Raw genomic sequence first — 288,358 nt, 5'->3', positions numbered from 1 at the left:
TTTATCAGGTGGTCGTCGTGTTTCCAGACTTTACACTTGAGGGTGTAAGAGTGGTACCCATGATGACCACCCATGCCCCTTATCCCTCTTCAAAACTGCCTTCCCCTATTCCTCTCTCACTCCCTTTCCCCAACCTGCCCTAAGAGTCTACCTTGCCATAGTGGGCCGGCTTACAATCCTATTGGACAAAATGTGATTTACTTTTAGCCAATTGGATTAGCCAAAGTACTCTGCCAAAAAAGAATATAATAAACTATCTTAGAAGGAGAGCAACTAATTAGGGCACTTTTGTATTAGGCACGTTTCAATTAGAAAATTGTATACTGCCCATTTTGCCAATAGCAACAGCACGTAGATGAAGATGTAAATTGCATTGCCGGGTTTTTACTAGTGCAATTGGTATTTTCCAGAATTACGATTGTCGGCCTGCATCTTTTTTGTTTTGTTTGCGCTTCTATGCTTTGTAACTTTTTGGTGAGGATTGGTATGGCCGTGGGGAGGAGGAGGCCGTAAGTAGAACTTGGAGGTATATTTAAATCATTTTAAATATGCCCCTGAGTTCTACACTGCAGGTTGCAACAATTTGTAATCACCAATCAACCTCTCTCAAGGGCCAGTTCACACTTGGTGTGCTTTTGGTGAGAAGTGTTTTTGCTCTTTGCTGATGGCCAGCATTCAGCAAAGCAATGTGGTGAATCCTTGCAGTGCCTGCGGTGTGCATATGTCACAAAGGTGCACTGCGTGCAACATTTCGGTGGCTGTTAAGATGCCATTCTCATTCTCTGGAATGAGACTCAAAAAACGCAATCACTGCAACATGGAGCCACAATTGCTTGGTAAAAATGCAATCACACTCCATAGGCGATTGTGATTTGCGTTTTGCGATCCCAATGTTGAACCAGGCGTAAGGGGGACCAGCTGGGTCCCAATTATTTATCAGGTGGTCGTCGTGTTTCCAGACTTTACACTTGAGGGTTTAAGAGTGGTACCCATGATGAACACCTATCCCCCTTATCCCTCTTCAAAACTGCCATCCCCTATACCTCACACACTCCCTTCTCCCAACCTGCACTAAGAGTCTACGTTGTCATGGTGGGCCGGCTTACAATCCTATTGGCCGAAATGTGATTTCCTTTTAGCCGATTGGATTAGCCAAAGTACTCTGCCAAAAAAGAATATAATAAACCATCTGAGAGGGAGATCAACTAATTAGGGCCCTTTTGTATTAGGCACGTTTGAATTAAAAAATTGTATACTGCCCATTTTGCCAATAGCAACAGCACGGCGATGAACATGTAAATTGCATTGCCGGGTTTTTGCTAGTGCAGTTGGTATTTTCCAGAATTACGATTGTCGGCCTGCATCTTTTTTGTTTTGTTTGCGCTTCTATGCTTTGTAAGTTTTTGGTGAGGATTGGTATGGCTGTGGGGAGGAGGAGGCCATAAGTAGAACTTGGAGGTATATTTAAATCATTTTAAATATGCCCCTGAGTTCTACACTGCAGGTTGCAACAATTTGTAATCACCAATCAAATTCTCTCAAGGGCCAGTTCACACTTGGTGTGCTTTTGGTGAGGAGCGTTTCTGCTCTTTGCTGATGGCCGGTATTCAGCGAAGCAATGTGGTGAATCCTTGCAGTGGCTGCGGTGTGCATATGTCACAAAGGTGCACTGCGTGCAACATTTCGGTGGCTGTTAAGATGCCATTCTCATTCTCTGGAATGAGACTCGAAAAACGCAATCACTGCAACATGGAGCCACAATTGCTTGGTAAAAATGCAATCACACTCCATAGGCGATTGTGATTTGCGTTTTGCGATCCCAATGTTGAACCAGGCGTAAGGGGGACCAGCTGGGTCCCAATTATTTATCAGGTGGTCGTCGTGTTTCCAGACTTTACACTTGAGGGTTTAAGAGTGGTACCCATGATGACCACCTATCCCCCTTATCCCTCTTCAAAACTGCCATCCCCTATACCTATCTCACTACCTTTCCCCAACCTGCCCTAAGAGTCTACCTTGCCATGGTGGGCCGGCTTATAATCCTATTGGACAGAATGTGATTTACTTTTAGCCAATTGGATTAGCCAAAGTACTCAGCCAAAAAAGAATATAATAAACTATCTTAGAAGGAGAGCAACTAATTAGGGCACTTTTGTATTAGGCACGTCTGAATTAAAAAATTGTATACTGCCCATTTTGCCAATAGCAACAGCACGGCGATGAACATGTAAATAGCATTGTCGAGTTTTTGCTATTGCAAAATGTATTTTCCAGAATTACGATTGTCGGCCTGCATCTTTTTTGTTTTGTTTGCGCTTCAATGCTTTGTAACTTTTTGGTGAGGATTGGTATGGCTGTGGGGAGGAGGAGGCCATAAGTAGAACTTGGAGGTATATTTAAATCATTTTAAATATGCCCCTCAGTTCTACACTGCAGGTTGCAACAATTTGTAATCACCAATCAAATTCTCTCAAGGGCCAGTTCACACTTGGTGTGCTTTTGGTGAGAAGCGTTTCTGCTCTTTGCTGATGGCCGGTATTCAGCGAAGCAATGTGGTAAATCCTTGCAGTGCCTGCGGTGTGTATATGTCGCAAAGGTGCACTGCGTGCAACATTTCGGTGGCTGTTAAGATGCCATTCTCATTCTCTGGAATGAGACTCGAAAAACGCAATCTCTGCAACATGGAGCCACAATTGCTTGGTAAAAATGCAATCACACTCCATAGGCGATTGTGATTTGCCGTTTGGGAACCCAATGTTGAACCAGGTCTAAGGGGGACCAACTGGGTCCCAATTATTTATCAGGTGGTCGTCGTGTTTCCAGACTTTACACTTGAGGGTGTAAGAGTGGTACCCATGATGACCACCCATGCCCCTTATCCCTCTTCAAAACTGCCTTCCCCTATTCCTCTCTCACTCCCTTTCCCCAACCTGCCCTAAGAGTCTACCTTGCCATAGTGGGCCGGCTTACAATCCTATTGGACAAAATGTGATTTACTTTTAGCCAATTGGATTAGCCAAAGTACTCTGCCAAAAAAGAATATAATAAACCATCTGAGAGGGAGATCAACTAATTAGGGCCCTTTTGTATTAGGCACGTTTGAATTAAAAAATTGTATACTGCCCATTTTGCCAATAGCAACAGCACGGCGATGAACATGTAAATTGCATTGCCGGGTTTTTGCTAGTGCAGTTGGTATTTTCCAGAATTACGATTGTCGGCCTGCATCTTTTTTCTTTTGTTTGCGCTTCTATGCTTTGTAAGTTTTTGGTGAGGATTGGTATGGCTGTGGGGAGGAGGAGGCCATAAGTAGAACTTGGAGGTATATTCAAATCATTTTAAATATGCCCCTGAGTTCTACACTGCAGGTTGCAACAATTTGTAATCACCAATCAAATTCTCTCAAGGGCCAGTTCACACTTGGTGTGCTTTTGGTGAGGAGCGTTTCTGCTCTTTGCTGATGGCCGGTATTCAGCGAAGCAATGTGGTAAATCCTTGCAGTGGCTGCGGTGTGCATATGTCACAAAGGTGCACTGCGTGCAACATTTCGGTGGCTGTTAAGATGCCATTCTCATTCTCTGGAATGAGACTCGAAAAACGCAATCACTGCAACATGGAGCCACAATTGCTTGGTAAAAATGCAATCACACTCCATAGGCGATTGTGATTTGCGTTTTGCGATCCCAATGTTGAACCAGGCGTAAGGGGGACCAGCTGGGTCCCAATTATTTATCAGGTGGTCGTCGTGTTTCCAGACTTTACACTTGAGGGTGTAAGAGTGGTACCCATGATGACCACCTATCCCCCCTTATCCCTCTTCAAAACTGCCATCCCCTATACCTATCTCACTCCCTTTCCCCAACCTGCCCTAAGAGTCTACCTTGCCATGGGGGGCTGCTTATAATCCTATTGGACAAAATGTGCTTTACTTTTAGCCAATTGGATTAGCCAAAGTACTCTGCCAAAAAAGAATATAATAAACTATCTTAGAAGGAGAGCAACTAATTAGGGCACTTTTGTATTAGGCACGTTTGAATTAAAAAATTGTATACTGCCCATTTTGCCAATAGCAACAGCACGGCGATGAACATGTAAATTGCATTGCCGGGTTTTTGCTAGTGCAGTTGGTATTTTCCAGAATTACGATTGTCGGCCTGCATCTTTTTTGTTTTGTTTGCGCTTCAATGCTTTGTAAGTTTTTGGTGAGGATTGGTATGGCTGTGGGGAGGAGGAGGCCATAAGTAGAACTTGGAGGTATATTTAAATCATTTTAAATATGCCCCTGAGTTCTACACTGCAGGTTGCAACAATTTGTAATCACCAATCAAATTCTCTCAAGGGCCAGTTCACACTTGGTCTGCTTTTGGTGAGAAGCGTTTCTGCTCTTTGCTGATGGCCGGTATTCAGCGAAGCAATGTGGTAAATCCTTGCAGTGCCTGCGGTGTGCATATGTCGCAAAGGTGCACTGCGTGCAACATTTCGGTGGCTGTTAGAATGCCATTCTCATTCTCTGGAATGAGACTCGAAAAACGCAATCACTGCAGCATGGAGCCACAATTGCTTGGTAAAAATGCAATCAAACTCCATAGGCGATTGTAGTTTACGTTTTGCGATCCCAATGTTGAACCAGGCCTAAGGGGGACCAACTGGGTCCCAATTATTTATCAGATGGTCGTCGTGTTTCCAGACTTTACACTTGAGGGTGTAAGAGTGGTACCCATGATGACCACCTATCCCCCTTATCCCTCTTCAAAACTGTCATCCCCTATACCTCACACACTCCCTTCTCCCAACCTGCCCTAAGAGTCTACGTTGTCATGGTGGGCCGGCTTACAATCCTATTGGCCGAAATGTGATTTCCTTTTAGCCGATTGGATTAGCCAAAGTACTCTGCCAAAAAAGAATATAATAAACCATCTGAGAGGGAGATCAACTAATTAGGGCCCTTTTGTATTAGGCACGTTTGAATTAAAAAATTGTATACTGCCCATTTTGCCAATAGCAACAGCACGGCGATGAACATGTAAATTGCATTGCCGGGTTTTTGCTAGTGCAGTTAGTATTTTCCAGAATTACGATTGTCGGCCTGCATCTTTTTTGTTTTGTTTGCGCTTCTATGCTTTGTAAGTTTTTGGTGAGGATTGGTATGGCTGTGGGGAGGAGGAGGCCATAAGTAGAACTTGGAGGTATTTTTAAATCATTTTAAATATGCCCCTGAGTTCTACACTGCAGGTTGCAACAATTTGTAATCACCAATCAAATTCTCTCAAGGGCCAGTTCACACTTGGTGTGCTTTTGGTGAGGAGCGTTTCTGCTCTTTGCTGATGGCCGGTATTCAGCGAAGCAATGTGGTGAATCCTTGCAGTGGCTGCGGTGTGCATATGTCACAAAGGTGCACTGCGTGCAACATTTCGGTGGCTGTTAAGATGCCATTCTCATTCTCTGGAATGAGACTCGAAAAACGCAATCACTGCAACATGGAGCCACAATTGCTTGGTAAAAATGCAATCACACTCCATAGGCGATTGTGATTTGCGTTTTGCGATCCCAATGTTGAACCAGGCGTAAGGGGGACCAGCTGGGTCCCAATTATTTATCAGGTGGTCGTCGTGTTTCCAGACTTTACACTTGAGGGTTTAAGAGTGGTACCCATGATGACCACCTATCCCCCTTATCCCTCTTCAAAACTGCCACCCCCTATACCTATCTCACTACCTTTCCCCAACCTGCCCTAAGAGTCTACCTTGCCATGGTGGGCCGGCTTATAATCCTATTGGACAGAATGTGATTTACTTTTAGCCAATTGGATTAGCCAAAGTACTCAGCCAAAAAAGAATATAATAAACTATCTTAGAAGGAGAGCAACTAATTAGGGCACTTTTGTATTAGGCACGTCTGAATTAAAAAATTGTATACTGCCCATTTTGCCAATAGCAACAGCACGGCGATGAACATGTAAATAGCATTGTCGAGTTTTTGCTATTGCAAAATGTATTTTCCAAAATTACGATTGTCGGCCTGCATCTTTTTTGTTTTGTTTGCGCTTCAATGCTTTGTAACTTTTTGGTGAGGATTGGTATGGCTGTGGGGAGGAGGAGGCCATAAGTAGAACTTGGAGGTATATTTAAATCATTTTAAATATGCCCCTCAGTTCTACACTGCAGGTTGCAACAATTTGTAATCACTAATCAAATTCTCTCAAGGGCCAGTTCACACTTGGTGTGCTTTTGGTGAGAAGCGTTTCTGCTCTTTGCTGATGGCCGGTATTCAGCGAAGCAATGTGGTAAATCCTTGCAGTGCCTGCGGTGTGTATATGTCGCAAAGGTGCACTGCGTGCAACATTTCGGTGGCTGTTAAGATGCCATTCTCATTCTCTGGAATGAGACTCGAAAAACGCAATCTCTGCAACATGGAGCCACAATTGCTTGGTAAAAATGCAATCACACTCCATAGGCGATTGTGATTTGCCGTTTGGGAACCCAATGTTGAACCAGGTCTAAGGGGGACCAACTGGGTCCCAATTATTTATCAGGTGGTCGTCGTGTTTCCAGACTTTACACTTGAGGGTGTAAGAGTGGTACCCATGATGACCACCCATGCCCCTTATCCCTCTTCAAAACTGCCTTCCCCTATTCCTCTCTCACTCCCTTTCCCCAACCTGCCCTAAGAGTCTACCTTGCCATAGTGGGCCGGCTTACAATCCTATTGGACAAAATGTGATTTACTTTTAGCCAATTGGATTAGCCAAAGTACTCTGCCAAAAAAGAATATAATAAACTATCTTAGAAGGAGAGCAACTAATTAGGGCACTTTTGTATTAGGCACGTTTCAATTAGAAAATTGTATACTGCCCATTTTGCCAATAGCAACAGCACGTAGATGAAGATGTAAATTGCATTGCCGGGTTTTTACTAGTGCAATTGGTATTTTCCAGAATTACGATTGTCGGCCTGCATCTTTTTTGTTTTGTTTGCGCTTCTATGCTTTGTAACTTTTTGGTGAGGATTGGTATGGCCGTGGGGAGGAAGAGGCCGTAAGTAGAACTTGGAGGTATATTTAAATCATTTTAAATATGCCCCTGAGTTCTACACTGCAGGTTGCAACAATTTGTAATCACCAATCAACCTCTCTCAAGGGCCAGTTCACACTTGGTGTGCTTTTGGTGAGAAGTGTTTTTGCTCTTTGCTGATGGCCAGCATTCAGCAAAGCAATGTGGTGAATCCTTGCAGTGCCTGCGGTGTGCATATGTCACAAAGGTGCACTGCGTGCAACATTTCGGTGGCTGTTAAGATGCCATTCTCATTCTCTGGAATGAGACTCAAAAAACGCAATCACTGCAACATGGAGCCACAATTGCTTGGTAAAAATGCAATCACACTCCATAGGCGATTGTGATTTGCGTTTTGCGATCCCAATGTTGAACCAGGCGTAAGGGGGACCAGCTGGGTCCCAATTATTTATCAGGTGGTCGTCGTGTTTCCAGACTTTACACTTGAGGGTTTAAGAGTGGTACCCATGATGACCACCTATCCCCCTTATCCCTCTTCAAAACTGCCATCCCCTATACCTCACACACTCCCTTCTCCCAACCTGCACTAAGAGTCTACGTTGTCATGGTGGGCCGGCTTACAATCCTATTGGCCGAAATGTGATTTCCTTTTAGCCGATTGGATTAGCCAAAGTACTCTGCCAAAAAAGAATATAATAAACCATCTGAGAGGGAGATCAACTAATTAGGGCCCTTTTGTATTAGGCACGTTTGAATTAAAAAATTGTATACTGCCCATTTTGCCAATAGCAACAGCACGGCGATGAACATGTAAATTGCATTGCCGGGTTTTTGCTAGTGCAGTTGGTATTTTCCAGAATTACGATTGTCGGCCTGCATCTTTTTTGTTTTGTTTGCGCTTCTATGCTTTGTAAGTTTTTGGTGAGGATTGGTATGGCTGTGGGGAGGAGGAGGCCATAAGTAGAACTTGGAGGTATATTTAAATCATTTTAAATATGCCCCTGAGTTCTACACTGCAGGTTGCAACAATTTGTAATCACCAATCAAATTCTCTCAAGGGCCAGTTCACACTTGGTGTGCTTTTGGTGAGGAGCGTTTCTGCTCTTTGCTGATGGCCGGTATTCAGCGAAGCAATGTGGTGAATCCTTGCAGTGGCTGCGGTGTGCATATGTCACAAAGGTGCACTGCGTGCAACATTTCGGTGGCTGTTAAGATGCCATTCTCATTCTCTGGAATGAGACTCGAAAAACGCAATCACTGCAACATGGAGCCACAATTGCTTGGTAAAAATGCAATCACACTCCATAGGCGATTGTGATTTGCGTTTTGCGATCCCAATGTTGAACCAGGCGTAAGGGGGACCAGCTGGGTCCCAATTATTTATCAGGTGGTCGTCGTGTTTCCAGACTTTACACTTGAGGGTTTAAGAGTGGTACCCATGATGACCACCTATCCCCCTTATCCCTCTTCAAAACTGCCATCCCCTATACCTATCTCACTACCTTTCCCCAACCTGCCCTAAGAGTCTACCTTGCCATGGTGGGCCGGCTTATAATCCTATTGGACAGAATGTGATTTACTTTTAGCCAATTGGATTAGCCAAAGTACTCAGCCAAAAAAGAATATAATAAACTATCTTAGAAGGAGAGCAACTAATTAGGGCACTTTTGTATTAGGCACGTCTGAATTAAAAAATTGTATACTGCCCATTTTGCCAATAGCAACAGCACGGCGATGAACATGTAAATAGCATTGTCGAGTTTTTGCTATTGCAAAATGTATTTTCCAGAATTACGATTGTCGGCCTGCATCTTTTTTGTTTTGTTTGCGCTTCAATGCTTTGTAACTTTTTGGTGAGGATTGGTATGGCTGTGGGGAGGAGGAGGCCATAAGTAGAACTTGGAGGTATATTTAAATCATTTTAAATATGCCCCTCAGTTCTACACTGCAGGTTGCAACAATTTGTAATCACCAATCAAATTCTCTCAAGGGCCAGTTCACACTTGGTGTGCTTTTGGTGAGAAGCGTTTCTGCTCTTTGCTGATGGCCGGTATTCAGCGAAGCAATGTGGTAAATCCTTGCAGTGCCTGCGGTGTGTATATGTCGCAAAGGTGCACTGCGTGCAACATTTCGGTGGCTGTTAAGATGCCATTCTCATTCTCTGGAATGAGACTCGAAAAACGCAATCTCTGCAACATGGAGCCACAATTGCTTGGTAAAAATGCAATCACACTCCATAGGCGATTGTGATTTGCCGTTTGGGAACCCAATGTTGAACCAGGTCTAAGGGGGACCAACTGGGTCCCAATTATTTATCAGGTGGTCGTCGTGTTTCCAGACTTTACACTTGAGGGTGTAAGAGTGGTACCCATGATGACCACCCATGCCCCTTATCCCTCTTCAAAACTGCCTTCCCCTATTCCTCTCTCACTCCCTTTCCCCAACCTGCCCTAAGAGTCTACCTTGCCATAGTGGGCCGGCTTACAATCCTATTGGACAAAATGTGATTTACTTTTAGCCAATTGGATTAGCCAAAGTACTCTGCCAAAAAAGAATATAATAAACCATCTGAGAGGGAGATCAACTAATTAGGGCCCTTTTGTATTAGGCACGTTTGAATTAAAAAATTGTATACTGCCCATTTTGCCAATAGCAACAGCACGGCGATGAACATGTAAATTGCATTGCCGGGTTTTTGCTAGTGCAGTTGGTATTTTCCAGAATTACGATTGTCGGCCTGCATCTTTTTTCTTTTGTTTGCGCTTCTATGCTTTGTAAGTTTTTGGTGAGGATTGGTATGGCTGTGGGGAGGAGGAGGCCATAAGTAGAACTTGGAGGTATATTTAAATAATTTTAAATATGCCCCTGAGTTCTACACTGCAGGTTGCAACAATTTGTAATCACCAATCAAATTCTCTCAAGGGCCAGTTCACACTTGGTGTGCTTTTGGTGAGGAGCGTTTCTGCTCTTTGCTGATGGCCGGTATTCAGCGAAGCAATGTGGTAAATCCTTGCAGTGCCTGCGGTGTGCATATGTTGCAAAGGTGCACTGCGTGCAACATTTCGGTGGCTGTTAGAATGCCATTCTCATTCTCTGGAATGAGACTCGAAAAACGCAATCACTGCAACATGGAGCAACAATTGCTTGGTAAAAATGCAATCAAACTCCATAGGCGATTGTAATTTGCATTTTGCGATCCCAATGTTGAACCAGGCCTAAGGGGGACCAACTGGGTCCCAATTATTTATCAGATGGTTGTCGTGTTTCCAGACTTTACACTTGAGGGTGTAAGAGTGGTACCCATGATGACCACCTATCCCCCTTATCCCTCTTCAAAACTGCCATCCCCTATACCTATCTCACTACCTTTCCCCAACCTGCCCTAAGAGTCTACCTTGCCATGGTGGGCCGGCTTATAATCCTATTGGACAAAATGTGATTTACTTTTAGCCAATTGGATTAGCCAAAGTACTCAGCCAAAAAAGAATATAATAAACTATCTTAGAAGGAGAGCAACTAATTAGGGCACTTTTGTATTAGGCACGTCTGAATTAAAAAATTGTATACTGCCCATTTTGCCAATAGCAACAGCACGGCGATGAACATGTAAATAGCATTGTCGAGTTTTTGCTATTGCAAAATGTATTTTCCAGAATTACGATTGTCGGCCTGCATCTTTTTTGTTTTGTTTGCGCTTCAATGCTTTGTAACTTTTTGGTGAGGATTGGTATGGCTGTGGGGAGGAGGAGGCCATAAGTAGAACTTGGAGGTATATTTAAATCATTTTAAATATGCCCCTCAGTTCTACACTGCAGGTTGCAACAATTTGTAATCACCAATCAAATTCTCTCAAGGGCCAGTTCACACTTGGTGTGCTTTTGGTGAGAAGCGTTTCTGCTCTTTGCTGATGGCCGGTATTCAGCGAAGCAATGTGGTAAATCCTTGCAGTGGCTGCGGTGTGCATATGTCGCAAAGGTGCAGTGCGTCTTACATTTCGGTGGCTGTTAAGATGCCATTCTCATTCTCTGGAATGAGACTCGAAAAACGCAATCACTGCAACATGGAGCCACAATTGCTTGGTAAAAATGCACTCACACTCCATAGGCGATTGTGATTTGCCGTTTGGGAACCCAATGTTGAACCAGGTCTAAGGGGGACCAACTGGGTCCCAATTATTTATCAGGTGGTCGTCGTGTTTCCAGACTTTACACTTGAGGGTGTAAGAGTGGTACCCATGATGACCACCCATGCCCCTTATCCCTCTTCAAAACTGCCTTCCCCTATTCCTCTCTCACTCCCTTTACCCAACCTGCCCTAAGAGTCTACCTTGCCATAGTGGGCCGGCTTACAATCCTATTGGACAAAATGTGATTTACTTTTAGCCAATTGGATTAGCCAAAGTACTCTGCCAAAAAAGAATATAATAAACTATCTTAGAAGGAGAGCAACTAATTAGGGCACTTTTGTATTAGGCCCGTTTCAATTAGAAAATTGTATACTGCCCATTTTGCCAATAGCAACAGCATGGCGATGAACATGTAAATTGCATTGCCGGGTTTTTGCTAGTGCAGTTGGTATTTTCCAGAATTACGATTGTCGGCCTGCATCTTTTTTGTTTTGTTTGCGCTTCTATGCTTTGTAAGTTTTTGGTGAGGATTGGTATGGCTGTGGGGAGGAGGAGGCCTTAAGTAGAACTTGGAGGTATATTTAAATCATTTTAAATATGCCCCTGAGTTCTACACTGCAGGTTGCAACAATTTGTAATCACCAATCAAATTCTCTCAAGGGCCAGTTCACACTTGGTGTGCTTTTGGTGAGAAGCGTTTTTGCTCTTTGCTGATGGCCAGCATTCAGCAAAGCAATGTGGTGAATCCTTGCAGTGCCTGCGGTGTGCATATGTCGCAAAGGTGCACTGCGTGCAACATTTCGGTGGCAGTTAGAATGCCATTCTAATTCTCTGGAATAAGACTCAAAAAACGCAATCACTGCAACATGGAGCCACAATTGCTTGGTAAAAATGCAATCACACTCCATAGGCGATTGTGATTTGCCTTTTGCGATCCCAATGTTGAACCAGGCCTAAGGGGGACCAACTGGATCCCAATTATTTATCAGGTGGTCGTCGTGTTTCCAGACTTTACACTTGAGGGTGTAAGAGTGGTACCCATGTTGACCACCTATCCCACTTATCCCTCTTCAAAACTTCCGTCCCCTATAGCTCTCTCACTCCCTTCCCCCAACCCGGCCTAAGAGTCTACCTTGCCATGGTGGGCAGGCTTACAATCCTATTGGACAAAATGTGATTTACTTTTAGCCAATTGGATTAGCCAAAGTACTATGCCAAAAAAGAATATAATAAACCATCTGAGAGGGAGATCAACTAATTAGGGACCTTTTGTATTAGGCACGTTTCAATTAAAAAATTTTATACTGTCCATTTTGCCAATAGCAACAGCACGGTGATGAACATATAAATTGCATTGCCGGGTTTTTGCTAGTGCAGTTGGTATTTTCCAGAAGTACGATTGTCGGCCTGCATCTTTTTTGTTTTGTTTGTGCTTCTATGCTTTGTAAGTTTTTGGTGAGGATTGGTATGGCTGTGGGGAGGAGGAGGCCATAAGTAGAACTTGGAGGTATATTTAAATCATTTTAAATATGCCCCTGAGTTCTACACTGCAGGCTGCAACAATTTGTAATCACCAATCAAATTCTCTCAAGGGCCAGTTCACATTTGGTGTGCTTTTGGTGAGGAGCGTTTCTGCTCTTTGCTGATGGCCGGTATTCAGCGAAGCAATGTGGTAAATCCTTGCAGTGGCTGCGGTGTGCATATGTCACAAAGGTGCACTGCGTGCAACATTTCGGTGGCTGTTAAGATGCCATTCTCATTCTCTGGAATGAGACTCGAAAAACGCAATCACTGCAACATGGAGCCACAATTGCTTGGTAAAAATGAAATCACACTCCATAGGCGATTGTGATTTGTGTTTTGTGATCCCAATGTTGAACCAGGCGTAAGGGGGACCAGCTGGGTCCCAATTATTTATCAGGTGGTCGTCGTGTTTCCAGACTTTACACTTGAGGGTTTAAGAGTGGTACCCATGATGACCACCTATCTCCCTTATCCCTCTTCAAAACTGTCATCCCCTATACCTCACACACTCCCTTCTCCCAACCTGCCCTAAGAGTCTACGTTGTCATGGTGGGCCGGCTTACAATCCTATTGGCCGAAATGTGATTTCCTTTTAGCCGATTGGATTAGCCAAAGTACTCTGCCAAAAAAGAATATAATAAACCATCTGAGAGGGAGATCAACTAATTAGGGCCCTTTTGTATTAGGCACGTTTGAATTAAAAAATTGTATACTGCCCATTTTGCCAATAGCAACAGCACGGCGATGAACATGTAAATTGCATTGCCGGGTTTTTGCTAGTGCAGTTGGTATTTTCCAGAATTACGATTGTCGGCCTGCATCTTTTTTCTTTTGTTTGCGCTTCTATGCTTTGTAAGTTTTTGGTGAGGATTGGTATGGCTGTGGGGAGGAGGAGGCCATAAGTAGAACTTGGAGGTATATTTAAATCATTTTAAATATGCCCCTGAGTTCTACACTGCAGGTTGCAACAATTTGTAATCACCAATCAAATTCTCTCAAGGGACAGTTCACACTTGGTGTGCTTTTGGTGAGGAGCGTTTCTGCTCTTTGCTGATGGCCGGTATTCAGCGAAGCAATGTGGTGAATCCTTGCAGTGGCTGCGGTGTGCATATGTCACAAAGGTGCACTGCGTGCAACATTTCGGTGGCTGTTAAGATGCCATTCTCATTCTCTGGAATGAGACTCGAAAAACGCAATCACTGCAACATGGAGCCACAATTGCTTGGTAAAAATGCAATCAAACTCCATAGGCGATTGTGATTTGCGTTTTGCGATCCCAATGTGGAACCAGGCGTAAGGGGGACCAGCTGGGTCCCAATTATTTATCAGGTGGTCGTCGTGTTTCCAGACTTTACACTTGAGGGTTTAAGAGTGGTACCCATGATGACCACCTATCCCCCTTATCCCTCTTCAAAACTGCCATCCCCTATACCTATCTCACTACCTTTCCCCAACCTGCCCTGAGAGTCTACCTTGCCATGGTGGGCCGGCTTATAATCCTATTGGACAGAATGTGATTTACTTTTAGCCAATTGGATTAGCCAAAGTACTCAGCCAAAAAAGAATATAATAAACTATCTTAGAAGGAGAGCAACTAATTAGGGCACTTTTGTATTAGGCACGTCTGAATTAAAAAATTGTATACTGCCCATTTTGCCAATAGCAACAGCACGGCGATGAACATGTAAATAGCATTGTCGAGTTTTTGCTATTGCAAAATGTATTTTCCAGAATTACGATTGTCGGCCTGCATCTTTTTTGTTTTGTTTGCGCTTCAATGCTTTGTAACTTTTTGGTGAGGATTGGTATGGCTGTGGGGAGGAGGAGGCCATAAGTAGAACTTGGAGGTATATTTAAATCATTTTAAATATGCCCCTCAGTTCTACACTGCAGGTTGCAACAATTTGTAATCACCAATCAAATTCTCTCAAGGGCCAGTTCACACTTGGTGTGCTTTTGGTGAGGAGCGTTTCTGCTCTTTGCTGATGGCCGGTATTCAGCGAAGCAATGTGGTAAATCCTTGCAGTGCCTGCGGTGTGCATATGTTGCAAAGGTGCACTGCGTGCAACATTTCGGTGGCTGTTAGAATGCCATTCTCATTCTCTGGAATGAGACTCGAAAAACGCAATCACTGCAACATGGAGCAACAATTGCTTGGTAAAAATGCAATCAAACTCCATAGGCGATTGTAATTTGCATTTTGCGATCCCAATGTTGAACCAGGCCTAAGGGGGACCAACTGGGTCCCAATTATTTATCAGATGGTTGTCGTGTTTCCAGACTTTACACTTGAGGGTGTAAGAGTGGTACCCATGATGACCACCTATCCCCCTTATCCCTCTTCAAAACTGCCATCCCCTATACCTATCTCACTACCTTTCCCCAACCTGCCCTAAGAGTCTACCTTGCCATGGTGGGCCGGCTTATAATCCTATTGGACAAAATGTGATTTACTTTTAGCCAATTGGATTAGCCAAAGTACTCAGCCAAAAAAGAATATAATAAACTATCTTAGAAGGAGAGCAACTAATTAGGGCACTTTTGTATTAGGCACGTCTGAATTAAAAAATTGTATACTGCCCATTTTGCCAATAGCAACAGCACGGCGATGAACATGTAAATAGCATTGTCGAGTTTTTGCTATTGCAAAATGTATTTTCCAGAATTACGATTGTCGGCCTGCATCTTTTTTGTTTTGTTTGCGCTTCAATGCTTTGTAACTTTTTGGTGAGGATTGGTATGGCTGTGGGGAGGAGGAGGCCATAAGTAGAACTTGGAGGTATATTTAAATCATTTTAAATATGCCCCTCAGTCCTACACTGCAGGTTGCAACAATTTGTAATCACCAATCAAATTCTCTCAAGGGCCAGTTCACACTTGGTGTGCTTTTGGTGAGAAGCGTTTCTGCTCTTTGCTGATGGCCGGTATTCAGCGAAGCAATGTGGTAAATCCTTGCAGTGGCTGCGGTGTGCATATGTCGCAAAGGTGCAGTGCGTCTTACATTTCGGTGGCTGTTAAGATGCCATTCTCATTCTCTGGAATGAGACTCGAAAAACGCAATCACTGCAACATGGAGCCACAATTGCTTGGTAAAAATGCACTCACACTCCATAGGCGATTGTGATTTGCCGTTTGGGAACCCAATGTTGAACCAGGTCTAAGGGGGACCAGCTGGGTCCCAATTATTTATCAGGTGGTCGTCGTGTTTCCAGACTTTACACTTGAGGGTGTAAGAGTGGTACCCATGATGACCACCCATGCCCCTTATCCCTCTTCAAAACTGCCTTCCCCTATTCCTCTCTCACTCCCTTTCCCCAACCTGCCCTAAGAGTCTACCTTGCCATAGTGGGCCGGCTTACAATCCTATTGGACAAAATGTGATTTACTTTTAGCCAATTGGATTAGCCAAAGTACTCTGCCAAAAAAGAATATAATAAACTATCTTAGAAGGAGAGCAACTAATTAGGGCACTTTTGTATTAGGCCCGTTTCAATTAGAAAATTGTATACTGCCCATTTTGCCAATAGCAACAGCATGGCGATGAACATGTAAATTGCATTGCCGGGTTTTTGCTAGTGCAGTTGGTATTTTCCAGAATTACGATTGTCGGCCTGCATCTTTTTTGTTTTGTTTGCGCTTCTATGCTTTGTAAGTTTTTGGTGAGGATTGGTATGGCTGTGGGGAGGAGGAGGCCTTAAGTAGAACTTGGAGGTATATTTAAATCATTTTAAATATGCCCCTGAGTTCTACACTGCAGGTTGCAACAATTTGTAATCACCAATCAAATTCTCTCAAGGGCCAGTTCACACTTGGTGTGCTTTTGGTGAGAAGCGTTTTTGCTCTTTGCTGATGGCCAGCATTCAGCAAAGCAATGTGGTGAATCCTTGCAGTGCCTGCGGTGTGCATATGTCGCAAAGGTGCACTGCGTGCAACATTTCGGTGGCAGTTAGAATGCCATTCTAATTCTCTGGAATAAGACTCAAAAAACGCAATCACTGCAACATGGAGCCACAATTGCTTGGTAAAAATGCAATCACACTCCAGAGGCGATTGTGATTTGCCTTTTGCGATCCCAATGTTGAACCAGGCCTAAGGGGGACCAACTGGATCCCAATTATTTATCAGGTGGTCGTCGTGTTTCCAGACTTTACACTTGAGGGTGTAAGAGTGGTACCCATGTTGACCACCTATCCCACTTATCCCTCTTCAAAACTTCCGTCCCCTATAGCTCTCTCACTCCCTTCCCCCAACCCGGCCTAAGAGTCTACCTTGCCATGGTGGGCAGGCTTACAATCCTATTGAACAAAATGTGATTTACTTTTAGCCAATTGGATTAGCCAAAGTACTATGCCAAAAAAGAATATAATAAACCATCTGAGAGGGAGATCAACTAATTAGGGACCCTTTGTATTAGGCACGTTTCAATTAAAAAATTTTATACTGTCCATTTTGCCAATAGCAACAGCACGGTGATGAACATATAAATTGCATTGCCGGGTTTTTGCTAGTGCAGTTGGTATTTTCCAGAAGTACGATTGTCGGCCTGCATCTTTTTTGTTTTGTTTGTGCTTCTATGCTTTGTAAGTTTTTGGTGAGGATTGGTATGGCTGTGGGGAGGAGGAGGCCATAAGTAGAACTTGGAGGTATATTTAAATCATTTTAAATATGCCCCTGAGTTCTACACTGCAGGCTGCAACAATTTGTAATCACCAATCAAATTCTCTCAAGGGCCAGTTCACATTTGGTGTGCTTTTGGTGAGGAGCGTTTCTGCTCTTTGCTGATGGCCGGTATTCAGCGAAGCAATGTGGTAAATCCTTGCAGTGGCTGCGGTGTGCATATGTCACAAAGGTGCACTGCGTGCAACATTTCGGTGGCTGTTAAGATGCGATTATCATTCTCTGGAATGAGACTCGAAAAACGCAATCACTGCAACATAGAGCCACAATTGCTTGGTAAAAATGAAATCACACTCCATAGGCGATTGTGATTTGTGTTTTGTGATCCCAATGTTGAACCAGGCGTAAGGGGGACCAGCTGGGTCCCAATTATTTATCAGGTGGTCGTCGTGTTTCCAGACTTTACACTTGAGGGTTTAAGAGTGGTACCCATGATGACCACCTATCCCCCTTATCCCTCTTCAAAACTGTCATCCCCTATACCTCACACACTTCCTTCTCCCAACCTGCCCTAAGAGTCTACGTTGTCATGGTGGGCCGGCTTACAATCCTATTGGCCGAAATGTGATTTCCTTTTAGCCGATTGGATTAGCCAAAGTACTCTGCCAAAAAAGAATATAATAAACCATCTGAGAGGGAGATCAACTAATTAGGGCCCTTTTGTATTAGGCACGTTTGAATTAAAAAATTGTATACTGCCCATTTTGCCAATAGCAACAGCACGGCGATGAACATGTAAATTGCATTGCCGGGTTTTTGCTAGTGCAGTTGGTATTTTCCAGAATTACGATTGTCGCCCTGCATCTTTTTTCCTTTGTTTGCGCTTCTATGCTTTGTAAGTTTTTGGTGAGGATTGGTATGGCTGTGGGGAGGAGGAGGCCATAAGTAGAACTTGGAGGTATATTTAAATCATTTTAAATATGCCCCTGAGTTCTACACTGCAGGTTGCAACAATTTGTAATCACCAATCAAATTCTCTCAAGGGCCAGTTCACACTTGGTGTGCTTTTGGTGAGGAGCGTTTCTGCTCTTTGCTGATGGCCGGTATTCAGCGAAGCAATGTGGTGAATCCTTGCAGTGGCTGCGGTGTGCATATGTCAGAAAGGTGCACTGCGTGCAACATTTCGGTGGCTGTTAAGATGCCATTCTCATTCTCTGGAATGAGACTCGAAAAACGCAATCACTGCAACATGGAGCCACAATTGCTTGGTAAAAATGCAATCAAACTCCATAGGCGATTGTGATTTGCGTTTTGCGATCCCAATGTTGAACCAGGCGTAAGGGGGACCAGCTGGGTCCCAATTATTTATCAGGTGGTCGTCGTGTTTCCAGACTTTACACTTGAGGGTTTAAGAGTGGTACCCATGATGACCACCTATCCCCCATATCCCTCTTCAAAACTGCCATCCCCTATACCTCACACACTCCCTTCTCCCAACCTGCCCTAAGAGTCTACCTTGTCATGGTGGGCCGGCTTACAATCCTATTGGCCGAAATGTGATTTCCTTTTAGCCGATTAGATTAGCCAAAGTACTTTGCCAAAAAAGAATATAATAAACCATCTGAGAGGGAGATCAACTAATTAGGGCCCTTTTGTATTAGGCACGTTTCAATTAAAAAATTCAATACTGCCCATTTTGCCAATAGCAACAGCACGGCGATGAACATGTAAATTGCATTGCCGGGTTTTTGCTAGTGCAGTTGGTATTTTCCAGAATTACGATTGTCGGCCTGCATCTTTTTTCTTTTGTTTGCGCTTCTATGCTTTGTAAGTTTTTGGTGAGGATTGGTATGGCTGTGGGGAGGAGGAGGCCATAAGTAGAACTTGGAGGTATATTTAAATCATTTTAAATATGCCCCTGAGTTCTACACTGCAGGTTGCAACAATTTAATCACCAATCAAATTCTCTCAAGGGCCAGTTCACACTTGGTGTGCTTTTAGTGAGAAGCGTTTCTGCTCTTTGCTGATGGCCGGTATTCAGAGAAGCAATGTGGTAATTCCTTGCAGTGCCTGCGGTGTGTATATGTCGCAAAGGTGCACTGCGTGCAACATTTCGGTGGCTGTTAAGATGCCATTCTCATTCTCTGGAATGAGACTCGAAAAACGCAATCTCTGCAACATGGAGCCACAATTGCTTGGTAAAAATGCAATCACACTCCATAGGCGATTGTGATTTGCCGTTTGGGAACCCAATGTTGAACCAGGTCTAAGGGGGACCAACTGGGTCCCAATTATTTATCAGGTGGTCGTCGTGTTTCCAGACTTTACACTTGAGGGTGTAAGAGTGGTACCCATGATGACCACCCATGCCCCTTATCCCTCTTCAAAACTGCCTTCCCCTATTCCTCTCTCACTCCCTTTCCCCAACCTGCCCTAAGAGTCTACCTTGCCATAGTGGGCCGGCTTACAATCCTATTGGACAAAATGTGATTTACTTTTAGCCAATTGGATTAGCCAAAGTACTCTGCCAAAAAAGAATATAATAAACCATCTGAGAGGGAGATCAACTAATTAGGGCCCTTTTGTATTAGGCACGTTTGAATTAAAAAATTGTATACTGCCCATTTTGCCAATAGCAACAGCACGGCGATGAACATGTAAATTGCATTGCCGGGTTTTTGCTAGTGCAGTTGGTATTTTCCAGAATTACGATTGTCGGCCTGCATCTTTTTTCTTTTGTTTGCGCTTCTATGCTTTGTAAGTTTTTGGTGAGGATTGGTATGGCTGTGGGGAGGAGGAGGCCATAAGTAGAACTTGGAGGTATATTCAAATCATTTTAAATATGCCCCTCAGTTCTACACTGCAGGTTGCAACAATTTGTAATCACCAATCAAATTCTCTCAAGGGCCAGTTCACACTTGGTGTGCTTTTGGTGAGGAGCGTTTCTGCTCTTTGCTGATGGCCGGTATTCAGCGAAGCAATGTGGTAAATCCTTGCAGTGGCTGCGGTGTGCATATGTCACAAAGGTGCACTGCGTGCAACATTTCGGTGGCTGTTAAGATGCCATTCTCATTCTCTGGAATGAGACTCGAAAAACGCAATCACTGCAACATGGAGCCACAATTGCTTGGTAAAAATGCAATCACACTCCATAGGCGATTGTGATTTGCGTTTTGCGATCCCAATGTTGAACCAGGCGTAAGGGGGACCAGCTGGGTCCCAATTATTTATCAGGTGGTCGTCGTGTTTCCAGACTTTACACTTGAGGGTGTAAGAGTGGTACCCATGATGACCACCTATCCCCTCTTATCCCTCTTCAAAACTGCCATCCCCTATACCTATCTCACTCCCTTTCCCCAACCTGCCCTAAGAGTCTACCTTGCCATGGGGGGCTGCTTATAATCCTATTGGACAAAATGTGCTTTACTTTTAGCCAATTGGATTAGCCAAAGTACTCTGCCAAAAAAGAATATAATAAACTATCTTAGAAGGAGAGCAACTAATTAGGGCACTTTTGTATTAGGCACGTTTGAATTAAAAAATTGTATACTGCCCATTTTGCCAATAGCAACAGCACGGCGATGAACATGTAAATTGCATTGCCGGGTTTTTGCTAGTGCAGTTGGTATTTTCCAGAATTACGATTGTCGGCCTGCATCTTTTTTGTTTTGTTTGCGCTTCAATGCTTTGTAAGTTTTTGGTGAGGATTGGTATGGCTGTGGGGAGGAGGAGGCCATAAGTAGAACTTGGAGGTATATTTAAATCATTTTAAATATGCCCCTGAGTTCTACACTGCAGGTTGCAACAATTTGTAATCACCAATCAAATTCTCTCAAGGGCCAGTTCACACTTGGTCTGCTTTTGGTGAGAAGCGTTTCTGCTCTTTGCTGATGGCCGGTATTCAGCGAAGCAATGTGGTAAATCCTTGCAGTGCCTGCGGTGTGCATATGTCGCAAAGGTGCACTGCGTGCAACATTTCGGTGGCTGTTAGAATGCCATTCTCATTCTCTGGAATGAGACTCGAAAAACGCAATCACTGCAGCATGGAGCCACAATTGCTTGGTAAAAATGCAATCAAACTCCATAGGCGATTGTAGTTTACGTTTTGCGATCCCAATGTTGAACCAGGCCTAAGGGGGACCAACTGGGTCCCAATTATTTATCAGATGGTCGTCGTGTTTCCAGACTTTACACTTGAGGGTGTAAGAGTGGTACCCATGATGACCACCTATCCCCCTTATCCCTCTTCAAAACTGTCATCCCCTATACCTCACACACTCCCTTCTCCCAACCTGCCCTAAGAGTCTACGTTGTCATGGTGGGCCGGCTTACAATCCTATTGGCCGAAATGTGATTTCCTTTTAGCCGATTGGATTAGCCAAAGTACTCTGCCAAAAAAGAATATAATAAACCATCTGAGAGGGAGATCAACTAATTAGGGCCCTTTTGTATTAGGCACGTTTGAATTAAAAAATTGTATACTGCCCATTTTGCCAATAGCAACAGCACGGCGATGAACATGTAAATTGCATTGCCGGGTTTTTGCTAGTGCAGTTAGTATTTTCCAGAATTACGATTGTCGGCCTGCATCTTTTTTGTTTTGTTTGCGCTTCTATGCTTTGTAAGTTTTTGGTGAGGATTGGTATGGCTGTGGGGAGGAGGAGGCCATAAGTAGAACTTGGAGGTATATTTAAATCATTTTAAATATGCCCCTGAGTTCTACACTGCAGGTTGCAACAATTTGTAATCACCAATCAAATTCTCTCAAGGGCCAGTTCACACTTGGTGTGCTTTTGGTGAGGAGCGTTTCTGCTCTTTGCTGATGGCCGGTATTCAGCGAAGCAATGTGGTGAATCCTTGCAGTGGCTGCGGTGTGCATATGTCGCAAAGGTGCACTGCGTGCAACATTTCGGTGGCTGTTAAGATGCCATTCTCATTCTCTGGAATGAGACTCGAAAAACGCAATCACTGCAACATGGAGCCACAATTGCTTGGTAAAAATGCAATCACACTCCATAGGCGATTGTGATTTGCGTTTTGCGATCCCAATGTTGAACCAGGCGTAAGGGGGACCAGCTGGGTCCCAATTATTTATCAGGTGGTCGTCGTGTTTCCAGACTTTACACTTGAGGGTTTAAGAGTGGTACCCATGATGACCACCTATCCCCCTTATCCCTCTTCAAAACTGCCACCCCCTATACCTATCTCACTACCTTTCCCCAACCTGCCCTAAGAGTCTACCTTGCCATGGTGGGCCGGCTTATAATCCTATTGGACAGAATGTGATTTACTTTTAGCCAATTGGATTAGCCAAAGTACTCAGCCAAAAAAGAATATAATAAACTATCTTAGAAGGAGAGCAACTAATTAGGGCACTTTTGTATTAGGCACGTCTGAATTAAAAAATTGTATACTGCCCATTTTGCCAATAGCAACAGCACGGCGATGAACATGTAAATAGCATTGTCGAGTTTTTGCTATTGCAAAATGTATTTTCCAAAATTACGATTGTCGGCCTGCATCTTTTTTGTTTTGTTTGCGCTTCAATGCTTTGTAACTTTTTGGTGAGGATTGGTATGGCTGTGGGGAGGAGGAGGCCATAAGTAGAACTTGGAGGTATATTTAAATCATTTTAAATATGCCCCTCAGTTCTACACTGCAGGTTGCAACAATTTGTAATCACCAATCAAATTCTCTCAAGGGCCAGTTCACACTTGGTGTGCTTTTGGTGAGAAGCGTTTCTGCTCTTTGCTGATGGCCGGTATTCAGCGAAGCAATGTGGTAAATCCTTGCAGTGCCTGCGGTGTGTATATGTCGCAAAGGTGCACTGCGTGCAACATTTCGGTGGCTGTTAAGATGCCATTCTCATTCTCTGGAATGAGACTCGAAAAACGCAATCTCTGCAACATGGAGCCACAATTGCTTGGTAAAAATGCAATCACACTCCATAGGCGATTGTGATTTGCCGTTTGGGAACCCAATGTTGAACCAGGTCTAAGGGGGACCAACTGGGTCCCAATTATTTATCAGGTGGTCGTCGTGTTTCCAGACTTTACACTTGAGGGTGTAAGAGTGGTACCCATGATGACCACCCATGCCCCTTATCCCTCTTCAAAACTGCCTTCCCCTATTCCTCTCTCACTCCCTTTCCCCAACCTGCCCTAAGAGTCTACCTTGCCATAGTGGGCCGGCTTACAATCCTATTGGACAAAATGTGATTTACTTTTAGCCAATTGGATTAGCCAAAGTACTCTGCCAAAAAAGAATATAATAAACTATCTTAGAAGGAGAGCAACTAATTAGGGCACTTTTGTATTAGGCACGTTTCAATTAGAAAATTGTATACTGCCCATTTTGCCAATAGCAACAGCACGTAGATGAAGATGTAAATTGCATTGCCGGGTTTTTACTAGTGCAATTGGTATTTTCCAGAATTACGATTGTCGGCCTGCATCTTTTTTGTTTTGTTTGCGCTTCTATGCTTTGTAACTTTTTGGTGAGGATTGGTATGGCCGTGGGGAGGAAGAGGCCGTAAGTAGAACTTGGAGGTATATTTAAATCATTTTAAATATGCCCCTGAGTTCTACACTGCAGGTTGCAACAATTTGTAATCACCAATCAACCTCTCTCAAGGGCCAGTTCACACTTGGTGTGCTTTTGGTGAGAAGTGTTTTTGCTCTTTGCTGATGGCCAGCATTCAGCAAAGCAATGTGGTGAATCCTTGCAGTGCCTGCGGTGTGCATATGTCACAAAGGTGCACTGCGTGCAACATTTCGGTGGCTGTTAAGATGCCATTCTCATTCTCTGGAATGAGACTCAAAAAACGCAATCACTGCAACATGGAGCCACAATTGCTTGGTAAAAATGCAATCACACTCCATAGGCGATTGTGATTTGCGTTTTGCGATCCCAATGTTGAACCAGGCGTAAGGGGGACCAGCTGGGTCCCAATTATTTATCAGGTGGTCGTCGTGTTTCCAGACTTTACACTTGAGGGTTTAAGAGTGGTACCCATGATGACCACCTATCCCCCTTATCCCTCTTCAAAACTGCCATCCCCTATACCTCACACACTCCCTTCTCCCAACCTGCACTAAGAGTCTACGTTGTCATGGTGGGCCGGCTTACAATCCTATTGGCCGAAATGTGATTTCCTTTTAGCCGATTGGATTAGCCAAAGTACTCTGCCAAAAAAGAATATAATAAACCATCTGAGAGGGAGATCAACTAATTAGGGCCCTTTTGTATTAGGCACGTTTGAATTAAAAAATTGTATACTGCCCATTTTGCCAATAGCAACAGCACGGCGATGAACATGTAAATTGCATTGCCGGGTTTTTGCTAGTGCAGTTGGTATTTTCCAGAATTACGATTGTCGGCCTGCATCTTTTTTGTTTTGTTTGCGCTTCTATGCTTTGTAAGTTTTTGGTGAGGATTGGTATGGCTGTGGGGAGGAGGAGGCCATAAGTAGAACTTGGAGGTATATTTAAATCATTTTAAATATGCCCCTGAGTTCTACACTGCAGGTTGCAACAATTTGTAATCACCAATCAAATTCTCTCAAGGGCCAGTTCACACTTGGTGTGCTTTTGGTGAGGAGCGTTTCTGCTCTTTGCTGATGGCCGGTATTCAGCGAAGCAATGTGGTGAATCCTTGCAGTGGCTGCGGTGTGCATATGTCACAAAGGTGCACTGCGTGCAACATTTCGGTGGCTGTTAAGATGCCATTCTCATTCTCTGGAATGAGACTCGAAAAACGCAATCACTGCAACATGGAGCCACAATTGCTTGGTAAAAATGCAATCACACTCCATAGGCGATTGTGATTTGCGTTTTGCGATCCCAATGTTGAACCAGGCGTAAGGGGGACCAGCTGGGTCCCAATTATTTATCAGGTGGTCGTCGTGTTTCCAGACTTTACACTTGAGGGTTTAAGAGTGGTACCCATGATGACCACCTATCCCCCTTATCCCTCTTCAAAACTGCCATCCCCTATACCTATCTCACTACCTTTCCCCAACCTGCCCTAAGAGTCTACCTTGCCATGGTGGGCCGGCTTATAATCCTATTGGACAGAATGTGATTTACTTTTAGCCAATTGGATTAGCCAAAGTACTCAGCCAAAAAAGAATATAATAAACTATCTTAGAAGGAGAGCAACTAATTAGGGCACTTTTGTATTAGGCACGTCTGAATTAAAAAATTGTATACTGCCCATTTTGCCAATAGCAACAGCACGGCGATGAACATGTAAATAGCATTGTCGAGTTTTTGCTATTGCAAAATGTATTTTCCAGAATTACGATTGTCGGCCTGCATCTTTTTTGTTTTGTTTGCGCTTCAATGCTTTGTAACTTTTTGGTGAGGATTGGTATGGCTGTGGGGAGGAGGAGGCCATAAGTAGAACTTGGAGGTATATTTAAATCATTTTAAATATGCCCCTCAGTTCTACACTGCAGGTTGCAACAATTTGTAATCACCAATCAAATTCTCTCAAGGGCCAGTTCACACTTGGTGTGCTTTTGGTGAGAAGCGTTTCTGCTCTTTGCTGATGGCCGGTATTCAGCGAAGCAATGTGGTAAATCCTTGCAGTGCCTGCGGTGTGTATATGTCGCAAAGGTGCACTGCGTGCAACATTTCGGTGGCTGTTAAGATGCCATTCTCATTCTCTGGAATGAGACTCGAAAAACGCAATCTCTGCAACATGGAGCCACAATTGCTTGGTAAAAATGCAATCACACTCCATAGGCGATTGTGATTTGCCGTTTGGGAACCCAATGTTGAACCAGGTCTAAGGGGGACCAACTGGGTCCCAATTATTTATCAGGTGGTCGTCGTGTTTCCAGACTTTACACTTGAGGGTGTAAGAGTGGTACCCATGATGACCACCCATGCCCCTTATCCCTCTTCAAAACTGCCTTCCCCTATTCCTCTCTCACTCCCTTTCCCCAACCTGCCCTAAGAGTCTACCTTGCCATAGTGGGCCGGCTTACAATCCTATTGGACAAAATGTGATTTACTTTTAGCCAATTGGATTAGCCAAAGTACTCTGCCAAAAAAGAATATAATAAACCATCTGAGAGGGAGATCAACTAATTAGGGCCCTTTTGTATTAGGCACGTTTGAATTAAAAAATTGTATACTGCCCATTTTGCCAATAGCAACAGCACGGCGATGAACATGTAAATTGCATTGCCGGGTTTTTGCTAGTGCAGTTGGTATTTTCCAGAATTACGATTGTCGGCCTGCATCTTTTTTCTTTTGTTTGCGCTTCTATGCTTTGTAAGTTTTTGGTGAGGATTGGTATGGCTGTGGGGAGGAGGAGGCCATAAGTAGAACTTGGAGGTATATTTAAATAATTTTAAATATGCCCCTGAGTTCTACACTGCAGGTTGCAACAATTTGTAATCACCAATCAAATTCTCTCAAGGGCCAGTTCACACTTGGTGTGCTTTTGGTGAGGAGCGTTTCTGCTCTTTGCTGATGGCCGGTATTCAGCGAAGCAATGTGGTAAATCCTTGCAGTGCCTGCGGTGTGCATATGTTGCAAAGGTGCACTGCGTGCAACATTTCGGTGGCTGTTAGAATGCCATTCTCATTCTCTGGAATGAGACTCGAAAAACGCAATCACTGCAACATGGAGCAACAATTGCTTGGTAAAAATGCAATCAAACTCCATAGGCGATTGTAATTTGCATTTTGCGATCCCAATGTTGAACCAGGCCTAAGGGGGACCAACTGGGTCCCAATTATTTATCAGATGGTTGTCGTGTTTCCAGACTTTACACTTGAGGGTGTAAGAGTGGTACCCATGATGACCACCTATCCCCCTTATCCCTCTTCAAAACTGCCATCCCCTATACCTATCTCACTACCTTTCCCCAACCTGCCCTAAGAGTCTACCTTGCCATGGTGGGCCGGCTTATAATCCTATTGGACAAAATGTGATTTACTTTTAGCCAATTGGATTAGCCAAAGTACTCAGCCAAAAAAGAATATAATAAACTATCTTAGAAGGAGAGCAACTAATTAGGGCACTTTTGTATTAGGCACGTCTGAATTAAAAAATTGTATACTGCCCATTTTGCCAATAGCAACAGCACGGCGATGAACATGTAAATAGCATTGTCGAGTTTTTGCTATTGCAAAATGTATTTTCCAGAATTACGATTGTCGGCCTGCATCTTTTTTGTTTTGTTTGCGCTTCAATGCTTTGTAACTTTTTGGTGAGGATTGGTATGGCTGTGGGGAGGAGGAGGCCATAAGTAGAACTTGGAGGTATATTTAAATCATTTTAAATATGCCCCTCAGTTCTACACTGCAGGTTGCAACAATTTGTAATCACCAATCAAATTCTCTCAAGGGCCAGTTCACACTTGGTGTGCTTTTGGTGAGAAGCGTTTCTGCTCTTTGCTGATGGCCGGTATTCAGCGAAGCAATGTGGTAAATCCTTGCAGTGGCTGCGGTGTGCATATGTCGCAAAGGTGCAGTGCGTCTTACATTTCGGTGGCTGTTAAGATGCCATTCTCATTCTCTGGAATGAGACTCGAAAAACGCAATCACTGCAACATGGAGCCACAATTGCTTGGTAAAAATGCACTCACACTCCATAGGCGATTGTGATTTGCCGTTTGGGAACCCAATGTTGAACCAGGTCTAAGGGGGACCAACTGGGTCCCAATTATTTATCAGGTGGTCGTCGTGTTTCCAGACTTTACACTTGAGGGTGTAAGAGTGGTACCCATGATGACCACCCATGCCCCTTATCCCTCTTCAAAACTGCCTTCCCCTATTCCTCTCTCACTCCCTTTACCCAACCTGCCCTAAGAGTCTACCTTGCCATAGTGGGCCGGCTTACAATCCTATTGGACAAAATGTGATTTACTTTTAGCCAATTGGATTAGCCAAAGTACTCTGCCAAAAAAGAATATAATAAACTATCTTAGAAGGAGAGCAACTAATTAGGGCACTTTTGTATTAGGCCCGTTTCAATTAGAAAATTGTATACTGCCCATTTTGCCAATAGCAACAGCATGGCGATGAACATGTAAATTGCATTGCCGGGTTTTTGCTAGTGCAGTTGGTATTTTCCAGAATTACAATTGTCGGCCTGCATCTTTTTTGTTTTGTTTGCGCTTCTATGCTTTGTAAGTTTTTGGTGAGGATTGGTATGGCTGTGGGGAGGAGGAGGCCTTAAGTAGAACTTGGAGGTATATTTAAATCATTTTAAATATGCCCCTGAGTTCTACACTGCAGGTTGCAACAATTTGTAATCACCAATCAAATTCTCTCAAGGGCCAGTTCACACTTGGTGTGCTTTTGGTGAGAAGCGTTTTTGCTCTTTGCTGATGGCCAGCATTCAGCAAAGCAATGTGGTGAATCCTTGCAGTGCCTGCGGTGTGCATATGTCGCAAAGGTGCACTGCGTGCAACATTTCGGTGGCAGTTAGAATGCCATTCTAATTCTCTGGAATAAGACTCAAAAAACGCAATCACTGCAACATGGAGCCACAATTGCTTGGTAAAAATGCAATCACACTCCATAGGCGATTGTGATTTGCCTTTTGCGATCCCAATGTTGAACCAGGCCTAAGGGGGACCAACTGGATCCCAATTATTTATCAGGTGGTCGTCGTGTTTCCAGACTTTACACTTGAGGGTGTAAGAGTGGTACCCATGTTGACCACCTATCCCACTTATCCCTCTTCAAAACTTCCGTCCCCTATAGCTCTCTCACTCCCTTCCCCCAACCCGGCCTAAGAGTCTACCTTGCCATGGTGGGCAGGCTTACAATCCTATTGGACAAAATGTGATTTACTTTTAGCCAATTGGATTAGCCAAAGTACTATGCCAAAAAAGAATATAATAAACCATCTGAGAGGGAGATCAACTAATTAGGGACCTTTTGTATTAGGCACGTTTCAATTAAAAAATTTTATACTGTCCATTTTGCCAATAGCAACAGCACGGTGATGAACATATAAATTGCATTGCCGGGTTTTTGCTAGTGCAGTTGGTATTTTCCAGAAGTACGATTGTCGGCCTGCATCTTTTTTGTTTTGTTTGTGCTTCTATGCTTTGTAAGTTTTTGGTGAGGATTGGTATGGCTGTGGGGAGGAGGAGGCCATAAGTAGAACTTGGAGGTATATTTAAATCATTTTAAATATGCCCCTGAGTTCTACACTGCAGGCTGCAACAATTTGTAATCACCAATCAAATTCTCTCAAGGGCCAGTTCACATTTGGTGTGCTTTTGGTGAGGAGCGTTTCTGCTCTTTGCTGATGGCCGGTATTCAGCGAAGCAATGTGGTAAATCCTTGCAGTGGCTGCGGTGTGCATATGTCACAAAGGTGCACTGCGTGCAACATTTCGGTGGCTGTTAAGATGCCATTCTCATTCTCTGGAATGAGACTCGAAAAACGCAATCACTGCAACATGGAGCCACAATTGCTTGGTAAAAATGAAATCACACTCCATAGGCGATTGTGATTTGTTGTTTGTGATCCCAATGTTGAACCAGGCGTAAGGGGGACCAGCTGGGTCCCAATTATTTATCAGGTGGTCGTCGTGTTTCCAGACTTTACACTTGAGGGTTTAAGAGTGGTACCCATGATGACCACCTATCTCCCTTATCCCTCTTCAAAACTGTCATCCCCTATACCTCACACACTCCCTTCTCCCAACCTGCCCTAAGAGTCTACGTTGTCATGGTGGGCCGGCTTACAATCCTATTGGCCGAAATGTGATTTCCTTTTAGCCGATTGGATTAGCCAAAGTACTCTGCCAAAAAAGAATATAATAAACCATCTGAGAGGGAGATCAACTAATTAGGGCCCTTTTGTATTAGGCACGTTTGAATTAAAAAATTGTATACTGCCCATTTTGCCAATAGCAACAGCACGGCGATGAACATGTAAATTGCATTGCCGGGTTTTTGCTAGTGCAGTTGGTATTTTCCAGAATTACGATTGTCGGCCTGCATCTTTTTTCTTTTGTTTGCGCTTCTATGCTTTGTAAGTTTTTGGTGAGGATTGGTATGGCTGTGGGGAGGAGGAGGCCATAAGTAGAACTTGGAGGTATATTTAAATCATTTTAAATATGCCCCTGAGTTCTACACTGCAGGTTGCAACAATTTGTAATCACCAATCAAATTCTCTCAAGGGACAGTTCACACTTGGTGTGCTTTTGGTGAGGAGCGTTTCTGCTCTTTGCTGATGGCCGGTATTCAGCGAAGCAATGTGGTGAATCCTTGCAGTGGCTGCGGTGTGCATATGTCACAAAGGTGCACTGCGTGCAACATTTCGGTGGCTGTTAAGATGCCATTCTCATTCTCTGGAATGAGACTCGAAAAACGCAATCACTGCAACATGGAGCCACAATTGCTTGGTAAAAATGCAATCAAACTCCATAGGCGATTGTGATTTGCGTTTTGCGATCCCAATGTGGAACCAGGCGTAAGGGGGACCAGCTGGGTCCCAATTATTTATCAGGTGGTCGTCGTGTTTCCAGACTTTACACTTGAGGGTTTAAGAGTGGTACCCATGATGACCACCTATCCCCCTTATCCCTCTTCAAAACTGCCATCCCCTATACCTATCTCACTACCTTTCCCCAACCTGCCCTGAGAGTCTACCTTGCCATGGTGGGCCGGCTTATAATCCTATTGGACAGAATGTGATTTACTTTTAGCCAATTGGATTAGCCAAAGTACTCAGCCAAAAAAGAATATAATAAACTATCTTAGAAGGAGAGCAACTAATTAGGGCACTTTTGTATTAGGCACGTCTGAATTAAAAAATTGTATACTGCCCATTTTGCCAATAGCAACAGCACGGCGATGAACATGTAAATAGCATTGTCGAGTTTTTGCTATTGCAAAATGTATTTTCCAGAATTACGATTGTCGGCCTGCATCTTTTTTGTTTTGTTTGCGCTTCAATGCTTTGTAACTTTTTGGTGAGGATTGGTATGGCTGTGGGGAGGAGGAGGCCATAAGTAGAACTTGGAGGTATATTTAAATCATTTTAAATATGCCCCTCAGTTCTACACTGCAGGTTGCAACAATTTGTAATCACCAATCAAATTCTCTCAAGGGCCAGTTCACACTTGGTGTGCTTTTGGTGAGGAGCGTTTCTGCTCTTTGCTGATGGCCGGTATTCAGCGAAGCAATGTGGTAAATCCTTGCAGTGCCTGCGGTGTGCATATGTTGCAAAGGTGCACTGCGTGCAACATTTCGGTGGCTGTTAGAATGCCATTCTCATTCTCTGGAATGAGACTCGAAAAACGCAATCACTGCAACATGGAGCAACAATTGCTTGGTAAAAATGCAATCAAACTCCATAGGCGATTGTAATTTGCATTTTGCGATCCCAATGTTGAACCAGGCCTAAGGGGGACCAACTGGGTCCCAATTATTTATCAGATGGTTGTCGTGTTTCCAGACTTTACACTTGAGGGTGTAAGAGTGGTACCCATGATGACCACCTATCCCCCTTATCCCTCTTCAAAACTGCCATCCCCTATACCTATCTCACTACCTTTCCCCAACCTGCCCTAAGAGTCTACCTTGCCATGGTGGGCCGGCTTATAATCCTATTGGACAAAATGTGATTTACTTTTAGCCAATTGGATTAGCCAAAGTACTCAGCCAAAAAAGAATATAATAAACTATCTTAGAAGGAGAGCAACTAATTAGGGCACTTTTGTATTAGGCACGTCTGAATTAAAAAATTGTATACTGCCCATTTTGCCAATAGCAACAGCACGGCGATGAACATGTAAATAGCATTGTCGAGTTTTTGCTATTGCAAAATGTATTTTCCAGAATTACGATTGTCGGCCTGCATCTTTTTTGTTTTGTTTGCGCTTCAATGCTTTGTAACTTTTTGGTGAGGATTGGTATGGCTGTGGGGAGGAGGAGGCCATAAGTAGAACTTGGAGGTATATTTAAATCATTTTAAATATGCCCCTCAGTTCTACACTGCAGGTTGCAACAATTTGTAATCACCAATCAAATTCTCTCAAGGGCCAGTTCACACTTGGTGTGCTTTTGGTGAGAAGCGTTTCTGCTCTTTGCTGATGGCCGGTATTCAGCGAAGCAATGTGGTAAATCCTTGCAGTGGCTGCGGTGTGCATATGTCGCAAAGGTGCAGTGCGTCTTACATTTCGGTGGCTGTTAAGATGCCATTCTCATTCTCTGGAATGAGACTCGAAAAACGCAATCACTGCAACATGGAGCCACAATTGCTTGGTAAAAATGCACTCACACTCCATAGGCGATTGTGATTTGCCGTTTGGGAACCCAATGTTGAACCAGGTCTAAGGGGGACCAACTGGGTCCCAATTATTTATCAGGTGGTCGTCGTGTTTCCAGACTTTACACTTGAGGGTGTAAGAGTGGTACCCATGATGACCACCCATGCCCCTTATCCCTCTTCAAAACTGCCTTCCCCTATTCCTCTCTCACTCCCTTTCCCCAACCTGCCCTAAGAGTCTACCTTGCCATAGTGGGCCGGCTTACAATCCTATTGGACAAAATGTGATTTACTTTTAGCCAATTGGATTAGCCAAAGTACTCTGCCAAAAAAGAATATAATAAACTATCTTAGAAGGAGAGCAACTAATTAGGGCACTTTTGTATTAGGCCCGTTTCAATTAGAAAATTGTATACTGCCCATTTTGCCAATAGCAACAGCATGGCGATGAACATGTAAATTGCATTGCCGGGTTTTTGCTAGTGCAGTTGGTATTTTCCAGAATTACGATTGTCGGCCTGCATCTTTTTTGTTTTGTTTGCGCTTCTATGCTTTGTAAGTTTTTGGTGAGGATTGGTATGGCTGTGGGGAGGAGGAGGCCTTAAGTAGAACTTGGAGGTATATTTAAATCATTTTAAATATGCCCCTGAGTTCTACACTGCAGGTTGCAACAATTTGTAATCACCAATCAAATTCTCTCAAGGGTCAGTTCACACTTGGTGTGCTTTTGGTGAGAAGCGTTTTTGCTCTTTGCTGATGGCCAGCATTCAGCAAAGCAATGTGGTGAATCCTTGCAGTGCCTGCGGTGTGCATATGTCGCAAAGGTGCACTGCGTGCAACATTTCGGTGGCAGTTAGAATGCCATTCTAATTCTCTGGAATAAGACTCAAAAAACGCAATCACTGCAACATGGAGCCACAATTGCTTGGTAAAAATGCAATCACACTCCAGAGGCGATTGTGATTTGCCTTTTGCGATCCCAATGTTGAACCAGGCCTAAGGGGGACCAACTGGATCCCAATTATTTATCAGGTGGTCGTCGTGTTTCCAGACTTTACACTTGAGGGTGTAAGAGTGGTACCCATGTTGACCACCTATCCCACTTATCCCTCTTCAAAACTTCCGTCCCCTATAGCTCTCTCACTCCCTTCCCCTAACCCGGCCTAAGAGTCTACCTTGCCATGGTGGGCAGGCTTACAATCCTATTGGACAAAATGTGATTTACTTTTAGCCAATTGGATTAGCCAAAGTACTATGCCAAAAAAGAATATAATAAACCATCTGAGAGGGAGATCAACTAATTAGGGACCCTTTGTATTAGGCACGTTTCAATTAAAAAATTTTATACTGTCCATTTTGCCAATAGCAACAGCACGGTGATGAACATATAAATTGCATTGCCGGGTTTTTGCTAGTGCAGTTGGTATTTTCCAGAAGTACGATTGTCGGCCTGCATCTTTTTTGTTTTGTTTGTGCTTCTATGCTTTGTAAGTTTTTGGTGAGGATTGGTATGGCTGTGGGGAGGAGGAGGCCATAAGTAGAACTTGGAGGTATATTTAAATCATTTTAAATATGCCCCTGAGTTCTACACTGCAGGCTGCAACAATTTGTAATCACCAATCAAATTCTCTCAAGGGCCAGTTCACATTTGGTGTGCTTTTGGTGAGGAGCGTTTCTGCTCTTTGCTGATGGCCGGTATTCAGCGAAGCAATGTGGTAAATCCTTGCAGTGGCTGCGGTGTGCATATGTCACAAAGGTGCACTGCGTGCAACATTTCGGTGGCTGTTAAGATGCGATTATCATTCTCTGGAATGAGACTCGAAAAACGCAATCACTGCAACATGGAGCCACAATTGCTTGGTAAAAATGAAATCACACTCCATAGGCGATTGTGATTTGTGTTTTGTGATCCCAATGTTGAACCAGGCGTAAGGGGGACCAGCTGGGTCCCAATTATTTATCAGGTGGTCGTCGTGTTTCCAGACTTTACACTTGAGGGTTTAAGAGTGGTACCCATGATGACCACCTATCCCCCTTATCCCTCTTCAAAACTGTCATCCCCTATACCTCACACACTTCCTTCTCCCAACCTGCCCTAAGAGTCTACGTTGTCATGGTGGGCCGGCTTACAATCCTATTGGCCGAAATGTGATTTCCTTTTAGCCGATTGGATTAGCCAAAGTACTCTGCCAAAAAAGAATATAATAAACCATCTGAGAGGGAGATCAACTAATTAGGGCCCTTTTGTATTAGGCACGTTTGAATTAAAAAATTGTATACTGCCCATTTTGCCAATAGCAACAGCACGGCGATGAACATGTAAATTGCATTGCCGGGTTTTTGCTAGTGCAGTTGGTATTTTCCAGAATTACGATTGTCGCCCTGCATCTTTTTTCTTTTGTTTGCGCTTCTATGCTTTGTAAGTTTTTGGTGAGGATTGGTATGGCTGTGGGGAGGAGGAGGCCATAAGTAGAACTTGGAGGTATATTTAAATCATTTTAAATATGCCCCTGAGTTCTACACTGCAGGTTGCAACAATTTGTAATCACCAATCAAATTCTCTCAAGGGCCAGTTCACACTTGGTGTGCTTTTGGTGAGGAGCGTTTCTGCTCTTTGCTGATGGCCGGTATTCAGCGAAGCAATGTGGTGAATCCTTGCAGTGGCTGCGGTGTGCATATGTCAGAAAGGTGCACTGCGTGCAACATTTCGGTGGCTGTTAAGATGCCATTCTCATTCTCTGGAATGAGACTCGAAAAACGCAATCACTGCAACATGGAGCCACAATTGCTTGATAAAAATGCAATCAAACTCCATAGGCGATTGTGATTTGCGTTTTGCGATCCCAATGTTGAACCAGGCGTAAGGGGGACCAGCTGGGTCCCAATTATTTATCAGGTGGTCGTCGTGTTTCCAGACTTTACACTTGAGGGTTTAAGAGTGGTACCCATGATGACCACCTATCCCCCATATCCCTCTTCAAAACTGCCATCCCCTATACCTCACACACTCCCTTCTCCCAACCTGCCCTAAGAGTCTACCTTGTCATGGTGGGCCGGCTTACAATCCTATTGGCCGAAATGTGATTTCCTTTTAGCCGATTAGATTAGCCAAAGTACTTTGCCAAAAAAGAATATAATAAACCATCTGAGAGGGAGATCAACTAATTAGGGCCCTTTTGTATTAGGCACGTTTCAATTAAAAAATTCAATACTGCCCATTTTGCCAATAGCAACAGCACGGCGATGAACATGTAAATTGCATTGCCGGGTTTTTGCTAGTGCAGTTGGTATTTTCCAGAATTACGATTGTCGGCCTGCATCTTTTTTCTTTTGTTTGCGCTTCTATGCTTTGTAAGTTTTTGGTGAGGATTGGTATGGCTGTGGGGAGGAGGAGGCCATAAGTAGAACTTGGAGGTATATTTAAATCATTTTAAATATGCCCCTGAGTTCTACACTGCAGGTTGCAACAATTTAATCACCAATCAAATTCTCTCAAGGGCCAGTTCACACTTGGTGTGCTTTTAGTGAGAAGCGTTTCTGCTCTTTGCTGATGGCCGGTATTCAGAGAAGCAATGTGGTAATTCCTTGCAGTGCCTGCCGTGTGCATATGTTGCAAAGGTGCACTGCGTGCAACATTTCGCTGGCTGTTAGAATGCCATTCTCATTCTCTGGAATGAGACTCGAAAAACGCAATCACTGCAACATGGAGCCACAATTGCTTGGTAAAAATGCAATCAAACTCCATAGGCGATTGTAATTTGCATTTTGCGATCCCAATGTTGAACCAGGCCTAAGGGGGACCAGCTGGGTCCCAATTATTTATCAGATGGTCGTCGTGTTTCCAGACTTTACACTTGAGGGTGTAAGAGTGGTACCCATGATGACCACCCATGCCCCTTATCCCTCTTCAAAACTGCCTTCCCCTATTCCTCTCTCACTCCCTTTCCCCAACCTGCCCTAAGAGTCTACCTTGCCATAGTGGGCCGGCTTACAATCCTATTGGACAAAATGTGATTTACTTTTAGCCAATTGGATTAGCCAAAGTACTCTGCCAAAAAAGAATATAATAAACTATCTTAGAAGGAGAGCAACTAATTAGGGCACTTTTGTATTAGGCACGTTTCAATTAGAAAATTGTATACTGCCCATTTTGCCAATAGCAACAGCATGGCGATGAAAATGTAAATTGCATTGCCGGATTTTTGCTAGTGCAGTTGGTATTTTCCAGAATTACGATTGTCGGCCTGCATCTTTTTTGTTTTGTTTGCGCTTCTATGCTTTGTAAGTTTTTGGTGAGGATTGGTATGGCTGTGGGGAGGAGGAGGCCTTAAGTAGAACTTGGAGGTATATTTAAATCATTTTAAATATGCCCCTGAGTTCTACACTGCAGGTTGCAACAATTTGTAATCACCAATCAAATTCTCTCAAGGGCCAGTTCACACTTGGTGTGCTTTTGGTGAGAAGTGTTTTTGCTCTTTGCTGATGGCCAGCATTCAGCAAAGCAATGTGGTGAATCCTTGCAGTGCCTGCGGTGTGCATATGTCGCAAAGGTGCACTGCGTGCAACATTTCGGTGGCAGTTAGAATGCCATTCTAATTCTCTGGAATAAGACTCAAAAAACGCAATCACTGCAACATGGAGCCACAATTGCTTGGTAAAAATGCAATCACACTCCATAGGCGATTGTGATTTGCCTTTTGCGATCCCAATGTTGAACCAGGCCTAAGGGGGACCAACTGGATCCCAATTATTTATCAGGTGGTCGTCGTGTTTCCAGACTTTACACTTGAGGGTGTAAGAGTGGTACCCATGTTGACCACCTATCCCACTTATCCCTCTTCAAAACTTCCGTCCCCTATAGCTCTCTCACTCCCTTCCCCCAACCCGGCCTAAGAGTCTACCTTGCCATGGTGGGCCGGCTTACAATCCTATTGGACAAAATGTGATTTACTTTTAGCCAATTGGATTAGCCAAAGTACTATGCCAAAAAAGAATATAATAAACCATCTGAGAGGGAGATCAACTAATTAGGGACCTTTTGTATTAGCACGTTTCAATAAAAAAATTTTATACTGTCCATTTTGCCAATAGCAACAGCACGGTGATGAACATATAAATTGCATTGCCGGGTTTTTGCTAGTGCAGTTGGTATTTTCCAGAAGTACGATTGTCGGCCTGCATCTTTTTTGTTTTGTTTGTGCTTCTATGCTTTGTAAGTTTTTGGTGAGGATTGGTATGGCTGTGGGGAGGAGGAGGACATAAGTAGAACTTGGAGGTATATTTAAATCATTTTAAATATGCCCCTGAGTTCTACACTGCAGGCTGCAACAATTTGTAATCACCAATCAAATTCTCTCAAGGGCCAGTTCACATTTGGTGTGCTTTTGTTGAGAAGCGTTTCTGCTCTTTGCTGATGGCCAACATTCAGCAAAGCAATGTGGTGAATCCTTGCAGTGCCTGCGGTGTGCATATGTCGCAAAGGTGCACTGCGTGCAACATTTCGGTGGCTGTTAAAATGCCATTCTCATTCTCTGGAATGAGACTCGAAAAACGCAATCACTGCAGCATGGAGCCACGATTGCTTGGTAAAAATGCTATCAAACTCCATAGGCGATTGTAGTTTGCGTTTTGAGATCCCAATGTTGAACCAGGCCTAAGGGGGACCAACTGGGTGCCAATTATTTATCAGATCGTCGTGTTTCCAGACTTTACACTTCAGGGTGTAAGAGTGGTACCCATGATGACCACCTATCCCCCTTATCCCTCTTCAAAACTGCCATCCCCTATACCTATCTCACTCCCTTTCCCCAACCTGCCCTAAGAGTCTACCTTGCCATGGGGGGCGGCTTATAATCCTATTGGACAAAATGTGATTTACTTTTAGCCAATTGGATTAGCCAAAGTACTCTGCCAAAAAAGAATATAATAAACCATCTGAGAGGGAGATCAACTAATTAGGGCCCTTTTGTATTAGGCACGTTTCATTTAAAAAATTGTATACTGCCCATGTTGCCAATAGCAACAGCACGGCGATGAACATGTAAATCGCATTGCCGGGTTTTTGCTAGTGCAGTTGGTATTTTCCAGAATTACGATTGTCGGCCTGCATCTTTTTTCTTTTGTTTGCACTTCTATGCTTTGTAAGTTTTTGGTGAGGATTGGTATGGCTGTGGGGAGGAGGAGGCCATAAGTAGAACTTGGAGGTATATTTAAATAATTTTAAATATGCCCCTGAGTTCTACACTGCAGGTTGCAACAATTTGTAATCACCAATCAAATTCTCTCAAGGGCCAGTTCACACTTGATGTGCTTTTGGTGAGGAGCGTTTCTGCTCTTTGCTGACGGCCGGTATTCAGCGAAGCAATGTGGTAAATCCTTGCAGTGGCTGCGGTGTGCATTTGTCACAAAGGTGCACTGCGTGCAACATTTCAGTGGCTGTTAAGATGCCATTCACATTCTCTGGAATGAGACTCGAAAAACGCAATCACTGCAACATGGAGCCACAATTGCTTAGTAAAAATGCAATCACACTCCATAGGCAATTGTGATTTGCGTTTTGCGATCCCAATGTTGAACCAGGTGTAAGGGGGACCAGCTGGGTCCCAATTATTTATCAGGTGGTCGTCGTGTTTCCAGACTTTACACTTGAGGGTTTAAGAGTGGTACCCATGATGACCACCTATCCCCCTTATCCCTCTTCAAAACTGCCATCCCCTATACCTCACAAACTCCCTTCTCCCAACCTGCCCTAAGAGTCTACGTTGTCATGGTGGGCCGGCTTACAATCCTATTGGCCGAAATGTGATTTCCTTTTAGCCGATTAGATTAGCCAAAGTACTCTGCCAAAAAAGAATATAATAAACCATCTGAGAGGGAGATCAACTAATTAGGGCCCTTTTGTATTAGGTACGTTTCAATTAAAAAATTGTATACTGCCCATTTTGCCAATAGCAACAGCATGGCGATGAACATGTAAATTGCATTGCCGGGTTTTTGCTAGTGCAGTTGGTATTTTCCAGAATTACGATTGTCGGCCTGCATCTTTTTTGTTTTGTTTGCGCTTCTATGCTTTGTAAGTTTTTGGTGAGGATTGGTATGGCTGTGGGGAGGAGGAGGCCATAAGTAGAACTTGGAGGTATATTTAAATCATTTTAAATATGCCCCTGAGTTCTACACTGCAGGATGCAACAATTTGTAATCACCAATCAAATTCTCTCAAGGGCCAGTTCACACTTGGTGTGCTTTTAGTGAGAAGCGTTTCTGCTCTTTGCTGATGGCCGGTATTCAGCGAAGCAATGTGGTAAATCCTTGCAGTGGCTGCGGTGTGCATATGTCACAAAGGTGCACTGCGTGCAACATTTCGGTGGCTGTTAAGATGCCATTCTCATTCTCTGGAATGAGACTCGAAAAACGCAATCACTGCAACATGGAGCCACAATTGCTTGGTAAAAATGCAAGCACACTCCATAGGCGATTGTGATTTGCGTTTTGTGATCCCAATGTTGAACCAGGCGTAAGGGGGACCAGCTGGGTCCCAATTATTTATCAGGTGGTCGTCGTGTTTCCAGACTTTACACTTGAGGGTTTAAGAGTGGTACCCATGATGACCACCTATCCCCCTTATCCCTCTTCAAAACTGCCATCCCCTATACCACACACACTCCCTTCTCCCAACCTGCCCTAAGAGTCTACCTTGTCATGGTGGGCCGGCTTACAATCCTATTGGCCGAAATGTGATTTCTTTTTAGCCGATTGGATTAGCCAAAGTACTCTGCCAAAAAAGAATATAATAAACCATCTGAGAGGGAGATCAACTAATTAGGGCCCTTTTGTATTAGGCACGTTTCAATTAAAAAATTGTATACTGCCCATTTTGCCAATAGCAACAGCACGGCGATGAACATGTAAATTGCATTGCCGGGTTTTTGCTAGTGCAGTTGGTATTTTCCAGAATTACGATTGTCGGCCTGCATCTTTTTTCTTTTGTTTGCGCTTCTATGCTTTGTAAGTTTTTGGTGAGGATTGGTATGGCTGTGGGGAGGAGGAGGCCATAAGTAGAACTTGGAGGTATATTTAAATCATTTTAAATATGCCCCTGAGTTCTACACTGCAGGTTGCAACAATTTGTAATCACCAATCAAATTCTCTCAAGGGCCAGTTCACACTTGATGTGCTTTTGGTGAGGAGCATTTCTGCTCTTTGCTGATGGCCGGTATTCAGCGAAGCAATGTGGTAAATCCTTGCAGTGGCTGCGGTGTGCATTTGTCACAAAGGTGCACTGCGTGCAACATTTCAGTGGCTGTTAAGATGCCATTCACATTCTCTGGAATGAGACTCGAAAAACGCAATCACTGCAACATGGAGTCACAATTGCTTAGTAAAAATGCAATCACACTCCATAGGCGATTGTGATTTGCGTTTTGCGATCCCAATGTTGAACCAGGCGTAAGGGGGACCAGCTGGGTCCCAATTATTTATCAGGTGGTCGTCGTGTTTCCAGACTTTACACTTGAGGGTTTAAGAGTGGTACCCATGATGACCACCTATCCCCCATATCCCTCTTCAAAACTGCCATCCCCTATACCTCACACACTCCCTTCTCCCAACCTGCCCTAAGAGTCTACCTTGTCATGGTGGGCCGGCTTACAATCCTATTGGCCGAAATGTGATTTCCTTTTAGCCGATTAGATTAGCCAAAGTACTTTGCCAAAAAAGAATATAATAAACCATCTGAGAGGGAGATCAACTAATTAGGGCCCTTTTGTATTAGGCACGTTTCAATTAAAAAATTCAATACTGCCCATTTTGCCAATAGCAACAGCACGGCGATGAACATGTAAATTGCATTGCCGGGTTTTTGCTAGTGCAGTTGGTATTTTCCAGAATTACGATTGTCGGCCTGCATCTTTTTTCTTTTGTTTGCGCTTCTATGCTTTGTAAGTTTTTGGTGAGGATTGGTATGGCTGTGGGGAGGAGGAGGCCATAAGTAGAACTTGGAGGTATATTTAAATCATTTTAAATATGCCCCTGAGTTCTACACTGCAGGTTGCAACAATTTAATCACCAATCAAATTCTCTCAAGGGCCAGTTCACACTTGGTGTGCTTTTAGTGAGAAGCGTTTCTGCTCTTTGCTGATGGCCGGTATTCAGAGAAGCAATGTGGTAATTCCTTGCAGTGCCTGCCGTGTGCATATGTTGCAAAGGTGCACTGCGTGCAACATTTCGGTGGCTGTTAGAATGCCATTCTCATTCTCTGTAATGAGACTCGAAAAACGCAATCACTGCAACATGGAGCCACAATTGCTTGGTAAAAATGCAATCAAACTCCATAGGCGATTGTAATTTGCATTTTGCGATCCCAATGTTGAACCAGGCCTAAGGGGGACCAGCTGGGTCCCAATTATTTATCAGATGGTCGTCGTGTTTCCAGACTTTACACTTGAGGGTGTAAGAGTGGTACCCATGATGACCACCTATCCCCCTTATCCCTCTTCAAAACTGCCATCCCCTATACCTATCTCACTACCTTTCCCCAACCTGCCCTAAGAGTCTACCTTGCCATGGTGGGCCGGCTTATAATCCTATTGGACAAAATGTGATTTACTTTTAGCCAATTGGATTACCCAAAGTACTCTGCCAAAAAAGAATATAATAAACTATCTTAGAAGGAGAGCAACTAATTAGGGCTTTTTTGTATTAGGCACGTCTGAATTAAAAAATTGTATACTGCCCATTTTGCCAATAGCAACAGCACGGCGATGAACATGTAATTAGCATTGTCGGGTTTTTCCTATTGCAAAATGTATTTTCCAGAATTACGATTGTCGGCCTGCATCTTTTTTGTTTTGTTTGCGTTTCTATGCTTTGTAACTTTTTGGTGAGGATTGGTATGGCTGTGGGGAGGAGGAGGCCATAAGTAGAACTTGGAGGTATATTTAAATCATTTTAAATCTGCCCCTGAGTTCTAAACTGCAGGTTGCAACAATTTGTAATCACCAATCAAATTCTCTCAAGGGCCAGTTCACACTTGGTGTGCTTTTGGTGTGGAGCGTTTCTGCTCTTTGCTGATGGCCGGTATTCAGCAAAGCAATGTGGTAAATCCTTGCAGTGCCTGCGATGTGCATATGTTGCAAAGGTGCACTGCGTGCAACATTTCGGTGGCCGTTAGAATGCCATTCTCATTCTCTGGAATGAGACTCGAAAAACGCAATCACTGCAACATGGAGCCACAATTGCTTGGTACAAATGCAATCAAACTCCATAGGCGATTGTAATTTGCGTTTTGTGATCCCAATGTTGAACCAGGCCTAAGGGGGACCAACTGGGTCCCAATTATTTATCAGATGGTCGTCGTGTTTCCAGACTTTACACTTGAGGGTGTAAGAGTGGTACCCATGATGACCACCTATCTACCTTATCCCTCTTCAAAACTGCCATCCCCTATACCTATCTCACTCCCTTTCCCCAACATGCCCTAAGAGTCTACCTTGCCATGGTGGGCTGGCTTATAATCCTATTGGACAAAATGTGATTTAATTTTAGCCAATTGGATTAGCCAAAATACTCTGCCAAAAAAGAATATAATAAACTATCTTAGAAGGAGAGCAACTAATTAGGGCACTTTTGTATTAGGCACGTTTGAATTAAAAAATTGTATACTGCCCATTTTGCCAATAGTAACAGCACGGTGATGAACATGTAAATTGCATTGCCGGGTTTTTGCTAGTGCAGGTCGTATTTTTCAGAATTACGATTGTCGGCCTGCATCTTTTTTGTTTTGTTTGCGCTTCTATGCTTTGTAAGTTTTCGGTGTGGATTGGTATGGCTGTGGGGAGGAGGAGGCCATAAGTAGAACTTGGAGGTATATTTAAATCATTTTAAATATGCCCCTGAGTTCTATACTGCAGGTTGCAACAATTTGTAATTACCAATCAAATTCTCTCAAGGGCCAGTTCACACTTGGTGTGCTTTTGGTGAGGAGCGTTTCTGCTCTTTGCTGATGGCCGGTATTCAGCGAAGCAATGTGGTAAATCCTTGCAGTGGCTGCGGTGTGCATATGTCGCAAAGGTGCACTGCGTGCAACATTTCGGTGGCTGTTAAGATGCCATTCTCATTCTCTGGAATGAGACTCGAAAAACGCAATCACTGCAACATGGAGCCACAATTGCTTGGTAAAAATGCAATCACACTCCATAGGCGATTGTGATTTGCGTTTTGCGATCCCAATGTTGAACCAGGCGTAAGGGGGACCAGCTGGGTCCCAATTATTTATCAGGTGGTCGTCGTGTTTCCAGACTTTACACTTGAGGGTTTAAGAGTGGTACCCATGATGACCACGTATCCCCCTTATCCCTCTTCAAAACTGCCATCCCCTATACCTCACACACTCCCTTCTCCCATCCTGCCCTAAGAGTCTACCTTGTCATGGTTTGCCGGCTTACAATCCTATTGTCCGAAATGTGATTTCCTTTTAGCCGATTGGATTAGCCAAAGTACTCTGCCAAAAAAGAATATAATAAACCATCTGAGAGGGAGATCAACTAATTAGGGCCCTTTTGTATTAGGCACGTTTCAATTAAAAAATTCAATACTGCCCATTTTGCCAATAGCAACAGCACGGCGATGAACATGTAAATTGCATTGCCGGGTTTTTGCTAGTGCAGTTGGTATTTTCCAGAATTACGATTGTCGGCCTGCATCTTTTTTGTTTTGTTTGCGCTTCTATGCTTTGTAAGTTTTTGGTGAGGATTGGTATGGCTGTGGGGAGGAGGAGGCCATAAGTAGAACTTGGAGGTATATTTAAATCATTTTAAATATGCCCCTGAGTTCTACACTGCAGGTTGCAACAATTTGTAATCACCAATCAAATTCTCTCAAGGGCCAGTTCACAGTTGGTGTGCTTTTGGTGAGGAGCGTTTCTGCTCTTTGCTGATGGCCGATATTCAGCGAAGCAATGTGGTAAATCCTTGCAGTGCCTGCGGTGTGCATATGTTGCAAAGGTGCACTGCGTGCAACTGTAACGATTGTGGAACTTTCTCCGTGATCAGCGCACAACGCGTGCGCTGACACGGCGGAAATCCTCCACAAGCGTATATTTGCAGGCACCCAGCAAAAGGTGCTACGCACCTGTAGAGGGAAATTCCTGTCGGCAGATGGCGCTGGGGAGTGCAGAGGAACCAATCCTCTGTACCTCCACAAGTGCCAGACAGGAATTGTACGAAGCGCAGAACGCAATCGCAAGAGGCGATTGCGAATGAGATTGAGCAAAGGGACAGGTTGTATGTGTGTGCGCCAATCCAGTCACCACCCCGCGACCGCGCACACACAACAGCAGATACGAAATAGGAACGCGATCACGAGAGGTGCGATCGCCAGACGTGACACAAGGCAGAACAGAATAGAATACGAGGGTAGCAAAGGCACAGCAAATAATACAATAAGGAGATACGGAATAACAAATGCTAGCTAACCGCGAACACTGCACTCATTCGCAACAGTGCACGCAGTTATGCGTGATCTCCACGTGATAAGCACAATAGAGACAAGCACGCCTAACTAACCATTAACAGACAAACATGAAACAGAGGACACGAGCGCTTGCTTAACGGTTACCTCACCGAGCCTCCAGCAAGCGTAGCAGACGAGACAGACACACGAAAACAAGGACAAGCGAGAGATAGGATCCACAACACTAGCGAAAAGTGGCTAGCGCGATCCAGGTACAGAGTAGCAGAACAGAAGGATCCCCAGCGCTAGCGAAAAGTAGCTAGCGCGATCCCAGAAGACAGAACAGAAGGATCCCCAGCGCTAGCGAAAAGTAGCTAGCGCGATCCCAGAAGACAGAACAGAAGGATCCCCAGCGCTAGCGAAAAGTAGTTAGCGCGATCCCAGAAGACAGGACAGAAGGATCCCCAGCGCTAGCGAAAAGTAGCTAGCGCGATCCCAGGAGACAGAACAGAAGAGATAGCTGGTAGCAACCGCTGCACCAGCTGTACTCCAAGAACAGAGATCAGAACCATTTCCTGTCAACCACCGTTGGGACAGGAAAATGGCAACAGGCAAGACAAGACAGAACAGGCAATACAGATAATACGACCTGACTGGGCTAGAAGGGGAGCCTAAAGCAACCCCCAGGAATTAACTATACTAGATAGCAATGGCTGACACTCCAGCAGTGTCCATCAGGAACAGACCATGGAAGGGAAATGACCAGCAAAGCCTTCTGGGAAACATAAAGCTCTTATAGTGCCAGTCATCAAAGAAGGCAGGTAGGGGATTTGCATAACGAATGTATGCAAATTCCCCAGCAAGAGAACAGACCAGAAACTTGCAATGGAAAGACAGGTCTCTGTTCCAGAGACCTGCAGCCCACAGACTAGAGGAATGGACAAACAGCTGTCTGCCTGTGCAGCCAGCTGAGCGGATCATCACAGTACCCCGCCCTCTAGGGATGGATTCCAGACATCCTTCAAAACTGGTATCATCACAAAACTCTAACTGAAGACTCATGAAGGTCGGGACAGCCAGACAAGGCCCAATTCCAGAGTCAGTCCATCCGAAACCGACCTCATCGGAAGCAGAAGCCACCGAACATGCCCATCAGCACTACAAGTCTCAGCGTAACACCCATCAGGACTGTGGACACCAGAGAAGAAGCCATCGACACCCTCCAGACAATCCCCACCACCTTCCAAGGAGCGTCCAAGAATACCAAACCTGCCGCAATACCTGTTCGAGGTGTCCCTTACAACACCAAAGCCACTGCTGATCGTATTCAGGGCACCAAGCAAAACCTTTCCCGGAATCTCCCAGAACGCCTTGAAGCTCCGCAGAGATCCCAAGAAGCCAGAAAGCTCACCAGGCTCACATGGAGAACCACCAAGAACCCCTATGGAACCTATGATCATTCCAGACTCAAAATTAGCAGGGCACCCATCAAGATCAGGACTTTCAGGGACCACTTCTGGGCATGCAAGCAGGCAGGCTATATCAGAACATGTCTCCACTGAGGAAGCATCTGAGTACGCTGGTAACCGAGGCACACTTGGGCTTTCTGGGTCACAGAGCACATCGGGGTACACTAGTACAGGAGAAACCTCAGGACATGTCGGGGAACTGTCAACCTCAGAGTCCGACACGACAAGACCAAAACCAGTACCGGGCAGAAAATCATCACGAGTAAAGGTCACAGGTACTGAAGACTCGGACTCAAATTCAAAATTTTCTGTAACTGTAATATCATCATTGACTACACATGAATGAAGCTCCACAAGAGCTGCAAAAGTAGTCAGCAAGGCAGCAATGCCTACTGAAGTGGGAAACACCTCAGAAGGACCTGGGGGGCAAGAGACATCTCCTACAAGTTCTGCACCCTTTGGGAGGAACACGGAAACCTTCAGATCATCAAACAAGACCTCAGGAACATCATTTTCCAAGTTGTCTAAGAAGGATTCTGTACTATCCATGTTACAGGGCAAAACTGGAACTTTATTTTGAGAACAGGGCAGATGTCCCAGGGAAGATTCCACCACAAACTGAGACTGGATCTCATCATCATGAGGGGAATGTACAGGTATATTTATTGGAACACACATTGACTCCCTAACTTCAATCTCACTGCACCCGGAATTCTGCGTAGCAGTCAAACTAGCTTGCAACTCCAAAACTGCAGAAAAACAGGTAAAAATAGCAGCAATACCTAGACGAGCCTCTAGGGGCAGGGCAGGAGATATTGTACAAGGCAATATTGACTCATCCAGAGTACAGGGTGGAGAGTCAGAACTTCCCTCAGAGCAAGAAAGGGGCTCACAAAAGTCAGTGTGAAAGGAAAACATGTTTTTATTCATGGTACAGGGCAGGTTCAGAGAAAGCGTCTCTGAATAAGGCAAAGAGGGTTCAGCATCAGATTCGCAAAACCGAAGCGCTGTCTCACTCTTAGATTCGGCTAACAATGTCGAATCCGAGGAATCAGAACGCAAAACCTGCGAATCAAAATTTACTTTAGGTTGTGAAACTGATGATTCCATAGCGCAAACCTCCGCGATCTGCAGAGCAGACTGCAAGGCATCTAGGACCGAAACACTGGAGCAACTGTCTCCAGGCAACGGGCCCTTACAGGTGAGAACAGGGTGAGACAGAGACTCATCTGCAGAAGAAATAGTGACATCAACAGGACAAACTTTATTAGGCATATTAATTTTACTTTTGACGCTGCATAGTCGAGAACTTTTCCCCATAGCAGGGTCACAGACGGAAGATCTCAAAGATCTGTTTCTAACTGACAAAGGATCCCACACATCCTTGAGGAAACTGGCAGACTCATGCCGATCACAATCTGCAGAAACATCCGAGAAACAGGCATCAGATCGCACAGATTCAAACTGCACACTGTCAGGAGAGAATCCTTCAGGATTCGCACAGGAATCAACCACAGCGGCACACTCATTCATTTCAGATTGCACAAAGTCAAGACTCTCATGCTTTACCCCAGAAAGGCAGGAACAATCATCCGACAACGATGTCTCTTTATTGGAATCAATTGGTTGGTGTGTGTGCAACTCATCCAAAATCGTTTGCCATACATAGATCACCAGATCCACATCATCCTTGTCACATTCATCGGAATCAATCAGAAGGTACATAGAATCAAGACAAGCATTCAAGACATCTTCGCTTTTTGCGATGTAAAAATCGCAAAAGGCTTTCCAATCAAAATCGAATTCCTCCAGCAAGGCCCCAACATCCCAGGAAGCAAATGGGGGTTCAAACAGGCCAGTATCCAGATAATCTCCATAGGGGTGGAGTTCAGGAACAAGAACAGATTTTTTAACTGCTTTAATGTAGTGTGCAATCCTACCTATAGCAGGATCCACATAAGCTTTGGATTGGGGCAAAAAACCTGGAAACTGATCAGCAGATGCATTATAAACATCATTATCATACTGCATGGTTTTGCCCATTTCAGACTTGACAGAAATAACCTCTCTATCTGTGGTTGCCATGGGCAACGGATCTTTCCGCTGGGAAGCCTTCCTAGATCTTTTACGTTTAGACTTAGAGGCTTTGGATGGCTGCTTTATGGATGAAAGAGTAGATGGAACAGCTGATTCAGCTGCTGACAACAACTCATTAAGGGGGTATGGTAATTGAGGTAATCTCAGCCAATTGTGAATTAAAAAGGCCAAGAATTCCAGGGGTCTTTGACTCAGGGTGGTATGATCTAACACATCATAACCCCACATTGACATTTCGCCCCCCAACAGAATGTAGACCATTTGGGGGGCCCAGGTAGACACTGGGGTGCATTGGAATTCAGGGTTCGCTAACAGTTTCGTACACTCAGACAAAAATTCGTCTGCTGATTCACGTTCAAGTTTTTTAAATCTCTTAAAGGTACAAGAGCCATATTCGACAAAATCGTACAAATCGGAAATTCCGTCTACACTGGGGTTTTGGGTTGGGCTGGTCATTCTGTAACGATTGTGGAACTTTCTCCGTGATCAGCGCACAACGCGTGCGCTGACACGGCGGAAATCCTCCACAAGCGTATATTTGCAGGCACCCAGCAAAAGGTGCTACGCACCTGTAGAGGGAAATTCCTGTTGACAGATGGCGCTGGGGAGTGCAGAGGAACCAATCCTCTGTAAGTCCACAAGTGCCAGACAGGAATTGTACGAAGCGCAGAACGCAATCGCAAGAGGCGATTGCGAATGAGATTGAGCAAAGGGACAGGTTGTATGTGTGTGCGCCAATCGAGTCGCCACCCTGCGACCGCGCACACACAACAGCAGATACGAAATAGGAACGCGATCGTGAGAGGTGCGATCGCCAGACGTGACACAAGGCAGAACAGAATAGAATACGAGGGTAGCAAAGGCACAGCAAATAATACAATAAGGAGATACGGAAAATAAATGCTAGCTAACCACGAACACCGCACTCATTCGCAACAGTGCACGCAGTTATGCGTGATCTCCACGTGATAAGCACAATAGAGACAAGCACGCCTAACTAACCATTAACAGACAAACATGAAACAGAGGACACGAGCGCTTGCTTAACGGTTACCTCACCGAGCCTCCAGCAAGCGTAGCAGACGAGACAGACGCACGAAAACAGGGACAAGCGAGAGATAGGATCCACAGCACTAGCGAAAAGTGGCTAGCGCGATCCAGGTACAGAGTAGCAGAACAGAAGGATCCCCAGCGCTAGCGAAAAGTAGCTAGCGCGATCCCAGAAGACAGAACAGAAGGATCCCCAGCGCTAGCGAAAAGTAGCTAGCGCGATCCCAGAAGACAGAACAGAAGGATCCCCAGCGCTAGCGAAAAGTAGTTAGCGCGATCCCAGAAGACAGGACAGAAGGATCCCCAGCGCTAGCGAAAAGTAGCTAGCGCGATCCCAGGAGACAGAACAAAAGAGATAGCTGGTAGCAACCGCTGCACCAGCTATACTCCAAGAACAGAGATCAGAACCATTTCCTGTCAACCACCGTTGGGACAGAAAAATGGCAACAGGCAAGACAAGACAGAACAGGCAATACAGATAATACGACCTGACTGGGCTAGAAGGGGAGCCTAAAGCAACCCCCAGGAATTAACTATACTAGATAGCAATGGCTGACACTCCAGCAGTGTCCATCAGGAACAGACCATGGAAGGGAAATGACCAGCAAAGCCTTCTGGGAAACATAAACCTCTTATAGTGCCAGTCATCAAAGAAGGCAGGTAGGGGATTTGCATAACGAATGTATGCAAATTCCCCAGCAAGAGAACAGACCAGAAACTTGCAATGGAAAGACAGGTCTCTGTTCCAGAGACCTGCAGCCCACAGACTAGAGGAATGGACAAACAGCTGTCTGCCTGTGCAGCCAGCTGAGCAGATCATCACAGCAACATTTCGGTGGCTGTTAGAATGCCATTCTCATTCTCTGGAATGAGACTCAAAAAACGCAATCACTGCAACATGGAGCCACAATTGCTTGGTAAAAATGCAATCAAACTCCATAGGCGATTGTAATTTGCATTTTGCGATCCCAATGTTGAACCAGGCCTAAGGGGGACCAACTGGGTCCCAATTATTTATCAGATGGTCGTCGTGTTTCCAGACTTTACACTTGAGGGTGTAAGAGTGGTACCCATGATGACCACCTATCCCCCTTATCCCTCTTCAAAACTGCCATCCCCTATACCTATCTCACTCCCTTTCCCCAACATGCCCAAAGAGTCTACCTTGCCATGGTGGGCTGGCTTATAATCCTATTGGACAAAATGTGATTTACTTTTAGCCAATTGGATTAGCCAAAATACTCTGCCAAAAAAGAATATAATAAACTATCTTAGAAGGAGGGCAACTAATTAGGGCACTTTTGTATTAGGCACTTTTCAATTAAAAAATTCTATACTGCCCATTTTGCCAATAGTAACAGCACGGTGATGAACATGTAAATTGCATTGCCGGGTTTTTGCTAGTGCAGTTGGTATTTTCCAGAATTACGATTGTCGGCCTGCATCTTTTTTGTTTTGTTTGCGCTTCTATGCTTTGTAAGTTTTTGGTGAGGATTGGTATGGCTGTGGGGAGGAGGAGGCCATAAGTAGAACTTGGAGGTATATTTAAATCATTTTAAATATGCCCCTGAGTTCTACACTGCAGGTTGCAACAATTTGTAATCACCAATCAAATTCTCTCAAGGGCCAGTTCACACTTGGTGTGCTTTTGGTGAGGAGCGTTTCTGCTCTTTGCTGATGGCCGGTATTTAGCGAAGCAATGTGGTAAATCCTTGCAGTGGCTGCGGTGTGCATATGTCGCAAAGGTGCACTGCGTGCAACAATTCAGTGGCTGTTAAGATGCCATTCTCATTCTCTGGAATGAGACTCGAAAAACGCAATCACTGCAACATGGAGCCACAATTGCTTGGTAAAAATGCAATCACACTCCATAGGCGATTGTGATTTGCGTTTTGCGATCCCAATGTTGAACCAGGCGTAAGGGGGACCAGCTGGGTCCCAATTATTTATCAGGTGGTCGTCGTGTTTCCAGACTTCACACTTGAGGGTGTAAGAGTGGTACCCATGTTGACTACCTATCCCACTTATCCCTCTTCAAAACTTCCGTCCCATATAGCTCTCTCACTCCCTTCCCCCAACCCGGCCTAAGAGTCTACCTTGCCATGGTGGGCCGGCTTACAATCCTATTGGACAAAATGTGATTTACTTTTAGCCGAATGGATTAGCCAAAGTACTATGCCAAAAAAGAATATAATAAACCATCTGAGAGGGAGATCAACTAATTAGGGCCCTTTTGTATTAGGCACGTTTCAATTATAAAATTTTATGCTGTCCATTTTGCCAATAGTAACAGCACGGGGATGAACGTGTAAATTGCATTGCCGGGTTTTTGCTAGTGCAGTTGGTATTTTCCAGAAGTACGATTGTCGGCCTGCCTCTTTTTTGTTTTGTTTGCGCTTCTATGCTTTGTAAGTTTTTGGTGAGGATTGGTATGGCTGTGGGGAGGAGGAGGCCATAAGTAGAACTTGAAGGTATATTTAAATCATTTTAAATATGCCCCTGAGTTCTACACTGCAGGTTGCAACAATTTGTAATCACCAATCAAATTCTCTCAAGGGCCAGTTCACACTTGGTGTGCTTTTGGTGAGGAGCGTTTTTTCTCTTTGCTGATGGCCGGTATTCAGCGAAGCAATGTGGTAAATCCTTGTAGTGCCTGCGGTGTGCATATGTTGCAAAGGTGCACTGCATGCAACATTTCGGTGGCTGTTAGAATGCCATTCTCATTCTCTCTAATGAGACTCGAAAAACGCAATCACTGCAACATGGAGCCACAATTGCTTGGTAAAAATGCAATCAAACTCCATAGGCGATTGTAATTTGCATTTTGCGATCCCAATGTTGAACCAGGCCTAAGGGGGACCAACTGGGTCCCAATTATTTATCAGATGGTCGTCGTGTTTCCAGACTTTACACTTGAGGGTGTAAGAGTGGTACCCATGATGACCACCTATCCCCCTTATCCCTCTTCAAAACTGCCATCCCCTATACCTCACACACTCCCTTCTGCAAACCTGCCCTAAGAGTCTACCTTGTCATGGTGGGCCGGCTTACAATCCTATTGGCCGAAATGTGATTTCCTTTTAGCCGATTGGCTTAGCCAAAGTACTCTGCCAAAAAAGAATATAATAAACCATCTGAGAGGGAGATCAACTAATTAGGGCCCTTTTGTATTAGGCACGTTTCAATTAAAAAATTGTATACTGCCCATTTTGCCAATAGCAACAGCACGGCGATGAACATGTAAATTGCATTGCCGGGTTTCTGCTAGTGCAGTTGGTATTTTCCAGAATTACAATTGTCGGCCTGCATCTTTTTTGTTTTGTTTGCGCTTCTATGCTTTGTAAGTTTTTGGTGAGGATTGGTATGGCTGTGGGGAGGAGGAGGCCATAAGTAGAACTTGGAGGTATATTTAAATCATTTTAAATATGCCCCTGAGTTCTACACTGCAGGTTGCAACAATTTGTAATCACCAATCAAATTCTCTCAAGGGCCAGTTCACACTTGGTGTGCTTTTGGTGAGGAGTGTTTTTTCTCTTTGCTGATGGCCGGTATTCAGCGAAGCAATGTGGTAAATCCTTGTAGTGCCTGCGGTGTGCATATGTTGCAAAGGTGCACTGCATGCAACATGTCGGTGGCTGTTAGAATGCCATTCTCATTCTCTCTAATGAGACTCGAAAAACGCAATCACTGCAACATGGAGCCACAATTGCTTGGTAAAAATGCAATCAAACTCCATAGGCGATTGTAATTTGCATTTTGCGATCCCAATGTTGAACCAGGCCTAAGGGGGACCAACTGGGTCCCAATTATTTATCAGATGGTCGTCGTGTTTCCAGACTTTACACTTGAGGGTGTAAGAGTGGTACCCATGATGACCACCTATCCCCCTTATCCCTCTTCAAAACTGCCATCCCCTATACCTCACACACTCCCTTCTGCCAACCTGCCCTAAGAGTCTACCTTGTCATGGTGGGCCGGCTTACAATCCTATTGGCCGAAATGTGATTTCCTTTTAGCCGATTGGATTAGCCAAAGTACTCTGCCAAAAAAGAATATAATAAACCATCTGAGAGGGAGATCAACTAATTAGGGCCCTTTTGTATTAGGCACGTTTCAATTAAAAAATTGTATACTGCCCATTTTGCCAATAGCAACAGCACGGCGATGAACATGTAAATTGCATTGCCGGGTTTTTGCTAGTGCAGTTGGTATTTTCCAGAATTACGATTGTCGGCCTGCATCTTTTTTGTTTTGTTTGCGCTTCTATGCTTTGTAAGTTTTTGGTGAGGATTGGTATGGCTGTGGGGAGGAGGAGGCCATAAGTAGAACTTGGAGGTATATTTAAATCATTTTAAATATGCCCCTGAGTTCTACACTGCAGGTTGCAACAATTTGTAATCACCAATCAAATTCTCTCAATGGCCAGTTCACACTTGGTATGCTTTTGGTGAGGAGCATTTCTGCTCTTTGCTGATGGCCGGTATTCAGCGAAGGAATGTGGTAAATCCTTGCAGTGCCTGCGGTGTGCATATGTCGCAAAGGTGCACTGCGTGCAACATTTCGGTGGCAGTTAGAATGCCATTCTAATTCTCTGGAATGAGACTCAAAAAATGCAATCACTGCAACATGGAGCCACAATTGCTTGGTAAAAATGCAATCACACTCCATAGGCGATTGTGATTTGCCTTTTGCGATCCCAATGTTGAACCAGGCCTAAGGGGGGCCAACTGGATCCCAATTATTTATCAGGTGGTCGTCGTGTTTCCAGACTTCACACTTGAGGGTGTAAGAGTGGTACCCATGTTGACTACCTATCCCACTTATCCCTCTTCAACACTTCCGTCCCCTATAGCTCTCTCACTCCCTTCCCCCAACCCAGCCTAAGAGTCTACCTTGCCATGGTGGGCTGGCTTACAATCCTATTGGACAAAATGTGATTTACTTTTAGCCGAATGGATTAGCCAAAGTACTATGCCAAAAAAGAATATAATAAACCATCTGAGAGGGAGATCAACTAATTAGGGCCCTTTTGTATTAGGCACGTTTCAAGTATAAAATTTTATGCTGTCCATTTTGCCAATAGTAACAGCACGGTGATGAACGTGTAAATTGCATTGCCGGGTTTTTGCTAGTGCAGTTGGTATTTTCCAGAAGTATGATTGTCGGCCTGCATCTTTTTTGTTTTGTTTGCGCTTCTATGCTTTGTAAGTTTTTGGTGAGGACTGGTATGGCTGTGGGGAGGAGGAGGCCATAAGTAGAACTTGGAGGTATATTTAAATCATTTTAAATAAGCCCCTGAGTTCTACACTGCAGGTTGCAACAATTTTTAATCACCAATCAAATTCTCTCAAGGGCCAGTTCACACTTGGTGTGCTTTTGGTGAAGAGCGTTTCTTCTCTTTGCTGATGGCCGGTATTCAGCGAAGCAATGTGGTAAATCCTTGTAGTGCCTGCGGTGTGCATATGTTGCAAAGGTGCACTGCGTGCAACATTTCGGTGGCTGTTAGAATGCCATTCTCATTCTCTCTAATGAGACTCGAAAAACGCAATCACTGCAACATGGAGCCACAATTGCTTGGTAAAAATGCAATCAAACTCCATAGGCGATTGTAATTTGCATTTTGCGATCCCAATGTTGAACCAGGCCTAAGGGGGACCAACTGGGTCCCAATTATTTATCAGATGGTCGTCGTGTTTCCAGACTTTACACTTGAGGGTGTAAGAGTGGTACCCATGATGACCACCTATCCCCCTTATCCCTCTTCAAAACTGCCATCCCCTATACCTATCTCACTCCCTTTCCCCAACCTGCCCTAAGAGTCTACCTTGCCATGGTGGGCCGGCTTATATTCCTATTGGACAAAATGTGATTTACTTTTAGCCAATTGGATTAGCCAAAGTACTCTGCCAAAAAAGAATATAATAAACTATCTTAGAAGGAGAGCAACTAATTAGGGCACTTTTGTATTAGGCACGTTTCAATTAGAAAATTGTATACTGCCCATTTTGCCAATAGCAACAGCACGGCGATGAAGATGTAAATTGCATTGCCGGGTTTTTACTAGTGCAATTGGTATTTTCCAGAATTACGATTGTCGGCCTGCATCTTTTTTGTTTTGTTTGCGCTTCTATGCTTTGTAACTTTTTGGTGAGGATTGGTATGGCTGTGGGGAGGAGGAGGCCGTAAGTAGAACTTGGAGGTATATTTAAATCATTTTAAATATGCCCCTGAGTTCTACACTGCAGGTTGCAACAATTTGTAATCACCAATCAAATTCTCTCAAGGGCCAGTTCACACTTGGTGTGCTTTTGGTGAGAAGCGTTTCTGCTCTTTGCTGATGGCCAGCATTCAGGAAAGCAATGTGGTGAATCCTTGCAGTGCCTGCGGTGTGCATATGTCGCAAAGGTGCACTGCGTGCAACATTTCGGTGGCTGTTAGAATGCCATTCTCATTCTCTGGAATGAGACTCGAAAAACGCAATCACTGCAGCATGGAGCCACAATTGCTTTGTAAAAACGCTATCAAACTCCATAGGCGATTGTAGTTTGCGTTTTGAGATCCCAATGTTGAACCAGGCCTAAGGGGGACCAACTGGGTCCCAATTATTTATCAGATGGTCGTCGTGTTTCCAGACTTTACACTTGAGGGCGTAAGAGTGGTACCCATGATGACCACCTATCCCCCTTATCCCTCTTCAAAACTGCCATCCCTTATACCTATCTCACTCCTTTTCCCCAACCTGCCCTAAGAGTCTACCTTGCCATAGTGGGCCGGCTTACAATCCTATTGGACAAAATGTGATTTACTTTTAGCCAATTGGATTAGCCAAAGTACTATGCCAAAAAAGAATATAATAAACCATCTGAGAGGGAGATCAACTAATTAGGGCCCTTTTGTATTAGGCACGTTTCAATTAAAAAATTTTATACTGTCCATTTTGCCAATAGCAACAGCACGGTGATGAACATGTAAATTGCATTGCCGGGTTTTTGCTAGTGCAGTTGGTATTTTCCAGAAGCACGATTGTCGGCCTGCATCTTTTTTCTTTTGTTTGCGCTTCTATGCTTTGTAAGTTTTTGGTGAGGATTGGTATGGCTGTGGGGAGGAGGAGGCCATAAGTAGAACTTGGAGGTATATTTAAATCATTTTAAATATGCCCCTGAGTTCTACACTGCAGGCTGCAACAATTTGTAATCACCAATCAAATTCTCTCAAGGTCCAGTTCACATTTGGTGTGCTTTTGGTGAGAAGCGTTTCTGCTCTTTGCTGATGGCCAGCATTCAGCAAAGCAATGTGGTGAATCCTTGCAGTGCCTGCGGTGTGCATATGTCGCAAAGGTGCACTGCGTGCAACATTTCGGTGGCTCTTAAAATGCCATTCTCATTCTCTGGAATGAGACTCGAAAAACGCAATCACTGCAGCATGGAGCCATGATTGCTTGGTAAAAATGCTATCAAACTCCATAGGTGATTGTAGTTTGTGTTTTGAGATCCCAATGTTGAAGGGGGACCAACTGGGTGCCAATTATTTATCAGATGGTCGTTGTGTTTCCAGACTTTGCACTTGAGGGTGTAAGAGTGGTACCCATGATGACCACCTATCCCCCTTATCCCTCTTCAAAACTGCCATCCCCTATACCTCACACACTCCCTTCTCCCAACCTGCCCTAAGAGTCTACCTTGTCATGGTGGGCCGGCTTACAATCCTATTGGCCGAAATGTGATTTCCTTTCAGCCATCCCCTATACCTATCTCACTCCCTTTCCCCAACCTGCCCTAAGAGTCTACCTTGCCATGGGGGGCGGCTTATAATCCTATTGGACAAAATGTGATTTACTTTTAGCCAATTGGATTAGCCAAAGTACTCAGCCAAAAAAGAATATAATAAACTATCTTAGAACGAGAGCAACTAATTAGGGCACTTTTGTATTAGGCACGTTTGAATTAAAAAATTGTATACTGCCCATTTTGCCAATAGCAACAGCACGGCGATGAACATGTAAATTGCATTGCCGGGTTTTTGCTAGTGCAGTTGGTATTTTCCAGAATTACGATTGTCGGCCTGCATCTTTTTTGTTTTGTTTGCGCTTCTATGCTTTGTAAGTTTTTGGTGAGGATTGGTATGGCTGTGGGGAGGAGGAGGCCATAAGTAGAACTTGGAGGTATATTTAAATCATTTTAAATATGCCCCTGAGTTCTACACTGCAGGTTGCAACAATTTGTATTCACCAATCAAATTCTCTCAAGGGCCAGTTCACACTTGGTGTGCTTTTGGTGAGGAGCGTTTCTGCTCTTTGCCGATGGCCGGTATTCAGCGAAGCAATGTGGTAAATCCTTGCAGTGGCTGCGGTGTGCATATGTCACAAAGGTGCACTGCGTGCAACATTTCGGTGGCTGTTAAGATGCCATTCTCATTCTCTGGAATGAGACTCGAAAAACGCAATCACTGCAACATGGAGCCACAATTGCTTGGTAAAAATGCAAGCACACTCCATAGGCGATTGTGATTTGCGTTTTGCGATCCCAATGTTGAACCAGGCGTAAGGGGGACCAGCTGGGTCCCAATTATTTATCAGGTGGTCGTCGTGTTTCCAGACTTTACACTTGAGGGTTTAAGAGTGGTACCCATGATGACCACCTATCCCCCTTATCCCTCTTCAAAACTGCCATCCCCTATACCTCACACACTCCCTTCTCCCAACCTGCCCTAAGAGTCTACCTTGTCATGGTGGGCCGGCTTACAATCCTATTGGCCGAAATGTGATTTCCTTTTAGCCGATTGGATTAGCCAAAGTACTCTGCCAAAAAAGAATATAATAAACCATCTGAGAGGGAGATCAACTAATTAGGGCCCTTTTGTATTAGGCACGTTTCAATTAAAAAATTGTATACTGCCCATTTTGCCAATAGCAACAGCACGGCGATGAACATGTAAATCGCATTGCCGGGTTTTTGCTAGTGCAGTTGGTATTTTCCAGAATTACGATTGTCGGCCTGCATCTTTTTTCTTTTGTTTGCGCTTCTATGCTTTGTAAGTTTTTGGTGAGGATTGGTATGGCTGTGGGGAGGAGGAGGCCATAAGTAGAACTTGGAGGTATATTTAAATCATTTTAAATATGCCCCTGAGTTCTACACTGCAGGTTGCAACAATTTGTAATCACCAATCAAATTCTCTCAAGGGCCAGTTCACACTTGATATGCTTTTGGTGAGGAGCGTTTCTGCTCTTTGCTGACGGCCGGTATTCAGCGAAGCAATGTGGTAAATCCTTGCAGTGGCTGCGGTGTGCATTTGTCACAAAGGTGCACCGCGTGCAACATTTCAGTGGCTGTTAAGATGCCATTCACATTCTCTGGAATGAGACTCGAAAAACGCAATCACTGCAACATGGAGCCACAATTGCTTAGTAAAAATGCAATCACACTCCATAGGCGATTGTGATTTGCGTTTTGCGATCCCAATGTTGAACCAGGCGTAAGGGGGACCAGCTGGGTCCCAATTATTTATCAGGTGGTCGTCGTGTTTCCAGACTTTACACTTGAGGGTTTAAGAGTGGTACCCATGATGACCACCTATCCCCCTTATCCCTCTTCAAAACTGCCATCCCCTATACCTCACAAACTCCCTTCTCCCAACCTGCCCTAAGAGTCTACCTTGTCATGGTGGGCCGGCTTACAATCCTATTGGCCGAAATGTGATTTCCTTTTAGCCGATTAGATTAGCCAAATTACTTTGCCAAAAAAGAATATAATAAACCATCTGAGAGGGAGATCAACTAATTAGGGCCCTTTTGTATTAGGTACGTTTCAATTAAAAAATTGTATACTGCCCATTTTGCCAATAGCAACAGCATGGCGATGAACATGTAAATTGCATTGCCGGGTTTTTGCTAGTGCAGTTGGTATTTTCCAGAATTACGATTGTCGGCCTGCATTTTTTTTGTTTTGTTTGCGCTTCTATGCTTTATACATTTTTGGTGAGGATTGGTATGGCTGTGGGGAGGAGGAGGCCATAAGTAGAACTTGGAGGTATATTTAAATCATTTTAAATATGCCCCTGAGTTCTACACTGCAGGTTGCAACAATTTGTAATCACCAATCAAATTCTCTCAAGGGCCAGTTCACACTTGGTGTGCTTTTAGTGAGAAGCGTTTCTGCTCTTTGCTGATGGCCGGTATTCAGCGAAGCAATGTGGTAAATCCTTGCAGTGGCTGCGGTGTGCATATGTCACAAAGGTGCACTGCGTGCAACATTTCGGTGGCTGTTAAGATGCCATTCTCATTCTCTGGAATGAGACTCGAAAAACGCAATCACTGCAACATGGAGCCACAATTGCTTGGTAAAAATGCAAGCACACTCCATAGGCGATTGTGATTTGCGTTTTGCGATCCCAATGTTGAACCAGGCGTAAGGGGGACCAGCTGGGTCCCAATTATTTATCAGGTGGTCGTCGTGTTTCCAGAACTTACACTTGAGGGTTTAAGAGTGGTACCCATGATGACCACCTATCCCCCTTATCCCTCTTCAAAACTGCCATCCCCTATACCTCACACACTCCCTTCTCCCAACCTGCCCTAAGAGTCTACCTTGTCATGGTGGGCCGGCTTACAATCCTATTGGCCGAAATGTGATTTCCTTTTAGCCGATTGGATTAGCCAAAGTACTCTGCCAAAAAAGAATATAATAAACCATCTGAGAGGGAGATCAACTAATTAGGGCCCTTTTGTATTAGGTACGTTTCAATTAAAAAATTGTATACTGCCCATTTTGCCAATAGCAACAGCATGGCGATGAACATGTAAATTGCATTGCCGGGTTTTTGCTAGTGCAGTTGGTATTTTCCAGAATTACGATTGTCGGCCTGCATCTTTTTTGTTTTGTTTGCGCTTCTATGCTTTGTAAGTTTTTGGTGAGGATTGGTATGGCTGTGGGGAGGAGGAGGCCATAAGTAGAACTTGGAGGTATATTTAAATCATTTTAAATATGCCCCTGAGTTCTACACTGCAGGTTGCAACAATTTGTAATCACCAATCAAATTCTCTCAAGGGCCAGTTCACACTTGGTGTGCTTTTAGTGAGAAGCGTTTCTGCTCTTTGCTGATGGCCGGTATTCAGCGAAGCAATGTGGTAAATCCTTGCAGTGCCTGCGGTGTGCATATGTTGCAAAGGTGCACTGCGTGCAACATTTCGGTGGCTGTTAAGCTGCCATTCTCATTCTCTGGAATGAGACTCGAAAAACGCAATCACTGCAACATGGAGCCACAATTGCTTGGTAAAAATGCAATCAAACTCCATAGGCGATTGTAATTTGCATTTTGCGATCCCAATGTTGAACCAGGCCTAAGGGGGACCAACGGGGTCCCAGTTATTTATCAGATGGTCGTCGTGTTTCCAGACTTTACACTTGAGGGTGTAAGAGTGGTACCCATGATGATCACCTATCCCCCTTATCCCTCTTCAAAACTGCCATCCCCTATACCTATCTCACTACCTTTCCCCAACCTGCCCTAAGAGTCTACCTTGCCATGGTGGGCCGGCTTATAATCCTATTGGACAAAATGTGATTTACTTTTAGCCAATTGGATTAGCCAAAGTACTCTGCCAAAAAAGAATATAATAAACTATCTTAGAAGGAGAGCAACTAATTAGGGCACTTTTGTATTAGGCACGTCTGAATTAAAAAGTTGTATACTGCCCATTTTGCCAATAGCAACAGCACGGCGATGAACATGTAAATAGCATTGTCGGGTTTTTCCTATTGCAAAATGTATTTTCCAGAATTACGATTGTCGGCCTGCATCTTTTTTGTTTTGTTTGCGTTTCTATGCTTTGTAACTTTTTGGTGAGGATTGGTATGGCTGTGGGGAGGAGGAGGCCATAAGTAGAACTTGGAGGTATATTTAAATCATTTTAAATCTGCCCCTGAGTTCTAAACTGCAGGTGTCAACAATTTGTAATCACCAATCAAATTCTCTCAAGGGCCAGTTCACACTTGATATGCTTTTGGTGAGGAGCGTTTCTGCTCTTTGCTGACGGCCGGTATTCAGCGAAGCAATGTGGTAAATCCTTGCAGTGGCTGCAGTGTGCATTTGTCACAAAGGTGCACTGCGTGCAACATTTCGGTGGCTGTTAAGATGCCATTCTCATTCTCTGGAATGAGACTCTAAAAACGCAATCACTGCAACATGGAGCCACAATTGCTTAGTAAAAATGCAATCACACTCCATAGGCGATTGTGATTTGCGTTTTGCGATCCCAATGTTGAACCAGGCGTAAGGGGGACCAGCTGGGTCCCAATTATTTATCAGGTGGTCGTCGTGTTTCCAGACTTTACACTTGAGGGTTTAAGAGTGGTACCCATGATGACCACCTATCCCCCTTATCCCTCTTCAAAACTGCCATCCCCTATACCTCACACACTCCCTTCTCCCAACCTGCCCTAAGAGTCTACCTTGTCATGGTGGGCCGGCTTACAATCCTATCGGCTGAAATGTGATTTCCTTTTAGCCGATTAGATAAGCCAAAGTACTTTGCCAAAAAAGTATATAATAAACCATCTGAGAGGGCGATCAACTAATTAGGGCCCTTTTGTATTAGGTACGTTTCAATTAAAAAATTGTATACTGCCCATTTTGCCAATAGCAACAGCATGGCGATGAACATGTAAATTGCATTGCCGGGTTTTTGCTAGTGCAGTTGGTATTTTCCAGAATTACGATTGTCGGCCTGCATCTTTTTTGTTTTGTTTGCGCTTCTATGCTTTGTAAGTTTTTGGTGAGGATTGGTATGGCTGTGGGGAGGAGGAGGCCATAAGTAGAACTTGGAGGTATATTTAAATCATTTTAAATATGCCCCTGAGTTCTACACTGCAGGTTGCAACAATTTGTAATTACCAATCAAATTCTCTCAAGGGCCAGGTCACACTTGGTGTGCTTTTGGTGAGGAGCGTTTCTGCTCTTTGCTGATGGCCGGTATTCAGCGAAGCAATGTGGTAAATCCTTGCAGTGCCTGCGATGTGCATATGTTGCAAAGGTGCACTGCGTGCAACATTTCGGTGGCCGTTAGAATGCCATTCTCATTCTCTGGAATGAGACTCGAAAAACGCAATCACTGCAACATGGAGCCACAATTGCTTGGTAAAAATGCAATCAAACTCCATAGGCGATTGTAATTTGCGTTTTGCGATCCCAATGTTGAACCAGGCCTAAGGGGGACCAACTGGGTCCCAATTATTTATCAGATGGTCGTCGTGTTTCCAGACTTTACACTTGAGGGTTTAACCAGTTCACCCCCAAGGGTTTTTATCCTAACGGACCAGAGCAATTTTCAGTTGTCAGCGCTCCTCCCTTTTATTCCCTAATAACTTTATTACTACTTATCACAAGAAAATGATCTATACCTCGTTTTTTTCGCCACCAATTAGGCTTTCTGTGGATAGTACATTTTGCTAAGAATTTTTTTATTCTAAATGCATTTTAATGAGAAAAACAGGAAAAAAAAAGAAAAAAAATCATTATTTCTCAGTGTTCAGCCTTTATAGTTTTAAAATTAAACATTCTCCTGTGGATAAAACAAACACGTTTTATTTGCCCAGTGGTCCCGATAATTAAACCGTTTAGATTATGTCCCTACCACAATGTATGGCGACAGTATATTATTTTGAAATATAAGTGGTTATTTTTCTGTTTGTTCTGGCCATAATTACAAGCCCCTATGTAATAAATTAAAATTAATTTTCCCCCATAAAATATAGAATAAAAAAAGCTGAGTCCCTAAGGTAACTATTTATTTATTTTTTTTAAGCTGATTTTTTTTTTTTACAAGTGTTTTTTTTGGGGGGGAGGGTTGGAAGTGTAATTTTATTAATGATGTGTATATACTTGAAAATGTATGTATTTTGTAAGTGTAATCTACTTTTTGGCCACAAGATGGCGCTGGTGAACACTCATAGGACGTGTTCACTTTTTTTTTTTTTTTTTTACACACTTTATTAAACTGTTACATTTCCTGTTTATGTGAATGGACGTAGCCGCTGTTCGCGGTCACGTCCATTCACTCCAGGCACTGCGATTGGGTAGAGGACTGTTCAGTCCTCTTCCCCAATCGCCCAGCACGGGATCCCGACGGTAATGGCGGCGGTAGCGGCGGACACACGGCGGTAGCAGCGGCGGGAATGCGCGACGTATTAAAACGTCATGTTGCTGTTAATAGCGGTAAGCATGACGTTTTAATACGTTAGGATGGCGGTAAATGGTTAAGAGTGGTACCCATGATGACCACCTATCTACCTTATCCCTCTTCAAAACTGCCATCCCCTATACCTATCTCACTCCCTTTCCCCAACATGCCCTAAGAGTCTACCTTGCCATGGTGGGCTGGCTTATAATCCTATTGGACAAAATGTGATTTACTTTTAGCCAATTGTATTAGCCAAAATACTCTGCCAAAAAAGAATATAATAAACTATCTTAGAAGGAGAGCAACTAATTAGGGCACTTTTGTATTAGGCACGTTTGAATTAAAAAATTGTATACTGCCCATTTTGCCAATAGTAACAGCACGGTGATGAACATGTAAATTGCATTGCCGGGTTTTTGCTAGTGCAGTTCGTATTTTTCAGAATTACGATTGGCGGCCTGCATCTTTTTTGTTTTGTTTGCGCTTCTATGCTTTGTAAGTTTTTGGTGAGGATTGGTATGGCTGTGGGGAGGAGGAGGCCATAAGTAGAACTTGGAGGTATATTTAAATCATTTTAAATATGCCCCTGAGTTCTACACTGCAGGTTGCAACAATTTGTAATCACCAATCAAATTCTCTCAAGGGCCAGTTCACACTTGGTGTGCTTTTAGTGAGAAGCGTTTCTGCTCTTTGCTGATGGCCGGTATTCAGCGAAGCAATGTGGTAAATCCTTGCAGTGGCTGCGGTGTGCATATGTCACAAAGGTGCACTGCGTGCAACATTTCGGTGGCTGTTAAGATGCCATTCTCATTCTCTGGAATGAGACTCGAAAAACGCAATCACTGCAACATGGAGCCACAATTGCTTGGTAAAAATGCAAGCACACTCCATAGGCGATTGTGATTTGCGTTTTGCGATCCCAATGTTGAACAGACGTAAGGGGGACCAGCTGGGTCCCAATTATTTATCAGGTGGTCGTCGTGTTTCCAGACTTTACACTTGAGGGTTTAAGAGTGGTACCCATGATGACCACCTATCCCCCTTATCCCTCTTCAAAACTGCCATCCCCTATACCTCACACACTCCCTTCTCCCAACCTGCCCTAAGAGTCTACCTTGTCATGGTGGGCCGGCTTACAATCCTATTGGCCGAAATGTGATTTCCTTTTAGCCGATTGGATTAGCCAAAGTACTCTGCCAAAAAAAGAATATAATAAACCGTCTGAGAGGGAGATCAACTAATTAGGGCCCTTTTGTATTAGGTACGTTTCAATTAAAAAATTGTATACTGCCCATTTTGCCAATAGCAACAGCATGGCAATGAACATGTAAATTGCATTGCCGGGTTTTTGCTAGTGCAGTTGGTATTTTCCAGAATTACGATTGTCGGCCTGCATATTTTTTGTTTTGTTTGCGCTTCTATGCTTTGTAAGTTTTTGGTGAGGATTGGTATGGCTGTGGGGAGGAGGAGGCCATAAGTAGAACTTGGAGGTATATTTAAATCATTTTAAATATGCCCCTGAGTTCTACACTGCAGGTTGCAACAATTTGTAATCACCAATCAAATTCTCTCAAGGGCCAGTTCACACTTGGTGTGCTTTTAGTGAGAAGCGTTTCTGCTCTTTGCTGATGGCCGGTATTCAGCGAAGCAATGTGGTAAATCCTTGCAGTGCCTGCGGTGTGCATATGTTGCAAAGGTGCACTGCGTGCAACATTTCGGTGGCTGTTAGAATGCCATTCTCATTCTCTGGAATGAGACTCGAAAAACGCAATCACTGCAACATGGAGCCACAATTGCTTGGTAAAAATGCAATCAAACTCCATAGGCGATTGTAATTTGCATTTTGCGATCCCAATGTTGAACCAGGCCTAAGGGGGACCAACGGGGTCCCAATTATTTATCAGATGGTCGTCGTGTTTCCAGACTTTACACTTGAGGGTGTAAGAGTGGTACCCATGATGATCACCTATCCCCCTTATCCCTCTTCAAAACTGCCATCCCCTATACCTATCTCACTACCTTTCCCCAACCTGCCCTAAGAGTCTACCTTGCCATGGTGGGCCGGCTTATAATCCTATTGGACAAAATGTGATTTACTTTTAGCCAATTGGATTAGCCAAAGTACTCTGCCAAAAAAGAATATAATAAACTATCTTAGAAGGAGAGCAACTAATTAGGGCACTTTTGTATTAGGCACGTCTGAATTAAAAAATTGTATACTGCCCATTTTGCCAATAGCAACAGCACGGCGATGAACATGTAAATAGCATTGTCGGGTTTTTCCTATTGCAAAATGTATTTTCCAGAATTACGATTGTCGGCCTGCATCTTTTTTGTTTTGTTTGCGTTTCTATGCTTTGTAACTTTTTGGTGAGGATTGGTATGGCTGTGGGGAGGAGGAGGCCATAAGTAGAACTTGGAGGTATATTTAAATCATTTTAAATTCTGCTCCTGAGTTCTAAACTGCAGGTTGCAACAATTTGTAATCACCAATCAAATTCTCTCAAGGGCCAGTTCACACTTGGTGTGCTTTTGGTGTGGAGCGTTTCTGCTCCTTGCTGATGGCCGGTATTCAGCGAAGCAATGTGGTAAATCCTTGCAGTGGCTGCGGTGTGCATTTGTCACAAAGGTGCACTGCGTGCAACATTTCGGTGGCTGTTAACCAGTTCGGCCTATCTGGACGAGCTTCCTCGTCCAGATAGGCACTGGTGCTGCCGCCGGCTCGTGCGCGCGATCGGGCGCGCCCCCGCGCGCGCTCCCGCTTCCCAGCCGCTAGCCCCCCGATCAGTGAATGGGAATATAATTCCCATTCACCGATCTAACTTCCCCGCAGAAATACCGACGCTTTCTCTCCAGAGAGCGCGGTATTTCTGCCCCCAGGAAACAACTCCTCAGCATTTTAGTTCCTAGATGCGAGCTGGTTCGCATCTAGGACTTTTTTCACTGTGGCCATCTTGTGGCCAAATAGTAAACTGCACCCACATACATTTTTGATTAAAAAACAACATTATTTTACATTTAAAATTAGCAGTTTCCCTCCCACACCAAAAATTACCCACATACACTTTTTTTATTTAAAAAAAAAAAAAAAACAATTAAAAAAAAAAACAAAAACAACATAAATAGTTACCCAAGGGTCTGAACTTTTTAAATATGCATGTCAAGAGAATATGTTATTATATTATTTAAAATTATAAGCTTATAAATAGTGATGGACGCAAATTGAAAAAATGCACCTTTATTTCTAAATGAAATATCGGCACCATAAATTGTGATAGGGACATCGTTTAAATGGTATAATAACCGGGACAGATGGGCAAATAAAATACATGCGTTTTAATTACGGTAGCGTATATTAATTTCAAACTATAATGGCCAAAAACTGAGAAATAATGAATTTCTTCCGTTTTTTTCTTATTCTTCCTGTTAAAATGCATTTACAGTAAAGTGGCTCTTAGCAAAATGTATCACCCACAGAAAGCCTAATTGGTGGCGGAAAAAACAAGCTATAGATCAATTCATTGTGATAAGTAGCAATAAAGTTATAGGCGAATGAATGGGAGGTGAACGTTGCTCGGATGCATGAGATTTTCGGACCGCGGCGCTGAACCGGTTATGATGCCATTCTCATTCTCTGGAATGAGACTCGAAAAACGCAATCACTGCAACATGGAGCCACAATTGCTTAGTAAAAATGCAATCACACTCCATAGGCGATTGTGATTTGCGTTTTGCGATCCCAATGTTGAACCAGGCGTAAGGGGGACCAGCTGGGTCCCAATTATTTATCAGGTGGTCGTCGTGTTTCCAGACTTTACACTTGAGGGTTTAAGAGTGGTACCCATGATGACCACCTATCCCCCTTATCCCTCTTCAAAACTGCCATCCCCTATACCTCACACACTCCCTTCTCCCAACCTGCCCTAAGAGTCTACCTTGTCATGGTGGGCCGGCTTACAATCCTATCGGCTGAAATGTGATTTCCTTTTAGCCGATTAGATTAGCCAAAGTACTTTGCCAAAAAAGAATATAATAAACCATCTTAAAGGGAGATCAACTAATTAGGGCCCTTTTGTATTAGGTACGTTTCAATTAAAAAATTGTATACTGCCTATTTTGCCAATAGCAAGAGCATGGCGATGAACATGTAAATTGCATTGCCGGGTTTTTGCTAGTGCAGTTGGTATTTTCCAGAATTACGATTGTCGGCCTGCATCTTTTTTGTTTTGTTTGCGCTTCTATGCTTTGTAAGTTTTTGGTGAGGATTGGTATGGCTGTGGGGAGGAGGAGGCCATAAGTAGAACTTGGAGGTATATTTAAATCATTTTAAATATGCCCCTGAGTTCTACACTGCAGGTTGCAACAATTTGTAATTACCAATCAAATTCTCTCAAGGGCCAGGTCACACTTGGTGTGCTTTTGGTGAGGAGCGTTTCTGCTCTTTGCTGATGGCCGGTATTCAGCGAAGCAATGTGGTAAATCCTTGCAGTGCCTGCGATGTGCATATGTTGCAAAGGTGCACTGCATGCAACATTTCGGTGGCCGTTAGAATGCCATTCTCATTCTCTGGAATGAGACTCGAAAAACGCAATCACTGCAACATGGAGCCACAATTGCTTGGTACAAATGCAATCAAACTCCATAGGCGATTGTAATTTGCGTTTTGCGATCCCAATGTTGAACCAGGCCTAAGGGGGACCAACTGGGTCCCAATTATTTATCAGATGGTCGTCGTGTTTCCAGACTTTACACTTGAGGGTGTAAGAGTGGTACCCATGATGACCACCTATCTACCTTATCCCTCTTCAAAACTGCCATCCCCTATACCTATCTCACTCCCTTTCCCCAACATGCCCTAAGAGTCTACCTTGCCATGGTGGGCTGGCTTATAATCCTATTGTACAAAATGTGATTTACTTTTAGCCAATTGTATTAGCCAAAATACTCTGCCAAAAAAGAATATAATAAACTATCTTAGAAGGAGAGCAACTAATTAGGGCACTTTTGTATTAGGCACGTTTGAATTAAAAAATTGTATACTGCCCATTTTGCCAATAGTAACAGCACGGTGATGAACATGTAAATTGCATTGCCGGGTTTTTGCTAGTGCAGTTCGTATTTTTCAGAATTACGATTGTCGGCCTGCATCTTTTTTGTTTTGTTTGCGCTTCTATGCTTTGTAAGTTTTGGTGAGGATTGGTATGGCTGTGGGGAGGAGGAGGCCATAAGTAGAACTTGGAGGTATATTTAAATCATTTTAAATATGCCCCTGAGTTCTACACTGCAGGTTGCAACAATTTGGAATCACCAATCAAATTCTCTCAAGGGCCAGTTCACACTTGGTGTGCTTTTAGTGAGAAGCGTTTCTGCTCTTTGCTGATGGCCGGTATTCAGCGAAGCAATGTGGTAAATCCTTGCAGTGGCTGCGGTGTGCATATGTCACAAAGGTGCACTGTGTGCAACATTTCGGTGGCTGTTAAGATGCCATTCTCATTCTCTGGAATGAGACTCGAAAAACGCAATCACTGCAACATGGAGCCACAATTGCTTGGTAAAAATGCAAGCACACTCCATAGGCGATTGTGATTTGCGTTTTGCGATCCCAATGTTGAACAGACGTAAGGGGGACCAGCTGGGTCCCAATTATTTATCAGGTGGTCGTCGTGTTTCCAGACTTTACACTTGAGGGTTTAAGAGTGGTACCCATGATGACCACCTATCCCCCTTATCCCTCTTCAAAACTGCCATCCCCTATACCTCACACACTCCCTTCTCCCAACCTGCCCTAAGAGTCTACCTTGTCATGGTGGGCCGGCTTACAATCCTATTGGCCGAAATGTGATTTCCTTTTAGCCGATTGGATTAGCCAAAGTACTCTGCCAAAAAAGAATATAATAAACCATCTGAGAGGGAGATCAACTAATTAGGGCCCTTTTGTATTAGGTACGTTTCAATTAAAAAATTGTATACTGCCCATTTTGCCAATAGCAACAGCATGGCAATGAACATGTAAATTGCATTGCCGGGTTTTTGCTAGTGCAGTTGGTATTTTCCAGAATTACGATTGTCGGCCTGCATATTTTTTGTTTTGTTTGCGCTTCTATGCTTTGTAAGTTTTTGGTGAGGATTGGTATGGCTGTGGGGAGGAGGAGGCCATAAGTAGAACTTGGAGGTATATTTAAATCATTTTAAATATGCCCCTGAGTTCTACACTGCAGGTTGCAACAATTTGTAATCACCAATCAAATTCTCTCAAGGGCCAGTTCACACTTGGTGTGCTTTTAGTGAGAAGCGTTTCTCCTCTTTGCTGATGGCCGGTATTCAGCGAAGCAATGTGGTAAATCCTTGCAGTGCCTGCGGTGTGCATATGTTGCAAAGGTGCACTGCGTGCAACATTTCGGTGGCTGTTAGAATGCCATTCTCATTCTCTGGAATGAGACTCGAAAAACGCAATCACTGCAACATGGAGCCACAATTGCTTGGTAAAAATGCAATCAAACTCCATAGGCGATTGTAATTTGCATTTTGCGATCCCAATGTTGAACCAGGCCTAAGGGGGACCAACGGGGTTCCAATTATTTATCAGATGGTCGTCGTGTTTCCAGACTTTACACTTGAGGGTGTAAGAGTGGTACCCATGATGATCACCTATCCCCCTTATCCCTCTTCAAAACTGCCATCCCCTATACCTATCTCACTACCTTTCCCCAACCTGCCCTAAGAGTCTACCTTGCCATGGTGGGCCGGCTTATAATCCTATTGGACAAAATGTGATTTACTTTTAGCCAATTGGATTAGCCAAAGTACTCTGCCAAAAAAGAATATAATAAACTATCTTAGAAGGAGAGCAACTAATTAGGGCACTTTTGTATTAGGCACGTCTGAATTAAAAAATTGTATACTGCCCATTTTGCCAATAGCAACAGCACGGCGATGAACATGTAAATAGCATTGTCGGGTTTTTCCTATTGCAAAATGTATTTTCCAGAATTACGATTGTCGGCCTGCATCTTTTTTGTTTTGTTTGCGTTTCTATGCTTTATAAGTTTTTGGTGAGGATTGGTATGGCTGTGGGGAGGAGGAGGCCATAAGTAGAACTTGGAGGTATATTTAAATCATTTTAAATCTGCCCCTGAGTTCTAAACTGCAGGTTGCAACAATTTGTAATCACCAATCAAATTCTCTCAAGGGCCAGTTCACACTTGGTGTGCTTTTGGTGTGGAGCGTTTCTGCTCCTTGCTGATGGCCGGTATTCAGCGAAGCAATGTGGTAAATCCTTGCAGTGGCTGCGGTGTGCATTTGTCACAAAGGTGCACTGCGTGCAACATTTCGGTGGCTGTTAACCAGTTCGGCCTATCTGGACGAGCTTCCTCGTCCAGATAGGCACTGGTGCTGCCGCCGGCTCGTGCGCGCGATCGGGCGCGCCCCCGCGCGCGCTCCCGCTTCCCAGCCGCTAGCCCCCCGATCAGTGAATGGGAATATAATTCCCATTCACCGATCTAACTTCCCCGCAGAAATACCGACGCTTTCTCTCCAGAGAGCGCGGTATTTCTGCCCCCAGGAAACAACTCCTCAGCATTTTAGTTCCTAGATGCGAGCTGGTTCGCATCTAGGACTTTTTTCACTGTGGCCATCTTGTGGCCAAATAGTAAACTGCACCCACATACATTTTTGATTAAAAAAAAACATTATTTTACATTTAAAATTAGCAGTTTCCCTCCCACACCAAAAATTACCCACATACACATTTTTTATTTAAAAAAAAAAAAAAAACAATTAAAAAAAAAAACAAAAACAACATAAATAGTTACCCAAGGGTCTGAACTTTTTAAATATGCATGTCAAGAGAATATGTTATTATATTATTTAAAATTATAAGCTTATAAATAGTGATGGACGCAAATTGAAAAAATGCACCTTTATTTCTAAATGAAATATCGGCACCATAAATTGTGATAGGGACATCGTTTAAATGGTATAATAACCGGGACAGATGGGCAAATAAAATACATGCGTTTTAATTACGGTAGCGTATATTAATTTCAAACTATAATGGCCAAAAACTGAGAAATAATGAATTTCTTCCGTTTTTTTCTTATTCTTCCTATTAAAATGCATTTACAGTAAAGTGGCTCTTAGCAAAATGTATCACCCACAGAAAGCCTAATTGGTGGCGGAAAAAACAAGCTATAGATCAATTCATTGTGATAAGTAGCAATAAAGTTATAGGCGAATGAATGGGAGGTGAACGTTGCTCGGATGCATGAGATTTTCGGACCGCGGCGCTGAACCGGTTATGATGCCATTCTCATTCTCTGGAATGAGACTCGAAAAACGCAATCACTGCAACATGGAGCCACAATTGCTTAGTAAAAATGCAATCACACTCCATAGGCGATTGTGATTTGCGTTTTGCGATCCCAATGTTGAACCAGGCGTAAGGGGGACCAGCTGGGTCCCAATTATTTATCAGGTGGTCGTCGTGTTTCCAGACTTTACACTTGAGGGTTTAAGAGTGGTACCCATGATGACCACCTATCCCCCTTATCCCTCTTCAAAACTGCCATCCCCTATACCTCACACACTCCCTTCTCCCAACCTGCCCTAAGAGTCTACCTTGTCATGGTGGGCCGGCTTACAATCCTATCGGCTGAAATGTGATTTCCTTTTAGCCGATTAGATTAGCCAAAGTACTTTGCCAAAAAAGAATATAATAAACCATCTGAGAGGGAGATCAACTAATTAGGGCCCTTTTGTATTAGGTACGTTTCAATTAAAAAATTGTATACTGCCCATTTTGCCAATAGCAACAGCATGGCGATGAACATGTAAATTGCATTGCCGGGTTTTTGCTAGTGCAGTTGGTATTTTCCAGAATTACGATTGTCGGCCTGCATCTTTTTTGTTTTGTTTGCGCTTCTATGCTTTGTAAGTTTTTGGTGAGGATTGGTATGGCTGTGGGGAGGAGGAGGCCATAAGTAGAACTTGGAGGTATATTTAAATCATTTTAAATATGCCCCTGAGTTCTACACTGCAGGTTGCAACAATTTGTAATTACCAATCAAATTCTCTCAAGGGCCAGGTCACACTTGGTGTGCTTTTGGTGAGGAGCGTTTCTGCTCTTTGCTGATGGCCGGTATTCAGCGAAGCAATGTGGTAAATCCTTGCAGTGCCTGCGATGTGCATATGTTGCAAAGGTGCACTGCATGCAACATTTCGGTGGCCGTTAGAATGCCATTCTCATTCTCTGGAATGAGACTCGAAAAACGCAATCACTGCAACATGGAGCCACAATTGCTTGGTACAAATGCAATCAAACTCCATAGGCGATTGTAATTTGCGTTTTGCGATCCCAATGTTGAACCAGGCCTAAGGGGGACCAACTGGGTCCCAATTATTTATCAGATGGTCGTCGTGTTTCCAGACTTTACACTTGAGGGTGTAAGAGTGGTACCCATGATGACCACCTATCTACCTTATCCCTCTTCAAAACTGCCATCCCCTATACCTATCTCACTCCCTTTCCCCAACATGCCCTAAGAGTCTACCTTGCCATGGTGGGCTGGCTTATAATCCTATTGTACAAAATGTGATTTACTTTTAGCCAATTGTATTAGCCAAAATACTCTGCCAAAAAAGAATATAATAAACTATCTTAGAAGGAGAGCAACTAATTAGGGCACTTTTGTATTAGGCACGTTTGAATTAAAAAATTGTATACTGCCCATTTTGCCAATAGTAACAGCACGGTGATGAACATGTAAATTGCATTGCCGGGTTTTTGCTAGTGCAGTTCGTATTTTTCAGAATTACGATTGTCGGCCTGCATCTTTTTTGTTTTGTTTGCGCTTCTATGCTTTGTAAGTTTTTGGTGAGGATTGGTATGGCTGTGGGGAGGAGGAGGCCATAAGTAGAACTTGGAGGTATATTTAAATCATTTTAAATATGCCCCTGAGTTCTACACTGCAGGTTGCAACAATTTGGAATCACCAATCAAATTCTCTCAAGGGCCAGTTCACACTTGGTGTGCTTTTAGTGAGAAGCGTTTCTGCTCTTTGCTGATGGCCGGTATTCAGCGAAGCAATGTGGTAAATCCTTGCAGTGGCTGCGGTGTGCATATGTCACAAAGGTGCACTGTGTGCAACATTTCGGTGGCTGTTAAGATGCCATTCTCATTCTCTGGAATGAGACTCGAAAAACGCAATCACTGCAACATGGAGCCACAATTGCTTGGTAAAAATGCAAGCACACTCCATAGGCGATTGTGATTTGCGTTTTGCGATCCCAATGTTGAACAGACGTAAGGGGGACCAGCTGGGTCCCAATTATTTATCAGGTGGTCGTCGTGTTTCCAGACTTTACACTTGAGGGTTTAAGAGTGGTACCCATGATGACCACCTATCCCCCTTATCCCTCTTCAAAACTGCCATCCCCTATACCTCACACACTCCCTTCTCCCAACCTGCCCTAAGAGTCTACCTTGTCATGGTGGGCCGGCTTACAATCCTATTGGCCGAAATGTGATTTCCTTTTAGCCAATTGGATTAGCCAAAGTACTCTGCCAAAAAAGAATATAATAAACCATCTGAGAGGGAGATCAACTAATTAGGGCCCTTTTGTATTAGGTACGTTTCAATTAAAAAATTGTATACTGCCCATTTTGCCAATAGCAACAGCATGGCAATGAACATGTAAATTGCATTGCCGGGTTTTTGCTAGTGCAGTTGGTATTTTCCAGAATTACGATTGTCGGCCTGCATATTTTTTGTTTTGTTTGCGCTTCTATGCTTTGTAAGTTTTTGGTGAGGATTGGTATGGCTGTGGGGAGGAGGAGGCCATAAGTAGAACTTGGAGGTATATTTAAATCATTTTAAATATGCCCCTGAGTTCTACACTGCAGGTTGCAACAATTTGTAATCACCAATCAAATTCTCTCAAGGGCCAGTTCACACTTGGTGTGCTTTTAGTGAGAAGCGTTTCTCCTCTTTGCTGATGGCCGGTATTCAGCGAAGCAATGTGGTAAATCCTTGCAGTGCCTGCGGTGTGCATATGTTGCAAAGGTGCACTGCGTGCAACATTTCGGTGGCTGTTAGAATGCCATTCTCATTCTCTGGAATGAGACTCGAAAAACGCAATCACTGCAACATGGAGCCACAATTGCTTGGTAAAAATGCAATCAAACTCCATAGGCGATTGTAATTTGCATTTTGCGATCCCAATGTTGAACCAGGCCTAAGGGGGACCAACGGGGTCCCAATTATTTATCAGATGGTCGTCGTGTTTCCAGACTTTACACTTGAGGGTGTAAGAGTGGTACCCATGATGATCACCTATCCCCCTTATCCCTCTTCAAAACTGCCATCCCCTATACCTATCTCACTACCTTTCCCCAACCTGCCCTAAGAGTCTACCTTGCCATGGTGGGCCGGCTTATAATCCTATTGGACAAAATGTGATTTACTTTTAGCCAATTGGATTAGCCAAAGTACTCTGCCAAAAAAGAATATAATAAACTATCTTAGAAGGAGAGCAACTAATTAGGGCACTTTTGTATTAGGCACGTCTGAATTAAAAAATTGTATACTGCCCATTTTGCCAATAGCAACAGCACGGCGATGAACATGTAAATAGCATTGTCGGGTTTTTCCTATTGCAAAATGTATTTTCCAGAATTACGATTGTCGGCCTGCATCTTTTTTGTTTTGTTTGCGTTTCTATGCTTTATAACTTTTTGGTGAGGATTGGTATGGCTGTGGGGAGGAGGAGGCCATAAGTAGAACTTGGAGGTATATTTAAATCATTTTAAATCTGCCCCTGAGTTCTAAACTGCAGGTTGCAACAATTTGTAATCACCAATCAAATTCTCTCAAGGGCCAGTTCACACTTGGTGTGCTTTTGGTGTGGAGCGTTTCTGCTCCTTGCTGATGGCCGGTAATCAGCGAAGCAATGTGGTAAATCCTTGCAGTGGCTGCGGTGTGCATTTGTCACAAAGGTGCACTGCGTGCAACATTTCGGTGGCTGTTAACCAGTTCGGCCTATCTGGACGAGCTTCCTCGTCCAGATAGGCACTGGTGCTGCCGCCGGCTCGTGCGCGCGATCGGGCGCGCCCCCGCGCGCGCTCCCGCTTCCCAGCCGCTAGCCCCCCGATCAGTGAATGGGAATATAATTCCCATTCACCGATCTAACTTCCCCGCAGAAATACCGACGCTTTCTCTCCAGAGAGCGCGGTATTTCTGCCCCCAGGAAACAACTCCTCAGCATTTTAGTTCCTAGATGCGAGCTGGTTCGCATCTAGGACTTTTTTCACTGTGGCCATCTTGTGGCCAAATAGTAAACTGCACCCACATACATTTTTGATTAAAAAAAAACATTATTTTACATTTAAAATTAGCAGTTTCCCTCCCACACCAAAAATTACCCACATACACATTTTTTATTTAAAAAAAAAAAAAACAATTAAAAAAAAAAACAAAAACAACATAAATAGTTACCCAAGGGTCTGAACTTTTTAAATATGCATGTCAAGAGAATATGTTATTATATTATTTAAAATTATAAGCTTATAAATAGTGATGGACGCAAATTGAAAAAATGCACCTTTATTTCTAAATGAAATATCGGCACCATAAATTGTGATAGGGACATCGTTTAAATGGTATAATAACCGGGACAGATGGGCAAATAAAATACATGCGTTTTAATTACGGTAGCGTATATTAATTTCAAACTATAATGGCCAAAAACTGAGAAATAATGAATTTCTTCCGTTTTTTTCTTATTCTTCCTGTTAAAATGCATTTACAGTAAAGTGGCTCTTAGCAAAATGTATCACCCACAGAAAGCCTAATTGGTGGCGGAAAAAACAAGCTATAGATCAATTCATTGTGATAAGTAGCAATAAAGTTATAGGCGAATGAATGGGAGGTGAACGTTGCTCGGATGCATGAGATTTTCGGACCGCGGCGCTGAACCGGTTATGATGCCATTCTCATTCTCTGGAATGAGACTCGAAAAACGCAATCACTGCAACATGGAGCCACAATTGCTTAGTAAAAATGCAATCACACTCCATAGGCGATTGTGATTTGCGTTTTGCGATCCCAATGTTGAACCAGGCGTAAGGGGGACCAGCTGGGTCCCAATTATTTATCAGGTGGTCGTCGTGTTTCCAGACTTTACACTTGAGGGTTTAAGAGTGGTACCCATGATGACCACCTATCCCCCTTATCCCTCTTCAAAACTGCCATCCCCTATACCTCACACACTCCCTTCTCCCAACCTGCCCTAAGAGTCTACCTTGTCATGGTGGGCCGGCTTACAATCCTATCGGCTGAAATGTGATTTCCTTTTAGCCGATTAGATTAGCCAAAGTACTTTGCCAAAAAAGAATATAATAAACCATCTGAGAGGGAGATCAACTAATTAGGGCCCTTTTGTATTAGGTACGTTTCAATTAAAAAATTGTATACTGCCCATTTTGCCAATAGCAACAGCATGGCGATGAACATGTAAATTGCATTGCCGGGTTTTTGCTAGTGCAGTTGGTATTTTCCAGAATTACGATTGTCGGCCTGCATCTTTTTTGTTTTGTTTGCGCTTCTATGCTTTGTAAGTTTTTGGTGAGGATTGGTATGGCTGTGGGGAGGAGGAGGCCATAAGTAGAACTTGGAGGTATATTTAAATCATTTTAAATATGCCCCTGAGTTCTACACTGCAGGTTGCAACAATTTGTAATTACCAATCAAATTCTCTCAAGGGCCAGGTCACACTTGGTGTGCTTTTGGTGAGGAGCGTTTCTGCTCTTTGCTGATGGCCGGTATTCAGCGAAGCAATGTGGTAAATCCTTGCAGTGCCTGCGATGTGCATATGTTGCAAAGGTGCACTGCATGCAACATTTCGGTGGCCGTTAGAATGCCATTCTCATTCTCTGGAATGAGACTCGAAAAACGCAATCACTGCAACATGGAGCCACAATTGCTTGGTACAAATGCAATCAAACTCCATAGGCGATTGTAATTTGCGTTTTGCGATCCCAATGTTGAACCAGGCCTAAGGGGGACCAACTGGGTCCCAATTATTTATCAGATGGTCGTCGTGTTTCCAGACTTTACACTTGAGGGTGTAAGAGTGGTACCCATGATGACCACCTATCTACCTTATCCCTCTTCAAAACTGCCATCCCCTATACCTATCTCACTCCCTTTCCCCAACATGCCCTAAGAGTCTACCTTGCCATGGTGGGCTGGCTTATAATCCTATTGTACAAAATGTGATTTACTTTTAGCCAATTGTATTAGCCAAAATACTCTGCCAAAAAAGAATATAATAAACTATCTTAGAAGGAGAGCAACTAATTAGGGCACTTTTGTATTAGGCACGTTTGAATTAAAAAATTGTATACTGCCCATTTTGCCAATAGTAACAGCACGGTGATGAACATGTAAATTGCATTGCCGGGTTTTTGCTAGTGCAGTTTGTATTTTTCAGAATTACGATTGTCGGCCTGCATCTTTTTTGTTTTGTTTGCGCTTCTATGCTTTGTAAGTTTTTGGTGAGGATTGGTATGGCTGTGGGGAGGAGGAGGCCATAAGTAGAACTTGGAGGTATATTTAAATCATTTTAAATATGCCCCTGAGTTCTACACTGCAGGTTGCAACAATTTGGAATCACCAATCAAATTCTCTCAAGGGCCAGTTCACACTTGGTGTGCTTTTAGTGAGAAGCGTTTCTGCTCTTTGCTGATGGCCGGTATTCAGCGAAGCAATGTGGTAAATCCTTGCAGTGGCTGCGGTGTGCATATGTCACAAAGGTGCACTGTGTGCAACATTTCGGTGGCTGTTAAGATGCCATTCTCATTCTCTGGAATGAGACTCGAAAAACGCAATCACTGCAACATGGAGCCACAATTGCTTGGTAAAAATGCAAGCACACTCCATAGGCGATTGTGATTTGCGTTTTGCGATCCCAATGTTGAACAGACGTAAGGGGGACCAGCTGGGTCCCAATTATTTATCAGGTGGTCGTCGTGTTTCCAGACTTTACACTTGAGGGTTTAAGAGTGGTACCCATGATGACCACCTATCCCCCTTATCCCTCTTCAAAACTGCCATCCCCTATACCTCACACACTCCCTTCTCCCAACCTGCCCTAAGAGTCTACCTTGTCATGGTGGGCCGGCTTACAATCCTATTGGCCGAAATGTGATTTCCTTTTAGCCGATTGGATTAGCCAAAGTACTCTGCCAAAAAAGAATATAATAAACCATCTGAGAGGGAGATCAACTAATTAGGGCCCTTTTGTATTAGGTACGTTTCAATTAAAAAATTGTATACTGCCCATTTTGCCAATAGCAACAGCATGGCAATGAACATGTAAATTGCATTGCCGGGTTTTTGCTAGTGCAGTTGGTATTTTCCAGAATTACGATTGTCGGCCTGCATATTTTTTGTTTTGTTTGCGCTTCTATGCTTTGTAAGTTTTTGGTGAGGATTGGTATGGCTGTGGGGAGGAGGAGGCCATAAGTAGAACTTGGAGGTATATTTAAATCATTTTAAATATGCCCCTGAGTTCTACACTGCAGGTTGCAACAATTTGTAATCACCAATCAAATTCTCTCAAGGGCCAGTTCACACTTGGTGTGCTTTTAGTGAGAAGCGTTTCTCCTCTTTGCTGATGGCCGGTATTCAGCGAAGCAATGTGGTAAATCCTTGCAGTGCCTGCGGTGTGCATATGTTGCAAAGGTGCACTGCGTGCAACATTTCGGTGGCTGTTAGAATGCCATTCTCATTCTCTGGAATGAGACTCGAAAAACGCAATCACTGCAACATGGAGCCACAATTGCTTGGTAAAAATGCAATCAAACTCCATAGGCGATTGTAATTTGCATTTTGCGATCCCAATGTTGAACCAGGCCTAAGGGGGACCAACGGGGTCCCAATTATTTATCAGATGGTCGTCGTGTTTCCAGACTTTACACTTGAGGGTGTAAGAGTGGTACCCATGATGATCACCTATCCCCCTTATCCCTCTTCAAAACTGCCATCCCCTATACCTATCTCACTACCTTTCCCCAACCTGCCCTAAGAGTCTACCTTGCCATGGTGGGCCGGCTTATAATCCTATTGGACAAAATGTGATTTACTTTTAGCCAATTGGATTAGCCAAAGTACTCTGCCAAAAAAGAATATAATAAACTATCTTAGAAGGAGAGCAACTAATTAGGGCACTTTTGTATTAGGCACGTCTGAATTAAAAAATTGTATACTGCCCATTTTGCCAATAGCAACAGCACGGCGATGAACATGTAAATAGCATTGTCGGGTTTTTCCTATTGCAAAATGTATTTTCCAGAATTACGATTGTCGGCCTGCATCTTTTTTGTTTTGTTTGCGTTTCTATGCTTTATAACTTTTTGGTGAGGATTGGTATGGCTGTGGGGAGGAGGAGGCCATAAGTAGAACTTGGAGGTATATTTAAATCATTTTAAATCTGCCCCTGAGTTCTAAACTGCAGGTTGCAACAATTTGTAATCACCAATCAAATTCTCTCAAGGGCCAGTTCACACTTGGTGTGCTTTTGGTGTGGAGCGTTTCTGCTCCTTGCTGATGGCCGGTATTCAGCGAAGCAATGTGGTAAATCCTTGCAGTGGCTGCGGTGTGCATTTGTCACAAAGGTGCACTGCGTGCAACATTTCGGTGGCTGTTAACCAGTTCGGCCTATCTGGACGAGCTTCCTCGTCCAGATAGGCACTGGTGCTGCCGCCGGCTCGTGCGCGCGATCGGGCGCGCCCCCGCGCGCGCTCCCGCTTCCCAGCCGCTAGCCCCCCGATCAGTGAATGGGAATATAATTCCCATTCACCGATCTAACTTCCCCGCAGAAATACCGACGCTTTCTCTCCAGAGAGCGCGGTATTTCTGCCCCCAGGAAACAACTCCTCAGCATTTTAGTTCCTAGATGCGAGCTGGTTCGCATCTAGGACTTTTTTCACTGTGGCCATCTTGTGGCCAAATAGTAAACTGCACCCACATACATTTTTGATTAAAAAAAAACATTATTTTACATTTAAAATTAGCAGTTTCCCTCCCACACCAAAAATTACCCACATACACTTTTTTTATTTAAAAAAAAAAAAAACAATTAAAAAAAAAACAAAAACAACATAAATAGTTACCCAAGGGTCTGAACTTTTTAAATTTGCATGTCAAGAGAATATGTTATTATATTATTTAAAATTATAAGCTTATAAATAGTGATGGACGCAAATTGAAAAAATGCACCTTTATTTCTAAATGAAATATCGGCACCATAAATTGTGATAGGGACATCGTTTAAATGGTATAATAACCGGGACAGATGGGCAAATAAAATACATGCGTTTTAATTACGGTAGCGTATATTAATTTCAAACTATAATGGCCAAAAACTGAGAAATAATGAATTTCTTCCGTTTTTTTCTTATTCTTCCTGTTAAAATGCATTTACAGTAAAGTGGCTCTTAGCAAAATGTATCACCCACAGAAAGCCTAATTGGTGGCGGAAAAAACAAGCTATAGATCAATTCATTGTGATAAGTAGCAATAAAGTTATAGGCGAATGAATGGGAGGTGAACGTTGCTCGGATGCATGAGATTTTCGGACCGCGGCGCTGAACCGGTTATGATGCCATTCTCATTCTCTGGAATGAGACTCGAAAAACGCAATCACTGCAACATGGAGCCACAATTGCTTAGTAAAAATGCAATCACACTCCATAGGCGATTGTGATTTGCGTTTTGCGATCCCAATGTTGAACCAGGCGTAAGGGGGACCAGCTGGGTCCCAATTATTTATCAGGTGGTCGTCGTGTTTCCAGACTTTACACTTGAGGGTTTAAGAGTGGTACCCATGATGACCACCTATCCCCCTTATCCCTCTTCAAAACTGCCATCCCCTATACCTCACACACTCCCTTCTCCCAACCTGCCCTAAGAGTCTACCTTGTCATGGTGGGCCGGCTTACAATCCTATCGGCTGAAATGTGATTTCCTTTTAGCCGATTAGATTAGCCAAAGTACTTTGCCAAAAAAGAATATAATAAACCATCTGAGAGGGAGATCAACTAATTAGGGCCCTTTTGTATTAGGTACGTTTCAATTAAAAAATTGTATACTGCCCATTTTGCCAATAGCAACAGCATGGCGATGAACATGTAAATTGCATTGCCGGGTTTTTGCTAGTGCAGTTGGTATTTTCCAGAATTACGATTGTCGGCCTGCATCTTTTTTGTTTTGTTTGCGCTTCTATGCTTTGTAAGTTTTTGGTGAGGATTGGTATGGCTGTGGGGAGGAGGAGGCCATAAGTAGAACTTGGAGGTATATTTAAATCATTTTAAATATGCCCCTGAGTTCTACACTGCAGGTTGCAACAATTTGTAATTACCAATCAAATTCTCTCAAGGGCCAGGTCACACTTGGTGTGCTTTTGGTGAGGAGCGTTTCTGCTCTTTGCTGATGGCAGGTATTCAGCGAAGCAATGTGGTAAATCCTTGCAGTGCCTGCGATGTGCATATGTTGCAAAGGTGCACTGCATGCAACATTTCGGTGGCCGTTAGAATGCCATTCTCATTCTCTGGAATGAGACTCGAAAAACGCAATCACTGCAACATGGAGCCACAATTGCTTGGTACAAATGCAATCAAACTCCATAGGCGATTGTAATTTGCGTTTTGCGATCCCAATGTTGAACCAGGCCTAAGGGGGACCAACTGGGTCCCAATTATTTATCAGATGGTCGTCGTGTTTCCAGACTTTACACTTGAGGGTGTAAGAGTGGTACCCATGATGACCACCTATCTACCTTATCCCTCTTCAAAACTGCCATCCCCTATACCTATCTCACTCCCTTTCCCCAACATGCCCTAAGAGTCTACCTTGCCATGGTGGGCTGGCTTATAATCCTATTGTACAAAATGTGATTTACTTTTAGCCAATTGGATTAGCCAAAATACTCTGCCAAAAAAGAATATAATAAACTATCTTAGAAGGAGAGCAACTAATTAGGGCACTTTTGTATTAGACACGTTTGAATTAAAAAATTGTATACTGCCCATTTTGCCTATAGTAACAGCACGGTGATGAACATGTAAATTGCATTGCCGGGTTTTTGCTAGTGCAGTTCGTATTTTTCAGAATTACGATTGTCGGCCTGCATCTTTTTTGTTTTGTTTGCGCTTCTATGCTTTGTAAGTTTTTGGTGAGGATTGGTATGGCTGTGGGGAGGAGGAGGCCATAAGTAGAACTTGGAGGTATATTTAAATCATTTTAAATATGCCCCTGAGTTCTACACTGCAGTTTGCAACAATTTGTAATTACCAATCAAATTCTCTCAAGGGCCAGTTCACACTTGGTGTGCTTTTGGTGAGGAGCGTTTCTGCTCTTTGCTGATGGCCGGTATTCAGCGAAGCAATGTGGTAAATCCTTGCAGTGGCTGCGGTGTGCATATGTCGCAAAAGTGCACTGCGTGCAACATTTCGGTGGCTGTTAAGATGCCATTCTCATTCTCTGGAATGAGACTCGAAAAACGCAATCACTGCAACATGGAGCCACAATTGCTTGGTAAAAATGCAATCACACTCCATAGGCGATTGTGATTTGCGTTTTGCGATCCCAATGTTGAACCAGGCGTAAGGGGGACCAGCTGGGTCCCAATTATTTATCAGGTGGTCGTCGTGTTTCCAGACTTTACACTTGAGGGTTTAAGAGTGGTACCCATGATGACCACCTATCCCCCTTATCCCTCTTCAAAACTGCCATCCCCTATACCTCACACACTCCCTTCTCCCATCCTGCCCTAAGAGTCTACCTTGTCATGGTTTGCCGGCTTACAATCCTATTGGCCGAAATGTGATTTCCTTTTAGCCGATTGGATTAGCCAAAGTACTCTGCCAAAAAAGAATATAATAAACCATCTGAGAGGGAGATCAACTAATTAGGGCCCTTTTGTATTAGGCACGTTTCAATTAAAAAATTCAATACTGCCCATTTTGCCAATAGCAACAGCACGGCGATGAACATGTAAATTGCATTGCCGGGTTTTTGCTAGTGCAGTTGGTATTTTCCAGAATTACGATTGTCGGCCTGCATCTTTTTTGTTTTGTTTGCGCTTCTATGCTTTGTAAGTTTTTGGTGAGGATTGGTATGGCTGTGGGGAGGAGGAGGCCATAAGTAGAACTTGGAGGTATATTTAAATCATTTTAAATATGCCCCTGAGTTCTACACTGCAGGTTGCAACAATTTGTAATCACCAATCAAATTCTCTCAAGGGCCAGTTCACAGTTGGTGTGCTTTTGGTGAGGAGCGTTTCTGCTCTTTGCTGATGGCCGATATTCAGCGAAGCAATGTGGTAAATCCTTGCAGTGCCTGTGGTGTGCATATGTTGCAAAGGTGCACTGCGTGCAACTGTAACGATTGTGGAACTTTCTCTGTGATCAGCGCACAACGCGTGCGCTGACACGGCGGAAATCCTCCACAAGCGTATATTTGCAGGCACCCAGCAAAAGGTGCTACGCACCTGTAGAGGGAAATTCCTGTCGGCAGATGGCGCTGGGGAGTGCAGAGGAACCAATCCTCTGTACCTCCACAAGTGCCAGACAGGAATTGTACGAAGCGCAGAACGCAATCGCAAGAGGCGATTGCGAATGAGATTGAGCAAAGGGACAGGTTGTATGTGTGTGCGCCAATCCAGTCGCCACCCCGCGACCGCGCACACACAACAGCAGATACAAAATAGGAACGCGATCGCGAGAGGTGCGATCGCCAGACGTGACACAAGGCAGAACAGAATAGAATACGAGGGTAGCAAAGGCACAGCAAATAATACAATATGGAGATACGGAAAATAACAAATGCTAGCTAACCGCGAACACCGCACTCATTCGCAACAGTGCACGCAGTTATGCGTGATCTCCACGTGATAAGCACAATAGAGACAAGCACGCCTAACTAACCATTAACAGACAAACATGAAACAGAGGACACGAGCGCTTGCTTAACGGTTACCTCACCGAGCCTCCAGCAAGCGTAGCAGACGAGACAGACACACGAAAACAGGGACAAGCGAGAGATAGGATCCACAACACTAGCGAAAAGTGGCTAGCGCGATCCAGGTACAGAGTAGCAGAACAGAAGGATCCCCAGCGCTAGCGAAAAGTAGCTAGCGCGATCCCAGAAGACAGAACAGAAGGATCCCCAGCGCTAGCGAAAAGTAGCTAGCGCGATCCCAGAAGACAGAACAGAAGGATCCCCAGCGCTAGCGAAAAGTAGTTAGCGCGATCCCAGAAGACAGGACAGAAGGATCCCCAGTGCTAGCGAAAAGTAGCTAGCGCGATCCCAGGAGACAGAACAGAAGAGATAGCTGGTAGCAACCGCTGCACCAGCTATACTCCAAGAACAGAGATCAGAACCATTTCCTGTCAACCACCGTTGGGACAGGAAAATGGCAACAGGCAAGACAAGACAGAACAGGCAATACAGATAATACAACCTGACTGGGCTAGAAGGGGAGCCTAAAGCAACCCCCAGGAATTAACTATACTAGATAGCAATGGCTGACACTCCAGCAGTGTCCATCAGGAACAGACCATGGAAGGGAAATGACCAGCAAAGCCTTCTGGGAAACATAAAGCTCTTATAGTGCCAGTCATCAAAGAAGGCAGGTAGGGGATTTGCATAACGAATGTATGCAAATTCCCCAGCAAGAGAACAGACCAGAAACTTGCAATGGAAAGACAGGTCTCTGTTCCAGAGACCTGCAGCCCACAGACTAGAGGAATGGACAAATAGCTGTCTGCCTGTGCAGCCAGCTGAGCGGATCATCACAGTACCCCGCCCTCTAGGGATGGATTCCAGACATCCCTCAAAACTAGTATCATCACAAAACTCTAACTGAAGACTCATGAAGGTCGGGACAGCCAGACAAGGCCCAATTCCAGAGTCAGTCCATCCGAAACCAACCTCATCGGAAGCAGAAGCCACCGAAACATGCCCATCAGCACTACAAGTCTCAGCGTAACACCCATCAGGACTGTGGACACCAGAGAAGAAGCCATCGACACCCTCCAGACAATACCCACCACCTTCCAAGGAGCGTCCAAGAATACCAAACCTGCCGCAATACCTGTTCGAGGTGTCCCTTACAACACCAAAGCCATTGCTGATCGTATTCAGGGCACCAAGCAAAACCTTTCCCGGAATCTCCCAGAACGCCTTGAAGCTCCGCAGAGATCCCAAGAAGCCAGAAAGCTCACCAGGCTCACATGGAGAACCACCAAGAACCCCTATGGAACCTATGATCATTCCAGACTCAAAATTAGCAGGGCACCCATCAAGATCAGGACTTTCAGGGACCACTTCTGGGCATGCAAGCAGGCAGGCTATATCAGAACATGTCTCCACTGAGGAAGCATCTGAGTACGCTGGTAACCGAGGCACACTTGGGCTTTCTGGGTCACAGAGCACATCGGGGTACACTAGTACAGGAGAAACCTCAGGACATGTCGGGGAACTGCCAACCTCAGAGTCCGACACGACAAGACCGAAACCAGTACCGGGCAGAAAATCATCACGAGTAAAGGTCACAGGTACTGAAGACTCGGACTCAAATTCAAAATTTTCTGTAACTGTAATATCATCATTGACTACACATGAATGAAGCTCCACAAGAGCTGCAAAAGTAGTCAGCAAGGCAGCAATGCCTACTGAAGTGGGAAACACCTCAGAAGGACCTGGGGGGCAAGAGACATCTCCTACAAGTTCTGCACCCTTTGGGAGGAACACGGAAACCTTCAGATCATCAAACAAGACCTCAGGAACATCATTTTCAAAGTTGTCTAAGAAGGATTCTGTACTATCCATGTTACAGGGCAAAACTGGAACTTTATTTTGAGAACAGGGCAGATGTCCCAGGGAAGATTCCACCACAAACTGAGACTGGATCTCATCATCATGAGGGGAATGTACAGGTATATTTATTGGAACACACATTGACTCCCTAACTTCAATCTCACTGCACCCGGAATTCTGCGTAGCAGTCAAACTAGCTTGCAACTCCAAAACTGCAGAAAAACAGGTAAAAATAGCAGCAATACCTAGACGAGCCTCTAGGGGCAGGGCAGGAGATATTGTACAAGGCAATATTGACTCATCCAGAGTACAGGGTGGAGAGTCAGAACTTCCCTCAGAGCAAGAAAGGGGCTCACAAAAGTCAGTGTGAAAGGAAAACATGTTTTTATTCATGGTACAGGGCAGGTTCAGAGAAAGCGTCTCTGAATAAGGCAAAGAGGGTTCAGCATCAGATTCGCAAAACCGAAGCGCTGTCTCACTCTTAGATTCGGCTAACAATGTCGAATCCGAGGAATCAGAACGCAAAACCTGCGAATCAAAATTCACTTTAGGTTGTGAAACTGATGATTCCATAGCGCAAACCTCCGCGATCTGCGGAGCAGACTGCAAGGCATCTAGGACCGAAACACTGGAGCAACTGTCTCCAGGCAACGGGCCCTTACAGGTGAGAACAGGGTGAGACAGAGACTCATCTGCAGAAGAAATAGTGACATCAACAGGACAAACTTTATTAGGCATATTAATTTTACTTTTAACGCTGCATAGTCGAGAACTTTTCCCCATAGCAGGGTCACAGACGGAAGATCTCAAAGATCTGTTTCTAACTGACAAAGGATCCCACACATCCTTGAGGAAACCGGCAGACTCATGCCGATCACAATCTGCAGAAACATCCGAGAAACAGGCATCAGATCGCACAGATTCAAACTGCACACTGTCAGGAGAGAATCCTTCAGGATTCGCACAGGAATCAACCACAGCGGCACACTCATTCATTTCAGATTGCACAAAGTCAAGACTCTCATGCTTTACCCCAGAAAGGCAGGAACAATCATCCGACAACGATGTCTCTTTATTGGAATCAATTGGTTGGTGTGTGTGCAACTCATCCAAAATCGTTTGCCATACATAGATCACCAGATCCACATCATCCTTGTCACATTCATCGGAATCAATCAGAAGGTACATAGAATCAAGACAAGCATTCAAGACATCTTCGCTTTTTGCGATGTAAAAATCGCAAAAGGCTTTCCAATCAAAATCGAATTCCTCCAGCAAGGCCCCAACATCCCAGGAAGCAAATGGGGGTTCAAACAGGCCAGTATCCAGATAATCTCCATAGGGGTGGAGTTCAGGAACAAGAACAGATTTTTTAACTGCTTTAATGTAGTGTGCAATCCTACCTATAGCAGGATCCACATAAGCTTTGGATTGGGGCAAAAAACCTGGAAACTGATCAGCAGATGCATTATAAACATCATTATCATACTGCATGGTTTTGCCCATTTCAGACTTGACAGAAATAACCTCTCTATCTGTGGTTGCCATGGGCAACGGATCTTTCCGCTGGGAAGCCTTCCTAGATCTTTTACGTTTAGACTTAGAGGCTTTGGATGGCTGCTTTATGGATGAAAGAGTAGATGGAACAGCTGATTGAGCTGCTGACAACAACTCATTAAGGGGGTATGGTAATTGAGGTAATCTCAGCCAATTGTGAATTAAAACGGCCAAGAATTCCAGGGGTCTTTGACTCAGGGTGGTATGATCTAACACATCATAACCCCACATTGACATTTCGCCCCCCAACAGAATGTAGACCATTTGGGGGGCCCATGTAGACACTGGGGTGCATTGGAATTCAGGGTTCGCTAACAGTTTCGTACACTCAGACAAAAATTCGTCTGCTGATTCACGTTCAAGTTTTTTAAATCTCTTAAAGGTACAAGAGCCATATTCGACAAAATCGTACAAATCGGAAATTCCGTCTACACTGGGGTTTTGGGTTGGGCTGGTCATTCTGTAACGATTGTGGAACTTCCTCCGTGATCAGCGCACAACGCATGCGCTGACACGGCGGAAATCCTCCACAAGCGTATATTTGCAGGCACCCAGCAAAAGGTGCTACGCACCTGTAGAGGGAAATTCCTGTCGACAGATGGCGCTGGGGAGTGCAGAGGAACCAATCCTCTGTACCTCCACAAGTGCCAGACAGGAATTGTACGAAGCGCAGAACGCAATCGCAAGAGGCGATTGCGAATGAGATTGAGCAAAGGGACAGGTTGTATGTGTGTGCGCCAATCCAGTCGCCACCCTGCGACCGCGCACACACAACAGAAGATACGAAATAGGAACGCGATCGCAAGAGGTGCGATCGCCAGACGTGACACAAGGCAGAACAGAATAGAATACGAGGGTAGCAAAGGCACAGCAAATAACACAATAAGGAGATACGGAAAATAACAAATGCTAGCTAACCACGAACACCGCACTCATTCGCAACAGTGCACGCAGTTATGCGTGATCTCCACGTGATAAGCACAATAGAGACAAGCACGCCTAACTAACCATTAACAGACAAACATGAAACAGAGGACACGAGCGCTTGCTTAACGGTTACCTCACCGAGCCTCCAGCAAGCGTAGCAGACGAGACAGACACACGAAAACAGGGACAAGCGAGAGATAGGATCCACAGCACTAGCGAAAAGTGGCTAGCGCGATCCAGGTACAGAGTAGCAGAACAGAAGGATCCCCAGCGCTAGCGAAAAGTAGCTAGCGCGATCCCAGAAGACAGAACAGAAGGATCCCCAGCGCTAGCGAAAAGTAGCTAGCGCGATCCCAGAAGACAGAACAGAAGGATCCCCAGCGCTAGCGAAAAGTAGTTAGCGCGATCCCAGAAGACAGGACAGAAGGATCCCCAGCGCTAGCGAAAAGTAGCTAGCGCGATCCCAGGAGACAGAACAGAAGAGATAGCTGGTAGCAACCGCTGCACCAGCTATACTCCAAGAACAGAGATCAGAACCATTTCCTGTCAACCACCGTTGGGACAGGAAAATGGCAACAGGCAAGACAAGACAGAACAGGCAATACAGATAATACAACCTGACTGGGCTAGAAGGGGAGCCTAAAGCAACCCCCAGGAATTAACTATACTAGATAGCAATGGCTGACACTCCAGCAGTGTCCATCAGGAACAGACCATGGAAGGGAAATGACCAGCAAAGCCTTCTGGGAAACATAAAGCTCTTATAGTGCCAGTCATCAAAGAAGGCAGGTAGGGGATTTGCATAACGAATGTATGCAAATTCCCCAGCAAGAGAACAGACCAGAAACTTGCAATGGAAAGACAGGTCTCTGTTCCAGAGACCTGCAGCCCACAGACTAGAGGAATGGACAAACAGCTGTCTGCCTGTGCAGCCAGCTGAGCGGATCATCACAGCAACATTTTGGTGGCTGTTAGAATGCCATTCTCATTCACTGGAATGAGACTCAAAAAACGCAATCACTGCAACATGGAGCCACAATTGCTTGGTAAAAATGCAATCAAACTCCATAGGCGATTGTAATTTGCATTTTGCGATCCCAATGTTGAACCAGGCCTAAGGGGGACCAACTGGGTCCCAATTATTTATCAGATGGTCGTCGTGTCTCCAGACTTTACACTTGAGGGTGTAAGAGTGGTACCCATGATGACCACCTATCCCCCTTATCCCTCTTCAAAACTGCCATCCCCTATACCTATCTCACTACCTTTCCCCAACCTGCCCTAAGAGTCTACCTTGCCATGGTGGGCCGGCTTATAATCCTATTGGACAAAATGTGATTTAATTTTAGCCAATTGCATTAGCCAAAGTACTCTGCCAAAAAAGAATATAATAAACTATCTTAGAATGAGAGCAACTAATTAGGGCACTTTTGTGTTAGGCACGTCTGAATTAAAAAATTGTATACTGCCCATTTTGCCAATAGCAACAGCACGGCGATGAACATGTAAATAGCATTGTCGGGTTTTTGCTATTGCAAAATGTATTTTCCAGAATTACGATTGTCGGCCTGCATCTTTTTTGTTTTGTTTGAGCTTCTATGCTTTGTAAGTTTTTGGTGAGGATTGGTATGGCTGTGGGGAGGAGGAGGCCATAAGTAGAACTTGGAGGTATATTTAAATCATTTTAAATATGCCCCTGAGTTCTACACTGCAGGTTGCAACAATTTGTAATCACCAATTAAATTCTCTCAAGGGCCAGTTCACACTTGGTGTGCTTTTGGTGAGGAGCGTTTCTGCTCTTTGCTGATGGCCGATATTCAGCGAAGCAATGTGGTAAATCCTTGCAGTGCCTGCGGTGTGCATATGTTGCAACGGTGCACTGCGTGCAACATTTCGGTGGCTGTTAGAATGCCATTCTCATTCTCTGGAATGAGACTCAAAAAACGCAATCACTGCAACATGGAGCCACAATTGCTTGGTAAAAATGCAATCAAACTCCATAGGCGATTGTAATTTGCATTTTGCGATCCCAATGTTGAACCAGGCCTAAGGGGGACCAACTGGGTCCCAATTATTTATCAGATGGTCGTCGTGTTTCCAGACTTTACACTTGAGGGTGTAAGAGTGGTACCCATGATGACCACCTATCCCCCTTATCCCTCTTCAAAACTGCCATCCCCTATACCTATCTCACTCCCTTTCCCCAACATGCCCAAAGAGTCTACCTTGCCATGGTGGGCTGGCTTATAATCCTATTGGACAAAATGTGATTTACTTTTAGCCAATTGGATTAGCCAAAATACTCTGCCAAAAAAGAATATAATAAACTATCTTAGAAGGAGGGCAACTAATTAGGGCACTTTTGTATTAGGCACTTTTCAATTAAAAAATTCTATACTGCCCATTTTGCCAATAGCAACAGCACGGTGATGAACATGTAAATTGCATTGCCGGGTTTTTGCTAGTGCAGTTGGTATTTTCCAGAATTATGATTGTCGGCCTGAATCTTTTTTGTTTTGTTTGCGCTTCTATGCTTTGTAAGTTTTTGGTGAGGATTGGGATGGCTGTGGGGAGGAGGAGGCCATAAGTAGAACTTGGAGGTATATTTAAATCATTTTAAATATGCCCCTGAGTTCTACACTGCAGGTTGCAACAATTTGTAATCACCAATCAAATTCTCTCAAGGGCCAGTTCACACTTGGTGTGCTTTTGGTGAGGAGCGTTTCTGCTCTTTGCTGATGGCTGGTATTTAGCGAAGCAATGTGGTAAATCCTTGCAGTGGCTGCGGTGTGCATATGTCGCAAAGGTGCACTGCGTGCAACAATTCGGTGGCTGTTAAGATGCCATTCTCATTCTCTGGAATGAGACTCGAAAAACGCAATCACTGCAACATGGAGCCACAATTGCTTGGTAAAAATGCAATCAAACTCCATAGGCGATTGTAATTTGCGTTTTGCGATCCCAATGTTGAACCAGGCCTAAGGGGGACCAACTGGGTCCCAATTATTTATCAGATGGTTGTCGTGTTTCCAGACTTTACACTTGAGGGTGTAAGAGTGGTACCCATGATGACCACCTATCCTCCTTATCCCTCTTCAAAACTGCCATCCCCTATACCTATCTCGCTCCCTTTCCCCAACATGCCCAAAGAGTCTACCTTGCCATGGTGGGCTGGCTTATAATCCTATTGGACAAAATGTGATTTACTTTTAGCCAATTGGATTAGCCAAAATACTCTGCCAAAAAATAATATAATAAACTATCTTAGAAGGAGAGCAACTAATTAGGGCACTTTTGTATTAGGCACGTTTCAATTAAAAAATTGTATACTGCCCATTTTGCCAATAGTAACAGCACGGTGATGAACATGTAAATTGCATTGCCGGGTTTTTGCTAGTGCAGTTGGTATTTTCCAGAATTACGATTGTCGGCCTGCATCTTTTTTGTTTTGTTTGCGCTTCTATGCTTTGTAAGTTTTTGGTGAGGATTGGTATGGCTGTGGGGAGGAGGAGGCCATAAGTAGAACTTGGAGGTATATTTAAATCATTTTAAATATGCCCCTGAGTTCTACACTGCAGGTTGCAACAATTTGTAATCACCAATCAAACTCTCTCAAGGGCCAGTTCACACTTGGTGTGCTTTTGGTGAGGAGCGTTTCTGCTCTTTGCTGATGGCCGGTATTTAGCGAAGCAATGTGGTAAATCCTTGCAGTGGCTGCGGTGTGCATATGTCGCAAAGGTGCACTGCGTGCAACAATTCGGTGGCTGTTAAGATGCCACTCTCATTCTCTGGAATGAGACTCGAAAAACGCAATCACTGCAACATGGAGCCACAATTGCTTGGTAAAAATGCAATCACACTCCATAGGCGATTGTGATTTGCGTTTTGCGATCCCAATGTTGAACCAGGCGTAAGGGGGACCAGCTGCGTCCCAATTATTTATCAGGTGGTCGTCGTGTTTCCAGACTTCACACTTGAGGGTGTAAGAGTGGTGCCCATGTTGACTACCTATCCCACTTATCCCTCTTCAAAACTTCCATCCCCTATAGCTCTCTCACTCCCTTCCCCCAACCCAGCCTAAGAGTCTACCTTGCCATGGTGGGCTGGCTTACAATCCTATTGGACAAAATGTGATTTACTTTTAGCCGAATGGATTAGCCAAAGTACTATGCCAAAAAAGAATATAATAAACCATCTGAGAGGGAGATCAACTAATTAGGGCCCTTTTGTATTAGGCACGTTTCAATTATAAAATTTTATGCTGTCCATTTTGCCAATAGTAACAGCACGGTGATGAACGTGTAAATTGCATTGCCGGGTTTTTGCTAGTGCAGTTGGTATTTTCCAGAAGTACGATTGTCGGCCTGCATCTTTTTTGTTTTGTTTGCGCTTCTATGCTTTGTAAGTTTTTGGTGAGGATTGGTATGGCTGTGGGGAGGAGGAGGCCATAAGTAGAACTTGGAGGTATATTTAAATCATTTTAAATATGCCCCTGAGTTCTACACTGCAGGTTGCAACAATTTGTAATCACCAATCAAATTCTCTCAATGGCCAGTTCACACTTGGTATGCTTTTGGTGAGGAGCGTTTCTGCTCTTTGCTGATGGCCGGTATTCAGCGAAGGAATGTGGTAAATCCTTGCAGTAGTGATGCTCAAATACCCCTTTTTAAAATTCGAGTTTGGTCGAATTCGAATAGTAAATTATTCGAGGTCAGTCGAATATTCGAGTCGAATAATTTTTACTATTCGATTCGACCTCGGACTTCGAGCTCACTATTCGAGTCGGTATTCGAGCTCACTATTCGAGCTGACTATTCGAATTGGCCTTAAATAGCTTCCAACACTTGTTTTGAGGGTGAATGATGCAAGAAACATCTTTTTTTCCAAGTAACAACAGCAAGTGATTATGTGGGGATGTTCCTTTAAAAAAAAATGTGGAAAGAGAAGTTGTGTCCTTAATTTTGTTCAGTAGTGTTACTGTATATACTTGTTCTTCTTCTTCTTTATCTTTCTTCTTCTTCTTCTCGATCTTCTTCTTCTATATCTTCTTCTTCTTCTTCTATATTGTCTTCTTCATCATCTTCTTCTTCTTCATCTTCTTCTTCTTCTTCTTCTTCTTCATCTTCTTCTTCTTCATCTTCATCTTCTTCTTCTTCTTCATCTTCATCTTCTTCATCTTCTTCTTCTTCATCTTCTTCTTCTTCATCTTCATCTTCATCTTCTTCTTCTTCTTCTTCTTCTTCTTCTTCATCATCTTCTTCTTCTTCTTCTTCTTCTTCTTCTTCTTCTTCATCTTCTTCATCTTCTTCATCATCTTCTTCATCTTCTTCTTCTTCTTCTTCATCTTCTTCTTCTTCTTCATCTTCTTCTTCTTCATCTTCTTCATCTTCTTCATCTTCTTCTTCTTTTTCATCTTCTTCTTCATCATCTTCTTCATCTTCTTCTTCATCTTCTTCTTCATCTTCATCTTCTCCTTCTCCTTCTTTTTCAATATCGACTTCTTCTTCTTCACGTATTTCTCTTTTCAATTTTTTTTTTAAAGAAATGCAGCTATTTTTGAGCGTAACAAATAGCTGGTGGGCGCACGCATGTTGGAAGCGCCATTGTATGTGCTCCCTGGCAGTGGAAACACAAAGACAGCAGGAGGTAAATTCAGCAGCAGGAGGAGGAGGATGAGTGTGTGGCAGCAGGCAGTCAATGAGGCAGGCAGCTCGCCGTGACATAATAGCCCTGGTACCTAGCGGTGATACCAGGGCTGTAAATAAACACAACAGGAGGTCCCAGACAGCGGTCGTGCAGCCCACATTGTGTCCAATACACAACTGGGACAACACAGTTTTCAGCCCGGGCACCTCAGAAAAATTAAACCTTTTTTTTTTTTTTAATGGTTTGTTTGGTTTTGGTTTTGCAACCAATATAGCTATTGTTTGACGTAATAGCTGGTGGCAGAGTGGCAGCAGAAGGTAAATCATCTGTGTACCCTGGCAGTGGGAAACACAGACAGACAGCAGCAGCAGCAGCAGGAGGAGGTATGGAGGAGCAGTGTGAGTGTGGCAGCAGGTAGGCAGCGTGACATAATAGCCCTGGTACCTAGCGGTGATACCAGGGCTGTAAATAAACACAACAGGAGGTCCCAGACAGCGGTCGTGCAGCCCACATTGTGTCCAATACACAACTGGGACAACACAGTTTTCAACCCGGGCACCTCAGAAAAATTAAACCTTTTTTTTTTTTTTTATGGTTTTTTGGTTTTTGGTTTTGCAACCAATATAGCTATTGTTTGACGTAATAGCTGGTGGCAGCAGAAGAAGGTAATTCTGTGTACCCTGGCAGTGGGAAACACAGACAGACAGCAGAAGGGCAGTACACAGCAGCCCACTGTAGGTGTAAAATGTGTGGCTGCAGGCGACGTAATAGTCAAAGTGAACCAGGCTGGCTTAGTGAGCAGGAGCCAGGAGGTGGTAAAGGGTGGTAAGGCACATTAACGATGGTTCCGGCAGCCAGTTCATGTCCCCCTCTCGCCGACAACAGGGGCCAGGAACTCGCCTTCCACCCACGCCTGGTTCATCTTGAGAAACGTCAGTCTGTCCACAGACTTGTGAGACAGACGTGAGCGTTTCTCGGTGACCACGCCACCAGCTGCACTGAAGCAGCGCTCGGACAGCACGCTGGAAGGGGGGCAGGACAGCACTTCCAGGGCGTACTGCGCCAGCTCGCTCCAGATCTCCATGCGCTTGACCCAATACTCCATGGGATCAACAGGGGCATCGCTGTCAAGCCCGCTGTACGACCCCATGTAGTCAGCCACCATGCGGGTCAGGCGCTGGCTGTGACCGGAGGAGGATGCTGCTGCATGCATCTCCTCTCTAGTCACTGCTGCCGGAGCCTCTACAGTCCTGTAGAGCTCGTGGCTGAGAGACAGCAGGTCTGTGGGGCGCTTGCTGCTGATGGATGCAGGCACCTGCTGCTGCCTCTGTGCTCGCTGCTGGACAGTGGGGGTGGAAGGCTGGGGGAAGGCTTCCTCCAAGCGCTCAACAAGGGCCTGCTGCAAGCTCCTTATTTGTTGCGCTGGGTCTCCTCCTGCAGGCGGCAGGAACTGGCTCAACTTCCCCTTGAGGCGTGGGTCCAACATCATGCTGATCCAGATGTCCTCCCTCTGCTTCATCTGGATCACCCTGGGGTCCCTGCGCAGGCACGTCAGCATGTGCGCTGCCATTGGGAAGAGGCGGGCCACGTCTGCTGGCACATCGACGTCAGTGCTGTCCTCATCCTCCTCCTCTGCCGCCTCATCCTCTCTCCACCCCCGCACCAACTCAGCTGCGCTGTGCTGATCCCCCTCATCAGCAGCCAGGTAAGGGACCTCCACCAAGTCCTCCTCCTCCTCCCCCTCAGAGGTGGACTGCGCAGCTGGTTGCCGCTCCTGCTGGTCCAAGGCTGCCGCTCCCTGTTCCAGCAAAGCATCGAGGGCCCTGTTCAGCAGAGAAACCAGGGGCACCCACTCGCAGACCATAGCATGGTCCCTGCTCACCATGTTTGTGGCCTGCAGGAAGGGAGCCAGCACAAAGCACACCTGCTGCATGTGCCTCCAGTCATCATCGGGGACGATGGACGGGATGTTGCTGGTCTTGTCCCTTCTCTGAGCTGCGGAAACAGTGGCCAGGGCAAGGTACTGTTTGACAGCGTGCCTCTGTTCAACCAGACGCTCCAACATCGCCAGGGTGGAGTTCCAGCGAGTCGGAACGTCAAGGATCAGCCGATGGCGTGGCAGATCCAGCTCCTTTTGCACGTCTTCCAGGCTCGCACAGGCTGCAGCCGAGCGCCGGAAGTGACGCACAACATTCCTTGCCGTTTCCAGCAGTTCGCCCATCCCCTGGTAGGTGCGCAGGAACTTCTGCACCACCAGGTTCAGCACGTGGGCAAGACAGGGGATGTGGGTCAGGTTTCCCCTGTCTATTGCGGCAACCAGATTGGCCCCATTGTCGGCCACCACCTCTCCGACTCTGAGGCCTCTGGGGGTCAGCCAAATCCTCTCCTGCTCCTGGAGTTTGGCCAACACATGGGTTGCCGTCAGCTTGGTCTTCCCAAGGCTGACCAAGTGCAGCAGCGCTTGGCAGTGGCGGGCCTTCACGCTGCTGCTGAGGTGGGGGGTTTGGCCAGGTGTGCCGGAGGATGGCAGAGGATCGGAGGAACCTGCTGCAGTTCCCCTGACCCTGCGGGGTGGCACCACCCACTGTGTTGCTGCTGCTGCTGTGCCCGCTGCTGCTCTCCCATCCTCACCCCCTTCCACCAAGCTGACCCAGTGGACAGTGAAGGACAGGTAGCGGCCTGTCCCGAAGCGGCTGCTCCAGGAGTCCATGGTGACGTGGACCCTTTCACCAACCGCGTGCTCCAGCCCTCGCTCCACATTGGCCATCACAAAGCGGTGCAGTGCAGGAATGGCCTTGCGGGCAAAGAAGTGTCTGCTGGGGAGCTGCCAGTCTGGGGCTGCGCAAGCAAGCAGCGCACGAATGTCGCTCCCCTCCTGCACGAGCGTGTACGGCAGGAGTTGGGAGCACATGGCCCGTGCCAGCAAGCCGTTCAGCTGCCACACGCGACGGCTGCTGGGAGGCAGAGCCCTAACCACCCCCTGGAAGGACTCGCTCAAAAGGCTCTGGCGTGGCCTTTTGCTGACACGGGAATCAGCAGACACAGCAGAGGAGGCCACTGAGGACTGGCTGCCAGAACAGGCCTCAGTGTCGGCGGCAGGAGTTGCAGAGGGGGGAGGAGCAGTGCGTTTCCGCACTCCTGCTGGTGCTGCTGGAGGAGCAGGAGGGCGGGTGGCTGCTGTTGCTGCTGCTGCTGCTGCTGAAGGCTGTGCAGTGATGGGTGTGGTGCCACTGCCAGCACCAGATGCCTTCAGCCTCTGGAACTCCTCATGCTGGTGGAAATGTTTAGCCGCAAGGTGGTTGATGAGCGAGCTGGTGCAGAACTTTAAGGGGTCTGCACCTCTGCTCAACTTCCGCTGACAGTGGTTGCAAGTGGCGTACTTGCTGTACACAGTGGGCATGGTGAAATATCGCCAGATTGGTGACTTAAACATCCCCCTACGGCATGGAAGCGCTGCTGCCTGTCTCCCTGTGGTGGTTGGGGGGGGGGGGCTTGGGGGGCTTGGGTGCGGCTGGTGGTGGTACTGGCAGATGCTGCTGCTGCTGCTGCTGAGCCTGAGACACCAGCAGGCTGTGGGACCTGCCTACTGCTGCTGCCAATGCTTGCAATGATGCGCCTCCTTGCAAGGCCCACAAGAGCATCCTCCTCCTCCTCCTCAGAGCTGCTGAGGACGACATCCCCTGGAGGTGGTGGCACCCAGTCTCTGTCTGTCACCGGGTCATCATCATCCTCCCCCTCCTGAAACATGTCCTGCTGGGATGAGGACCCCCCAAACTCCTCTCCTGATGCATGGATGGGCTGCTTGACTGTCGCCACAGTCTTGCTGTCCAATCCCTCATCCCCCAAAGTGCCCATCAGCATCTCCTCCTCAAAATCGCCAACAACAGCAGACAATTGACTCATGATGCCTGGGGTCAAAAGACTGCTGAATGACAGGTCGCCAACTGACGGTGAACTGGCCTCCTCCCCAGGCCCTGCTGGGCGGCTGCTGCGAACAGGGGTGGTGGTGGTGGTGGTGGTGGTGAGGGTGGAGGCCTCGGATGCAGAGCTGATGGCGGGCTGCTCATCCTCCGTCATGAGTTGCACCACAGTGTCTGCATCCTTTTCCTCAATGGGACGTTTCCGACCCGGCTGGAGGAAAATGGGAGCAGGTGCTACACGCTGCTGCTGCTGTGTCTCTGCAGCGTGAGTTGCAGATGCTCCTGCTGGGCGGCGCCCAAGGCGTCCACGGCCAGTGGCTATGGGAGGAATGTTAGCCACTGACGCTGCTGCTGCTGCTGCGGAACTGTGCATGGTGGCGCGCCCGCGGCCGCGGCTTGCCACAATGCTGCTCCCTCTCCTCCTGATTCCCTTGCTGCCCTTCCCCTTGCCCAAACCGCGCTGGCTGCCACTTCCAGACATCTTAAATGTTTTGGGCGTATAGACAAAAGTTTTGTAAAAGGGCGGGTGAAAAGTGGGGTACTTTAATGGAGTGGGTTGGTTGGTGAGGTGACTGAGTGAGTGTCCCCTAGTACAGTAAGTAAGTAGTAACAGTCAGGAAGTACAACTAGCAGTTACAATAATCAGTAGTAATCACAAGTAAATTTAGTGTGTGTACACTCAGACAGTGAGTGCACGCACGCAGGAGCTAGTAGCCTATGGACAGTGACTGAGTGTCCTAGACTCCTAGTACAGTAAGAGTAAGTAGTAACAGTAAGTAGAACTAACTAATTACGATAATCAATCAGCGATCAGAAGGAAATAGAGTGTGTGTTGTGTGTGTACACTCAGACAGTGAGTGCACGCACGCAGGAGCTAGTAGCCTATGAACACAGTGACTGAGTGTCCTAGACTCCTAGTACAGTAAGAGTAAGTAGTAACAGTAAGTAGAACTAACTAATTACAATAATCAATCAGCGATCAGAAGGAAATGGAGTGTGGGTGTGTGTACACTCAGACAGTGAGTGCACGCACGCAGGAGCTAGTAGCCTATGAACACAGTGACTGAGTGTCCTAGACTCCTAGTACAGTAAGAGTAAGTAGTAACAGTAAGTAGAACTAACTAATTACAATAATCAATCAGCGATCAGAAGGAAATGGAGTGTGGGTGTGTGTACACTCAGACAGTGAGTGCACGCACGCAGGAGCTAGTAGCCTATGAACACAGTGACTGAGTGTCCTAGACTCCTAGTACAGTAAGAGTAAGTAGTAACAGTAAGTAGAACTAACTAATTACAATAATCAATCAGCGATCAGAAGGAAATAGAGTGTGGGTGGTGTGTGTACACTCAGACAGTGAGTGACCGCACGCAGGAGCTAGTAGCCTATGGACAGTGACTGAGTGTCCTAGACTCCTAGTACAGTAAGAGTAAGTAGTAACAGTAAGTACAACTAACTAATTACGATAATCAATCAGCGATCAGAAGGAAATGGAGTGTGGGTGTGTGTACACTCAGACAGTGAGTGCACGCACGCAGGAGCTAGTAGCCTATGGACAGTGACTGAGTGTCCTAGACTCCTAGTACAGTAAGAGTAAGTAGTAACAGTAAGTAGAACTAACTAATTACGATAATCAATCAGCGATCAGAAGGAAATAGAGTGTGTGTTGTGTGTGTACACTCAGACAGTGAGTGCACGCACGCAGGAGCTAGTAGCCTATGAACACAGTGACTGAGTGTCCTAGACTCCTAGTACAGTAAGAGTAAGTAGTAACAGTAAGTAGAACTAACTAATTACAATAATCAATCAGCGATCAGAAGGAAATGGAGTGTGGGTGTGTGTACACTCAGACAGTGAGTGCACGCACGCAGGAGCTAGTAGCCTATGAACACAGTGACTGAGTGTCCTAGACTCCTAGTACAGTAAGAGTAAGTAGTAACAGTAAGTAGAACTAACTAATTACAATAATCAATCAGCGATCAGAAGGAAATAGAGTGTGGGTGGTGTGTGTACACTCAGACAGTGAGTGCACGCACGCAGGAGCTAGTAGCCTATGAACACAGTGACTGAGTGTCCTAGACTCCTAGTACAGTAAGAGTAAGTAGTAACAGTAAGTAGAACTAACTAATTACAATAATCAATCAGCGATCAGAAGGAAATAGAGTGTGGGTGGTGTGTGTACACTCAGACAGTGAGTGCACGCACGCAGGAGCTAGTAGCCTATGAACACAGTGACTGAGTGTCCTAGACTCCTAGTACAGTAAGAGTAAGTAGTAACAGTAAGTAGAACTAACTAATTACAATAATCAATCAGCGATCAGAAGGAAATAGAGTGTGGGTGGTGTGTGTACACTCAGACAGTGAGTGCACGCACGCAGGAGCTAGTAGCCTATGGACAGTGACTGAGTGTCCTAGACTCCTAGTACAGTAAGAGTAAGTAGTAACAGTAAGTAAAACTAACTAATTACGATAATCAATCAGCGATCAGAAGGAAATAGAGTGTGTGTTGTGTGTGTACACTCAGACAGTGAGTGCAGTGCGCACACGCAGGAGCTAGTAGCCTATATGAACAGTGACAGTGAGTGTCCCTACGGGTACAGTAAGAGTAAGTAGTAAGTAAGTACAACTAACTAACAATAATCTATCAGTAATCAGAAGGAAATAGAGTGTGTGTACACACAGACAGTGAGTGAGTGCACACACGCAGGAGCTAGCTAGTAGCCTATAAACAGTGACAGTCAGTGAGTGTCCTACTCCTAGTACAGTATAACTACAATACTATTAGTAAAGGACAGCAGAAATACTGGTATAGATGAGAGAAATAAACAGAGGACAGCTGCCCACAGAGGCAAGGCCCCCCTGAGGCCTAAACCTGTAAGCTTGCAGCAGCTGCCTGTCTCTAATGTAACACACAAGCTACTAACTAAAATACAATGTCTATCTAACTAACAACAATATAGGTGTATATGGCAGGTGTAGGTGAGCAAAAACGCTAGGTAAATGATCACAATAGAGCACTTGCTAAGCCAAAGCACAAAGGAGCAACTCTCTCTCTGTACAAGTCTCAGGCAAGCATGGAGAAACGGAACATGGCGGCCGCTATTTATAGGGTAGGGGCTGGCCAGGGTCCCCCTCTGTGATTGGCTGCCGTCAGAGGGCCTGGGAGCCCTCTGATTGGCTCTAAGGACATCAATCTGGGCTATGACGCTATTCGAGCTCGGTACCGAGCTCGAATAGCGCCGGGTTGCTCGAATAGCTCGAATAGTGAATGGGCTATTCGAGTGTACTCGGATAGCCCATTCGAATAGCTCCAGCTATTCGGAGCTCGAATACCGAGCTCGAATAGCTGAAAAAGAGCTCGAATATTCGAGCTACTCGAATATTCGAGCTCTGCTGAGCACCACTGATCATCACAGCAACATTTCGGTGGCTGTTAGAATGCCATTCTCATTCTCTGGAATGAGACTCGAAAAACGCAATCACTGCAACATGGAGCCACAATTGCTTGGTAAAAATGCAATCAAACGCCATAGGCGATTGTAATTTGCGTTTTGCGATCCCAATGTTGAACCAGGCCTAAGGGGGACCAACTGGGTCCCAATTATTTATCAGATGGTTGTCGTGTTTCCAAACTTTACACTTGAGGGTGTAAGAGTGGTACCCATGATGACCACCTATCCTCCTTATCCCTCTTCAAAACTGCCATCCCCTATACCTATCTCACTCCCTTTCCCCAACATGCCCAAAGAGTCTACCTTGCCATGGTGGGCTGTCTTATAATCCTATTGGACAAAATGTGATTTACTTTTAGCCAATTGGATTAGCCAAAATACTCTGCCAAAAAATAATATAATAAACTATCTTAGAAGGAGAGCAACTAATTAGGGCACTTTTGTATTAGGCACGTTTGAATTAAAAAATTGTATACTGCCCATTTTGCCAATAGTAACAGCACGGTGATGAACATGTAAATTGCATTGCCGGGTTTTTGCTACTGCAGTTGGTATTTTCCAGAATTACGATTGTCGGCCTGCATCTTTTTTGTTTTGTTTGCGCTTCTATGCTTTGTAAGTTTTTGGTGAGGATTGGTATGGCTGTGGGGAGGAGGAGGCCATAAGTAGAACTTGGAGATATATTTAAATCATTTTAAATATGCCCCTGAGTTCTACACTGCAGGTTGCAACAATTTGTAATCACCAATCAAATTCTCTCAAGGGCCAGTTCACACTTGGTGTGCTTTTGGTGAGGAGCGTTTCTGCTCTTTGCTGATGGCCGGTATTTAGCGAAGCAATGTGGTAAATCCTTGCAGTGGCTGCGGTGTGCATATGTCGCAAAGGTGCACTGCGTGCAACAATTCGGTGGCTGTTAAGATGCCATTCTCATTCTCTGGAATGAGACTCAAAAAACGCAATCACTGCAACATGGAGCCACAATTGCTTGGTAAAAATGCAATCACACTCCATAGGCGATTGTGATTTGCGTTTTGCGATCCCAATGTTGAACCAGGCGTAAGGGGGACCAGCTGGGTCCCAATTATTTATCAGGTGGTCGTCATGTTTCCAGACTTCACACTTGAGGGTGTAAGAGTGGTACCCATGTTGACTACCTATCCCACTTATCCCTCTTCAAAACTTCCGTCCCCTATAGCTCTCTCACTCCCTTCCCCCAACCCGGCCTAAGAGTCTACCTTGCCATGGTGGGCCGGCTTACAATCCTATTGGACAAAATGTGATTTACTTTTAGCCGAATGGATTAGCCAAAGTACTATGCCAAAAAAGAATATAATAAACCATCTGAGAGGGAGATCAACTAATTAGGGCCCTTTTGTATTAGGCACGTTTCAATTATAAAATTTTATGCTGTCCATTTTGCCAATAGTAACAGCACGGTGATGAACGTGTAAATTGCATTGCCGGGTTTTTGCTAGTGCAGTTGGTATTTTCCAGAAGTACGATTGTCGGCCTGCATCTTTTTTGTTTTGTTTGCGCTTCTATGCTTTGTAAGTTTTTGGTGAGGATTGGTATGGCTGTGGGGAGGAGGAGGCCATAAGTAGAACTTGGAGGTATATTTAAATCATTTTAAATATGCCCCTGAGTTCTACACTGCAGGTTGCAACAATTTGTAATCACCAATCAAATTCTCTCAAGGGCCAGTTCACACTTGGTGTGCTTTTGGTGAGGAGCGTTTTTTCTCTTTGCTGATGGCCGGTATTCAGCGAAGCAATGTGGTAAATCCTTGTAGTGCCTGCGGTGTGCATATGTTGCAAAGGTGCACTGCGTGCAACATTTCGGTGGCTGTTAGAATGCCATTCTCATTCTCTCTAATGAGACCCGAAAAACGCAATCACTGCAACATGGAGCCACAATTGCTTGGTAAAAATGCAATCAAACTCCATTGGCGATTGTAATTTGCATTTTGCGATCCCAATGTTGAACCAGGCCTAAGGGGGACCAACTGGGTCCCAATTATTTATCAGATGGTTGTCGTGTTTCCAGACTTTACACTTGAGGGTGTAAGAGTGGTACCCATGATGACCACCTATCCCCCTTATCCCTCTTCAAAACTGCCATCCCCTATACCTCACACACTCCCTTCTGCCAACCTGCCCTAAGAGTCTACCTTGTCATGGTGGGCCGGCTTACAATCCTATTGGCCGAAATGTGATTTCCTTTTAGCCAATTGGATTAGCCAAAGTACTCTGCCAAAAAAGAATATAATAAACCATCTGAGAGGGAGATCAACTAATTAGGGCCCTTTTGTATTAGGCACGTTTCAATTAAAAAATTGTATACTGCCCATGTTGCCAATAGCAACAGCACGGCGCTGAACATGTAAATTGCATTGCCGGGTTTTTGCTAGTGCAGTTGGTATTTTCCAGAATTACGATTGTCGGCCTGCATCTTTTTTGTTTTGTTTGCGCTTCTATGCTTTGTAAGTTTTTGGTGAGGATTGGTATGGCTGTGGGGAGGAGGAGGCCATAAGTAGAACTTGGAGGTATATTTAAATCATTTTAAATATGCCCCTGAGTTCTACACTGCAGGTTGCAACAATTTGTAATCACCAATCAAATTCTCTCAATGGCCAGTTCACACTTGGTATGCTTTTGGTGAGGAGCGTTTCTGCTCTTTGCTGATGGCCGGTATTCAGCGAAGGAATGTGGTAAATCCTTGCAGTGCCTGCGGTGTGCATATGTCGCAAAGGTGCACTGCATGCAACATTTCGGTGGCAGTTAGAATGCCATTCTAATTCTCTGGAATGAGACTCAAAAAACGCAATCACTGCAACATGGAGCCACAATTGCTTGGTAAAAATGCAATCACACTCCATAGGCGATTGTGATTTGCCTTTTGCGATCCCAATGTTGAACCAGGCCTAAGGGGGGCCAACTGGATCCCAATTATTTATCAGGTGGTCGTCGTGTTTCCAGACTTCACACTTGAGGGTGTAAGAGTGGTACCCATGTTGACTACCTATCCCACTTATCCCTCTTCAAAACTTCCGTCCCCTATAGCTCTCTCACTCCCTTCCCCCAACCCGGCCTAAGAGTCTACCTTGCCATGGTGGGCTGGCTTACAATCCTATTGGACAAAATGTGATTTACTTTTAGCCGAATGGATTAGCCAAAGTACTATGCCAAAAAAGAATATAATAAACCATCTGAGAGGGAGATCAACTAATTAGGGCCCTTTTGTATTAGACACGTTTCAATTATAAAATTTTATGCTGTCCATTTTGCCAATAGTAACAGCACGGTGATGAACGTGTAAATTGCATTGCCGGGTTTTTGCTAGTGCAGTTGGTATTTTCCAGAAGTACGATTGTCGGCCTGCATCTTTTTTGTTTTGTTTGCGCTTCTATGCTTTGTAAGTTTTTGGTGAGGATTGGTATGGCTGTGGGGAGGAGGAGGCCATAAGTAGAACTTGGAGGTATATTTAAATCATTGAAAATATGCCCCTGAGTTCTACACTGCAGGTTGCAACAATTTGTAATCACCAATCAAATTCTCTCAAGGGCCAGTTCACACTTGGTGTGCTTTTGGTGAAGAGCGTTTCTTCTCTTTGCTGATGGCCGGTATTCAGCGAAGCAATGTGGTAAATCCTTGTAGTGCCTGCGGTGTGCATATGTTGCAAAGGTGCACTGCGTGCAACATTTCGGTGGCTGTTAGAATGCCATTCTCATTCTCTCTAATGAGACTCGAAAAACGCAATCACTGCAACATGGAGCCACAATTGCTTGGTAAAAATGCAATCAAACTCCATAGGCGATTGTAATTTGCATTTTGCGATCCCAATGTTGAACCAGGCCTAAGGGGGACCAACTGGGTCCCAATTATTTATCAGATGGTCGTCGTGTTTCCAGACTTTACACTTGAGGGTGTAAGAGTGGTACCCATGATGACCACCTATCCCCCTTATCCCTCTTCAAAACTGCCATCCCATATACCTATCTCACTTCCTTTCCCCAACCTGCCCTAAGAGTCTACCTTGCCATGGTGGGCCGGCTTATAATCCTATTGGACAAAATGTGATTTACTTTTAGCCAATTGCATTAGCCAAAGTACTCTGCCAAAAAAGAATATAATAAACTATTTTAGAAGGAGAGCAACTAAATAGGGCACTTTTGTATTAGGCACGTCTGAATTAAAAAATTGTATACTGCCCATTTTGCCAATAGCAACAGCACGGCGATGAACATGGAAATAGCATTGTCGGATTTTTGCTATTGCAAATTGTATTTTCCAGAATTACGATTGTCGGCCTGCATCTTTTTTGTTTTGTTTGCGCTTCTATGCTTTGTAACTTTTTGGTGAGGATTGGTATGGCTGTGGGGAGGAGGAGGCCATAAGTAGAACTTGGAGGTATATTTAAATCATATTAAATCTGCCCCTGAGTTCTAAACTGCAGGTTGCAACAATTTGTAATCACCAATCAAATTCTCTCAATGGCCAGTTCACACTTGGTGTGCTTCTGGTGAGGAGCGTTTCTGCTCTTTGCTGATAGTCGGTTATCAGCAAACCAATGTGGTAAATCCTTGCAGTGCCTGCAGTGTGCATATGTCGCAAAGGTGCACTGAGTGCAACATTTCGGTGGCTGTTAAAAGGCCATTCTCATTCTCTGGAATGAGACTCGAAAAACGCAATCACTGCAACATGGAGCCACAATTGCTTGGTAAAAATGCAATCACACTCCATAGGCGATTGTGATTTGCCGTTTAGGAACCCAATGTTGAACCAGGTCTAAGGGGGACCAACTGGGTCCCAATTATTTATCAGGTGGTCGTCGTGTTTCCAGACTTTACACTTGAGGGTGTAAGAGTGGTACCCATGTTGACTACCTATCCCACTTATCCCTCTTCAAAACTTCCGTCCCCTATAGCTCTCTCACTCCCTTCCCCCAACCCGGCCTAAGAGTCTACCTTGCCATGGTGGGCTGGCTTACAATCCTATTGAACAAAATGTGATTTACTTTTAGCCGAATGGATTAGCCAAAGTACTATGCCAAAAAAGAATATAATAAACCATCTGAGAGGGAGATCAACTAATTAGGGCCCTTTTGTATTAGGCACGTTTCAATTAAAAAATTGTATACTGCCCATTTTGCCATTAGCAACAGCACGGCGATGAACATGTAAATTGCATTGCCGGGTTTTTGATAGTGCAGTTGGTATTTTCCAGAATTACGATTGTCGGCCTGCATCTTTTTTGTTTTGTTTGCGCTTCTATGCTTTGTAAGTTTTTGGTGAGGATTGGTATGGCTGTGGGGAGGAGGAGGCCATAAGTAGAACTTGGAGGTATATTTAAATCATTTTACATATGCCCCTGAGTTCTACACTGCAGGTTGCAACAATTTGTAATCACCAATCAAATTCTCTCAATGGCCAGTTCACACTTGGTATGCTTTTGGTGAGGAGCGTTTCTGCTCTTTGCTGATGGCCGGTATTCAGCGAAGGAATGTGGTAAATCCTTGCAGTGCCTGCGGTGTGCATATGTCGCAAAGGTGCACTGCGTGCAACATTTCGGTGGCAGTTAGAATGCCATTCTAATTCTCTGGAATGAGACTCAAAAAACGCAATCACTGCAACATGGAGCCACAATTGCTTGGTAAAAATGCAATCACACTCCATAGGCGATTGTGATTTGCCTTTTGCGATCCCAATGTTGAACCAGGCCTAAGGGGGGCCAACTGGATCCCAACTATTTATCAGGTGGTCGTCGTGTTTCCAGACTTCACACTTGAGGGTGTAAGAGTGGTACCCATGTTGACTACCTATCCCACTTATCCCTCTTCAAAACTTCCGTCCCCTATAGCTCTCTCACTCCCTTCCCCCAACCCGGCCTAAGAGTCTACCTTGCCATGGTGGGCTGGCTTACAATCCTATTGGACAAAATGTGATTTACTTTTAGCCGAATGGATTAGCCAAAGTACTATGCCAAAAAAGAATATAATAAACCATCTGAGAGGGAGATCAACTAATTAGGGCCCTTTTGTATTAGGCACGTTTCAATTATAAAATTTTATGCTGTCCATTTTGCCAATAGTAACAGCACGGTGATGAACGTGTAAATTGCATTGCCGGGTTTTTGCTAGTGCAGTTGGTATTTTCCAGAAGTACGATTGTCGGCCTGCATCTTTTTTGTTTTGTTTGCGCTTCTATGCTTTGTAAGTTTTTGGTGAGGATTGGTATGGCTGTGGGGAGGAGGAGGCCATAAGTAGAACTTGGAGGTATATTTAAATCATTTTAAATATGCCCCTGAGTTCTACACTGCAGGTTGCAACAATTTTTAATCACCAATCAAATTCTCTCAAGGGCCAGTTCACACTTGGTGTGCTTTTGGTGAGGAGCGTTTCTGCTCTTTGCTGATGGCCGGTATTCAGCGAAGCAATGTGGTAAATCCTTGTAGTGCCTGCGGTGTGCATATGTTGCAAAGGTGCACTGCGTGCAACATTTCGGTGGCTGTTAGAATGCCATTCTCATTCTCTCTAATGAGACTCGAAAAACGCAATCACTGCAACATGGAGCCACAATTGCTTGGTAAAAATGCAATCAAACTCCATAGGCGATTGTAATTTGCATTTTGCGATCCCAATGTTGAACCAGGCCTAAGGGGGACCAACTGGGTCCCAATTATTTATCAGATGGTCGTCGTGTTTCCAGACTTTACACTTGAGGGTGTAAGAGTGGTACCCATGATGACCATCTATCCCCCTTATCCCTCTTCAAAACTGCCATCTCATATACCTATCTCACTTCCTTTCCCCAACCTGCCCTAAGAGTCTACCTTGCCATGGTGGGCCGGCTTATAATCCTATTGGACAAAATGTGATTTACTTTTAGCCAATTGCATTAGCCAAAGTACTCTGCCAAAAAAGAATATAATAAACTATCTTAGAAGGAGAGCAACTAAATAGGGCACTTTTGTATTAGGCACGTCTGAATTAAAAAATTGTATACTGCCCATTTTGCCAATAGCAACAGCACGGCGATGAACATGGAAATAGCATTGTCGGATTTTTGCTATTGCAAATTGTATTTTCCAGAATTACGATTGTCGGCCTGCATCTTTTTTGTTTTGTTTGCGCTTCTATGCTTTGTAACTTTTTGGTGAGGATTGGTATGGCTGTGGGGAGGAGGAGGCCATAAGTAGAACTTGGAGGTATATTTAAATCATATTAAATCTGCCCCTGAGTTCTAAACTGCAGGTTGCAACAATTTGTAATCACCAATCAAATTCTCTCAATGGCCAGTTCACACTTGGTGTGCTTCTGGTGAGGAGCGTTTCTGCTCTTTGCTGATAGTCGGTTATCAGCAAACCAATGTGGTAAATCCTTGCAGTGCCTGCAGTGTGCATATGTCGCAAAGGTGCACTGAGTGCAACATTTCGGTGGCTGTTAAAAGGCCATTCTCATTCTCTGGAATGAGACTCGAAAAACGCAATCACTGCAACATGGAGCCACAATTGCTTGGTAAAAATGCAATCACACTCCATAGGCGATTGTGATTTGCCGTTTAGGAACCCAATGTTGAACCAGGTCTAAGGGGGACCAACTGGGTCCCAATTATTTATCAGGTGGTCGTCGTGTTTCCAGACTTTACACTTGATGGTGTAAGAGTGGTACCCATGATGACCACCTATGCCCCTTATCCCTCTTTAAAACTGCCTTCCCCTATTCCTCTCTCACTCAATTTCCCCAACCTGCCCTAAGAGTCTACCTTGTCATGGTGGGCCGGCTTACAATCCTATTGGCCGAAATGTGATTTCCTTTTAGCCGATTGGATTAGCCAAAGTACTCTGCCAAAAAAGAATATAATAAACCATCTGAGAGGGAGATCAACTAATTAGGGCCCTTTTGTATTAGGCACGTTTCAATAAAAAAATTGTATACTGCCCATTTTGCCAATAGCAACAGCACGGCGATAAACATGTAAATTGCATTGCCGGGTTTTTGCTAGTGCAGTTGGTATTTTCCAGAATTACGATTGTCGGCCTGCATCCTTTTTGTTTTGTTTGCGCTTCTATGCTTTGTAAGTTTTTGGTGAGGATTGGTATGGCTGTGGGGAGGAGGAGGCCATAAGTAGAACTTGGAGGTATATTTAAATCATTTTAAATATGCCCTTGAGTTATACACTGCAGGTTGCAACAATTTGTAATCACCAATCAAATTCTCTCAAGGGCCAGTTCACACTTGGTGTGCTTTTGGTGAGGAGCGTTTCTGCTCTATGCTGATGGCCGGTATTCAGCGAAGCAATGTGGTAAATCCTTGCAGTGCCTGCGGTGTGCATATGTTGCAAAGGTGCACTGCGTGCAACATTTCGGTGGCTGTTAGAATGCCCTTCTCATTCTCTGGAATGAGACTCGAAAAACGCAATCACTGCAACATGGAGCCACAATTGCTTGGTAAAAATGCAATCACACTCCATAGGCGATTGTGATTTGCGTTTTGCAATCCCAATGTTGAACCAGGCCTAAGGGGGACCAACTGGATCCCAATTATTTATCAGATGGTCGTCGTGTTTCCAGACTTTACACTTGAGGGTGTAAGAGTGGTACCCATGATGACCACCTATCCCCCTTATCCCTCTTGAAAACTGCCATCCCCTATACCTCACACACTCCCTTCTCCCAACCTGCCCTAAGAGTCTACCTTGTCATGGAGGGCCGGCTTACAATCCTATTGGCCGAAATGTGATTTCCTTTTAGCCGATTGGATTAGCCAAAGTACTTTGCCAAAAAAGAATATAATAAACCATCTGAGAGGGAGATCAACTAATTAGGGCCCTTTTGTATTAGGCATGTTTCAATTAAAAAATTGTATACTGCCCATTTTGCCAATAGCAACAGCACGGCGATGAACATGTAAATTGCATTACCGGGTTTTTGCTAGTGCAGTTGGTATTTTCCAGAATTACGATTGTCGGCCTGCATCTTTTTTGTTTTGTTTGCGCTTCTATGCTTTGTAAGTTTTTGGTGAGGATTGGTATGGCTGTGGGGAGGAGGAGGCCATAAGTAGAACTTGTAGGTATATTTAAATCATTGAAAATATGCCCCTGAGTTCTACACTGCAGGTTGCAACAATTTGTAATCACCAATCAAATTCTCTCAAGGGCCAGTTCACACTTGGTGTGCTTTTGGTGAGGAGCGTTTCTGCTCTATGCTGATGGCCGGTATTCAGCGAAGCAATGTGGTAAATCCTTGCAGTGCCTGCGGTGTGCATATGTTGCAAAGGTGCACTGCGTGCAACATTTCGGTGGCTGTTAGAATGCCATTCTCATTCTCTGGAATGAGACTCGAAAAACGCAATCACTGCAACATGGAGCCACAATTGCTTGGTAACAATGCAATCAAACTCCATAGGCGATTGTAATTTGCATTTTGCGATCCCAATGTTGAACCAGGTCTAAGGGGGACCAACTGGGTCCCAATTATTTATCAGGTGGTCGTCGTGTTTCCAGACTTTACACTTGAGGGTGTAAGAGTGGTACCCAAGATGACCACCTATGCCCCTTATCCCTCTTCAAAACTGCCTTCCCCTATTCCTCTCTCACTCTCTTTCCCCAACCTGCCCTAAGAGTCTACCTTGCCATAGTGGGCTGGCTTACAATCCTATTGGACAAAATGTGATTTACTTTTAGCCAATTGGATTAGCCAAAGTACTCTGCCAAAAAAGAATATAATAAACTATCTTAGAAGGAGAGCAACTAATTAGGGCACTTTTGTATTAGGCACGTTTCAATTAGAAAATTGTATACTGCCCATTTTGCCAATAGCAACAGCACGGCAATGAAGATGTAAATTGCATTGCCGGGTTTTTACTAGTGCAATTGGTATTTTCCAGAATTACGATTGTCGGCCTGCATCTTTTTTGTTTTGTTTGCGCTTCTATGCTTTGTAACTTTTTGGTGAGGATTGGTATGGCTGTTTGGAGGAGGAGGCCATAAGTAGAACTTGGAGGTATATTTAAATCATTTTAAATATGCCCCTGAGTTCTACACTGCAGGTTGCAACAATTTGTAATCACTAATCAAATTCTCTCAAGGGCCAGTTCACACTTGGGGTGCTTTTGGTGAGGAGCGTTTCCGCTCTTTGCTGATGGCCGGTATTCAGCGAAGCAATGTGGTAAATCCTTGCAGTGCCTGCGGTGTGCATATGTCGCAAAGGTGCACTGCGTGCAACATTTCGGTGGCAGTTAGAATGCCATTCTAATTCTCTGGAATGAGACTCAAAAAACGCAATCACTGCAACATGGAGCCACAATTGCTTGGTAAAAATGCAATCACACTCCATAGGCGATTGTGATTTTCCTTTTTGCGATCCCAATGTTGAACCAGGCCTATGGGGGACCAACTGGATCCCAATTATTTATCAGATGGTCGTCGTGTTTCCAGACTTTACACTTGAGGGTGTAAGAGTGGTACCCATGTTGACCACCTATCCCACTTATCCCTCTTCAAAACTTCCGTCCCCTATAGCTCTCTCACTCCCTTCCCCCATCCCGGCCTAAGAGTCTACCTTGCCATGGTGGGCCGGCTTACAATTCTATTGGACAAAATGTGATTTACTTTTAGCCGAATGGATTAGCCAAAGTACTATGCCAAAAAAGAATATAATAAACCATCTGAGAGAGAGATCAAATAATTAGGGCCCTTTTGTATTAGGCACGTTTCAATTATAAAATTTTATGCTGTCCATTTTGCCAATAGCAACAGCACGGTGATGAACATGTAAATTGCATTGCCGGGTTTTTGCTAGTGCAGTTGGTATTTTCCAGAAGTACGATTGTCGGCCTGCATCTTTTTTGTTTTGTTTGCGCTTCTATGCTTTGTAAGTTTTTGGTGAGGATTGGTATGGCTGTGGGGAGGAGGAGGCCATAAGTAGAACTTGGAGGTATATTTAACCATTTCAGCCCGCGGGGATTTTTCGCCTTATGCATCAGAGCAATTTTCACCTCCCATTCATTCGCTAATAACTTTATCACTACTTATCACAATTTATTGATCTATATCTTGTTTTTTCCGTCACTAATTAGGCTTTCTGTGGGTGGTACATTTTGCTAAGAGCCACTTTACCGTAAATGCATTTTAACAAGATTAATAAGAAAAAAATGGAAAAAAAACATTATTTCTCAGTTTTCGGCCATTATAGCTTTAAAATAATCCACGCTACCATAATTAAAACCTATGTATTTTATTTGCCCGTATGTCTCGATTATTATACCATTTAAATTATGTCCCTATCACAATGTATGGTGCCAATATTTTATTTGTAAATAAAGGTGCATCGTTTCCGTTTTGCGTCCATCACTATTTACAAGCTTATAATTTTAAAAATGTTTGTAGTAATCCCCCTTCAAATGCATATTTTAAAAGTTCAGACCCTTAGGTAACTATTTGTCTTTTTTTTTTTTTTTTCTAATTGTAATTTTTTTTTTTTTTTACTATTAAAACTTTTATTTGGGTAATATTTTGGTGTGGGACATAAACTGTTAATTTTTAATGTTGTTAGCTGTGTAAATAGTACTGTAAAAAATGTGTAGCTGTAGTTTTACTATTTGGCCACAAGATGGCCACCTTCGTTTTTTGTTTCCCTCCTTGTACTTCTCTCTAAGCGGAAGTACAAGGGGGATGCGGAAATCTCTCCGGGCAGAAGAGCCGGAGCCTCACAGGTGAGCGCTTCGGTTTTTCTGCGGGGGAAAGGGATCGGTGATCGGGAATCATGTTCCCTTTCACTGATCCCAGGGCTACCGCGCGGCACAGCGGGGATGCGGGGGCGCGCCCGCGATCGCGGGCGGGAGCGCGCCCAAGCGCGGGAGCGCTGCAGAGCTGCCGCCCGGACGTGAGCTTCACGTCCGGGCGGCGGAAATGGTTAAATCATGTTAAATATGCCCCTGAGTTCTACACTGCAGGTTGCAACAATTTGTAATCACCAATCAAATTCTCTCAAGGGCCAGTTCACACTTGGTGTGCTTTTGGTGAGAAGCGTTTCTGCTCTTTGCTGATGGCCAGCATTCAGCAAAGCAATGTGGTGAATCCTTGCAGTGCCTGCGGTGTGCATATGTCGCAAAGGTGCACTGCGTGCAACATTTCGGTGGCTGTTAGAATGCCATTCTCATTCTCTGGAATGAGACTCGAAAAACGCAATCACTGCAGCATGGAGCCACAATTGCTTGGTAAAAATGCTATCAAACTCCATAGGCGATTGTAGTTTGCGTTTTGACATCCCAATGTTGAACCAGGCCTAAGGGGGACCAACTGGGTCCCAATTATTTATCAGATGGTCGTCGTGTTTCCAGACTTTACACTTGAGGGTGTAAGAGTGGTACCCATGATGACCACCTATCCCCCTTATCCCTCTTCAAAACTGCCATCCCCTATACCTATCTCACTCCCTTTCCCCAACCTGCCCTAAAAGTCTACCTTGCCATGGGGGGCAGCTTATAATCCTATTGGACAAAATGTGATTTACTTTTAGCCAATTGGATTAGCCAAAGTACTCTGCCAAAAAAGAATATAATAAACTATCTTAGAAGGAGAGCAACTAATTAGGGCACTTTTCAATTAGAAAATTGTATACTGCCCATTTTGCCAATAGCAACAGCACGGCGATAAACATGTAAATTGCATTGCCAGGTTTTTACTAGTGCAATTGGTATTTTCCAGAATTACTATTGTCAGCCTGCATCTTTTTTGTTTTGTTTGCGCTTCTATGCTTTGTAAGTTTTTGGTGAGGATTGGTATGGCTGTGGGGAGGAGGAGGCCGTAAGTAGAACTTGGAGGTATATTTAAATCATTTTAAATATGCCCCTTAGTTCTACACTGCAGGTTGCAACAATTTGTAATCACCAATCAAATTCTCTCAAGGGCCAGTTCACAATTGGTGTGCTTTTGGTGAGGAGCGTTTCTGCTCTTTGCTGATGGCCGGTATTCAGCGAAGCAATGTGGTAAATCCTTGCAGTGGCTGCGGTGTGCATATGTTGCAAAGGTGCACTGCGTGCAACATTTCGGTGGCTGTTAGAATGCCATTCTCATTCTCTGGAATGAGACTCGAAAAACGCAATCACTGCAACATGGAGCCACAATTGCTTGGTAAAAATGCAATCAAACTCCATATGCTATTGTAATTTGCATTTTGCGATCCCAATGTTGAACCAGGCCTAAGGGGGACCAACTGGGTTCCAATTATTTATCAGATATAGTGATGTACAGAGGCGCCAGTAGGGTAAAACACGATAAAAAGTTTAAAACATTCAGGTGGTGGTGGTGGACCGACCAACCCAAAAACAGATTCGATGCTGTTGCTTTATGTTAAACAAAATTTATTCGCATACTCCAAAAAACAACTGCGACGCGTTTCACGGGCAAGATCCCGCTTCATCAGGCATTAACCAACTGGAGTATCACACTATAATACAAACGACAGAGATATGACCAAATCAGGGAGCTGTATATATACATATGCAAATGGTACATTGATAATATGGATATGTGTTATATTGCTAAATGTAATTGGCGTTCAATTAGTAGTTAGCTATATTATATTGTAAAGCTGGGGAGAGTGTATACACGCTAGCTGTGTCGGGCCTGAGGTGGGCTAAGCCCCGACCTCAGCCCCGTCACAGCTAGCGTGTATACACTCTCCCTAGCTTTACAATATAATATAGCTAACTACTAATTGAACGCCAATCACATTTAGCAATAAAACACATATCCATATTATCAATGTACCATTTGCATATGTATATATACAGCTCCCTGATTTGGTCATATCTCTGTCGTTTGTATTATAGTGTGATACTCCAGTTGGTTAATGCCTGATGAAGCGAGATCTTGCCCATGAAACGCGTCGCAGTTGTTTTTTGGAGTATGCGAATAAATTTTGTTTAACATAAAGCAACAGCATCGAGTCTGTTTTTGGGTTGGTCAGTCCACCACCACCACCTGAATGTTTTAAACTTTTTATCGTGTTTTACCTTACTGGCGCCTCTGTACATCACTATATCAAGTTTTCCACCCTTGGTGGAAGGGTGTTGCACCCTTTTTCTTCCTTCACAGAGAGCGACATCTTAATCCTGAGTGGGGACAGGTCTAATCTCCTCACCTGCTTATTTAGTGGTTGCCTGGACGGCAACTCATGTTTGTGAGTATAATACTTACTTGTCAATATATTCCACCTAATCCAATACATACTACACCATACACGGCTCTCGGTTTCTCCTCTCTATTTATCAGATGGTCGTCATGTTTCCAAACTTTACACTTGAGGGTGTAAGAGTGGTACCCATGATGACCACCTATCCCCCTTATCCCTCTTCAAAACTGCCATCCCCTATACCTATCTCACTACCTTTCCCCAACCTGCCCTAAGAGTCTACCTTGCCAAGGTGGGCCGGGTTATAATCCTTTTGGACAAAATATGATTTACTTTTAGCCAATTGGATTAGCCAAAATACTCTGCCAAAAAAGAATATAATAAACTATCTTAGAGGCACAGACTAACCAGCAAGCTCATGGTGACCCAGAACTCATTGGGGTGTGTAAGGGACTACAATGGTCCTAAAAGCCCCCTTACTAAGATGTTAAGAAAAACAAAAGTTTGCTTTCCTAAAACAGAAAGAATTTGCGATAATTCAGGTTGGAGTGAGCTTGAGATGTCTCCCAGGAACCACTGCTGAATATATGCAAATTAACCATTGTACCCTTAGAAGCTAAACACACCTCCAGAACCGCTGGAATGCAATGATGTGTCAGCTTGTTAATATGTACAGAGCCATAATAATCCAACATGCATACATACATAATCCGAAACAGTCTGTATGCATGTTGGATTATTATGGCCCTGTACATATTAACAAGCTGACACATCATTGCATTCCAGCGGTTCTGGAGGTGTGTTTAGCTTCTAAGGGTACAATGGTTAATTTGCATATATTCAGCAGTGGTGCCTGGGAGACATCTCAAGCTCACTCCAACCTGAATTATCACAAATTCTTTCTGTTTTAGGAAAGCAAACTTTTGTTTTTCTAAACTATCTTAGAAGGAGAGCAACTAATTAGGGCACTTTTGTATTAGGCACGTCTGAATTAAAAAATTGTATACTGCCCATTTTGCCAATAGCAACAGCACGGCGATGAACATGTAAATAGCATTGTCGGGTTTTTGCTATTGCAAAATGTATTTTCCAGAATTACGATTGTCGGCCTGCATCTTTTTTGTTTTGTTTGCGCTTCTATGCTTTGTAAGTTTTGGTGAGGATTGGTATGGCTGTGGGGAGGAGGAGGCCATAAGTAGAACTTGGAGGTATATTTAAATCATTTTAAATATGCCCCTGAGTTCTACACTGCAGGTTGCAACAATTTGTAATCACCAATCAAATTCTCTCAATGGCCAGTTCACTCTTGGTGTGCTTTTGGTGCGGAGTGTTTCTGCTCTTTGCTGATAGCCGGTATTCAGCAAACCAATGTGGTAAATCCTTGCAGTGCCTGCGGTGTGCATATGTCGCAAAGGTGCACTGCGTGCAACATTTCGGTGGCTGTTAAAATGCCATTCTCATTCTCTGGAATGACACTCGAAAAACGCAATCACTGCAACATGGAGCCACAATTGCTTGGTAAAAATGCAATCACACTCCATAGGCGATTGTGATTTTCCTTTTGCGATCCCAATGTTGAACCAGGCCTAAGGGGGACCAACTGGATCCCAATTATTTATCAGGTGGTCGTCGTGTTTCCAGACTTTACACTTGAGGGTGTAAGAGTGGTACCCATGATGACCACCTATACCCCTTATACCTCTTCAAAACTGCTGTCCCCTATACCTCTCTCACTCCCTTCCCACAACCCGCACTAAGAGTCTAACTTGCCATGGTGGGCCGGCTTACAATCCTATTGGACAAAATGTGATTTACTTTTAGCCAATTGGATTAGCCAAAGTACAATGCCAAAAAAGAATATAATAAACCATCTGAGAGGGAGATCAGCTAATTAGGGCCCTTTTGTATTAGGCACGTTTCAATAAAACAATTGTATACTGCCCATTTTGCCAATAGCAACAGCATGGCGATGAACATGGAAATTGCATTGCCGGGTTTTTGCTAGTGCAGTTGGTATTTTCCAGAATTACGATTGTCGGCATGCATCTTTTTTGTTTTGTTTGCGCTTCTATGCTTTGTAAGTTTTTGGTGAGGATTGGTATGGCTGTGGGGAGGAGGAGGCCATAAGTAGAACTTGGAGGTATATTTAAATCATTTTAAATATGCCCCTGAGTTCTACACTGCAGGTTGCAACAATTTGTAATCACCAATCAAATTCTCTCAAGGGCCAGTTCACAATTGGTGTGCTTTTGGTGAGGAGCGTTTCTGCTCTTTGCTGATGGCCGGTATTCAGCGAAGCAATGTGGTAAATCCTTGCAGTGGCTGCGGTGTGCATATGTTGCAAAGGTGCACTGCGTGCAACATTTCGGTGGCTGTTAGAATGCCATTCTCATTCTCTGGAATGAGACTCGAAAAACGCAATCACTGCAACATGGAGCCACAATTGCTTGGTAAAAATGCAATCAAACTCCATAGGCTATTGTAATTTGCATTTTGCGATCCCAATGTTGAACCAGGCCTAAGGGGGACCAACTGGGTCCCAATTATTTATCAGATATAGTGATGTACAGAGGCGCCAGTAGGGTAAAACACGATAAAAAGTTTAAAACATTCAGGTGGTGGTGGTGGACCGACCAACCCAAAAACAGATTCGATGCTGTTGCTTTATGTTAAACAAAATTTATTCGCATACTCCAAAAAACAACTGCGACGCGTTTCACGGGCAAGATCCCGCTTCATCAGGCATTAACCAACTGGAGTATCACACTATAATACAAACGACAGAGATATGACCAAATCAGGGAGCTGTATATATACATATGCAAATGGTACATTGATAATATGGATATGTGTTATATTGCTAAATGTAATTGGCGTTCAATTAGTAGTTAGCTATATTATATTGTAAAGCTGGGGAGAGTGTATACACGCTAGCTGTGTCGGGCCTGAGGTGGGCTAAGCCCCGACCTCAGCCCCGTCACAGCTAGCGTGTATACACTCTCCCTAGCTTTACAATATAATATAGCTAACTACTAATTGAACGCCAATCACATTTAGCAATAAAACACATATCCATATTATCAATGTACCATTTGCATATGTATATATACAGCTCCCTGATTTGGTCATATCTCTGTCGTTTGTATTATAGTGTGATACTCCAGTTGGTTAATGCCTGATGAAGCGAGATCTTGCCCGTGAAACGCGTCGCAGTTGTTTTTTGGAGTATGCGAATAAATTTTGTTTAACATAAAGCAACAGCATCGAGTCTGTTTTTGGGTTGGTCGGTCCACCACCACCACCTGAATGTTTTAAACTTTTTATCGTGTTTTACCTTACTGGCGCCTCTGTACATCACTATATCAAGTTTTCCACCCTTGGTGGAAGGGTGTTGCACCCTTTTTCTTCCTTCACAGAGAGCGACATCTTAATCCTGAGTGGGGACAGGTCTAATCTCCTCACCTGCTTATTTAGTGGTTGCCTGGACGGCAACTCATGTTTGTGAGTATAATACTTACTTGTCAATATATTCCACCTAATCCAATACATACTACACCATACCGGGCTCTCGGTTTCTCCTCTCTATTTATCAGATGGTCGTCGTGTTTCCAAACTTTACACTTGAGGGTGTAAGAGTGGTACCCATGATGATCACCTATCCCCCTTATCCCTCTTCAAAACTGCCATCCCCTATACCTATCTCACTACCTTTCCCCAACCTGCCCTAAGAGTCTACCTTGCCAAGGTGGGCCGGGTTATAATCCTTTTGGACAAAATATGATTTACTTTTAGCCAATTGGATTAGCCAAAATACTCTGCCAAAAAAGAATATAATAAACTATCTTAGAGGCACAGACTAACCAGCAAGCTCATGGTGACCCAGAACTCATTGGGGTGTGTAAGGGACTACAATGGTCCTAAAAGCCCCCTTACTAAGATGTTAAGAAAAACAAAAGTTTGCTTTCCTAAAACAGAAAGAATTTGCGATAATTCAGGTTGGAGTGAGCTTGAGATGTCTCCCAGGAACCACTGCTGAATATATGCAAATTAACCATTGTACCCTTAGAAGCTAAACACACCTCCAGAACCGCTGGAATGCAATGATGTGTCAGCTTGTTAATATGTACAGAGCCATAATAATCCAACATGCATACATACATAATCCGAAACAGTCTGTATGCATGTTGGATTATTATGGCCCTGTACATATTAACAAGCTGACACATCATTGCATTCCAGCGGTTCTGGAGGTGTGTTTAGCTTCTAAGGGTACAATGGTTAATTTGCATATATTCAGCAGTGGTGCCTGGGAGACATCTCAAGCTCACTCCAACCTGAATTATCACAAATTCTTTCTGTTTTAGGAAAGCAAACTTTTGTTTTTCTAAACTATCTTAGAAGGAGAGCAACTAATTAGGGCACTTTTGTATTAGGCACGTCTGAATTAAAAAATTGTATACTGCCCATTTTGCCAATAGCAACAGCACGGCGATGAACATGTAAATAGCATTGTCGGGTTTTTGCTATTGCAAAATGTATTTTCCAGAATTACGATTGTCGGCCTGCATCTTTTTTGTTTTGTTTGCGCTTCTATGCTTTGTAAGTTTTGGTGAGGATTGGTATGGCTGTGGGGAGGAGGAGGCCATAAGTAGAACTTGGAGGTATATTTAAATCATTTTAAATATGCCCCTGAGTTCTACACTGCAGGTTGCAACAATTTGTAATCACCAATCAAATTCTCTCAATGGCCAGTTCACTCTTGGTGTGCTTTTGGTGCGGAGTGTTTCTGCTCTTTGCTGATAGCCGGTATTCAGCAAACCAATGTGGTAAATCCTTGCAGTGCCTGCGGTGTGCATATGTCGCAAAGGTGCACTGCATGCAACATTTCGGTGGCTGTTAAAATGCCATTCTCATTCTCTGGAATGACACTCGAAAAACGCAATCACTGCAACATGGAGCCACAATTGCTTGGTAAAAATGCAATCACACTCCATAGGCGATTGTGATTTTCCTTTTGCGATCCCAATGTTGAACCAGGCCTAAGGGGGACCAACTGGATCCCAATTATTTATCAGGTGGTCGTCGTGTTTCCAGACTTTACACTTGAGGGTGTAAGAGTGGTACCCATGATGACCACCTATACCCCTTATACCTCTTCAAAACTGCTGTCCCCTATACCTCTCTCACTCCCTTCCCACAACCCGCACTAAGAGTCTAACTTGCCATGGTGGGCCGGCTTACAATCCTATTGGACAAAATGTGATTTACTTTTAGCCAATTGGATTAGCCAAAGTACAATGCCAAAAAAGAATATAATAAACCATCTGAGAGGGAGATCAGCTAATTAGGGCCCTTTTGTATTAGGCACGTTTCAATAAAACAATTGTATACTGCCCATTTTGCCAATAGCAACAGCATGGCGATGAACATGGAAATTGCATTGCCGGGTTTTTGCTAGTGCAGTTGGTATTTTCCAGAATTACGATTGTCGGCATGCATCTTTTTTGTTTTGTTTGCGCTTCTATGCTTTGTAAGTTTTTGGTGAGGATTGGTATGGCTGTGGGGAGGAGGAGGCCATAAGTAGAACTTGGAGGTATATTTAAATCATTTTAAATATGCCCCTGAGTTCTACACTGCAGGTTGCAACAATTTGTAATCACCAATCAAATTCTCTCAAGGGCCAGTTCTCACTTGGTGTGCTTTTGGTGAGGAGCGTTTCTGCTCTTTGCTGATGGTCGGTATTCAGCGAAGCAATGTGGTAAATCCTTGCAGTGCCTGCGGTGTGCATATGTCGCAAAGGTGCACTGCGTGCAACTTTTCGGTGGCTGTTAAAATGCCATTCTCATTCTCTGGAATGAGACTTGAAAAATGCAATCACTGCAACATGGAGCCACAATTGCTTGGTAAAAATGCAATCACACTCCATAAGCGATTGTGATTTGGCTTTTGCGATCCCAATATTGAACCAGGCCTAAGGGGGACCAACTGGATCCCAATTATTTATCAGGTGGTCGTCGTGTTTCCAGACTTTACACTTGAGGGTGTAAGAGTGGTACCTATGTTGACCGCCTATCCCCCTTATCCCTCTTCACAACTGCTTTCCCCTATACCTCTCTCACTCCCTTCCCCCAACCCGCCCTAAGAGTCTACCTTGCCATGGTGGCCCGCTTACAATCCTATTGGACAAAATGTGATTTACTTTTAGCCAATTGGATTAGCCAAAGTACTATGCCAAAAAAGAATATACTAAACTATATGAGAGGGAGATCAACTAATTAGGGCCTTTTTGTATTAGGCACATTTCAATGAAAAAAAAATGTATCGTGCCCATTTTGCCAATAGCAACAGCACGGCGATGAACATGGAAATTGCATTGACGGGTTTTCGCTAGTGCAGTTGGTATTTTCCACAGTTATGATTGTGGGCCTGCATCTTTTTTGTTTTGTTTGCGCTTCTATGCTTTGGAAGTTTTTGGTGAGGATTGGTATGGCTGTGGGGAGGAGGAGGCCATAAGTAGAACTTGGAGGTATATTTAAATCATTTTAAATATGCCCCTGAGTTCTACACTGCAGGTTGCAACAATTTGTAATCACCAATCAAATTCTCTCAAGGGCCAGTTCACACTTGGTGTGCTTTTGGTGAGGAGCGTTTCTGCTCTTTGCTGATGGCCGGTATTCAGCGAAGCAATGTGGTAAATCCTTGCAGTGCCTGCGGTGTGCATATGTCGCGAAGGTGCACTGCATGCAACATTTCGGTGGCTGTTAAAATGCCATTCTCATTCTCTGGAATGAGACTCGAAAAATGCAATCACTGCAACATGGAGCCACAGTTGCTTGGTAAAAATGCAATCACACTCCATAGGCGATTGTGATTTGCCTTTTGCGATCCCAATGTTGAACCAGGCCTAAGGGGGACCAATTAGGTCCCAATTATTTATCAGGTGGTCGTCGTATTTCCAGAGTTTACACTTGAGGGTGTAAGAGTGGTACCCATGATGACCACCTATGCCCCTTATCCCTCTTCAAAACTGCCTTCCCCTATACCTATCTCACTCCCTTTCCTCAACCTGCCCTAAGAGTCTACCTTGCCATGATGGGCGGCTTACAATCCTATTGGACAAAATGTGGTTTACTTTTAGCCAATTGGATTAGCCAAAGTTCTCTGCCAAAAAATAATATAATAAACTATCTTAGAAGGTGAGCAACTAATTAGGGCACTTTTGTATTAGGCACTAGTGTTGCTCGGATACCTCATTATCCTATTCGAGTTTGGTCGAATTCGGATAGTAAACTATCCGAATTCACTCGAAGTTCAATATCCGATGTAATCGAATATCCGATTCGACCTCGGATATCCGACGTCACCATCCGAGTCTGTATTCGAGTAAAATATTCGAGCTGGCCTTAAATAGCTTGTAAAACTTGTATTGGAGGTCAATGATGCATGAAACCACCTTTTTTATGAAGAAAAACATCAACTGATTAGGTAGTGATGTAGTAGTTATAAAAAAGGTATCAAAAATAGTAAATTAACTTCATGAAAAGTGTTTGCATGTGAAGATGTGTCCAAAATGGTTGTAAGTTGGAAGTCTTCATTTACGTCGTCTTCATCTTCTTCTTCTATATCTTCTTCTTCTTCTATATCTTCTCCTTCTTCTTCTTCTATATCTTCTTCTTCCTCTTCTTCTTCTATATCTTCTTCTTCTTCTATATCTTCTTCTTCTATATCTTCTTCATCTTCTTCTATATCTTCTTCTTCTATATCTTCTTCTTCTTCTGTATCTTCTTCATCTTCTATATCTTCTTCTTCTATATCTTCTTCTTCTATATCTTCTTCTTCTTCTATATCTTCTTCTTCTTCTTCTTCTTCTTCTTCTTCTATATCTTCTTCTTCTATATCTTCTTCTTCTTCTTCTTCTTCTTCTTCTATATCTTCTTCTTCTATATCTTCTTCTTCTTCTTCTTCTTCTTCTTCTTCTTCTTCTTCTTCTTCTTCTTCTTCTTCTTCTTCTTCTTCTTCTTCTTCTTCTTCATCTTCTTCTATATCTTCTTCTTCTATATCTTCTTCTTCTATATCTTCTTCTTCATCTTCTTGATCTTCTTCTATATCATCTTCTTCTATATCTTCTTCTTCTTCATCTTCTTCTTCCTCTTCTTCTCTATCATTATATTATGTGTGTTTGTTTTCCTTTCTTTTGTAATATTTTTTTTTACTTCATTTGTGGAAATATTTTATTTTAATAACACCATAGTTATATTTGTGTTGATGGCATAATAAGTAGGTAGTGGCACATTGCAAGCCACGGCGCCTTTTTCTGTGTACCCTGGTGGTGGTAAAACACAGACATCAGCAGGAGGAGGAAGTAGTTGCAGGCTTGCAGCTATTTGTAAACTACAAACAGAGAAAGAACATGTGTGCATCAACCAAGTGAACCTGACAAATCTGGCTTTGCAAATTTGGCCTATTGGCTAATCACGAGACATTGCTCATGCAAATAAGCATTTGCTTTCGCATGCCTAAATATGCAGGGTCAAAACCAAAAACCGCAAAACAATCGCCCTGCGGGAATCAGTTCATGCTATACAGCACTATCCAGGGGCGCCACGAGGAGGCTTCCCATTGCCCCCATACAACCGGGGGGCCGCGGGGGTCCCAGGCACTCTCACCGCCTGGAACCCACACAGCGGCACCCCGGAGGCGGAGGCTGGGGGGTGCAGGCGATCTCCCCAGTGTGGCCAGCGCCGGGAAGAGCCGCCCGCACACACCTCCCAAGATTAAAAACAGGCACTTACCTCAACGTCCATTGCGTTCTGCTGTATGCGCATAACCTGGGCGCGACACATAGGGGGCGGACAGGCGCAAATAGCCTGCTCCAGGGCTCTCACCTCCTAAAACAAGCCACTCACTACCTGCCCTCAGAAAAAAGAAATGCAATGCTAACTACAATCAGAGAAAGAACATGTGTGCATCAACCAAGTGAACCTGACAAATCTGGCTTTGCAAATTTGGCCTATTGGCTAATCACGAGACATTGCTCATGCAAATAAGCATTTGCTTTCGCATGCCTAAATATGCAAGGTCAAAACCAAAAACCGCAAAACAATCGCCCTGCGGGAATCAGTTCATGCTATACAGCACTATCCAGGGGCAAAATGTGATTTACTTTTAGCAGGCGACCCCCGCGGCCCCCCGGTTGTATGGGGGCAATGGGAAGCCTCCTCGTGGCGCCCCTGGATAGTGCTGTATAGCATGAACTAATTCCCGCAGGGCGATTGTTTTGCGGTTTTTGGTTTTGACCCTGCATATTTAGGCATGCGAAAGCAAATGCTTATTTGCATGAGCAATGTCTCGTGATTAGCCAATAGGCCAAATTTGCAAAGCCAGATTTGTCAGGTTCACTTGGTTGATGCACACATGCTTTTTCTCTGATTATAGTCAGCATTGCATTTCTTTCTTCTGAGGGCAGGTAGTGAGTGGCTTGTTTTAGGAGGTGAGAGCCCTGGAGCAGGCTATTTATGCCTGTCCGCCCCTTATGTGTCGCGCCCAGGTTATGCGCATATAGCAGAACGCAATGGACGTTGAGGTAAGTGCCTGTTTTTAATCCTGGGAGGTGTGTGCGGGCGGCTCTTCCCGGCGCTGGCCACGCTGGGGAGATCGCCTGCACCCCCTGGCCTCCACCTCCGGGGTGCCGCTGTGTGGGTTCCAGGCGGTGAGAGTGCCTGGGACCCCCGCGGCCCCCCGGTTGTATGGGGGCAATGGGAAGCCTCCTCGTGGCGCCCCTGGATAGTGCTGTATAGCATGAACTAATTCCCGCAGGGCGATTGTTTTGCGGTTTTTGGTTTTGACCCTGCATATTTAGGCATGCGAAAGCAAATGCTTATTTGCATGAGCAATGTCTCGTGATTAGCCAATAGGCCAAATTTGCAAAGCCAGATTTGTCAGGTTCACTTGGTTGATGCACACATGCTTTTTCTCTGATTATAGTCAGCATTGCATCTCTTTCTTCTGAGGGCAGGTAGTGAGTGGCTTGTTTTAGGAGGTGAGAGCCCTGGAGCAGGCTATTTATGCCTGTCCGCCCCTTATGTGTCGCGCCCAGGTTATGCGCATATAGCAGAACGCAATGGACGTTGAGGTAAGTGCCTGTTTTTAATCCTGGGAGGTGTGTGCGGGCGGCTCTTCCCGGCGCTGGCCACGCTGGGGAGATCGCCTGCACCCCCTGGCCTCCACCTCCAGGGTGCCGCTGTGTGGGTTCCAGGCGGTGAGAGTGCCTGGGACCCCCGCGGCCCCCCGGTTGTATGGGGGCAATGGGAAGCCTCCTCGTGGCGCCCCTGGATAGTGCTGTATAGCATGAACTAATTCCCGCAGGGCGATTGTTTTGCGGTTTTTGGTTTTGACCCTGCATATTTAGGCATGCGAAAGCAAATGCTTATTTGCATGAGCAATGTCTCGTGATTAGCCAATAGGCCAAATTTGCAAAGCCAGATTTGTCAGGTTCACTTGTTTGATGCACACATGCTTTTTCTCTGATTATAGTCAGCATTGCAGCTATTTGTAGTGTGTGGTAATAGTTGGTCGTTACTCGGTAGGAGAGTGGGTGGGCAGGTGGCTGCAGAAAATAGTTCTTCTTCTGTTCTCTCTGGCAGTGGTAGCAGCACACAGACAGCAGAAGCTCAACGCAGCTACAGGAGGAGGAGTAATGTGTGTCAGGCAGTGTGATGTGACTGACATAATAGGCCCTGGTTCCTAGCGGTGGTACGAGGGCCGTAAATGAACATCATGAGGTTCCAGACAGCGGTCATGAAGCCCACATTGTGTCCAATACACAATTGGACAGCACAGTTTTCAACCCGGACACCTCTAAAATAATTAAAAAAAACACACTGCAGGTTGCAACAATTTGTAATCACCAATCAAATTCTCTCAAGGGCCAGTTCACACTTGGTGTGCTTTTGGTGAGGAGCGTTTCTGCTCTTTGCTGATGGCCGGTATTCAGCGAAGCAATGTTGTAAATCCTTGCAGTGCCTGCAGTGTGCATATGTCGCGAAGGTGCACTGCATGCAACATTTCGGTGGCTGTTAAAATGCCATTCTCATTCTCTGGAATGAGACTCGAAAAATGCAATCACTGCAATATGGAGCCACAGTTGCTTGGTAAAAATGCAATCACACTCCATAGGCGATTGTGATTTGCCTTTTGCGATCCCAATGTTGAACCAGGCCTAAGGGGGACCAATTAGGTCCCAATTATTTATCAGGTGGTCGTCGTATTTCCAGACTTTACACTTGAGGGTGTAAGAGTGGTACCCATGATGACCACCTATGCCCCTTATCCCTCTTCAAAACTGCCTTCCCCTATACCTATCTCACTCCCTTTCCTCAACCTGCCCTAAGAGTCTACCTTGCCATGATGGGCGGCTTACAATCCTATTGGACAAAATGTGGTTTACTTTTAGCCAATTGGATTAGCCAAAGTTATCTGCCAAAAAATAATATAATAAACTATCTTAGAAGGTGAGCAACTAATTAGGGCACTTTTGTATTAGGCACTAGTGTTGCTCGGATACCTCATTATCCTATTCGAGTTTGGTCGAATTCGGATAGTAAACTATCCGAATTCACTCGAAGTTCAATATCCGATGTAATCGAATATCCGATTCGACCTCGGATATCCGACGTCACCATCCGAGTCTGTATTCGAGTAAAATATTCGAGCTGGCCTTAAATAGCTTGTAAAACTTGTATTGGAGGTCAATGATGCATGAAACCACCTTTTTTATGAAGAAAAACATCAACTGATTAGGTAGTGATGTAGTAGTTATAAAAAAGGTATCAAAAATAGTAAATTAACTTCATGAAAAGTGTTTGCATGTGAAGATGTGTCCAAAATGGTTGTAAGTTGGAAGTCTTCATTTACGTCGTCTTCATCTTCTTCTTCTATATCTTCTTCTTCTTCTATATCTTCTCCTTCTTCTTCTTCTTCTTCTATATCTTCTTCTTCTATATCTTCTTCTTCCTCTTCTTCTTCTATATCTTCTTCTATATCTTCTTCTTCTTCTTCTTCTTCTTCTATATCTTCTTCTTCTTCTATATCTTCTTCTTCTATATCTTCTTCTTCTATATCTTCTTCATCTTCTTCTATATCTTCTTCTTCTATATCTTCTTCATCTTCTATATCTTCTTCTTCTATATCTTCGTCTTCTATATCTTCTTCTTCTTCTGTATCTTCTTCTTCTTCTTCTTCTATATCTTCTTCTTCTATATCTTCTTCTTCTTCTTCTTCTTCTTCTTCATCTTCATCATCTTCATCATCTTCTATATCTTCTTCTTCTATATCTTCTTCATCTTCTTCTATATCTTCTTCTTCTATATCTTCTTCTTCTTCATCTTCTTATTCTTCTTCTTCATCATCTTCTTCTATATCTTCTTCTTCTATATCTTCTTCTTCTATATCTTCTTCTTCATCTTCTTGATCTTCTTCTATATCATCTTCTTCTATATCTTCTTCTTCTTCATCTTCTTCTTCCTCTTCTTCTCTATCATTATATTATGTGTCTTTGTTTTCCTTTCTTTTGTAATATTTTTTTTTACTTCATTTGTGGAAATATTTTATTTTAATAACACCATAGTTATATTTGTGTTGCTGGCATAATAAGTAGGTAGTGGCACATTGCAAGCCACGGCGCCTTTTTCTGTGTACCCTGGCGGTGGTAAAACACAGACATCAGCAGGAGGAGGTAGTAGTTGCAGGCTTGCAGCTATTTGTAGTGTGTGGTAATAGTCGGTCGTTACTCGGTAGGAGAGTGGGTGGGCAGGTGGCAGCAGAAAATAGTTCTTCTTCTGTTCTCTCTGGCAGTGGAAGCAGCACACAGACAGCAGAAGCTCAACGCAGCTACAGGAGGAGGAGTAATGTGTGTCAGGCAGTGTGATGTGACTGACATAATAGGCCCTGGTTCCTAGCGGTGGTACGAGGGCCGTAAATGAACATCATGAGGTTCCAGACAGCGGTCATGAAGCCCACATTGTGTCCAATACACAATTGGACAGCACAGTTTTCAACCCGGACACCTCTAAAATAATTAAAAAAAATTTTTTTAAATTATTGCAGCTATTGTTGAGCGTAATAGCTGGTGGCGCATGGGCAGCAGCACCTTGTAATGTGTTCCCTGGCAGTGGAGAGGAGACACAGACAGCAGGAGGAAATATAACAGCAGGCAGCGTGAGGAGAATAAGTGTGTGGCAGACTGGCATTTGGCAGCAGGCAGTAGGGCAGGCAGCGAGACATAGTAGGCCCTGGTTCCTAGCGGTGGTTCCAGGGCCGTAAATGAACATCATGAGGTTCCAGACAGTGGTCGTTAAGCCCACATTGTGTCCAATACACAATTGGGACAGCACAGTTTTCAACCCGGACACCTCTAAAATAATTTAAATTTTTTTTTAAATTATTGCAGCTATTGTAGAGCGTAATAGCTGGTGGCGCATGGGCAGCAGCACCTTGTAATGTGTTCCCTGGCAGTGGAGAGGAGACACAGACATCAAGAGGAAATATAATAGCAGGCAGCGTGAGGATGATAAGTGTGTGGCAGACTGGCATTTGGGAGCAGGCAGGAGGACAGGCAGCGAGACATAGTAGGCCCTGGTTCCTAGCGGTGGTTCCAGGGCCGTAAATGAACATCATGAGGTTCCAGACAGCGGTCGTGAAGCCCACATTGTGTCCAATACACAATTGGGACAGCACAGTTTTCAACCCGGACACCTCTAAAATAATAACAATTTTTTTTTTCTTTCCAAATTAATGCAGCTATTGTTGAGCGTAATAGCTGGTGGCGCATGGGCAGCAGCACCTTGTAATGTGTTCCCTGGCAGTGGAAACACACAGACAGCAGGAGACAATACAGCAGCAGGCAGCGTGAGGAGGATGAGTGTGTGTGGCAGACTGGCATTTGGCAGCAGGCAGGAGGGCAGGCAGCGAGACATAGTAGGCCCTGGGTCCTAGCGGTGGTTCCAGGGCCGTAAATACACAGCATGAGGTTCCAGACAGCGGTCGTGAAGCCCACATTGTGTCCAATACACAATTGGGACAGCACAGTTTTCAACCCGGACACCTCTAAAATAATAATAATTTTTTTTCCAAATTAATGCAGCTATTGTTGAGCGTAATAGCTGGTGGCGCATGGGCAGCAGCACCTTGTAATGTGTTCCCTCGCAGTGGAAACACACAGACAGCAGGAGGCAATACAGCAGCAGGCAGCGTGAGGAGGATGAGTGTGTGTGGCAGACTGGCATTTGGCAGCAGGCAGGAGGGCAGGCAGCAAGACATAGTAGGCCCTGGGTCCTAGCGGTGGTTCCAGGGCCATAAATACACAGCATGAGGTTCCAGACAGCGGTCGTGAAGCCCACATTGTGTCCAATACACAATTGGGACAGCACAGTTTTCAACCCGGACACCTCTAAAATAATAATAATTTTTTTTTCTAAATTAATGCAGCTTTTGTTGAGCGTAATAGCTGGTGGCGCTTGGGCAGCAGCACCTTGTAATGTGTTCCCTGGCAGTGGAGACACAGACAGCAGGATGAAATACAACAGCAGCAGCAGGTGTATGTGTGTGTGCCAGTCGTCACTTCATGTCCCCCTCTCGCCGACAACAGGGGGCATGAATTCGCCTTCCACCCAAGCCTGGTTCATTTTGAGAAACGTCAGTCGGTCCACAGACTTGTGAGACAGACGAGATCGCTTCTCAGTGACGACTCCACCGGCTGCACTGAAGCAACGCTCTGACAGTACGCTGGAAGGGGGGCAGGAGAGCACTTCCAGGGCGTACTGCGCAAGCTCGCTCCAGATCGGCAGGTGCTTGACCCAATACTCCATGGGATCAACAGGGGCCATGCTGTCAAGCCCGCTGAAGGACCCCATGTAGTCAGCCACCATGCGGGTCAAGCGCTGCCTGTGACTGGAGAAGGATGCTGCTGCAGGCACCTCCTCTCTAGTCCTTGGCAGCTCTACACTCATGTAGAGCTCTTGGGTCAGAGACAGCAGGTCTGTGGTGCGCGTGCGCTTGCTGCTGGTGGATGCAGGTACGTGCTGCTACCTCTGTGCTGGCTGGACAGTGGGGGTGGATGTCTGAGGGAAGGCTTCCTCCAAGCGCTCAGCAAGGGATAGCTGCAAATCCCTCATTTGTTGCGCATGGTCTCCTCCTGCAGGCAGGAACTGGCTGAGCTTCCCCTTCAGACGTGGGTCCAGCATCATGCAGATCCAGATGTCCTCCCTCTGCTTCATCTGGATCACCCTTGGGTCCTTGCGCAGGCACCTCAGCATGTGCGCTGCCTTTGAGAAGAGTCTGGCCACGTCTGTTGGCACATCATCGGCATCCCCAGAGCCGAGAGTGCTGTCCTCCTCTTCCTCTGCCCCCTCCACCTCATCCTCTCTCCACCCTCGCACCAGTCCAGCTGCGCTCTGCTGCTCCCCCTCATCAACAGCAAGGTCAGGGACCTCCACCAACTCCGAGCCCTCCTCCTCAGAGGTGGCCTGTGAAGCTGCCTGCAGCTCCTGCTGGCCCAAGGCTGCCGCTCCCTCTTCCAGCAGTGCATACAGGGCCCTGTCCAGCACACACACCATGGGCACCCACTCGCACACCATTGCATGGTCCCTGCTCACCATGTTGGTGGCCTGCAGGAAGGGTGCCAGGACTGAGCACACCTGCTGCATGTGCCCCCAGTCCTCCGTGGAGATGATGGACGGGAGGTTGGTGGCGGCACGTCCAGTTGCAGTGAGGGAGGCAACTGTTGCTCGTGCAACGTACTGGTTGACAGCCTGCCTCTGTTCAACCAGACACTCCAACATCGCCAGGGTGGCGTTCCAGCGAGTTGGAACATCGAGCATGAGCCGGTGCTGTGGCAGGTGCAGATCTTTCTGCACCTCTTCCAGGCTCGCCACGGCTGCAGACGAGTGCCGGAAGTGACGCACAACCTTCCTTGCCGCCTCAAGGAGTCGGTCCATCCCCTGGTAGGTCCGCAGGAACTTTTGGACTACCAAGTTCAGGACGTGCGCCAGGCAGGGGATGTGGGTCAGGTCTCCCCTGCTGATGGCAGCAACCAGGTTTGCCCCATTGTCGGACACCACCTCTCCAACTCTGAGGCGTCTGGGGGTCAGCCAATTCCTCTCCTGCTCTCGGAGTTTGGCCAGGACGTGGTTCGCCATCAGTTTGGTCTTCCCCAGGCTGACCAATTCCAGCAGCACCGGAGGATGGAAGCGGATCAGAGGAACCTGCTGCTGTTCCGCTGACCCTGCATGGTGGCACCACCCACTGCGTTGTTGGTGCTGCTGCTCTGACAGTGCCCGATGCTGCTCCCCCCTCCTCACTCCCTTCCACCAAGCTGACCCAATGCGCGGTGAAGGACAGATAGCGGCCTGTCCCAAACCAGCTGCCCCACGAGATCCATGGTGACGTGGACCCGTTGACCCACCGCATGCTCCAGCCCTCTCCTGACATTGGCCATCACAGAGCGGTGAAGTGCAGGGATGGCCGTGCATGCAAAATAATGTCGGCTGGGCATTGGCCAATCGGGGGCTGCACACATCAGGAACGCACGCATGTCGCTCCCCTCCTGCACAAGGGAATAAGGCAGGAGTTGGGAGCACATGGCCCGTGCCAGCAAGCCGTTCAGCTGATGCACGCGACGGCTGCTGGGAGGCAGAACCCTGACCACCCCCTGGAAGGTGTCGCTGAGCAGGGTCTGGCGAGGCCTTTTGCTGGCACTGGAAGCAGTGGAGGGAGCAGAGGAGGCCACTGAGGACTGGCTGCCAGAACAGGCCTCAGTGTCGGTGGCAGGAGTTGCAGAGGGAGGAGGAGCAGTGCGTTGCTGACGCACTCCTGCTGCCGACGGCTTCGCAGTGGTGGCGGGTCTGCCACTGCCACTGCCAGCTTCCTTCAACTTCACGAACTCCTCATGCTCGTGAAAGTGTTTCCCTGCAAGGTGGTTGACCAGAGAGGTGGTGCCAAACGCAGAGGGCTCCTTCCCTCTGCTGAGCTGCTTGTGGCACTGGTTGCAGGTGGCATACTTGCACTCCAAATATGGAAGGGTGAAAAAATTCCATATTGGGGAGGTGAAGTTGCCCCTTCAGCTGGAAGGTGCTGCTGCCGCTGGTCTCCCTGTGGTGGTTGGGGGGAGGGGGGGGGGTTCTTGGTGTGGCTGGTGGTGGCAGTGGCAGAACTCGTCTCCTGATCAGCACGCTGTGTGGCCTGCATACCACGCCCACTTGTGATCCTGCCCATGCCTGCGATGCTGATCCTTCTAGCAAGGCCCGCAGACACATCCTCCTCCTCCTCAGAGCTGATGACATCCCCACTCCCAGGACCTGGCAACCAGTCTTTGTCCTTCACAGTGTCATCATCATCCTCCCCCTCCGCAAACATGTCCTGCTGGGATCCCCCAAACTCCCCTTCTGCATGCATGGGCAGATGGACAGTCACCACTGTCTGACTGTCCAAAGCATCATCCCCCAAAGTGCCCATCAGCATTCCTTCCTCCGCCAATTCTTCCACAACAGCATTCCATAGCCCCGCTGTGCTTGGGGATAACATGAAGGTGCTGCTGAGTGACAGGGTGCTGGTGTTGCCCGCTGGGGCTGAAGAACTGTACTCCTCCTCCTCTCCCCCAGGCAGTGCTGGGCGGCTGCTGCTGCTCTTACGACCAGGAGTGGTGGCGGGGGTGGAGGACTCGGTTCCAGAGCTAATGGTGGCCTGCTCATCCACCATCAGTTCCACCACAGCGTCTGCGTCCTTCTCCTCAATAGGACAGCTATGACCTGGCGGTGGGAGGAACATCTGGGCCACACGCTGATGCTGCTGCTGCTGTGTCTCTGCAGCGTGACTCCCAGCTGTTGGGCGGCCAAGGAGTCCGCGGCCAGTGGCTAATGGCGGAATAGCCACTGGTGCAGACGCAGAACTGCGCATGGTGTTGGTGGCGCGGCTGCCACGCCCACGACCTCCTCTCTTAGCGATGCCCTTGCTGCCCTTGCTGCCTCTGCCCAAACCGCGGCTGCCAGTGCCAGACATTGTATATTTTTAATATTATACAAATGAAAAAAAAAACGTATGTATGTAAAGGCGGGTGGGACAAGTGGGGTACTTTAATGGGGTGGGACTGGTGGTGGTGGGTGTGTGAGGTGACGGACAGGTGTACTCTACAGCAAAGATCGGTGTAGCGCTAACGAGAGAGTGCGCACTGCGCACACAAAGACCCTAGCTGACGCTGACTGACGGTGTCCCTATACACAGACTACAGTACAAGTCAGCAAATACACAATAGAAGTAATAGAAAAAATAGGACGGGTGTAGCACTAACGAGAGTGTGCGGCGGACAGCGCAGATGTGCACTGCGCACACAAAGACCCTAGGTAACGCGGTGATGGACGGTACCTATACACAGACTAGAATACAGTACAGTACAGTACACTACAGTACTACTAACTAAACAATAGAAGAATCTAGCTAAATAATACAACAGGTGTGACTAGATTACAGAGAGCAGATACAGCAGGACAGGTATAGCAGTAAAGCTGGGCCTTGCTAACTACAAAATAGTACAAATCTATCTAACACAGAATTAGTAGTAGTACAGGAGTAGAGTAGGACAGGTGATAGCACAGGTAAGGTAACTAGAGACTAGAGCACAGAGCAGGGCAGGCTGCCTTGCCTAGGCACAGGGCCTAGCTGCTGGCTGCAGGCCTGCAGCAGCACCAGTGACAGTCTCTCTCCCTCCCTAGTCCCCCTAGTAATCACCCAAACTAAACTGCCTAAAATACAATCTATCTACAATACAAAGCAATACAGTTGAAGATCAAGTGTTGGAGTGTAAAAACGCTAGGTTTAGAACAATAGCAATGCACTTGCACACAGACAAAAAGCACTGGAGCAGTTCTCTCAGTTCTATCAGTCAGTAAGTCGCAAGCAGGACGAGTGAGGCAAGATGTCGTCCGCTATTTATAGAGGGGGGCTTGTCCAGGCTCCCCCTCTGTGATTGGCTGCAGTCAGAGGGCTGGGAGCCCTCTGATTCACTTGTGAGGACTCGAAGTGACGTCTGGCGTGACGCTATCCGAGCTCGTGACGCTATCCGAGCTTGGATAGCTAGGATATCTCCGGATAGCTGCTTGCTATCCGAGTGCGCTCGGTTAGCACAGCCCGGATAGCTAATACTATTCGAGCTCGGTATTCGAGCTCGCATAGTGAAAAAAGAGCTAGGATATCCGAGTAACTCGGATATCCTAGCTCAGATGAGCATCACTGGTGAACAGCAGTTTTCAGATCTTGCCACACATTCTCGATTGGATTTAGATCTGGACTTTGGCGGTGCCATTCTAACACATGGATATGGTTTTTTTTTAAACCTTTCCATTGTTGGTCGGGCTTTATGTTTAGGGTCGTTGTCCTGCTGGAAGGTGAACCTCCGCCCCAGTCTCAAGTCTTTTGCAGACTCCAAGAGGTTTTCTTCCAAGATTGCCCTGCATTTGGCTCCATCCATCTTCCTATCAACTCTGACCAGCTTCCCTGTCCCTGCTGAAGAGAAGCACTCCCAGAACATGATGCTGCCACCACCATATTTGACAGTGGGGATGGTGTGTTCAGAGTGATGTGCAGTGTTAGTTTTCCCACACATAGCGTTTTGCATTTTGGCCAAAAAGTTCAATTTTAGTCTCATCTGACCAGAGCACCTTCTTCCACATATTTGCTATGTCCCCCACATGGCTTGTGGCAAACTGCAAACGGGACTACTTAAGGTAGCCATACACTGGTCGATTTGCCTTTAGATCGACCAACTGACAGATCCCTATCTGATCGAATCTGATCAGAGAGGGATCGTATGGCTGCCTTTACTGCTGCTCCTGCCGCCTGTCTTCCCCCTCCGTATACATTACCTGAAGCTGGTTCCGGGTCCTCTTCTCCGCGCTGCACGCATCCCAGCATCCTGCACTGCATCCCAGCGTACACTGTGTCACTCCGTGACCAGGAAGTTCAAATGGAGCTCCCTCTAGTTGAACTTCCTGGTCACTGAAGTGACACAGGAAGTTAATGTGGATGGAGCAGGATCAGAGAAATGCAGCGCGGAGAAGATGCCCGGGAGCCAGCGTCAGGTAATGTATACCTGCATCGGATCGGCCGCCGCTAGCATCGCGCTTCCAACCCGCGGGCGATCGACGGTAATTTCCTGCACGGCGCGATCGACGGACCGTTCCGATTTCGGGAGAAAATCGGATCGGCGGGTGCGTTTAGCGCGAACGATTGGCAGCAGATTCGATCCCAGTGATCGAATCTGCTGTCGAAACGGCGGCAAATCGGGCCAGTGTATGGCCAGCTTTATACTTTTCAGTTAACAATGGCTTTCTTCTTGCTACTCTTCCATAAAGGCCAACTTTGTGCAGTGCGCGACTAATAGTTGTCCTATAGACAGATTCCCCCACCTGAGCTGTAGATCTCTGCAGCTAGTCCAGAGTTACCATGGGCCTCTTGACTGCATTTCTGATCAGCGCTCTTCTTGTGCGGCCTGTGAGTTTAGGTGGGCGGCCTTGTCTTGGTAGGTTTACAGTTGTGCCATACTCCATCCATTTCTAAATGATCGCTTGAACAGTGCTCCATGGGATGTTCAAGGCTTTGGAAATCTTTTTGCAGCCTAAGCCTGCTTTAAATTTCTCAATAACTTTATCCCTGACCTGTCTGGTGTGTTCTTTGGACTTCATGGTGTTGTTGCTCCCAATATTCTCTTAGACAACCTCTGAGGCCATCACAGAGCAGCTGTATTTGTACTGACATTAGATTACACACAGGTGCACTCTATTTAGTCATTAGACAAAGACAAGACAAATAACATTTATATTGCGCTTTTCTCCTTGCGGACTCAAAGCACCAGAGCAGAGCAGCAGCCACTAGGGCGCGCTCTATTGGCAGTAGCAGTTTAAGGGAGACTTGCCAAAGGTCTCCTACTGAATTAGTGCTGGCTTACTGAACAGGCAGAGCCGAGATTCGAACCCTGGTCTCCTGTGTCAGAGGCAGAGCCCTTAACCATTACACCATCAGCCAACTGCTCCTCCTGCATTAGCACTCATCAGGCAATGTCTATGGGCAACTGACTGCACTCAGACCAAAGGGGGCTGAATAATTACGCACACGCCACTTTGCAGTTATATATTTGTAAAAAATGTTTGGAATCATGTATGATTTTTGTTCCACTTCTCATGTGTACACCACTTTGTATTGGTCTTTCACATGGAATTCCAATAAAATTGATTCATGTTTGTGGCAGTAATGTGACAAAATGTGGAAAACTTCAAGGGGGCCAAATACTTTTGCAAGCCACTGTACATAATGATACAGACAATGATATACATCAAATATGAACACTGATACAAAATGCAGCACTGCTGATTACAATTTGATTTAACATCAGGGGTGCAGCTAAGGTTTTTGTGGCCCCCCCCAAGCGGACTGTAGGAAGTGGCCCTATCCGCGGCGAAAAATGGGCGTGGCTATCCCGCATAAGTGGGTGTGGCCATGACATGTGGGTGGAGCTGGAGGGCGGATTGGGGCGGGGCTGTTTGTGGGAAAAATGGATGTGGGGGTGATTGAGGCGCGCGCAGCGTGCCGCGCCGAAGGGTGGATTTGGCCATGACTTGGGCTATCATTCATAAAGCATTTCCGCATGCGGAAATGCTTAAAACAGCTGACTTTACCGACCACTCTGCAAAGTCAGCATTCATAAAACCTCTTTCCGCATGGAAAAATGACACTACCGAGCAGAGTGATAAATCACCGCCTTGTGCGATGATTATCGGTACAAATGTAGCAAAATGTTCATTCATAAAGATCACCGCAAGCGGTGTGAGGTCGGGAAGTTCCGCTCCCTCTGATGTGGCGATATCAATGTAAATGAATGGAGACACACAGACCTCCCAGGCAGCTGCAGCAGAGCGGAACACGGAGAAATGTATCAACTCGGCAGCTTCCGTGTCTCCGCAAGCCTACCGCCTGTTTACCGCCAGCTTAGCTTGGGGAATCTCCGCACTGCTTCCGCACACGGATACATCTTTATAAATGCACACCCAGAAGTCTAAAAATCCGCCAGTGGTGTTTTCCCGCACTGATTCTCTTCACCGACAGCCTGTTCATGAATGATAGCCATTGTATGGGCGGAGCTTAACCATAGCACAGCAAATATAGTCAACTATGACCATTAAATAATAAATGCAGCAACAGTTACCCCAGACACCAGAAAATAAAAACGCAATTTGTGCAACATTTCAGCAGAAAACAAACAGAATTTGGGCCACATTTCAGCAGAAATCAAACGCAATTTGGGCCACATTTCAGCAAAAATGAAACACAATTTGGGCCACATTTCAGCAGAAATCAAACGCAATTTGGGCACATTTTCAGCAGAAATCAAACGCAATTTGGGCCACATTTCAGCAGAAATCAAACGCAATTTGGGCACATTTTCAGCAGAAATCAAACGCAATTATGGCACATTTTCAGCAGAAATTAAACGCAATTAGGGCCACATTTCAGCAGAAATCAAACGCAATTATGGCACATTTTCAGCAGAAATCAAACGCAATTATGGCACATTTTCAGCAGAAATCAAATGCAATTAGGGCCACATTTCAGCAGAAATCAAACGCAATTTGGGCACATTTTCAGCAGAAATCAAACGAAATTATGGCACATTTTCAGCAGAAATCAAACGAAATTAGGGCACATTTTCAGCAGAAATCAAACGCAATTTGGGCACATTTTCAGCAGAAATCAAACGCAATTATGGCACATTTTCAGCAGAAATCAAACGCAATTAGGGCCACATTTCAGCAGAAATCAAACGCAATTTGGGCACATTTTCAGCAGATATCAAACGCAATTAGGGCACATTTTCAGCAGAAATCAAACACAATTAGGGAACAGTTCAGCAGAAATCAAACACAATTAGAGCACAGTTCAGCAGAAATCAAACACAATTAGGGCACAGTTCAGCAGAAATCAAACACAATTAGGGCACAGTTCAGCAGAAATCAAACACAATTAGGGCACAGTTCAGCAGAAATCAAACACAATTAGGGCACAGTTCAGCAGAAATCAAACACAATTAAGGCACAGTTCAGCAGAAATCAAACACAATTAGGGCACAGTTCAGCAGATATCAAACGCAATTAGGGCACATTTTCAGAGCTGCAAAAAGAAAAGAATGTACTCACCTGGCACTGGCAGAAGTCTTCTCTCCCTGTCTCCTCTCCTGGCCGGCTCCTCAGGCGCGCAGTTCCCATGGAGCTCCCTCCCTCCTCCAATCTCCCGCGCTGATTGAATCAGGGCTACGGGAAGATGGCCACCCGAAGCCCTGTACTGGAGGCATAGTCTCCAGAGCAGGGCTTCGGCGGCGGCCATCTTTCCGTAGCCCTGCCCTACTCTGCTCTGCCAGCCCCGCGGGGCTGCGGGAAAACAGTGACGTCACGCCGACGTCACTGAGCCGCCGAGGCCCCTACGATCTTGAGGCCTCAAGCGACCGCTTGGTTCGCTTTATGCCTCGCGGCGCCCCTGTTTAATATGATGACTAAAATGTATAAATGTCTAACAGAGTGCAAGCAATTAAATTAAAGAGGTACTGTAACGTCCTTAACAACTCACTGCCAGTGCATAGCCCACATACACTTTATAAGGGAAAACCTGGTCTTTCCAAGAAAAAAAATGCAAAAATAAAATGTTATTGTAACTTTAAGACAGTAGCCCTGCCCACCTCAAGATGCCCATCCGTGGCTGAATATTAATTAACCCAGGACGCACAGCCTTCTGGGTCTGAAAGTTGTTAAAAAAATAAGTCAGGCTTGCAGTCACTCCCGTGGCAGAGAAAGAGAGAGCATGAGCTAGAGAGATGATTTGTAGCAGAGCTGAGCTCTGAAGTGCAGTCTAGTGTTGGGCGAACATCTAGATGTTCGGGTTCGGGCCGAACAGGCCGAACATGGCCGCGATGTTCGGGTGTTCGAGCTGAACTCCGAACATAATGGAAGTCAATGGGGACCCGAACTTTCGTGTTTTTTAAAGCCTCCTTACATGCTACATACCCCAAATTTACAGGGTATGTGCACCTTGGGAGTGGGTACAAGAGGAAATTTTTTTTAGCAAAAAGAGCTTATAGTTTTTGAGAAAATCGATTTTAAAGTTTCAAAGGGAAAACTGTCTTTTAAATGCGGGAAATGTCTGTTTTCTTTGCACAGGTAACATGCTTTTTGTCGGCATGCAGTCATAAATGTAATACAGATGAGAGGTTCCAGGAAAAGGGACCGGTAACGCTAACCCAGCAGCAGCACACGTGATGGAACAGGAGGAGGGCGGCGCAGGAGGAGAAGGCCACGCTTTGAGACACAACAACCCAGGCCTTGCATGCGGACAAAAAGCGTGCGGATAGCAATTTGCTTTTTGTCGGCATGCAGTCATAAATGTAATACAGATGAGAGGTTCCAGGAAAAGGGACCGGCAACGCTAACCCAGCAGCAGCACACGTGATGGAACAGGAGGAGGCACGGAGGAGAAGGCCACGCTTTGAGACACAACAACCCAGGCCTTGCATGCGGACAAGAAGCGTGCGGATAGCAATTTGCTTTTTGTCGGCATGCAGTCATAAATGTAATACAGATGAGAGGTTCCAGGAAAAGGGACCGGTAACGCTAACCCAGCAGCAGCACACGTGATGGAACAGGAGGAGGCGCAGAAGGAGAAGGCCACGCTTTGAGACACAACAACCCAGGCCTTGCATGAGGACAAGAAGCGTGCGGATAGCAATTTGCTTTTTGTCGGCATGCAGTCATAAATGTAATACAGATGAGAGGTTCCAGGAAAAGGGACCGGTAACGCTAACCCAGCAGCAGCACACGTGATGGAACAGGAGGAGGGCGGCGCAGGAGGAGAAGGCCACGCTTTGAGACACAACAACCCAGGCCTTGCATGCGGACAAGAAGCGTGCGGATAGCAATTTGCTTTTTGTCGGAATGCAGTCATAAATGTAATACAGATGAGAGGTTCAATAAACAGGGACCGGAAACGCTAACCCATCACAGATGTTCATTGTTCATGTTACTTGGTTGGGGTCCGGGAGTGTTGCGTAGTCGTTTCCAATCCAGGATTGATTCATTTTAATTTGAGTCAGACGGTCTGCATTTTCTGTGGAGAGGCGGATACGCCGATCTGTGACGATGCCTCCGGCAGCACTGAAACAGCGTTCCGACATAACGCTGGCTGCCGGGCAAGCCAGCACCTCTATTGCGTACATTGCCAGTTCGTGCCAGGTGTCTAGCTTCGATACCCAATAGTTGAAGGGTGCAGATGGATTGTTCAACACAGCTACGCCATCTGACATGTAGTCCTTGACCATCCTCTCCAGGCGATCGGTGTTGGAGGTGGATCTGCACGCTTGCTGTTCTGTGGGCTGCTGCATGGGTGTCAGAAAATTTTCCCACTCCAAGGACACTGCCGATACCATTCCCTTTTGGGCACTAGCTGCGGCTTGTGTTGTTTGCTGCCCTCCTGGTCGTCCTGGGTTTGCGGAAGTCAGTCTGTCGGCGTACAACTGGCTAGAGTAGGGGGAGGATGTCAATCTCCTCTCTAAAGTCTCCACAAGGGCCTGCTGGTATTCTTCCATTTTGCTCGTCTGACTCTTTCTTCAAGCAGTTTTGGAACATTGTGTTTGTACCATGGATCCAGAAGGGTATAAACCCAGTAATTGGTGTTGTCCAGAATGCGCACAATGCGTGGGTCGCATTCAATGCAGTCTAGCATGAATTGAGCCATGTGTGCCAGAGTCCTGCCAGAGTCCTCATCATCCTCTTGTGAGCGTTGTGATAGTTGTTGTGATGCATCATAGTCGTCACCTTCTTCCTGGTCTGCTTCTGCTGACCATTCGCGCTGAATTGTGGAAGTCCAACGTGCACCGCTCTGGCCCTCGTCAGTGGTGGCATGAAATTCCTGCTCCAACTCCAGCTGTTCCTCCTCCTCTTCTTCATCATAGCTGCTGGGGCCAGCGTTTCCTAAAGCAGATGGCCTGATTTTGGTATCATCACGCTGATCGTTTTCTCCTTCAGATTCCCCCAGTTGCATCATGACAGCTGTTTCCTTGATTTTCAACATTGACTTCTTCAGTAAACATAGCAGTGGTATGGTAGTGCTGACTGAAGAGTTGTCACTGCTCACAAGCAACGTGGATTGCTCAAAATTTTGGAGGACTTGGCAGAGGTCCAACATGTTGGCCCAATCGGATCCACAGAAGCTTGGCAGCTGTCCGGATGCGCCTCGGTACTGCGCCTTCATGTACTGGACCACTGCACTCTTCTGCTCGCAAAAGCGGGCTAGCATGTGCAGCGTAGAATTCCAGCGCGTAGGGACATCACACAGCAAGCGATGGTGGGGGAGATTGAAGCGCTCCTGCCTCTTGGCGAGTGCCCCCGAAGCAGTACTGGAATTTCTGCAATGTTTGGCCACTCGTCGCACCTTCAACAGAAGATCGGCCACGCCTGGGTATGTCCTCAGGAACCGCTAAACTACTAGGTTCATCACGTGCGCCAGGCAAGGGATGTGTGTCAGCTTATGTCACAGGAGCCCTAGTGGCTGACCGCACTTAGCCTTCTAAACGGTGCCAGCGCACAGATCGTGCGAACTCTGGTCGCAGTCAATGCGCAGGAACCGTTAAGAATTAGCCGCAGACAACTCAGAAGGGAGCCTGTGAGACACGGGTGATTACAACTTCACCCACTGGTTCAGAGTAAACTGCCACCACCGCGGTTACCATGGGACCGTGGAGCCCACTAACTGACTGACTAGTCCTGCGAATAAAACGGTTAAACACACGGTATTCTGTCTAGCCAACAACAAACAAACAGTAGCGTATCTTCAGAGACCCGGGATCAGTTCTGTGTGTGCTGATAAGCAGGGTAGCGGACAGTGAATGACTTGGAGAAAGTCGTTTATTCACACAATATAAATAATTAATATATACAGACAATTATTAAAATCAACAGTTATTAAAACAGTAATAGCCAGTATAAAAAATAAAAGAAGGGAGAAAAATACTTAGTTCCTGGAAAGATGTCCTTTTTGTGGGAAAAACAGAGTTCTGGGTTTCAATCAAAGTTCAGAGTTCAGACCAGGTGGATGCCAGCATATCCTCAAGCTGGCACCGATGAGTTCAAGATGTTTTCAGGGTGGAGGACCCTGAGTTTGGGTCCTCTGCCATTCTTATGCCCCTGATTCAGTAGGAGGGAGTGAGGGCGGGGAGCCACACACCCCCTTAGAAGATGAGATGAGCCCTCCCCTTGTCCTGGGGACTAGAAATCATATCTACCCACATATGGGCTCTATCTCACAGAACCGTACAGGTCAGGGCAGATTTATTAAGATTTTCAGGTCTGTCTCGATTTACCCAGCTCCCTGATACCAGACATGAGGGGTGGGACCCCTGTGGTATCATCAGGGCACTTTCAAACTGCCTAACTGGCAGTCCTTACCTCAGAATGTTCTGAAACTTCCTCAGAACCAGCGCCGGGGCTCATGCTACACTTCCCCCACGTTTGGCGAAGCTGCCATCTCAGGAACCCCAGAAATATGACAGATCTGGGAAGTTATGGATATGCTATGAGACTCAGGTTATTCCCAGGCAAAGGCTCTTTGAAGTTTGGGGCAGCCAGCTAGGTGTCACCTCCCCTGCTGGGAGGGAGCCAGCGGGTCTGGTTTTCCCCCAACTAGATTGCTTCTGCCATGGTGCTTGTCACCTTATACCTGATGGATGGGCCATCAGCACAGCTTGAAGCCAGGGACTCTCCGGGGCAGATTAGGCTCAGGCTCATTAGCATATCAAAAGAGCCATCCAGCATTTGGGCTGGTGCTCTCTCTCTGCTGAGAAAAGACTGCAGACCTCCTACACAATCAACCCAGATTCTATCGATCTGAAGCGCAATCGATGCAGGGAATCGAGTGCAATCGCTTTTTCTTCACGGGCGGTTACAGGACGCGCCTGCGGCCCCGCAACCGTCCGTGACAGCCCCCCCTGGGGAAAAGGCAGATAGACATTCATCAGCAAGATGTGTGTCGTTGCCGCTAACCTGCGAGATCTGATCTAGTTCCCCGTTGGCGTTCTGGGGTCGGCTGCCCGCTGCGTGTCGGCCAACCTGGCTGACGGGTCTCGGGTTGCCAGTGCGGCGGGAAAACCTATTGGAGCCTGTGGCTCGGTTCCCCTGGACCGGTCGCGGTCTGCTACCCTCAGGGTTGACCCGACATGGACCGTTCTGGACAGGGCGTTTGCGCCACTGCAGTCGGACGTGGTGTCTGCCGGGACTGCTGACAACGGGCAGTGGGTTGGTTAGGTCAACAGCCAGCCCACGCAGGGTTCCCCTGCTAAGTGGCTGTGGACCTAAGGGAACCCCGCGGGAATCCCTGGACCTTCCCAGCTCCTGACAGACGGCACATGCTCTGCAGTAGTTTGCTACATCCCTGTTCATCCGGGGCCAATAAAACTGTTTCCGAATCCCGGCAAGTGTCTTGCGGACCCCTGAGTGCCCTGTCAGAGGATTACCATGTGCGGATTTCAGCACATGTCCCCTGAACGCACTCGGGACCACAAGCCATTTGGTATTCGCGTGGGATCTACCTGTAGGGGGCTGTACAGACTCACTGTACAGTCTCCCACCTTCCCAGTACACCTTGAAAGCGGCCCCGTCTGCGAGGGGCTCAGCAGCTTGCTGCCTGAGCACCTCCAGGCTTGGGTCACTTTGTAGTGCGGCTGAGAATACGGCGCTGTCAGTTTCAGCCAACTGGCTCATGTCACACGAGGGCAGCGGCTGAAAGGTCTCATCCCTGCGGTCAGAGGAGGGGGAGGAGGCCGGAACCCCCTCCACCTGTTCTGAGCTCGGGTTCTGAGCAGTGCAGCTGCGTGGTACTGCTAGCACAGGTACACTGTCAGAATGGCACAGACGGACATTACTCAAATCATCATTGCATGCAGTAATGACATTGACAGGTATAGACATTTTTTCATTACAGACAGGTTGTACAGTAAACTCAGGTACAGTTACAGCATCATCACAACAGACAGTCTGTACATCAAACTCAGGTGCCTTTGAAGCAGGCACTATTGAACCTGGTACCCTTGAACTGGGCACATTCAACCCACCTCCCCCTGGTGCTCCCCCAAGTGTATAAAGTACCTGGTGGTGGGTGGAGAGTCCGTCTCCTTCCGTGAGCGACAAGGCGGTCGGGGCAGGTTCATAGTAGGACACAAGCTTGCCCAAATCAGTCTCCAGCAACACAGGGACTGGGAGATCCTTCATAACCCCAACAACCCTTTCGTGGACCCCTCCTCCCCAATCCAGCTTCACTCTCGCGTGGGCTATGTGAAAAAGGGTGCCCTCTACTCCAGTAAGGGCAAGGGATCGGCTGGGGCTGATGCTCTCCTTTGGCACAAGGTGTGAGTGAACTAACGTGATGTCAGCTCCGGTGTCTCGAAATCCGGTGACAACTTTGCCGTTCACTCTAACAAGTTGCTGCTGGTCGGTTCGGTCGCGGATTTCCTTTCCGCGAGCAAACAGGACAAAATCTGATGATCCAGGCTGTGGTTCGCCGGCGGGTCGCCTCTGCTGGGGGTGAGGTACAGGTGATGCAGATGATCCAGGTGCTGGTGGTGTCTGTCTCCGCTCTGGACAGTCGAATTTCATGTGTCCGGGCTGGCGGCAGTAGTGACAGGTGACCTCTCCAGGGGCTGCAGGCCTGGGTGCAGAAGCTGTGCTGGATGGCCTCGGTGGCTGACGGCTCACAGGGGCAGGAGGGTCTGCCGAGGTATTGGGCTGACCTCCTCTCCAGCTGGATGGGACAGTTCTGCGGGTATCAGCCACCCGGGTAGTTGCAAAAGTCTCAGCAAGGTCTGCAGCGACAGTGGCTGACACAGGCTTGCGCTCCAACACAAATTGTCGTACATCAGCAGGGCAAATGTTCAGAAATTGTTCGAGGACTATCAAGTCCTCCAGGATGCCATAAGACCCTTTGGTGAGGCCTAGAGTCCACTGGCGGAGTGTGGTGAGCAAGCTGCTGACCACATCTCGGTACGAATTAGAAGACTTTTTCTGCCAGGCCCTGAACTTTTTCCGATAGGCTTCTGGCGTCAGCTGGTACTTAGTAATGATAGCGTCTTTTATAGCAGCATAATCATTATCCTTCTCCGCAGGCAATTCTGCGAAGGCATCAAGCGCTTTGTAGCGCAGCAAAGGTGTCAGATGTCTGGCCCACTGGTCTTGGGACAGACGATACTGACGGCATGCTTTTTCAAAAGACCGCAAAAACAAGTCAATGTCTGTGTCTTTTTCAATATTAGCAAATTTAAATTTTGCACTTACGGGTGCTGCAGCTCCTTCAGCAGGGAGGCTGGGCGGTGAACTCCGGCTGGCCTGTTGAACCTTTGCCATGTTGAGCTCATGCTGTCGTCTCTCCCTCGCCTCTGCGGCATCCCTCTCCGCGTGGCGTTCCTCAGCCGCCTTGCGTTCTGCAGATTGGCACTCCTCACGCATGTACTGCAGGTACTTATCCAGGTCAGTGTCCATCAGCTTTCGTAATGCCTGCTGCATTAGCGGATCAGTACAACCGGATAGTCCAGTACTGGCCGGTTCCAGGCGAGTACTTTCAGAAACTCTGGCCCGCAGGATGCTCAACCTCTGTACGCCTAGGATCTTCATCCTCTGGTTCCCCTCGATTGTCAGATGGGCTGGTATCCACCTCAGCGGACACTCCCGGCTCCCGCAGTTGCTGGGTATCCCATCTGGGCAAGTATGCTATCAGGTCCTGTTGTTTCCTGCGGCCGACGTCAATGCCTCTCGCTTGGCAAAGATTTTGCAGGTCCGACAGGCACATGTTCTGGTTATTCCCGGACATTTCCATGCCAAATAAAATAAAACTTTTGGGGAGGGGTACTGGCTACACAGTCTCTCTGTATATATAAAAAATATATTGCCTTCCAGCTACACCAACGAATTAGTTCGTTTCTTGATAGCGCTAGCGCTATCTTAGATACTTCCAGCACAACACAGGTCCCAACCGCTGCCTAACACTGTCACAGGAGCCCTAGTGGCTGACCGCACTTAGCCTTCTAAACGGTGCCAGCGCACAGATCGTGCGAACTCTGGTCGCAGTCAATGCGCAGGAACCGTTAAGAATTAGCCGCAGACAACTTTAGAAGGGAGCCTGTGAGACACGGGTGATTACAACTTCACCCACTGGTTCAGAGTAAACTGCCACCACCGCGGTTACCATGGGACCGTGGAGCCCACTAACTGACTGACTAGTCCTGCGAATAAAACGGTTAAACACACGGTATTCTGTCTAGCCAACAACAAACAAACAGTAGCGTATCTTCAGAGACCCGGGATCAGTTCTGTGTGTGCTGATAAGCAGGGTAGCGGACAGTGAATGACTTGGAGAAAGTCGTTTATTCACACAATATAAATAATTAATATATACAGACAATTATTAAAATCAACAGTTATTAAAACAGTAATAGCCAGTATAAAAAATAAAAGAAGAGAGAAAAATACTTAGTTCCTGGAAAGATGTCCTTTTTGTGGGAAAAACAGAGTTCTGGGTTTCAATCAAAGTTCAGAGTTCAGACCAGGTGGATGCCAGCATATCCTCAAGCTGGCACCGATGAGTTCAAGATGTTTTCAGGGTGGAGGACCCTGAGTTTGGGTCCTCTGCCATTCTTATGCCCCTGATTCAGTAGGAGGGAGTGAGGGCGGGGAGCCACACACCCCCTTAGAAGATGAGATGAGCCCTCCCCTTGTCCTGGGGACTAGAAATCATATCTACCCACATATGGGCTCTATCTCACAGAACCGTACAGGTCAGGGCAGATTTATTAAGATTTTCAGGTCTGTCTCGATTTACCCAGCTCCCTGATACCAGACATGAGGGGTGGGACCCCTGTGGTATCATCAGGGCACTTTCAAACTGCCTAACTGGCAGTCCTTACCTCAGAATGTTCTGAAACTTCCTCAGAACCAGCGCCGGGGCTCATGCTACACTTCCCCCACGTTTGGCGAAGCTGCCATCTCAGGAACCCCAGAAATATGACAGATCTGGGAAGTTATGGATATGCTATGAGACTCAGGTTATTCCCAGGCAAAGGCTCTTTGAAGTTTGGGGCAGCCAGCTAGGTGTCACCTCCCCTGCTGGGAGGGAGCCAGCGGGTCTGGTTTTCCCCCAACTAGATTGCTTCTGCCATGGTGCTTGTCACCTTATACCTGATGGATGGGCCATCAGCACAGCTTGAAGCCAGGGACTCTCCGGGGCAGATTAGGCTCAGGCTCATTAGCATATCAAAAGAGCCATCCAGCATTTGGGCTGGTGCTCTCTCTCTGCTGAGAAAAGACTGCAGACCTCCTACACAATCAACCCAGATTCTATCGATCTGAAGCGCAATCGATGCAGGGAATCGAGTGCGATCGCTTTTTTTTCACGGGCGGTTACAGGACGCGCCTGCGGCCCCGCAACCGTCCGTGACAGCTTAGCCAACCTTAAAACGTGAATGAGATTACTCCCATTATCACACACAACCATGCCCGGTTTCAGGTCCAGCGGTGCCAGCCACAAATCCGTCTGTTCCTTTATTCCCCTCCAAATTTCCTCCCCTGTGTGCTGCTTATCCCCAAGGCAGATCAGCTTCAGCAACGCTTGCTGACGCATGCCAACAGCTGTGCTGCACTGCTTCCACGATCCTACTGCTGCTGGGTTAGCGTTTCCGGATGAGGTACAGCTTTGAGATGCGTTGGAGAAGAAGGAGTCAGAGAGGTAGGTGCTGCTGTTGTTATCCAGCGGGAGGGACGGCGGTGCAGCTGTTTGCGGCGTGGGCAACACCCGCGCCGTAGCAGGTGAGGAATCGCTGCCAGGCTCCACAAGGTTCACCCAGTGCGCGGTAAGGGAGATGTATCGACCCTGGCCGAACGCACTCGTCCAGGTGTCAGTGGTGAGGTGAACCTTGCAGGCAACGGCATTCTTCAAGCTTCGGGTTATTTTGCTGACCACGTGCTCATGCAACTTAGGCACTGCAGAGCGCGCAAAGTGGTAGCGGCTGGGAACCACGTAACGTGGGATGGCCACTGACATCATGCCCTTGAAGCTGTTTGTCTCCACCACTCGATATGGCAGCATTTCGCAGGCCAGAAGCTTGGCTATGCTGGCTGTTAGTGCCACGGCCCGGGGGTCATTTGCTGGCAATTTCCTCTTGAGCTCAAACATCTCCGAGACAGACAACTGAACCGTAGGGCTGCACACTGAAGGGCTGTTGGTTGTTGTGTTTGATGAAGACTGGGAGACCTCAATGCACTACTCCGGAAAGTGACAGTGTCAGCGTCGTCTGATGTTTGTGAATGTTGTTGTGAACCACGCAATGGCTGGGCTACTGCTGCTGCTGAGGAGGGTCTGGTGGTGAGTCTGGTGACCCCAAGGGAGGCAATGTTGCTGGTACCCTGTCCTGGCGCCCACAGAGTGGGATGTTTGGATACCATGTGGCAGGTCATGCTGGTGGTGGAGAGGTTGTTAATATTTTTCCCCCTGCTCAGGCGGGTCTTGCACACCTTGCAAATCACCATGGTACCATCCTCACTGCAGTCTTCAAAGAAAGGCCAGACTTTGGAGCACCTGCCTTGCTGGCGATTTCTGTTTGCACCTCTTTTGCGTCTCACTTGAACTTCCACGCTTGTGGTGCCTGAAATTTCGCACCGCCTACCTTGTGGCACAAGGCGAACTCGTGCAGCAGTGGGTTCTTCAACAGACTCATCTGTGCTGCTGCTATGACGGCGATGTTCTCCTTCACATACAAAATCTGGGTCTCTGTCAACATTGTCCATACCCTCCTCCTCTTCCATCTCCTCAAACTCGTCATATGTGATTGTGGGCCGCTGCCGTGGAGTAGAGCTCCCCAGAACAACCTCTGCGCAGCTCACTCCAACGTCGTCTTCCAGATCTTCTCGGCCGACCTCCTGCAATTGAAACCCCTCCTGCCCAACTTGCTCTGGGATTTGGGTTTCAAAGTCCTCGGACTCGCCTTGCATTTCAGTGCGCGGTGCATTTCCCACACTAAATGGTTGTGAATCCGGGCACAAAATTTCTGGCTGTTCCATTGACCTTTGAAAGGTGGAAGTTTGTTGGGCTGGGAATAGCTCCTGCGAATACCCCATTGTGTCCTGAGGAAATTCTTCGGACTGGTTATTTGGCAGTTGTGTGCGTGGTGTCGCTGCCGGTTGTGTCAGCTTTGTGCCCACTGGCTCCTTGAAACTGGCTGAGGACTCGGACCTCGTGCATGATGTGCTGGTGCTGCTTAACCCACTGCTGGACGCTTGAGAGGTCATCCAATTAATTATCTGGTCCTGTTCTTTTGGATTTGTGAGGGTTGATTTCCTGGACAACATGGGCGGTATTGAGTGGGTTTTCTTCGGTGCTCCACTGTGGCCTGTACGTGAACCGTCAGGGGAAACACCTCTTCCCTTGCCCCTCCCTCTTTCACAGGATTTCTTCTTCATTTCACTTATCCTTAAAGTACACGCTGACTGGCAGCAGTACAGTGGCAGTACAGAAATGCTATACAGTGGCGGGTGTGCGGTGTACTACTATTCCCAGCAGCGACATAGAGCACAATGCTATACAGTGGTGGGTGAGTGGTGTACTACTATTCCCAGCAGCGACACAGAGCACAATGCTATACAGTGGTGGGTGAGCGGTGTACTACTATTCCCAGCAGCGACACAGAGCACAATGCTATACAGTGGTGGATGAGCGGTGTACTACTGTTCCCAGCAGAGACACAGAGTGGCAGCAAACACAATGCTATACAGTGGTGGCTGAGCGGTGTACTACTGTTCCCAGCAGCGACACAGAGCACAATGCTATACAGTGGTGGGTGAGCGGTGTACTACTGTTCCCAGCAGAGACACAGAGTGGCAGTAAACACAATGCTATATAGTGTGGGTGAGCGGTGTACTACTGTTCCCAGCAGCGACACAGAGCACAATGCTATACAGTGGTGGGTGAGCGGTGTACTTCTGTTCCCAGCAGAGACACAGAGTGGCAGTAAACACAATGCTATTCAGTGGTGGCTGTGTACTACTGTTCCCAGCAACACAGCAACGCAGAGCACAATGCTATACAGTGGTGGGTGAGCGGTGTACTACTGTTCCCAGCAGCGACACATAGCACAATGCTATACAGTGGTGGATGAGCGGTGTACTACTGTTCCCAGCAACACAGAGCACAATGCTATACAGTGGTGGGTGAGCGGTGTACTACTGTTCCCAGCAGAGACACAGAGTGGCAGTAAACACAATGCTATACAGTGGTGGCTGAGCGGTGTACTACTGTTCCCAGCAGCGACACAGAGCACAATGCTTTACAGTGGTGGGTGGGTGAGCGGTGTACTACTGTTCCCAGCAGCGACACAGAGCACAATGCTATACAATGGTGGGTGAGCGGTGAACTACTGTTCCCAGCAGAGACACAGAGTGGCAGTAAACACAATGCTATACAGTGGTGGCTGAGCGGTGTACTACTGTTCCCAGCAGCGACACAGAGCACAATGCTATACAGTAGTGGGTGAGCGGTGTACTACTGTTCCCAGCAGAGACACAGAGTGGCAGTAAACACAATGCTATGTAGTGTGGGTGAGCGGTGTACTACTGTTCCCAGCAGCGACACAGAGCACAATGCTATACAGTGGTGGGTGAGCGGTGTACTACTGTTCCCAGCAGAGACACAGAGTGGCAGTAAACACAATGCTATATAGTGTGGGTGAGCGGTGTACTACTGTTCCCAGCAGTGACACAGAGCACAATGCTATACAGTGGTGGGTGAGCGGTGTACTACTGTTCCCAGCAGAGACACAGAGTGGCAGTAAACACAATGCTATACAGTGGTGGCTGAGCGGTGTACTACTGTTCCCAGCAACACAGAGCACAATGCTATACAGTGGTGGGTGAGCGGTGTACTACTGTTCCCAGCAGCGACACAGAGCACAATGCTATACAGTGGTGGCTGAGCGGTGTACTACTGTTCCCAGCAGAGACACAGAGTGTCAGTAAACACAATGCTATACAGTGGTGGCTGAGCGGTGTACTACTGTTCCCAGCAGCGACACAGAGCACAATGCTATACAGTGGTGGGTGGGTGAGCGGTGTACTACTGTTCCCAGCAGCGACACAGAGCACAATGCTATACAGTGGTGGGTGAGCGGTGTACTACTGTTCCCAGCAGAGACACAGAGTGGCAGTAAACACAATGCTATACAGTGGTGGCTGAGCGGTGTACTACTGTTCCCAGCAGCGACACAGCACAATGCTATACAGTGGTGGGTGAGCGGTGTACTACTGTTCCCAGCAGAGACACAGAGTGGCAGTAAACACAATGCTATACAGTGGAGGCTGAGCGGTGTACTACTGTTCCCAGCAGCGACACAGAGCACAATGCTATACGGTGGTGGGTGAGCGGTGTACTACTGTTCCCAGCAGAGACACAGAGTGGCAGTAAACACAATGCTATACAGTGGAGGCTGAGCGGTGTACTACTATTCCCAGCAGCGACACAGAGCACAATGCTATACAGGGTGAGCGGTGTACTACTGTTCCCAGCAGAGACACAGAGTGGCAGTAAACACAATGCTATATAGTGTGGGTGAGCGGTGTACTACTGTTCCCAGCAGCGACACGACTGGGGGGACCCTGGCTAGCCTGGCTGGAGAGAGAACTACCCTGCCTGCCTACCCAAAGCTAAACCCACAGACAAATGGCGGAGAAATGACGTGGATCGGGTATTTATTTACCCGAACCATGTGACCCGTTCGGCCAATCAGAGTGCGTTCGGGTCCGAACCACGTGACCCGTTTGGCCAATCACAGCGCTAGCCGAACGTTCGGGGAACGTTCGGCCATGCGCTCTTAGTTCGGCTATATGGCCGAACAGTTTGGCCGAACACCATCAGGTGTTCGGCCGAACTCGAACATCACCCGAACAGGGTGATGTTCTGCAGAACCCGAACAGTGGCGAACACTGTTCGCCCAACACTAGTGCAGTCAGATGCTGGGAAACCAGAGCTGGAAGATGGAACTCCGGAAGAGTGCTCTATAGCAGTCCCCCTCCCTACCCCCCTCCTCTCCCGAGGTGCTGAACTGTATCAGGGCTGAGAGAGCAATCAGCTCATCAGCCTGCAAGTGCCTGTGTACGTCTCATGTTACCAGTGCACTGCACCACAGCATGGAAATCTGGCAGTGTCCAGCAAGTGAGACAGTTTAGTAAGTCTGAACACAGTGCATAATGCTCAGAGTGTACTAGCTGCAGCCTTTTGGTGTGTATGTTGTGTGGTGTATTGAGTGTGTGAGTGCAGTGAGTTGCCGTTGTGGTTTCTGGAGTGCAGGAGGGCTTGTGAGGTCAGGGTGTGAGTGTGTGTTTTGTAGTGTAGTGTAATCTCTGTTTGAGTTTCTGTCATGGGGTAGTTGGAGACTTGTGATGTGCGTGTGTATGCATGAATTGCTGGTGTGTGTGTGTGTGTGTGTGTGGGTGTGTGTGTATTTTGTAGTGTAGTGTGTCTTTAAACCCTTCCCCCCCATCCTTTCCCAATCCTAGTCTATATATATACACACACACACACATATATACACACACACATATATATATATATATATATATATATAAATATATATATATATATATATATACACATGTGTACACACACACACACACACACACACACACACACACTACCAGGGTCGTAACTAATACGCTGGCCCCTTCTCCTGCCTACACACGCTATTAAATAGGTGTCTTGCATGCACTGTCCCCATGTTTAAGCCCCAACCCCCCCTCCCCCCCATCCACATGTGTGCAGATTCTATCTCTCTCCTGTATATTGCAGAGTAGTGTGGCCAGGACAAGGTAAAGCATGAATATCCGCTGCCCCACTACTCTGCAAGATCAAAGGGGTAGTCAGGGCATTCTGAGGACCGGGAAGGGGGGGGGGGGGATGATTACAGCTGAGATAAGTGAATTTGGCTGCATTACAGAGAGTGAGGGCTTCTGTCAGACCACCTTGGATCGGGGCACACAGATAGGAAAGAGAGCCCCCTGATCTGTAGATATCCCTGTGACCAGACCTTACCTGGGGTCAGGGGATTAATCAGTCAGCTCTACTCCTGCCACTTGACTTTCTTAACTCTTTAGAGACAAATACTTCTTAAAGGGGTTCTGTGGGGGTTTGAAAATAAAAACGGACACTTACCTGGGACTTCTATTGGCCCCCTGCAGCTGTAATGTCCCACGCTATCCTCCTCCGATCCGCCGTTCTCTGCCGCCGGTCCTGGTCTGATATTCATCTAAGAAGATGAATAGTGCTCACTCCCGCATGCATCATCGGGAGCTTACTGTGCAGGCGAAGTACGAAGTTTTCTTGTACTGCGCCCTTGTAGTAAGCTCTCGATGACGCGTGCGGGAGCGAGCACGGCTGCGCAGCCACAGTCTAATTTGTCTAACACACATACACGATTGTATCTATATATAGATATAGATAGATAGATAGATAGATAGATAGATAGATAGATAGATAGATAGATAGATAGATAGATAGTGAAGAAGGCTTGTTAAAGGAGTTATCAGTCTAAAATAAAGCGAGACCAGGACAGCGGCGGGGAGCAGAGAGGTCTGCGTTGGACAGTCGGCTGCAAGGGGCTGGAGAAAGCCCCAGGTGAGTAAAGCTCATTTTTTTTTGTTTAGGCTGATAACTCCTTTAACCTTCCTGGCGGTAAGCCCGAACTGAGTTCGGGCTATGCCGCCGGAAGGCACCGCTCAGGCCCCGCTGGGCCGATTTGCATAATTTTTTTTTTGCTGCACGCAGCTAGCACTTTGCTAGCTGCGTGCAGTGCCCGATCGCCGCCGCTACCCGCCGATCCGCCGCAATTCCTCTCGCCGCGGCCGCCCCCCCCCCCAGACCCCGTGCGCTGCCTGGCCAATCAGTGCCAGGCAGCGCTATGGGGCAGATCGGAGTCCCCTCTGACGTCACGACGTCGATGACGTCGGTGACGTCATCCCGCCCGTCGCCATGGCGACGGGGGAAGCCCTCCAGGAGATCCCGTTCTTTGAACGGGATCTCCGGATCTCCGATCGCCGGCGGCGATCGGAGGGGCTGGGGGGATGCCGCTGAGCAGCGGCTATCATGTAGCGAGACTTTGTCTCGCTACATGAAAAAAAAAAAAAAAAATTTAAAAAAAAAGATTTGCTGCCCCCTGGCGATTTTTTTGCAAACCGCCAGGAGGGTTAACAGGTAGGCATTGAGGACCTGATCTGCTTTCTTCTCTATTCATCACAGTAAAACACCCTTTTACCATTCATTTACCCTGGTGCAATTACTTTACTAATGCTAGATACACACCATAGATTTTACTGGCAGATTTACCTGCCAGATCGATTTTTTTCATACATGTCCAATCTGAATTTGCATCAATGTTTGTTCACTTCTATGGAAATCGATCTGAAAATCGATTGAAATTCAGATTGGACATGTTGGAAAAAAATCGATCTGGCAGGTAAATCTGCCAGAAAATTGTATGGTGTGGTCTTACAGCTAGTTCTCTAACTGCACTTCTCTCCACACATGCATCGGACGCCTTCTGATGACATTAGTCAGTTAAAAAAAAAGGTGGTTACAGCCTTCACTGTATAACAGTTACAACTGCTGGAATACAGAAAAAAGAAACTGTTACTTTGCCAGGAGTAAAAATGGTTCGCCCCAAGCATTTTTACTGGACATCGCTGAGAGGATGCTTACAGTTCCTCTTTAATAACATTCCATGACACAAAAGGGTGAGAGCCCTGCCCTTGTGAGCTTACAATCTAAAGGAATAGGGTGGAAACAAGAGGTGGGGAAGTATACAGTATATGTACAGGCATTGCGTAATTAGGTTATTTAGTGGGTTCTTGGCCTAAGATAGAGAATATGCTTGTCGGAAAAGATGGGTTTTGAGGGAGCGTTTAAAGATTTCAAAGGTGGGAGAGTGGCGGATGTGTTGTGGAAGGGCATTCCAGAGGAGGGGTGAGGCACGTGAGAAGTCTTGTACACGTGAATGTGAGGAGGTAATTGTAGAAGAGGATAAAAGAAGCTCGTGTGCAGATCTGAGATTGCGGTTGGGTTGGTATCTGGAGACTAGTGAGGAGATGTACAGGGGAGAGAGATTGTGGAGAGCTTTGTAGGTTAGGGTTAAGAGTTTGAACTGAATCCTCTCGTTAATTGGTAGCCAGTGAAGAGCTTGACAGAGAGGAGCAGCAGAGGAAGAGCGAGAGGAGAGATAAATAAGTCGAGCAGCAGAGTTCAGTACAGAATTGAGCGGTGCTAGTCTGTTAGTTGATAGTCCACCAAGCAATATATTGCAATAGTCCAATCGAGATATAATAAGAGCATGTACTAACATTTTGGTTGCGTCATGGGAGAGAAAAGGTTGGAAAGGTGTTTTTGAGTTGGAGAGGCAGGAGCTGGTTAGGGAGTTAATGTGAGGAGTAAATGAGAGAGAAGAATCAAATATTACCCCTAAGCACCGTGCTTTGGGAACTGAAGTTATAGACGTGTTGTTAACATTTATTGTAATATCAGGCAAAGAGGTGGACAGGGATGGTGGAAAGACTATTAGTTCAGTTTTATTCATATTAAGTTTTAAGAAGCGAGAGGACATGAAAGAGGAAATAGCGGACAGGCAGTCTATATGGTTTGCCTATATGCTGATAGGCAAACCTCTCAACAGTTTTCAAGAGCTGTGCAAATGCAATATGTCTTTAGTGTGTGTACAGCTCTGGATATCTCTATATCTCATCATAAAGTCAGACTCTCCATGTTGGCTACACGCATAATGGATGCAATTTTTGTCTAGGCTCTAAATAATAAAGACCACTAAAGCTAGCCTATTATTATTTTTTTTATCATGTGATTATTATACATGCAGGGGTGGGGGGGAGGGGGTGTAATATTTGCTATGGGAAACAGGATGAGACAGAGATCACACAACACAATGAGGTGTATTCTGAGATGCAGGCACAGGGAGGAATACATAGCAAAGGCCCTTTAAAGAAGTTATACTCCGAATCCCAGAGTACAAAAAAATCTGCGTACCCCACTATCCAGCATATGAGTGGGAGACTGACAGAAATACATAGTAGCAGGCAGCAATGGCTACCTAAGTCCCAATGGAACATCTAAAAATCTTCTTAAAGACAGAAAATCCCATCCCCCCCACCGAGCTAGCTCCTGAAAAGGCTGCTTTTGCCATCTAGTGGTGACACCTTAGAACATAGTTAGCTTTGTACATTACAAAAAGTAATTTTATTATTATTGTTTTATTATTTATATAGCACCAACATCTTTCGCAGCGCTGTACAGAGTATATAGTATTGTCACTAACTGTCCCTCTGAGGAGACTTGCGCCTGCGCAGTAGAGCGGATCTTACTGGGATCGGCTATTTCCATCTATTTTCAACTCCTTGGTGGGGAAAATAGTGATATTTTTCAGACTGTGGGTGTAGTAATGTATTTCCCAGGTTAAGGGTGCTAGGCTAACCCCTCAGGGTTATGGAGGTTTGTGACAGTTCTAAGACAACAGAATCAAGAGTCACATCCACGAAAAAAAGAAACACACATTCCAAAGTCCCACACAAATAGCAGAAGGTGCACAACACATCCCAGCAAGTCCATATACAGTAGTGCACAACAGATCCCAGCACTGTTTAAAAATATTGGGGTACCCGGGCACCCCATATTGCTGGGGGGACTAATAGAAGCATCAGATTACCTGCTGTGCCCACAAAAAGCTAAATGATCTCCCGATATCCACAGATCCCAATGTGTTCTGATCTCATTCATTTTCTATTGAGAAGCACAGAGGCTGCATGGAACGATGCACGAATGCTGCCTAGAGTGAAGTCATGTAGTATCAGTGCTGGATACAGTGAAGTCTTTTAGCACTGGTGATGTATGTGTGAACCTCTTTAGCGCTCACTTGCTGTGGCGGAAATAAAAATTGCGCAAAACTGTATAAACAAAATACGCTTCCACGCATGTGCCCCACAACGCAAATCATTTTAACCAAAGCAACGTCGCCATAGACTGACATGACTTCCAGTTTTCCACACAGGGCTGAGCAAGTTGTCTGACAAGGAGCTGTTGCTCTCGCGTTGATTTGGGCACTTCCGTCGGAACGCATTGCACCACAGGAGGTATGAAATTCCCCACAGACTTTCGCTGGTGTAGCATTGGCCTGCTGCCAAATTGGCAAGCACATCGCGCCAGTGTGAAAGGTGCCTGAGACTTTAATGAGCTTCAACACTCATTCCATGCATTCAAAATATGCAGAATAAAAAAGAATGCACCGAGCCGCTGATGATCAAATACAGCATTTTATTATATGTAATCATTTACCCTCCCTTTCCCAGGATCAGCTAAGGTAGCCATACACTGGTCGATTTGCCATTAGATCGACCAACTGACAGATCCCTATCTGATTGAATCTGATCAGAGAGGGATTGTATGGCTGCCTTTACTGCAAACAGATTGTTAATTGATTTCAGCCTGAAACCGGTCAGAATCGGTTGAGCTGCTCCTGCTGCCTGTTCCCCCCCCCCCCCCCCCATATACATTACCTGAAGCTGGCTCCGGGTCCTCTTCTCCGCGCTGCACCGCATCTCGCACCGCATCCCAGCGTACACTTTGTCACTCCGTGTGGAGTGACACAGGAAGTTAATGTACGCTGGGATGGAAGCAGGAACAGTGCTGTGCAGCGCGGAGAAGACGTCCGGGAGCCAGCGTAAGTAATGTATACCTGTATCGGATCGGCCGCCGCTAGCGACGCGCTCCCTACCCGTGGGCGATCGGCGGTAATTTCCCGCACGGCGCGATCGACAGACCGATCCGATTTCGGGAGGAAATCGGATCGGCGGGATCGTTTAGCGCGAACGATTGGCAGCTCATTCGATCCCAGTGATCGAATCTGCTGTCGAAACGGGGGCAAATCGGGCCAGTGTATGGCCAGCTTTAGATATGTTAACCGAGCCTATTACTGTGGACGAGTTTCTACAGCTGGTAAAAGGTCTAAAGACTGGCAAAGCTGCAGGTCCTTTTCAAGACGGAACTTGTGCTCCTTTTTGTAGCAGCCTTCAGTTGTATTAGCTCTTCCCAGAAGTTACTTAGTTAAGCTAGATTAGCTCATATCTTATTTTAAAGCCAGGTCAAGACCCATCAATCAGCTTGCTTTAAAATTACCTAGGGATTACACTATCTTGTTATCCACCTTCATACAGTCTTCCACAATTCTGGATCTTCTGCTGTCTGTTGAGCATTTTCTGCCAGGCTCTCTCTTCCATTTTGCGTTACCTCCTGGCTAGGAGTTATTTAATAAAGTTTTTCTTTATATGATCTACCTATGTCTCAGCTCAAGATTAACAGGCAATTACCTGAGATAATTAAGACTTGTGATGGCACTGAGCAGGGGTGTCCCCGCTCACCATTACTATACAGCAGCATGGTGGCATAGTGGATAGCATTCTTGTCTTGCAGTGCTTGCTCCCAGATTCAAATCCCAGCTGCACAGAGTTTGTATGTTCTCCCCGTGTCTGTGTGGGCTTCCTCTGGGCACTACAGCCCCCCCCCCCCCCCCAAAAAAAAATGGGCATATGATTATGGTAAGGAATTAGATTGTGAGCCCTCAGAGGGACAGTGACAAGGCGATATAGATAGTGCTGAAGAAGATGTCTGCTCTATATAAATGCTAAAATAATGATAATAGAGTACAGTCTAAAGGCTCTTTCTTGTCATGAAATCTGGGCATACACGGTGCAATTCTGCGCCGGAATCGAGCCACTGGCTCGATGCCGGTGCGTCCCCGCTCATTCGCACGGGCGCGTGGATCGATTCCCGCTTGTCCCTATGGGCAGTTCCTTATCAGCCACTCGTTTCTTCCATTGTTCACCCACGGAGATCGAGTGCGGAGTTGATCCGCCGCGGTGATCGGACAGGTTGAATATTATCAATCAATGATAACAAGTATCGCGCCGCGTATGCCCAGCATTAGGCTCTGTCTTATCATGTAAGGCTCTGTCTTGATGCTGTTGCCGTGGCCCACTTGATGTTTGCTGAGGGGGGAGGGGGGGGGGACAGGCCACAACACAGGTGGGAAACCAGTAAGTGTCATGTGAGGGGGCGCTTGTTCTTTTCTGCCTACGACCCATTTCACCTAGAACTGACCCTGATATCTCATATCTTAATATTTCTATATTTTTATATTTTTCAGTGGAGATATATAAGACCAAGTGGCATTAGTGTTTGTGATAATTTTAAAAAAGAGCTAAAAGCTAAAAAAAAGAGGAACAAAGTGTGGCTCTTCATGAACGGTGTACTACTGCTTGACAGCCCACCTATCATTTCTACATAGAGCTTATGAGCCCAGATAGTGAGTTTATTTTACTTTTGAGAACTACCAGTTTACTTTATAATGTGATTCTAATTTGCTTTATCTATTTGAAGAGTTGCCTTCCAGAGAAGACACTACCGGCTCATCACAAAATCTTAAAGAGGAGCTGACAGCGATACTATTTCAGAAAAAGAAAACACATCTATAAGTAGATAAATACTCGCTCTACTTACAGTGGCTTGCAAAAGTATTCTGCCCCCTTGAAGTTTTCCACATTTTGTCACATTACTGCCACAAACATGAATCAATTTTATTGGAATTCCACATGAAAGACCAACACAAAGTGGTGTACACATGAGAAGTGGAACGAAAATCATACATGATTCCAAACATTTTTTTACAAATAAGTAACTGCAAAGTAGGCTGTGCGTAATTATTCGGCCCCCTTTGGTCTGAGTGCAGTCAGTTGCCCATAGACTATGGCCTCAATTCACTAACCTTAACTCCTGTCTTTAATAACTCTTCTGAGCTGTTTTACAGTTATCACCATGGTGATATAATTGTGATAGCTGTAAAACAGCTCAGAAGAGTTATTAAAGACAGGAGTTAAGCTTAGTGAATTGAGGCCATTGCCTGATGAGTGCCAATGGCTAAATAGAGTGCACCTGTGTGTAATCTAAAGTCAGTACAAATACAGCTGCTCTGTGACGACCTCAGAGGTTGTCTAAGAGAATTTAGGGAGCAACAACACCATGAAGTCCAAAGAACACACCAGACAGGTCAGGGATAAAGCTATTGAGAAATTTAAAGCAGGCTTAGGCTACAAAAAGATTTCCAAAGCCTAGAACATCCCACAGAGCACTGTTCAAGCGATCATTTAGAAATGGAAGGAGTATGGCACAACTGTAAACCTACCAAGACAAGGCCATCCACCTAAACTCACAGGCTGAACAAGGAGAGCGCTGATCAGAAATGCAGTCAAGAGGCCCATGGTGACTCTGGACGAGCTGCAGAGATCTACAGCTCAGGTGGGGGAATCTGTCCAAAGTTGGCCTTTATGGAAGAGTGGCAAGAAGAAAGAAACAGAAAAGCATATGAAGTCCAGTTTGCAGTTTGCCACAAGCCATGTGGGGGACACAGCAAACCTGTGGAAGAAGGTGCTCTGGTCAGATGAGACCAAAACTGAACTTTTTGGCCAAAATGCAAAACGCTATGTGTGGCGGAATACGAACACTGCACATCACTCTGACCACACCATCCCCACTGTCAAATATGGTGGTGGCAGTATCACGCTCTGGGGGTGCTTCTCTTCAGCAGGGACAGGGAAGCTGGTCAGAGTTGATGGGAAGATGGATGGAGCCAAATACAGGGCAATCTTGGAAGAAAACCTCTTGGAGTCTGCAAAAGACTTGAGACTGGGGCGGAGGTTCACCTTCCAGCAGGACAATGACCCTAAACATAAAGCCAGGGCAACAATGGAATGGTTTAAAACAAAACATATCCATGTGTTAGAATGGCCCAAAGTCCAGATCTAAATCCAATCGAAAATCTGTGACAAGATCTGAAAACTGCTGTTCACAAACGCTGTCCATCTAATCTGACTGAGTTGGAGCTGTTTTGCAAAGAAGAATGGGCAAGGATTTCAGTCTCTGGATGTGCAATGCTGGTAGAGACATACCCTAAAAGACTGGCAGTTGTAATTGCAGCAAAAGGTGGTTCTACAAAGTATTGACTCAAGGGGGCCGAATAATTACGCACACCCCACTTTGCAGTTATTTATTTGTAAAAAATGTTTGGAACCATGTATGATTTTCGTTCCACTTCTCATGTGTACACTACTTTATATTGGTCTTTCACGTGGGATTCCAATAAAATTGATTCATGTTTGTGGCAGTAATGTAACAAAATGTAGAAAACTTCAAGGGGGCTGAATACTTTTGCAAGCCACTGTACATAACATATGTATTGCACTGTCCACATTTTCATTTTAGTGATTTTTCTATAGTGTATGTGTCCATCTTGAAGCCAATCCTGACATCATTTCCTCCCTTACTCTGTCTGTGTTTGCATTGGCCGCCCCTCTTCCAGTCTTCAGACACTCCCACCCAGCTTTGCAATAGAAAGTGCATTGAGAAATATTGGCCAATCAGAGAGGAACAGAGGAGTGGGAGGGGAAAACAGGAGGGAAAGAGGCTTCAGCCAATTAGGCTGCATTAGTTAAGTCTGAGGGGAAAGTAAAGAAGAAAAAAAAGACAACCTAGCATGCCCTGTAACTTCCTTTGTGCGGCAGATGTACCAAATAAGAGCCAGGGAAACTTCGGAATGATGTTTTATGGAGAAGAAAAATAATAGTGATTTTTAACTTTTGGTTTGCATTGTTAGCATCCTTATTACTTGTTACCAGATAAAAATAAAGAATTGATTTTTGATTTTATGCCCGATAGTTACTCTTTAAGAAACATCCTGAGAGATTCACTTCTATTCCTACTCCTTCCTCTCCATGTAGTCCTCAGGCTGGTTTCACACTATGAATTGGCATTAGCGTTGCAGTGTGGCGGGCGAAAAACAGGCCTTCAGGAAACACCACATTAGTACACAGTGTTCCCTGTCAATACGACTTGATGGACGTCATAACTGGAAATTTCAAGAATTTGAGGCAGGTTTCATCACCAGTTCAAGAGCCACAATTCAGGCCTCAAAACAGTTGGGAAATTCACCAGTACCAGTCATATCAGGTTTACTAGGGGGATTCTTACTTTCCCACACCAACTGAAAACAGAAGGACATGCACAGTTGCCAGCATTCCAGAAGCTAAGGAACTAAGGGCCCTTTTACACTTAATCAGTTGCTCTCAGTTAAAACAGAAAGAAAACTGATTTTCAAAGTAAGTCCCATGCTTTCCTATGGCACCTTTCACACTTAACGCGTTTTAATTGAAATCTTTGTCACAATGCACTGCTATGGAAAAAACGCGTACCAACGCACACCAACGCGTACTAACGCACACCAACTGATTAAGTGTAAAAGGGCCCTTACCGTTTCCAAATTGATAGAGAACAGGGACTTTAAAGAGTACCAGAGGTGAACTTCGGGGTAAAAAATACATACTTGTCTACGAGGGAAGCCGCTGGCTACTGTAAAGGCTTCCCACGCCGTCCTCCAGTCCCCTGTTGCCAAGCGATGACCTCCCGAAGAATTACAATAAGTTACCTTTGCCTACTTTTGGGGATTTCATGGAAATGGGACTTTGCAGACTCTATAGTCAGATTAAGTACAATCCTGCAGCACCAAAGGGAGAAGAACTATCGGCTCAGTTGTGATGACATGACGCATTTATACCTTTTTATGCTTGTATATCAAGACGTTGCTTGTATATCAAGTCAAAATTTAACAACATTTTTTGCTTGTATAGCAAAGCGCTCTTAAAGTGTACCAGAGACGAATGTAATTAACAGATTTATACATACCTGGGGCTTTCTCCAGCCCCATCAGCACAGATTGCTTCCACGCCGCCACCCTCAGTCTTCTCCCTCAGGGACGTAGCTACTACGTCCCTCCCCGTCGTGCACTCCCATTCGCCCCCGCGCTCATTACCACTACCGACTGTTAGCTGGGAGATCAATGAATGGGAACACAGTTCCCATTCACTGATCTAAGTTCCTGTGTGAATGACCATGGCCGTCTATGAGATGACACTGTAATTCACAAAAACCCATACCTACACGTCCACACATTGCTTCCTGTTTGCATAGTAATACTATGGATAAGGAAGTTATGTGCGAGGACATCTTGTGGACAAAAAGTAAAATTACATCTGCAAATGTTTTTTCAACTAACAGACTTTTTTTTTAACTTGTTACCTCCCACACCCTCCAATAGTTACACCCCAATTTTTTTGTAAAAAAAATAAATAAATAAAAATATATTAAAAAAAATACATCAATTGTTACGTTAGGGACTGAACTATTTATTATGTATGTCAAGAGGGTATATTACTGTTACTTTTTAAAGGGAAACAGAGATGAACGTTTCACACAAAATAAACATATCAGTCGATAGCTTGTAAAGAATAAATGCTCTACCTGATAATTTCGCCGCTCTGGTGAGCCTTTTTTAGTGTTTTTCATCCATTATTGCTCCAGGAAAAATCAAATATGGCCGCCGGCTCATATCCCTTCTGCTTCCCAGTTATGAGTTGTTCTTGATGTGATGTCTAGGCTATATGAGACTAGGCTGCTATCTAGGCTATATGAGAAAGGCTGCTGCAACCTTTCATCTGTGTGCTTTCATTTTAGTATGATGTGCAGCTGCCTGTAGGAAGTGCCTCTCATAGGAATGAAACTGCAGTCATCATCATTATCTATGCAGTTGGGGTGCACACAGAGCACACAGATCATATTGCAGCCACACTCGTCTGTTTCAGAGATTCTCTCTGAGCAGGAGCAGCCCCTCCCATGTCATCACAGCTCTCAGTATGCAAAGCAGGAAATCTGAGCCAGGAGGTGGCAGGCTTGGGCTTGAAAAGACTCCACAGAAGAGTGACTCAGCTATAATGATTCCAGGTCAAACCTAGACTGAGCCAGTCGGGGATTCTTATCACAGCTGATAATAGACTAATTAAGCAGATAAGAATGAAACTAAAAGCAGGGTAGGTGTTTACTGTCATGTTCCCACTGATAAATGTAATAAAATACATGAGGATGCTTCATCTCTGGTTCTCTTTAAATTATGGGCTTATAATAAGTGATGGACGCAAAGCTGAAAAAAATGCACCTTTATTTCCAAATAAAATATTGGCGCCCTACATTGTACTAAGGAAAAATTTTAAATGTTGCAATAACCAGGACAAATGGGCAAATAAAATGTGTGGGTTTTAATTATGGTAGCATATATTATTTTAAAACTACGATGGCCGAAAGCTGAGATATAATGAATTTTTTCTTTTTTTTTTTCTTATTTTCCCTGTTAAAATGCAATTAGAATAAAATAATTCTTAGCAAAAAGTACCCTCCAAAGAAAGTTTAATCGATGGCGAAAAAAACAAGATATAGATTGTTGTGATAAGTAGTAATAAAGTTATAGGTGAATGAATGGAAGGAGCGCTGATAGGTAAACATTTAAGGGGAAAACCATTGGAGGTGAAAAAAAAACAGTTTAACTTACCAGGGGCTTTTTGTGGCCCCCTGCAGTCATCCTGTGCCCACGCCGTCACTCTGGGACCCTCCAGTCAGCAGCGGTGACCCCCTCAAAGCTGGCTGATCGTTGACAGTCAGAGGCTACTGCCTTCACCCTGATCACACTTCCATTGTTGGGAGCATTCTGCGCATGCGCAGCAGGGATTTTCCCATAGTGTGCGTGTGCAGAACATCAGGACACATGGAGGAAGTGCGTGGCCGGACAGTTTTGAGCGAGTCCTGGCTACTCGCTGAAGGGTCGCGGAAGGACGGTGTGGGCTGCAAGAAGCCACTGGTAAGTTAAAGGGAACCTTAACTGGCGAGGAAAAATAAATTCACTTACCTGGGGGCTTTCCCAAGCCTCCTGCAGCCGTCCTGTGCCCGCGCCGGTCCTTCGGTGCCCTCCGGTCTCCCTCCGCCGCTAAGTTTCGTTTTCGGACGACTGCCAGTCGTCCTCGGGCCTCTTCCGCATTCCTCGTCGTAAACTGCAGTAAAGCGCGTCCGCATGACGCCAAACGTGTCATGTGCATGACGCCAAACGCGTCATGCGGACGCGCTTTACTGCAGTTTACGACGAGGAATGCGGAAGTGGCCCGAGGACGATTGGCAGTCGTCCGAAAACGAAACTTAGCGGCGGAGGGAGACCGGAGGGCACCGAAGGACCGGCGCGGGCACCGGACGGCTGCAGGAGGCTTGGGAAAGCCCCCAGGTAAGTGAATTAATTTTTCCTCGCCAGTTAAGGTTCCCTTTAAACTGCTTCGTTTTTCATACTTTAGATTTCCTTTAAGGTGGGCGGCCATACACACATACAGTAGATTGGCATCCAATGTGTCAAAGAAATCAATTACTCTCTGATCTGGATCAAATCTCCCCCCCCCCTTACAGTGCACACAGATTTTAAGTATACTTCATTATCTTATTTTCTCGTAAAAGCATAGTTCCTACTCATGACATGAACCTATATAGTTAAAGCAAAATGTTTTTCTTGACTTCTGCTCAACTTGTAACAATGTATAAATCTGACTTCCAAATGAGTACTGTATTATTTCTGATCTTTGAAAGATGGTTCTCGTAATGTAACATATATGACATGTGGAAATATTCTGCATTCCTTCTTGTGGCTTCCCTGCCTCCTCACCTGCGCGTGGTGGAGGTCAGGCTGTTTTGTTTGTTATCCCTTTTGTTTAACCTAAAAAATTTCAATAAAAAGAATTTTCAAAAAAAAATATATATATATATACTTCACTATGTATTAATAATCTATAAAACACAGCATTACACTGTTCGATACTAATACTATGGGCTGTGAATCGACCACCAGAAGTGGATCTAAATTACAATTAATGCAGCATATTGTGCTATAGGTTTCTGGCAGATTCAATCAATCAGAATGGTTGAACCTGCTAAGAAAAATGGATGCATGTATGGCCTGCTTTATAGTGATGAGCAGAAATTACGCCTATGTGTAATTACGCATGGTAATTTGCAATTACGCATCGTAATCGTAATGCAAAATTTTGGGGAAAAGTGCAATTAATTTTGTAGTTAATTGTTAGCATTCATAATTATGCGTAAAATTATGCGTTAATTTATGTGTAATTTACGCGTAATTTCTTGCCAAATATGGCGGTGAATAGCTAAGCCCTCATACATGCTCTATTGCTACCAAAATGGCTACATATGTTAAGGAGAATAGTGGGTACAAGGTAAAAAAAAGAATTATTCAAAAAGACCTTGTGGTTTTTGAGAACATCGATTTTTCATTTTTCTGAGTTTAAGAAACATTTTTCTTTGAATGTTTAAAATCGATTTTCTCAAAAACTACAAGGTCTTTTTGAACACTTCTTTTTTTACCTTTACCAATAGCATGTATGGGAGCTTTGCTATACACCGCCAAAATCGGCAAGTAATTATGCGCAAATGTATGCGTAATTACGAATGATTAAACAAAGTCAATTGGATTACCAATTTTTGATTAAGTATAGGCATAATTGCGAAAATGTACGTGTAATTTTGCATAATCTTAATTAGCCGATTACGAGCATCACTGCTGCTTTAGACTCTTCCAGGCTCAGGATCTTGGTTTTACTTATCTAACGATAAGCTGTAACCTTATCCTATGACTAGTAAAGTCCTGGCTGGAAAATAGCGAGTCGGCACTTGCAGCTTGCTGTAGATAGATACACTCCTAGCATCATCTTCCCCAGGAACACCCACATGAACGTTAACTCTTAGCATTCACTTCCACTGGAGCACTAATAGGTGGAGATGTATCTAGCTGCTTTCGTCTCTCCGCCTCTGATTATGTGCAAGTTTACAGGCTACCTGTCGGATACCTTCTCCTAGCTCTCTTGATGATGATTGCTTGAAGTACTGGCGTGTTTCCTCGTTACTGGCAAATGCTGGATAACACACAGGCAGCGATAAAAAAAATGATGCTACCTAAGCAGTGTGTAATAGGAACACTAGTTGTTTTGATGCTGTTTCTTGTTGGCCTTTGGTAAGTAAATTTGATACACCTGTATTGTGATGAATGATGTTTTACTGATTGCTGAACTGTTACCTGGTAATGAAAATGTCCCCTTATACGGTGTGTGTCTCTGCTGCACTTTGGAATAATACATTATTCATGTGCAAAATAACCCATCTACTGAACAAGCAGGTTTCAACTGATCACACACGCTGGGTAAAAACAAAGAAAGACTTTTGGATCGTTGTAACTTTCATGTACAATGACAGCAAGCTGATTAAGTTTGTGACGACTGTCATCTCAGCATAGAATAGAAATTTTCTGTTAAATCCTCTGTCTGATTTGTTATGGATCGAGCAAAGGAAGGTGGAGCAAAATTGGAGATGTTATCAAGTCTTCCTTCAGGTTGTCGCCCTGGGCAACTGCTTTACTTCACTTTTTAGATTTTTTTAAACTTGAATAAATTGTCCATCAGACAGTGTGGCAGGTCTGATAAAACCGTTTTGTTACTCCAGCCTTCAACAGGTGAAACTTGAAAAATTAGAATACTGTGCAAAAGTCTATTTATTTCAGTAATTCTACTTAAAAGGTGAAACTAATATATGAAATAGACTCATTACATGCAAAGCGAGATATTTCAAGCTTTTATTTGTTATAAATTTGATGATTATGGCTACAGCTTATGAAAACCCCAAAATCAAAATCTCGGAACATTAGAATATTGTGATAAAGTTCAATATTCTAGGCTCAAAATTTCAGACTCTAATCAGCTAATTCATCCAAAGCGCCTGCAAAGGGTTCCTATTTCATATCTTAATTTTACCTTTTATGTTGAGTTACTGAAATAAAGCACAGTGTTCTAATTTTTCGAGTTTCATTTGTAATGTCCTGATATGAGTCAAGCATGGGTTCCTAAAAATAGTCATACACGGTTTGATTATGAGCCAATGTACCTAGCCGATCAATTGGAGATTTTTGTACAATAGAGTCCTGGCAGACTAGATCAGAGTAATTGAACCTGTTGGGATCAATGTATGGGTACCTTAATGTAACTGCTGCTCAGCATTGTGTGGCAGTGATGTTGTCTGGAGATGACTTGTCATTGTTAACTTACCTGAGCTGAACTGGAACGGTGTGTGTATTTACCAAAGAAGCTGTCAGGTAAATAATCATTTGTTTCTGAATTGTATACTGTACGTTCCATTCAAGCAGGGATCACACTTGCTTTTTCCATGTGACTTATTTTTTATTTTTATTTTTTTTATAATGCATCCAGTATTCTTGAATGGGTAGTTCACAATTACATTATGAAAATGAAATGCACACTAGCTTGCTAAGGGCCCATTCACACTAGAAGCGCTTTTCTGAAGATTTTACGATTGATTAGCGTTTTTTAAAATCGCTCCCATTCACTTTCACTAAAATTGCGGTAAAAATGGTGCGAAAATTGCTGCAATTTTGCATACCGCGAAAATCGTGGTGATTTTTCTGCAATTTTTCCCCGCGATTTTAATGAAAGTGAATGGGAGTGATTTTAAAAAAAGCTAATCAATTGCAAAACGCTCAGCAAAGCACTTCTAGTGTGAATGGGCCCTAAGACAGATTTGGCTGGTCTTCTAGTAATGCCCTTGTACATATAATGGTTGAATCACATGATTTTATCTGAATCTTTGTCCCATTACCCAATTGGATTATCTTGTGGGGTACTGGTAATTGAAATTCCCAAATTGAAGGGTAACACTTGTTAACATGCTGACTCATAGGGATTCCAGCCTACATCTTACACAAAATCCTTAAGCCAGGAACTTATTCCTGAGAAAGTGAACTTTGCTCTGTTTTATGTTCATGAAACCCATCAAGATCTAGGTTCATCTTGTCTGAACTATTTAAAAATCTGTATGATATATATATATATATATATATATATATCATCAAAAACCGTTAACTATTAGTGAAAGATAACATAATTGAACACAAAATGCAGTTTTAAATGATGCTTTTTATTATTTAGTGAGAAAAAAACTCAAAACCTACATGGCCCTGTGTGAAAAAGAAATTGCCCCCTGAACCTAATAACTGGTTGGGCCACCCTTAGCAGTAATAACTGTAATCAAGCGTTTGCGATAACTTGCAACGAGTCTTTTACAGCGCTCTGGAGGAATTTTGGCCCACTCATCTTTGCAGAATTGTTGTAATTCAGCTTTATTTGAGGGTTTTCTAGCATGAACCGCCTTTTTAAGGTCATGCCACAACATCTCAATAGGATCCAGGTCAGGACTTTGACTAGGCCACTCCAAAGTCTTCATTTTGTTTTTCTTCAGCCATTCAGAGGTGGATTTGCTGGTGTGTTTTGGGTCATTGTGCTGCTGCAGCACCTAAGATCGCTTCAGCTTGAGTTGACGAACAGATGGCCAGACATTCTCCTTCAGGATTTTTTTGGTAGACAGTAGAATTCATGGTTCAATTTATCACAGCAAGCCTTCCAGGTCCTGAAGCAGCAAAACAACCCCAGACCATTACACTACCACCACCATATTTTACTGTTGGTATCATCTTCGTTTGCTGAAATGCTGTGTTACTTCTACGCCAGATGTAACGAGACACGCACCTTCCAAAAAGTTCAACTTTTGTCTCGTCGGTCCACAAGGTGTTTTCCCAAAAGTCTTGGCAATCATTGAGATGGTTTTTTTTAGCAAAATTGAGGCGAGCCTTAGTGTTCTTTTTGCTTAAAAGTGGTTTGCGACTTGGATATCTGCCATGCAGGCCGTTTTTGCCCAGTCTCTTTCTTATGGTGGAGTCCTGAACACTGACCTTAACCCCCTTGGGGGTCACCTCTCCATGTTTTTGCCATTTGTGGATAATGGCTCTCACTGTGGTTCGCTGGAGTCCCAAAGCTTTAGAAATGGCTTTATAACATTTACCAGACTGATAGATCTCAATTACAGTACTTTTGTTCTCATTTGTTCCTGAATTTCTTTGGATCTTGGCATGATGTCTAGCTTTTGAGGTGCTTTTGGTCGACTTCTCTGTGTCAGATAGCTCCTATTTAAGTGATTTCTTGATTGAAACAGGTGTGGCAGTAATCAGGCCTGGGGGTGACTACAGAAATTGAACTCAGGTGTGATAAACCACAGTTAAGTTATTTTTTAACAAGGGGGGCAATCACTTTTTCACACAGGGCCATGTAGATTTGGAGTTTTTTTTCTCCCTTAATAATATAAACCATCATTTAAAACTGCATTTTGTGTTCAATTACGTTATCTTTGACTAATAGTTAACGGTTTTTGATGAGCAGAAACATTTAAGTGTGACAAACATGCAAAAGAATAAGAAATCAGGAAGGGGGCAAATAGTTTTTCACACCACTGTATATATTAACGTCAGAAGACACAGAACGTGCACCAAAGTAATTTATTGTGCTTCTGGGAATGACAACATTCTAAATTGGAATAACCTCAACTGTGTACTACCGTCTACATGTCGATGTGTAGCTGCAGGGGTGGAGGTGGGTACACCAGGAACTAATGCTGGGTAACCACGTTTCCCACATGATTTGCGGGATCGATTTGATTATTTCCAACATGTGTTTCGATGGATACAGCCGTCGATTTTTCATATTAAGTATGCAAAATCGACGGCTGCATCCATCGAAACACGATCGAACATGTTGGAAATAAACTAATCGATCCCGCAAACAGGGGAGGACTGGGGCCTTTTGGCCTGGAGGGAAATCACAAACTAGAGGCTCGTTTTCACGGCAGCCCCAGCCCAACTGATGTCACACATGCGCCCCACGTGCTATATGCCGACGGTCACGTGGGGCTCCAATGCAGAAATACAGCAAGGACACTTGAGGGACAGCGTGACAGGTAAAGTATAATGCACAGGCACCGGGGGGTACATAATATATTTTGAGGGACAATGGCCCGAGTTTCCGTCACATTCACTGTTCGTGATTGCTGCACTTGATCGACCACATCGACCTGAGATTTCCCAGCATCTCAGATCAATACATTCAACTAATTTCCACCCTAAATCAGTCAAATCGTTGATTGGGCATGCTTGTGGCAGCACAGGTTTTCATCTGATTCAATAATAATTATCGAAAAGATTGGTGAATCGGCCAGCCCTAAATCATTAAATGAGAGGCAGCCTGGGAGGAAGTCTCCCCCCTCCCCCCCTGGCCAGTCCTCCCCTGCCCGCAAATCACGCGAAATCGCAACGTGTGTACCCAGCATAAGGTGCATCCACCTCCACCCCTGCAGCTACACATCGACATGTAGAAGGTAGTACACAGTTGATGTTAATCCAATTTAGAATATTGTTGTTGCCAGACACACAATAAATCACTTTGGCTATGGACTTTCTGTTTCTTCTCACGCTACATTTATGCTGATCTTTCTTCACGCCTGTTCCATGGAACACATGTCCAAAAAGACGCCAGTTGGAATTGTTGTAGCAGCAGTGAGTGTTTGTTTGCCTTTGCATCCACTTTCTGTGATCTATAGTGTTTAATCAAGAGGGGAGTGCCAGACAATAGACTTTTTCTTATGACACCATGATATAAATGGTAATACAGAGGCACTGTACACCCCCCCACCCCCTCCCTTGCAGATCAACCCCAAGGATCTGTTATTAATTATTCTTTTTGTTTGTACAATTTTAAAGTTTTGTATTATTGTTAATAGTTTTAATTTTTACTAAATTACTCATAAACTATTACTGGTAGTTCTCTTGCATTCTACCTCATTATGTATTTTGCGATTAATAATCCCATCAAGCCCTGATACAAGACTAGCATATTCCTTGGGATGTGGGGCTATCCAAAGTTTGGTATATTATAAAAACAGACCAGTTTGGTCGTCTTCATTAAATGGGCACTGTGACTCAGAACATTATGGAACCTGTCAGCCTGTTTATTTTTCTGGTCACCACCATATGTAAGATCTTTATTATTAACTGCTGCTATGAAAAGTGTGTTTTTCTACATATCAACGTGCAAGTAAGTGCATATTCCCCAGATATGAATGTGCACTGTGTCTGGGTTAAAAAGCCTTTCAGGTGTGATCCATACCTCAAATTTCCAGTGTTGCCCAGCAGAGTTCTTCTTGTAGAGCAAACAAAGAAATTAGTGAAGGGAGAGTTTACACCAGAGCCAGATCATCCACAAGGCAAACCTAGGCAACTGCCTAGGGCCTAGAGAGAGTCTAGGGGCCTGGTGGATGCTAGATGCACCAAACCTAAAAAAGCCAGGTGACCACCAAGGGTGCATAAATGCTATTTTGGCCCCATTTCATCTTAATCCTTTTCTTGTTTACACTTAGGGCACGTTTCCACTAGTACGTAAATTGGGCAGAATCCGCAGTGTCCCCATAGGCAAATCGCGCAGGGAAACTCTGCCATAGGGGATAATGCTGCAGGAGCTAGAATTGCTTGCCATAGCAATTCCACTAACACTGCAGCCAGTTTTCGTGCTAGTGGCAGCGAATCCCATAGCAGTGCATGTGCTTCCGGGATTCGGCTGTGTACGTGCAGAACGGGAAGTGTTCTATGAGACGTGCAGTGGCTAGTGGAAACAAAACCTAATTAAAAATTGAATCCGAATTGCAATTTTGCGGAAACAGGATTGGCATGCACGTAATGCATGGCATAGCATACCATGGCTGATCATTTGTGAATCTGTGATTTTTCAGCATTTTAAATGTGGACAGCAACTCTGTATTTCTCGTGTGTGATTCATGTTTAAACGCAAGACAGTGGGAACAAAGGGAAATCATGTTTATTCACAAAAAAATTAGTTGTATTTTCAGGGGTCGCAGTGGTCGCAATTGCGACCAGGCCCGCGGGTGGAAGAGGTCCGGGCAGTGCATGCTGCAGGCTGCTGGCAGGTATTTACTCATGTCGGGGGGTGGGACCACACGCCAGAGTCCTGTTGTGCCATGGCTGCATCACTGCTCTTGTACACATCACTGTTCTCCTACCACCGTGTCACTTATCTTCGCTGCCTGCCTCTATGTGCCAGCACAGCACTGCCCCCTCCAGGAGGCACTGAAATGGTCTTTGGCTGGCCTGGCTCCTCCCCTTTTCCTCATGTGAGCTTGAGTGCATGCCACCCATGTGATGTGCCTGGCCTGCAGCGTGATGGATTAGAAGAGCAGGATTTCTTTGCTTGGTCCTGGCCTGTTGTCAGTGTGGTCTCTCTCCAGTTCCGTGGACTGTATGGTGTAGAAAAAATGTAGAGAAACCGAGAGCCCAATATAGTGTAGTATGTTATGCAAAAATAAAGTAAGGCAAATCAGTGAGAAGATTATACTCACAAGTGTGGGTTACCACACAGACAACCACTGTATAAGCAGGTGAGGAGATTAGACCTGCCCTCACTCAGGGCTAAGAAGTCACTCTCTGTAGATGAGAAAAAGGGGTAGCTCACCCCTCCACCAGGGGTGGACACGATTTTGCAGTAGGAGAACAGAGGCGCCAGCAGAATAAAAATGGATAAAACCTTTAAAATTTCCTTGGAGGAAGTGCTGGACTTACCTCCATAAAGCAGACACGAAAGACTGTCTGAATAGTAGCAATCACATTTATTATATAGTACCCCAAAAAGTGCAGTGCAACGTGTTTCGCAGGCCAACCCCGCTTCATCAGGCAATAAACGTGGGGACAAAACTGTAGACAAGAGACAGTACATTATGCTATAGTAAATTCTGCATTTACAAATTTGCATATCAATATATTGCATATCAATAAATTACTATCACGAGCACCATAGCCTCTACCCCCTATTGTTTACTTGTACACCCAACTTTTTATGCCATATCCACAAAGCATTTTTTCACATGGTATGCTTTATGATATGCAATATATTGATATGCAAATTTGTAAATGCAGAATTTACTATAGCATAATGTACTGTCTCTTGTCTACAGTTTTGTCCCCACATTTATTGCCTGATGAAGCGGGCTTGGCCTGCGAAACGCGTTGCACTGCACTTTTTGGGGTACTATATAATAAATGTGATTGCTACTATTCAGACAGTCTTTTGTGTCTGCTTTATGGAGGTAAGTCCACCACTTCCTCCAAGCAAATTTTAAAGGTTTTATCTATTTTTATCCTGCTGGCGCCTCTGTTCTCCTACTGCTGTCTGGTGTAGAAAATCACATACAGTCTTTTAGTGGTGAGTAGCTGAAACTGCCACCCCCACCACACAGACAGTCTTTACACACAACACACACACACACACACACACACACACACCTACCTACCTCCCTGGGAATCTGTACCAGGGGTGTACACGACCAGTCCCGTAAGCTGTAGGTGCCTGTCTGTGTTCCAGATGGCTGTAATTTTACTCACGCGGCAGCATGGCAGAGTGCCATTGTAAGTACTTACAGCAGTCAACTGGAGCACATACAGGCCCCTACAGCTCACGGGCCTGGTTGCGTTTGTGACTGTGGGCCCTACACCCCTGTTGCAGAGTCCCCAGAGAGTAGAACCACTAATTAGTGTTTGTGTGTATGTGGTTGTGGCTATTGCCACCCCCACCGTGCAGATAATAGCCCCAAACACACACACACACACGCACGCACGCACACACACACACGCACGCACGCACGCACACACACACACACACACACACACACTAGTGTAGCTACAAGTCCGTACATATTTGTAATCAAAATTTTAATTAAACACCACTGCCTGCCCGCACAGCTCCCAACTGTCCCTCTTTTTTTGAAGGGACAGTCCCTCTTTGGGAGCCCTATCCCTTTGTCCCTCTTTCCCCCTCATTTGTTCCTCTTTCAGGACTTTGCCCCTCTTTCTATGTAAATATATATATATTTATCTACTAAAATGTGTTTGACTCTAAAATGTATTCCCATCTTTTAAATTGATATGTTACTCATTTTTAAAATGTTAATATGAAGGAAAATGAACCAGAATAGAAAGGACCAGTGTGGTTTGATTTATAAAACAACATATGTTTTTTATGAAATCTTTATGATATGCGTGACTAGGGGCGTGATTAGGGGTGTGGCAGGGGCATGGCTTAAGTGTCCCTCTTTCTCACCTCAAAAGGTTGGGAGGTATGTGCCCGTGGCAGAGGGGGGTTAACTTATCATGCTGCCGCCTTAGCTGATGCACTCCCCTTGTGTTCCACGTCTCTCCCATGCTTCCTTCTGTCGGGCTGAAGTAGGAAGCATAGGAGTGACGTGAAACGTGATGTGGAACGCAACTGAAGCACATCGGCTAAGGTGGTGGTATGGGTAAGTTAACCCCCCTCCTCTGCCACGGGCAAAGCTAATTTAAATTTTGATTACGAGTAGCTAGCTGCATATTAGTTCCTGAATGTAGGGCACAACACTAACGCACACAAACAGTGAATAGTAGTTCAACTACCTCGGTTGCTAGTAGAGTTGGCACGGGGGGTCCACATCCAGATTCCGTGTCGGGGCCCAGAGGCCTGTAGCTACACCACTGTGTATTTTTTTTATGTAAATTTGCTTTGTTGATATTTGAATAGCTTTGTTTCGTATAGAAGTCTATTGGAACATTCCACACATAACTTCATAGAAAAAAAAACTGAATCGCAGAAACATGTATGTGGAAAAAGTGCATACTGCTGAAGGGCAAGTGTGAACACCTTCTGAGAATCTCTTCTCCTTTTTCTGTGGGAATTATACTGTAGTTCGCTCTGTGTCCATTCTAAGAAAAATATGAGTATTAAGTTGAAGCAGAAATTTTGAATGATTACAATCCACAAATCCACAAATGGAAAAGTGAAAAATATCAATTTTTGTGCTTAAAGAGTAACTGTTAGCATTAAGGGCTGGTTCAGATGGACGTTTGGAGGCGTCGCGTTCATTGGCGTCTCGTTCGTGGGCTTTCAGCAGCGTTCGTGTTGCGTTTGGATGCGGTCGCATTTTTTTCTTCCCCTAAGGGGACATTAGCCGTTGCGGTTAACCGCCCCTGGAAGCTACAAAGGGGCTCCTTGAACGCCAGGGAAAAATTGGGACCCGAACGCCGCATTCGTGTAAACGCACTTGAAAGCTTGGTACAAGCTTGAATGGGAGCGTTTAACACCAAGCCCCGAACGCTGGCTGTAAACGCTCTGCAAGCGTCCGTCTGAACCATGTCGGCTCCCCTGCTGGGGGAAGGAGCCAGAGTGTCTGAGTTTTCCCACTCTAGATTGCTTCTGTCATGGTGCTTGTCACCTATACCTGATGGATGGGCCATCAGCACAGCTTGAAGCCAGGGACTCTCTGCAGTTAAGCTGATGCTATCTCCCTGCTGAGAAAAGACTCAGCTGCTCCTACACAATCAATCCAGATCCTATCGATCTGAAGCGCAATCGATGCAGAGAATCGAGTGCGATCGCTTTTTCTTCATGGGCGGTTCCAGGACGCATCTGCGGCCCCGCAACCGTCCGTGACAGAAAATAATAAATCTTATTCAAACATCACCAAATTCGAAGTTTAGCTAATTAAAAGCAATAGTAAATGCTTGGAAATTGTATAGAACCAATTATCATGTATTACGATTGAATATACATTTGTCAAGGGATATTTGATAATGTTTACTATGCTAGGGGGTACTTGGTGAGTACAGGGTTTTAAAAGGGGTAAATACAAATAAAATGTTGAGAAACATTGCTTTAGAGGATGCCAGGTTGTATATGGAGCACATGTGGTGGTCAGGTCTGGTCGCTTCCAAATTCTGGTCACAGGTGGCTAAATTGATCTCTTTTATGTTTGAAACACAATTCCGTAAAGATCCAAAAATGATTTTACTTGGATTCTAGGCAGAAAAGGCTAAGCACCCTAAACATTGATTAATCCAGCACATTGCGATCTCTGCAAAAATACAGCTAGCCTCACAGTGGTGTAGATCCACCTTGCACATCCTACCTGTTCTGGCCAGAATTAATAGGAAGCAACTGTCAGAAAAAATTACTGTTACTTTGTCTGACAAAACAGAAATGTTCCATAAGACCTGGATTGAGAGGAGAGAGATGGAGGGAGAGACCTGGAAATGTCAGACATAGCCTATGTGCACAGCTGGTTCTATGGCATAGAATAGAATATCTGACTTAATGACCCTGATAAACATGGTCATGGACCACAAATATTGTTACTCTATGATATGAAATTCAGCTTTTCAGGTATTCTGCTCCTTTTTATTTTTTATGCAAAACAGAAGTTTGCCTTCTTAAATCAAAAGGCATTTGCCATCCAATTATTCAGATTGGAGTGAGCTCTGAGGTGTCCCACAATGCATCACTGCTGAATATGCAAATCGTGTCTTTCTTGTCCCCAATAGCTAAACACACCTCCAGAACCCCTGGAATGCAATGATGTGCCAGCTTTTTAATATTACAGAGCCATACTAATCCAACATGCGCACAGACTGTTTAGCTGATCCTCATCAGTGCATGGCATGGATTTATATGGCTCTATGGGGTAGGATTTGAAAAACCCAGAGTTACAGATTGCCAGCAAGCTCATGGTGAACCAGAACTCACATCGTAAACAACTCTCAGCAGCATAATCTTAGGATTTATCACTAGTACAGGCTGTTTGGAGGTTTTTCCTAGGATAAATCCCACCCTCTGCTAGTAGGCCTGTACTTAATTTTATGATGAGGGGACCACACTAGACCACCATGGAAAAGTGTAAAGGAGGAGGGGGGGCATTAGACTACCAGCAAAATCTATAAAAGAGGGGACCACTAAGACAAGCAGATTTAAGATGAGATACTCTGCCTGATTTTATTTGTGGAAATTTTTGCCTGTTGATGTGAAATGCTGCCTAAATGTGTCTGGGGAACTGTTTTCCCAATTATGTTTGGGGAATCCTTGCTAATAGATGTGAAATGCTGCACCAAATATGCTTGGGGAATGGGCTGCCTAAATATGTTTGGGGAACATGCTGCCTAATTATATTTGTTAATCATGCTGCCTAAATATGTTTTGGGACCATACTGCCTAATTATATTTTACACATAAAACATTGCCCTTTTTTCCCCTTAGTTTTTAGTCATTTAAAAAAAAAAAATTGCTATTTGGGAATCGGGATGTGGGGACAGAGGGGAGAGGGGAAGGCACTATAGGCTTGTACCAGGGCTCAGAAATGTATGATGGGGGCCCTGTTTTGAAGGTACATGACTAATGCAATCACACCTGACCAGTAGAAACATAGACACTGTTTGTTTTAGGTCTGTCCTGTCTTCCATACTTTGTATATGAGGAGAGAACAGACGGCACAGTGCAAAAATATAGAAACATAGGCTGGGTGTGCTGGAATAATCAATAGTACATCAAAGCCATTAAACAATGTGTCGCTGAGCAAACAAGCTGTGCAAAAAGGCATTTCTAAGACCAACTGTAAAACCACAACAGGAAGAGGGGGAGAAAGAGGGCCAGAAGATGAAAGTGTCCAAATATAGAACACAGTGAGTATCAGTCTCTGCAGGCTCAACTAGTAACGCTGAAACTGTTTGTGCAGGAAGACTTAAAAGAAGCACATTGTGAGAGTAAATAAGAAAGACTTACCACCACTTTAAACAAGCAAAATAGCCTGGAGCGCCTCTGTAATCCACAGAGGCTCGGTGTGTTATACAGGTGAATGAGTAGAACAGGGGCATAGCTAGAAATCACTGGACCCCCAGCAAACTTTGGATGGGGCCCCTCCCCCTTTTGCTTTCTGCACATGAAAACTGAGAACCAATGTTTTTCAGGTGGCTAGCGCACACTTTAATATGAATGGGGATCCATATTTAAATAAAAAAGTCAGATACTCACTTAAGGAGAGGGAGGCTCTGGGTCCCATAGAGCATCCCCACTCCTTTCCCAGTCCCCGCTGTTGCGCTGACTCTCCCATAGTGGTATTCGACCGTTTCGGTCAAACACCGCTGTTTCCTGGCCGAAGGGAGGCTTCGGAAATGCTTCGGGAGGCAGAGTGCTCCCAAAGACGGGACGCTCTACACTGCGCACACGCCCACTCGCTCCCGAAGACTTCCGAAGTCCCCTCGGCGAGGGATGTGAACGGGGGAGCCAGCGCAGCACCGGGGGTACCGGGAGAGGAGAGGGAAGGCTCATTAGGACCGAGCCTTCCCTCTCCTTAGGTGAGTATCTGACTTTTTTTTTTATTTAAATATGGGTTCCCATTAGCTTTAATGTGTTTTGCCCATGCAGAGAAAAAAAAACAGCAGTAAAGCACTGCATACATTTTCTCTACCAATTACATTAGCTTCTGTGATAAAATGTGCGAGTTATCACACATACAGACACACATAGGGCCTGATTCACAAAGCGGTGCAAACTTTTTCGCGGACTTTTGCAATCGCGGCACTTTGCGCGCGTAAAAGTCCGCGAAAAAGTTTGCACCGCTTTGTGAATCAGGCCCACAGTGTAAAAAAAACACATACAGAAAGCCTCAGCTTATTACAGTCACTCTGTCCTCCTCTGATGGAGCAGAACTGGCTCTGCAGACTTTTCTCACCAATAAAGTGATCGTTTTTTGGCATACAGTTCATTGAGTGGCGGTTATATTTTTGAATTTTTGCATACATAGAGAACAATAACTTGCCTTCCCTTGGATGTCTCCAAGGGGAATTTAGCCCATTTAAAGGGACCTGTGCACCGGTTTTTGAAATTTTTGGCTCTGCAGACTTCCCCAGCATCACTACTGTACAGAGCACTTGGGGAGGGGTGGAGAGGCTGGGGACAGGGCACTGTACACAAGAACCTGCTGCACACTGAATAGGGACTGTCTACAAATCTTTGTCTACAAAACTTTGTATAACTTATTAGTGCCTGAGCAAATGCAGTCATTAGAAAAATTGCACAGAGAGCAGAACGTTTTTTTTCTCTCCGTGCCCTTAATTGTCAGTCTCTCAGGACAAGGAAAAGGAACTTCTCCCTCCACGGACCCCCCTGCGGCTTCTGGGCCCACCTGCGGCTGCATCCCTTGCAGGGACTATTGTCATGCCCCTGGAGTAGAAGACAAGGGCTAAGTTCTTGTATATGGGGAGGGAGAGTGACGCAATTGTGTTCTACCACCATATAAGGGATACGTTGTTTAGACGAGGGATTGCGTGGCTGCTATAGGAATGTTGTTGCATTCCAAATGAATTAGTAAGTGCTTAGGTGGGCGTTCCAAGTGAATTTGAACTGCTGTGGTGACGTGGTGACATTAGAGATTATATAATGAGTTGGGAGAGAATAGTAATCATGGTGACAGCCATGCGCTTATTGTCCAATGTGAATAAAAAGGTGTGCTGAGGCCAGGGGCAGGCATGCTAGTGTTTACAGAGGGATCTAATTGTCATAGCGCGCAATGCATGGAGAAAGAGGCAAAAGTCTTATATTACTGTGTCTTAAAGGGCTGGAGGAGTATATGAATGTAGCCATCCTGCCAGCATGGCTATTCAGTACCTGTGCTAAGTGTATTATTTGTGTAATAATATTGCTGGGATTTGTAGTTCTATGAAATTCAGCTCTGAATCGGAAACAGTTGATAGTTTGCTCTGCTTGCACTTTCCCTCCTACATCTAGATGGAGAATGCCTGTCATCAATAGGAGAGCAGCTTTTATACTGTGGAGATTTGTAGGCAATGAGAGAAAGTCTTAGCTCAGAGAACAGGGAATGTGCTAGAAACTGCAGTGAGCCTGTGGCATACAGTACATGGTTCTGATCCAGCTCTGAAACATGCCTGAAGAAGAAACTTAAAGTTACGAAACCTTGCAAAGGAATCTTGTACAGTTATTGGTATCACCTAAACAACTTTTGTTGTTACCGTATTTTCTGCCATATAAGACGCTCTAGTGATGGCTTCTGCTGATGACGCATATTGTAGAAGCCATCAAGACTGTAGACCAGGTCTGCGATCCCGGGAGCCGCTGGTATAGTAAGACTGCGGCTGCTATGCTGACATGGGGGCAGCGCACACACAAGCGGGGAGGGTGGCAGAAACGAGCGGGGAGGGTAGAGCACAATTGCGGGGAGGGGAGCGTACATATGCGGGAACGGACAAGCAGGCAGGAGAACTAGTCAGCGGACCACATGGAGGGAGCCAGGAACACATAGGGGCAGCACATACATACATGCCCCTAAAGAAATTACCGTACATGGAGAGCAGACCACAAATGTAGCGGGGACACCTATGGACACATGGGGTACAGCTATGGACACATGGGGGACAGCTATGGACACATGTAGCCGGGACAGCTATGGACACATGTAGCTGGGACAGCTATGGACACATGGGGGACAGCTATGGACACATGGAGGACAGCTATGGACACATGAGGGACAGCTATGGACACATGAGGGACAGCTATGGACACATGGGGCACAGCTATGGACACATGGGGGACACCTAAAGGCACATGGGGGACACCTAAGGGCACATGGGGGACAGCTATAGACACATGGGGGACAGCTATGGACACTTGGGGGACAGCTATGGACACATGAGGGACAGCTATGGACACATGGGGGACAGCTATGGACACATGTCGGACAGCTATGGACACATGGGGGACAGCTATGGGCACTTGGGGGACAGCTATGGACACATGGGGGACAGTTATAGACACATGGGGGACAGCTATGGACACATGGGGGACACCTAAGGACCACACTGTGGACGCCTGAGGACACAGAGGAACCACACTGGGGACACCTGAGACACATGGGGACACCTAAGGACACAGGGGGACCACACTGGGGACACCTAAAGACACAGAGGGACCACTTTGGGGACCCCTGGGAACACCTGAGGGCACATGGGGGACACCTGAGGCATGCCCGTTTCTTGGGCCATGCAGGGCGTGCCGCCGCCCTGGGCGCTGTTGGGAGGGGGGCACTGTAATGGAGGGGGGAGCCGGAGCCGCGAGGAGGGCAGCCAACCTCTCCCTCCCTCTCCTGGGCCGCCCTCCGTGCTCCCCCCTTCAGATGCATACTCAGGCAGGAAGCGCCGCTGTTTACAACTCACCTCCCTGGCTCCAAGCGCTGCTCTCTCGCCGCAGGTCTCCTCTGTATACACGCTGATACACACGCTGCCGGAAGCAGCGTGTGTATCAGCGTGTAGGCAGAGAGGAAAAGACCGGCGGCGAGAGAGCAGTGCTTGGAGCCAGGGAGGTGAGTTGTAAACAGCGGCGCTTCCTGCCTGAGTATCCATCTGAAGGGGGGAGCACGGAGGGCGGCCCAGGCGAGGGAGGGAGAGGTCGGGCTGCCCTCCCCGCGGCTCTGCCTCCCCCCTCCATTATGGGGGACAGCTACCTATCTAACCTACGCTGGGGGGCAGCTACCTAATCTAACCTACGCTGGGAGGCAGCTACCTAATCTAACCTATACTGGGGGGGCACCTACCTAATCTAACCTACACTGGGGGGCAGCTACCTATCTAACCTATACTGGGGGGCAGCTACCTAATCTAACCTACTCTGGGGGGCACCTACCTAATCTAACCTACACTGGGGGGCAGCTACCTAATCTAACCTACACTGGGGGGCAGCTACCTATCTAACCAACACTGTGGGGCAGCTACCTATCTAACCTATACTGGGGAGCACCTACCTAATCTAACCTACACTGGGGGGCAGCTACCTATCTAACCTACACTGGGGGGCAGCTACCTAATCTAACCTACACTGGGGGGCAGCTACCTATCTAACCAACACTGTGGGGCAGCTACCTATCTAACCTATACTGGGGGGCACCTACCTGATTAACCTACACTGGGGGGCAGCTACCTATCTAACATACGCTGTGGGGCAGCTACCTATCTAACCTATAATGGGGGGCACCTACCTAATCTAACCTACACTGGGGGGCATCTACCTATCTAACCTACACTGGGGGGCAGCTACCTATCTAACCTATACTGGGGGGGGGGGGCAGCTACCTATCTAATCTATACTGGGGGCACTTATCTAACCTGTATTGGGGGCACCTACCTACCTAGCTAGCCTATGCAGGTGGCAACTATACTGGTTACCTATATTGGAGACACCTACCTAAATAACCTATACTGTGGGCACCTACCTATCTAACCTAAGCTGGGGGCAACTATTCTGGCTACCTATATTAGAGGCACCCACCTAGCTAACCTGTACTGGGGCACCTACCTATCTAACTTATACCGAGGGCGCCTGCCTATCTAACCTATACTGGGGCAACTATACTGGCTACCTATACTGGAGGCACCTACCTGGCTAACCTATAGTGGGGGCAACTATACTGGCTCACCTATGCCTGGCTACCTATACTGGGGGCACCTATAGCTGGCTACCTATACTGGGGTACCTATTCTTGGCTACCTATACTGGGGGGACCTATACTAAGTGCCAGGGCCGGGCCGACGCATAGGCTGGAGAGGCTCCAGCCTCAGGGCGCAGTGTAGGAGGGGCCGCAGAATTCATTCAGCTGTCATTCCTAATTGTGTTTGAAGCAAAAAGAAATAAGAAAAGGGGATACATGTCAGTGACTGCAAGCCAGATAACTAGATTTTAAGGTGTTGGGCAAGTTGTGGGCCCTGTGGCGCCTCTTAGTGTAATAGCAATCAGTGTGTGATGGCTGGGGTGGGAGGGATGGAGGGGCGCACTTTGGTGTCTCAGCCTTGGGTGTTGGAGGACCTTGTCCCGGCTCTGCTAAGTGCAACTAGACCTGGCAAACCTATACTGCGGGCACCCATACCTTGCTCCGGGAGGCGGGGTCCGGGGGGGGGCGCAATTTTTGCACCCTCGCCCTGGGTGCATTTTAGCCTAGAAACTGCACTGACCTGAGGTCACATGGAGGACATTAATTGGGGGAGAACATATACAATAAGCTCCAGTATATAGACACTCCAGGTTTAGTATACATTTTTTTCCTGGTTTTTGCCCTCTAAACTTAGGTGTGTCTTATATTCCGGAGCGTCTTATACAGCGAAAAATACGGTAGTTTTCCTATGGCTTTTCTGCAATGACAATTGTTTGCCAGTAAGTCACCTCAATTATTCATGCCTTCAGGTAATTTGTTTCCGTAGGAACGTTAGCTGGCTTGGCATCTTTCATCCCAAAAGTTTTGATTACTTCCTCTATCTTATGCCTTTGATCAAGAAGAAAACTCTAATTGTCATATTTCTCCATCTCTATACCAAGGATATGTTTCACATTACCTAGATCTTTTGTTTCAAAGTTCTCATTTAGAATTTCTGATTGTGGAATGATCCCCTTCTTGCTGGTAACATACTAGCAGGTCATCCACATATATTAGTACCAAGATACATCTGCCATTCTGCTTCTTTGTATACAGACAGGGGTCTGTTTTACTCCTTTGAAAGTTCTCTTTTGTGAGTACATCATTGATTTTCATGTTCCATGCTCTAGCTGCTTGCTTGAGACTATACATTCCTCTCTGACGTTTGCATACTAGATCTGGCTTTTGGGAGTCCATAAATCCTTTTGGTTGTTCCATATAGATCTCTTCTGTTAACTTGCTGTTTAAGAAGGCTGTTTTGACATCAAAGTGTCTTACAGGCAAAGCCGGATTAAGGACAAATGGGGCCCTAAGCAAAGTAGCCAATTTGGGCCCCCTCCTTCAAACCACTCTTCTCCCGAACGCTAGCAAGTTACTAGGAATTTAGAAATATAGTGATATAAACACATTGTCATTGGGCAGCACGGCAGTTGGCGTTCTCGCCTGACAGCACGGGGGCCCCTGTTTGACTCTAAGCCAGGGCTTTTTCTGCAAAGAGTTTCTATGTTCTCCCCATGTCTGTGTGGGCTTCCTCCGGGCACTCTGGTTTCCTCCCACACCCCAAAAGCATACAGACAAGTGAATTGGCTTCGCCCTAAATTGGCCCTAGACTACAATACATACACTACACAATACATACAGACATATGACTATGGTAGGATTAGAGTGTGAGCCCCTCTGAGGGACAGTTAGTGACAAGACAATGTACTCTGTACAGCGCTGCAGAGGATTTTGGTGCTATATAAATAGTCATGCTGAAAGTATCCTGCAGAGTGGCCATAGCATACACACATTATTCTCACATATTGCCAGTAAACATATTACTTTTCATGAAAATGTGCACACTGTAATCGGGCTGTCAGCCTCAAACATTCTGACAGAATGAAAACACAGGCTAGACACCCCCCCCCCCCCTGTATACAGGTTTATCACCTGAGGAATGTCCTGTCAGTAGAGGCTTGTACACAGCAGGGTCACGGAGGGTGAGGGGAGGATCACACTGACTGCCAGGCTGCCTTTCACTTGATCCAAGAGATGCCCCACATTCCAGCAAAGCATACAACACCTAACAATGTTACAGAGAGCGCTATACAGTCAGCATTCTATGGACATCCCGGATTCACCCCCCTTCTCTGTATAGCCCATGTGTGAAGGAAGAAGAGGGGGACTGAATGATTACTTACGGAATCTGACTCCTGGGCAAAGCATCCTCTATTGCAGGCAGAGCCAGGCACATTCCTCCTTCTTCCTGGTCTCCTCTCCTCATGCCGCTGTGCATTTCAAAACAACCGCCCCGCTCAGAAACTGAATCCCTCCGCCATCCCGAACTCAGCAATAGTCCTGTCTTTATGTTTGCTAATGTAAGGGGGACTATTTTATGTAGCGGAAGTACACATTCAGGAACAAATTGGTTAGAACCGGGACACGGGCTTAGAATTAATTGGCATAATGATGTGCCTGCATGCTGATGGGTTCCCTTAGCCGCACCAGACTAGTGTTGGGCGAACAGTGTTCGCCACTGTTCGGGGTTCTGCAGAACATCACCCTGTTCGGGTGATGTTCGAGTTCGGCCGAACACCTGGTGGTGTTCGGCCGAACTGTTCGCGTTCGTCCGAACGGCTCAATTCCTGGCCGAACCTGGCCGAACAGGGCCCCTGTTCGGCCGAACAGGGCCCTGTTCGGCCGAATACGGCCCCCCTATGGGGTCGCAGGCATAAGGGGGGAGCATGCCCCGATCGCGGGGGGGGGGGTCGGAAATTCCCCCCACCCCCTCCGCTAGCGCTCCCCCCTCTGCCCGCTTCCCCATACAAAAGTTTAACCACTTGAAGACTGCAGTGCTAAACCCCCCTAAAGACCAGGCCATTTTTTACAATTCAGACCACTGCAGTTATAACTGTTTATTGCTCGGTTATACAACTTACCACCCAAACAAATTTTACCTCCTTTTCTTGTCACTAATACAGCTTTCTTTTGGTGCTATTTAATTGCTGCTGCGATTTGTACTTTTTATTATATTCATCAAAAAAGACATGAATTTTGTCAAAAAAATGATTTTTTTAACTTTCTGTGCTGACATTTTTCAAATAAAGTAAAATTTCTGTATACATGCAGCACGAAAAATGTGGACAAACATGTTTTTGATTAAAAAAAACCCATTCAGCCTATATTGATTGGTTTGGGTAAAAGTTATAGCGTTTACAAACTATGGTGCAAAAAGTGAATTTTCCCATTTTCCAGCATCTCTGATTTTTCTGACCACCTGTCATGTTTCATGAGGGGCTAAAATTCCAGGATAGTATAAATACCCCCCAAATGACCCCATTTTGGAAAGAAGACATCCCAAAGTATTCACTGAGAGGCATGGTGAGTTCATAGAAGATTTTATTTTTTGTCACAAGTTAGCGGAAAATGACACTTTGTGACAAAAAAAATAATAATAAAAAGTTTCCATTTCTGCTAACTTGTGACAAAAAAAAATGAAATCTGCCACAGACTCACCATGCCCCTCTCTGAATACTTTGGGATGTCTACTTTCCAAAATGGGGTCATTTGTGGGGTGTGTTTACTGTCCTGGCATTTTGGGGGGTGCCTAATTGTAAGCACCCCTGTAAAGCCTAAAGGTGCTCATAGGACTTTGGGCCCCTTAGCGCACCTAGGCTGCAAAAAAGTGTCACACATGTGGTATCGCCGTACTCAGGAGAAATAGTATAATGTGTTTTGGGGTGTATTTTTACACATACCCATGCTGGGTGGGAGAAATATCTCTGTAAATGAGATTTTTTAGATTTTTTTTTACACACAACTGTCCATTTACAAAGATATTTCTCCCACCCAGCATAGGTATGTGTAAAAATACACCCCAAAACACATTATACTACTTCTCCCGAGTACAGCGATACCACATGTGTGGCACTTTTTTGCACCCTAACTGCGCTAAGGGGTCCAAAGTCCAATGAGTACCTTTAGGATTTCACAGGTCATTTTGAGACATTTGGTTTCAAGACTACTCCTCACGGTTTAGGGCGCCTAAAATGCCAGGGCAGTATAGGAACACCACAAATGACCCCATTATAGAAAGAAGACACCCCAAGGTATTCCGTTAGGAGTATGGTGAGTTCATAGAAGATTTTACTTTTTGTCACAAGTTAGCGGAAAATGACACTTTGTGAAAAAAACATTAAAAATCAATTTCCGCTAACTTGTGACAAAAAAATAAAAGCTTCTATGAACTCACCATACTCCTAACGGAATACCTTGGGGTGTCTTCTTTCTACAATGGGGTCATTTGTGGAGTTCCTATACTGCCCTGGCATTTTAGGCGCCCTAAACCGTGAGGAGTAGTCTTGAAACCAAATGTCTCAAAATGACCTGTAAAATCCTAAAGGTACTCATTGGACTTTGGGCCCCTTAGCGCAGTTAGGGTGCAAAAAAGTGCCACACATGTGGTATCGCTGTACTCGGGAGAAGTAGTATAATGTGTTTTGGGGTGTATTTTTACACATACCTATGCTGGGTGGGAGAAATATCTCTGTAAATGACAATATTTTGATTTTTTTTACACACAATTGTCCATTTACAGAGATATTTCTCCCACCCAGCATGGGTATATGTAAAAATACACCGCAAAACACATTATACTACTTCTCCTGAGTATGGCGATACCACATGTGTGGCACTTTTTTGCACCCTAACTGCGCTAAGGGACCCAAAGTCCAATGAGTACCTTTATGATTTCACAGGTCATTTTGAGAAATTTCGTTTCATGACTACTCCTCACGGTTTAGGGCCCCTAAAATGCCAGGACAGTATAGGAATCCCACAAATGACCACATTTTAGAAAGAAGACACCCCAAGGTATTCAGTTAGGAGTATGGTGAGTTCATAGAAGATTTTATTTTTTGTCACTAGTTAGAGGAAAATGACACTTTGTGAAAAAAACAATAAAAATCAATTTCCGCTAACTTGTGACAAAAAAATAAAATCTTCTATGAACTCACCATACTCCTAACTGAATACCTTGGAGTGTCTTCTGCCTAAAATGGGGTAATTTGTGGGGTTCCTATACTGTCCTGGCATTTTAGGGGCCCTAAACCGTGAGGAGTAGTCTTGAAACCAAATTTCTCAAAATGACCTGTGAAATTCTAAAGGTACTCACTGGACTTTGGGCCCCTTAGCGCAGTTAGGGTGCAAAAAAGTGCCACACATGTGGTATCCCCATACTCAGGAGAAGTAGTATAATGTGTTTTGCGGTGTATTTTTACACATACCCATGCTGGGTGGGAGAAATATCTCTGTAAATGGACAATTGTGTGTAAAAAAATGGAAAAAGTTGTCATTTACAGAGATATTTCTCCCACCCAGCATGGGTATGTGTGAAAAGACACCCCAAAACACATTATACTACTTCTCCTGAGTACGGGGATACCACATGTGTGACACCTTCTTGCAGCCTAGCTGTGCAAAGGGGCCCACAGTCTAATGAGTTTCACAGGTCAATTTTACTCATTTGTTTTCCAGACTACACCTCACGGTTTTGGGCCCCTAAAATGCCAGGGAAGTATAGGAACCCCACAAGTGATCCCATTTTGGAAAGAAGACACCCCAAGGTATTCCATGAGGGGTATGATGAGTTCATAGAAATGGATTTTTTAGGTTTTTTCCTCACAAAGTGTCATTTTCCACTAACTTGTGACAAAAAATAAAATCTTCTATGAACTCACCATACCCCTCATGGAATAACTTGGGGTGTCTTCTTTCCAAAATGGGGTCACTTGTGGGGTTCCTATACTGCCTTGGCATTTTAGGGGCCCTAAATTGTGAGGAGTAGTCTGGAAACCAAATAATTAAAATTGACCTGTGAAATTCTAAAGGTACTCATTGGACTTTGGGCCCCTTTGCACAGCTAGGCTGCAAAAAAGTGTCACACGTGTGGTATCGCTGTACTCAGGAATAGTAGTATAATGTGTTTTGGGGTGTATTTCACACATAACCAATCCTGTGTGTGAGAAATATCTCTGTAAATGACAATTTTTTCCATTTTTTTACACTAAATTGTCATTTACAGAGATATTTCTCCCACCCAGCATGGGTATGTGTGGAAAGACACCCCAAAACACATTATACTACTACTCATGAGAATGGCAATACCACATATGTGACACTTTTTTGCAGGCTAGCTGCGCAAACTTGCCCAAAGTCCAATGAGCACCTTTAGGCTTTACAAGGGTGCTCACAATTTAGGCCCCCACCAAACAATTCCAGGACAGTAAAACACCCCAGAAATGACCCCATTTTGGAAAGAAGAGACCCCAAGGTATTCCACGAGGGGCATACTGAGTTCATATAAAATTTTATTTTTTGTCATAAGTTAGCGGAAAATGACACTTTGTGGGAAAAAAAATAAAAAAATCCATTTCTGCTAACTTATGACAAAAAATAAAATCTTCTATGAACTCACCATGCCCCTCAGCGAATACCTTGGGGTGTCTTCTTTCTAAAATGGGGTCACTTGTGGGGGTCTGTCCTGGCATTTTAGCGTCTCCACAAACATTACATGTATGGCCAGTATTAGGAGTTTCTGCTATACTCCTTATATTGGGCATACGGGTGATGCACTTTTTGCTCCATAAAAGGAAAAATGAACGGCAAAGATTCTCACATTCACATTGATCAATGTGGATGAAAAAAATATCTGCCGAAATATGTGAAAAAAGAGGGGGGCATGGCGTTTGCCAGGACATAGGAGCACCGCCCACAAAATTTTCCAAACCCACTTTGCTCCTATGCCCTGGCAAACCAGATTAATCCATTCACATCGATCGATGTGGATGAAAAAAACTTTTGCCAGTTTTGATACAAAGTGCTTGCCAAAGCATAGGAGCTCCAACACCACCCCTCAGCTCATATGCCTTGACAAACGTATCTTACTGCGGAGGAGAAATCTCGTCCTGCAGCGCTGCATGCACCGACTTGTGTGTAATCTGACAGACGCGCAATGCTTCTGTCAGGATGCACCATCAGTGCTGCAGCTGGTTGGTCGATCAGTCGTTCGCTCGGTCCACCTGGAAGGATAAAGGATGGAAAAAGAGAGAGAGAAAAAACATACAAAAAAAAAACAAGCAAGCAGCAATGCAAGAAATTCATTAACATTAACATTCGTAAACTTTATTAAACCTTTTTAACCAAACAATAACATTTGGAACTTTTGCTTACCTGTTTTTTTTTTGTTTGTTTTTTTTTAACTTACCTTCCGAGGACAAACTTCTCCTTCCCCATGGGACAGTGTGCAAAGCGCAAATCGCACAGAGATGTAGCAAAGTACACTATGCACTTTGTCCCAAGTGAAAGGAGAGGTTTCTGGCAGCCCTGTGTATTTGGGTCTCTCAAAAGCAGATGTCTGGTTTCACACACAGGAGTTGCGCAGTAGCGTAGGTATGCACTAGCTTTAAGTCAACCACTTCCGGCGTAAGGGGGGACCGCAAAGTGGGACTTTCGCTAGGCAATATGCTGCAACCATCACTCCAATGTATTTGGGTCTCTCAAAAGCAGATGTCTGGTTTCACACACAGGAGCCGCGCAGTAGCGTTGGTATGCACTAGCTTTAAGTCAACCACTTCCGGCGTAAGGGGGGACCGCAAAGTGGGACTTTCGCTAGGCAATATGCTGCAACACATCGCTCCAGTGTGAAAGAGCCTTGAGAGACTACTACTGTGTCTCACGTTCCCTACTCCAATAGCGAATGTGTTCGTGGAACTTTTCAAAACACTCCCCTATGCATAGGGCAGGCTGGTCAGGACAGTAGGGACAATAAAAAGTGGTGTCACGCCTCATTCCATCCCTCTTACAGACACGACAATGTTTTCTTGGGGTGCGTTGACCTGGGGTACTCGGAAAGACATAAGCATAGTGTCTTTCATGTAGCCGGCTAACTACATCAGGGGGATTGGCCACGGCCCCTCCTGGATACAGGAGTTCCGAAATGATCTCTTCCTGAAATTTAAGGAAGGATCCTGTTCTCCCAGCCTTACTGTAGAGAACAAAGCTGTTGTACATTGCCAATTGAATCAAGTAAATAGCCACTTTCTTATACCAGCGGCTGGTCCTTCGGGAAACTAAATAGGGAGCCAACATCTGGTCATTGAAGTCCACCCCTCCCATGTTTAAATTATAGTCGTGGACGGCGAGGGGTTTCTCAACAACCTCAGTTGCTCGCTGAATTTGGACTGTCGTGTCTCCGTGAATGGTCGACAGAAGGTAAACGTCCCTCTTGTCCTTCCATTTCACTGCAAGAAGGTCGTCATTACACAAGGCAGCCCTCTCCCCCCGTGCAAGTCGGGTAGCAGTGAGATATTGGGGGAAGCCCCGGCGACTAGGCCGCACGGTGCCACAGCAAGGAATTCCGAGTATCTTCAAATGCTGATAGAGGGCCACACTTGTGTAGTAGTTGTCCACATAGAGATGGTACCCCTTGTGGAATAAGGGTGACACCAAGTCCCACACAATCTTGCCACTGCACCCCAGGTAGTCAGGGCATCCGACCGGCTCCAATTTTGTGTCTTTGCCCTCATAGACCCTAAAGCGATATGTATAGCCTGTGGCCCTTTCACAGAGCTTATACAGCTTGACCCCATACCGGGCGCGCTTGGTTGGGATGTACTGCTTAATGCCAAGGCGCCCGGTAAAATGTACGAGGGACTCGTCTATACAGATGTTCTGTTCAGGGGTGTAAGCATCTGCAAATTTGGATGACAGGTGGTCTATGAGGGGCCGAAATTTGTGGAGCCGGTCATAGTCAGCGTGGCCTCTTTCATGACAGGTTGTATCATCATTAAAGTGCAGGAAGCGCAGGATGTCCTCAAAACGTGACCTGGACATGGCAGCAGAGTACATGGGCATGTGATGTATTGGGTGCGTAGACCAATAGGACCGCAATACATTTTTTTTAGTTAGACCCATGTTAAGGAGAAGGCCCAAAAAGATTTTAAATTCGAAAACTGTAACCTGTTTCCACCGAAAAGGCTGGGCATGGGAGCTGTTCGGATTGGCGGTGATAAATTGTGTGGCCTTACGGTTGGTCTCTGCCACGACTAAGTCGTAGAGATCCTCGGTGAAGATCAGATGAAAAGCGTCTAGGGCCGATCCTAGATGATCTGTCTCCACCTGGACTCCAGACTGGGCGGTGAAAGGGGGCACTACGGGTGCGGCGGAATTAGGGAACTTCCAATGAGGGTTTGCCAGCACCTCTGGGAGCCTAGGGGTACTACGGGCCCGTGTTTCTGGTGGCTGCGACTGGGGTCTTACTGCACGTACCACCGAACCAGTTTCAACTGCCATGCTGGTGCTCGCCACTTCACCAGGGTCTACGGCAGTACTGGTTTCAAGTCCAGGATGTGCTGCGCTGTTGGTGCATGCCTCACCATCAAAATCTGGATCAGCGCTAGCACCACTCTGCTGGCCTTGAGGTTGATCCTGCGCAACCTGTGGTCCACTGACATGGGGTCGGGAACGCCTGGCGCTAGCAGGGACCACAACCTCGTCATCAGAACTATCGGTCAGAGAGTCACTGTCCTCTACAGGTTCATATTCTGAGCCGGATTCATCGGATGAGAAGTCCCAATCACTCTCACCCGACTCGGCCATAATACTGTAGGCCTCTTGCAGGGAATACATCTTTTTTGCCATTTTGGGCTGCTAAATTTAGGGGGTATTCCTCTGAGACCACCCAGGAAAAAATGCACCTGTCTAGCAAATGGGAGTATTTGTTAAGTAAAGAGCTGCGATCGCTCAGTTTTGATTTAAAAAAAAAAAATCAAAACTGATCTTTATAGCGTCGCAGCTATTGTGTTTTTTTGCAGTGATCAGAAAACAAAAATTTCTTTCACTTGGTGGGGAGGGCTGAACGCAAGTGCGGCAGAACGATCAGGCCTGATCGGGCAAACACTGCGTTTTTAGTGGAGCCTACTCTAAGGTGACCCTAACGTACATATATAGATCTGACTGTGATCAGTACTGATCACTTACAGATACTATATAGTACCAATGCAGATTAGCGACAGTGATGACGCTAATTAGCGACTTATAGTGATTGCGGTGTAGTGGGCTGGGCGCTAACTACCTAACAAAAGGGGCCTAGCTAACTCACTGGCCAAAAAAACAGTGCACAGGCAATAGATGTCACTCAGACCTCGATCAGAGCTGTGACAGGCAACCAGATATCAATCACAGTGCCGCTGTCAGATTCCAACAAATGTAAACAGCAATTGGAATCACAGGGAAATCACAGATGATCAAAAACCAATCACTAATCAATCAATCAGATGTCAAAAATCAGTACACAGACAATAGATGTCACTCAGATCTCACTCAGACCTCGATCAGAGCTGTGACAGGCGACCAGATATCAATCACAGTGCCACTGTCAGATGCCAACCAATGTAAACGGCAATTGAAATCTCAGGCAATCAGATGATCAAATACCAATCACTAATCAATCAATCAATCGTCAAAAATCAGTGCACAGACAATAGATGTCACTCAGACCTCGATCAGAGCTGTGACAGGCGACCAGATATCAATCACAGCGCCGCTGTCAAATGCCAACCAATGTAAACAACAATTGGAATCTCAGGCAATCACAGATGATCAAATACCAATCACTAATCAATCAATCAGATGTCAAAAATCAGTGCACAGACAATAGATCTCACTCAGACCTCGATCAGAGCTGTGACAGGCGACCAGATATCAATCACAGTGCAGCTGTCAGATGCCAACCAATGTATACAGCAATTGAAAACACAGGGCAATCACAGATGATCAATAATCACAACGCAATCAATCAATCAATCAGAAGTCAAAAAACTGTTCACAGGCAATAGATGTCACTCACATGCCACTCACATGTCACACAGACCTCGATCAGAGCTGTGACAGGCGACCAGATGACACTCAGACCTCAGTCAGACGCCTTGGCAGGGCCAGTGAGGGGGGCTGTGGGGGTGATCAGCGGCGATCGGGTGGGGGATCAAGCGGGGAAACGTGTGTGGCTTACTGAGCAGGGCTGCCGTCCTCTCTCCTGGTGGTCCGGGCGCGCTGTGACCAGGAGAGGAGGAGGCAGCCAGTATAATACACGTTGTTACATAACAACGTGTATTATACGCTTTGCATTGGGCCGTTTGAAAGATCGCAGCCCGCCGGCGCTGCTAATTGGCCGGCGGGCTGATGACACAGGGGGGCCCCAAGTGATGCCGGGCGATGTGCGCGCGCATGCGCGCGCGATCGCCCGCATTTCTAATTGAAAGGACCTTCCGCCAATCGGCGTTAGGCGGTCCTGGGGCTGCCGCTGCGGCCACGCCTACTGGCGTGACGCGGGCGGCAGCTGGTTAAGCAAAGTACCTGTAATAGTGGATGGCCTGGCAGTGGCACTGTGGAGTGAGGAGGAGTCCGGAGAGTGACGCGTTGAGGGAGGCCGGGCAGCGAGCGTGAGGTCAGAGAAAGGGCGGAAGTACCACAAGGGTACTACCGCTGAACCGCCCGCTGCCCGGCCTCCCTCAACGCGTCACTCTCCGGACTCCTCCTCCTCACTCCACAGTGCCACTGCCAGGCCATCCACTATTACAGGTACTTTGCTTAAACTTTTGTATGGGGAAGCGGGCAGAGGGGGGAGCGCTAGCGGAGGGGGTGGGGGGAATTTCCGACCCCCCCCGTGATCGGGGCATGCTCCCCCCTTATGCCTGCGACCCCATAGGGCCCCCAAAAGCAGGATGTTCGGGAAGTCCGGGGTTCGGCCCGAACATGCCGAACATCTCGGCCATGTTCGGCGAACTTTCCCGAACCCGAACATCCAGGTGTTCGCCCATCACTACACCAGACGTGTAAAAGGTACAGGATTGCATGCTGATGGGGCCCTTTAGTCCCTGAATAGGGCCCTAATCAGCTGCTTGATGTGCCTGGTGGATAATCCGGCCCTGCTTACAGGTAGCAGGAAATTTGGGCGCCGGTGGCTAGTGGACAATTTTGGCTCCCCCAAATATCGCTAATTCGGCACCCAAAGCAGAAATTTGGCCATCTGATAAATATTATTTTCAGCATTAGAACACTAAAGTTTTTTAAAAAAGTTATCGTTTTGAATCTTGCAACATTATAGTTTTTGTCATATAATTTTTATTTGTATGTACAAACTTTACATAATTAAGCATGTTATCGCTTCTATGTTTGTAAGGGTGTTTGTGCAGGGAGGTGGTTAGGGTTAGGCACCACCAGGGGGGTCTTAGGGTTAGGCACCACCAGGGTGGTCCTTAGGGTTAGACACCACCAGGCTGGTTCTTAGGGTTAGGCACCACCACGGGAGGGTTCTGTGTGAAAGTAGGGTTAAGTTAGTAGGGTTAGGTTAAGCTGTATTTTTGAATAATGAAACGGTTTTTAAAGTAAATATTTTTCGTTATCATTTCCAATCTGTTTTACAACAATACTTATAATTTTACATGTTTTCGGCTTCACTTCGCACCTACTTGAAAACAATCTTTGTTTATTGCGATTTCATTTTTCCTTGCGCCTCTATTTCATGCAGGCATCTTATGCGCATCATCTTTGTTGCTGCAATAGTGAACAATGTTGTGTGGTATGCTTAACTCCTGGAGAAAATGTCTCATCATAGTCTTCTCTATATTTTTGAGATTATCCCTTGGCTACTAGTCTTGCTTTATATCTCTCAACTGTTCCATCATTGTTTATACTTTAATTTAAAAGTCCACTTACAGCCTATAGCTCTTGTCTAACACTGAAAAGAAGCACTAAACTCAGTATCCAAACCTCAAAGCACAGTCAATTCCAATATTTGTATGACCACATAAACCTTTTGGATAAAGACCTTCTGGCCGATCAATGAGTTAGTTGAGATTTATTATAAAACATTTCTGCTTTATTTATATAAAAATGTATATAATTAAGAGACAAGTGACACTTGTCAATGCACACAACAGATTGTATTCCCATACTACTAAAGGTGGCCACTAATGATACAATTTGCCAAACGATCATTTTTATGATTGATAATTTGTATCAATCGGAAATGAATGTTTGGGACCACTAACAGACAAAAATCTCCTAACCAATCCAATCAGATTGATAGGAAAATCAGATTGATTTTATTAATCTGATCTGATTGGTTAGATTTTCATCCAATAGTGGTCCCAAGTGATCATTTCTGATTGTTCACACGAATAATCGTTCGTAAAAGATTGTTGGCCGAATTGTATCATTAGTGGCCACCTTGAGAAGTCCTATCCAGCGCAGTGGCATAGCTAGATATTCTGGGGCCCCATAGCAAAACTTTTATGGGGCCATCAGAACTAGGCACTCTTGAGCAATGCCACCTGCCCCTACCGTATGGATTTGAGTTAAGTGGGCAATTTACATTATCTACACTGCTATAGTCCATGAGCACTAAGACAAAAGTCAGAGGGTAAATGAACCCAAGAAAGGTAATCGTGAATACATCAATTACCATTGGGCCTTCTCTGCTCCAGGGCCCCATAACAGCTGCTATGGTTGCTATAACTATTGATACTCCCCTGATCCAGATTATATTTTCCAGTGTTCAACTTCATTCCTGAGTTGACACGCATGCCGAGTAAATTTATCCCATGCATATTGCAATCATATATGACCATGAGTCACAAAACAGGCCGGTAACCACACTGATACCTCATATCTGTACAAACAAGTGACAGAATGCAAGGGGAAATTCCACAGTCACTAAAGTGCTTATCCGCAAAGGTAACTGTGCTGTTTGAATTTTGATATACAATGAACCATCAATTACGTCTGTCAAACCCAACAGCTGCAGTTATTCAAACCACTGAGTCTCCGCACCAAAGCATTGTTTATATAATCACAATAACAACCGTGTTCAACTACATAACTGAAAGAACTCGTTTCCAGGCCTCCACCCTCAGTCCCCCAAGATACCAAAATGCTGTTTTTTCTGCGCAGGAGAGCATAGAGTTTGCACACTTAAAGGGATACTGTAGGGGGGTCGGGGGAAAATGAGCTGAACTTACCCGGGGCTTCTAATGGTCCCCCACAGACATCCTGTGTTGGCGCAGCCACTCCCCAATGCTCCGGCCCCGCCTCCGGTTCACTTATAGAATTTCTGACTTTAAAGTCAGAAAACCACTGCGCCTGCGTTGCCGTGTCCTCGCTCCCGCTGATGTCACCAGGAGAGTACTGCGCAGACACAGACCATACTGGGCCTGCGCTGTGCACTCTTGATGACATCAGTGGGATAGAGGACACGGCAACGCAGGCGCAGTGGTTTTCTGACTTTAAAGTCAGAATATCTATAAGTGAACTGGAGGCGGGGCCGGAGCATCGGTGAGCAGCTGCGCGGGCACTGGATGTCTGCGGGGGACCATTAGAAGCCACGGGTAAGTTCAGCTCATTTTCCCCCGACCCCCTACAGTATCCCTTTAAATGCAGTTCATACACTCTGATTTATTCAGCTTCAGGGTCCAGTATACATGCACCTCCAGACAAACACATTGAAATACAGGCATTGTTCCTATTTACAACTTTTCCACAAGACAGTTCAGGAAATTTTCAATCAATACAACACATTTTAGCAGTGAGCTATTACTTCTCACTTCCCCTATGCGTATACAACTGTGAGGTAGGGTAATTGTGACATATTTGCGTATGAGGGTCCATTTCCACTGCAGCAATAGAATACCTATCAATAGGGTGTTATAGAGGGTTATCTCCTGGTCCTTTGTAAGTGGTAATGGACATCTGTGTTACAACTCTGAGGTAATGAATGGATGAGAAGGCAGTGGTGTTTGATGGTGTTTGAACTTAGACATCGGTTGCCTAAAAAGAAGCATGCTACGGTACTTTCTTTATTTGAGATGATAAACAATCATAAGGAAAGGAATAATCCAAAATAATATATAACATTACAATAAGACAACCACTATATATACTTAATCAAAATGGAATGTCACCACTGCATGGATTTTAGGGAAATTACAAAACTGCTTTTTTTACCATCAAAATTGCAAAAAGACATAAAAAAACCCCTTTAAAAACAACAGACCTCTGGGTTGGAGTGCTCCCACACTTGCATACACGCTGCATATACCACGCACACCTCACACATATGCTGGTACCGGCATTTCGCTGGCAGAGCAATGCAGAGTGTTATAAGTCCAATTGTAGGTATAGCAACGTTGCAAGATTTGATAAAGAGCAACTGTATACTGGTATTGCACGGGATCAGGTATCATCAGATATGATATATAGCACATAGTGATCTCACCAGTCTGCGGATACAAGGTGATCTTCTCATCCAGAGATTCAATCCACTCACAGAGAAGGCTCACCATATACTTGTAAGCCTTGGCTCCTCGGGACCCTTACAAGCTTAATGTATATCGTGAATGCTCACCGCTCCCACCCGCAATGCAGACATCTAGGCAGAGATAGTGCCTTCTCCCTTCCTGGATCTCCAACATGCCACTCCGCTGAAGCTTCCGTCGGACCTGGCGCCAGGTGCAAGTCCCATTCAAACGAGCAAGATCAGTTCAGTGCTGATGCACTCCAACGCTCAGAGAATGTAACCCCGCCCACTGACGCTTTTTGTCTGCCCCCTTGCGTACTTCGTCAGATTGTGCTTGGGGAATCAGCAGCCAATCATCTTATAGCTCCCTTTTGCGTACAAACTTTTGTTTATTTAGTTGTTTATATACAGTGGCTTGCAAAAGTATTCGGCCCCCTTGAAGTTTTCCACATTTTGTCACATTACTGCCGCAAACATGAATCAATTTTATTGGAATTCCACGTGACAGACCAATACAAAGTGGTGTACACATGAGAAGTGGAACGAAAATCATACATCATTCCAAACATTTTTTACAAATAAATAGCTGCAAAGTGGGGTGTGCGTAATTATTCGGCCCCCCTGAGTCAATACTTTGTAGAACCACCTTTTGCTGCAATTACAGCTGTCAGTCTTTAAGGCCCCGTTCACACTTGCGGTTTAGTAAAAACCGCACCGGATGTCCGTACCGCACCGTATCCGGACCGGACCTGATCCGTACGGTTCCTATCCGGATCCGGTCCGTTTGCATCCGGTTTCCGTGCGGTGTGAACACGGTTGCGGTCCGGATCCGGTTTCTTAAGGAGATAACATCCTTTTAATTACCTGGGGTCTGGGAGGTCAGCAGAAGGGTCTGGGGTCATTGTTGGAGACAGGTGGACGTGTGGAGACCATCCGTGGATACAGAGACTGCAGTTGGGACCATGGATCCAGGCATTTTTTACTCGTAAACCTGGGAATTCTCTCTGTTGTTCGCCTCCTTCAGACATATCAGACATGTTGCTGGCAAAAAGAGCTCCAGCATGAAATCGCTGCTGCCCCACTCTTCGCTGGGCCCATGTGGTCCCCATCCAAAATGCATAGGAAGTGGGGTAGAACGTCCGGTTTTTGTAGCCAGTGTGTTGTGCGCTCTCCGGCTCTCATTGCTTTGTATTGGCCGGATGGTGCAGTCCGGCTCCGCTCCGGATACGGCTGCCGGAGGAGCCGGACCAAAAAATAGCGCATGTTGGAACGGACGCCGGAGTCCGGATCCGGCCCGGATCCGGTCCGGCTCCGGTCCGGCAGAACGGATGCATGTGAACGGACGCATAGGCTTTCATTGCCATGCCGTGCGTCCGTTCCGTCCGTTCTGAAAGCGGTCCGGCTCCGGCACGGCGATTCCGGACGGCCACCGCTAATGTGAACCGGGCCTTAGAGTATGTCTGTACCAGCTTTGCACATCTAGGGACTGAAATCCTTGCCCATTCTTCTTTGCAAAACAGCTCCAACTCAGTCAGATTAGATGGACAGTGTTTGTGAACAGCAGTTTTCAGATCTTGCCACCGATTCTCGATTGCATTTAGATCTGGACTTTGGCTGGGCCATTCTAATACATGGATATGTTTTGTTTTAAACCATTCCATAGTTGTCCTGGCTTTATGTTTAGGGTTGTTGTCCTGCTGGAAGGTGAACCTCCGCCCCAGTCTCAAGTCTTGTGCAGACTCCAAGAGGTTTTCTTCCAAGTTTGCCCTGTATTTGGCTCCATCCATCTTCCCATCAACTCTGACCAGCTTCCCTGTCCCTGCTGAAGAGATGCACCCCCCGCACATGATACTGCCACCACCATTGTTGACAGTGGGGATGGTGTGTTCAGAGTGATGTGCAATGTTAGTTTTCCGCCACACATAGCGTTTTGCATTTTGGCCAAAAGGTTCTATTTTGGTCTCATCTGACCAGAGCACCTTCTTCCATATGTTTGCTGTGTCCCCACATGGCTTGTGGCAAACTGCAAACAGGACTTCTAATGCTTTTCTGTTAACAGTGGTTTTCTTCTTGCCACTTTTCCATAAAGGCCAACTTTGTGCAGTGCACGACTAATAGTTGTCCTTTGGACAGATTCCCCCACCTGAGCTGTAGATTTCTGCAGCTCGTCCAGCGTCACCATGGGCCTCTTGACTGCATTTCTGATCAGCGTTCTCTTTGTTCGGCCTGTGAGTTTAGGTGGACAGCCTTGTCTTGGTAGGATTACAGTTGTGCCATACTCCTTCCATTTCTGAATGATCGCTTGAACAGTGCTCCGTGGGATGTTCAAGGCTTTGGATATCTTTTTGTAGCCTAAGCCTGCTTTAAATTTCTCAATAATTTTATCCCTGACCTGTCTGGTGTGTTTTTTGGACTTCAAGGTGTTGTTCCCAAGATTCTCTTATACAACCTCTGAGGCCGTCACAGAGCAGCTGTATTTGTACTGACATTAGATTACACACAGGTGCACTCCATTTAATCATTAGCACTCATCAGGCAATATGTATGGGAAACTGGCTGCACTCAGACCAAAGGGGGCTGAATAATTACGCACACTCCACTTTGCAGTTATTTTTTTTTTGAAATGTTTGGAATCATGTATGATTTTTGTTCCACTTCTCACGTGTACACTGCTTTGTATTGGTATTTCACGTGGAATTCCAATAAAATTGATTCATGTTTGTGGCAGTAATGTGACAAAATGTGGAAAACTTCAAGGGGGCCGAATACTTTTGCAAGCCACTGTAGCTAGGCAAATCCAATAATAAGACCATTTTTGATAAGAACTTAACCAGTAATCCGGCGCTACGCCCGGGCTAGCGCACAGCGGGTGTTTTTACCCACCTCCCAGGGGACCCAGACATCGGTAGCCGTTGGAATAACACTCCTGAAGCAAGCATGTGTCTATTCCAGTCAGAATTCAGTCTGAAACATTCAAGAAGTAGAAGATCATCAGGATAGCCATTGTGTAAAAGGGAATAAATGGGTGGAGATCACACACACTAGCATCAGGGGGATTTTCAGAGCCGGCCTTTGGGGGGGGCCACTGGGGCGGTCGCCCCAGGCCCCGCGTCTGAAGGAGGCCCCGCATCTGCAAGGGCTTCAGATTCTCTCCGTGACAGTATTTTGTCACGGAGAAACAAGCAGGAGAAGACTGGCCAATTACAGCAGCAGCAGCTTCCCATTAGCCAATGCTGGAGCTGCTTTGGCCATCCAATCATAGAGGAGTGAGGGAGGGACAATATTTTAAAGAAGTGCTGCCGCTCGGCTGATAGGCTGCCTGTCTGCCTTTCTCATCCCTGCAATCATTGTCATCCGTAGCCAGCAAACTTCAGCCCAAACTTTTGTCCCTCTCAGCCTCCCTTTTATTTACCCCTCTCTGAAGCCCACAACAACCTGCTGTGAGATCTTCATGCAGGGGATTTCAGGAGGAGTGTGGTGGGATCTGATCCAATTCATGCAGGTAGACCATGCTTCAGTAACTGATTTGCTGCCCCATGATTGTACTGTTGTCTGTCACTGACATGTGCACTCCTCCTCAGCTCGGGCTCCTGCAGCAGGATGACTGGTGACAGGCTCTGTGTGGTGTCTCCAGGCCCCCCTCTCTCTCTCTTGCTGGGCTGGCTCTCCCCCTCCTCCTCATCATGGCTGGGTGCTCCTAGCAGCCTCTTTCGCTTCTGTCGCTGCCCCACACTTCAAGCACATTGTCTGGCTGCTAGATGTGTGTAAGACCACAGCTAGCAGACTCTGTGCATGAGATCAGGGGTGTCCAGCGTCTATCTAGCACAATCCCTAAGCCAAAATGTCAGCTGGAGCTTCCTCACTTACACAGCATTTTCCGTTGTTGTAGCTGCAGGAGAATGCTAATGAATGTGGTGAAAGAGCATGAACTGGTCACACACAGCTGCTGGCTGCTAGTAGTTGCACTCCCCCCATGCTGGCAAGAAGTTCCCCTCTCCCTTTTCACTCTGCCTGCACCAAAGTTTCCTCACATCACTAATTACAGGAGGTGCAGGAAGGTCCCATGGGGTCAGTATGCCTCTCTTCTGAATACACTGCCACTTTAGGCTTATTAACCTGAATAACCTTATTTTAGCTTGATGTTATCTGTCTGCTTGTATTCCCAGCAGTCAGGAGCTTCTCTGCCTGTTGCAGGTCCCCTTCTCTGCCTGTTGCAGACTTGATCAGAGAGGAGAATGTCCTCACATATATGTGCACACTGGTTTGACATTGCAGCCCATTTAATCACCTAGCAATTGTTCTGATCAATTCCTCCAACCAGCCAGCCCAAAGGTCATCTCATGTGTACATAGCATATTCTCCACTTTGTGTATACTGTAATTTCAGTGTTAGCCATAGGAACCATTTTACCTAACTACGCCACTATGTGTGTGTGGATGTATCCACGGCATATGTGTGTATGTGTATTTACAGCATATCTGTGCGTGTGTAACCACAGCGTGTGTTATATCTACAGCATATCTAGGCCACGCATATGACACCTGCCCCAGGCCCCGCATACTCTAAGGCCGCCTCTGGGGATTTTCAATGGATCACTGAGTGGTGAACTAATACGAATCCTGTCTGTTGCTAGGTAGGATTCACTGTAGAAAGAAAGGGATGACTGGGTCTCCACCTGGGTTTAAGGCCACAATGGCTGCGTTTATTAATCTATAGTTTAAAAAAAAACGACGTTTCGGCCAGCGGCCTTTATCAAGTGCTAAAACACACTGAGCACATGCTCACATATAAATCACATACTGTGTCATAAAACACACCCTTTCGGGGCGGGCACAATCTTAGTTAGAGAAAGTCAGGAGAGATTTAAAGTGACAGCATCAGGATTGACATACATCATAAAAAAAAAGAACATTTTAAACTAAATTCCTCGTTATGTCCATTAGGAACAAGAGTCTCCAACCAACTGTTCATCTGCTCTCCCTTCGTAGAAGGGCCGTTTCATTATCCTTTCCATTTCCCGTGGGAATCTTCTCCAACACACACCAACGTAAATCGCTGACCGTTTTTTCTATTGCTAGGTAGGATTCCCCATCATTTAGGTCAGGGGTGTCAAACTCAATCACGTAAGGGTCCAAAATCTAAAATCTAGTCTTAAAGGGACACTTAAGTCAAACAAAAAAAATGAGTTTTACTCACCTAGGGCTTCCAATAGCCCCCTGCAGCTGTCTGGTACCCTCGCCGTCTTCCTCCGATCCTCCTGGCCCCGCCGGCAGCCACTTCCTGTTTCGGTGACAGGAGCTGATAGGCTGGGGACGCGAGTGATTCTTTGCGTTCCCAGACACATTAGCACCCTCTATGCTGCTATATGGTATATGATATATGCTATAGCAGCATAGATGGCGGTATTGTGGCCAGGAACGCGAAGAATTACTCGCGTCCCCAGCCTGTCAGCTCCTGTCACCGAAACAGGAAGTGGCTGCCGGCAGGGCCAGGAGGATCGGAGGGAGACGGCGAGGGCATCGGACAGCTGCAGGGGGCTATTGGAAGCCCCAGGTGAGTAAAACTCATTTTTTTTGTTTGACTTAAGTGTCCTTTTAAGTTGAGGGCCAAATTGTTTATTAAGATTTAAAGTTTATTGAACAGCCTCAAACTAAGTGGCATAACTATAGCGAACATGGGGCAGCTCCTTCTTCTGCAGAGTAGTAGTTTAATAATTACTAACCCAGTGCTCATGGGCGTTGCAATCAACCCTGCAAACCCTGCCATCACAGGGGGGCTCAGAGGCTTTGGGGTCCCTTCCTCCTCCCTCTCCTCAACCGCGAGCGCTGCCAATTAGCAAAAAACCCACCCTGTTCACTTACAAAACAGTGTGCAGGAGCGTGTGTCATTTATTCCTGCTTTCACACGCTGCTTAGCAGCAGAACACTCTCTGCTGCCATTCGCTGATTCCCGATCACGTGACCCTCATGGGGTTCGGGGACCAAGGGGGCCTCATGCTATTATTTTTGCAGGGGGCCCTATTAAGTCTAGTTACCACCCTGCCAGTGCTGCTTCTGCAGAAAATCTTCAAGATGAAATGTGGCCCAAGGCAAGATGCTAGCCACACGAGGCGATATGAATGTCAAGAGGGGGCCCCATGGTAATTTTGCAGAGGAGTCCTATGGGTTGTTGCCGCACACTACCTTAAACTGACAATGTTTCAACCAGAAACTGTCACCAGTGTTCTCCTCTGGTTGGGAAGGCAGTGTGCCGTCATTTTTTTACTGCTTACAATGATGCACATTTGAAGCTCTGGAGAGCCACATACAATGGCAAGGAGGGCTGCATTCAACCCGCGGCCTTGTGTTTGACACCTGTGATCTAGACAATAATAGTATACACCGGAAAAAAGGACAAGCATGGTAAAAAAACAAAAAACCCTACATTGAGGTAACCTTGGGGGCTTCTAGTGGGAAGAAATGAGTCTCACGACTCTGGTATACTAAACTAACAACAAAGAGAAAAGAGAGCTCCCCACAGGGTTATAACGGTGGCAGGAAATTTGGGCGCATGAGGCAAGTGGACAAAAAGGGCGCCACCATTCACTCCCATCTATATATATAATAGAGTAAGTGCCTCAACCTTCAAGCAAGAAGAAGAAGTAGCGCCCTGCCCCCAGGGCCGGTCCAAGCAAGAAGAAGGGCCGGTCCAAGCAAGAAGAAGGGGCTGGTCCAAGCAAGAAGAAGAAGTAGTGTCATATCAAACCAAGGGCAAAGAGGGATAATTTGCATATTCAGTAGCAGTGCATTGTGGTTAACCACAAATGTTCACTTATAGCTGAATTATTGCAGATTTGCTTTTGTTTTAAGAAGGAAAATTACACCAAACGTTGCTTTTTTTAGTAGGAGGGCTTTTTGGTCTCTTTTATCCTCCTATACATTCTTAGTAGTTTGGGTCACTCTGAGCTGCTTGGTTACTATGTTGTACTGGTCCAAGCCCTATCTTGTACAGCCATATCAATCCCTGCTATGTACTGATGAGGACCAAAGGTCTGAAATAAGCTGTCAAATGTGGGTTTGATATGACTGTGTAAAACTTAAAGCTATAGGCTTGCTTGACTTACCAAGGGTGAAAAGGAATAATTTGCATATTTAGTAGCAGTGCACTGTGGGTAACCAAAAATGTTCACTTATAGCTGAATTATTGCAGATTTTCTTCTGTTTTAAGAAGGAAAATTACACCAAGCGTTGCTTTTTTTAGTAGGAGGGCTTTTTGGTCTCTTTTATCCTCCTATACATTTTTAGGGCTTGATTCACAAAAGAGTGCTAACTGTTAGCACGCCCGTTTTCGCGCGAATTTTCGCATTGCGCGCGATCGTGAATTTTCGCGTGAAATCGATATTGTTTTCGCGCAAACATTTGCGTTTGCGCGTGAAAACTTTATCATTTCATGCGAAAATTCGTGATCGCGCACTATGCGAAAATTCACGTGAAAACGGCCGTGCTAACAGTTAGCACTCTTTTGTGAATCAAGCCCTTAGTAGTTTGGGTCACCCTCAGCTGCTTGGTTACTCTGTTGTACTGGTCCAAGCCCTATCTCATACACCCATATCAGTCCCTGCTATGTACTGATGAGGACCAAACGTCTGAAACAGGCTGTCACATGTGGGTTTGATACGACTGTATAAAACTTAAAGCTATAGGCTTGCTTGACTTACCAAGGGTGAAAAGGAATAATTTGCATATTTAGTAGCGGTGCATTGTGGGTAATCACAAATGTTCACCTATAGCTGAATTATTGCAGATTTTCTACTGTTGAAGGCAAATTACACTAAGCTTTGATTTTTTTTGTAAAAGGTCTTTTTGGTCCCTTTTATCCCCCTATACATTCCGAGTGGTTTGGGTCACCCTGAGCTACTTGGTTACTCTGTTGTACTGGTCCAAGCCCTATCTCATGCAGCCATATCAATCCTTGCCATGTACAGATGAGGACCAAAAGTCTGAAACAGGCTGTCACATGTGGGTTTGATATGGCTGTGTAAAATTTAAAGCTATAGGCTTGCTATACACCAGTGGTTCTGGATGCTTGCTTGGCTTACTAAGGGTGAAAAGGATTTATTTGCATATTTAGTAGTAGTGCATTGTGGGTAACCACAAATGTTCACTTATAGCTGAATTTTTGCATATTTCCTTCTGTTTTAGGAAGGCAAATTACACCAAGCTTTGTTTTTTTTAGTAGGAGGTCTTTTTGGTCCCTTTTATCCCTCTATACATTGCGAGTGGTTTGGGTCACCCTGAGATGCTTGGTTACTCTGTTGTACTGGTCCAAGCCCTATCTCATACAGCTGTATCAATCCCTGCCATGTACTGATGAGGACCAAAAGTTTGAAACAGGCTGTCACATGTGGGTTTGATATGGCTGTGTAAAATTTAAAGCTACAGTATATGCTTGCTATACACCAGCGGCTCTGGATGCTTGCTTGGCTTACCAAGGGGGAAAGGGAGTAATTTGCATATTTAGTAGCAGTGTATTGTGGGTAACCACAAATGTTCACTTAAGCTGAATTATTGCAGATTTCCTTCTGCTTTAAAAAGGCAAATTACACCAATACAGTGTGCGGCATTGCAGGAAGTGACGACAGTGGAACGCACGATGGAACACGGAAGAGGTGAGTCATCCCCGCCCGCTGCCTCTTACTAATAGTGGTGGCTGCTACTGTACTTAAGCAGGAGGGGGAGCGCACATGGGGGACCCAGGTGAGGGGGGGGGGGGTTCCTGCTGAGCTTAAGCTGGAGGTAGAGCACACATGGGGGACCCAGTTGAGGGGGGGTCCAACCCCCCTCCCCGCCGCTGTGCCCAATACCCTCTTCCTGCCCTCTACCCTCTTATGCGGCGTATGCTACGCCGCGGGTCGGCTAGTAGTAAATATTGTTTGATGGGCGCCAAAAAGAAAAAAGGGCGTCTGGAGATTTTGAATGTTTTCAAACTGCGCTTAAGGTGATTTACATTTACAAAATGCACCCCTGACGAATAACGTTTACAAAAATACTAAACATATTTATCGTATTTAACTAAAATATTATTTAAAATTGTATCCCTTACTGCTTGTAAAACATTATTATCCACACAATAAAGCGATGACTAAGGGGGGGTTTAGGATTAGGCACCACCAGGGGGTCTTAGGGTTAGGCACCACCAGGGGAGATTTAGGGTTAGGCACCACCAGGGGGGGGTCTTAGGGTTAGGCACCACCAGGGGGGTCTTGGGGTTAGGCACCACCAGGGGGGTCTTGGGGTTTGGCACCACCAGGGCGTCTTGGGGTTAGGCACCACCAGGGGGGTCTTGGGGTTAGGCACCACCAGGGGGGTCTTAGGGTTAGGGATAGGTACAGGGAGGGTTCTGTGTGAGAATAGGGTTAGGTTTAGTTGTAGTAAAATTTTAGTAATATTTACTAATGTTTTACAACAGTTATTACGAACGTACTTATATATTTTTTTTCATCGTTATAAACAATATTTTCAGATTTTGTTGCATGAAGAAACGATAATTGAAGGTTATTCACAATATTATACAATTATGATGATTAAACATATATTATCGTTTTTTTTACAAACGTAATTATAAGTTTCACTTTTAAAACAGGAAAGATTATCGTTTTCACAGTTTGCGATTTCATACACATTATTAAATGTTTTTTAATTTGTAAAACATTAATTGTAAACTAAATACAACACAATATTTTTATAAACGCTATTACCGCTTATCGTTTACACCACGCGCCCTTTTTTCCCGATGCCCTTTTTGCATGTACGCGGGTTATAACACAGATAATACCCTGCAAATAAAACCACTTAGACCAATTCACAACACAATATCATCTTTATCGAGGTAAAAGAATGATGATGATGAAAAACAATTAAAAACATTGGCCATCATGCCTCTCCATGGCCAGAACGGTTCGCCGGCGAACGGTTACCGGTGAAGTTTGGTTCGACCCCATAGTGCATCATGAGGGTCAACTTTGACCCTCTACATCACAGTCAGCAGGCACATTGTAGCCAATCAGGCTACACTTCCTCCTGGAGCCACTCCCCCCCCTTATAAAAGGCAGGCAGCGTCAGGCTTTGGACTCACTCCTGTGCCTGCATTAATTAGATAAGGGAAAGCTGCTGCAGACTCTCATAGGGAAAGCTTACCGTCTTTCTCCTAAAATAAGACCTACCCCGAAAATAAGGCCTCCCTTATATTTCAAGCATGCTTGAAATATAAGACCTACTCCGAAAATAAGGCCTAGCTGGGGGGGGGCGCTGTGTGTATGGGGAGGTGTGTGGGCTCTTACCGCACCTCCCTTATGGCTGCATCCCCCTCCGTTCCGAATAATTTCTCTGGTGGTGGCGGCGGCGACAGCGACATGGTATTTAAGCTATGACCGCGCCCTTTGACCCTCACGCTGCATGCAGTTCGCTTTGCTGGCTCTGTGCTGATGCTCCCCTCATGTAATAATCAATGTGCGCCTGGGGCGCATCAGCCAGGCGCACGATTATAATAAGAAGGGAGCACCAGCGCAAAGCCGGCAAAGCGTACTGCGTGCAGCGTGAGGGTCAAAGGGCGCCCTCATAGCTTGAATACCATGTTGCCGCCGCCGCCACCTCCGGAGAAATTGCTTGGAACGGAGGGGGACGCAGCCACAAGGGAGGTGCGGTAAGAGCCCACACACCTCCCCATACACAAAGCGTCTAGCCCCTCCCCCCCCCCCCCGAAAATAAGCCCTAGCACATATTTCCTCCCCAAAAAGAATATAAGACAGTGTCTTATATTCGGGGAAAAATGGGTAGTTAGGCTCTTGTAGGCTTCTTAGCTTGCTCCTTGCTGATTCTTATTGCTAAAAAAAAGCACCCCACAACAGCTCTTTTGAGAGCTAATCTTGTTCTTGGGATCTATTTTTATTTTTTTGTGTGTGTCCCACTGACACTTGTGTTGCATAGACAGCCTTGGTAATTCCTACTGTGTGTGCCACTGCCAGGCCCAGCATATTCAGTGACTACCTGTGTGTGTGACAGGTGCACTTTACCCATCACTGCATATACCTACCTGATGTTCACTGTGCACCCACTCACCTACGTGAGCGCACACAGTGTCACTGTGCCTGTCTGGTACCTGTCTGTGTGTGACAGGTGCACATTGTAATACCAGTCATTACATAATTGTTCACAGTACCTGTGTGACTGCACGCTGTGTAATATACCACTCTGAGCATACCTGTTAACTGCACCTGTGTGACAGCTGCACATTGTATTGTAATACCTGTCATTGAATACCTTTCACTGCATCTGTGACTGCACATTGTATTATACCTGGCAGTCAGTGCATACCTTTCACTTGAATGGATGGCAGACTTGCCCTCCATAACAGATTCTCGTTAAAGGTAGTAAAGTCGATCAGTGTCATATACAGCAGGGCCTTAAAAGTCCTCCTGTATTGTTATTTTTGGTCACAACCTCGGGACGTGCATGCCATGCTTGCTGCTTTCCTTGGATGTGTGGTAGGCGTTCCTGCTCCTTTGCCCACAGGCTCCAGGGTTGCCACCTCATTCCTTTAAATACCGGCACATCTAAGTTATACACTTTCTGGGGCTACTCACACATAATCAGTGCCTAAATTGCATCTAACTAGCCAAAAGGCATGTATAATTCATATGTGCCAGTATTTAAAGGGATGAGGTGGCAACCCTGCCCACAGCGTGCCTGCTGCCTTCCTTGGATGTGTGGTGGTGGTAGCCGTTTCTTAGGCTTCCACTCCGGACCGGAATCGAACCAGGATTCCCCGGCCATTACCCGTGGTCACCATGCTACTAAGAAAGTACCATCGAAAGTTTCACACAGTTGAATGAATGGCAGACTTGCCCTCCATAACAGATTCTCGTTAAAGGCAAGTGGTGTCATCTCTGGCACACAGCGCTGGGTCAAGGGTCCTTCTGACCACATATGCCTGGTCTGCAAAGCGGTCAGGGCAGGTACATTACTTATACAGCAAACAGGTCCTTACTTGGATGTGTGGTGGTGGTAGCCAGTTCTCAGGCTCCCACTCTGGACTGGAATCGAACCCTGATTCCCCGGCCATTACCCGTGGTCACTCACAATAGCAGACTTGCCCTCCATAACAGATTCTCATTACAGGTACTGAATGGCCAGCAGAAAATGTAATTTAAAAAAAATAGATGTAAGCTTTAACAATGGTAGAGAAAGAACCATCGAAAGTTGATAAGGCAGCCAGACATTACCTGATATCACTGAGGAAGAGCAATCTCGCCATGGTGCGCACCAGTCCAGCACGGCCGTCACAACACAAACAGCTGTTTGCGGTGCGTTACACAGTGAGTTTGGTGTGTCAGTGTGAAGCAGTACTCTAATTACACTCCCTGATTGATGTATACACATGCAAGATGTTTTAAAGCACTGTAGGCCTGCAATTTAGCATTCAATGTGATTTCTGCCCTTAAAATGCTGCTTTGCATCAAATCCAGATTTTTCCCCGGGACTTTTGGCATGTATTCCACTCCGCCATGCCCCCCTCCAGGTGTTAGACCCCTTGAAACATCTTTTCCATCACTTTTGTGGCCAGCATAAGTGTTTCTAGTTTTCAAAGTTCGCCTCCCCATTGAAGTCTATTGCGGTTTGCGAACCGGGTTTGCGAACTTCAGCGAAAGTTCGATTCGCGCGAAATTTCACAGAAGTTCACGAACCCGGTTTGCAAACAGAAAATCAGAGATTCGGGCCATCTCTAGTCAGAGATTCATAAATATAATAATGCAAGGTCAGTAAGGTCATACTGTCAATGTAAATTACACAAAAATGGTGCATCCATAGTGAAATAAGAGAAGCCGGTCCAGTGCATAAGGAATCATAAAGTTTAAAGAGCATTGAGAAACATGAAAGTACTGGTGTAAAAATACGATTAAAAGCAGATAGGTTGTTCAAGTAGATAGGAATAGCAATGAGGAATGGTGCTTGCCAAACTGAAGGGGACAGCTGATGAGTTTTTAAACTGTCTATCAATGTGCACCATATTTCTGTAATTTACATTGACAGTGTGACCCAATTGACCTTGTATCGTTTTATTTTTGGATCTCTGACACATACATTGTCCATTTTGCCAAATACCTACCGGTACTGATTACTGCATTACTTATTAGTCAGTTAATGAGGGCTACATCCTTTATAACATAGCCACCTATTATTGTTATTCTCAGAGAACTGTGAATCGATTCTTACAGATGGTGTAACATTTTCCATTTATTATTGCCACTTTTGGGGAGGCATGATGGCCATGCCTTGTTTTTAATTATTTTTATCATTCTTTTCCCTTAATAAAGATGACATTGTGTTGTGAATTGGTCTAAGTTTTTTTTTTTGCAGGTTATTATCTGTGTTAACCCTTTGGGAAGCTATAGACAATGGTAGTTTCTGCAGGTGCTCTGAACTTACTGGTACTTCTCCCTAAGCACATAGGCTGTGGCAGAGCGCAAACAGGACCGGAATTGCAACAACACGATGGTGAGTAGTGTGAATATACTCACCGGACGCTGCGACTGGACACAGCATATCTGCTCAGGATACACTGAACACACCGTTGTGCATCCGACCTGTGGTGTGAACCTATCCAGGCACAAAACAAAAGCTGGGTTTCTCTATACCTTTAGAACATAAAAACTCCATTCAGATACTAGAGTGTCCTGTCTGAGGATGGGACCAGGGACACTGTAGTACTGCAGCGCAAGAGTGTTAGTTGGCCATACATCAAGTGACTTGGCAGCCGATCGACCATCCGGTTCGATTATTGTAATTGAAATCGGATGAAAATTGGTACAGCCAAGTGCATGCCCAGCTTGACCGACAATGTGACCAATTTTGAGCCGAAATTGGTCGCATTAGTCAATCGGACATGCTGCAATATGTAGGGCCAACTTGCTTGATTGGCTGTATGGCAGTAATGGTGAGTGATACCAGGATGAGCGAGAAACACGATAAAACCCCCAGCGCTGTTCCCGCAATGTGTACGAGTGTGTGTAATGTGTAAATGTTCTGTAATGTGCATTATTACATTGCCTGTCCTGTGGCACGGTGTCCGTCTTCCACCTCTCTTCAATTAGCCACATACACACTGCCGGTGCACAGCATGCCGGCACGTGACGTCACACTCACGCCACAATGGCAGAGTGTATGGGGCTAATTGTAGAGAGGCGGAAGACAGATGGCTGCCGTGACACAGGACAGGTAATGTATAAACGCACATTACAGCACATATGCATTACACACACACACAGCGGCAAGGTGGAAAATGTAGTGGGCTCAGCCGATTCCCGAGAGATTTCATGCTGAAATTGATTGGGAATCGGCCTACGGTGTATGTGCAGCTGACAGAACTCTCTCCAGATCAGATTCAATCAGAGAGAGATTTTTCTCTTGGTCAAATCTGCCCATCATCGCTAGATGTATGGCTACCTTTACCCACTTGACCTCTATTTTATGACGATTGCCGCTCTTCTAATGAAAACCACATTGGTTATACTCCACAACTGTGGCAAGGGGTTAAGGCTTACAGTACCTGTTCTGTAACATTACACCGGTATTGTCCTCTGCTTCATGTATTATTTACAGCAGCTGCTGTGATGACCTGGAGGCTTAGCAAAGCTATTAAAGAGAGGTGTACCATTTCCAAAACTAACAATTTGCACATTATTTTCATTAGTACTTATTGGCAGAAACAAATTGGTTTTTACAGTATTGTATGAACTGTTATAAGTAACTTTAAACACTTTAAAAGCACATTGAAACTAACCAAAAAACCCATAATTTATACTACAGTATGGGCGTGATTCACAAAGCTTTTTCACCTGTTTTCACCTTTTCTATGTTACATTTTTAAGCTGCCAAAGAGAAAAAATACAATCTAATCACGTCTAGAAAAGTAATTGTGAAATTAAGTTAATCAGGAACAACTTATTTTGAGTGATTATTTTTTATTAGATTATTTTTATCAATTAGGTAATAAGTCATTTATGAGAAGTTTTGTGAACAGAGCCCTATATGTCCAAATTCAGAGTTGTCCGAAAGTAAAAACTTTATCCACGTTTTACCATGCTTAACACAAGATTTAACTTACAAATAAATTCAACTTACGAACAATGTTCCGGGAACGGAACCTGTTTGTAAGTAGGGGACCTCCTATATATAAAGTGAAACCTTGTTTGCTAACATCATTTGTTCCAGAAACATGCCTGTCGTCTAAAGCACTTTTATATTTAAGGAAACATGAGATGGGTTGGCTTGGTGTATTTATACTTACCTGGGGCTTCCTCCAGCCCCATGAGGTGCGTAGCCTTCCTCACCATCTTCTCCGGCCACTCCATTGTCTTGGAATTCCCCCGCTAATATAGCATGCCACGCTCTTTTGCACGCACCGCCCGTCATGTTCCCACAGCCGGGAGAATTCTGCGCCTGGGCACGGGAGCATGGTGGGGCACGGTCTGCTGCACATGCACAGAAGCGCATGACTGCCCGCGACTGGACAGATTACTGGGGGGGGGGGTTGGAAGATAACAGAGTGACCAGAGAGGGTGTGTCAGGACCAGGCCATGGACCGGACAGTTTTTGGGAAATAACAGCTGTTTCCAACTGTGAAGCAAGCAGTTGGTGCTGTCCGATTTTTTCCTCATGTCTGCCAGCAGTACAGATGATGACCTGCAGGCTCATAGTGGTTCAAACAACATTAACGTATTATACAGCAAATATCAACCATTTCTTCTATTTTTAACTTTGCAATGAATGGATTTTGTTTTTTCTCCCTACTACATTTTAATAAAGTCCCTCTTCAAGTACAATCCTGCAACGTCAGAAAGAGAAGAATCATTGGCTCAGTTGTGATGGCGTGACACGTGTATATGTACTGCGATTGTATCAAGACATTGTTAGCTTATGAAGTCAAAATGTATTTAAAATGTAATTTCTAACACCTGCTGTACTTCCTGGCTCTACAACCCGAGCAAATAGCCAGCCAGTATAGTTTATCGGAGAATCTCCTTTTCCTGGTGATCATATGACAGGCTAACGATTGGAAATGCATATGTAAACAATCTTTACCCTTCTGTACTTCTGCCCTTCAGCCACTATCTCTGCCTTTTGCCTAATTATTGCTTTCTTTCTGTTGTGCACAGGATGTGTGAAGGTGTGTCTTGTGTTCTCTAAAGTGTAACTGTCGGGCATAAAGTCAAAAATCAATTCTTTATTTTTATCTGATAAACAAGTAATAAGGATGCTAACCAGGCAATCCAAAAGTTAAAATCACTATTACTTTTCTTGTTGATAAACAGGGGCGTAGCAATAGGGGTTGCAGAGGTAGCGACCGCATCGGGGCCCTTGGGCCAGAGGGGCCCCGAAGGGCCCTCCCTTAACTACAGAATTAGCTCTCTATTGGTCCTATGCTCATAATAATGACTTCTGTAGATACTTTGAATAGTGGTAATCATTAGCAAACTGTTCCCCATCCCCTTCTTGCACCTCTGACACTGTAGTTGGCATTGGCAGATTTTGGTGCGCCGTATAAATTGTTATGTATAGGGTGCTTGGGGGGCCCCATTGTAAAACTTGCATCGGGGCCCAGAGCTCCTTAGCTACGCCACTGTTGATAAATGATCATTTCCCAGTTTACCTGACTCTTATTTGGTACACACAAAATTTGGTACACAAAAAGGAAGTTGCAGGGCATGCTGGGTTGTCCTTTTTTGCTTCTATACTTCCCCTCAGACTTAACTAATGCAGCCTAATTGGCTGAAGCCTCTTTCCCTCCTGTTTTCCCCTCCCACACCTCTGTTCCTCTAAGATTGGCCAATATTTCTCATGCTGTGACAATGTACTTTCTATAGTGAAGGGTGGGCAAATCAGGAAGTGGAGAGTAAGGGAGGAAATTACATCAGGATTGGCTTCAAAATAGCCACAGTTAAAATAGAAATTGCTAACAAGGATTTTCTCTTTTTTTACTGTAGAAAAATCACTTAAATCAAAACGTGGACAGTGCAATACATATGTTATGTAAGTAGAGGAATGTAACGATTGTGGAATTCTCTCCATGATCAGCGCACAGGACGTGCGCTGACACTGCAGAAATCCTCCACAAGCGTATAATTTGAGGGAACCCAGCAAAAGGTGCAACGCACCTGTAGAGGGAAATTCCTGTCTGCAGGTGGAGCTGTGGAGTGCAGAGGAACAACTCCTCTGCCCTGCCACAGACGCCAGACAGGAATTGTACAAAGGGAAGAAACGCAGGGCAAGATAGCCCTGAAAGAGAGAGATCAAAGCGACAGAGGGTATGTGTGTCCACCAATCTAGTCGCCACCCTGCGACGATGAACACACAACCATGAAGATCAAATGAGAAGGCAATCGCAAGAGATGGTGATTGCTAACAGCGACACAAGACAGAATAAGCACAGATGAGGAATGTATGTATGTCCACCAATCTAGCCACCAACCTGCGACGGTGGACACACAACAGAGGAAAGCAAGTGAGAACGCAATCGCAAGGGAAGCGATTGCGAATGAGAATGAGCACAGGGACAGAATGTATGTATGTGCACCAATCTAGTCGCCAACCCGCACGGTGCACACACAACAGCAGAAACAAAGTAGGAACGCAATCGCGAGAGAGGTGATTGCCAGAGGTGACACAAGGCTCAAGCAAGACAGGGGACGAGAGTAGCAAAGGCACAGCAAATAATACAATGAGAAGATAAGGAAAATAACAAACGCTAACTAAACGCGAACACCGCACTCATTCGCAACAGCGAACGCGTTTACAGCGCGGTCTCCGCGTGTTACGCGTGTTAAGCACAACAGAGACAAGCACGCCTAACTAACCCCCGCCACCCAAACACGAAACAGAGAACGCGAGCGCTTGTTTAACGGTTACCTCACCGAGGCTACAGCAAGCGTTCGTATCAGACAAGACGAATGAACGGGAAACAGGATAGGAAAGATCCACTGCTCTTTCCGCCAGAGCGAGTGCGATCCAGGTAAAGTAACAGAGCTAGCAGGATCCACTGCTCTTACCGCCAGAGCGAGTGCGATCCAAGTATTGAAACAGAGTTAGCAGGATCCACTGCTCTTACCGCCAGAGCGAGTGCGATCCAAGTAAGACAGGGCGATGAGATAGCTGGTAGCAACCATTGCTCCAGCTATACTCCAAGAAGCAGATCAGAAGGATCCACAGCCGCTACCGCTAGAGGCTAGTGCGATCCAAGCAAGACAAACAGAGGAGATAGCTGGTAGCAACCGCTGCTCCAGCTATACTCCAAGACAGACAGAACGATTTCCTGACGACCACCGTTGGCGACAGGACAACAGCAATAGAAAAGTAATCAACCATAAACTCTATAGCATTAACGTTTTGTAAAAGTAACCATTTACTGTGACAGTAACCATAACAGTAACCATTCACAAACTACAAATGTAATTTACTCACCCGCACAATCAAGAACCTAATATATACTGTAAGCGGTCACTTTATACTTAAAGGAAACATCCAAGGAGAAAAAAAAAAAGATCCACTTACCTGGGGCTTCCTCCAGCCCGTGGCAGCCATCCTGTGCCCTCGCCGCAGCTCCGGGTCGACCTGGGTCGGCCTCTCCTGTGCTCCAGGGCGTGGGTCACGTGGTCCGGCTGACGTCCTCAGGATAGTACTGCGCCTGCGCAGTACCATCCTGATGACGTCGGCCGGACCACGTGACCCGCGTGGTGGAGCGCAGAAGACGCCGACCCGGAACCCGACCTGGCGAGGTCGGGTTCTGCAGCGGAGAAGACCGGGAGCCACAGAGCTGCGGCGAGGGCACAGGACGGCTGCTACGGGCTGGAGGAAGCCCCAGGTAAGTGGATCTTTTTTTTTTCCTTGGACCTTTACTTTAACACTATAACACTATTGATAAGATAAATATGTTAAAAATATAAAAATAACGGTCTATAATTTGATCATATTGGCATGCCAAGATTCCATTCACATGAATAATACACGCACAAAAGTGCTGTCTGGTATAAGTGAACAGAATGATTATTGAATTCTCAGCTTAAATAGAATTTAACCGCAAAAGGCACATGCGCAGTCATTATACATGTTATAGGGAAACTTATAATAAAATATCTAAAACTTCTTTTACAGGAAATATCAGAACCAGTCAACAAGTGTGAAGCTCTTTGGCTGTGCGCTCAGGACATGTGGTGGGCCATTAGGGGAAATTATCATAGGTGTGACAACGGATATAAGCTTGCGGTTTATGCTTCAAAAGAATATACTGTATCTGTGCAGAGACATTTAATATCATAGCTAAACCATATTACTCCATCCCATCTTATCATATGGAGATACAAAGTATGTATGATTAACTTAAAATGGACAATGTGGTGTCCTTAAGCCTATGAAGCACCTTCTGCTAAGCCTAGCAGTCCCTGAGCTTAGCATAGTACACTAAAAGTAGGATTATATGAATATATCAATACCTATGTTCTATTTCTCTGTGTCTATGTATGTATGTATGTGAGCAAGCAAAAGAGTATCAATTAGATAATAGCAAATAAGTGATAACAGTTCTATCACATCCCACATATACAGTAGCAGTAAAAAGTATGTGAACCTGTGAGGATCCACGGGGCTGCCTGCGCAGGCAGGCAGCCTTTTGACCACTGTTCAGGTCTGCATTCTGCAGGTCTCTGGAAGAGAGACCTTTTGTCAGTATTGCAGCTTGCTGCTGAGGAATTTGCATATGTTTGTCATGCAGATTGCCTAGCCACATCCTTTGTAGGCTTGCTCTATAAATACTATGTGATATCACAGACCTGGGCTGGTCATAAGAGTTAGTTCCTGTGTAACACTTGCCTGGAGTGTCAGCCTTGCTCTTTGTTTGAAGATTAGCCTAGAGTAATTCCTGGGACTGCACTAGGCAGGTTTCCCTAGTGCAGTTAGGATTGCTTATCTGTTTTGTTTGTCTGTTGCGATTGTCCTGTCCCAGCGGTGGTCGACAGGAAATCGTTCTGTGTGTCTGGGTGCTAACTGGAACAGCGGTTGTTACTGGTAGCCCCTTCTGATCTGTTTTCCTGGATCGCACCAGCCTCTTGCGCTAGTGCTGTGGATCCTTCTGGTCTGCTACTCTGTACTTGGATCGCACTAGCATCTTGCGCTAGCGCTGTGGATCCTTCTGTTCTGTCTTCCTAGATCACACTAGTCACTTTCGCTAGTGCTGTGGATCCTATCTCTCGCTTGTTCATGTTTTCGTGTGTCTGTCTTGTCTGCTACGAATGCTCGCTGGAGGCTCGGTGAGGTAACCGTTAAGCAAGCGCTCGCGTCCTCTGTTTCATATTTGTCTGTCGGTGGTTAGTTAGGCGTGCTTGTCTCTGTTGTGCTTATCACGCAGGGACCACGCATAAACGCGTGCACTGTTGCGAATGAGTGCGGTGTTCGCGTTTAGCTAACATTTGTTATTTTCCGTATCTCCTCATTGTATGATTTGCTGTGCCTTTGCTACTCTCGTGCTCTGCCTTGCTGTAGCCTTGTGTCCCCTCTGGCAATCGCCTCTCTCGCGATTGCGTTCCTACTTCATATCTGTTGTTGTGTATGCACCGTCGCGGGTTGGCGACTGGTTTGGTGCACACACATACAATCTGTCCCTGTGCTCATTCTCTTCCGCAATCGCTTCTCTTGCGATTGCGTTCTCACTTGGTTTCTTCTGTTGTGTGTCCACCGTCGCAGGTGGCGGCTAGATTGATGGACAAACATACATTCCTCATCTGTGCTTATTCGGTCTTGTGTCGCTGTTAGCAATCGCCATCTCCGGCGATTGCCTTCTCGCTTTGTCTTCCTGGTTGTGTGTTCATTGTCGCAGGGTGGCGACTAGTTTGGTGAACACACATACCCTCTGTCGCTTTGATCTCTCTCTTTCAGGGCTATCTTGCCCTGCGTTTCTTCCCTTCGTACAATTCCTGTCTGGCGTGTGTGGCAGGGCAGAGGAGCTGTTCCTCTGCACTCCACAGCTCCCCCTGTCGACAGGAATTTCCCTCTACAGGTGCATTGCACCTTTTGCTTGGTTCCCGCAAATTATACGCTTGTGGAGGATTTCCGCAGTGTCAGCGCACGTCTTGTGCACTGATCACGAAAATAATTCCACAATCGTTAAAGAACCCTTTTGGAATTATTTGGATTTCTGCACAAATTGATCATGAAATGTGATCTGATCTTCATCTAAGTCACAACAATAGACAATCACAGTCTGCTAAAACTAATACCACACAAATCATCAAAAGTTTCTGTGTTTTTATTGAACACACCATGTAAACATTCACATTACAGGTGTAAAAAGTATGCGAACACCTAGACTAATGACATCTCCAAGAGCTTGGAGTAAGGTGTTAGTCAGCTCGAGTCCAATCAATGAGATGAGATTGGAGCCGGTATTGGTTACAGCAGCCCTGCCCTATAAAAAACACACACCAGCTTTGGGTTTGCTTCTCCCAAGAAGCATTGCCTGCTGTGAATGATGCTTCGCACAAAAGAGCTCTCAAAAGACCTACGATTAATCTCCCTGGCGTTCTGATTCTGCGCAGCCCCACGGCCGCACGTGGTTTTTTAAACCTAATTTTTTTGAATCATGTAGCTAGCCTATCGCTAGCTACATGATACCCCCCTCCCTGCCGATTCCCACCCACCCTTCCGATCGCCGCCGGCGATCATGCCCATCAAGAAATCCCGTTCTGAATGGGATTTCCTTCAGGGCTTCCCCCATCGCCATGGCGACGAACGGAATGACGTCATTGATGTTGTGACATCATAGGGAGTCCCGATCCACCCCTCAGCGCTGCCTGCCACTGATTGGCCAGGCTGCGCACGGGTCTCGGGAAGGGGGGCCCTATTACGCGGCGGATCGGCGGCAAGCGGCGGTGATCGGATAAACACACAGCTATTCAAATCGACCCACCAGGGCCTGAGCGGTGCCCTCTGGCGTCACTGGACGAGCTCAGCTCGTCCAGAATGCTAGGGAGGTTAAGAATTGTTGATTTGCAGAAAGCTGGAAAGGGTTATAAAAGTATCTCCAAAAGCCTTGCTGTTAATCAGTCCATGGTAAGACAAATTGTCTATAAATGGAGAAAGTTCAGCACTGCTGCTACTCTCCCTAGGAGTGGCCGTCCTGTAAAGATGACTGCAACAGCACAGCGCAGAATGCTCAATGAGGTGAAGAAGAATTCTTGAGTAGCAATGTATTTGCACAGCGCACAACCCTTTGAACAACACCCCTTATTACAAAACAGTGCCAACCACATGCAGTGCGCTATATATTCAAAGTCCAGAACACAGATACAGTTCACATATGCAGCACAGCACAATCCTTTCCCAGGAATAAAGATCCTCTGTTATGCACTTCAATGTAAATAATCTTCTCTTCTCATATGAGATAAACAGAGGAACACCAAGAGCCCCAATAGTGTAGTATGTATTGACAAAGGGGGTAATGACAAAGAGTAATAGTTGTTATACTCACAAACATGGGTCACCAATAGGCAACCACTGTAAAGGCAGGTGGGGAGATTATCCTGACCCCACTCAGGAATAAGAAGCCGCTCTCTGTAGATAGTAGAAAGGGTCGCAACCCTCCACCAAGGGTGGATACAATATTATATAAGAGAGAACAGAGGCGCCAAAAGGATAAAAGGGGTTTTAAAGGAGCTTAAAAGCCAAAACTTGGTAATTAGAGGAGGCAGTGGTGGACTTACCCCCTCCAAGCAGACTGTAACGCTTGTGGAACTTTCTCCGTGATCAACGCGTGCGCTGATACGGCGGAAATCCTCCACAAGCGTATATTTGCAGGCACCCAGCAAAAGGTGCTACGCACCTGTAGAGGGAAATTCCTGTCGGCAGATGGCGCTGGGGAGTGCAGAGGAACCAATCCTCTGTACCTCAAAAGTGCCAGACAGGAATTGTACGAAGCGCAGAACGCAATCGCAAGAGAGGCGATTGCGAATGAGATTGAGCAAAGGGACAGGTTGTATGTGTGTGCGCCAATCCAGTCGCCACCCCGCGACCGTGCACACACAACAGCAGATACAAAATAGGAACGCGATCGCGAGAGGTGCGATCGCCCGACGTGACACAAGGCAGATCAGAATAGAATACGAGGGAAGCAAAGGCACAGCAAATAATACAATAAGGAGATACGGAAAATAACAAACGCTAGCTAACCGCGAACACCGCACTCATTCGCAACAGTGCACGCGGTTATGCGCGATCTCCACGTGATAAGCACAATAGAGACAAGCACGCCTAACTAACCATTAACAGACAAACATGAAACAGAGGACGCGAGCGCTTGCTTAACGGTTACCTCACCGAGCCTCCAGCAAGCGTAGCGGACAAGACAGACACACGAAAACAGGGACAAACGAGAGATAGGATCCACAGCACTACCGAAAAGTGGCTAGCGCGATCCAGGTACAGAGTAGCAGAACAGAAGGATCCCCAGCGCTAGCGAAAAGTAGCTAGCGCGATCCCAGAAGACAGAACAGAAGGATCCCCAGCGCTAGCGTAAAGTAGCTAGCGCGATCCCAGGAGACAGAACAGAAGAGATAGCTGGTAGCAACCGCTGCACCAGCTATACTCCAAGAACAGAGATCAGAACCATTTCCTGTCGACCACCTTTGGGGCAGGACAATGGCAACAGGCAAGACAAGACAGAACAGGCAATACAGATAATACAACCTGACTGGGCTAGAAGGGGAGCCTAAAGCAACCCCCAGGAATTAACTATACTAGATAGCAATGGCTGACACTCCAGCAGTGTCCATCAGGAACAGACCATGGGAAGGAAATGACCAGCAAAGCCTTCTGGGAAACATAAAGCTCTTATAGTGCCAGTCATCAAAGAAGGCAGGTAGGGGATTTGCATAACGAATGTATGCAAATTCCCCAGCAAGAGAACAGACCAGAAACTTGCAACGGAAAGACAGGTCTCTGTTCCAGAGACCTGCAGCCCACAGACTAGAGGAATGGACAAACAGCTGTCTGCCTGTGCAGCCAGCTGAGCGGATCATCACACAGACACAACACGACTGTACATTCAGTCTATTTATTAACGAACTCCAGATAAAACAAAGCAACGCGTTTCACGGGTCAGCGCCTGCTTCCTCAGGCAATAGAAAAAGGAGTTACAGCTGCAAATGACAATGATCAGAGGGTATATTGTTTCTGCTATAATACATCCTACATTTAAAACTTCAATCATTGAGTGACAAACATGTGCAAAATAATAAAGTACATTGACAGTAAGGGTAGAGTATTTTGTATTATAGAATTGTTATGTTGGTGGGCTGTGTTAGTGGGGGGGGGGGGTTAAAGAATTTGGTAGAGAGAGAGAGGGAGGGGAGGGGGGGAGAACCACACAGGGGTGGGGGTTGGGAGAAACCTAGGGGGGGGGGGAGACCAAGGGAAGGGTGTGTGTCAGGAGGAGGGATATGACCACCATCAACACACCCAATAAGAAAGGGACTCATCCTTTGTTGAGACCGATAAGATGGTCTAATTGTGGGAGAACGCGGAAAAGCCGCCGCGTGTGCTGCCTGACAGCAAGGCGGCTGATTCCGCGTCCAGCACGGCGGTTAGCACGCGGAAGCGTGCGTCTGGTAATTTGAAGGAACGCGGAAAAGCCGCCGCATGTATGGACAGCGAGGCGGACGGTTCCGCGTCCAGCGCGGCGGTTTGCACCCAGCAGAGTGCATCTGGTGTGGCTGAGTCTGTTAGTGCACATAGGTTTAGGAATACGCGCGCGCTGAGAGGCAGAACTTTTATGGTGGACAAGGAGGGATCAGCTGACCAGGCTGGTCAGCTGACCTCAGAGCGGGTAACCATTGGTTCATCACTTAGGGGTGGAGCCGGAGAACGCTGCTCTATATATATATAGTTACTGCTGGCCACTCACTAGTTGTCTGCCATTGCGAACACTTCGTGGAAGCACTCAGACCTTAGTCAGATCCTACAGTGTGTTTGAACCAGGAGAACCTGGGAATTCACACTGAGTCAGATTACCTCTATTGTTATTATTGTGTTATACTTCAGACTAGTTCCAGGGTGTAGAGACCACGGACCTCACACCCAAGACTAGGGAACTTGTGTTATCATTCTGTTATACATCAGACTAGTTCCAGGGTGTAGAGAACACGGACCTCACACCCAAGACTAGACATTGTTGATATCTGTTATGACCTATTGCATTCCTGACTACTCCTCTGCTTTCTGATTCGGTACCTACATATATCTGATTACCTGTTGCCAAACCCTGCCTGCCTTGGATACCGAATCAGTCTTCTGCCTTTGTACTTTATCTGTCGGTGTGTTGCCGACCTGGCTTGCCCGACCTCGAGAGCTATCTCTCCCCTTAAGAGATTGTCTCCAGACCTGCTAGTGAAATTCACCTTCAGGTGTCACTCACTTACAGGTCCCTCCTACCTTCAGCCTGACTCCACCCCTTGGAGAGTCTCAGGCTGCTGGAAGGTTTCTGTGCTCTCTGATAGCAGTGTTGCCCACACTGCCTAAAGATCACCTGCTCATCAGGTGCGTTACTCAGTCATACTGTTACACCAAACACTCACGATTATATACAGGTGTCCAGAAGTTATTACTATATCTGTATTATTGGTGATTCTGCAGATCATCCATAATAAGGTATATATCTGCATTCTTGGTGATACTGCAGATCACCAATAATCAGATTCTCTCTGCGTGCTGACACCGATCGTTACACTAATCAAGCCTTTGGGTTATTCCCTGGTCAACCCTGACTACCTCGATCTTAACACCACAAAAGGATCTCCAAAACTTCAGACTGTATTCCTCTTCATTAAAGAATAACAAAACCTCCAAATAAAAACTGCACATAGCGTAATACTATATATAAAAGTTTAATACTAAAATCCAATTGCACTTACAGATTCCCATAGATTTAAAAAGCTTAAGTTTTTCCACGGGGTCTCACCCGTTTCTGTGGCCTCTGCTCTCCGGTTATCGTCACTGTGTGAGGCTGGTAACAGCTGCTATGCGCACAGCTCTCCACTCCTCAATACCATCCGCTCATGTTCCCCGCACTCCGTTGCCACTTCCTGGGTACTGCCTGACTAGTTTTGTCATTCGACTTATCAGGAGCTGGAGCCCGGAGTGGCTAGGAGTGCTTATGATGTCTACACAGCCCTCCCCTTCCTCTTCCCGCTAACCAATAGATTTAGTTAAAACCTGTGCATACTAAATGAGTCGCGCTTCTCCCACCGGCCAATAGATTCAGCCAAAAACAATGCATACTAAATAAATCGCGCTACTCCCTCCCCACCCATTATACAAAGTTAAACTATTCTATCACTGCTGAGTGAGTGTTATTAATCATACACTCGCCCCACATTACGCGATTGTGCTTGCTCATCATAAGCCTCATTTAACTCTCCCTTTCTCCATTACAATACATCTATTCAACATTACCCATGCTATCCCTACTCATACAATATTCATTTGACAATGCACAATCTAAGGGAGAGCCCAGCAAAGCACCGTTCCGGTGAATTTCCATTTATAATGCACACACACATACTGTACAATTACTTTACTAACCAATATAAAATACATTACATAGTTATAAAACATACAAGAAGCAGATAATTAATTTAATGCCTATTCAAGATATAATGTCACAATACAAAATCCTAAGATTCCCCTAAAAAGCATACTAGGTCAATATCGATATTCAAACCCCCCCTCCCCCAGGTCTCAAGATTCCCATCTCATAAATATATCTTGTCTCTTCCTGTGAAATTTTTCTCACCATGTGAGTTCTCCTCCATGCTGGTTTGATCTTTTTTAATGCACAAAATGACATAAATTTATTGTCACAACCATGCTGTGTCGGTGTGTGTCGGAACACTATGATTTATCTTTCCTTTTTGGATATTTTAAGCATGTCCCCCAGTCTTTCTTTAAAGTGATTGTCCAAGCTATTGAAAAAAAAACCACTTACATTGGGCTTCCTCCAGCCCGGGGCAGCCGTCCGGTGCCCTCGCTGCAGCTCCGATGGCTCCCGGTCTTCTCCACTGGTGCAGCTGACCTCGCAAGGTCGGGTTCCGGGTCGGCGTCTTCTGCGCTCCACTGCGCAGGTCACGTGGTCCCTCTGATGTCATCAGGATGGTGATGCAGGCGCAGAACTACTGCGCCTGTGCAGTACCATCCTGATGACGTCAGAGGGACCACGTGACCCGTGCTAGGAACATTTTTTTTATCCAATTGGGGTGATGGTTGCTACTCGTTGGTATATATCTATTTCGACCTGTAACGTTGAAAAAAAACTCTTGGACCTCAACTCATTACCTTCCTTACTAAGTTCTAGATCCAGAAAGTGGATTTTGTGAAGATCATATTCCACCGTAAGTGTAATATTCCTATCATTTGTGTTTAATTTCTCAATAAACATGTTCAATTCTACTCTCCCCCCCCCCCTTTCCTCAAATCATAAATAAATCATCAATGAATCTTGACAATACCTTAATATTGCCCATTAATAATAGATTCCTTCCATCTTCCCATGAATAAATTAGCCAAACTAGGGGCATAAGTAGCCCCCATTGCACAACGTTTGTGCAGTTTATAAAACACCCCTTGGTGGCAAAAATAGTTTTTATCCAAAACAAATTCCAAAAGTTTCAATATATATTCTATCTAATTTTCATGCATTCCACCATCCTTAATATTTTACCATCCGGATAATTTATTTTACTGCTTCAATTCCTTGATCATGCTTGATATTTGTATAGCAGTGGCTGGATAGTGTAATGGTTAAGGGCTCTGCCTCTGACACAGGAGACTTGGGTTCAAATCTCGGCTCTGCCTGTTCAGTAAGCCAGAACCTATTCAATAAGGAGTTGTTTGGGCGAGACTCCCTAACACTGCTACTGCCTACTGAGTGCGCTCTAGTAGCTGCCTCGCAAGCGCTTTGAGTCCGACAGGAGAAAGGCGCTATACAAATACTGCAATTATTATTATTATAGTGAGACCACATCAGCCATCACTAAAAGTTCCCTCTCATCATGTATAAGTTTCTGTATCCTGTACCAACCTATCAAGTTCATTATTATACTGTTCAGTTAAAATGACTACCCCCCCCCCCCTTATTTGCTGGTCTTACCACCAGGTTTTTGTGCTCCAACATATGTCTCACTATTGTCCGTTCCGTGCAGTAGTTCCTTTCAGGGATCATATTCATTTACATGGTATCACCATGTGGTGATAGTTGCTACTCGTTCGTATATATCCATTTCGATCTGTAACTTTAGATTGTAAGCTCGCAAGGGCAGGGTCATGCTCCTAATGTTTACTGTTTTTGGAACAATATTTGTGCTGCTTGGAACTCTGCTGTACATTTGTTAGTTGTATCTATGTTCCCCTTGTTGTCTTATTGTGCTTTGTAAAGCGCTGCGGAATATGTTGGCACTATATAAATAAATAATAATAATAATAACTTTGAAAAAAACTCTTGAACCTCAACTCATTACCTTCCTAAGTTCTAGATCCAGAAAGTGGATTTTGTGAAGATCAGATTCCACCATAAGTGTAATATTCCTATCATTTGTGTTTAATTTCTCAATGAATGTGTTCAATTCCTCCTCCCCCCCCCCCCCCTTATATCATGAACGAATCATCAATAAATCTTGCCCATACCTTCATACTCCCCCAGTACTCCCCATTAATAATAGATTCCTTCCGTCTTCCCATGAATAAATTAGCCAGACTAGGGGCATAACTAGCCCCAATTGCACAACCTTTGCACTGTTTATAAAACACACCTTGGTGCCAAAAATAGTTTTTGTCCAAAGCAAACTTCAAATGTTTCAATATATATTCTATCGGATCTTCACACATTGCACCGTCCTTCTCCAGATTATATCTTACTGCTTCAATTCCTTGATCATGCTTCATATTCGTTTATAGTGAGGCCACGTCAGCCGTCACTAAAAGTTCCCCCTCATTAACCCCCAACCCATCTGTTATTTGTAAAACATGTTTCATTTCTTTCAGTACACAGGGCAAATTTTCCACCAAAGGTTGAAGGAACTGATGTATAGAGATGGCCCGAACCTTCGATTTTCGGTTCGTGAACCTCCCGCGAAAGTTCGGTTCGCGCGAACTTTCACAAACTGCAATAGACTTCAATTGGGAGGCTTACTTTGAAAACTAGAAAAATTGATGATGGCCACAAAAGTGATGGAAAAGATGTTTCAAGGGGTCTAACACCTGGAGGGGGGCATGGATGAGTGGGATAGACGCCAAAAATCCCGGGGAAAAATCTGGATTGGACGCAAAGCAGCGTTTTAGGGGCAGAAATCACATTAAATGCTAAATTGCAGGCCTAAAGTGCTTTAAAACACCTTACATGTGAATACATCAATCAAGGAGTACTGCATCACACGGACACACCAAACTCACTGTGTAACGCACCGCAAACAGCTGTTTGCGTAGTGACAGCCATGCTGGACTGGTGCGCACCATGGCTAGAGTGCAGGCCGTGGCGGTTTTCAAGCCCAGTGCTTTAAAACATCTTGCATGTGTATACATCAATCAGGGAGTGTAATTAGAGTACTGCTTCACACCGACACGCCAAACTCACTGTGTAACGCACCGCAAACAGCTGTTTGTGTAGTGATGGCTGTGCTAGACTGGTGCGCACCATGGCGAGAGTGCAGGCCGCGGAGGTTTTCAAGCACAGTGCTTTAAAACATTTTGCATGTGTATACATCAATCAGGGAGTGTAATTAGAGTACTGCTTCACACTGACACACCAAACTCACTGTGTAACGCACTACAAACAACTGTTTGTGTAGTGACGGCCGTGCTGGACTGGTGCGCACCATGGCCAGAGTGCAGGCCGTGGCGGTTTTCAAGCACAGTGCTTTAAAACCTCTTGCATGTGTATACATCAATCAGGGAGTGTAATTAGAGTACTGCTTCACACTGACACACCAAACTCACTGTGTAACGAACCACAAACAACTGTTTGTGTAGTGACGGCCGTGCTGGACTGGTGCGCACCATGGCCAGAGTGCAGGCCGTGGCGGTTTTCAAGCACAGTGCTTTAAAACATTTTGCATGTGTATACATCAATCAGGGAGTGTAATTAGAGTACTGCTTCACACTGACACACCAAACTCACTGTGTAACGCACCACAAACAGCTGTTTGTGTAGTGACGGCCATGCTGGACTGGTGCGCACCATGGCCAGAGTGCAGGCCGTGGCGGTTTTCAAGCACAGTGCTTTAAAACCTCTTGCATGTGTATACATCAATCAGGGAGTGTAATTAGAGTACTGCTTCACATTGACACACCAAACTCGCTGTGTAACGCACCGCAAACAGCTGTTTGTGTAGTGACAGCCATGCTGGACTGGTGCACACCATGGCTAGAGTGCAGGCCGTGGCGGTTTTCAAGCCCAGTGCTTTAAAACATCTTGCATGTGTATACATCAATCAGGGAGTGTAATTAGAGTACTGCTTCACACCGACACGCCAAACTCACTGTGTAACGCACCGCAAACAGCTGTTTGTGTAGTGATGGCTGTGCTAGACTGGTGCGCACCATGGCGAAAGTGCAGGCCGTGGCGGTTTTCAAGCACAGTGCTTTAAAACATTTTGCATGTGTATACATCAATCAGGGAGTGTAATTAGAGTACTGCTTCACACTGACACACCAAACTCACTGTAACGCACCACAAACAACTGTTTGTGTAGTGACGTCCGTGCTGGACTGGTGCGCACCATGGCCAGAGTGCAGGCCGTGGCGGTTTTCAAGCACAGTGCTTTAAAACCTCTTGCATGTGTATACATCAATCAGGGAGTGTAATTAGAGTACTGCTTCACACTGACACACCAAACTCACTGTGTAACGCACCACAAACAACTGTTTGTGTAGTGACGGCCGTGCTGGACTGGTGCGCACCATGGCCAGAGTGCAGGCTGTGGCGGTTTTCAAGCACAGTGCTTTAAAACATTTTGCATGTGTATACATCAATCAGGGAGTGTAATTAGAGTACTGCTTCACACTGACACACCAAACTCACTGTGTAACGCACCACAAACAACTGTTTGAGTAGTGACGGCCATGCTGGACTGGTGCGCACCATGGCCAGAGTGCAGGCCGTGGCGGTATTCAAGCACAGTGCTTTAAAACCTCTTGCATGTGTATACATCAATCAGGGAGTGTAATTAGAGTACTGCTTCACATTGACACACCAAACTCGCTGTGTAACGCACCGCAAACAGCTGTTTGTGTAGTGGCGGCCGTGCTGGACTGGTGTGCACCATGGCCAGAGTGCAGGCCGTGGCGGTTTTCGAGCCCAGTGCTTTAAAACATCTTGCATGCGTATATAGCAATCAGGGAGTATAATTAGGGTACTGCTTCACACTGACACACCAAACTCACTGTGTAACGCACCGCAAACAGCTGTTTGTGTAGTGACGGCTGTGCTGGACTGGTGCACACCATGGCCAGAGTGCAGGCCGTGGCGGTTTTCAAGCCCATATGGTCGCCGGGCTGTGGTAGCTCAATGATAGAACAACAGTGACTGTCAGGTAGGTATATGAAGTGATGGGTATGGGTATTATAATGTGCACCTGTCACACACAGACAGCTACCGAACAGGCACAGTGACACTGCGTGCGCTCACATAGGTAGGTGGGTGCACTGAATTGAACAACAGGTAGTAGGTATATGCAGTGATGGGTATCACAATGTGCACCTGTCACACACACAGGTAGTCACTGAATGTGCTGGGCCTGGCAGTGGCACACACAGTAGGAATTACCAAGGCTGTCTATGCAACACAAGTGTCAGTGGGACAAAAAAAAAATCACAAGAACAAGATTAGCTCTCAAAAGAGCTGTTGAGGGGTGCTTTTTTTTTTAGCAATAACAATCAGCCAGGAGCAAGCTAACAAGCCTACAAGTTAAGCTTTCCCTATGAGAGTCTGCAGCAGCTATCCCTTCTCTAATTACTGCAGGCACACGAGTGAGTCCAATGCCTGATGCTGCCTGCCTTTTATAAGGGGGGGGGGGGAAGCTCCAGGAGGGAGTGTAGACAAATTGGCTACAATGTGCCTGCTGACTGTGATGTAGAGGGTCAAAGTTGACCCTCATGATGCACTATGGGGCGAACTGGAAAAGTTCGAGGTTCTCTGCGATCGCGAACCATGGAAGTTCGTCCGGGAACCATTCGGCGGCGAACCGTTCGGGCCATCTCTAGAAACGAGCAGCAGCACAGCAGCAGCCTTTTGGAAAAAAGGCTAAAATGGTTAAATGGGCACTATGGCGAAAATTGTAAAATTTAAAATATGTGCAAACATAAAGAAATAAGTACGTTTATTTCCAAAGTAAAATGAGCCATAAATTACTTTTCTCCTATGTTGCTGTCACTTACAGTAGGTAGTGGAAATCTGACAGAAGCAACAGGTTTTGGACTTGTCCATCTCTTCATAGGGGGATTCTTAAGGATTTATTTATTTTCAAAAACACTAAGTGAATGGCAGTTACTCTGTCCAACTGCCAAAAAACTGTGTAACGAGCAGGGAGGCTAGCCAGCATCATTGTTTAAATTCTTTTTAGGGAATATCTTTATAAAGAATAAAACCTTGCTGAAAATCGCCTATGAAGAGATAGACTAGTCCAAAACCTGTCACTTTTGTCAGATTTCTACTACCTACTGTAAGTGACAGCAACATAGGAGAAAAGTAATTTATGGCTCATTTTACTCTGGAAAAAATGTACTTCTTATTTGTCTACGTTTGCATATATTTTAAATTTTACAATTTACAAGTGTTCCTTTAAAGGGAACCAGAGAGGATCAAGAAAATCTTTTATACATACCTGGGGCTTCCTCCAGCCCCATACGCACGGATCGCTCCCACGTCGCCGTCCTCCGCTGCCTGGATCCGCCGATACCGGGTCCCGTCATTACCGCCAGTCGGCCAGTCAGCCGGCGGACGCGGATAATTCTCCGCATCACAGGGGGCTCCCTCCATACAGTTTGGCTGCCTACTGCGCAGCCGCATGCATACGGGTATGGAGGGAGCCCCTGTGATGCAGACAATTGGCCGCGTCCGCCGGAAGTGACAGGCCCGGTACCGGTGGATCCAGGAAGCGGAGGATGGCGGCATGGGAGCTATCCAGGCTTATGGGGCTGGATGAAGCCCCAGGTATGTATAAAATATTTTTTCTATTTTAAAAATGCATTCCTCTCTGGTTCCCAATTGCGGTTAGCAGGCTGTTAGTAATGAAAACTTTGTTTATACAGTGCTGGAATCTATGCGCAGCACTGTAAGGGGACAGCTTAGTGACAAAACTGTCCCCTCGAGCTGATGACTATGAAAGGTGTTCACTGTTTGGATCTTGGGAGGAGGGATGGATGGAGGAGGGTCGGATGTAAAAAAAAGAAAAAGGAAATAAGGAAATGTATTTAAAAAACTAAGAATAAAATTGATTAAGAAAAACCAATCACAGCAGCAATCAGATGTCACCAACAGAAAACTCTGTTGGTGACAACAAAAGGGGGGGGGGGGCAGATTAATTTGTGTGCTAAGTTGTATGGCTCTGCAGCAAGCTGTCAAAGCTGCAGAGCACTAAATTGTAAAAAGAAAAAAAATCGCCTGATCACTAACGGGGAGTAAGCCTGTGGTTAAAGCAAATCTGCAATGCCGAAGAAAAAAGTTTGATATTTACCAAAGTAGGGGGAATGCCCTGGATGCTTCAGAGGCTTCTTCTCACATGCTCCTGTACCTCACTGCTGCTGCCCTCTTCTTCACAGCCAAGCACATAAAGGCCCTCTCAGCCATAAAACAAAGGGGAAAGAGGTGCCCAGATGATATAAAAACAAATAAAAATAAATATAAAAGAAGGTTGAGGTGGCTTACCTCGATAGACGACACATTCACATAAAATGAACTATTTATTAGTGTAAGCATAGGCAACGCATTTCATGGGTACTCGACCCACTTCCTCAGGCCAATTCAAGTGCCGCTAGGTACTGGGGCGCCTCACATACAGCTTCCAGTACCTAGCGGCACTTGAATTGGCCTGAGGAAGTGGGCAAATCCCCACAAAATGCGTTGCCTGTGCTTACACTAATAAATAGTTCATTTTATGTGAACGTGTCGTCTATTGAGGTAAGCCACCTGAATCTTCTTTTATATTTATTTTATATTTATATCTTTTATATTTATTTTTATTGTTTTCTCTTTGTTCTGTGTCTCACTCCCCTCCCGCCTGCTGTGAGGGGAGTTCCTTACACCTGACACCAGCTAGCTGTTCAGAGTGTAGGTGTTTTTTCTCCAAAGAGAGCGACCAATTATCCAGTTATCTGCGATACCCGAGAGGAGTCGGGTTTGTGTATCTCCACCTGCCTGAAGTGGTTGGTTGCCCCTCGTGCAACCCACCTTTGTGAGTATATCTACACACATTTGACATTATTTCCATCCTCACTGTGACATACGGCACCATCTGGGCTCCCGTTGTCTCTGTGTTTTTTTTTCGTTTTAGTTGTTTCCCACTTCAATTCCTGGCTCTCAGCCATAAGTGGCTTTTGTGCCACTGCGCAGGTGTTGCCATACTCGCACATACACACTATGGCTGCGCTCGTACATGCAAGGGAGCGTGGCGACAAGAACATATACAGCAAGCCCTTGTCGGATATATTCAGAGGGACTCTGCACAGCCCCGGGATGGATTGTGAACCCTTTGGACTATCCAAACACTTCCATCTACTGAGGTCAATTTTTGTCCTTGGGGAAATTACAAGCTCACTTGAAGTTAATGCAGTATTATAAAATAAAGCAAAACCTAACCATGCATTGTCTGTACCACACTCAATGGGCTTGATTCGCAAAAGCATGATAACTTAGTTATCACGCCTAAAAGCTTTGCACGTGCAAACTATGGTACTAAGTAGTTTGCACTTGCTAACTAGGGTGCTAAGTAGTTTGCACGTGCAAACTGCGGTGCTAAGTAGTTTGCACGTGAAAACTGCGATGCTAAGTAGTTTGCACGTGCAAACTGTGGTGCTAAGTAGTTTGCACGTGCTAACTACTTAGCACCCTAGTTAGCACTTGCAAAGCATGTTAGCACGTGCAAAGTGGCTTTTTACTGGCGTGCTAACACTTTGCACGCTTTAGTAAATCAAGCCTAATGCCTTCAAGCCTTTTTGTTTTATTTATTCACTTGTACTTGAGAACATGCTTCAATATCATACTTCTTCTTTCCTCTTTTAGGAGCAGTAATACGCTGACTCACCTAACAACCTGGAAAATCAATGGTAAAAGCATTACCAGGTAAGTCAAACAAATGGTCTGTGGTGATGGATTAGATTACCTTGAACAGAGTTTTAAAGGACGTCAAAGTGATAGGTTTATAGGTTCCAGCAAAGAACGGCTGGAGACTTTATTTGTTGGGAAACATTCTTTCTTTTTTTTTTCAAATATCATACAATTGCAGAATGCAGACTGAACAATGTTTTAATCGCACCTGGCCAGTCTTAAATGATTCCACAGCATTCCAGTCACACGTGAAGCATTGTTTGAAGCATCTGAGAAAGGTCAGACGCATTCTGCCAACTATTCTATGATATTCATTCAAATAGCAAGTTTTTCCCAGGAGTTCCCCCCCCCCCCTCACCTCGGGCTCTCCCCTCTGCGCTCTCCTCCTGCCTCTATGTAAGCGTCAGCAGCGGCGGCGGCAGCAGCAGCTATAATTACCTCCACCCACCACCGGAGGTCACCGATCTGCAAGGGCTTCACATTACTTTCACATAACAGGAAGTAATGTGAAGCCTTTGTAGATTGGCGACCTCCGTGGTGGATGGAAGTAATTATAGCTGCCGCCGCTGCTGCTGATACTTACATAGAGGCGGGGGGGGAGCGCAGAGGGGAGAGCCCGAGGTGAGGGAGGGGGGGACAGCCCCCCCCTCCCCACCGACGTGCTACCAAGCTCTCCCCTCATGTTGCGACCCCTACAGCCCCCCTAAAGCGACCATGAGCGGGCCCCAGGGGGGGCCTGGGACCCCCCGTGGTGGCAGGGACTGCTTCCCCTACTGTTACACCAGTGTTGCCATCTTCATTCCCTTATAAACAATGCCTGGCTGTCATGCTAAGCTCCAGACTTTACTTGTTTTAGTCACACACCTGCAACAAGCATTCAGCTAGTGGATTCAGAGCAGAGTCAAACCCAAACTGTGGGAACATGGATAGTCTGCTGCCTGTCTGTGATCGATAAAGGGGGGATTTTTTTTAGCTGTAATCCCTTCCTGAGTCCGAACCCTGATCAAAGAACAATAGTTAACCTTTCTTCAAATTAACCCCTAATGGTGGTCACTCATGATATAACCTTTTTTTATCCAATCTTACCAAATCTATGTAGCAAAAGAGTAAACGAAGTGAATATATTGAATAGATACTTCAGACAGTCCCTTATATTACATATATATGGTAAGATTGGACAAAAAAAGATTGGATCTTTAGTGGGCATGCTAATGGTGGCCACTAATGATCCTATCTTTTTCATATATATTGAATTATCCATTCAATATATTCATTCATTTTTTCCTTATACTACATAGATTTGGTAAAATTGGATGGAAAAGATTGGATTATTAGTGGCCACCATAAAGGATCGATTTAGACTGCTCTTCTTAAAGAGTAAGGCCCCGTTCACACTTGCGGTTGTTTGCCAAACGGACCGGATGACCTGACCGGATCCGGTCAGGTTGCATCAGGTGTCCATCAGGATGCGATCCGGATCCGTTTGGCAAAAGTAACGTTAAAAACAAAAAAAATGTTGGGGTCTGGGAGGTCAGCAGAAGGGGGACCTGTGGAATCAGGCCCTCTGCTGTTTAGCACTCACCTCCACCTGCGACATGCTGCCAACATCTCCGGATCCGGATCCAGCTGTGCTGCTCCACTCCAAAATGCTTGCCCATGTGTCCCCATCCAATATCGCCGCAACAATCCCCATAGGAAGTGGGGTAGAACATCCGGATTTCTCAGCCAGTGTGTTGTGCGCTCTCCGGTTCCCATTGGTTTGTATTGGCCGGATGGTGCAGTCCGGCTCCGCCCCGGATACGGCTGCCGGAGGAGCCGGATGAAAAAATAGCGCATGTTGGAACGGAGGCCGGAGTCCTGATCCGGCCCGGATCCGGTCCGGCTCCGGTTCGGCAGAACGGACGCATGTGAACGGACGCATAGGCTTTCATTGCTATGCCGTGCGTCCGTTCCGTCCGTTCTGCAAGCGGTGCGGCTCCGGCACGGCGATTCCGGAGGGCCACCGCAAGTGTGAACCGGGCCTTACTGTTAGGCATTATATGTGAAATCAATTTTCTATATTAGTCTATTACATAGACAAAAAGGATGCTAAAAAAAAAGGCAATGCAACTAGTTAAAATCATTCTTACTTTTTTCCCTAAGAGGTTTTTCTCTCCCCATGCCTGCAGGACGCATAGCCGCAGAACAGAAATGACAGGCAGGCTGATTGGCTAAAGCCTCTGTCAATCACCGCTCTGCTCTGTGATTGGCCGCCTGCTCTCCCCTTGTCTGCGGTGGTTGTAGCCGCCGTAAGAGCGCACGGAGGGGGGCCAGAGGCTATCTCCTGTCACTGTCCTCTGCCCCCCTCCTCCAGTGTGATGTCCGCGCCCCCCCCCCCTCTGCCCTTCTGCCGCCCGCCGCATTATCCTTCTTCCCCGCACAGAACTTTGGGAAAGGATGAAGGCAGCGCACAGACTCCATGAATAATGTTCCCAGGCGCTGCAGTTCCCCCCATACTCTCTGCACTGCTGCCGGTGGTAGTGCAGAGAGTATAGGGGGGAACTGCAGCGCTTGGATCTGTTGTTAGGTGAGTCTTTGCTGTCTGCAGCTTTTCCTCCCCGCTGTGCTGAGGATAAGTGCGGGGAGGAGGGGAGTGCGGGGGGGGGGGGGGGGGGGGGGGGGAAATATACCCGGAGGAAGCAAGATGGCCCCTGCCATGAAGAGAATGTCCCTTTATTTATAATCTAAAATTATATGGATGGAAACCGAGGACAGTGCAATACATCTGTTATGTAAGTAGAAGAAGTATTTATCTACTTACATATGTATTTTCTTTGGGGGGCATGTTATTGCTAATAGTGCCTCTTTAAACAATTTGTGTCCTTAGCAGATAACCCCCAAACTATTTGCCATTTGTTGTCATTTGCATCAGTGCTGAATCCAAGCATCACATGTTGTCATCTTCACAGTCAGAACTTTCACTCTGTGTGTTTCCTTCTTTTGCTGTTAAACCCTGCAGTGATGGCATCAGCTACATTGTAGCAGAGCAATGCTGCCAAACACACCTCTAGTATAATATGGCCAAACTGCAGACTGTGTTGCCATAGATTTACCCACATTGGGGATTGCTGCCAGAGGAAAACTGAAAAGCTGGCAGTTTGGAGGAGAGTGAAATGAGATTGAAATGTCCAGTACAAGCCTTGGTAGCCAATTTGGGACTATTCTTATAGGTAAATCAGACGCGTACATCAAAAAAAGGCGCATGGAAATATGGGAGCCCAGTAATGTCGATAATAAAATATTGGTATTTAATACTGATATTTAATAGTGATATTTTGCTATGGCTAAACCTAACCCTACTCTCACACAGTACCCTCCCCCCGCTGATGTCTAAACCTAACCCCCCCCCCCAAAACTTCCTACTTGATGCCTAACCTTAAATGCCCCTCCCCCGCACAAACTTCCTACCTGACACCTAACCCTAAACTCCCACCACACAAATTTCTTGATGCCTAACCCCCCTTGCACAAACTTCCTACTTGACACCTAAATCTAAATGCCCCAGCACTAAATGCCCCCCTGCACAAACTTCCTGCCTAGCGCCTAACCCTAAACTCCCCCGGCACTAACTTCCTACCTGATGCCTAACCCTAACCTCCCCCGCACAAACTTCCTACCTGGCGCCTAACCCTAAATGCCCCCCTTGCACAAACTTCCTACCTGGCGCCTAACCCTAAATGCCCCCCGCACTAAATGCCCCTCTGCACAAACTTCCTACCTGGCGCCTAACCCTAAACTTCCCCGGCACAAACTTCCTACCTGGCGCCTAACCCTAAATGCCCCCGCACTGAATGCCCCTCTGCACAAACTTCCTACCTGGTGCCTAACCCTAAACTCCCCCGGCACAAACTTCCTACCTGGTGCCTAAATGCCCCCCGCACTAAATGCCCCCCTGCGCAAACTTCCTACCTGGCGCCTAACCCTAAATAGAGTGGGGCCGAACCTCCAAATTTAAGTTCGCGAACCGGGTTCGCGAACTTCCGCGGAAGGTTCGGTTCGCGTAAAAGTTCGCGAACCGCATTAGACTTCAATGGGGAGGCGAACTTTGAAAAAAAAAAAATATGCTGGCCACAAAAGTGATGGAAAAGATGTTTCAAGGGGTCTAACACCTGGACCCCCAGGTGGAGGAGTGGGATACATGCCAAAAGTCCCCGGGAAAAATCTGGATTTGACGCAAAGCAGCGTTTTAAGGGCAGAAATCACATTGAATGCTAAATGACAGGCCTAAAGTGCTTTAAAACATCTTGCATGTGTATACATCAATCAGGTAGTGTAATTAAGGTACTGCTTCACACTGACACACCAAACCCACCGTGTAACGCACCGCAAACAGCTGTTTGTGTAGTGACGGCCGTGCTGGACTGGTGCGCACCATGGCGAGAACAGGTATGCAGTGGCGGGTTCACTGAACAGAACAGGTATGCAGTGGCGGGTTCACTGAACAGAACAGGTATGCAGTGGCGGGTTCACTGAACAGAACAGGTATACAGTGGCGGGTTCACAGTACAGGTATGCAGTGGCAGGTTCACTGAACAGGTATACAGTGGCGGGTTCACTGAACACAACAGGTATGCAGTGGCGGGTTCACTGAACAGGAATACAGTGGCGGGTTCACTGAACAGAACAGGTATGCAGTGGCGGGTTCACTGAACAGTACAGGTATGCAGTGGCAGGTTCACTGAACAGGTATGCAGTGGTGGGTTCACTGAACAGGTATGCAGTGGTGGGTTCACTGAACAGGTATGCAGTGGTGGGTTCACAGAACAGGTATGCAGTGGTGGGTTCACTGAACAGGTATGCAGTGTGTGGTTCACTGAACAGGTATGCAGTGGTGGGTTCACTGAACAGGTATGCAGTGGTGGGTTCACTGAACAGGTATGCAGTGGTGGGTTCACTGAACAGGTATGCAGTGGTGGGTTCACTGAACAGGTATGCAGTGGTGGGTTCACAGTACAGGTATGCAGTGGTGGGTTCACAGTACAGGTATGCAGTGGTGGGTTCACAGAACAGGTATGCAGTGGTGGGTTCACTGAACAGGTATGCAGTGGTGGGTTCACTGAACAGGTATGCAGTGGTGGGTTCACTGAACAGGTATGCAGTGGTGGGTTCACTGAACAGGTATGCAGTGGTGGGTTCACTGAACAGGTATGCAGTGGTGGGTTCACTGAACAGGTATGCAGTGGTGGGTTCACAGAACAGGTATGCAGTGGTGGGTTCACAGAACAGGTATGCAGTGGTGGGTTCACTGAACAGGTATGCAGCCAGGAACAAGCTAAACCTAACTAATCTTTCCCTATGAGAGACAGTCTGCAGCAGCTCGCCCTACTCTCACTAACGCAGGCACACGAGTGAGCGTAATGGCCGCCGCTGCCTGCCTTTTATTAGGGGGGAGTGGCTCTAGGGGCTAGTGTAGCCTAACTGGCTACACTGAGCCTGCTGACTGTGATGTAGAGGGTCAAAGTTGACCCTCATGGTGCATTATGGGGCGTACCGAACTTCCGCAAAAGTTCGCCTGCGGGACGCGAACGCGAACCACTGAAGTTCGCATGGAACCGTTCGCAGGCGAACCGTTCGGCCCAACTCTAACCCTAAACCCCCCCACGCCCAGCCACAAACTTCCTACCTGCCGCCTAACCCTAAACCCCCCCCCCCACACCCAGCCACAAACTTCCTACCTGCCACCTAACCCCCCCCCCAGCCCCATGTCTAATGTTAACCCCCCTGCCACCAACCCCCCCCCCCCCCCCAAGTAAGAAAATCTTAATAATTTGAGTGGCCGCTGCTGTCCAAATTACCCCTCAATGCCAACAATTCATTAGACGCTTATGGCAACTCCCAAACTTCTGCCGCTAGCGGGAGCCCACAATGGCCTCAATTCACTAAGATCATGCTAGAGATAATAAAGCAAGAGAAAACTTACCTCCACACGTGAGAGAGTTATCTTACCTCTTCATTCCTTAAGTTACCTCCCCTGTAGTTAATTTACCTCCTCTGTAGTTAATTTACCTTCTCTGTAGTTAATTTACCTCTTCTGTAGTTATTTTCGCATGCAGCTAATTAACAGCTTGTCTTTAACACTGGAGTTATTTTAAGGATTGGAGAGTTAATTTAAAGACAGAAGAGTTAACTTTAGGCTTGCCTGAGGTAAAATGTTTCCTGAATACTACATGCCTTATCACCATGGTAACAACTCTAGAAGAGTTATTAAAGACAGGAGATAAGTTTAGTGAATTGAGGCCATTGCCTGCTTAAAAATCAATCATCACTAAACGCTATGGCCTCGATTCATAAAAGTGCTGTCGGTAAGGTAAACTCGAGCGGGGAAACACCGCTGTCGGTATTTCAGCCTTCAGGGTGGTAATTCATAAAAATGTTTCTAGTTGTGATAGGAGTGCGGAGATATTCCTCTATAGGCTAGCGTTAGGCTGTCGGGAGACATGCGGAAACAGGAGAAGCTGGCCGAGTCCTCCGTGCGGTGTTCTCTCTGCAGCTGCTTGGGAGGTCTGTCCCATTCACTGCACTGTATTCCGCACGCTTCTCGCCACATCAGAGGTAGCGGTAATCCCCGTCTGCATACCGCTTCCTCTAACCTTTATGAATTGACATTTGTTACTTTTGTTAAGATAATCACCGCGCAAGGCAGTGATTTATCACTCTGCTCGAGAATGTCGGCTTTTCATGCGGAAAACAGATAACCCCCAAACTATTTGCCATTTGTTGTCATTTGCATCAGTGCTGAATCCAAGCATCACATGTTGTCATCTTCACAGTCAGAACTTTCACTCTGTGTGTTTCCTTCTTTTGCTGTTAAACCCTGCAGTGATGGCATCAGCTACATTGTAGCAGAGCAATGCTGCCAAACACACCTCTAGTATAATATGGCCAAACTGCAGACTGTGTTGCCATAGATTTACCCACATTGGGGATTGCTGCCAGAGGAAAACTGAAAAGCTGGCAGTTTGGAGGAGAGTGAAATGAGATTGAAATGTCCAGTACAAGCCTTGGTAGCCAATTTGGGACTATTCTTATAGGTAAATCAGACGCGTACATCAAAAAAAGGCGCATGGAAATATGGGAGCCCAGTAATGTCGATAATAAAATATTGGTATTTAATACTGATATTAAATAGTGATATTTTGCTATGGCTAAACCTAACCCTACTCTCACACAGTACCCTCCCCCCGCTGATGTCTAAACCTAACCCCCCCCCAAAACTTCCTACTTGATGCCTAACCTTAAATGCCCCTCCCCCGCACAAACTTCCTACCTGACACCTAACCCTAAACTCCCACCACACAAATTTCTTGATGCCTAACCCCCCTTGCACAAACTTCCTACTTGACACCTAAATCTAAATGCCCCAGCACTAAATGCCCCCCCGCACAAACTTCCTACCTGGCGCCTAACCCTAAATGCCCCCCTTGCACAAACTTCCTACCTGGCGCCTAACCCTAAATGCCCCCCGCACTAAATGCCCCTCTGCACAAACTTCCTACCTGGTGCCTAACCCTAAACTCCCCCGGCACAAACTTCCTACCTGGTGCCTAACCCTAAATGCCCCCCGCACTAAATGCCCCCCTGCGCAAACTTCCTACCTGGCGCCTAACCCTAAATAGAGTGGGGCCGAACCTCCAAATTTAAGTTCGCGAACCGGGTTCGCGAACTTCCGCGGAAGGTTCGGTTCGCGTAAAAGTTCGCGAACCGCATTAGACTTCAATGGGGAGGCGAACTTTGAAAAAAAAAAATATGCTGGCCACAAAAGTGATGGAAAAGATGTTTCAAGGGGTCTAACACCTGGACCCCCAGGTGGAGGAGTGGGATACATGCCAAAAGTCCCCAGGAAAAATCTGGATTTGACGCAAAGCAGCGTTTTAAGGGCAGAAATCACATTGAATGCTAAATGACAGGCCTAAAGTGCTTTAAAACATCTTGCATGTGTATACATCAATCAGGTAGTGTAATTAAGGTACTGCTTCACACTGACACACCAAACCCACCGTGTAACGCACCGCAAACAGCTGTTTGTGTAGTGACGGCCGTGCTGGACTGGTGCACACCATGGCGAGAACAGGTATGCAGTGGCGGGTTCACTGAACAGAACAGGTATGCAGTGGCGGGTTCACTGAACAGAACAGGTATGCAGTGGCGGGTTCACTGAACAGAACAGGTATACAGTGGCGGGTTCACAGTACAGGTATGCAGTGGCAGGTTCACTGAACAGGTATACAGTGGCGGGTTCACTGAACACAACAGGTATGCAGTGGCGGGTTCACTGAACAGGAATACAGTGGCGGGTTCACTGAACAGAACAGGTATGCAGTGGCGGGTTCACTGAACAGTACAGGTATGCAGTGGCAGGTTCACTGAACAGGTATGCAGTGGTGGGTTCACTGAACAGGTATGCAGTGGTGGGTTCACTGAACAGGTATGCAGTGGTGGGTTCACAGAACAGGTATGCAGTGGTGGGTTCACTGAACAGGTATGCAGTGGTGGGTTCACTGAACAGGTATGCAGTGGTGGGTTCACTGAACAGGTATGCAGTGGTGGGTTCACTGAAAAGGTATGCAGTGGTGGGTTCACTGAACAGGTATGCAGTGGTGGGTTCACAGTACAGGTATGCAGTGGTGGGTTCACAGTACAGGTATGCAGTGGTGGGTTCACAGAACAGGTATGCAGTGGTGGGTTCACTGAACAGGTATGCAGTGGTGGGTTCACTGAACAGGTATGCAGTGGTGGGTTCACTGAACAGATATGCAGTGGTGGGTTCACTGAACAGGTATGCAGTGGTGGGTTCACTGAACAGGTATGCAGTGGTGGGTTCACTGAACAGGTATGCAGTGGTGGGTTCACAGAACAGGTATGCAGTGGTGGGTTCACAGAACAGGTATGCAGTGGTGGGTTCACTGAACAGCTATGCAGTGGTGGGTTCACAGAACAGGTATGCAGTGGTGGGTTCACAGAACAGGTATGCAGTGGTGGGTTCACAGAACAGGTATGCAGTGGTGGGTTCACTGAACAGGTATGCAGTGGTGGGTTCACTGAACAGGTATGCAGTGGTGGGTTCACTGAACAGGTATGCAGTGGTGGGTTCACAGTACAGGTATGCAGTGGTGGGTTCACAGAACAGGTATGCAGCCAGGAACAAGCTAAACCTAACTAATCTTTCCCTATGAGAGACAGTCTGCAGCAGCTCGCCCTACTCTCACTAACGCAGGCACACGAGTGAGCGTAATGGCCGCCGCTGCCTGCCTTTTATTAGGGGGGAGTGGCTCTAGGGGCTAGTGTAGCCTAACTGGCTACACTGAGCCTGCTGACTGTGATGTAGAGGGTCAAAGTTGACCCTCATGGTGCATTATGGGGCGTACCGAACTTCCGCAAAAGTTCGCCTGCGGGACGCGAACGCGAACCACTGAAGTTCGCATGGAACCGTTCGCAGGCGAACCGTTCGGCCCAACTCTAACCCTAAACCCCCCCACGCCCAGCCACAAACTTCCTACCTGCCGCCTAACCCTAAACCCCCCCCTCCACACCCAGCCACAAACTTCCTACCTGCCACCTAACCCCCCCCCCCCAGCCCCATGTCTAATGTTAACCCCCCTGCCACCAATCCCCCCCCCCCCCCCAAGAAAGAAAATCTTAATAATTTGAGTGGCCGCTGCTGTCCAAATTACCCCTCAATGCCAACAATTCATTAGACGCTTATGGCAACTCCCAATCTTCTGCCGCTAGCGGGAACCCACAATGGCCTCAATTCACTAAGATCATGCTAGAGATAATAAAGCAAGAGAAAACTTACCTCCACACATGAGAGAGTTATCTTACCTCTTCATTCCTTAAGTTACCTCCCCTGTAGTTAATTTACCTCCTCTGTAGTTAATTTACCTTCTCTGTAGTTAATTTACCTCTTCTGTAGTTATTTTCACATGCAGCTAATTTACAGCTTGTCTTTAACACTGGAGTTATTTTAAGGATTGGAGAGTTAATTTAAAGACAGAAGAGTTAACTTTAGGCTTGCCTGAGGTAAAATGTTTCCTGAATACTACATGCCTTATCACCATGGTAACAACTCTAGAAGAGTTATTAAAGACAGGAGATAAGTTTAGTGAATTGAGGCCATTGCCTGCTTAAAAATCAATCATCACTAAACGCTATGGCCTCGATTCATAAAAGTGCTGTCGGTAAGGTAAACTCGAGCGGGGAAACACCGCTGTCGGTATTTCAGCCTTCAGGGTGGTAATTCATAAAAATGTTTCTAGTTGTGATAGGAGTGCGGAGATATTCCTCTATAGGCTAGCGTTAGGCTGTCGGGAGACATGCGGAAACAGGAGAAGCTGGCCGAGTCCCTCCGTGCGGTGTTCTCTCTGCAGCTGCTTGGGAGGTCTGTCCCATTCACTGCAATGTATTCCGCACGCTTCTCGCCACATCAGAGGTAGCGGTAATCCCCGTCTGCATACCGCTTCCTCTAACCTTTATGAATTGACATTTGTTACTTTTGTTAAGATAATCACCGCGCAAGGCGGTGATTTATCACTCTGCTCGAGAATGTCGGCTTTTCATGCGGAAAAAAAGCCTTTATGAATACAGATTTTGCTGTGTGGTCGGTAAAGTGAGCCGTTTTCAGCATTTCCGCTTGCGGAAATGCTTTATGAATCGAGGCCTATAGGTTATTCTTTAATTTTAGAAATTAGGAAAGTTGTCAGGTCTGTACTCTGTGGCTGTATAGTGTGATTATTATCCCATAACATGACAGAAAAAGTGTGTTTTCCATTTCTGTGAATTCACATTCGCCAGATGTCTAGTGCAAATGAATGGCATCACATTGTTTACATGTGGATTTCTGCATCAATTTTTTTTTGGGGGGGGGGGGGGGGGGGGGGTAGAAACCAAAAGGGCCTAAGTTAATAGAAATGCAAAATGTTGCATTCAAAATGTAAAAATTTGCATACAAATGTAAAGTAAGTATTCAAGTTACATACAAACTAATGTAAATCAACTTCATTGATATGCATGGAAAAATCAGAATGCGAACATTTGCATTAAAAAAAACCAGAAAAAAGTATAATCAGATGCGAAAAAATGCAAAATCGCTAATTTGAAAAAAACATGAAAAAGGGCCAGAAATCATTGGAATACGTGTGAAGGCAACCTTAATCTTATAGCCACACTATGCAGGCACAGTGTAGACATTACAACCTTCTCATTACATTAATTTGGCCTAGTGATTGATCTGAAGCTTTTATTTTTTATTTTAAAGTTTTAATATATTAAATACATTTTAAAATAGTGGAAAAGGCATAATAAGAGGTGACCGCGTCCATGAAAAATGGCGTCTGGAAAAAAGGGAGCGGGATATAGATGAAATTATACGTTTTTATGTTAAACAATATTTTTCGTTTCTGTTATAAATAGTATGGCCCGAACGGTTTGCATGCGAACGTATTCGCGCAAACATCGGTGGTTCGCGTTTGCGGTGGACTGCAAACTATATGCGAGTTCGACCCGCCCCCTATACTACATCATTAGGCTCAAGTTTGACCCATCACAGTACATACATCACAGTCAGCAGACACATGGTAGCCAATCAGGCTACACACCCTCCTGGAGCCCCCCCCCCCTTATATAAGGCAGCTGCGTTGGCCATTATCCTCACTCGGTGTGGCTGCAGTAATTAGAGAAGGGAGAGGTTGCTGCAGAGACATAGGGAAAGCTAAGTTAGCCTCTTGTTAGGCTTGTTAGCTTGCTCCTTGCTGATACTTATTGCTAAAAAGCACCCCACTACAGCTCTTTTGAGAGCTAATGTTGTCCTTGTGATCTGTTTTTTTTTGTGTGTGTGGCCCACTGACACTTGCGTATACAGCCCTGTCAGTCAGTCACAGCTGGCCCTTGCTAATTCCTACACTGTGCAAGGCCCAGCAAATTCAGTGACTACCTTTTCACTGCACATGTGTGACAGCTGCACATTTGTAATACCAGTCCGACCATGCATACCTGTTCACAGTACTAGAGATGGCCCGAACGGTTCCCGGGAAACTTCCGGTGGTTCACGTTCACTATCTAAGGTGAACTTTTCCGGAAGTTCGGTTTGCCCCATAGTGCACCATTAGGGTCAACTTTGACCCTCTACATCACAGTCAGCAGGCACAGTGTACAGTGAACCCACCTCATCACTGCATATACCTGCCTGTTGTGTTCAGTGAACCTACCTCATCACTGCATATACCTTCCTGTTGTGTTCAGTGAACCCACCTCATCACTGCATATACCTACCTGTTGTGTTCAGTGCACCCACCTACCTACTTGAGTGCACGCAGTGTGATATACACCTACCTACGTGAGTGCATGCAGTGTGATATACCACTCCATGCATACCTGTTAACTGCACCTGTGTGACTGCACATTGTATTGGTTAAGTCAGTGCATACCTTTCACTTCATCCCCCCCCAATATGGACAAAACAGACAAAACAGGTAGAGGAAGAGGTAGAGGCAGACCCAGAGGAAGGCCAACGGCAGGTCTGTGTGAGGTCGTGTTGATGTGATTTCGTGCGGCCCTGGCCCAAAGTACAGTGTTCAGAAGAAGGCACGTGCCATCAACTCCCAAGATTGTCAGGACCTAGTTGTCTATTTAACACAGAACACCTCTTCTTCCGCAGCCACCAGCGCTACTACAAGCACCACATCTGCTGCATTTGACACTTTGCAGGAGTTATTTGGTGGTGAAATCACTGATTCCCAGCCACTACTGCAACAACAAGATGAAGGCGCTGAGCAAGTTACACCACCTCCTATGTGTGAGTTAGGCGACACTATGGATGTAATGTGTGAGGAGGAGGATGATGAAGTACCTGCTGTTGGTGCAGTTTTGGAGGTGTCTCAGGCAACCAAAGCTGGGCTGGATGATTATGATGATTATGATGATACAGATCCCACATGGGTTCCTAAGAAACAAGATGACCAAGGGGACAGTTCAGAGGGGGAGTCAGAGAGGAGTAGGAGGAGACAAGTTCCTGAAAGAAGCAGGGGGAGCTCGTCCTCAGAAACAGCTGGTGGCAGTGTCCGGTGCCATGTATCGCAACCTATGTACAGCCAGCCAACATGCCCTTCAACGTCAGCTGCTGATGCCACCATAGTGCCATCACCCCAGGGGGGCTCAGCGGTTTGGACATTTTTTCATGTGTCTGCCTCAGATCGGAGCAATGCCATCTGTTGTCTCTGCCTCCAAAAATTGAGCCGTGGAAAGGCCAATACTCACGTAGGGACAAGTGCCTTACGAAGGCACATGGAGAAAAGCAACTCACTCGGTGTGGCTGCAGTAATTAGAGAAGGGAGAGGTTGCTGCAGAGACATAGGGAAAGCTTAGTTAGGCTCTTGTTAGGTTTGTTACTGTACCTATCTGTTGTGTTCAGTGAACCCACCTCATCACTGCATATACCTACCTGTTGTGTTGAGTGAACCCACCTCATCACTGTATATACCTACCTGTTGTGTTCAGTGAACCCACCTCATCACTGCCTATACCTACCTGTTGTGTTCAGTGAACCCACCTCATCACTGCATATACCTACCTTTTGTGTTGAGTGCATCCACCTCATCACTGCATATACTTACCTATTTGCGGTTCGTTTGGTGTGTCATTGTGAAGCAGTACTCTAATTACACTCCCTGATTGATGTATACACATGCAAGATGTTTTAAAGCACTTTAGGCCTGCAATTAAGCATTCAATGTGATTTCTGCCCTTAAAACGCTGCTCTGCGTCAAATCCAGATTTTTCCCCGGGACTTTTTGCATGTATCCCACTCCAACCCCCTCCAGGTGTTAGACCCCTTGAAACATCTTTTCCATCACTTTTGTGGCAAGCATAATTTTTTCTAGTTTTCAAAGTTTGCCTCCCCATTGAAGTCTATTGCAGTTCGCAAAAGTTTGCGCGAACCGAACCTTTCGCAGAAGTTCACGAACCCAGTTCGCGAACCAAAAATCGGAGGTTCGGGCCATCTCTACACAGTACCTGTGTGTGTGTGACAGGCAGCTGCACTTTGTATTGATACCAGTCACTGCATACCTGTTCAGTGCACCTGCATGACAGCACGCAGTGTTATATTATATAGCAGTCATTGCATACCTGTTCACAGTACCTGTGTGTGTGTGTGACAGCTGCACATTTGTAATAGTAGTCACTGCATACCTGTTCACGGTACCTGTGTGTGTGACAGCTTAACATTTATAATACCAGTCACTGCATACCTGTTTACTGGACCTGTGTGACCGCACTGTGTTATATACCAGTCACTGCATAATTGTTCACTACACCTGTGTGTGTGACAGCTGCACATTGTATTGATACCAGTCACTGCATACCTGTTCACGGTACCTGTGTGTGTGAAAGCTGCACATTTGTAATACCAGTCACTGCATACTTGTTCACGGTACCTGTGTGACCGCACTCAGTGTTATATACCAGTCACTGCATAACTGTTCACTGCACTTGTGTGTGTGTGACAGCTGCACATTGAATTGATACCAGTCACTGCATACCTGTTCACGGTACCTGTGTGTGTCACAGCTGCACATTTGTCATACCAGTCACTGCATACCTGTTCACTGCACCTGCATGACAGCACGCAGTTTTATATACCAGTCACTGCATACCTTTCACTTCATCCCCCCCCCAATATGGACAAAACAGGCAGAGGCAGAGGCAGACCTAGAGGCAGGCCACACGGCAGGTCTGTTCGAGGTCATGCTGACGTGATTTTGTGCGGTCCTGGACCAAAGTACAGTGCTCAGAAGACTCCCAAGATTGTCAGGACATAGTTGACTATTTAACACAGAACACCTCATCTTCCACAGCCACCAGCGCTACTACAAGCACCACATCCGCTACATTTGACACTTCGCAGGAGTTATTTGGTGGGGAATTAACTGATTCACGGCCATTATTGTTACAACACGATGAAGGTGCTAAGCAAGTTACACCACCTCATGTGTCTGAGTTAGGCGGCACTATGGACGTAAAGTGTGAGGAGGAGGAGGATGAAGTACCTGCTGTTGGTGCAGTTTTGGAGGTGTGATACAAGCAAAGCTTTGGAGGATGATTATGATGATGATACTGCCATGGATGCCACGTGGGATCCTAATAGACAAGATGACCAGGGGTCATTTCAGAGGGGGAGTCAGAGAGGAGTAGGAGGAGATGAGTTGCTGAAAGAAGCAGGGGACGCTCATTATCAGAAACAGCTGGTGGCAGTGTCCGGCACCATGTATCACCACCTATGGACAGCCAGCCAACATGCCTTTCAACGTCAGCTGCTGACGCCACCATAGTGCCATCACCCCAGGGGGGCTCAGCGGTGTGGAAATGTTTTGGTGTGTCTGCCTCAGATGAGAGCAATGCCATCTGTAGTCTCTGCCGCCAAACATTGAGCCGTGGAAAGGCCAACACCCGCATAGGGACAACTGCCTTATGAAGGCCCATGCAGAAAAAGCACAAACTGCAATTGGAAGACCACCGGAGGAAAAGCAGCACACAAAAGCAAAGCCACCCTCCTTCTTCTCATCCTCCTTCAGGTGCATCATCTTCGGCCGCTTTCTCCCTCACACCTTCACAACCACCCTGCCTTACTCCGCCTCTAACCTTAAGCGGATCCTGCTCCTCTGCCCACAGCAGCAGCCAGGTGTCTGTGAGGAAAATCTTTGAGCGGAAGAAGCCAATGTCTGCCAGTCAAAGCCTTGCTCGGCATCTGACAGCTGGCTTGGTGGAACTGTTAGTTCGCCAGCTGTTACCATACCAGCTGGTGGACTCTGAAGCCTTCCGAAAATTTGTGGCCATTGGGACACCACAGTGGAAGATACCAGGCCACAATTATTTCTCAAAAAAGGCGATACCCAAACTGTACCATGAAGTTGAAAGGCAAGTGGTATCATCTCTGGCACACAGCGTTGGGTCAAGGGTCCATCTGACCATGGATGCCTGGTCTGCCAAGCACAGTCAGGGCTGGTACATTACTTGCACAGCCCATTGGGTCAACCTGGTGACCGCTGGCAAGCAGGGAGTACGTGGCTGTGCAGCTGACCTAACTGTGACACCTCCACGGCTTGCAGGCAGGCCTGCTGCCACCTCCTCTCCTTCTCCTCCTACTCCTCCTGCTACATCCTCTTCGCTGTCATCCTCCTCCTCCTCCTAGTCCTTGGCTGAGTGGCAGTGCTGCTCAACTGGTGCTGCAATTTCCTCTCCCCAGCTCCCCAGGGCCTATGCTGCATGCCAGGTATGATGGTGTCACGCCATCTTAGACATGTCTTGCCTCAAAGTGGAGAGTCACACTGGAGCAGCTCTCCTGGCTGCTCTTAACAAACAGGTGGATCAGTGGCTCACCCCGCACCAACTGGAGTTTGTCAATGTGGTGTGTGACAACGGCAGCAATCTCATTTCGGCTTTGAATTTGGGAAAGTTGACACATGTACCCTGCATGGCACATGTGCTGAATCTACTAATTCAGAGATTTGTGTGTAAGTACCCAGGCTTACACGATGTCCTGCAGCAGTCCAGGAAGGTGTGTGGGCATTTCAGGCGGTCTTACACGCTTGGCCGATATTCAGCGGAGAAACAACTTGCCGATGAGGCGCTTGATTTGTGATAGCCCGACTCGCTGGAATTCAATGCTCCTGATGTTTAACTGCCTGCTACAACAGGAGAAAGCTGTCAACCAGTATCTCTACAACTACAGTAAAAGGGCATGCTCTGGGGAGATGGGGATGTTCTGGCCGAAGTACTGGACACTCTTGCGAAATGCCTACAGGCTCATGCGTCCATTTGAGGAGGTGACAAACATGGTGAGTCGCAGTGAAGGCGCCATCAGCGACTTGATCCCATATACTTTCTTCCTGGAGCGTTTCATGCGTAGAGTGGTGGATCAAGCTGTGGAGGAGCATGAACAGGAACAGGAACAAGAGGAAGAGTTGTGGGATCAATTCTCAGCAGAACCAGATGTTTGTTTAACACCTGCGGTAGGGGGGAGGAGGAAGGGTCGTGTGGGGAAGAGGAGTCAGATGAGGAAGGTGTTTTTTTTTAAGGAGGAGGCGGAAGAACAACCGCAGCAGGCATCGCAGGGGGCTTGTGCTGCTCAACTTTCCCGTGGTATTGTTCGTGACTGAGGAAGAGCAAGAGGAGATGGATAGTATGTCTGCATCCAAATTTGTGCAGATGGTGGTTTTCATGCTGTCCAGCCTGTTGAAGGACCCCCGTAAAAAAAAACTCAAGGGGAATGAGCTGTACTGGGTGACCACACTACTAGACCCTCGGTATAACCACAAAGTGGTGGAGATGTTTCCAAATCACCAGAAGGCAGAGAGGATGCAGCACTTGAAGAACAAGCTGGCAAGTATGCTTTACAGTGCGTTTAGGGGTGATGTCACAGCACAATGGAATGAGGTACCACTGCCAGTAATCCTTCTCCCATGTCCACGCAGGCAAGGACAGGATGCTCCAGCGATCTCATGGTGATGTCGGACATGCGGACATTCTTAAGTCCAACTTCTGGCCTTAGCCCTTCTGGATCCACCCTCCACCAACGCCTCGACCGGCAGGTAGCCGACTACCTGGCCTTAAGTGTGGATGTTGACACTATGAGCAGCGATGAACCCCTGGACCACTGGGTGCGCAGGCTTGACCTGTTGCCAGAGCTGTCACAATTTTCCATCCAACTTCTGTCTTGCCCTGCCTCACGCGTCCTGTTAGAAAGGACCTTCAGCGCAGCTGGAGGCATTGTCACTGAGAAAAGAAGTCGCCTAGGTCAAAAAAGTGTTCAGTACCTCACCTTTATCAAAATGAATGAGACATGGATCCCGGAGGGATACTGCCCGACCGAAGACTAAGTCCGTCCCCACACACAGCATCTCTGCCTGCATGCAGTGTGACTGCCTGCCCCAAGACTATGTATATATATATATACATACATATATACACACATATACATATATATATATATATATATATATATATATATATATATATATATATATATATATATATATATATATATATATATATGTATGTATATATAATATGTATATATATATATATATATATATATATATATACATACATATATATATATATATATACATACATATATATATATATATATATATATACATACATATATATATATATATATATATATATATACATATATATATATATATATATATATATATATATATATATATATATATATATATACATACATATATATATATATATATATATATATACACATATATATATATATATATATATATATATACATATATATACATATATATACACATATATACACATATATATATATATATATATATATATATATATATATATACATATATATATATATATATATATATATATATATATATATATATATATATATATATATATATATATATATATATATATATATATATATATATATATATATATATATATATATATATATATATATATATATATACATATTATATATACATACATATATATATATATATATATATATATATATATATATATATATATACATATATATATACATATATATATATATATATATATATATATATATATATATATATATATATATATATATATATATACATACATATATACATACATACACATACATATATACATACATACACATACATATATACATACATACACATACATATATACATACATACACATACATATATACATACATATATACATATATACATACATACATCACTTCCTGGTTAGCAGCCATGTTTTTTGTTTGTGAACACTGCCTAAAACTGGCGATTAAAAGCCAGGATCGCGGTGGGGAGTAACGGGAGCGGCATATAGGGTCCCACGAGATCACAGTGACTCGATTGGTATATTTTTTATTGTACAAATCGGACAGTACCGATTCTCTTTAAGGCCTGACCGTTTTGTGGTTTCAAGACATTTTGTTCATCTATCAAAATCTTTCCCAAGGGTGGAGTGAAACAGATCCAAGCAAAAAAATGCACCCTAGGAACTGTGATTTGGGTTTCTGTCTCTGTAGCAGGCAGTAGGACAATTTATATTTTGAACCGTAATGTGTGTGTTCATAAATCCATCTGTTTCAAGAGAGCTTTCGTTTGCCAATATAAAATGTATGATTGATGCAGACAAAAATAAAAGCACCACACTGTCGCGTACGGCCCGGGTCAGTCACTGCTCTCCCAGCCCCACCCTGTACCTAGATTTTCCAGCATTTGGGACTACAATCTCATAACTTCCAACGGTCACTTTTTTGGAGGGACAGTTGGAGGACTTTTTGGAGGACTTGGGGTAATAAATCCCGCTGTCCCTCTTTCTTCCTCACTTGTGCCTATTTCAGGACGCAAGTACAGATCTATGTAAATATATGTATTTTTTTGTACTGATTTAATAGACTGTAAACCTTATTTCTATCATTTAAATTGATGCATTATAAATGTTAAAATAAAGGAGAACTACTGATGATTAGAGATGGCCCGAACCTCCGATTTTCGGTTCGCGAACTGGGTTCGCGAACTTCCGCAAAAGTTTGGTTCGCACGAACTTTCGCGAACCGCAATAGACTTCAATGGGGAGGTGAACTTGGAAAACTGGAAAAAATTATGTGGGCCACAAAAGTGATGGAAAACATGTTTCAAAGGGTCTAACACCTGGAAGGGGGCATGGCGGAGTAGTATACATGCCAAAAGTCCCGGGGAAAAATCTGGATTGGATGCAAAGCAGCGTTTTATGGGCAGAAATCACATTGAATGCTAAATTGCAGGCCTAAACTACCAATAACATCTTGCATGTGTATACATTAATCAGAGAGTGTAATCCTCCCTCCTCCCTTGTCTTGTCTTGTCTTCCAGGGATTTGTAGGATGTCAAAAGCCAGCTTACATACATATATATCACAATGTTATATGCTAGGCTGGCTTCAGCATGCAGTGTTGGTGGTATAGAGCATAGCTGCCTTCAAAGCAGTTGACCTGGGTTTGATTCCTGGCCAATGTATGTCAGGTTGCTTTTGACATCTTACAAATCCCTAAGCAAGCTCATTTTTCTCTTGGGTATATCACAATGGTACATGCTAGGCTGGCTTCAGCATGTAGTGTTGGTGGTATAGTGGTGAGCATAGCTGCCTTCAAAGCAGTTGGCCTGGGTTCGATTCCTGGCCAATGTATGTGAGGTTGCTTTTGACATCCTACAAATCCCTAAGCAAGCTCATTTTTCTCTTGGGTATATCACAATGTTACATTCTAGGCTGGCTTCAGCATATAGTGTTGGTGGTATAGTGGTGAGCATAGCTGCCTTCAAAGCAGTTGACCTGGGTTTGATTCCCGGCCAATGTATGTAAGCTGGCTTTTGACATCCTACAAATCCCTGGAAGACAAGAGAGAAGAAGAGGGTGGAGGGTCAAAAAAAAAAAAAAAAAAAAAAAAACACAAGAACAAGATTAGCTCTCAAAAGAGCTGTTGAGGGGTGCTATTTTAGGAATAACAATCAGCCAGGAGCAAGCTAACAAGCTTAAAAGAGCCTAACTAATCTTTCCCTATGAGAGTCTGCCAGCAGCTTTCCCTTCACTAATTACTACAGGGACACAAACGACTATAATGGCTGGCGCTGCCTGCCTTATATAAGGGGGGGGGAGTGGCTCCAGGAGATAGTGTAGCCTGATCGGCTACACCGGACCTGCTGACTGTGATGTAGGGGGTCAAAGTTGACCCTAATGGTGCACTGTGGGGGCGAACCGAACTTCCGGGAAAGTTTGCATTTGCGAACCGCCCAAAGTTCGCCTGGAACCGTTCGCCGGAGATCCGTTCGGGCCATCTCTACTGATGATAGAGAGAACCAGTGGGGTCTGACTAGGGGTGTGGCGGAGGTGTGATTAGGAGTGTGGTGGGGTGTGATTAGGGGTGTGGCATGGGTGTGTCTTAAAGTGCCCCTGTAACGATCGGTGGGCGCAGAGAGTATCTGATTACCGGTGATCTGCAGTATCACCGGAAATACAGATATATACCAGATTATAAGTGATCTGCAGTCTCACCGATAATCCGATATACAAACTAACCTCTGTTCACCTGAGTAGAGTGTAGTGTTTGGTGTAACAGTAACACTTAGAGGACAAGGCCTCAATGCAGTAAGGAGAGCTGCACAGATTCCTTCCGCAGACCTGAGCTCTCCAAGACGGGAGGAGTCAGACTGACAGTAGGAAGGTATATCTGAAAGTGACCCTCAGGAGGAAGGATCGCTAACAGAGCGAGGAACCGCCTCTAACGGTAAGGTCGGTTCTCGAGGTCGGACAAGCCAGGTCGTAAACACACAGACAGATAAAGTACAAGATCAGCAGACAAAGGCAGGGTCAAAGTACAGGCAGGGTTCGGCAACGTGGTATCAGAAATATCGGGGTACAAAATCAGGAGGCAGAAACAGAGTCTAGGAGCGAGCCGGGGTTCGGCAACAGAGTATCAGAAATAACGAGGTACAAGATCAGAGTTCAGAAGGATAGTCAAAGCAGGCAAAAGTCATAACATATAATCACAATCAAACTAGTACTTTAGCTATCAACAGAATCTAGCTAAGTGTAGGATTACAGCTCCAGCTGGTCCCGGCACACTTAAGGATCTGACTACAGGTCTGAGTGCTCCCACATATGTGATCGCACGCCAGACAAAGAGCAAGTGAACAACCAGCAGTATATATACTCTAGGACCTTTCCAGGACCTCCCTAATTGCTGGTCTAATGAGAGCAGTGGAATTTGTCAGCTGACCCAGCTGGTCAGCCGACACCCTTCTAACTGCTATTAAAACTCTGCCTCTGTGCTCGCGCGCGTGTAAGTCTGAATCCTGGTGGACTATCAGTCCCAGCCACACCAGTACTGTCATGCAATGTATCTAGTGCGGGGGCCGCCTCTGATGCGGATTCCGCCGTTACCAATGCGGATTCCGCCGCACTGCCCATGCGGCATGCGGCGTTTTTTCCGCGTTGTGACGCCATGCTGGACGCGGAAACAGCCGCCTCACCTCGAGAGACGGCGGCTTTTCCGCGTTTCCTCACAGTACCCCCCTCCCGAGGAGTGGACTCCGGACAACTCCTACCAGGTTTCTCGGGATGTAAGGCGTGAAATTCCCTCCTTAATTCGTCCGCATGCATGCGACTCCCCGGTACCCATTGTCTCTCCTCAATGCCGTACCCTTTCCAATGTACGAGATATTGTACCGAGTTTTGTACAACGCGTGAATCTAAAATCTTTTCTACCTCGTACTCAGGTTGGTCATCCACCAACACAGGAGGAGGAGGAGGAGTGGGACCCACATGGACTGCTGGCTTAAGCAGGGATACGTGGAAGGACCTTACCCCACGCATGCTAGCGGGAAGATCAACAGCGTAAGTGACGTTGTTGATCCTTCTGGCTATCGGGAAAGGCCCGACAAACCTGGGACCCAACTTGTCTGAGGGCTGTTTCAGGGCCAAGTGACGTGTGGATACCCAAACCAAGTCTCCTGGTTGGAATCTCCACTCCAAAGACCGTTTCTTGTCAGCTTGACCCTTCTGACTCAGAAACGCCTTTTCCAAACTGTCTCTCACCGTCCGCCAAATGTCTTTAAAAGACCTTTGCCAAGCCTCCAGAGCTGGAAACGGAGTGGAGGCCACTGGTAACGGTGAAAATTTGGGCAATCTTCCAGACACAACCTGGAACGGAGAAAATCCAGTGGAAGAACTTTTCAAATTGTTTTGTGCAAATTCTGCAAAGGGCAGAAATTTGACCCAGTCATTCTGCGCCTCTGCAACGTAGCATCTCAAAAACTGCTCTAACGACTGGTTGACCCTCTCCGTCTGACCGTTGGTCTGTGGGTGGTAGCCCGATGAAAACGACAGCTTCATGCCCATTTGATGACAGAATGCCCTCCAGAATTTAGATACGAATTGGACTCCCCGATCGGACACTATGTTTTCCGGAATGCCGTGTAACCGGAACACGTGTTTGATAAACAAGTCGGCCAATTCCTGGGCCGAGGGGAGTCCTTTCAAGGGCACAAAATGGGCCATCTTGCTGAAGCGGTCGACTACCACCCAAATGACCGACATGCCCTCTGATCTGGGAAGCTCACCCACAAAATCCATGGACAAGTGGGTCCATGGTTCATTCGGGGTGGGTAAAGGCTGCAACCTCCCTACAGGTGCCAGCCGGGAGGGTTTGCTTTTAGCACATACCGCACAATCCTTAACAAATTCTTTGCAGTCGGCTGCCAGAGACGGCCACCAAGCGCACCTGGCCACAAGATCCTGCGTTCTAGATGCCCCAGGATGTCCCGCATTCTTGTGTGAATGGAATATCTGTAGCACCCGGAGACGGAATGGCAGAGGCACAAATAAAACCCCCTCAGGCTTCCCCTCAGGGACATCCTGCTGAAAAGGACTCAAGGTCTCTGTCCAGTCTTCCCAAGTCTCTGTTACGGCCAGCACCAAATTTTGTGGGACAATGGTCTCTGGGGCAGAAGGCTGTGCTGTCTCCAACTCAAAGCATCTGGACAGGGCATCTGCCTTAATGTTCTTGCTACCCGGGGTATACGTAATTATGAACCTGAACCTCGAAAAAAAACAAAGACCATCGAGCCTGACGGGGACTTAATCTCTTAGCCCCCTCGATGTATTCTAGATTCTTGTGATCCGTGTATACAGTAATTGTATGTTCTGCTCCTTCCAGCCAGTGACGCCACTCCTCAAAGGCAAGTTTAATGGCTAAGAGCTCTCTGTTGCCTATATCGTAGTTTCTCTCTGCCGGAGAGAACCTACGAGAGAAATACGCACAAGGGTGTAGCCTTCCCTGCAAGCCTGACCGCTGAGACAGCACAGCCCCTACCCCAACCTCCGAGGCGTCTACCTCAACAATAAAAGGATAAGAGGTGTCTACATGTCTCAGGATGGGTGCGGAACAAAACAAATCTTTTAAAGTGGAGAAAGCACTTAATGCATCAGGAGACCAGTGGGTGGTATCTGCCCCTTTTTTCGTAAGACAGGTGAGGGGTGCGATAACCGTGGAATACCCCTTTATGAACCTTCTATAATAATTTGCAAAGCCTAAAAACCGCTGTAAAGACTTTAACCCAACCGGCTGAGGCCATTCCAAAACAGCGGAGACTTTGGCGGGGTCCATAGACAAGCCCGTGGTGGAAATTATGTACCCCAGAAAGGCGACAGATGTGACTTCAAAAATACACTTCTCAATCTTAGCATAAAGTGAGTTTTGTCTTAATTTGTTGAGTACAAATTTCACATGTATTCTGTGCTCAGAGAGGTTGTTGGAGAAAACAAGTATATCGTCTAGATAGACCAGCACAAATCTCCCCAACACCTCTCTGAAGACCTCGTTGATGAGTTCCTGGAAAACGGCCGGGGCATTACATAACCCAAAGGGCATCACCAGATACTCGTAATGCCCGTCTGGCGTGTTAAAGGCCGTTTTCCACTCATCGCCCTTTCTAATGCGCACCAGGTTGTACGCGCCCCGTAAATCCAGCTTTGAGAAGATCTTAGTATCGGTGACCTGCGTAAATAAATCGTCTATCAGGGGTAACGGATAGCGATTCTTTACCGTGATCTTATTTAGTCCCCGGTAATCAATACAGGGCCGCAGGCCCCCGTCTTTCTTTTTAACGAAAAAGAAACCTGCTCCAGCAGGCGATCGAGACGGCCGGATGAAGCCTTTGGCTAAATTGTCACGGATATATTCCTTCATAGCCAATTTCTCTGGCCCAGATAAATTGTACAAATGACCCCGAGGGGGCATACAACCTGAACGTATATCAATGGGGCAATCGAAAGAGCGATGTGGGGGTAACTTGTCTGCAGCCTTGGGACAGAATACATCAGAATATTCCACATATTGCTCAGGTACCCCCTGAACATGAACCCTGGTTTGGCCCAATGTCACCTTCCCTAAACATCGCTGAAAGCAGTGTGCTGACCAAGAAATTAGTTGGCCGGTGGCCCAATTAATGTGTGGAGAATGAAGGTGCAACCATGGCATGCCGAGTATAATGGTGGAGGTTGTCATATGCAACACAAAGAACTGTAACTTTTCCCAGTGCAGTACCCCTATGGTGACCCCCACCTCTGGTGTCTGAGACAGTGGGTGATTCCCTTGCAGAGGAGAGTCATCCACTGCCGTAACCTGGATGGGTGGTTGTACTGGTGTGAGCGGAATACACAATCTCTTAGCAAACTCTGAATCCATAAAATTTGCCGCGGAGCCTGAATCGATAAAGGCTTCCGTGACCTCAGTCTTATCTTCCCATGTAACGGTACAGGGAAGAAGCAATCGTTTTTCTTCTAGGGGTAAAAGTCGGACGCCCAGGGTGTTACCCCCCACCACTCCTAAGCGGCAGCGTTTTCCCGGCTTATTGGGGCAGTTCTGTACTATATGCCCCCCTTCACCGCAGTACAAACACAGCTGTTCGGTCATTCTCCGTCTTCGCTCTACCTGGGTTAATTTTGACCGAGCAATCTGCATCGGCTCGGAAGGAGGCACGACAGGAGAAGGTGAAATAGTAGTAGGTGGAGTCACTGGGACCGTGGTGTAAGATACCCCTCTGAGACGGGAACTACCCCTGGTCTGTTTTTGGTAGCGCAGCCTGCGGTCGATTCGGATGGCCGCTGAGATGGCCTCATCGACTGTTCTTGGCTCGGGCTGGCTTAACATCAAATCAGAGACCTCATCGGACAGCCCTGACAAGAAATGATCTAATAGGGCATAGGTGTCCCACCTGGCCGTAACTGACCACCTCCTAAACTCGGCCGCGTAATCTTCGACCGGACCTTCGCCTTGACGCAAAAGCTTGAGCTTCCGCTCAGAAGTCGAGGCAAGGTCCGGATCGTCGTAAATTACCGCCATAGCTTTAAAAAATTCCTCTACAGAGGTAAGAGCTTTGTCTCCGGCGGGCAGGCTATACGCCCAAGACTGGGAGTCGCCGGACAACAAAGTTTTAATAAACGTGTCCCTCTGGGTCTCAGTACCCGAAGATTGGGGTCTCAACTCAAAATAGGACAACACCCTACTCCTAAAATTCCGGAAGTCAGATCTGTGGCCGGAAAAGCTTTCAGGTACAGGCATACGTATGTCAGAGCTAGGAGAGGATCGCACATGATCCACTGATGTCTGGAGGGTTTGTACAGACCCTGATAGGGCATCAATAAGAGTTATGTGAGTGCCCAGTACTTGATTGATGTTGTCCACCGAAGCGGCAAGTACACCCAGACAATCAGTGTTTGCGTCCATTTTGTATTTTGGTCTGGCGTTCTGTAACGATCGGTGGGCGCAGAGAGTATCTGATTACCGGTGATCTGCAGTATCACCGGAAATACAGATATATACCAGATTATAAGTGATCTGCAGTCTCACCGATAATCCGATATACAAACTAACCTCTGTTCACCTGAGTAGAGTGTAGTGTTTGGTGTAACAGTAACACTTAGAGGACAAGGCCTCAATGCAGTAAGGAGAGCTGCACAGATTCCTTCCGCAGACCTGAGCTCTCCAAGACGGGAGGAGTCAGACTGACAGTAGGAAGGTATATCTGAAAGTGACCCTCAGGAGGAAGGATCGCTAACAGAGCGAGGAACCGCCTCTAACGGTAAGGTCGGTTCTCGAGGTCGGACAAGCCAGGTCGTAAACACACAGACAGATAAAGTACAAGATCAGCAGACAAAGGCAGGGTCAAAGTACAGGCAGGGTTCGGCAACGGGGTATCAGAAATATCGGGGTACAAAATCAGGAGGCAGAAACAGAGTCTAGGAGCGAGCCGGGGTTCGGCAACAGAGTATCAGAAATAACGAGGTACAAGATCAGAGTTCAGAAGGATAGTCAAAGCAGGCAAAAGTCATAACATATAATCACAATCAAACTAGTACTTTAGCTATCAACAGAATCTAGCTAAGTGTAGGATTACAGCTCCAGCTGGTCCCGGCACACTTAAGGATCTGACTACAGGTCTGAGTGCTCCCACATATGTGATCGCACGCCAGACAAAGAGCAAGTGAACAACCAGCAGTATATATACTCTAGGACCTTTCCAGGACCTCCCTAATTGCTGGTCCAATGAGAGCAGTGGAATTTGTCAGCTGACCCAGCTGGTCAGCCGACACCCTTCTAACTGCTATTAAAACTCTGCCTCTGTGCTCGCGCGCGTGTAAGTCTGAATCCTGGTGGACTATCAGTCCCAGCCACACCAGTACTGTCATGCAATGTATCTAGTGCGGGGGCCGCCTCTGATGCGGATTCCGCCGTTACCAATGCGGATTCCGCCGCACTGCCCATGCGGCATGCAGCGTTTTTTCCGCGTTGTGACGCCATGCTGGACGCGGAAACAGCCGCCTCACCTCGAGAGACGGCGGCTTTTCCGCGTTTCCTCACAGCCCCTCTTTCTTATCTAAAAAAGTTGGGAGGTATGGAATCTATGTACTAGCAAGCTGAAAGCAGGATCACAGACAACCGTTGCCTATGCAAATACATATTGGTGTCGGAAGCCAAGATCTTGTTCTAATCTTGCACATAAGCACTTTTTTCCATTTCCTTCTAGCTTTCTCTCTGATTACCTTACACTATATTGGAATACTTCCTTGTTATGGCGTAGGTAATGGTATTGGTTTACTCATATTGGTTAGGTTTTTCAATCAACAAGGGCCTGTTTCCACTACACGCAGATGGGATGCAGAATGGATGCAGAAAAACTGACTCCAATGAAAGCCTATGGGCCTGTTTCCACTAAAAAGCGATTTTTCTGATGCAGATTTTCCTATAGACATTCATTGGAGTCAGTTTTTTTGCATCCATTCTGCATCAATTCTGCATCCAATCTGCGTGTAGTGGAAATAGGCCCTAAGGGCTGGAACCCACAAGAGCGTTTTTTTGAGCATTTTGGCAGCGCTGCGATACGCTAGCGTTTTGCCAAAACGCTCAGCTGATGTTAATGGATGGGGCAACTTCCACAGGAGCGTTTGCGTTTCCCAGAAACGCAAACGCAGGACATGCAGCATTTTGGGAGCGTTAGCGCTTCAATGTAAAGTATTGAAACGCTAGCAGAAACGCTCAGCAAAACCTAAACTGAGCGGTTCTGCTAGCGTTTTGCGGTTCAGCACACTGTAACAAAATGAAAAATAATTCACAGGACCAATCAGGATAAAAACGCAAAACGCAAAATGCTAGGCACCCGCTGGGGAAAAAAATACAATGTTGCAAAACACAACCCAAAACGCGCATGAATCCGCTTGCAAACCGCTCAGACAAAACGCTAGCGGTTGCGTTTTGCGTTTGCGGTTTTCAGTGGGTTCCAGGCCTAAGAGTTTCTGGCAGCAATTTGCATTAGCTCTTGCACTCGCACTAAGTTGTAATTTAATTTTTATCATCTTGCACACAAAAAAATGGACTTGGATCCAGCTATTAGAACAGTTTTATTCCCTGTTAAGCTGGCCACACACTTTACATTTTTCATCCAATGTTCCAAAAATATGGATTCCTTTCCGAAAAGAATAAATTCAAAGAAATCGATTTCTAACACACATTGCACATCAATTTCCAATGGATTTCAGTGGGGAATATATTGAAAATCAATCGAACTGCAGATTCCCACTGTTCGATGCAGTGCAAAGCTATAGGCCATCGATCTGCCAATGCTCTTGCCCCACTCCTGATTGTTTTACATTTTTCATCCTGTCAGATCGATTCTTTCAATCTATTTTTGTTTAAAATGGAACAAAAATTGATTGATCTGACATTTTGGGGAATCGATTCCCAGTGGATGAATCGAATCTGTAAGGAATTGAACAAGAAAACCAATGAGTGCATGGCAACCTTTAAAGGGATGATGAGTTTCTTGCAAAAATTTGCATATGCACTTGTACTCACACTTTGTTGTAATGAGCGTGCATCATCTTACACATAAGTATCTACATCTAATCAAATCATCAATATCATTTTTCACCTTTTAAAGGGATGATTAGTTGTTTGAATTGATCTGCATGGTTTCATTTTGTACCTGCACTTTGTTGAAATAAACTTACAGTGCATCATTTTGCACAAAATTACTACCTCTAATTCCTTTATTGATTCGATACCTTGTACCTTATTCAATTTAGATATCCATTGTCTATAGCAATCTTTTAACTTAGCGATTTTGGATCCTGATTTCTGATTATTTGATGAATTATTTATCATGTATACACTGGCCCCGTCCCCTCCCACTTTTATGGTGTTTTTTTTTTATTATCATGTAGTCATGCGTTGTGCATTTTTCAATAAAGTTTTATATAATATTTGAATTTATCTCTGGGTTGGTTTTGCTTTAGGGTAATTATTTTCCTATAATTTGTATAAGCCTATTGCACGTACATTTAAATCACTTGCCACCGCCCACCACGTGTCAAGGCAGAGACACGACCTGAAAACCATTATGAAAAACATCTGGTGTTTAACCCTTTGCTCTACACCAGATCTATGACAGTTATGCTTGCTATAGCAACTGATACAAAAGTGCAAACACACAATATTTCTGTGGTAGTACCAGTGCTGGGCCGAAATTACGCATTAGCGAAATTACGCATCGTAATTCACTACAAATGCACCGTAAGCGTTACGTGTAAGGTTACGGTATTACGCGTAATTGATTACGCGCAGACCGTAGGTAACGTTATTACGCGTAACAAATTACGCGTAAGACAGTAAACTCCCATTGAAATTACACAGTCTGCCGTAATCGCGTAATATTACGCTCCCGTATAATATAAAAAAGCCGCCGACTTTAAGGGTTAATAGCAAAGCCCCCTTAAGTGCTAAGAGCCTCAAATTTGGAGAATATATTAAGGAGATTAGAAGGAATAAGAGGAAAAAAATTTTTTCAAAAAGACCTTATAGTTTTTGAGAAAATCGATGTTAAAGTTTCAAAGGAAAAATATATACATTTAAAAACCCGCCGACTTTAACGGTTAATAGCAAAGCCTGCTTAAAATTTAGGAACACCAAATTCACAGGGTATATTAAGGGGATCAGTGGGAATAAGAGGAAAATTTTTTTTCAAAAAGACCTTATAGTTTTTGAGAAAATCGATTTTTAAGTTTCAAGGGCAAAAATGTCTTTTAAATGCGGAAAATGTCAGTTTTTTTTGCACAGGTAACAATAGTGTTTTATTTTCATAGATTCCCCCAAGTGGGAAGAGTTTTACTTACTTCGTTCTGAGTGTGGGAAATATTAAAAAAAACGACGTGGGGTCCCCCCTCCCAGACCTCTTTAACCCCTTGTCCCCCATGCAGACTGGGATAGCCAGAATGCGGAGCACCGGCCGCGTGGGGCTCCGCACCCTGACTATACCAGCCCGCATGGTCCATGGATTGGGGGGTCTCGGAAGGGGAGGGGCAACCAAGCTTTCCCCTCCCCCTCCGAGCCCTTGTCCAATCCAAGGACAAGGGGCTCTTCTCCACCTCCGATGGGCGGTGGAGGTGGAGGCCGCGATTTCCTGGGGAGGGGTTCATGGTGGCATCTGGGAGTCCCCTTTAAAAAGGGGTCCCCCAGATGCCCACCCCCCCTCCCAGGAGAAATGAGTATAGAGGTACTTGTACCCCTTACCCATTTCCTTTAAGAGTTAAAAGTAAATAAACACACAAACACATAGAAAAAGTATTTTAATTGAACAAAAAACATAACCACGAAAAAAGTCCTTTAATATTCTTAATTAACCATTAATACTTACCTGTCCCTTTAAAAGCCAGTTCCCACGCAATATCCTCGGAAATATACTAATCAGTTACAATGTAACAAAGTTGTTACAATGTAACAACTTTGTTACTTTGTAACACCACCGCACCCGACGTCACTCGCCGCTCACCCGCCGGCCGCCGCATACACTCTAAGTCCCTGCCGGCTCCCGCCGTCCACTCCGCCCACACCTGTCACCCATATACATGCTGGCACCCATGGGTGCCAGCATGTATATAGGTGACATGTGGGAGAGGCGGGGAGGGCAGCGGAGCCGGCGGGGACTTAGCGTCCTGAACCCGACAGAGCTCTGAGCTATATAGCTCAGAGCTCTCTAAAGCATCTTTGTATTTGGGCTCCAAGGAGCCCTATTGGTCCTTAGCAGACCAATGGGGTTCCTTCTGATTTGAAGGAACCCCATTGGTCTGCTAAGGACCAATGGGGCTCCTTGGAGCCCAAATACAAAGAAGCTTTAGAGAGCTCTGAGCTATATAGCTCAGAGCTCTGTCGGGTTCAGGACGCTAAGTCCCCGCCGGCTCCGCTGCCCTCCCCGCCTCTCCCACATGTCACCTATATACATGCTGGCACCCATGGGTGCCAGCATGTATATGGGTGACAGGTGTGGGCGGAGTGGACGACGGGAGCCGGCGGGGACTTAGAGTGTATGCGGCGGCCGGCGGGTGAGCGGCGAGTGACGTCGGGTGCGGTGGTGTTACAAAGTAACAAAGTTGTTACATTGTAACAACTTTGTTACATTGTAACTGATTAGTATATTTCCGAGGATATTGCGTGGGAACTGGCTTTTAAAGGGACAGGTAAGTATTAATGGTTAATTAAGAATATTAAAGGACTTTTTTCGTGGTTATGTTTTTTGTTCAATTAAAATACTTTTTCTACCTGTTTGTGTGTTTATTTACTTTTAACTCTTAAAGGAAATGGGTAAGGGGTACAAGTACCTCTATACTCATTTCTCCTGGGAGGGGGGGTGGGCATCTGGGGGACCCCTTTTTAAAGGGGACTCCCAGATGCCACCATGAACCCCCCCCCCCCCCCCAGGAAATCGCGGCCTCCACCTCCACCACCCATCGGAGGTGGAGAAGAGCCCCTTGTCCTTGGATTGGACAAGGGCTCGGAGGGGGAGGGGAAAGCTTGGCTGCCCCTCCCCTTCCGAGACCCCCCAATCCATGGACCATGCGGGCTGGTATAGTCAGGGACAGGGTGCGGAGCCCCACGCGGCCGGTGCTCAGCATTCTGGCTATCCCAGTCTGCATGGGGGACAAGGGGTTAAAGAGGTCTGGGAGGGGGGACCCCACGTCGTTTTTTTTAAATATTTCCCACACTCAGAACGAAGTAAGTAAAACTCTTCCCACTTGGGGGAATCTATGAAAATAAAACACTATTGTTACCTGTGCAAAAAAAAACTGACATTTTCCGCATTTAAAAGACATTTTTGCCCTTGAAACTTAAAAATCGATTTTCTCAAAAACTATAAGGTCTTTTTGAAAAAAAAAATTTTCCTCTTATTCCCACTGATCCCCTTAATATACCCTGTGAATGTGGTGTTCCTAAATTTTAAGCAGGCTTTGCTATTAACCGTTAAAGTCGGCGGGTTTTTACATTTATATATTTTTCCTTTGAAACTTTAACATCGATTTTCTCAAAAACTATAAGGTCTTTTTGAAAAAAAAAATGTCCCTCTTATTCCTTCTGATCTCCTTAATATATTCTCCAAATTTGAGGCTCTTAGCAATTAAGGGGGCTTTGCTATTAACCCTTAAAGTCGGCGGCTACCTAACATTGATCCATGCGTCAACTTTTCCGCTTGGCAGCATGACCGCATTAATTGCTAGTAGGAATTTACGCGTAAGCCAATAATGTAACAACCTGAATTACGGTATTCTTACGCGTAATTGCATAACGGCTATGCGTAATTACAGACATGTACCGTAAATGAATGTCTACGCCGTAAGCGTAATTTCGTAATGCGTAATAGCGTAAAATTACGCGTAATGATCCGTAAGCGTAGTTTTTTCCATTACGCCCAGCACTGGGTAGTACCCAAGGCAGGTTCAATGATGTGTATGCTCATAAAATCATTTTAGACAATCTCCTTGTTCTATCAATTATTAAAGGAAACCTGAGAAAAACATGAAAGCATTTATACTTACCCGGGGCTTCCTTTCTTCCAACAAAGGGCCAGCACAACGTAGCTACGCCCCTGGGTAGTAAATAATAGGGATTAGCGAGAATGCTTCTAGTGGTCTTGCACAAATCTTGCCAATCTTCAAGTGGTACCGTGAATGTAAGTCGAAGCTAATTCACAAATTTTATTAAAGTCAAATGGCAAAATGACAAAGGTCAGTAGCAAAGGTACTATACATGTCAGGGCCACCAAATTTGCTAGGTATGTGTAAGAGAACAGTGGCAACAAGGGGAAAAAATTCCAAACGACCTTGTGGTTTTTCATAAAATCCCAAAGTGACAGCCGGCAATACTTAAAGTGACAGCAGAAAATATTTTTCAGCACCTGTTAGAGGTGTAATAATTGGGGGGGGGGGGGGGGGGGGTACTCTGGAACTCTGTGGAAAGCTAAAACACGCAATATGTAACACTCAGTCACCCTAAATGAAAATGTCAGTATGTAATGAAATGAAGATCATTTTTATTAGAGTAAGCAATGGGAATATTATAGCACAACTGCTTGGTTGGATTTGTATAGCAAGTAAAAAAGTACTAAAGAAGTACTAAATAAGCAGTGACCAGGCTATTTTTTACAATTCAGTGCTCTGCAGCTTTAACTGTGTGCTGCAGAACCATGCAATGTTGCACACTGTTAAATCCCCCCCACTGCGTTTTCTGCCCACCAACAGAGCTTTCTGTTGGTAAACTATGATCGCTGCTACAGGGTTTAGGTTTTTTTTTATTTTACTTTTTTATTAAGAAAAGGACTTTTTTTTATTTATTCCCCCCCCCCCCCCCCTGACAGCCAATCAGGGCGACACTCTCTCATAGGCATCAGCCTATGAGAGGGGATCGCGATCAGAGCCGCTCCAAGGGACAGCCAAGTTCCCAGGGCTGTTCCCAGTACTATGAGAGGGGATCGCGATCAGAGCCGCTCCAAGGGACAGCCAAGTTCCCAGGGCTGTTCCCAGTACAGCATTCTGTCACTCCCAGTACAGCTTCGCTCCGTCACTGAAGTGGAGATGCGCGATCCCCGCTAATCTCCGCCCGCCACTCTTGATGCCTTGCGGCGTTGGCGCACCTGGGGCTGCCACCTTCTTGACGCCTATCGGCGTTAGGCGGTCTGGAAGGGGTTAAGTAAAAACTTTATTCAAAATACAAATTTGCTGCAAAATTGTTTTTGTACAGCAATTTAAAATCGATTTTACTATATTTTGTATTTGAGCGCAATCTCAAAAAAAATGCTCCAGGACCCGCAAAGTAATTGCTTCTGTGGGCTTTCTGAAATTTACTTTCATTAGCCTATCGTTTTTGGAATCGCAGGTGATTTCAAAGTGCGGCAATAGACCTTAGGAATGACATTTCTCTATGTTGGTAGCAAGAACAAGCCCTACCAAGACCTAACGTCCATGTGAAACAGCCCTAACAATGTTGGTACAGTGATTAATTCAGGATTTTTGTGTTAGTTAAATGTGAAAAGTAACTTCTACATGGACTTTTCCTTTTACAATGCTCTGTTACCTTGCAGCATACTCACCCAAAAGGCAGAAGGTTTGCAGCAGATTTCTGAAAAGTCCATTGAAGTGGCTCACTGTGAGAGGAAACTGCTACTTGAAGACTCATCGTTAAGGTAGGTATTTTTACATTTCAGAACAGTAACTATGGAAATAAAATGTGTATTCCTTGCAATAGCACAATCCATAGAGTTTGTAATGTATGATGTATGCATATGATGTAACTGGTGTATAAATCACTTTGTGGTCAAGTAATGGAGCTTGTACTTCTGGTCTTAACCATACTATTTGGACTGCTCGTAATCAGGTTTTCATGTGCATTCTACCTGGGCCCAGGGCTGCAGGGGCGTAGCAATAGGGGTTGCAGAGGTAGCGACCGCATCGGGGCCCTTGGGCCAGAGGGGCCCCAAAGGGCCCTCCCTCAACTACAGTATTAGCTCTCTATTGGTCCTGTGCTCATAATAGCCACTTCTATAGATACTTTGAATAGTGGTAATCATTAATATAATGTTCCCCATCCCCTTCTTGCACCTCCGACACTGTAGTTGCCATTGGCAGGTTTTGGTTCGCCGTATCAAGTGTTATGTATAGAGTGCTTGGGGGTCCCCATTGTAAAACTTGCATCGGGGCCCACAACTCCTTAGCTATGTCACTGCAGGGCTGGTTCACATTTCATCGCTTTGCAGTGCTTTGCTGATCGCTGACAATCAGCAAAAGTGCTACTGCTAATGTATCCCTATGGGATCATTCTTACTGCAGCATTTGTGAATTGCATAAATCGCAAACACGCTGCATGCAGCGTTTTGGGGGCAATTGCATTGTGATTCCCATTCCGTTGAATGGGAATCACAACGCAAATTGTGGCAAAATCATGATGCAAAATCATAAACAAGTTTTCTGATACAGCTGGAGCGGTTAGCTAAGTGGAGCTGATGATCATGTTTGCACTGTATTCAACAAGGTGAGACACTGATGTAAGGAAAAAGTGTTTAATAAAATGTGAGGGTGGGTGTACTCAAGTGCTGGGTGAACAATAATATCTCCACGGTGAATAAGCCTTTAAAGGGAACCTTAACTGAGAGGGATATGGCTGTTTCCTGGCTGCAGTAGTGGCTGATTCACACACCTGAAACAAGCATGCAGCTAATCCAGTCTGACTTCAGTCAGAGCACCTGATCCACATGCTTGTTGAGGGGCTGTGGCTAAAAGTATTAGAAACACAGGATCAGCAGGAGAGTCGGGCAACTGGTATTATTTTAAAAGGAAAAATCCATATCCTTCTCAGTTTAGGTTCCCTTTAACTAGTTACTGCCCCATGGGCAGTATATCTACGCCCTGCAGGACTTCATCTGAAGTCCCAGGGACGTAGATATTAGTCTATTAGCGTGATCGCCACTGTTCACGCTCCCATCGGGTCCCGCACGCCGTTCTCTTCGCTAACCGTTAGTGTACAGATTAGTGAACACGGAAATAGTTTCCTGCCTGGGGCTTGCTCCATCCCCTGGCAGACTATCTGTCCCTTGCCACATCTCCGCTCCCAGCCAATGTCCTGAGGTCCCCTCCCCTGCAGATGCCCACCTCACCAGGTTGGCAATGTCTGTGACTGCGTGAGCAAGCTGCTCGCGGTTACGCTCCCGTGGCTGAGATTGTTCTGCGCAGGCACAGTACTTCTGCACCTGTGCAGAACACTCCAGGCTACGCTCCAGGCTACATGAGGCAGGCACAGAAGATGCCGACCTGGCGAGGTTGCCGTCTGCTTTGGAGGGGACCCTGGGACACCGGCTGGGAGCGGAGCTGCGGTGAGGGATAGATTAGCTGCCTAGGGCTGGAGGAAGCCCCATGTAAGTAAATCTTGTTTTGTTTTTGTTTTGTTTTTTACAACGGATGTATCCTTTAAATACAGCAAAAAGACCAGGATGCCGAACTAACTAGCTAACTATACATAGTATAAAAGTTACTGATGTACAATGTGTACAACCAGTTAATGCAGCCGAAAATCACAGTCCCAAAACAGATTTAAAACAACGATCAGTAGCCAGGAAAAAGGGAATTATTATTATTTAGTATTAGCACAGACCTCTTATGCAGCAATTTTACAGCGTATATAGTCATGTCACTAACTGTCCCTCAGAGGGGCTCACAATTTAGTCCCACCTACCATAGTCATATCATATGCCCATTGCAGCCTAGGACCAATATTAGGGGAGAGCCAATTAAGGTATCTGTAGGTTTTGGGATGGGGAGGAAACCCACATAGACTCAGGGAAAACATACAACCTCCATACATATATCCCTGGTTGGGATTGGGACTGGGTACCCAGCGCTGCAAGGGAAGAGTGCTATCCACTGTGCCACTGCGCTGCCCACATACTAAACACTGATTTAATATAAGCATTTTACTGCAGAAGAATTTACACAACCATGATTTGTCACCAACAAAATGACAGTGGGAGATGTCTCACTAAAAGTGGCTCTTGCTACTCTATAGTGTGACTGCGCTATTTTTTATGGGAGAAGGCTGTTGTAACAGGGCTTATCTGGAAGGCAGTCACTGACACCCCCAGCATTTGGCAATCTGATCCCTCGTTGGCTTTGCATGTCAAAAATTGGTGTATACTGTCACACCACAATGCCCTCTGCAGTCATTTGATATAACCTGTACCAGATACATGAACGATCAAATTTTCCCTTATAGCCGTAATTTGTATGGGTGCCTATGGCAGCGCTCAAACTTCCACGGCGCCCAATATTTTCATTTTTGTGCGGCGAATGAGGCCCATATATCAGTGGTTTTGCAGAGGGGCGTGGTTAAGCGTTATTGGTGGAGGATCTTGGGCATCACAGGGGGGAGTCGGTAAGGTTGGGCATCGGACGGGGGTGTTTATAATTAGGCATGGAAAGGGTGTATATTTGGTTTTGGTATCACTGGGGGGGTTGTTTAGGGTTAGGCATCGGAAGGGGGTCGGTTAGGGTTAGGCATTGGTAGAAGAAAGGCTTTGTGGTAGAATAGGGTTAGGTTTAGTTATAATAAAATATCAGTAATATTTAACGATATTTTACTATTGGAATTAGCACCGCACAGCAGTAGAATATCAGCAATGTTACCAGTATTCTACTAGTGGCTATTTCCAGCACCCACATTTCCCCAGTAGCTGGCACCCTTTTTGCATGTATGCATTGCAACAGTAATATATGCAAAGCCATGCTTGTGGAAACTTTCATCTGTCATCCCCAGAGCAGCAAAACTATTGAACAAAAAAAAACTGTACTAAATTTAAAACACCAATAAGTGCCCTCGGGGCAGCTGCTGCACCAACACATGAAGCATACCCATTGATTTGATGGTGGCTTGAATATTATTTAATTGCAGTTATTCTAAAAGTGTTTTTCTATCATTAGGAAAGTTGGCCTGAATGCCCTCACCCCCTGGCTTGCTCCAATCGTCTGGGATGGAATATATGATCTGGATGTATTAAATAACCAGCATAAGGACACCAGGATTGGACTGTTCGTATTTGCTGTGAAAAAGTAAGTACTCTGTAAGTACGGGTCTGTCTTTCTTTTGTTATAAATTTACAGCGTTGGAAAAAAATAGGAGACCACTGCAAAAATGACCAGTTTCTTAGGATGTAGCCTCTGTAGGTGCACGTATTGTACTGAATGGTTTTGTCTTAGTTTTTATGAACTGCAGTGCAGCTGACATACTTTCTCCTAATTTTCAAATAAATAATATTGTTCTTTAGATCATAATCTTAAAGTAAATAACAATATAGCAAAATAAGAGAAATGATACGGTGTTTGCAAAGTTTGAAGAATTAAAAAACAAAACATAAAACAAACCCCTGCAGATTACCCCTGTTCACTCTTAAAGCGTCTGAGCAGCACAAAAAATTGAGATCTGCTTACTCAGGGCCAGGGCTTACTCCAGCCCCTGGCAACTGCTATGTCCCTCATCACAGCTCCGGTGTCCCAGGATCCCTTCCTTTTCAGAAGCCGACCTCGCCAGGTCAGCATCTACTGCGCCTGTGCGAGCATCGCTGTCAATCACCCTCACCTCACGTGGTTTGGATTGTTTTGCGATTCTTCTTTTTCTCTTTTTTTATCACTACTTTTTATCTAAAAGCATACTTGAATAATATACTGTACCTTAATAATATACCGGAATACCTTTGGAACACCAATATGTATCATGGGGAATTTATAAAAAGGTGGAGATTTTTATCAGTGCATAAAACAACTTTGCATACACAAGCGATTACCAAGTTTCCCTCACAAAGAGAATTGCACAAATGCCTATTGTTTGCACATCTCATGCTGTTTTCAAAGATAATACTAATTGTTGTATAGCAGTGTGGACGTTAAGTTATCAGTGGACCATAAAGAACTAGATAAAGGTAGGGTTGCTCATTACGATCTCCTAATTATGAATCGGCTGTGTAATTACGACCGAAATTGGAATTTTCGACCTCAAAATCATCATTCGTGATCAGCCGCAATCACGAATGGTGATTTCAAATGCACGCAATATTTAATCTGCATTTGACATAATTTTGAATCACGAGTCACAATTTTGCGTCAATTCATAACTGAGGAAATGCCATTTGTATATAAATATATATATTTTTTATATGTTCAGAGTGTGGGAAATGAAAAAAAAGATGTAGGGTCCCCCCTCTTGAGCCTCTTTAACCCCTTGTCCTCCATGTAGGCTTGGATAGCCAGAATGCGGAGCCCCGGGTGCATGGGGCTTCGCACCCTGAGCTATACCAGCCCGCATGGTCCATGGTATGGGGGGCTCTGGAGGAGAGGGGCGGCCAAGCCTCCCCCTCTCCCTCAGAGTTCGTGTCAAATCAAGAATTTACCCAATCCCAAATTTCCTGCTTTGCAGACGATCCCGTCCTCCAGATCATGACAAACTTTTCAATGATCCCCTCAGAGTAAAGCAAAAAAAACAAAAACAAAGCATCATAGTGCCTCGGAAACAGACTGCAATTTCCACCACTGGGAGGGTAATAGGATCACAACAGTGTCACACACTACAAGACACCACCTTTCACAGTGTCTTCCAACCTCACAAAAATGTGAAAAAGTAAAATAATAAATATGGTTTTTGGGCCACTCTGTCTCAAGCACCAATGCAACCTTCAAGCAGTATGAACGCTCACCCTCTTTGTACACCATCTTAGTTACAGGTCACCAGTGTTCACATAGGGATCACTTCAATCTCTGGCTTCCTAGGCTCCTTCACTTCCTATCAACTGACAGGACTCCCACAGTGTACCATTAGGTATACAAAAGGCATAAAAGAAATTAACTCACAAGGATCCGTAATGCATTTTTACTAAAGTGCACCTTCAAAAACTATTGAAAAACTATTCTAGTCAGGAGTAGTGATGTAGCGAACCTTCAATTTTCGGTTCGCGAACCCTTTTCGCGAACTGCCGTGGAAAGTTCGGTTCGCACGAACTTCCGCGAACCGCAGTAGACTTCAATGGGGAGGCGAACTTTGAAAACTAGAAACATTTCTGCTGGCCAGAAAAGTGATGGAAAAGATTTTTCAAGGTGTCTAACACCTGAGATCTTTCAGTGACTACAAGAGGGGAATTTTTTTTTGCAAAAATACCTTATAGTTTTTGAGAAAATCATTCTAAAGTAACTCCTTCTGACCGTGGGAAAATGAAACGCCCGCCGACTTTAGCAGTTAATAGCAAAGCCCCTTTAAAAGCTAGAAACACCAAAATTACTCGGAATGTTAAGAAGAACAGTGGGAACAAGAGGGAAAAAAAATTTGCAAAAAGACCTTATAGTTTTTGAGAAAATCGATTTTAAAGTAAAAAAAAAAGTCGATTCATAAAAAAAGAACCGATTCATTAAAAAGATCCGGCTCATTCATGAGCCGTTAGTATAGCAGAGAATGCGTCCTCGGCAGGACGTGAAGCTGCTGGCTCTCGCTGCTGTCTCTCCCCACCTGCCTGCACCTGTCAACCCCCACCTAGGCTCGCACCCAGTGCACCCATGGGTGCAGTGGGTGCCAGCCTAGGTGGGGGTTGACAGGTGCAGGCAGGCAGGTGGGAAGAGACAGCGGGAGCTAGCAGCTATGCGTCTGAAAGGACGCATTCTCTGCTATGTGGGTGGGGGGCTTCAGATATCTTCAATCAACTTAATAGAAGATCGCAAGAGGATACTAGCGTGGGAACATTTACCGAGGATATTGGCGTGGGATTTTTTTTTTAACCACTTGAGGACCCACCCTTTACCCCCCCTTAAGGACCAGCGCTGGTTTGATTGATCTGTGCTGGGTGGGCTCTGCAGCCCCCAGCACAGATCAGGGTGCAGGCAGGGAGATCAGATTGCCCCCCTTTTTTCCCCCCTATGGGGATGATGTGCTGGGGGGGTCTGATCTCTCCTGCCTGCTGTGGGTGGCGGGGGGGGCACCTCAAAGCCCCCCTCCGCGGCGAAATTCCCCCCTCCCTCTCCTACCTGCTCCCCCCCCTGAGATCCGGGCTGCACAGGACGCTATCCGTCCTGTGCAGCCAGTGACAGGACGTCCCCTGTCACATGGCGGCGATCCCCGGCCGCTGATTGGCCGGGGATCGCCGATCTGCCTTACGGCGCTGCTGCGCAGCAGCGCCGTACAAATGTAAACAAAGCGGATTATTTCCGCTTGTGTTTACATCTAGCCTGCGAGCCGCCATCGGCGGCCCGCAGGCTATTCACGGAGCCCCCCGCCGTGATTTGACAGGAAGCAGCCGCTCGTACGAGCGGCTGCTTCCTGATTTATTAGGCTGCAGCTGGCGACACAGTACTGCGTCGCTGGTCCTGCAGCTGCCACTTTGCCGACGCACGTTATGAGTGTGCAGTCGGCAAGTGGTTAAAGGTACAGGTAAGTATTTCTGGGTAAATAAGGCTTGGCTGCCCCTCCCCCCCCCCCGGAGCCCCCCATACCCCCCCATACCATGGACCATGCGGGCTGGTATAGCTCAGGGTGTGAAGCCCCAGTCGGCCGGGGCTCCACATTCTGGCTAGCCCAGCCTGCATGGGGGACAAGGGGTTACAGAGGCTCGGCAGGGGGGACCCCACGTCATTTTTTTTTAGATTTCCCACACTCAGCACATAAAAATAATAATATATATTTTTTTTTTTGACCACTTAACGACCGCGGTCAGCCGATCGGCGGACCTAGGTGTTAAGTGGTTTTACATGGAAACGAGCGGCTTTTCTATGTCAGTTCACGGAGGGTGTCTCCGTGAACAACCTGCGAGTCGCCGATCGCACCATAAAGAAGATCGTCAATCCCCGGCCTCTGATTGGCCGGGGATCACTGGCAGCTGATAGGCTGAAGCCTATTAGAGGCGGTGCAGGACGAATCTCCATCCTGCGCCGCCCAGGGGAAAGAGGAGAGAGAGGGAAGGGGAAGGAGGCAGAAAATCGCTGCGGAGGGGGCTTTGAGGAACCCCCCCGCTGATTGAAAATAGCCGGTGGCGATTAGACCCCCCCAGCAGGACATCCCCCTAGTGGGGAAAAAAGGGGGGAAGTCTGGTCGCCCTGGCTGTCTGCTGATCTGTGCTGTGGGCTGGAGAGCCCACGCTGCACAGATCAGCGCAAACAAGCCCAGACTTACGAGGCCACAAGTATGAAAAAAGTGAAATACCATTTCATAATCCAGATCCATGGAGGACGCGATCTGCGCCATCCCGTTTATTCCCCCATGGCACCCACAGTAATATCAGCCCCGGTCGGGTCCCGACCCCTCTAAACAGGTCCGGTTCTTATTCCCCCCTCAATATGGCCGCCACAGATTGCCGCGGCTGTGCAGTCCGCATAGACGTAATTGCGGCTGCGCAGCTCTAGGGCCTTCTCCCGATGCGTCCGATGTATGCACGCATAGGGGATGACAGTGAAATAGGGGCCTAATGAAAGCCTATGGGGGATTTTACCACTTTTGCACCCCTGTAACTCTGATTTGCAGAGATATATGGAGCCCAACATTGGAGTAAAAGTATAACAATATGCCTTCTACCTGCATGAGACATGTCGTGAGATTCAGACGTTGCTAACGGCCATGGCTGCGATTTATGTTCGTCAGAATGTCCACCATTGACAGTGCCCAAATAAACAGGTTTTTTTGACCCTAGGCTATGACCTCTTTGGCCTAGGGGCCCAAAACTCACCATTTATGATCCCCCTAAGAGTTCCTACAATGCTAGAAAATTTGCCAATGCTGAGCCGCCGCCCTTTGAAAAGATTTGGTGTAGAGAAACCGAGAGCTCAATATAGTGTAGTATGTTAAGCATAAATGAAATACAGGTTATCGTGAGAAAATTATACTCACAAACATGGGTTACCACAAAGGCAACCACTGTATAGGCAGGTGAGGAGATTAGACCTGTCCTCACTCAGGGATAAGAAGTCGCTCTCTGTAGATGCGAAAGGGGGTAGATCACCCCTCCACCAGGGGTGGACACGGTATAGCAGTAGGAGAACAGAGGCGCCAGCAGGATAAAAGCGGATAAAAACTTTAAAATTTGCTGGGAGGAAGTGGTGGACTTACCTCCATAAAGCAGACACGAAAGACTGTCTGAATAGTAGCAATCACATTTATTAAATAGTACCCCAAAAAAGTGCAACGCGTTTCGCAGGCCCAGCCCGCTTCATCAGGCAATAAACGTGGGGACAAAACTGTAGACAAGAGACAGTACATTATGCTATAGTAAATTCTGCAGTTACAAATTTGCATATCAATATATTGCATAACATAAAGCATACCATATGAAAAATTGCTTCGTGGAGATAGCATAAAAGAGTTAGGTGTGCAAGTAAACAATAGGGGGTAGAGGCTATGGTGCTCGCAATAGTAATGGGTTATGGGGTGTTTTTTACACAGATTTGCAATGAGTGGTATTGGTAATGGAAAAGGGTATATGTCAGCAAGAGTAATGGGTAATAGAGCATTGAGAGGAGAACAGGGGGCCAGAAATACAGGGTAAAGTGTGCAAATAAAATAATATAAAGAACTCACCAGAATTTCGGCATTAGCAGGTGTAGCGCCTCAGTGAAGTGGTGAGGACACTCAACTCCTTATATATACACAGGTTCTTGCTAAAAGGGCCAATTGGATGTGTGGGAGGTGTAAGGTGGGCGGGGTTAGGGTGAGTGTGCGAGCAGCCAATGGGCTCTCGCCACCTGTGTTCAGTGAGTTGGATTTTTGGGAAGGGTGGGTGGGGTTAGGGCGGGCTTGTGAGTAGCCAATGGGCTCTCGCCACCTGTTTTCAGTGTATTGGGTAGTTGGGGGGCGGATACAGGTATCATGGTGACCAAATGTGCAGATGAATAGTGTACTGGCTGAATAGAGTACTGGTTAAGGGCACTGCCCTTGACATGGGAGACCAGGGTTCAAACCCCGGCCAAGGCCAGTGGTGTTTGGATGCTGTAAATTGCCCATTTACAGCATCCAAACACCACTGGCCTTGGCCGGGGTTTGAACCCTGGTCTCCCATGTCAAGGGCAGTGCCCTTAACCAGTACTCTATTCAGCCAGTACACTATTCATCTGCACATTTGGTCACCATGATACCTGTATCCGCCCCCCAACTACCCAATACACTGAAAACAGGTGGCGAGAGCCCATTGGCTACTCACAAGCCCGCCCTAACCCCACCCACCCTTCCCAAAAATCCAACTCACTGAACACAGGTGGCGAGAGCCCATTGGCTGCTCGCACACTCACCCTAACCCCGCCCACCTTACACCTCCCACACATCCAATTGGCCCTTTTAGCAAGAACCTGTGTATATATAAGGAGTTGAGTGTCCTCACCACTTCACTGAGGCGCTACACCTGCTAATGCCGAAATTCTGGTGAGTTCTTTATATTATTTTATTTGCACACTTTACCCTGTATTTCTGGCCCCCTGTTCTCCTCTCAATGCTCTATTACCCATTACTCTTGCTGACATATACCCTTTTCCATTACCAATACCACTCATTGCAAATCTGTGTAAAAAACACCCCATAACCCATTACTATTGCGAGCACCATAGCCTCTACCCCCTATTGTTTACTTGCACACCTAACTCTTTTATGCTATCTCCACGAAGCAATTTTTCATATGGTATGCTTTATGTTATGCAATATATTGATATGCAAATTTGTAACTGCAGAATTTACTATAGCATAATGTACTGTCTCTTGTCTACAGTTTTGTCCCCACGTTTATTGCCTGATGAAGCGGGCTGGGCCTGCGAAACGCGTTGCACTTTTTTTGGGGTACTATTTAATAAATGTGATTGCTACTATTCAGACAGTCTTTCGTGTCTGCTTTATGGAGGTAAGTCCACCACTTCCTCCCAGCAAATTTTAAAGTTTTTATCCGCTTTTATCCTGCTGGCGCCTCTGTTCTCCTACTGCTTTGAAAAGATTTGAGATTTTTGAAAGTGAAATAGGGAGCCTAATGGAAGCCTATGGCAGAATTCAGCACTTTTGCACCCCTATAATTCTGGTTGGTTATCATCACCCGCCGACTTTAGCAGTTAATAGCAAAGGCCCCTTACATCCTAGAAACACCATGTGCAGGATATGTTAAAAAGATAGCAGGAAACAATATTTAATGGACTTCCGAGGCCACAAATGTGAAAAAAGTTAAATACCTTTTCATAATCCAGATCCATGGAGGACACCATCCGCGCCCTCTCGTTCATTCCCCCATGGCTCCCACAGTAATACCGGCCCTGGTCGGGTCCCGACCCCTCCAAACAGGTCGGGTTCTCATTCCCCCCGCACATTTACGGCCTCGGAAGTCCTTTAAAAAAATGTTTTATTTCTTATTTATTATTTTTATGTGCTGTGTGTGGGAAATCTGGAAAAAAAATGGCGTGGGGTCCCCCCTCCCGAGCCTCTGTAACCCCTTGTCCCCATACAGGCTGGGATAGTCAGAATGCGGAGCCCTGGCCGACTGGGGCTTCGCACTCTGAGCTATACCAGCCCGCATGGTCCATGGTATGGAGAGGCTCCGGGGGGGAGGGGCGGCCAAGCCTTCCCCTCCCCCCCGCCGGAGCCCTTGTGCAATCCATGGACAAGGGGCTCTTCCCCACCTCCGGTGCTCCAGGAGGAGGTGGGGGCGACGACTCCCTTGGGGGGGGGTTCATGGTGGCATCTGGAGTCCCCTTTAAGAAGGGGACCCCAGATGCCCACCCCCCTCCCAGGAGAAATTAGTATAAGGGTACACAGTACCCCTTACCCATTTCTACAAAGGGTTAAATGAAATAGAAACACAACCACAAGAAAAGTATTTTATTATTCTAAATTAACCATAAATACTTACCTGTACCTTTAAAAAAAATTCCCACGCCAATATCCACAGTAAACGATCCAACGAACAATGTATCCTCTTATGCTGCGATCTTCAATTAAGTTGATTGAAGATCTCCGACGCTTCCCACATAGCAGAGAATGCGTCCTTTCGGACGCAAGGACGCATAGCTGCCAGCTCCTGCTGTCTCTCCCCACCTCCTCACCTATCACCCTCACCTAGCCTGGCACCCAGTGCACCCATTGGTGCCAGGCTAGGTGAGGGTGACAGGTGCAGGCAGGTGGGGAGAGACAGCAGCGGAGTCGGCAGCTTCACGTCCATTCTCTGCTATACTAACGGGTTCATGAATCATCCGGTTCTTTTTAATGAATCGGTTCTTTTTTTATGAATCGGCTCATTTTACTTTGAAACTTTAAAATTGATTTTCTCAAAAAGTATAAGGTCTTTTTGAAAAAATGATTTTTCCTCTTGTTCCCACTATTCCACTTAACATTCCCAACAATTTTGGTGTTTTTACTATGTAAGGGGACTTTGCTATTAACCGCTAAAGTCGGCGCCATTAAAGTCTATGGGCGAACCAAACTTTTTTGAAAAAAGGTTCCCGGTCCTCTGCAAAGGCGAACCACCCGAAGTTCGCCTGGCGAACCGTTCGGGACATCGAACTTTGAAATCTATATAAGGGAAATGCACCTTAAAGAGAACCCGAGGTGGGGTTCTGACAATGCAATCCCCATACAGAGGCTGGGTCTGCCTATACTGCCCAGCCTCTGTTGCTATTTCAATCCCCCCTATGCCCCCCCCCCCCTGCGCTCTGCTATCCCCCATAAATCACAGTCACGCTGCCGACACGCAGTGTGTCACAGCGGGCTGTGTTTATCTCTGTACTGTCAGTCTGCCGCTCCCCTGCCTCCTGCATAGCTCCGGTCCCCACCCACGTCCCTTCCCTCCCCGCTGATTGGAGGGAAGGGATGCAGGCGGGACCGGAGCTATGCAGGAGGCGGGAGGAGCGCGCAGAGTGACAGTACAGATGTAAACACATCTGTACTGTCACACAGCGCGGCTGTGACTTATGGGGGATTGCAGAGCACAGGGGGAACTTAGGGGGGATTGAAATAGCAACAGAGGCTGGGCAGTATAGGCAGACCCAGCCTCTGTACGTGGATTGCATTGTCAGAAGCCCGCCTCGGGTTCTCTTTAACCGGTTCAGCCCCACAGTGTCGAAAACCTCATACACCTGAGCAACGTTCACCTCCCATTAATTCGTCAATAACTTTATCACTACTTATCACAATGAATTGATCTATATCTCGTTTTTTCCGCCACTAATTAGGCTTTTTTTAGGTGGTACATTTTGCTAAGAATTTTTTTTTTCTAAATCCATTTTAACAGGAAGATTAAGAAAGAAATGAAACAAATTCATTATTTCTCAGTTTTTGGCCATTATAGTTTGAAATTAATATATGCTACCATAATTAAAACTCATGTATTTTATTTTCAAATGTGTCCCGGTTACTAAACCGTTTAAATTATGTCCCTATCACAATTTATAGCACCTATATTTTATTTAGAAATAAAGGTGCATTTTTTTCAATTTGCGTCCATCACTATTTACAAGCTAATAATTTAAAAAAAATATAATAAGATACTCTCTTGACATGCATATTTATAAAAGTTCAGACCCTTAGGTAACTATTTATGTTGTTTTTGTTTTTTTTTATTGTAATTTTTTTTTATTTTTTATTTTATTAAAAAAATGAATTTGGGTATTTTTTGGTGTGGGAGGGAAACAGCTAATTTGAAATGTAAAATAATGTAATTGTTTAATAAAAAAATGTATGTGGGTGTAGTTTACTATTTGGCCACAAGGTGTCCACAGTCAAAAAAAATCCTGGATGCAAAAAACGATCTCGCATCCAGGAACTCTGGTGAGAGAACGTAGTTTTTTTTCTGCTGGGGACTTAGATCAGTGAATGGGAACTATATTCCCATTCACTGATCGGGGGGGAAGGGGGGGCTGGCGACAGGCGGCAGGAGCGCGCGCGATCACGTGCACCACGCAGCAGCAGAGCCTATCTGGACGAACATGCTCGTCCAGATAGGCTGAACTGGTTAAAGGATACCTGAAGTGACATGTGACATGATGAGATAGACATGTGTATGTACAGTGCCTAGCACACAAATTACTATGCTGTGTTCCTTTTTTTCTTTCTCTGCCTGAAAGAGTTAAATATCAGGTATGTAGGTGGCTGACTCAGTCCAGACAAAATTCCAACTATAAAACACTTTCCTAGCAGAAAATGGCTTCTGAGAGCAAGAAAGAGGTAAAAAAAAGGTGAATTTCTTATCAGTGAAGGGCACACTGTAGTCAGTTCCTGTCTGAGTCAGGACTGAGTCAGCCACTTACATACCTGATATTTAACTCTTTCCGGCAGAGAAAAAGAAAGAAAGGAACACAGCATAGTTATTTGTGTGCTTGGCACTGTACATACCCATGTCTTTCTCATCATGTCACATGTCACCTCGGGTATCCTTTAAAAAAATGGAAATTGTATATCCCATGTTAATGAATAGATGTATATAAATGCATGGGCCCTGTCCTAAGTTTATTAAGTACAATGATGAAGGGTCAACACCACCTCAGGTAAATTATAGCACTTTATTGAAGACACATTATACAAGTAGATTCATGGGCAGCATGTGACCACCCTTCATCGTTGTGATTATACAGTTAGCTCTGAGGCCTCATTCACACTTGAGCGTTTTGCCGGTGGTTTCGGCAAAACGGTCAAACGCTATTGCTTTTGAAAGCACTAGTGTACTAAAACCCTATGAGCCCGTTCTTACTTGGGCGATTTGCGCTAATCGCCACAAATCGCCCAAAATCACGAAAAGCAAACGCGTAGCCTGCAACATTTTCAGGCGATTTCCCGGCAATCGCGTTTCAGTGCTATAGAAGCGCTAAATGCGATCACTGAGAAATCGTTTCACTGTCCAGTGATTTTTCTGTGTGAAATCGCTGCAAGAATCGCAGGCGTTTTGCACTTTTAAGTGTGAATGGGGCCTCTTGCCAGAGCTAGGTCACAACACACAGATATTTATGTTTGGGCCACACCTGGATTTGCTAAGTATAATAAGCAACTTGGAAGTGCCAAATGTTTTGGGTTTTTTTGTATTTCAAGTATGTATGACTGTAATTAAATACCTTTCATTGCAGGTACATTCAGTTTCTTCAACCATTCCTGGAATCAGCAGAACATTACTTCATGGTTGGCCACAATGTTACATATTATGTTTTTACTGACCAAGTTGAAGAAGTAAAAAACTTTAATCTCAAGTTGGGTGAAGGTCATTACTTGCAGCCTCATAATGTAGCTGCAGACAAGCACTGGCAAGATGTGTCCATGAGACGAATGGAAATCTTGACCATGATGACTAAGGAGCAGATGCCAAAGGAGATAGACTACTTGATATGTGCTGATGTGGACATGGTTTTTGCTGACCATTTTGGAGTAGAAACCCTTGGAGACCTGGTGGCTACACTTCATCCTGGATATTTTGTTTCTTCACCTGAGGTATTTCCCTATGAGCGTCGACCCATATCCACAGCTTCCATACCTCACGGCCAAGGAGATTTTTATTATATGGCAGCATTATATGGTGGGAAAGTGGAAGAAATTTATAAGCTAAGCATGGCTTGCCACAAAGGCATCATGGAGGACAAGGCAAAGAACATTGAAGCTGCTTGGCAAGAGGAATCTCACCTCAATAGATACTTAGTATACAATAAACCTACCAAAGTGCTCTCTCCGGAATACCTTTGGGACACCGATATGTATCATGGGGAATTTATAAAAAGGCGGAGATTTTTATCAGTGCATAAAGACCATGGAGCAGTCAGGAACTAAAATGATCCATTTGTATGGAGCCCTTTGCACTAAAGTCTTGCTGTTCGTGTAGGAAGTTTATTTCAAAGACTCAAACTATCATTGCCTCATTACAACTTTACCAGCAGTAACGAAAACTCTCTCATTGTGCTAATTTGCTTCACCTTGGAATGGAATGGAATAGAACTACGGTACTAAATGCCAGAAAAAATATCACAGCTACTGGTTCACATGATCAGCAGCTAAATGATGTGTTGGCACCATATAAATACTAAATAATAATAATAAAAATATGGCTTGTTAATTCTGCTTTCTGAATGGTGCTAATTAGCATAATTTTTTTCTCATTACTGCCCAACAGCTGCATAGACCTACTTTGAAGACCCCACATGTGATTGGAAGGACTCTGTCGCAGCATCGGTCCAGCTAGTCGATTCACTGTTATGTTGCGACTGCCAATCATGGGCTTCCTCAGAACTGAAGTAGTGTAGTCACTCAGTCTAGAATAATATTATGTATTTATTTCATCTACTATCAGTCTTCGATAGAATGTCACAGTATCCATGGGCATATATGACGATTAGGAGAGTGATTAACAGGTTGTACTTAGGAATAGTTTATACTCCACACTAGACCAACTTGATAGTGTGATAGAAGCTCTATGCCATGTAGTAGAAGTGTGTTACAGGGCGGTTGCGGATAGTGCAAGTTGATGGGAATGGTGCAGAGCACTCTACAGAATCAGTGGTGTCCTTGTCCATTTTTGGCAGTTTTTAAATGTCCTTCTCATTAAGGGCCTATTTCCACTACACCTGAATCCGTGCCAAAATCTGCAACAGTTCCCCGTATACGAGTGGGGTGGGGAAGCGTTGCCTATCTAACTAGTTACTTGCCATCCAGGTTGCACTGTGGATCAACAGAGGCATAGCTATGGGTGGGCAAGGGGGGACATGTGTCCCCGGGCGCAGCACTGTGAGGGTGCTCAGCACGGTCATTGCACACCTCCCCCCCCCCCACATGAAAGGTGGCTCGCTGGCTGCTAAAAGTGTCCCTGCTTCCCTCCCTTCCTCTGCGCAGGAGTGCAGAAGTGTTATTAGCAGAAAAAGGTTATTTTAAAGGGTGCACATCTGGCTATCTAAATGGGGAGAACGGGGGGGTGGGGGGGGCGGGGGGTCTGGGCGCAACTGGCTTTCTGAAAGGGTAAAGGGGGAAAAAAGGCTATTTTAATAATATCTGACTCCACCTATGACTACGACCACATTCTGACCCATTTTGTCCAGGGGTGCTGGCGCAAAAACTGTCTTATACCCCCGGGCACTGAAAACCCTAGCTACGCCTCTGTGTGTCAAATCAAATTTCTGCAGCACGCAGCGAATCCCTATAGCCATGCATGGCACGGCTTAGCCATTTAGGCTGTCGCAGCAGAATGGGAGCTGTGGCCAAATTGGAAACAGACGCGGCTCCAAGTAGAAATAAGCCCTTATAGTGTTTTAATTCATTTAACCCTAACTCCTTTGTTTTAATGATTCAATAATTCAATAGTATGTGAGCGACCAATCACAAAATTATGCTTATGATGAACTATTGCTGCTGATTGGAAGAGCACTCCTGTATATAAAATTGCTAGAATTTACTTTACTTTATGTTCATTGCTTGATGGGAAATCTAAAGTATTTTATATACTGTATATATATATGTATATATATGTATATATATATATATATATATATATATATATATATATATATATGTGTGTGTGTAATATTATCAAGATGTTTAACTTAATCTAAATGATTATATGTGGAAAATATTTTGTTAATTTTGTATAAAGGTGGTGATTATGCCCTGATTTAAAAGTGTGTACTTAAAGAGAATCTGTATTGTTAAAATCGCACAAAAGTAAACATACCAGTGCGTTAGGGGACATCTCCTATTACCCTCTGTCACAATTTCGCCGCTCCCCGCCACATTAAAAGTGGTTAAAAACGTTTTTCAAAAGTTTGTTTATAAACAAACAAAATGGCCACCAAAACAGGAAGTAGGTTGATGTACAGCATGTCCACCCATAGAAAATACATCCATACACAAGCAGGCTGTATACAGCCTTCCTTTTGAATCTCAAGAGATCGCTTGTGTGTTTCTTTCCCCCTGCAGCTTTCATCCACTGAAGTGACAGGCTGTTTCTTCCTGCAGAGTGCAGACAGCTCTGCCCGTCTGTAATTCCTCAGTATGTGAAAGCCCAGCCAGCTCAGAAGATGATTTATCCAGCTTGTAAAAGATATGAGAGCAGAGAGAAGCTGCCCTAATCTAAATAACACACAGGCAGTGTGCATAGAGGGGCCAGGAGGGGGGAGATGCATCACAGAACCACAACACTGAAGAACTTGGCAGCCTTACAGACACAGGGCGACAAGTCCGACAGGGGAAAGATAAGCTGATTTATTACAGAGATGGTGATAGTAGAAAGTGCTGCAGTAAGCCAGAGCACATTAGGATAGGTTTTGGAACTTGTAGAATGGTAGAAAACAGGATGAAATTTTTGTTACGGAGTCTCTTTAAGAGCTTTCACTCTGTTCTATTATTTAACTACTGATTGAGCCACTGACTTGAAAGTCTAACAATAACAATATTTTTTTATAGCGCTTTTCTCCCTGAGGACTCAAAACGTTGTGACCTGCGTTATACAATCTCAAAGGCTCAGGGGAAGAGGTGAGTTTTTAGCCTTTTTTAAAGCTGTCCAGAGAAGGAGCCTCTCACACTGATTGTGGAAGCGAGTTGCATAGATTTGGGGCTGCATAGGAAAAGGCCCGAGCACCAAATGTTTTTAAATGTATCCTGGGAATAACCAGATTCATCTTGTTGGCAGAGCAGGGAGTGCGTGGAAGGGAATAAAGTTTAAATAGATCCGTTATGTATTTGGGTCCCATGTGGTTTAGAGCCTTGAATGTCAGCAGGGAGATCTTACAGGAGAACTGTAGTGAAAGGTATACTGAGGCTGCCATATTTATTTCTTTTAAGCAATACCAGTTACCTGGCTAACCTGCAGATCCTCTGCATCTAATACTTTTAGCCCTAGACCCTGAACAAGCATGCAGCAAATCAGGTGTTTCTGACATTTTTGTCAGATCTGACAAGATTAGCTGCATGCATGTTTTTGGTGTGATTCACACTACTGCAGGCAGTAGGCAACTGGTATTGCTTAAAAGGTAATCAATATGGCAGCCTCCATATACCTCTCACTACAGTTCTCCTTTAAAATGGATTCTCCATTGTACTGGAAACCAGTGGAG

The 288,358-nt window shown here is 45.5% G+C and overlaps 1 protein-coding gene across 1 annotated transcript; it reads left to right on the top strand.

Annotated features, from left to right (window-relative positions):
* The first annotated feature begins 168,153 nt into the window (after nt 1-168,153).
* Nucleotides 168,154-286,207, top strand: LOC137522482 (histo-blood group ABO system transferase-like). The gene is made up of 5 exons (XM_068242547.1): nt 168,154-168,424; nt 235,316-235,375; nt 269,893-269,994; nt 273,278-273,406; nt 284,399-286,207. The coding sequence occupies exons 1-5, from the start codon at nt 168,324-168,326 to the stop codon at nt 285,087-285,089; spliced, it is 1,083 nt and encodes a 360-aa protein (XP_068098648.1). The 5' UTR covers nt 168,154-168,323; the 3' UTR covers nt 285,090-286,207.
* Nucleotides 286,208-288,358: the final 2,151 nt, after the last annotated feature.

This window comes from Hyperolius riggenbachi, chromosome 6 (assembly GCF_040937935.1).
Source record: "Hyperolius riggenbachi isolate aHypRig1 chromosome 6, aHypRig1.pri, whole genome shotgun sequence".
Taxonomy (NCBI): domain Eukaryota; kingdom Metazoa; phylum Chordata; class Amphibia; order Anura; family Hyperoliidae; genus Hyperolius; species Hyperolius riggenbachi.
This window is presented reverse-complemented; position numbering and strand designations above follow the sequence as displayed.

Coding starts and splice junctions, on each gene's coding strand:
- LOC137522482 (XM_068242547.1), top strand. CDS start 168,324: ATGCTGGATAACACACAGGCAGCGATAAAAAAAATGATGCTACCTAAG. Junction 168,425..235,315: donor CTGTTTCTTGTTGGCCTTTG/GTAAGTAAATTT, acceptor TTCCTCTTTTAG/GAGCAGTAATACGCTGACTC. Junction 235,376..269,892: donor AATGGTAAAAGCATTACCAG/GTAAGTCAAACA, acceptor GTTACCTTGCAG/CATACTCACCCAAAAGGCAG.